General features: G+C 24.3%; 2 protein-coding genes across 2 annotated transcripts; both read left to right on the top strand.

Annotated features, from left to right (window-relative positions):
* Window positions 1–7,595: 7,595 nt before the first annotated feature.
* Window positions 7,596–41,253, top strand: LOC129612562 (uncharacterized). Its single transcript, XM_055526234.1, has 3 exons — window positions 7,596–7,727; window positions 32,879–33,176; window positions 40,978–41,253. Exons 1-3 carry the CDS (start codon window positions 7,596–7,598, stop codon window positions 41,154–41,156), a joined length of 609 nt encoding a protein of 202 aa, XP_055382209.1. The 3' UTR covers window positions 41,157–41,253.
* Window positions 41,254–87,618: 46,365 nt separating this feature from the next.
* Window positions 87,619–209,240, top strand: LOC129611536 (uncharacterized). The gene is made up of 8 exons (XM_055524729.1): window positions 87,619–88,354; window positions 89,026–89,504; window positions 152,171–152,839; window positions 164,047–164,261; window positions 164,387–164,522; window positions 169,805–169,938; window positions 204,939–205,239; window positions 208,084–209,240. The coding sequence occupies exons 3-8, from the start codon at window positions 152,734–152,736 to the stop codon at window positions 208,476–208,478; spliced, it is 1,287 nt and encodes a 428-aa protein (XP_055380704.1). The 5' UTR covers window positions 87,619–88,354; window positions 89,026–89,504; window positions 152,171–152,733; the 3' UTR covers window positions 208,479–209,240.
* The last annotated feature ends 79,118 nt before the right edge of the window (window positions 209,241–288,358 follow it).

Below are 288,358 nucleotides of genomic sequence, written 5' to 3'. Positions count from 1 at the left end.
TTATATATTGATTATTTTTATATTAAAAAAACCTTTTGCTCTTTTTTTTTGCCTGTTTCGAAATAAGCTACAAGTTACAAATAAAGAGAAAAATATTTTTCATAAAAAGTGTATAACTATGGTTTCCACTTTTTTTAGAATACCAGTTTTTTTTGAATAAAATACAATCATGTACAATTATGAATTAGAAAATATGATTGTTAGTTTTAGTTTCCGTTTTGAATTAAATTTATTTTGAGATAAAAATGACCCTTTTCTACCGATAAAACTGATAATAATTTGAATTACTAAAATGCTCCAGTTTATGTTTATACATGTACTCGTAGTTTATATATTTACTCATATATTTACTCGCAGTACAAAGTTAAAATTTTACCTCGGTGCCATTTAAATGTAAACAAGAATAACTTAGTAGATTCTTTAAGTAAAGTCTAATTTTATAAAAGTTGGGATAAAATTCTGCCTCTAAAGATGTATATAAGTGTTATCGAAACATTGGACGGAATGAATATCAGTGTAATTGGAAATACGAGAAGTCTTCTTCTCTGATATTGGAGCACGTTTTTATAAAAGTATTACAGTACTTCGAATACGCCTACAAACAGGCAATATTTTTTATTTTTGCTTGTTCTTTTAATTAGTTTTCTGTGCATTTTGATGAAATTTAAAAAGTAAAAATAAGTAAGTTCCTTGAGTTAAGTTGATCAACTATTTACAATATTTTCTATATAGTTTTTGTTGCTAGCCTTTTATCACCAAAATATCTAATAATAAACGTTTTTATATTCTGATTTTGATAAGATTTACCACTTTTTCATAATTTTTGTTCAATATTGCGTTTAACATAGATGAAAGGCATATTTGATTTGCCTATTTATGATAATGGTGGAATACGATCATTCTTAGACTCCATATGGTTATAATAAAAAATAAAGAAAAGACGAAAGAGCCGCATTGAAAAGTCTTAACCATAAAAAAGAGAAATCTTTTCTTTTATGAGTCGTGAAGACAAAAAACATTTAGTTTGCAAATATCATACACAATATAATAAATGTAAATAAAAAAAAAAGTGAAAACGAAAAACATTTTCAACTTAACAAAAAAAATAAAAGCAAAAAATCTAAAAGACTATGGCAACAATAAACATAAATTTTTTTTGTTTTTTCTTAAAAGGGTCGTTGAGTTGGGAACTCATGCGTTTTATCTGTGAAGGAATTCATTTGAAATGTGAATTTGTAGGTGGCGTGGGGGGGGGGGGGGGGGCGGATATAAAATAACGCTTAATAGAAAATGCAAATAAGTGGGAAATACAAATTGATGTCTCTTTAGGTTACATAAATATTTATTTAAAATAAGCTATGCTAGTATGAGGATGCTGTTTTGATTTATTTTTAACCAAGTAGAAATTTTATATAGCATATTTTAAAAAGAAGACAATTCTACCTATAATTATGTTTTGTTATTATTATAGTGTAACAAGTAGAGCAATCTCATGTTTTTAAAGGAGCAAATTATAATATTAAAATTCATAAATGAAAAATTATTTTACAAATTATTTAATTTATTGTTAAATAATTATTTAATTACGGAAAGATTTTTAATTCAAAATTGTGTTAAAAATCTGTAAAGCTAAATTTCGGTAAGGCTACAAGTATATTAGATTTTGTTCTTCATAAATTCACAAGATATTTATAATTGAAGTGCCTCCACATTATTTTTCCAACTTTCCAATTTTTTCGCCTGCACCTAGAAGTATGCAACGAACGAAATTTTTTTCTTCGTTTTGCACTCCATTTGATTACATATGTATGTACACTTATATGTTATAATAGTAAAAGATAATGAGTTTTGATCAATGTGTGGCTTGCGACTTCTTTATAATTGACTAACAAAGAAAATTCATTCTAATTGTTTACTGATGAAATTTTTTATTTAAAATTTAAAATTTACATTAATTTTTTATTATTTATTTGCATATTTTTATGTTCTTTATTGTAAGATAAGTTTTTTATTTTATATATAAACTTGAATAACATTATAATTTTAGAAGTCATTCTAAAAGCAACTATGTATGCATGTACATGTAATGAATGCTTTAATATTAAAATATTAAATTTCAAAGACAAAAATTTTCGCCATTCGCTCCATTATACGAGTATAAGACTAAAAAACAAAAAAGTTAAGATTCGAAATATAACAAAAATACTTGTTGAACAGGTTATAATTCTCTAAATCAAGTCACGTTCATATAAAAATACAAAATGTAATTCGTAATTACATACCTACTTGCTCATTAATTTTTTATAAATGTAAACTCATATATACATAGATACAATTTGCAATTTATATCTACAAATTTATTAAAATAAATGAAATATTCAATTATAAGCAAATTTTCTTTTTGCACCCATATGCACATATATTAAACTGTTATTTAAATACAATTAGAAAATAACATAATAAAAAATAAAACATTAAAATTCGGTAGATAAGAATAATGATTGCCATTATCGTTTACATTTTAACTGACAGCAGATTTTTTTAACAAAATTAAATGAACACTTTGATTTTCCATATCAGTATACAATCAAAAGAAATATTATTAGCAACCCTCATATTATACACATACACAATATCTCTTCATATATTGTACTAAACATACCCACGCAAAATGTCCTCAGAAGAAAAAAAAAACAACAAAAAATAATAATTTTATTGGCATCAAGGTGTACTCATCAACATGTTATGATAATAACAAAAAGAAAAGAATAACAAGAAATATTTGTTGAGAAGAGAAAATTATTCTCTTCATTTCATACCTCATAATTTTTATATTTCTTTCTCTATTACATTACTGTTTTGCCACTTTTTATTATACAAGTGCTTTTTCCATGAAAGTGCTCAAATAAGTGAAAATTTTATTTCGGCAAATAAAGAGGAAAATAAAAGAATAATAATAAAAGAAATTGAATATATGAGTAAGTATATGCGGCGTTTATTCGATAATAACCTTGAAAATTGGAATAGCAAGGTAATTTAATTTTTTTTTTCTTAGGTTATTTTTTTATTTTTTGTGTAGGTTCTGAACGTCGATAGGCTTTTCATAACCGGTTTATACAAAATATTTTCTTCTTTTATACTCTTATCTCTTATTCTTTTTATTCATCATCTAGCTATTCTATATACCTTTCATTAAAAATTATTTTCTATCTATTTTGTTTACATATTACAGGGTATCAAAAATGAAATATTATTTTTCTAATTTCATATAAAAAGTGATAAATTAATATCAATTAATCAAAGCGTATTTTCGAGTTTGATGAAATCCCTGAACACTTTATTTTAAATACTAGGACAGCAATCAACTATTAAATCAATTTCGTGAAAATTTTCTCACTCAATTTTGTTGGCAAACAGAACGCAAATATTAATTTTATTATTTACGTTGGTAATTTCTTTATATATCATTAAAAATTTGAATTTTGCTCGTAGTTAAAGCCCTTGAAAAAAGCGAAAATGACAAATCAAATCTAAGCCAGTCAAGACCTGTTCAAGACACAGTTTCAAGACCTAACTTGATCAAAAAGTTAATCGATGACCGAAGTAACCTTAATCAAACAATACAGCACAAACATATAGACCGATTTTTCTTGAAAAGTAGTTTATTTAAGTTTGGATCGACATGGTGCCATCACATAATTTCCCTTATTATTTATAGACACCTAATGCAGTTCTTATAAGTATCAAAACTATTTTAACTAAATATCAAAATTTTATTGTGATTACCGTTCTTTGTATTTACTTTGATTTAAAGAAAAAAAATATCTTAAGATGATACTAGTTAAGATTCCACTAAATTGTGATATCGAATACTGTTACTAAGAACACCTTGTCCATTTTTATAATATTTTTTGTTCTATGTTCATTTTTTTTCTTGCTGTTCATGTTTCCTTTTAATATACATTTTTTTCCCTGAATTCGATTTTATACACTTCCTTTCCAGGAACAAAATCACAAAAGGCAAATAACAGGATGATAGTAGAAGGCTATCGGCAAATAATATCGACAACGGAATAATAAAATTGATTTGAATTTCCTCTTTTTCGTTAGAGAATTTACGAACAACAAGAAAAAATGTTAAACATATCACACCGTTTTAACAATGTAATGGAATAGCAAACAGTAATAGCAAAAAAAAAGGCATACGCAATAGTATAAAAAAATTAATATTAGTTAATGAAGAAAATTAATGTTGGCCAATTGTACATTTCTGACATTTTTAATATTTTGAATAAAAATTATAACATAAAACTAAAAACATAAGAACCATAAAAACATAGAAAGTTTAAATAAAGTTTTTTACTACATTTGTGGTATTAATCCCCGATTCACCGTAATTCTTTAATTTACTTCACTAAATTTATTTAATTGGTCATAATGAATTGATTAGATGTGAAAATTATTTCAATTTTATCGATACTTTTTGTTAATTAGCTAATGTACGAAAAGAATCGTAAATTAAGGACACTTCATAATTCTAAGGTGAATATTTTCAAAAGGTGACAATAGATTTAAAATATCTTATAAATTATTATCGAACGGACAGTATTCATATTCAGAATTAAAGTGAAATTTTATATGTAATATATTCGTAAAATTGCATACATAAAGCGTGCCTTTAGAATATCCCTCGTATATATCTTAAAATTCTTATTCAGATTTTAGTTCATAGAATTCAGATGTCCAGCTACTAGAATTAAGAAACACCATAATAATGACAGCAGCTGAGCGAAAATCTCTTTTAATGAAATATTGTTAAAGTACACAGAACAGTGCAAATTCTATGTACATAAATGTATATAGCCATAACATGTATTATACATTTTATTTCTACACTATACCATGTACAGGATATTTTTGGTATATAAATGAAAAATGAATATTACAATATAATATGAAATGAGAAAAATAAATTGAATATGAGTTCGTTTTTTTACCTATACGTTGTGTATGTATTTTACTTACCTTTTAAATTATATTTTTTCAAAAAGATTTATAATGTAAGAGAAAAGTTAGCATAAAACGTAAAATGAAAATAAATTGAACCGAAATTTTTCGCTTTTTTTTTTCTTCCTTACGCAAATTCAATATTAAGAAACAGTGATTTCATATTTTATAAAAAATTTGGTCTCCCACTCTTTATTTTCTGTAAATATGTATACATCTATCATATTATACATATGTGTATACTGAATTCAGAAGTACGAGTATTTCTATATTCTTTGGCTGTCACCGATCTCATCTTATTGATAGCAAATATACGCAAAATGAAAAAAAAAAACCGTGCACACTTACAAACAAATTACACATATATAACGCTCAACTTGATTTTATCGGAAGATGAGCTCTTGATACCAACAACAGTATTGAGCGAAACAAATTTTTCAAAAAGGAATTGAAAAGAAAGTAAAGAATGTATAATGTTAACTTTAATAAGAATATTATTGTGCTGTGTCTGACAAAGAAAGAGGCAGTAAGATTGAATATTAAATTTTCAAATATGTGAATAAATATAATGTAATATAAAAAAATAATATGTTTCTTGTCTCTTTTTCCCATTTTTCTTGCATACGTAGATATTTTGCTTTCCTTTAATATTTTTTTGCATTTTTTCTTGTTTTACATTTTTATATTGAAAGATGTAAAACATATTTAAAACAATTTTTCCTCCCTTCTGAATTTGTTAAAAAAATATTAAATTTAATTTTCCAGAAATATTTCTAAAAATTCCTTTTTTTTCTTGCCTTGTTTTTTTTTTCTTTTTTGTTGGCCTTGCTTTTTCTTTTTTTTTTTTCATTGTTTTTAAAAGGATGTCTGGCAATATACTATTACAATATTATAACGTTGACAAAATACAGGAATGAAAGAATAATAAAAATAGAAAAAATTTCGATTTTGATTTTTCCAATAATAAAACGTACATACAAAATAAATTCAAAATAATTACATTATACGTTATATATATGTACAAAAGTTGCATTATTTACATAGAGTAAATAACTCTTGACTCAACAATATTTTGATTATTTGTCAATTATTGCTAAAATTTATTGACAATCACATAAAAAAGTAATATTTTATAATAATAAGAAAATGAAAATGTCCTAAATATTTTATAAATGGAACTATCATTTTTACTTATTGTAAAATTGTCAGAGAGTTTTACAATTTAACATTATAAATATTTGCATTTTACAGGTATAATTTAAAATTAACCAGATATTTGTTTTACATGGAGTATTACCATTGAAATCACTATTATGATTGATAACCTTATGGCTAAGATGCAAATAAATGAAGCATGGTTGTTGGTTTCTTATTTGCCCTCTCTCAAGTAAACAGTTTAAAATATCAGGAATTTATATGAAGAATATTTAATCGAACGATTTTACAAAGTTAAAGGCATTTGGGACTCGTACTTTATGACAAAATTACAAGAAATCAAACGCTATGATTAAATTTATATAAAAGGATTTAATTTTTCAAAATTTCAACTTTTTAATAAGATTTTATAAAGTTTTTCATCGTTTTACTTAATCCTTATGTCGTTTATGTTTACGGTAGAATTTATTCCTTCTTTTTATTACTCATTTTTATTTCTATTGAGTTTTGATTTTATATTGCTGTATGCAATTATGTTATAAAGTTTTATTTTAAACATGCTCTTACCTATGTGTTCCGTATTAAATTCTTTTGTCACTTTTAAGATATTTTTAGGTTTAGAAGAAAAGTTGTTCAAGAATTTTATTTTAGAAATTTATTTCAAAAATAACTTTATAGTTAAATAAAGCGAAAAAGTAAATATTTGTAAGAATGCTTTTATGAAACTATAAGCAAGTAATATTTTTATATTGTAAATTCCAAAGGGAGCAGTTTTAAAATGAGAAAGAAAAAAAATTTTGTAATTTAACTTCAAAGATAAATATTTGCATATTTTCACTTTTTAATAAATTTATTATTTATTTAAAGTTTTTGCAATAAAAACATAATATTTTTTTTTTTTTGGTATGACAACAATATTTAGTTTTGCTAACAAAAAATTTCTACAATACGAGTATAATAGTAATGGTAGAGGAATATCTACATAAGGGTTATGTTAAACTACATTTGAAATTTTTTTATTTATTTCCAGAAAATTTTATTTGATTTTTTGTGTTGCTATTATGTTTACAAATTTTATAAATTTTAACTATAAAAATACTCGTATTGTATATAAAATTTAGAAAAATTTGCTGAAATATGAACTACAGTTGAAATTCATTTTCGGATATTTTTTTGGCGATTTATTTCATATATTAATATTCGAACAATTTGAAATGAAATGGTTAAACTTAAAGTGACTTTAATTTCTTTGGAAAACTTAATTTTAAGAAATATCAAAATATTCCACGATATCAAAATAGTGTATATAAATTTCTTTCATATTTAACGTAATATGATTTTTTCGCATGATTCGGAGAGAGATAGAGGCAAATATTTTATAGGTTAACTTTTAACTATTATTGCATATTTTGACGATCTTTATCTCAAAAACTATGGCTCAAATCAAATTTGTTGTAAGGGCAAATATAAAGAACAATCAATCGCCTGTGAAACCAGTTCCCGATGGTTACTCTATTGGATGGTTCCGAAGTTATAGGCATTTATTTATATCTAGGAAAAATCTGGTACCTTTCTTATTTAACAAACTGTTATTTGAAAAAACTGTATCTATACCACTCCCCCCCTCCCTCACTACCGATTCTTACAAATTGTTCAAATTTATTGGGTTCATTGAGTTTTTTTTTCGTGCAAGACCAATATTCTAATACAAGCAATATATAATGCACGTACGTTAGAACATAATTTTTCATACACAATTTCGCATATTATATTGAAATGTTGAACATAGAATATAGAAACAGTCGGGTTGCATTTTGCATTTACAAACGAATTGTATATAAAAGTTAAAACTTAACCCCTTATTGGACTCTAATTGATAAAATATCCTATAAAAATCTATGAATTGCGATGAGAACAACTGCATTAAAAAATGGTTAATATTCATTAGAAATGAAAGAAAATGAATCAATTTTGAGAATGGTATAAAAATTTTATTAAAATAATTAATGATGTCATCACCAGGATTTGTTTTTTAAATACCTTATAGTGGAGTTTGTTAACTACCCCTATCTTCTTCACTTTCCTTTAATATGAAAATTAATTATTTGAAATGAAAAAAGAATTTGAAAAGAGAAATTTAGTGAAACACAAGAATGGGTTTTTTAATCTTCATATGTACCTAATATTTTGTATTTCAGCGTTCATACGTAAATGCACCTAAGTAAATGCCTTGATTGGCCATGTGCGTGCTTAAAAATTGTTATATGTATACGTTAAACATAAATATTAATGTTTTTTTATACAAGTATAGCTATTCACTTATAATATGTATTTAGTGGATTTGGGCTTTTAAGTATTTAAAAGAGTTTTAAGCGACTAACGGGGATATAAAAGCAAAGAAATTAGTTAAAAGAGGGTAGAATGACAAAAAGAAAACGTTACTTTTTTTTAATTTGAAAATAAATTTATGGACCAAAAGTGTTGTTTATTGCGCAAAGTGATTTCAATTTAATTTATTTTTACTGTGTTATTTTATTTTGCTTCTGTTTGTTGTTTGGGTTTCTCATTTTCTCTGAAGTTACAATCTTTCTGAATGTTTGTATGTTAAAAGTTTTTTGGTAAATTTTTATTTCATTCCTTTTCTTTTGACTTTTATGATTTTTGTTTTTATTTGCTTGCTCCTTATTTATGCCTTTTTATCGTGAATTTCATTATTATTTTGTTCTTTTATTATAAATGCTACGTTAAATGCTATGTGTTTCTTGGCAATCCTTACTTATTTTTATTTAATAAAACAAAAGTAATTGATGGCAACTGTAAGGTACTCTTTTATCTTTTTGGCAACACTTTAAATTTTAAATTTATTAAAAAATTTATAATAACAATAAAATAATTTGCCAAATTAATCATGGATAATAATTATTTTTTTAAAGTCAAAATGTTGGAATTGAGCAATATGGGAAAATAATTTATGAAAAATTATAAAAGAAAATTATAAGGTCTGAAATTATCTGTATAGTTCTATGTCATCAACTTATGCTTTTTCTTGCTTTTTGGTTATTAAGCAATACCTACTTGTTTTTCTTTACTAAAAAGTTGAAGATTTTTACTTTAAAATACTTAATTGAAAAAATAGCAAAAGTAATCAACACGCCTGTGTAAAATTAAAACTCAAAATATAAAAATAAAGCTTCTTTAAACTAAGATTACATATATCTATTTACATATACGCAATATGATTGTAAAAAATTTGGAACTACTTGTAAGTAGATATACGAGTACCAGCGCATATTTGAAATAATAAAAAATAAACTCAATTTTGGAACTTGTTCAGTAAGTAGTAATTATATTGTCCTTATCTTATACAACATACCATTAATTTCCAAAGGTACAACAATATTTTGATAATACTTTTGTATACCAGAGGGTTTTCAATGTTTTCTTGTTATTCCAAATAGAATTCATCTTACTAATTAATATTTTCTTTTACATCACTTCTCATTAAATTATTGAACATTTGGAAAATTAATGAATATTATTGTAATTTGTTTAGGCATGCAGATTTCATAGGAATTAATTTACATCAATGTATTTACTTTACCTAGATACATGATACATTATATTATAATTACTGATGTAGGTTCTGTTTGTCGATAAGGGAATTATGTTAGTACGTTTTAATTTCACTAATAAGTAAAACTTTGGTATAATTCTTGTTACATCTTTTAATCAATCTTATTATTTATGTAGGCACATGTAATACATTCATGTTTCTTTCATTAGATGAATATTAAATAGATAATATTAGATAGTAGTCATAAAGAAAAATTGAAGTTGTAGTCATAAATTTTGAAATTAAAATTAGATCAATATTGAAACAGTATTGTGAAACTTAGACAGGGTTAAATATTATGTTCAAAATTAAGAATTAATTTTTCCATGTCAACAAATCTACAAATTCGTAACTATGGCACATATATAAAATTTTCAATTATATAAAGTACTGCTAGAGCAGATTCAGCTGGTTGCGGTTCCTTATTTCCAGAAAATTTGTTAAAAATAATTTTAAATGGAGCAAGAAAAACTCTTGCGTCACTTTATTTAAGCCTCCCTGTTAAAGAATGATTTTTTTCCAATATTTTATTTTGGGATCAATTTAAATTTTTGAGTCCTTATTTTTCGAAAATTATAAGTTTTTACTTAATTTTTAATTTGTTTTTAATTTCTATAAAAACAAAAGAATGATGAAAAATTCTTTTTAATACGTTAGAAAATAAAATTGCTTTTCTTTCTCATCTAGATAACTATGGGATTCTTCGTTAACGCTACTTTAAATGTTTTTCTCTAAGAGAATGAAATAAATATTATTTTATTGCATAATATAATTTAGGTACATCAATGTGAATATCTTAAATATAGAAGAGTGCATTTACAACTGTATCTTTTCCAAGCTTTTTACCAAGGAGAAAGTGCTATTGAAGAAATCATGAATTTCCTCCAAACTTGTTTTTAATAAAACCAAACTATTATTCTTTAAGTTATACTTAACTTATATATATCACACAGTTATCAATCTCTGGTCTGTACTAAATCAATTTGTGATATTTAAATAATGTACACTATGATATACATATGTTTAAATTATTTGAATGTTAAATAAAATGAAATATAACGTAAATGTCTATTAAAATTTTGAATATTGTTAACGTTAAACTCAATGTATAAACGTTTTGAATTTACTATAACACCAATAGCAAAAATATCATTTTCCTCATGGTTTTTTTTTCACAAAATACTACTTATATCTTTAGGAAGAAAATTTTTAAAGAAAAATATTAATAAAATAAAGTTGGGTCAAACCAATGGTTTGTATTGTAGCACTTTTCCCTTCAACAAGTGAAAATTCTGCTTTTAAATACAGTCTACGAGTATGTATACCTATCACACTATTAAAATTATTTTCATTCATATACAAAACTATTTCTAGGATTGCATATGTTTAGGATGAACGATTTATGCAGTCTTTGAAATAAAGCAAAAATTAATATAAGCAGGGGTTAACGTAATGCTCGATTTTAAGGTTTAATTGTATGAGTTAAGAAAAATAATTATATTTTTTAATATCATGGAATTTACCGTTAACTTTTTGCGTTTATAGAAATTTGAAAAAGCTTGCGGTTTCAGAAATATAAGGCGGCGAAAATGCAAATTTTACAAATTTCAAGAGGCCATAACTTGAGAGGGGGTGGAGATGGAAAAAAATTTTCTTCTAACGAAATGAATTATTTATTAATGTCTAAAAGCTGCTAAAATTTCAAAGTTCTACATTATGGGGTTTAGAAGAAAAACGAGATCAAAAATTTGGAAAAAAAGGACTTTAGATAAAAAGGACTTTTTGTTTTTCTAAAGTTTAGCTATAGTATACTGCGCTAGGGGAAGGAAGCTACTGCCTTTCTGCGTTTGCAAAATTTCAAAAATGCTTATGGTTTCATTGCAACAAATAGTTAAAATAGGCTATTTTTAGTGCTTTGGGGTGGTATAACTTCTAGAGGGGGGGAGATAGGTAAAAATTTTGTTCTACGAAAATAAGTTTCTAGTAAAGATCTATGTACGTATTAAATTTCAGCTTTCTATCTTTAAGAATGTAGAAGTTTTGTAAACAGACACACGGACGGACGGACGGACGGACGGACGGACAGAGTGAAACTAATAAGCACTTTTTTCAAAAAATTTTTGGAAAAGTGCTAAAAAAGGGATCGTCCTCACTTTTTACAGAACTAAACGTGACATACAAAACAAAAAGGCATAATCTTAATAACATTTTCTTTTACAGTTTTGTTATATTTGACATATAAAGAGGAGAAAAAGAAAGAAATACTAAAGTGAAAAGGATTAAAGCCTTTGAATTTGATACTTGGCAGTGCTTTAGGACCAGTTGAAAAAAAAGTATTAAGTATTTTATAGTATATTAAAATAAAAGTACTATGAATTATTACATTAATTTTTGGAATTTTTTTTCTTCTTTCTTCATCTTTTACTGTGTTGTGTCCAATGTTTATTTTTACGTTCTTTTCATATATATATTGTAGATCCAGCCTCCTGCTTCTATATGTTTTGCAGTATTATGTTTAAAAGTAAAAATTAACTGTTAAAAGAAAAAAAAAAAGAAAAATTTTTATTAAAAAATGTGAAGAAAAAGTTTTTAAAATCATTGCAGTTGTAAAAACAGGTTTACGTTCTCTTCCATATTTTTGTAGCTAAGTAAAGGCTAATGATACTAAGTAGAAGAAAATTTTATATAAGCTTTGGATGCTTAAAGTGGTTCTGCTCTTATATACTTAATTTTATTGTTGTCACTTTTAAGAGTAATTTTTTTATATGTGCTCTTATAATATATTTTATTGTTTACTTAAAATAAATCTAAAAAGTCCCGCTACTTTGATAAAAAATAATAAACTTATTCTAAATTTTAATTTTATTTTAACTTAGAATCTTTTTGAGAAATAATTTTGCGCTTGATTTGGTCTTCAAAAAATTTTTAGTAGACAATATCAAAAACTATATTATTATAAAGAAGACATTTAATTATCTATAGTACTCGTAATCTTGTTCTCGTTAAGTACTTTAATTTATTCTCCTCTGGAAATTATTATTTATACGCAAGTTTCTAGTATTAGTACATTAGATGTCAATACTACGCCTTCAATATAAGAGTAAAACCAAATTTTTCAATTATATTGTTCCGATTACTATTATCCGATTGTATTACGAACAAGTCTGTATATCTTCGTTAAGTACAGTTATTTAATATTGAAAATGAAATAACTTTCTCGTTTTATAGCAATTTCAGCTACAATTCAATATGTATTTTAAATTATTTTTGTATTTAGTACCTTGTCATTTGTCAATTACTAATGTAATCAGTAATCTCTATCCAATTTTTTTTGCGAACGTGTTCCCCACTTTTGTTTAATATTAATTCCTAAATTACAAAGATCTGGATGAAACACATCTTTACAAAATAAAATATTTAAAATTTTCGCAATTTGACAAGAAAGTAGAGTTCAATGTCAAATAGATTTATGCAGATGTGTGTTTATGTATGCACCTAGGCACATTAAGGAAATTGAATTTTTCATTTTATTGAAAACCGAATACTGTTGCATTTATTAAATAATTGTGCATAAACATATTATTTTTTAATTGATAAAAACGATATAACGGTTCTTAAGTACATTTTTCTAAGTCTTTGAAGAAAAAAATTTGGTATAAAATAACATTTGCAGTACTCCATTCTTCTTAATAACTCCTAAACCAGAACATATAAGATGATGACCCATATACCAAATTAAAGCTCAATTGACAACGTTGCCAGTTAAAATCTGTCCAAATTGACTTTAAACCTCTGTAACTCTGAGCCTATTTAGCTGTGAAGATCGTCTCCATACAAAAGCTTTATCTACTCATGATGGCCTATAAAATGGTATATAACAGAGTACTTTCATATGAGACACCCTGTATATGTAAACTTCTACAAATATGTACTAACACACACAAGATATGTACGCATATCTAAATAGAAAAATTTATAAGTGATGTGAAAATAAACTTTTCTTTTCTCAATAAACTATGTACTAGCTATTTTTTTTCTTTTTTTTTGGCGCCAAAAACTGTTCTCTTCTATACAATAATAATTATAGTTTGTGTCTTCGTACAACATACGTAGTACAAACACAAAGAGTGGATGAACTTAAAATTTTGAAAAATTCAAGTGAACAGTCAAACATTGTACCTCACAAAAAAAAATATGTACAAGAAATACTGTGTTCATCATAATTTTATTTTTTGTACATGACATAGTAAGTCGTTTTTACTCTTGTTCTAGTTGTACAATCTAACAAACATACTCGTATTATATGAAATTTTTCTGAATCTCAAAAGATACTATAAAAAATCAGAAAAAGAAAATAATAACGAAAAATATGTGATATAAAAGAAGAAAAATTGTTATAGAAAGGATATCCTAACTCTTCATTTTCTTTCTGATCTTGGAAAGGTTTTGAAAAGTATCTATAAAAATGAAAAATGCTGTGCAAAACTGAGTTCAATTGGACGTGAAAATTGAGTTTAAAATTTATGAGTTCAAATATATTATATCTGCTATTCATCTTATATTTTTGTTATTTTTCCTTTATCTTATTTTTGGTTTTAACTCTTACTCTGCTGTAGCACTTAATACAATCCATATGAATTTATAGAAATATAAAAAAAATTATATAGCGAAATGCTTGTGTATTATGCAATATATTATAATATAGGGGGGAAAGAACTAAACCATAAAGTTATATAGAAATTAGAGAAGTATTTTTATAATACAATAGCTACGTTATGTATTTTATTTATGTAAAAAGATATTGTGCTTTGTGCACAATATGATTAAGTATTGCCATCGAAATTTCAATAAAATAGAATAACATTTTTGTGATTGCAAACATTTTGTTTTCAGCTTGCAAATTCATCAAGAAAAATATAATTTTGATAATTCTGTTGTTTAACCGTTTTAGTGCTAAGAAATGTTAGTGACTATATATGAAAATTGCTGTACATTTTTAGGTTACTTTAAAGTCAAAATAATGGTGACAAATAAAACACTCTAATTCAAAGAATATCAATCAGTTACAATGATTCTTTTAAAAAAATATATATCAACAAGAAAAAGATCATTAGAGATCGAATCATTATCTGAAGTAATAGCAAGTGACAGGGCTTTTTTGCTAATTAATGCATAAGAACTGTAAAAAGTTATCTTTAAATATATAAATATGCACTCTCGTAACAAATTATGTGCGAGATTAAAATACGTCCACTACCACGAAGCACCAAAAACACACTGATGCGCGGCGCAAATATGCACTGCGACGCAAATTTCGATTCGAACTATCGCATCACTTTTGTGCCACTCAGCACTCTAAAGGTTAACAGAAAATTTTATAAATTCTGTTGTTTAACAGAAATTACAATTGATATAAGTATCAATACCAATTTTTTATACTTTCATGTACTAAAATATTCAAGAAAGTGTTTAAGCATTTCCTGAACAAACATAAGTTTATTTCGGCTACGTCGCGGGTTGATCAACTTTAGGAATATCTTAGTCTTCGAGAACTGAACCGTCTAGGGTCAATCACTTTTGGGTCAATTTTAAATTTTTTATCATACTTTAGACCGATTTTCTTGAAAGTGCATGTCGGAATTCTGTTTGACATCGGAATGTCTTCTAAGACACAACTTTCAATTTTCATAGGTACATGATATTATGTTACATTGAATGACAGGATTTAGCCGAAATCTAATATACGAATGGAAATTAGCTTTTTAATTTTCTGCATTAAGAAAATGAAGAAAAGGGAAGTGATTAGTAAAAATCTCTTCTCGAAAAAGCATATAAACACAAAAAGAAAAAATGTAGCAACAATATTAATGAGCAAATGGAAACTCTTAATAGAGAAATATAAACAATCTACAAATACCTAAAAACAATGTACATACCTACTTGCTTATACAATCATGTGCATATAGAGCTACTATATACAACGTATTATACTGTATTTAATGGTATATACGTTATATATATTATAACAGTAAAACTTTTATAAATTAAAATCAATTTGTACAAAAAAAAAAAGATTTTTATTTCAGAGATTTCGTCTGATAAAATTAGTATGCAAAATATTAATTTTAGATTCAACTTTTTGTTATTAATTGTTTTAAAGCATTTATTACGGCAAAATAATACTCGTAACTACTAAAAATAATAAACAAACGCCAAACGTGTAGAGAGTTTCTCTTTCAAAAAATGAAAAAAATAGTTCCTTTTGCAGATAGATCCGTGTTAGAGGAATTTTCTTATTGTATACATAGACAAAAAGTCATACAAACTTAATTCTAAACGAAACATAAGAAATTAAATTGTGTTTTACAATGATTTTTGGATAAGCAAAGTTCCTGTTATGGAATTTATACTGTTTTTACGTTATATGTATTATATTGAGTATAAGTATGTAGTGGTATTTCCGTTTCATAAGCCACAATATAATGGTTTCGACTTGAAAAGTTCAGCAACATTTTGTAAAACTGACTACATACGTGTAACAAATAAAAAACACTAAAAAACATAAAAAAGAAAAAATCATTTTATTTAAGATTTTCTTCCAAACAAGGATAAAAAGCGTACATGCGGATGTACGATAAAGGGGAAATTATTGTAAAAAATTGATAAAAATTTTATTGAACATCATCCTTAAATTCGATTTATGATAAAAAATTTTTTTTCCATTGTTGTTAATTTTGTGATTCTTTTTTTACTGCTTGTTCTTTTTTGACATAATCTTAATGAATATTGCAAAATCATTGTTAAAAATGTTTAACTATAGTAACAACGTCATTGTCAATAAAAGTTTTTTTAAGCGAACATTTACAATTTATTTACTTAAAAAATTTTAATGCAATTTCTCATTAAAAAATCTGCAGAATATTATAGAATTACATATAACTAGCTCACATTACAATATAAGATATGCTCGTTAATTTCATAAATTAAATAGTAATTTGAAGCAAAAAAAAAAAACATTTTGACAAAAAAAAATTTCTTGTCATGCTCGAAATTCTCAAACAACTATATAATGTTAATAGCACATACTCTGATAAATAGTATTTGTGGAATGTATCAATTTTTTAATGTCAACTCGTCATCTGAGTGCTATTTTGATCCATACGCCACTTTCAAAATTTCTGACTTGACTTTAGGCCACTTTCATGAGTTTGCGACGATGATCTTTCAGTATAATAATGAATAAATTTTAAGTTGTTGTAAAACTATGATAGCATTTAAAACCAGCGTTGAAGTTCAGATAATTTTTTCTCCATGGCTTTACGTTTACACTAAACAACGAATATAAGGCATGTTCAACAATAATTGTGTTCTTAGTAACTTTTTATATACATATTCCACAAGAATGGAAAAAAATTTTTAATTTTAATAATTTGTATCTTAGAACGTTTTCTAAATACAATTACATGGGTATTTTTTTCTTTTAAAATTAAAATCTAAAACCGAACAACTATATTCTACAATTTCATCTCTAATTTCATTAAATTATAATTCAGTCAACTACTGCAAGTAATATATAAACAAATATATTGCATAAGTATATCAGAATTATGTTCGGGTTATTAAAGTATTGAAATTATATTATATTGTGAGTTAATAAATTTTATTTATTTTAAAAAACGCAAAAATATATAAAGAAAAATATCGTATAATACAATTACCAATAATCCATTTTAATATAATTTTATTATAAGTATGGTATTCAAACTTTATCGAAATAATTTCCAAAAACTTTAATAATACAAAAAGCCCCAATCATCAAGTTACCAAAAAAAAAAAAGGACTCTAAACAAAGAAAGGTTGCACAGCCTCTTCATTTATGTGCTATTTTGTTTTCTAATATCTGCTAAATAAGAAAAGGTAAATGAAATTTGTTAGTTATTTAAGAAAAATAAAAGTTTCAAAACAGTGTATAAAGTAATATAAGAAGAAAATGAAAACAAAAACAAGTGAGTTATAACCTTGTGTATATAGTTTAGGGACTATGGAAAGCGTTAAAACGTGATGTGAAAACAAAATGCAAAAAATACTTAATTCTTGCTTTGAAAAAAAGCAAGTAAGCAGGGGTTGGCAAGAAATAAAATTTGTTGCTTTTTTTTCTCTCTTTTATACACATATTAAAAAATGTTTGTTTAATTTTTTTTTTTTTGGTTTTTTCCTCTCTAAACTTTCATTCCTTAAGGAAAACAAAATGTTTTTATTTTGTTTTTTAACTTTTTTCATATCCTTTATTTATGAAATTTTTACCATAATATTCATTGTATAAACCCAACGCTCTCATCAATAACCAAAAGGCTAACAGCTTATAAGTCAGTCCTTTTGATTTGTTTCATATTAGTTTTATAACAAACTTATTATAATCTTTACAATAATTTACAAAGGTAAAATAGGACTTACCAAAGTTTAAATAAGATCGCAAACATACTCGTAACACAATTCAACTTATTAAAAATTATTAGGTATTGGAAAATTCTTTTAAATTTTTTTTGTATTTATTTTTTTTTTTTTTAATAAAAATTTATAAAATATTTGAAATCATATTGAAAAAATTCAGTGACAAACAGCGTTTACTATTTAAGGCGCTGCTTGTTACTGACTTCTGATTCAGTATTTTCAAAGAAGGATACACGAAGAGGTGTTGAAAACTCTCTATATCTCAATAAAAATAAAATGTTATACATTTAAGGGTGAAAAATTGTTATTGACCTGAATTGTTAAAAGGACTAATCGATACCCTATAAATTAAAAATAGTTAACCCTATTTCAACAAATTCATCCGAGAAAAATTGAACTTGCTCAGAAGTCAACAACTACCAACTTCTTTTTTCCGTCCTTAGAACCGGTCAAGATTACTCCTTATTATTTTTCCACATTGTTTAAGAAGAAAGTAGAATTTCATTAAGTCAGTGTAATTAAGGGCACTTAAGGCAAACTCTAAAGGAGACCTTACTTTGCTTCATATTGCTTTGTTGGTTACAAGAAAAGTTACTCAAATTTTTGGTCCATTTTTTTTTAAGAAATATGTCTATTTTTCATAGACATATTTATTTTACAAAAAAGGGTTGTAACAGGTGTACCGATTAGAGTGAAATAAAAAAATGTTTAATACCTATTTAGAGTTTTTTAAAAATTGACTGCAAATATTATTATGTTGAGTTGCAAAAATGAATCTCCAACGATATTCCCAATTCCAATAATTTTTCGAAGAATTCCAAGTAATTTTTCTACTTAAAATCGAATTCGTCACTGAGACTTATGGTATAAATTGTCCGATTCAACTTATATTTTAAACAATACTTAATTTGTTATTCTGTTCATGCTTGTTTTGTTTTTCGTTTTTATTTTTATTAATACAATATTCCGTATAATTTTTAAAAAGAAATGATAAAAATGGGAATAATAAGGACAACAATTTTGTTTGTCTTTATATATACACACATACATGTATATTCGAATATTTATGAAAGGATATTATAACTATTTGTATTATTCAATTGTATATAAATGAGAACAAAAGCATCGTTACGTTAAGATATGGTTTGATATGTTTTTTTCGAGCTAACAATAAAAAATGTTCATTAAACATTTTAGTAATTCTTTTAAAATAAGCATAGGAAAGGTTTCTCCATGTTATTTTGCTGATTTATTTTTTTTTATTGTTGTTAATGTTGCTTTTTGTTGTATTTGAAAAATTGTTATGATTCAATTGAAGAAGAAAGATGGATTGAAAGTTGATTTTAAGAAAATCTCCTATACATTTTTTACATGTGGAAATCCCTTTTTTTAATTGGATTTCCTGTAGAAAATTACATTTGGTTCCCCTTAGTTTTAATTTAAGCAAACTGGATTATAATAAAATGTACGTGGGTAAATAAATATTTCATGTACAAGTTCTGAAGAGAACAAAAAATAAATTTTTTCCCCTCCTCAACGAAGAAAAAAAAATTTATACTTGTTATTTTGTAGGTAAAGCTCTTTTCCGGGAGTAGAGTGGGGGAGGGGATCGCATGATATTTTTTTTTAGTGTATTAATAGAAAATTTGATTTCTTTGTTAAAAGATTTTTTAAATGGTATAACAGAAATAGCATCTCAAAATCAAAATGAAATTTTTCTCTTTTTATGATGAAAAATGGTAGATTTTCAGAATCACAAGCGAAGAAAATTAAAAAATATTTTCATGATAATTTTATAAAAAACTTTTTTCTTGCCATACTTTTCATTTTTTATATTAAATATTTCAACCATATTTTTATTTTTCAAATATATTTTTAATTGATACATGCAAACATTTCTATATTCAATAACTTTAAAATCATACTTTACTGTAATTATATTTTGTTTTTTTCATCAAAGATATGATTTCGAACTCTCAGTTCGAAAGTTATAAAAATTCATGATTGTCAGAAAATAGGCTTACCAATTATAACCGTTGTAAACAAAATTTTATTATGTAGGTCGGTACGGCGGAACATAATATATAATTAATTAGTATTGACTCTTCTAGTCGTAGCATATCTTGTTTAAATAACTTTAACTACTTGTATGTTAAATAGACTTGTATCGGATTCAGTTTTTAAAAGAGAACGGAACAGCTCGGTTGAAGCAACTGCTATCCACAGTAATTTTGCTGTAAAATAAATATATCTTTTTAAATAATGAATGAATTTCAAATTTTTTACAAATACAGTATAAAGTTTATATGACTATAACATTCACAATTAGTTTAAAAGTACGATTTTTGTAATTTTCGTACACTCTTAATTTATTTTTTCACAAAATTTTGTTAGTTTGTACTCGTAATTTCAAAGATTACAATATATTTTCAATTTTTAAACACACAGGGTTCAACTACTTTTACGGAAAATTACTGTGACTATATTATCATAAAACTTTCCCCAATTTCCTTTCGCTACATAACTTTAAATTTGTCGAAGTTTCTAATTCTGTTTGTGCGAAAGATTTAAATCATATCGATTTCATATTTAAATAGTATTCATCACAATAATGTCGTAAAAAATCTAAGGACCATGATTTGCATTTAGCTCTTAATTATTGTGTAAATTATGCACCAATTTTTGCTAGTACATTATTTACATATAATACACTCATACCTATCTGTCGTTTCAATAATAAAAGTTATATACACACACGTCATATAAACAATGATAGCAAAATGATAAAAAAAAATAATGAAAGTATATGTATAATTAAAATTATTTACTAATTACTTAATTTTAATTAGCAATAAAATTTTTTAGATAGTTATCTACATTTATTTTATTTTCCAAATAATTATAATATTTTTACTCTAATTTATGATGTTTATGGCAATAATTACTATTATTTTAATTAAATTTTTAATTTTTTTTAATTTACTAAAACTTTATTCAACACATCATTAAAATTATTTCCCATTTAATAAAAATTATAACAAAACAATTTTTTCTCACAAAATATATTCAATAATTAATTTTCCAATAATAATAATTATTATTATTATTTCAAAAAAAAAAAATAAATAAAAAAACAAAAAACCAAAAAATCTCTTTTCATTTTCAAATTTAAGCTTCTCAATTTTGTACAACTTTTTATTTAAATTTAGAATAAAAATGATTTTAATTATTTTTTTTCCATTTATATACGGAAAACTACTAACTAACATACAGAAAAAAAAACACAGGAAAAACAAAAAAAAAAGAAAACAAAATAAAAACTAAAAATGTTATGGCAATCTTCTTTTATAAAATTCGGAAATTGAAAATTTGGTATTTGAGGTTTTTTGGAACAATATTATGAAATAAAATTCTAAAATTGCACTTAAGTTCTAAGCATTTTTCAATGAAACAAAAAACAAAGCAAAAAACACAAAAAGTTATTGAAATACAAAAACCAACTGTTAAATATGTAAACTCATGTAGTAGCATTCAAGCGCATAAAAGTACTATAATTGAAAATTCCGTATATTATGATCTAATTTTAATGCTAAACAAAAAAAAAAAATTATTTTTACTTTTTTTCAAATACGATTCGAAAAAGCTCACCATTACAAGTACATAAATACCTCTATATTATTTAACAACAAACAAAACACTTTAAATGTGTTCATGCAGTCGAACTAAAAAGGGAAAAGGATATTTTTTCCTATAAATGCATAACACATTTATAAAACACGTAATAAAAATATATAATATACACTTAATGATATCTTTATTTAGTATGCAGCCGTTTACAAAATTTTGCTTTTCATATTTTTTGGGAGCGATAAATGAAAAATTTTTTCTGCATATTTAACATTTGACACAGTTAATTATAAGATATTCTTGCATATGTGTACAATATCAATACAAAAACTAGTATATTCGGCATTGTAAGTAATTTTTGTTAACAGGTTGAGAAAGCCAAATAATCGTGCCGTGGAAATCGAATTAAGGAAATATAACACAATTGGTTTTTCCAAAATATTCAACAATGATCCAATAAATTCAAAATCAGCATTTATTTTTTCAATATTTCTTTTTCATTAACTTTAAACCGTTCAGTTCTGGCTCAATGCATCTTCAGATTTTCCATTTTGAAAACACAGAAATTGTTAAATATGATGGACGTCATACTATAATCAAAAAACGTGTTTTATTGTAATCCTTCATCATTAATACAAAAATTAATATAAAAGGAACAAATTAAATATAATTCATGTCTTAGTTACAAAAATCAAAAGTTAAGAAAATTCTCATTTTGGTTTCTACTCTTTTAACGGAATTATCCATTGTGAATTTCCCGAGTCTTTTGAGACATATTATATTTGAAGTTAAACTGTTGTATGTGACTTATGTTGTAAGACTTGAGTGTAAAAATCACTTCCTTAATTACTAAAGACGTAAAAGTATCAAGCCTATTAAAGAATTAATTAGATTTATTACAATTTTCTACAATTTTCTTAGAACCATTTCGATTTGACAAAAAAATTTATTCAGATCTTTTTTGAAGTACCTTAACAATTACCAGTTTCGACAATGCGTTCCGGTAGCTGTGATATAAATTAAAGATATTTAAATATCTTAAAACCTAATGAAGGTATCAATAAAAAATGATGAGTAAACGAGTGTCCATTTATAAGTTTAATTCTTATATCCTCAAAGTTTTAACGAAGTGGCTATAACTGTTCGACTAAATGTCATACTCTAAAAGCAACTTGTAAATATTAGAAAAAATAATAAGGTAAGCTACAAAAAATTTTACGGCCATGTTGTGTTCAATTATATCTCAGATATATTCTTGGAGTTTTTATGGATTGGCTTTGGAGAGCAAAAAATTTCTAGTAGTAGTAACATTACAGATCGAAAGAAAAATTTATTATACTCTATACCAATTACATTTTCATATGATATAGGTTTAGAATTTTTTACATTGAAAATAAAAACTATCAATAGAAAATTGAAAGCAGAAACATAAACGAAGTGGAAAAACGAAAAAAAAAAACTAAAAAATTAAAAAAGATAATAGAAAATATTTTGTTAACGGAAGGAATTTTGACAGCAACTGAATACGAACAATGTAAATACGATGAGATTATGTTTAACCTCAAATTTACTAACACGTTTTTTATATTCCTATATAAAACGTATGTATGTATGTGCACATGAGTATTATACGAGTACTGTTATCTAACACAATATTATTTGCATGTTTTATCGTTTTTTATTGAAACAGGAAAAATCAAATTATTAAATTAAAAGTTTCTGTTTTTCATCTCACACCCGTTTAGTTAATATTGATCCTCGCATTAAATTCTTTTGAATTTAAATTGAGACTATTGTGTGAATAGAAAAAAGTTAATTTAATAGTTTAAAACCGGTTTTTAGTTTAAATAACTTTGTGTTACAGAAAACATTCGAAATTATGGAATGGAAATATTTGATGTAGTAAAATGTCATAAAATAGTAAATTCTCCGTCTATATAGTAAAGTTTATACTAGAATGCATTACATTTTTTCCAAATATAAAATTTTCGAGATTTTAAAAATAATTGAGCTATTGTAAGAAACTCGTTCCTATAAAAGACAAAAGTAGGTTTAAGCCTTATTGACCCTTATATTTCTATAATTTAATAGTTTTGTTTGAACACCGGCATAGTCAAATTTTGTTGTATATCAAACCATTGTTTATAATTTTACTTATAAAACCATGCATATTTTCTTTTGGTTTATTTATGTTTTAGGTTGATAATGTAAGCTAATTCGTAATACGAGAAAGATGTTTCAAGTAAGAAGTATTAAAGTTAAATAATTTCTTTCTAGTTAAGTCAATAACAGTTTACAATTTTGTCTTCAACAAATAAAATTACCTTCAACTGTACATATGCATACAAATTGCATGTGTCTTTTTACAAACATGTAGTTTGCAAAAATATTGATATACAAAATTTCGGTTTGCATATTCATTAATACTAGAGTGTATTACAATTATAGTTTATTTTACAGTTTATACATTGAATTTATTTATTTTCTTTAATTCACAAAATAAAATTTTTTTATAAGTGTACAATTACTTTGTTATCATTCCATTGTTGTCCCGTTAGAATTTTTGCAGTTTATATCATAAAATCCGTGAAGAAAAATTTTAAAGAAGAAACAACATTGCTGATCAGATTCAGATTTAAAATAAAAATTTTAAGAGATAAGAAAAGGATGTATTAAAAATTCAGTAACTTTATTTCATTATTTTTTTGAAATTCTATACTTGATACCAAAGTATAAGTATGGTTTTTACATCAGAAACAACATTTGAAGCAATATTATAGGATCACTTTATATAACAGTTTTTGTTGAAGAGGATTTTCAATAGAGAATCGAAATTTTGAATTCAAAATGATTTGATAACAACAGTTAAAATCAATACTTGGAACTATCAATACTTTTATTAAAGTATCATATGATAAAACTGATTATATTATATCAGTTTATTAAAATAGAATTTAGGTTGTAGTTTGAAATTATGCTAAATAGCAAATTCATCTTTCTCTACATTAAAAAAGTGCTTAATTATTAATTGAAATAAAGTTTTTTCTGTTCTACTTAATCGCATTATTGAATGCATAATTCATTATTAATTTGTATATTATTTTCTATATTGAGAAGCGTTGACCATATCTTATATGGTCAACTGCATACACCGTTCATTGAAACCATACATTTAAGTAAATATATTCATTTTTAATAAAAATTATACTTAATCCTATAGTTCACGAGATAACTAAAAATATACTAGCAACGTATTAACTACAGTGTTTTTCATAATATCCTTTATATTTGTATTTTTGTAATTTTGTTGAAAACTTCGAGATTACAAAAGATGAAGAATAAACAATATGCATTATGAAAATAATACCAAAAAGGAAGCATATTTTTAACATTTTGAGTTGCAAATAAAAAAAAACAAGGAAAAATCGTAATAAATAAATTAAAACAAAAGAAAAAAAAAAGAATTTTCTTTTTCTCCTTTTTTATTTTTTTTCGGTTTTCCTTTAATTTTATAACGGCGTTAAAACAAAGGATAAAAGGAAAGAAAAGAAAAATACAATAAAGGGATTCACATTTCGGAAAAACATAAAAATTAAATATTTCATTGGGACAGTCTATTTTCTTCTTCTTTTCGAACTTTTAGTCTTCCCGGTATGCTTAATATTGCTCGTATTATTGTCCTTGTTTCTGTGTTATTATTGAAAAAAAGACCATTTCGGGACACGATTATATTCCAATAAAAGCATGTGAAGGGCAAGAAAAATAATAAACAAACTGAAAAAATTCAAATTATGGTATTATTACTTTTATAGGATATCCGAAAAAATACAAAAACCAAAAGAAAAATTAAATCACAAATTTTGAATGGGTTTTGGTTTTTTTTGGCGGAAATTTGGTAAAAAAAAATTTTATAAAAGTAATTTTCTTTAATTCATAATACATACATATATAATTTCTTTACATATTCCTTTACATATATATTGAAAAGCGAATTTGTTTGTGTAATGCAAAAATTTTTGAATTAGTACTTTTGTCTTAGAATTTTACTCAAACTATTAACTATCAAATTGGTCTAGCGAATCATATATTTAGAAAGTTTTTCGGTCCGTTTACGCGAGCTTACTTGTCGGTATAAACGTAAAAATATCAGAAAATTATTAAAGGTTTCCACCCCATTCAATTTCAAAAAAACATTTGATTCTATCAATACCATATATTTTCCTCTTTCTATACATAAAAGAACAACTATCAAACAAAAAATGAAATTTTAATTATTTTTATTGTAATAATTTAAAAAAAATTGAAATATGAATGTAAATAATATATTCCCAGTCCTTCTATGCTTGAAATTGAGGCAAATATCTAAAAGTATACATACTAATGATATAATAAGCGTATACATAATAAAGCATAATGAGTTATATTTAAATTTATCTACGAAATATTTTAAATTTTTAAAGCTTTTGTGACAAACCGCATTTACAATATTGACGAAATTTGAAATTGCGCGAATTACTTTCATTTTGCTGTAATTTTATGGTAAAATAAAGTGTTGAATTTTAATAACTTGGCGAGCTGTGTAAACTTATCAAAAATAAATATTGAACAAAAGTTATTATTTTATTCATGCCTACATACATCTGGCATTAAATTTTTCTGATTTTCCTCATTTTATATAACGTTTCAAAAAAATTCTTCTTTAAATCAGAATTAACTTTAATTTTAAATAATAAAGGATATTGTCTTAAAAGGTTTTCTCTTCCTCTTCATTTTGTATTTTGTAAATTTCGAAAATTTAATAAAAAATTAAATATTAAATTAAATAAAAAGCATAAATTTACACAGAACTTTGGGGAACTACTAATATAGCAGACATGTACACAACAAGAAAAAGGACGTGACATCTGAAGTGGTTAATGTAAATATGGTACTTTTAATGTTCAATCATATACATTATATCTACATGTCTCTCTTATGTATTAAAAAAAGCTATATTTATTCAAGAGTGATGTATCAAAATTTCTTCAATTTCTATATATGAAATGAAACTCAAAATAATTTTGCAATAATAAACATTTTGTTCTCAATTTACGTATAGAAATTATAATATCGGAGAAATTAATTGTAGATAATAAGAAATTGCAATATTTAACCATAAATTATTACAGTAATTGACAACTGTGAGGGTAGGTTCTATGCTATTAAAAAATATACGTGTTTTTCTTAACTTACGCTCTTTAAATTTTCTTTATCGTCTCATCCTAAACTTATGCAATATTTGAAATATTTTGTTATATGAATGAAAGCAGTTTTATATAATAAAAATATAAGAATTGAATTTATTAGGACCCCTATCTAATACATACTTACATAAAATTCAATTTTAACAATAGATGTCCTCAAAAATACAAATATTATGTTGAATTACAAAAATTACAATGCAATTTTTTTTATAAAATGAAATTTTTTAAAAAGTCGAAAAAATACGTAATTTAAATCCACCTACTTTGGATACTTTTTTTTATATGTGCAATTTTGTAACACGAAAAAAAAAATATTAACGATACTAAATCAATTTTATTTTATAAAAATTATTACTTTTTTTTTATTTTTTCCCTTATATTTCTATTTTAGTTGTTTCCAATAAAACTTGAAATTCAATACTTTAATGATAACATCCTGAAAAATGAAAATAATACAAGAAAAAAACGTTAAAATAACAAAGTATCAACAAAGTTAAGTAAACGAAAAACGGAAATACCAACAAAATTATAAAATAATCAAAATAAAAAACTGCTCCTTGACCATTATATAAATGTCCTTTTACAAGAAAAATGTAATACATAAAACGTATGGGAGAAAAGCAACAAGAAAATCAAAATAATGTAGGAATACAAGTAGAGAGAAAATAAAATTCTATATACCAACTATTTTGCAATGAAGAAAATAAAAGATATCATGGAAGGTGAATATTATAGAAATGGAACACCAGCTGTATCATACATTGGAGAATAATTTCAAATGACTTATTTGAATAAAAATAACTCAAATAGAAAAAATTTGTATACAATGAATTTAATTCGAATTCTTAAACTATTTTTTAATAGAAATCATGTGTGTGATCCAGTCTTCTTTATTTTTCCAACATTATGTGCTTTACTTTAAATTTTAAAAAATTTATCACGTTTTAATTATTAGCAGCATAAAATGCATGGTTTTCGAAATCAGTATTATGCGCATCAGCATATATTGTGTTACCTAATTTTTATAATTTGCCTTACCGTTTGTAACGCTAAGAAATAATTGTCTAAAATATAGACTCAAGTCTATGTTTTTGATCAGCGTCGAATTCTGAATCGATTTAGCTTATCCTGTCCGTCCGTCCGTCTCATCGATAACTCAAAACTAGTTCAAGTAATGTGGACTTGCTAGTCGAACTCAAGAACTAGTAAGTTTACCAAATTTTTGCAAATGATTTATGATAGTATATGCCAGAACCCTATTTAAACTGATTATGATCGGGGCACTGGTTCGAACAACTTCAAAAGTTATTTTGCTATATCTCAGAAACCATAAAAGATTTAGCTATATATCAGGAACCATAAATTATTTTAATTATTATAGCGTATTTAAATTATTACGCATTTATAATAATCGCATTTTTTTACCTTCGTTAGACAATATATCTATAAAATCAAGCAGCCAATAAAAAATTCAAGTAATACCTTTGATTTAAAATTATTTTGCAATTTTTTACTAGCTTGTAATTTAGAAAAGTGATAAAAAATGTAAAATATCTATAGAATTTTTATTTTAAAAAAGTAGCATCATTTTGTATTGAAACGCTTCATTTTAAGTTACGTTTGTAATTTACAAAAAAAGAAGAAGTCGCCACTGTCGATTGTTTGATTTCGTTTTCTTCAAACGTTAAAAGGTGGAACAGTATTATTTTTGCCCTAATATACACAATAATAATGTGTATTATTTCAAATATTTAACAATCAGCTAACGGGAATATTTTTCCTTGAAAAAGAAAAAAAACGAAAAAGAAATGAAAACTAGAAAAAATAATAAAAACAAATATAGAAAGGCATTAGAGCGATAAAAAGTCCTCCAGAAATTGTCCTCATTTATCCTCACATTATTACATTAGACCGTCTTTATTGTACAGTTCTAACGTGACTTGTAAGTTGATTTTATTGATTTTATTTTGTTATTTTGTTAAAAATAAAAAAACTAAAAGCAAAAAAAATAAAGAACAAATTGAAAAAAAAGGAATTATATTTCATTTCAAACATTTTAGTCCTTTTTCCTTCCTTTCTACTTTAATTTTGATTTTCATTATATTTTATCAATTCTTTTTTTTTCTGTTTTTTTTCTTAATTTTTTATTTTTTTTGGGAAAAGAATCATTTCATTTTCTTTTCATAGAATTTTAGTTTGTACATTTTTCTTTTTATTTTTCTCTTTTTTATGTTCATCTTTTATACAGAAGAGAAAAGTTTAACAGAAAAGGACATATCATTTGTGAGAGTTAAGGCAAGACTTAAATAATAAAATTCATATAGGGTCACTTTGAACAACATATTTCCAGAATGAAAAACAAAAGAAAAGCAAAATTCGAAACCAAATAAAATATTCAACTCTATATTCATACTTTGTACAGAAGTATAATATAAATACTAATATTAAGAAACACAACAATATTTTTATTAAAATGAAATATGTGAGAATTTCACTCATACCGCAATATGAAATTGTTATATGAGTTTTTGCAAACGTACTATTTTTAATAAAATGACTTTTGGGAGTAAAATTAATAATCATAACAATATTTTAACATACCAAAAAAAAGATTTTATTTTAATAATTTTATATGTATATTATATTGTTAAAATATACTTAATCAGTATATGTGTAAACGTGTTTAAATTGTAGAATTTATTTTATACAAAAAATCATGAAATTAATAAATCATAATACAGTAATTTGACAAAAATCTTATTTCTTAATAGAAATTACAGAAAGAACTATAGTTATGCTTAAAATAGAGCAAATCTCATTCGTAATATTTTGTAAACTTAGATTTTTAGAACATAAATGTAATGATAATTTGTATCGGTAATTTGTAACATATAATTAATTAAAAGTTATATAAAGTTGAATAAATAATTCATGCTAATTTTAATCCAAATATGTTTTTTAAAATACACTATACTTTATATAGATTATACTTAAGTCCGAAATAAATGGATAATAAGATCCTCATATCGAATCTATGTAAAGATGTTGTGAGTCAAACCTCTATGAAAACAATGAATTTGTTCATATTTAGTGATTTTCAAATAAATGCACGGCACTCGTTTCTTTACTTTGAAATTTAAATATATATGGAAAAAACAAGAGATTTTTATTTGTTCATAAAGACACGATTTTGATTAAATTTTCTTATACATACATGTATACACAAATTTATAGAAAATTCTTATACGGTAATTGAAATTACTGAAATTTTGCAGGACAAATCGACTTATACACAATTTACATAATAATGTTTTTTTTTAAATACTACATTGTTATCGATAAAATTCAAAGGTAAGTTAATTTTGCCTTTTCCTATTACTAAAATGTTTACGCATAGTTAAAGTGAATAAATAACATTTTTATAAAGACTTACAAATGAACAACTCTTAATTACATAATTGCTGAGGCAATTGTAAATTTTCTATTTTCAATTTATTCTCGCACAAAAATTCTAAATAAAATCTTAATGATTTTTTTCCTATCACAGACAAAAAATTTAATCAATTTTTCCACACACGTCATTTACTAATCAAAGCCTAATTTATACAATTATAACAAATTAAAGTGAAAAATTGTAATTTTGAAATCAATAATTATTCGATTTACTCACATTATGTACATAATATTTACTGCTTCAGTTATTTTCCATTTATATACACACTTTCCTACATATATTATGGTTCGATACTATTTTGCTTGTGCTGCTTTTACAATTAATTTGCTTTACATATAATATAATTATAAATCGTCCATTGAATTTTTGTCTTTAAGGTATGTTTCTTGTGGAAAATCTTAAATAATAACTAAAGATATTTAAAATGTAATATTCCGGATGTTAAGCAACAGAAAAACAAAATACACCCACACATTATAATAATGTTAACACCTGATTTCCATAAGTAGACAATACTCAGTAAAACATTTTTTAATGAATTCTCATGAAAATAGTTCGAAATTTGATTTTACAAAACAGAATGAAAACCCCGAAGTTGATACTGCAGAATATCAAGTTATATGGAAATTAAAGTTTTGCGGTCACCTAGAAAGTAAGAAACGTTTTCATCAATACTGCAAAAATAATATTTTAGTAAAACTCATTTCGATCTTATAAAATCTTTCCCCCCATATTCCCCCCCCCCCCCCCTTTAGAAGTTATATCCCCTCAAAACCCTAAAAAGGGCCTTTTTTAAATATTTGTTGCAATGAAACCATAAGCATTTTTGAAATTTTGCAAACGCAGAAAGGCAACGGCTTGTTTCCCCTAGCGCAGTATAGTATAGTTAAACTTTAGAAAAACAAAATGGTCGTTCAAATTTAGCTTTATCTAAAGTCCTTTTTCCCAAATTTTTGATGTCGTTTTGCTTTTAGACCCCAGCCTGTAGAAGCTTGAAATTTTAAGGGCTTTTAGACATTAACAAATAGTTCATTTCGTCAGAAGAAAATTTTTTTCCATCTCCACCCCCTCCCAAGTTATCGCCCCTTGAAATTTGTAAAATTTGAATTTTTGACACCCTATATTTCCGAAACCGCAAGCTTTTTCAAATTTCTATAAACGCAAAAAATTAACGGTAAATTCCATGACATTAAAAAATATAATTATTTTTCTTAACTCACACAATGAAGCTTTAAAATTGGCATTATGTTAACTCCAATTTATATTAATTTTTGCTTTATTTCAAAGACTGCATATATGCATCATCCTAAATGTATGCAATCCTAGAAATAGTTTTGTATAAATAATTTCTAAACTATTTCTAAATAACTAAATAATTTCTGAGATATGGCGAAATAACTTTTGGAGCTGTGTGGCAGATATAACAAGCGCTCATAAGATCTTAACAAATTTTAATGATTACATTTTACCATATTAGTTTTTACCTAATTTCAGTACTGTAGATTAAGAACAATTTTTAAGAAATAGCCAAATAAATTTTGAAGTTGTATGGTAGCTGCACAAACCAATACCTCGATTATATCCAATTTAAATAGGGTTGAGTTTTGGTATTTACAATAATAAATCATTCTTCAAAATTTGGTGAACTTACCTCAATTAGTTTTTAAGTTATCACTGGGAAGGGTATGGTTAAGTCAACCCAAAATTCGACACTAATGTCGAATATCTCAGATCATTATTTCAGATATAATAAGCGTTTCAAACAAAATAGTTTAATAAAACTAACTGTGTTAATTTTTTTTCTAACCCATTTATTTCGATATTCATTTTACCAAAGACGAAAATTGAAATTATGGTGTATGCGACCAAGCACCAATTGAGTTAAGACAGAATAATTCGGTATATAAAATCAACGGAAAACTTTACTTTAACATTGTTATTCTGGAATAAAAAATGAATAATTCATGTAATTTAAATTCAGAACTAAAAGGAAATGACTAACTGCATTTCGCTACAACATAATGAAAAAATAGTCAATCTTTTTAAAATTCGTACCAATAAAATTTGCATGCAATATGTAATTATTTTTTTTGTTTTTTGTTTAGATTTTTGTGAAATTCTACTTTTTTAATAATATGTACACGCATTTTTTCCATTGTTAACTGGCATTCAAAATAAATACGTACAGTACATCTGTATCTGTATACCTGTAAGAAATACCTATAGAAAATTCTTTAAAACAAATAAAGTTCTACAATATATCACATTTTTGTATTTTCATTTTATTATAATTTTTTTTTAATTTTCTTCTCTTATATATCGTTTTAGATTCCAACTGGTGAACCAATTTATACACGTACTATTGACAATTTATTTGCGGCAACAGTTAATTTAAGACTTCATTTGCAAGCAATTCATTTCAATACTGGTGATTCAATTAGTAATTCAGGATTTTCATCATCAGATTTTGGTAGTCAGTTGATAAATTTTATAAGTTCACCAAATGGTTATGGTAGTGGCTTTGGTAGCCTTCTATTAAAATGTACAGCACAAATAGAAGAATATTATCAGGAAAGTAGTGAAATTGAATTAGGTGGACCACAAAAGGATCCCATACCAGCTAGAGGTATGCATATTTTAATTTTTCAATTCTATATAAATACCTACAAGTTTGACAAAAACAAAATAAAAAACTTCAATTAAATACAAAAAAAGGTAAAAATTTTATGTAACTTTTGAATTTCATTAGAAAGTCCTTTTTAATTTTAACATTTTTTCAGTTTGTTGTCACTACAATCTTTGCATATATTTTTGTTTTAATTCTCTATTCAAATGCAAGGGAAACAAGTATTAACCGAAATTTAAACAAAGTTTATTTACTTATTGGTTCATTAGTTAATTTGCGTTCTTTTTGAAAAATCAACTTATTGTTTGTCTATAGTTTTTCATGCAGAAAGATTTTAAAATATACATACATGGGTATGTATAACGTATATACATTGATATACTTTTTAATAAGAGAATTTGTGCCCGATAAAAGTTGATAGAAATCAGTATTTGCAATAAAATAAAATTTAGCGGTTAAAAGGTTTTGTTTTTCTTCTTTTGAGACATATAAGAAAGTTTAACCAAATTTCGTTGTTAGCATTTCGTTTAAAATAATTACGGACGCATTATCAATAAACGCGTATCGTTGCCATTCAATAAATTATTTAAAAAAAAACTTTAAATGACAACTACATATTCTTTTTATTTGAATATTTTTACCTCTAATTTCTAATTGGTTTCGGTTAACGCAATTTTAAAACCTAAATAAGTGAAAAATTACCAAGTCAACAGCAATTTTGAGCAATACAAAAGATAAAAATTAATATTAACTACAAAACTCGTAATCAAACATTCGCACAAATTTGTTTTTTTGAAGATAAGTAAATAATTCCAGAAATTAAAAATGCATTGTTGATTCCAGAGATTACTATGATGTTTATATTTCATCAATTTCACTTTGTGTCTTCATTTTTTAATTGGAACACTTATTTCTTATATTAATTTCGGTTTTGGGCGAATAATTTATTTCAATTGCTTTTTCTCATTCTGTCCCAAAATAATATTTTCTGAAATTGTAAGCAAGATATGTGACGCGACATTATTTGTTTTATTTGAAAATTGTTCATGTAAAACGTATTTCAATTCAAGATTGCTCATTCTTATGTCGCTAGTAAGGGTATTGCATAATTATACATAAGTAGCATTTATGTTACATAAAGTTTTCATTACTTTCGAATACCATAATTTCCCTCTTCAAAATTATTTTCAATAAATAATTTCGTATTAATTCGATTTTAAACTGATAGCAAAATAACATATTAAAATTTGTTTGTTGAAATGTGTTGCAAGGGTAAATTTCACTTCTTTTTCTTCTTTTTAGCACTTTTCCAAAAAATTTTTGAAAAAAAGTGCTTATTAGTTCCACTCTGTCCGTCCGGTCGTCCGTCCGTTGACATGTTTACAAAACTTCTACGCCCTTGAAGATAGAAAGTTGAAATTTTATAAGTACATAGATCTTTAGCAGAAGCTTTCCGTAGAACAAAATGCTTACCTATCTTCGCCCTCTAAAAGTTATACCCCTCCAAAACACAAAAAAATGCTGTTTTTTAACTATTTATTGCAGTGAAACCATAAACATTTTTCAAATTTTGCAAAAGCAGAAAGCCAGGAGCATGCTTTTCCCATCGCGGCATACTATGGGAGAACTTTAAAAAAACAAAATGGCCGTTCAAATTTACCGTTATCTAAAGTCCGTTTTTTCCAAATTTTTGATATTATTTTTCTTCTATACCCCAGCCTGTAGAAGGTTGAAATTTTAGGGGCTTTTAAACACTAATAAATAGTTCATTTCGTTAGAAGAAAATTTTTTTCTTATTAGAGTTTATCTCCACTTCCTCTCAAGTTATCGCCTCTTGAAATTTGTAAAATTTGATTTTTTGACACCTTATATTTCCGAAACCGCAAGCTTTTTCAAATTTCTATAAACGCAAAAAGCTAACGGTAAATTCCATGACATTAAAAAATATAATAATTTTCCTTAACTCACACAATTAAACCTTAAAATCGAGCATTATGTTAACTCCACTTTATATTAATTTTTGCTCTATTTCAAAGACTGCATAAATTGTTTATCCTAAATATATGCAATCCTAGAAATAATTTTAATAGTGTGATAGGTAGTATTTAAAAGCAGAAGACTGTATAAACATAGACTGTATTTAAAAGCAGAATTTTCACTTGTTGAAGGGAAAAGTGCTACAATACAAACCATTGGTTTGACCCAACTTTATTATTTCAATAGTTTTTCTTGCTAACGAACATGATGTTCTATATTCGAAAGTTCATTGTGGATTTTTTTTTATTCCATTTTATTCAAAAAAAAAGTTTAGTTCAAAAAATTCTTTTAAATTGAATTTTCTGCCCCCTTGTTTTCTGGAATTTCTGATTGAATAGTATATAATCAGAAGTTATCAATACTTAATTAATACACTTCTGTTTTTCTAAGTTTTATATAGAAGAAAACGAGTAAAAAATTCGAAAGTATAAAAAAGCTGCAAAAACTTATTGTTAGATTTCTCAAAAGAATTCGAATGTAACAAAAATAAAAAAAAAACGAAAAGAATAAAAAAAAATATTTTTTATTTCAAATTTCTATTGACTTACTGCAGAACTTTTCCAAATCTTAAATCATGTGATACTCATATCTTCGTTATTTTATAACAACAATATTGTACAAGCTACTAAATATCGATAAAAGTATCGATTTTTATACCCTACACCTTAGTGAAGGTTATATTAACTTTCATATGGAGTTTGTAATAACTCGAAGAAGTCATTGAAATGTGAACACGTATGTACATATATATTTCTTGTTCAGCGTAAAATTTTTGCGTTGATTTCCCGTCTGTTTGTGTGAAACGATAACTCGAATCCGGAAAAAGCAATTACCACCATATTTGAACAAATTGTTTCTTTTTTGCTAAGGATCGCTCATACTAACGAGTGGGATACGTGCCATATGTATGTGTGAGACAGGTTAACAAGTATGGGTACTGCTATACCACTCCAACCAATAGTTTTTAACATTTCAAAAACTATTTGAGCAAACTTAATAAAACTCGGTAAGAAAAAATTAAATTATATAAAAGTTATGCGCCGAAAAATTTTTTTTCAGTTAATTAACAAGGTTTTGGTATTATAATCAGATTACATATGGTGTATGATGTCGGACAAGGTCGATTATATCGTTTTTACTTCTTATATTAATAATTTGGGTTCATCGCGAAAAAAAATTGTTATATTATTAACTATTGTTATATTTTATTTTAGCCAATAAAAATACAGACAGAGAAAAAAAATTAAAATTTTAGGAGAATGTAAAATTTTTTTTCATGGTTTAAAACATTTTTTGTAATTTTTAATATTAATTGAAAACACAGTAACTGCAGTAGTATTTTAAAATCAAAAGAATTTTTAACTACATTGTGCAATGAAGAATTGAAAATTTCTTCATTGAGAAATATTTTGAGTTCGTTTTGCAAAACTTTCCCATATCGCCATTATTTAAGTATCAATATGATTTTTAATTTTAATTATCAATATGATTTTGCCAAATCATATTGTTATTATAAAGTTTCAAATTTATTAAAACAAGATTTATTTTTCAATTCATTTTAAAAAATCTGAGTGGTCAGCACATAACCGACCGCAATGTGTATTGTCTAGTTAAGTGAAAGTGTTAAAGAATATTATAAAAATGTCTGCTAAACACTTCTTTCCAGTTTTTAGGACATTAGTAAGCTTTTAGTTAACATGCCTAGAAAAATGTCAATTTGGCTCTTAATACAGTTTCACTTTGTGCTACCCGAATTCCCTGAAGTGCTCGCCAGTTTAAGTGTGTTTGAGCTATATCGACAGCATTGTGTATACAATAAGGTAGGTTATGTGATAACAAATTTTGCATATCGAGTTTTCGGTGGGAACGCATTTCTCCATGGTAGGGAAGTGTAAATAAACTATTTTTAGCCACCTGTCGGTCTGTAAGTCTGTCGGCCTGTCGGTCTGTGTTTGCACGCGTGTATCTCAAGTTCGGCTGAACCGATTTTCATGAAATTTTATGTATAAGTTTATTTCGACTATGGCACGGATTGATTAACTTTTGGGATATATCAGGCCTCGGGAACTGCATGTTTTAGCGGGTCTGTTTTACAATTTTGATCATTATGAAGAAAATATTCAACCTTCTTTTTTGAAATTTCATATATAAATTTCGCTCGGCCGTCTGCGGTATTAACCTCTTAACTTTTGGAGGAAATCAGATGTTACCAACTGGACTTTTACTACGAGCCAAATATACTTTTTTGTGTATATAAAGAGAAATAATCAACCGATTTCATTGAAATTTAATATTTGAATTCTTCGTATTGAAGAAATGAACATATAAATTTCTTAAAATTTGATATTTGAGTTCTGGTTGTTACCGAAACTAACTGGCGAGCATTTCAGGGAATTCGGGTAGCATACAGCGAACCTCTACTAAGAGTCAAATTTACATTTTTCTAGGTATGTTAACTATAAGCTTACTAATGTCTTAAAAATTGGAAAGAAGTATTTAACGGGCTTTTTTATAATATTCTGCAACACTTTCATTTAACTAGACAATGCACATTGCGGTTGATTATGTACTGACCACATCAGATTTTTTTAAATAATTAGTCAGCATTCTTTAAGAGAATATTTTTTAACTTACTTTATGAATTTCAAAGAAAAATTTTACAAAGCATTACTCTAGATATTCAAAACAAATTGTGTTTTGTGAAATTTTAAATTTTGAGGTTGCTGAATCGCTGTTGTTAATTAAGTTTGTACAGATAGAAACTTAAAACCTAAAGTCATAAAAAATATTATTTTTTGCAAATCAATTACAAAACCATGATGTTTGTGCTTGTATTTTACAAAACATTTCACTGCATAATTAAGAACAAAGTAGAATAACTTTGAAAACTCCGGTCGTAATTAATTTCATGGTAGCGCAGGTCATTTAAAAGAGGAATCAAATCAAAACGTAGAGATCAATTTTATTTAGTGAAATGGAATAAGTTAAAGATATACTTTTTCTTTAAGTAATACTATAACACATGACATAATATTACAAAAATATATTTTCTACATATATACTTTATAATTAATTTTGTCCTATAGAAAATGTTGACTCAAAAATAATGTTATACATAGATATCATATACTATTTCGTACGGAACCCGGGTATAGTGCTACTCTATATTTATTCGCAATATAGATCCTTCCATTGTACACATTATTTGCGAAAATTTTACACACGTATCTTTGTAATATAACAAAACAAATGAAATAAATTTTGCTGCATTCTTTTTCGTGATATCATCAAGAGGATAAAAAGGATATTCAATTAAGAATACAAGAATATTTTCTTTAGCAATTTATTTATTTTTTTTTTTTTCTGTTTCTTGGCATTTATGAAAATAAACGTATATAGCTATACGTACAAATATAGTATACACATTAATTTTTTTGTATATTTTTTTTTATAAAAACAAAGAATCCCAACAACTATAATATTATACTCAATATAAGTAATAAAAGAATCCGAAGCCAATAAGATTTCTTTTATATTAAGAATGTAAATGGCTCAATGAAACTACCTAATATCAGAATAATGAATTCCAGTACCATATGCTTCTGAATATGAAAATTTACTATATGTACAATAAGTACACATTTCGTTTTTGATTCTATATATTTTTATATTATTATACTTAGGTATAAGTTTACTTATATTTAATTTTCTTAAGTAAATATATTTAATATCATGTGTTTGAAACAAAAATGAAAATATTTTTGTATAAGTATGACTTACGCATTTAAAAACAAACATACATCCAGTATAAGTAGTACACATATAACGATAAACGTGTACATAATTTTATACAAGAATGTTTAAAGGCGAATAGGTTGTTTTGAAAGTTAATGAAAAAATGATTATTTTTACTTAACTTTGTTTTTTTTTTTATTGAAAGAACAAAAGGCTTTTATGTATTCTAATAACTGGTTGGGGTAAATTCAAAATACTTTTATGAGAATTAGACAGAACAAAAACATAAACGAGTAAATTTAATTGCGAATATTTTTTTTGAAAGAGGTCAAGATACAATTTCATAAAAGTTATATTAGAACAAAACCGAATTAAAAACTCTTTCAAATTGTTACTATTTGGCCAAATGATAATAGCAAAGAATCCATTTGGTGCTATTAATTTCACATTTTTGAAATGTCTAAGAAGTTCACATCTCTAAATTATTACTTTGAAGGTGTGTTAAACTTTTAAATTATATTTTATAGCAATTTCTTTTTCTACCCATTACGTAGCTTTGAAAAGAAGATATATCATGTAGTAGGTGTTTTTTTTATTAATTTGTCAACTCAGTTTCGATGCAGAAATAATATCAGAGAACATAGTACTTTAGATTCATCATATAGCGTCATAAATTGACATAATATAGCTGCAAATAAGCAACTTTCAGGTTAATGAGAGTCATCATTTACAAGAAAGAAAGGGGAAAATGGAAAAGTTAATACCAAGATTTATACCGAAAAACTAAATTGACGACGCATTATCTTCATAGATATTCTTAGAGTTAATAATTTCAAAAATAAATTTAGGGTTTTCCAAATTAATAGAACCAGTCTCTCAACAAATTTTTTTTCTTTAATATGTCAAATGTAACATAATACATCGATGACCCCGGATACAAGTAACAAAAGACAATCAAGGAGGACTCCTAAAGCTCCGAAAACCTAGTGACACACAAGCCAATAGGTAACAATTATCGAAAATACAATGCACCAGCGATCAAGTTTTCAGCAATATTTTATCCTCAATTCCTCAATACAAAACGTAAAAATATTTCTATACGGCCCAATGCGAGAAATATTCGTAGTCCGGTGGTACTCCAAATCGAAACGCGTGTTCTGAAATAGGCCTATCACACGTAACATATTCAAACCATATTTAAGTTTTAGGAGTTATATTAATTAAGAGCAAACACCTTAAACTACATATACGTTATTGTGGAAGAATATGGAGTTGTGAAATCAATTTGAAATGTATTTGCAATTTATATGAAGATATGTATATATATGTATAAACTTTTATAGAAATCTAATTTGGCTACAGTTGTTACTTAGTTTTAGATTTGCCACTACTTTTAAAAATACTTTAAAATGTTATTATTATGTATTTAAGAGCGGCATCAAAGTTTATGATTATTTCTTATTTTTATACAAAAAAAAAAGGAATCTGAACAGCTCATGATAACTCTCGTTTTAGCAATTTTGGAAATGAAAACACAAATAACCAATAAAAATAAAATTGTATAAAAATTTTTTTTGCAATCCATTAATTCTTCATCAACATACTCAATCCTCAAAGGCTGTTTACATGTGATAAATGCTCAAATTATCACCTTAAAAAATTTACAATTTTCTCTTCCATTAGTTTTCTCAGTGTCATCCAAAATGCATAAAAAAATATCATACAATTAATTTTTATTTACTTTAAATTATTTATATTTTAACTAAAACCATTTAAAAAAAAATTTTATAGGTATATTGCAGCACTTAACTGAAACAAAATTTTTATTTATTACTTAAAATCTTTTCACTACTTCATGCTCAGCTCTTCTTTTAATTGCTTCTACAGCATATGAAATTCTCTTATTATAATATAAAACTGTAATATTTTCATTTATATTTTGTTCATAAATAAAATTTTCCGTTATCTATTTTTAAATAATTTTCTCTTCTTTCATTTATTTTATCTCTTCTTTTGTTTTATTTTACAGTTACTTCATCAACAGCATTACGACCTCAAAATTTCATAAATCAATTAAAACAACAAATACAACATTTTTCAACTGGATATCAAAAAGGAATTGTCACATACTTTTTATTAGTTATGATCCTTTCAACAACTGTAATTTTTTTAATTAATTCGATTCATTTTAATTGCATTTTAAGATAGTTTAATTAACCTGGAGCCTTAAAAAGAAAAACTTTTTCTTCATAAAACAAAAAAAATAAAAACTAAAATAAAAAATAACGAAAATAATAAAATTCTACTCTGGAAAAATAAAAATAAAAAAAATGAAATTGAATTAAAAAAAAAAAAGAGAGCAGAAAAAGAGGAAAATAAATTATGAAAAACTTTCGCAAAATAAAAGAAAAGGAGGAAAATTTTTTTACAGGAAATATTTTCAAAAAAAAAAAAAACTAAAAGTAAAGAAATAACTTAAGAAAAAATTAAAAAGAAAGGAATGAGAAGTACAGACTTTTTTTTATTTTGGTTTTTAATAAAATTGCAAGAAAAATTATTTGTCTTTTTTTTTTATTTTTTTTTTTCTTAAAAAAATTATACATTTTTTCTCTTTTTAAATTATTTGCAGAAGTTATAAATAAACTTTTATACTTCTCTTTTAATTCAAAATAAATATTTACAGGGGCGTTCATTTTTTTTTTATATCCACTCATGTCCAATCTGTTACATTATTACCATTATATGTAAATGTTTAATGTTAGATGTTAAATATTAGGGATTATGCAAAAGAAAAAATGTTAAAAGTTTAAAATGAATTTGCAAAATTTAGGGATATGAAAGTAAAGACCATAGCTTGGAGAGTTCATGTATGGGTAATTGAAATTTCAAGTTATTTACGTCTATTAGATTATGTCGTCAGAATAAAACATAAAAATATTAATGTCAGAAGAAATAAATAAATGAAATTAAGCTCAATTTCTTAAAAATTAAACAAATTTTCCGAATATATTACGTTACCAATGATCGACTTTGTTTGTCCGTTGCTTCCTTGGAATTTAATTGAAGTTTCGTAATAGAAATTAATTATAAATGATTGGAAAAATTAAATAGTTTCTTAAAAAAAATTGAATTGGTTAAAAAATAGCTTAAAAGAATAGCAATTTAAATAATTTCGGATTTAGTGGCAACTTTAAATTCATTCGCGGTTCAATCTTAATATTTTATTATGGTTTTGGCCATCAGGGGAAACCGGAATTTATTATTGTATTGAAATAATACTAAAGCATATATAATATATTAACAATTTTTGCAATATCTTTATCATTATAATATCATTTAATTTAATTTTATATCTGTTAATTAGTTCCTTTGAAATGTAAAATCAGCTCCCAGTTCAGTTTCCTATAAACTTATAAAATAATTGTTCTAACAACCCAAAATTAAATATTGAATTTCAAGTGAAATTCTCTTTATATGCGGCAGAATATAAATTTGGCCTGTAGTTTACTACGTCCAATTGCCTGATTTTCTCTAAAAATTAGGTCGTTTCTCGTACTCTTTTAATAAGTTTACCTATAATTTCGATCCGCAAAAAGTTTTAGTTCCCGCCACCTTACACATGCCAAAATTTGTCAATTAGTGACATAGCCAAAGTAAACTATTAAAACAGTTTTTAATCCATTAAGATTTGAATTGATTAATTTTTAAAACACTCTGTTGTTTTTGAACTTTTTTAATCGTTCAAAATTATTAATTCAATTAATCAATTAAAAATTATTAATTCAATGCCAATGTTTTTTTTTTCAAATTCAACCGGTTTCTAAAAGTCTTATAAACCTTTTATAAATGGATACTGTATAACAACGTAAATAATATTACTTGGGAGCTTAAAATCTTTAGAATAATGAATTTATGAAAAACTCAAAACGAAATGAACACCCTGTGAATATTAAATATTTTTTTACCCAATACATATATGGAATAATTCCGTAATATAAACGTTTTTATTTTATTAAAAAAATATTATTTTAATAAAATATTAATATGTAATATAATTGCTTTAAAATAAAAATAAAAATTTAATCGTATATAATATTATTAATTTAAATAAAAATGATAAGCTTGCAAAACTAATTATTTAAAAAAAAAACATAAGATTTTATTACTGTACAGATAAATAATATGATAAAATTAAATGTTTCGAAAAAAGAAATAATTTATGTATTAAATACAATAATATGAAAAAATATAGGAAATAAAAATTATTAAATATACTGTTGTAATAATTATATTATAAAATAAGAATTAATATTAAGTTTAGTATATTAAAATCTACAAAATATTTATTGAATGAGACAGTAACTAAATAAATCTTTAAATAGGTACTTTTAATAGGTACACAGTAAGCAATATACATATAGAAAAAATAAAATATACATACACACTCACTGCACACCGTTACCATACAATAGAACACATAAAGCAATCACTTTTGTTGGTTAATTGTGAAGAAAAGACTTTTAACAAACAAGTGACCCTTTAAGTTTTATTCCTTTTAATTTGGGGTTGCTCGTGGCAATTTTACTTCTTATAAAGGTTGCAATAAAATCTATAGAATCTGACACAATTACATTCTAATAATCCTTTAATTAGATACCTAGATATTTCTTTGTGTATATTCAAAAGTAAACTTCTAAATCGCACAAACGAACGTTATCGAAATATAAAAACAGCGAACAAAAGGATTCTGTTTTAAATATTTCACTACTGAAAATATATCAAGTTTTATAATCTTTGCAATACTTTGCTCCACTAAATTGACTACAATAATAAAATACAAATTTGTTCTAAATTTATAAACTTTTTAATACTCATTTTGTTAAAATAAAATAATTAAATGAACATATTATAGAAAAACACAATCAAAATACAAAAAAAATATTTTTTGATGTTATCAGCACCGTAATCGATTACATTTCGTATTTCCCGATTTGGATAAATAAATTCCAAGTTAGTTAGTTGACAAACAGAACTCAAAATTTAAATTAGTGAAAATTTATTAAAATAACTCCTTAAATATGAACGGAAAACTGAAACCGAGATTTAGTGAAATTATTTAAACCCTTTTATATTTCCAAAATTTGTTAGTTTATTTCCAGATTAATTGTCAAATTTCAATAAAATCTATTAACTTATTTACTATATAAACAAAAAATAATGTAAATTCGGTCTGTACAGTTAAAATTCAGTTAATGACACCACTTTTTTTTTTAAATTTTTTGGCAATTTTATATGAAAATTTTCCCGCGGTATTGTCAGATCGATATCCCCTTCCTTAAAATATATTATACATTTTTCTATCATATGAACTTCTTATTTAAAATTTAATGTTATCACAATTAATTTCTTATAGAATAGAATTCAGACGGTAATGATCAGTTTATATTATTTTGCTAAAATAAATGAGCCGCTCAGTGCATTAGTAGCCTACTTGGGAAATTACATTTTGAGTATATCGCGATTGAAATGTAAAATATTTTTATATTTTAAAATTTCTAGAAAGGCCAAACGAACTCATGTTCCTCATGAACTCCAAAATGGAGTGAAAAGAGGAGTAAACTAAATATTTTAAAAATATAGAACAATTTTTTAGGCCACTACAGCTCCATTGAACATAATAACTCATTTTTTGCAAAAATGTTGGATAGGACACTAATACGGTGAGCGCCTCAATTAGCATCATTTATATATTTGAATTTAATTCAAATTTTTTAAAGATATGAATTTTTTAACCATTAACATCACAGTTAAAGGATTAAATTTTATGTTTACAAATAAAAAGAATTTAAAAACTAAAAAATAAAAGAACAAATTGAATAAAAGTATGTTAAAATTAATTTTGCTATATAAACCATAAACATACAAAATAATTTTATTAAATAAAAAATAAAAACTAAAAAAGTTTCTAACCATGTTAAAAGTTTATTTGTTTTTCATTTAAAATGAATTTTATTTAAATATACAATAATAATAAATCAACATTTAAAATGTTAAAATCATTTAAAAATTAAAAGTTTAAACTTTTTCATATAATGATACCAACATACATATATACATAGATGCTATTTCTATATATACAAATTAAAATTAGTATTAAAATGTGGATTGTAAATTTCACTTTGTATATTCGAAAAACTAAAAATAATAAATTTAGTTTTGATTTTTGAATGAATAAATTAAAATAAATTTAATTCATAATTCGTTTATATCTTTTTTCAATTTATATTTTAAATTTTTTAAAAATTTTATTTTTCTAAATTAATTTGTTTTTGTAAATTAATAGGTATTTTTTATTCCTAATATTCTTGCTTGATTTTATGATAACAAAATAATGAACGGTGCATAAAATTAGAAAAATATTTAAATTTAAAAATTCGTATAAAACGCTAATTTAGTTTAAATAATCTAAGTAAAAACAAGAAGTAAACTCACCCTTTATACACATTAGGTTTTTAAATTTTTGTTGAAACAAAATTTAATTTATTATTTCGGTGTAAGTTAATTTATATTTTTATTCGGAATACTTCAGAATATAATTTCAAACTAGGTGACCGGATATAACTTTCGTATATTTATGCCATTAGCGAAGCTAATCATCATCCTTTATAATTCAACAGAAAATTTATTTTACAAATTATAGTCTTTATGTTGCTTGATGTTGTGTTTTTATTCACTGCCACTACATCAACATACATTTTAACTCCCAACCTCATTTCAGCAATGTATAATTATTTTAACTGCACATACAAATACAAACTTAATCAAAAACATAATATATATACCACTAATCATGTATTGTATATAAATTTCTCAATTAAAATATTTTACTTAAAATAAATCTAATTTTTATAATGTAACATTATAAAGAAACATTTAAGAATAAAATAAGTTTCAAATTATAATTATATTATTTAATAGTATTCATAACAATGTAAAATAACCGTCAAACAAAATTAATTAAATTAGTATATTAATAATTTTTGAAATTATTTAAAATTTATACAGGATGTTTCTCATAATTTTAGGCAGGATTCTCTGATAAATTTCCAATAAAAAATTGTATGGGTGCAGGTTACATATATAGTCATTTTCCAAGTAAAGTGTGTTATTAGCTTCGGAACGATGCGATATAGTATAACTGTCGGGACCTTGTTTTAGAGGCAGTTGATTGTTCTTTATTTGAGCTAGTTGAGTTTTTGAGATAAAAATCGTCAAAATCATAATACTTATTTTTTAAAAATTTTTCGAAAACATGTATTACAAAAAAAATAATAACACAAATATTTTAGAAATTTCGAATTTTTAAAAAAATTTCAAAAAAAATTGTAAGACTGAAAATAAGGGTAGTCAATTGCCTGCATAACAAGCCTTCGATGGTTACTCTCTATTGCATGATTTTGAAGTTATAATTATTTATTTATATACGCAGATCTTGTAAATTTTTTTTCAACAAGCTGAACCTCGAAAAGGAGTACACCATAACCCCACGCAGCCCATACAATTTTTTGCTGGAAAATGATCAAAGAATCATCCTTGAAATTATTTGCCACCTTATGCGAAACACACTGTATAATGAAAGTAAAACACTATTAAAGATTTTTATATATAAACTATATATAAGATTATAAAATTTAATTATAATAAAATATTATTAATAATATTAATGCTTAAATATCATTTAAAATTATAAAACGTATGCTTTAATTATAATAACATTAAAATATTATTGTGGATTAAAGTCTTATACATAATACATATATTATAAGTATTTACTTAAATGTACATATAAATATGTTATATTATATAATAAAGTTAATAAAATAAAAAATTTATTCACAATTAGTTTATGTGTTCTAAGAATTAAAAATAAACTTCAGTAAATAAAATTACGAAACTTACTTTTGATTAAACTAAGAATTAATTTAAAAAAATTATTTCAAACAGGGCGGAACAGTCAATTTAATATTTTAAAAATCTTTTATATATAGAAAACGTGCAGTACATGTACCTTGTAATCTTGACATTAATAAAAAATTTCAAATGATTTTGCCGGTGTATTTTATATTATGTTGAAATAACATTTTGTTTTCAAATTTTGATGTTAAATTCTAGAAAAAAACAATTATGATTAAAAATTTTAAATTTTCTTTTATAATATATACATACATATATACAAAATTACAATTAATACTGTTAAAAATAATTAAATGAATGTAAAATAAACTTAAAATTTAAATAAGTTGAATGAATTTTTCTTATTAATATTAATAGTGTGGTATTTCGTATATATTTTATTTTTCAGTTTCCGATATTTTCAGATACTTTATTTAAAAAATATTTAAATATCATATTTTGTTTTTGATTTGTCTAAGAAAGCAGTTCTAAATAACATTAAATGTAAAAGTATTTCTTAAAAAAAATTTAAAGTTAAAGGTCTCAAAGAAGATGTTTCATTAAAACCATCCCGAAACCCTTATAACTGTTATATTTTAATTCTTATGCCTTATAAGTTACGATCATACCTCAATTCTACTAAGTTTAAATAAAAATATTTATAATCGGGTTCTTAAGTAACTTAATCAATAATTTATAACAGTTGGCTTAAGATCTTAACAATTATTACTTTTTTACACAAGTATATCAATTTTTAAAAATACCTAACCAAAACTTAAACATTCCGTCATAAATCATTTAAAAAAACTGATTCAATATTATTTCCAAAAGAGATGTAGTTAAAGAATCAAAATGAAATTGAAATATTCTATTATACTAAATATTGACTTTTAAAGTAGAATTTTCGGTTTCAAGCGGAAGATGTACTTTAAATATTTGAAAATTGTTATTTCTATAACTGTTAACTACAAAAATTGAACTGTTTGTCTATCAAAACAACAGCACAGCATTTAGGATTACAATTACAACGCCACCACAAACACTATATTTTAGTTGTATATATATGTGGGTATATAATACATATTATGTAGATTTGTATGAAATCACACTTTATATAAATAAAATTTAAAATAAAATTTATGATTGAAGAAATATTTTGAGAAATATTAAAAATCTTTAAACAAACAAATCACATGACAGACCTAATTTACATACATAATATGCATTTTAAATTACAAATTTTTATAAACCTTATTACTTATTCAAATTCATGCTTCACTGTATGTATATTATTACATTAAAATATAAAAATGTTTATATATTTATATATTTATTCAGGATATATATACGATATACTAGTATTAAGTGAACTCGCATGGCGTTACTTTGCCATAATTATTGCATAAAGTTATTCAGACAATTAAAACCCCCTATAATTTTCCCTATGTTGCATTAAATTTTGCATAATCTAAATTTTATTTCAACTATATTTTTTCTGTTTTATAAATATTCACAAAAATAAAAATGAAAACACAAAAAAAAGGGAAACAACCACTTTATTGCGGAATTTTTGCCAAAGTATATCCTTGAATTAACAATTTAATACCATTACTATCACAACATATTATTATTTTGGTATTAAACTGTAGATTTCCATATCATATCATCCCTACAGACATTATATTATTGTATACATACATATGTATATAACTTTATATGAATTTGCATTTTATATTGTAAATAAAACTTAAAATAAAATTATAAGCGATATTTATAGAACAATACATAATTGCATGCTCATATAACAATGTAGTTAAACTTCATATCAAAAGGTAAATGTAATTAAATTCAAATCAGTAATCAGTGATCAAAAAATTCAGGAGATATTTAGGATAGTAGTGGGTAAGTTAGTTAAATATTAATCAAGTTGCTGACTTGATATCATAATATTTTTATTCTAATCAAGCCTGACCTTTCTTTGTTTTCCGCAAATAAATACTAGTCCCATAGTGTGGAATATTATTCATTGGTTAATTAATTTTTCAATTGCGTGTGAGTTTATTTTTTACAAAAATTTGTTAAATATTATTACGGACTAATTATTAAATTTTATAGCTAATATTAGGTAAGACTAATTATAAATTTTAGAGTGACTAAAACTTGAATCAATCCATGTAATTAGATGCAGTTTTTTGTATAAAAATGTTTGAGGGTAATTCTAAAACATCTAAGTGAATAGTTTATGCCATCACAAAAAAAAAAACTCAAACAATCGAAATAATACTTTTGAAAGCTCTGATATAGTTAATGAAATACTTACTTTTACATTATAAATGAAGAGACAAAATATAATATACTTTTAAAATACAATTTAAAATGTAATGGTTCGCTTAAAAACTGGCATTCCTTTAACTGCTCAGCAAAGTAATCTCCTTTGGAAAAGACTGTATTCTAAATAATTTGTAGTTTTATGTTATTAACTATAAACATATATGTATATATGACTGTATAAAATATTCGCTGCAAAATTTATAGATAAACTTACAGTTTGCTCAGTTTTAAAGATATTATTGCACATATTTATCTTTAAAACTATATATAACATGTATAGCCCATTTAATATAAGTATTCTGTTATATACACAGAAAATTTAAAACTCTTAAAGATTATTACAAGATGCTAAAAACACAATTTCGGAAAGTAAATATTCTTGCAAAAAAATTTTTAATCCCAAAATCTATTTATCTTTTATTTTAAAATTTATTTGAATAGCATGCACAATTATACATATTTTTTGCATACAACTCTGTAATAAGATTATGTATATAATATATATAATTTGCACATAATAAATTTTGTTTTTCTACATAGGTTGTAGAAACGGATAGTATCAACGGAGGGTATAGTATTTTTGATATAAATTTCTTTATACAAACATGTTACAGTTCGCTTGCATACTTTTAGGTTTAGAATATTTGTTTGAAAATACGTATGCAACTGAAGTTTTACATCTAATATTATATGTACATCTTATTGTTTTAATTGAAAATTTTATTATTTGCAAAACGTGAAATAATTATCGGATTAGAATAAAATTTAATATGTTGAATAATCAAAATATTTTTATACGGAACTACAATGATAAATGAAATGCCTATTTAATGTCATGTGTTTGTAAAATGTAATCTTTGAAAGATTTTTTTCGAGTTATGTGTCTTGTTTTTTTCAAAATTATGTAAGATTCAGGCACTTTGCTTTAATAAAATTATTGATAACTAATTGATTAAATCTAGAAATTTTGTAAAATGAAAATGAGAAAATCATGTAATTGTAGAATTAGAATATCCAATAAAAAATTGAAAGTTTTATACTGGAAAGCGACTAAAATAGTAAGGTGAAGATGCATAATTTAAAAATATCACAAGATTCATCAAAACCATTACTTGAGCTGTAATTTATTTATACTAAATACTTTTTGTCTTTGACCAATAACTTTATTCAAATCTTAAATTATTTTTGACGCTATATTAAATTCTGCATAGCAAACATGAATTTTTGAACAATCCATCATTTTAGTGAAATTCCAAATTAAATTAAAAAAATTTTGCATTATAAATTCAACAAATTTATTCTTGCATGGGTACGTACGTATGTATACAGTACATTAATGTTTAAATTATTTTCGTTATTAATAGCTTATTTATACATGCAAGCTTTTTTTCATTTATATGCAGTAAAATATATTTTGTATTGTTAGTACTATAAAATATTCATTTTCGTTCAGCAGATAAAGCCTGCAATAAATTGTTAATTTAAAATTTAATTTTGTAATTTTACATAGCCATTCATACAACATTAATCTAACCTTGAACATTTTCTCTTGTTGTGAACTACATACATGTATAGAAAGAACATTATATACTTATATCTACACATTTCGTCTAAGACAATAGTATAAACCATTTTTTTTAATCTATTTATAATTTTCAACATAATAGTAGTTTTATTTCCATATAAAATATTGTAAAAATCTTATCCATCATATAAATAAAGCTTATTGTACTAAATCTCCTTATTTATACAAAAATTCATTTTTGTATTTGTATATACATAACGTACATCAGTACAAACGTAACTATATATATTACATTTGCATAATATGAATTATAAATATTAGTTTGGGAAATAACGTCACCAGAGGGATACCACTTTTACCCAAAAAATTTATTTTCGGAATAAAAAATTTATAGTAAAGTCTAAAGGATATCTAAATTCTGTTTCTAATAAGTAGAAATTTAATTTAGTAAAAATTGGAAATTTACTAGGAACAATTTATTAGTTTAGTAAAAATTTAGGTAATATACAATGTGGCGATAATGCAACAATGCTCAAATATTGCCAATTTATATTTACCAAATTTTGATGCTTCTAAACGACCCTATATTTGGGGCACTCTTAATGATATAGTTTTTTATCTATTACAAAGTAACAAAGTAATCTAATATTATATGTAGCATGCATTTGAAAATAACAAGAAAAAAAGAAAAAAATCAAAATTCAAAACATAAAGGATATTTGTAAAGGAAATAAAAACCATGTTACTTAAAATGAAGAGAGAAAAAAATAATATCTAAATGTTTGCGCTCTCCACATTTATAATATAGATAAAAAATATCTTAGAAAGGATTATAATAGGAAAACATATGGGAATATAAAAATCTCCAGAATATGTTCTGTTCATAGTGCTTTTTCTGTATGTATACATATATTTTTTAAAAGGATATGAAAAATAATATCTAATTCTAAACCTGGATAATAATAATAATAACAAATGACAAATTTTAATAAAAAAATTTCTAAGAGAAAAGATTGCATTTTAAAAATTTTATCACCACAATGCAATTTCCCTTATTTTTTAATACGAAATGAAAACATTAAATTCCGTTTTTGTGATTTCCAAGTCTATTTTCTAATATTTTCATATTTTTATAACTAACTTATTGAATATTTTTGTTGTTTGCAAAATTCTTATCTTATATATTATTTTGTAAGTTTATTTTACTTGAAGTTTTCGTATTTTACATTGAACTGCTGTAAAAATTAAATTATTATTGAATTTGCATATAGAAAATATTTTAACAAGTTGATTTTGTATTTAGTGATTGGTGAGTTTTTATTAACTATTATTAACATAAATTTCATATTTTCGATACCTAATGCATAAAAAATTTTGTTGTATTAGGAATAAGAAAATTAATATTAAATTGAATACTAGGAATAAGAAAAATAAGTATTCTTATTCAAGAATTCGGAAAAGTCCATGCCACTTTATGTATCGACTTTACCATTAACCAAAATTTTATAATTCAATTACAACAAATAATAATTAGAAAGTTTCTTTAAAATCTTATGGTATATTGTTCGTTACTTACGGTATTTAAATTTTTTTTTTTTTATTTTTTTAGTAAATATGAAAAATTATATGTGATTTATTTTTATATTTAGAGTTTACTTAAATCTTTGAAATTTCACAAATAAGCGAACATTTCGCGAATTACTGCTAACCAGTTATCATTAACAAATTTTAGTTAAAATGATTTAAGTAACAAGACTTACGTTTTAAAGTTGAAGAAAAATTTTGCGAAAATTTTATATACAATATTCAACCATAATAAAAAACGAAATTTTTTAAAGTAAATAGCCAAATTTTCATAAAATACTTATGTACACAAAAACGCTAACGTATACGGACATAGAGATAACATTACCTTCATTTTATTATATGAAAGCAAAATTTTGTCAAAAATATGTGATAACATTCTGCAAGATCCCTTGTAAAATATGTTTCACCTGTTTAATTTTTTTCTCTATTATGTATTATTATTATACGCCGTTTTATTGTTTTACTATAATAAATATTTTAAAATATTTTTATCTCCCCACAGTATATATTTTGCTTATTTAAATGGAACTACATAATAAAGCCGCATAAATAACACACAGACTAAAGGAATATTGTAACTGCATAGAAATGCGAAGTTTAAAACTCAAAAAACGATGATTACAAAAAGTAATATCCTTGGCTCATGGTGAAATATATATGCATATATTTTATATACATATAAATAAAGTTGTCTCTACAATATATTGTATTCCTTAAGTCTGAAATGCAAATATCTATTAACTACAAGTATGTGTGCACTTATAAACTGGAAAATTTTTTAGAAGAAAAAAGCATCAAAGATAATAATAAAGCGCGAAAGGAATGCGTAAGGAAGATGCAACAGGATAGTATTGGTTAGAAAACAAACAGTAAAATAGAGTCTGTTAAGGAATATAAGAGAAAAAGAATAATTTGTATATATTTTTAGTATAAAGAGCATTTTCAGCAATTATTTAAATAGTTCACCCAACCGTGTAAACATAAATTTTAACACATAATATAACTTGACACCTAACACACAACCCATTCATCGTGCTGTTTAGCTGGTACAAAATAATTTCCGGTATTAGTGAAGAAAATTATCGCTGCTTTTATTTAAATAATATTTTTGTCTGCATACTTTCATAAACCGCGATATCCTTCTAAATAATGGAATAATTTTAAAATGAAAGCAGTGAATGGACAATATGTACTTTCAAATATTGCAAAATGCTTAAACTTTAAAGTAATTCAAAATATTGAAAGGTATTTTGCCACCTATAACATTTCGTCAAATTTTATTTTGTCAATGTAATTTTGCGATAGAAAACGGGAATTACTACTGTTTACGTGTTTAATGTTAGCCCTACACAGTACATGTTTAGAAAATGGATTGTTATATTATTTTAAGGATGGAGGTAGATAAAAATTTTCTTGTAGAAGACCAGTTTTGTATATTTCTATTTTTTATGTTATTTTTATAACGAACGAACTATAATAATAAAATTTTGTTAGGTTTTTACAAGCTACTATTTACGCATGATATGGTTCTGATATCTGAAAAAAGATTATTCACAACCTGGCATTAAATAGAACTGTTTATGATTTTTTTATTTTTCAATATCTAAATATTATATTTGCATACTTTATATACTATATTAAAAGTTCAGTAGCCTAAATTTATTTTTGAACCTCTAAGGTACAATAAAATTACAACTACACATACCTAACTGGTTATTAAATTCATAATTTCAGTGAATGTCAGTTTAAAACATTTTTTTTCTTTTGCAAACAAATTCATATTTCAAGTGTTTCATAATAAAGAAAATGAAATTTTTTAACACAAATCCTTGTTAAAAGCCACAATTTTTCTATATTTTTTTTTCTTATACGAATATAATGTATATCTACATATACATATATATAAGAATATACAATATTGGAGAGGATTTTTACCTATTTAAAGTTTGTTTTAACTCTTCTCGTTTTTTATTGTTGTAATGTTTTTGTCTTTAAGGCGAAAACTAAATCCAAGAATATGAACATGAGAAGCATCATACTTGACAGCACATCTTTTTCCAACATTTTCATGGTATGTCACTTTGATTTTATTTTATACAAGATGTAGGTGCATGTATTTCACCTTAAACTGTACAGAAAAATATGAATATGATGTAATATACCGATTTACATACATTACATACGTTAGAGGCTATTTTAAATTTTAAAAATTGAGAAAAGCTTTAAGTACAGTTTAATTTTTCCCATTAAAAAAGCTGGAGTTTTAAGTTTAAGTTAAATTGAAAACTTTCAAATTACATGAACTAGCTTTAATACTATGGCATTTGTTTATTGTCCCTCTTTAACAGAATATTCAAAGAAGTACGAAGTGATGCAAAAATGCATGAATTAGACAATGATACAACAGTTGTAAAAGAAAAGAATAACACAAAATCGCGTATACTTTGTATTTTTGGTTTTTGAAAAAAATGTAAAATTTTTATCTGCCACAAAAACCTTTTATTTTTGAATGAAAGAGATCATTATTTTCAGATAAATTGTGACTTGGATGGTGGACCTTAAGGAAAGTTGAATTTATGTTGTATTCGGATTCTGTTTGCTGACAAAACTAATAAAAGATATTTCAAAAATTTCAAAAAAGTAAATATTTAAACCGCTTGTAATGATGTTGTAAGCAATGCATTTTTATCCACCGTATTTCATATATTATGGGAAGCATTGTAATGATACCAAATTTTGCATTCCCATTTTAAATTTTTGTTGACAATGACCTTGGTAGGGGAAAATACTCATGCACATGTGATGATTTGGCCAATTTTTGGGCTATACCAGATTTAAGGTCTTACTATGTATAGAACCTTAAACAAATTTGTAAGTTTTTCGTTGAATTCAGAGGCATTTCGCAATTTTAATAAGTTTAAAATTTCATTTTTGTTCATGCACATGTATAACAAAATACTTAACGAATTTAAGCGGATATTTTATATTTTATTGTTGATTGCCGACACTGTGGTTATTACTAGCTGGTTACTTGGGTTATTTAGGTTTCTTATGTCAATTAAAATAAAAATAGTTTATTTACGCTATTTTGTCATGCAGAAACACATTCTCGCCGAAAACTCGACATGTGAAATTTTGATCTATCACATAACCTCCCTTATTGTATCGCACGGTAATAAGAAAAAGTGATACCCTCAACATAACTTTCTGGTTGATTGCACTTCTCATGATATATGTATGAAAAGTCAGTAAAATTTTGAGATATTATTACACCTTGAAGATTATGGTAACAAGTGTATGATATAATGTATGCGCTCATGAAAGTGCTTTAACCCTACATTGAAGAAAGTAAAACAGTAAAATTTTTAACAAATGGCTGCATACATAAGTAAATAACATTAAATTTGTTACTTTAATTTTTACCAAAAGAAACGTGTAAAAGAAATTCTTTTTAACATTAATTTAAAATTATGTAGTAAGGTACTTCATAATTACTCAAAAAGAATTCTATACAAAACAATTTAGATTAACAATATTACATATTTATGAATGTTAGTAAAGTATGTGTATATACTATGTGCATAGATGCAAATTTAATTAGTTATGTGCTATTTTTCATTTACTTACATGCATATTATACATATTTCCTTTTTTTTATTCTTGTTATAATTATTATAATAATTGTAAATTGATGTCGGCATTCACAACTAGGTTGGATATATTTATTTCTTTTTAACTATTTTTAATGTAAGAAATTTAGCTATACTTGGCATAATTTCAAAGGATTTTTCAAATACGATATAATATAAATATAATATTCACAGCATACAAAATTATTGTGGGGCATATTTTAATGATATATATACTTTAGCAGGTACAATGTACAGTGAGTGGAATTTAAGAAGTAATGCCTTTCGTTATTAATATATCGCCACATTATTTTTGAAGGTATTAGACAGCTATCGTAAAAACTTATACAACCACAACCAAATTCAAATTTATTACCGCCATTTATGCAAAAATTTAATGTTGCAAACTCCCTAGTTCCCTAAGTGTTCCCTGTCGTCCTAGTTCCTCATAAAACTCACTGGATATGACAAATTAATTTTTGGAAATTTATAGTAGCTTCTTGAGGCAATGGTTCGATCAAACTCAAATTAAGTAGACGGACGCACAAGGCTATTTCGATTCAGAACCCGGAGCTTATCAAAAACATTTAATTGCTTGCATCTATATTTCACTCCTTTATTTCTTATCGTTACAAACGTGGTGCCAAATTTATTCTTATATTGGAAAATTTATTTGAATTAATTTCTTTTAATTTCTTTAAATTTGAATAAAATTTAAAGAAATGAATTTGATTTCTAAATCTCAACAAAAATTTGGGATATGCGGAAACCATATTTCTTCTATAAAAATAGTAAATCCGATGAACCTAAAGGTGCTCATAATTATTTAATCAATTTTGCCTCTATAAAATTCGATTTGTAAGATAATTTTAAAAATTTTAACTTCCATTAACTTTTGGTGATGGATAAGAACTCTCGTGGGATTCTACAGATATTCAAGCGCCACATATTAATTCATTAAACTTTATTTTAATTTCCCGTACAATTATAATTAACGACAATCTCTATATGTAATCTACATATGTACATATATGTATTTGAATCTATGTTTGAATTAAACTTTTTTAGAAATCTTTACTGACTATAACATTATTTTTCTGATTGCGTATTTGCTGTATTTATTTATTCTGTTATGTACTGTAATTTAACTGCATAACAACTGTACATTTGTATATAATGTTATATTTATAATATCATAATAAAATATTATACTAATATAATCTGATAATAACATAGTTTTGAATAATCACTTTAGAGTGGACTTAATACGGTACGAATGAAAGAGAAATAGAAGAAAATAACTCAAACGAGCATTCTTGTTCGTAAATACATATTAAGTATGTTAATAAGTATGAATATGAATGTAAGTAAATATATTACATAAATATTTCTATTTTAGGTTTGAGAATAAACAAACTCGAACCCTTACCATATAACTATGCAGAATATCTATTTACGTAATATGAACATTTCTCAATATGGTAACACATACTTGAATGTTAAATGAGGAAAATACATTTGGAAAGCACTTATATAAGCTGATTCAAAAAAGAAAAACTATTGAATATTTCAAGTAACTATTCATGTGAATGAAATATACATAAGTGCTTTTTAAGTTGCTAATCAACCTGAAGGAACATTTTTATTTTAATATTATTGAAAAAATATGTAAATTACACATATGTGTGTATTAAGTAAAAAATGTGTTGTACAATTCAAGAAGCTATTAAATTATGTAACTTCTTCCAAGGAGAAGTAGAGGAATTCATAAATGCATGTGCAAGGTGTTGTAGGTATGCTATTACCCCTACCTCATATTCAAATCTTAACACTCTTCATTGCACTCCCTATTTTTTAATTACTTCCATTCTTTGCCTTTGATTTCAATATATTAAGCTGGAATCATTCGAAAACACCCAAAAATATCGAAATAAGAAAATTTACAAAGACAATACTTATAGTTTCATATTACGAAGTACTCCGATTGAAATATTTTTGTTGAATTTTTGTGTATTCTCCTTTCTTTGAGCATTCTCTTCTCTAGAAATTTATTTCCGTCGAAGAAGAATTACATACCCTCCACCCCGAAAAATGATTTAAACAAAAATTGAAAAAAAAAATTGTAAATTCTACAAATTCAGAAGAGTCATGGCTGGCTTCTTCTACCGTGCCATACCACCCTGGAACCTTACAAAAACAAAATGGCTGCCAAAATTTCCCGTTATTTAAAATTAGCTTGTATTTTCGAATTTTTGATATCATTTTCCTTCTAAACTGCATGTTCTAGAAGTCTGAAATTTTAACTGCTTTTAAAAACTAGTAAATAATTAATTTTTTTAAATAGAATTTTTTTCTACGTCCATCAGAATAATGTGCCAAATAAGAATTTCACAAATTTTAGCACATTATATTTTCGAAACCTGCTGCTTTTCCAAATTGATTTAAATGCAGATAGCTAACGGTAAATGGCGTTTTATTAAAATATGTACTTATAGTAGGTTTGAGCGTCTGGCCAAACTTTATTTAACATATTTGCTCCTAATAAGATAAAAAATACCTAAGCTTTCGTTGCATTTTTTTTTAATTTTTAAATTAATAATTTTTATTTGTAATACGTACAAATTTTTTAGTGCATTTTTTAGTGAATTCATCAAACGATTTTTTTTCAAAATTTCAACTTTACATATTCAAATAATTTGTAGCAAATTAGTAAATTAAAAATATTAGTAATTTTCTTTTACACAAGTAAATTTTACCTCCGATTTTCATAAAAATTTGGAAATAATTTTTGATATACTGTCTCAAGTTAGTTCCCAAATAGATGTGTACATATATTTGGCATTAAAGCAACTGAAGAAAATTAAATATCAAAAATTTCATATTTAAAATATTTTTAGATTTAAAAATATCCTAACTATCATTTGGTATTAATTTTTATTACAGTTCTATTTCTAGTGTCTTGTTTCATGTATTTGGGAGCATAAAGACGTTAAAGTGTTTTGCACAACTATAAAAGCGCTAGCAATTACTCACATAATGTATTATGGTAAGTAGAGCAATAACTCAGAAAATAAGTTTATAAGAGCAAATCAAAAAATATTTATTACGTTATTATGTTCAATTACTTGAGCTTTATTAAAGAAAATAACCATAATATAAGCCATTTTAAACAACGTATGCCTTTTAACTTTTAAATTGAAATTTTATCCATATAACCCTACGAAAATATAAACGTCCGTGTTACTAAAAGTATATAACAATATATTAGAAGAATAAAAATTAATCAATTTACCTATTAATTTCACATTTTGGACCAAATATTTTCAATTAACGTAAATTTAACCTTTTTTTAACTGGTTCTCTTCCGTTTTCCCATATTTTTTATTTTTTGAAACCGCTTATCGTTAAAAAAATTTAAGAACATTATTTTTTTTTTGTGTTCTGGAAAAAGAGTGATTTTAGTTTAATATGGTGTTCAATATTTTACTTATGCAGGTACTTATATACAACAACCTACATGTTTATATCCTTTAAAAATATTTATTAGTATGATCGGTTTATACAACACAACGATAAACCAATTGTATAATCGCCAAAAACAAAGAAGAAAAAAGTATTAAACTGAAAATTCTTTTCAAAAATTTTTTCTTTCGCTATATTTTAAAGGTTTTGTTATTGTCCTTGTTTTTTATTTTATTTTTTTTTGCAGTTGTTTTCCAGATTTTGTCAGAAGATTTATTAGCCATTTATAACATCAGATGAGAAAAAGAATAGCTTTTAATGGATTTAGGACTCTTAAGTATAATATAAATATTTGTATGTGTACATTGTATGTATATAATATATATGTTATACATATATGAATATGTATATACATAACTATGCACAGTTATTGATAAAAAACAAGAAAAATCTATTTTTTAAACTCGAGTACACACATACCAATATTATACAAGCATATTAAATGTATATATTGTGTATATTTTTATACATAATTGTATATAGAATAATTGCGATATATTAAGGAAATAGTCTACATGCGGTCGGTAGATCATATACGAATTTATATTATTATTACTATTATTATTCTTTTAACCATATAGAAAATGGTTATTTTTTTGTATTATAAATTTAGGTATTATTTAGGCAAAAACTTATCCATTAATTTTAAGGATACCCGAATAAATATAATTAGACTTGCCAAATTATGTTTAGCATTATTGAAAAAAATTAAATATTATGCTTTTTTCATAATAATAAAATATATAATGAATTACGGACATAGTATATTTTTTGATAGTTATGGGTTGAAAATTTTAATAACAAAATATTACGTTATTAATATATGCAGTTATTATTCTGGCAATGTAAGTTTCCCACAATTCCTCAGAATTTTTCGGAGGCTTATCTATGAAAAATAAAAATATTTGATTAAAAATACTTATAAATTAGAGTACAAAAATTCCCGCCGCCATCTGATGAAAAATATTCTTCTAAGTTGTATGTTAGTAACTTTGTCATTATTATTTACCATGTTTTAAATCATAAAACCAGAACTTTAGTTTTTACACACGCTAATTATTATAAGGATTAAATTTATTTTGTCACGACTTATGTGACACCAAAAGGGAAAACCTTTTACAGTTTTAGTATATAATACATTGCACGATTCAAATCAAAAATAGAAATAATTTTTAAAGCCTCAAATTGAAACTAAACCAGCTGGACAAAAAAATCGGGTTAAAGAAAACGAAAAAAAAGAAAAATTTGATGTTTTCTAAAGGTTGAATACCTGGTATTCCGAAAGTATTTAAAATACAAAATCAAGCTCTATAATACTATCAACCCTTTACTAGTCCTTGGAAGGGAAGTTTATAAGCAGAACAATTTAGGCGAGCGGAAATTTACTCATTTTTGATGCCCTAAACGACGGTGTTATAAACAATAATAATAGCACTGTATATAGAATATGTAACTCAGAATGTAATTCTAATGTGATTTCGTAGTGTTCGAGAACAATTTGTTTTTATATCATTTCATTGTGAAAAACTTCTATAAAACTATTAGAAAATCAAAAATTTTATGTTGAATAACAAATCTTATTTTACAGTAAAAACTGAATTTTCGGCTAAATTGTCTAATAACGCAAAAATAATCAAACTATAGTCCACAAAAAAGCAATTATACTCCATCTAATTTAAAAACGGTGAAAAAGAAGGCTTTATAAAATAGAAAATTTGTATAATTCTGGAATGCTTGTATTTATTTCTGGAACAAGATCTAAAAAGCAAAGCTGTTTCATAGTGTGGTCTAAAATAAAGTTACGATTAATTATGTAAAAATGCTTTGTCGCCCATTCGCCTTATCACACTCCACTCTATTATGTGCGTTATATATTCTACTCAATTCTATTGTGCAGGAATTATGTCTTCTTATAAAATTGTGTTTTAGTTGGTGACCTAAACCTATTTAAATCATATAATATATAGTATGTTAAAAATTGCTATTTATAAGTTCGCTTCTATTGTGAAAAATGAAGAAAAAGGAAAGTATTGACTACATTCACTCATAAAACGTTGAGGCCTGTGAGCCCCATCTGGTACAATTTGAATGAAGATTAATAGTTCCCTTTATACTTTTTCAATTTTTCGTTTTTGTTTTCATTCGTTTTTTTGTTAAATTTTTTATTTTTCTTTTCTCATTTTTCAAGAGCCTTACTAAACCTTTTATGAATGAAAAATATATATTTTTGGTGTGAATATTATTGTGGTGGAATTTTAATTTAAAATTAAACATGCATATAAAAATTTTTCTTTTGACTCTTATACTTATGCACAAATACATATGTGCTTTCAGAGCACATGTTACCTATATTATGTATAATGTATTATAAATAACTATGAATGGAAAAACATACATAATGTGTATTATATGTATTTATTTTGCATATAATCATAATAAGCTTATCTGGCACATATAGAAGAAACAAAAATAATTCTATTTGGTTAGCAAAGTGAATGATTATGTCCCACTTTTCGCTAAAATTATTATATTTTACTTATAATAATTTAGAATAATTAAGAATTAATATCATTTTCTCTGTATATATTATGCAAAGCTGCTTTGTCCTCAATCAAAGGATTTATAAAAAAAAATGATAACCTTAATATTATAAGACTTTTTAAAACAAAATGATCTAATGTTATGTCGTTTTTAATATGATTAATTGAGAATAAGAAATTTTACTGTGAACGTATAAATTTTTTTTTCCCAACCATTTAAAACGTATTGTTCATTGTTGTTATATTTTCATATAGTAAATTATAATAATAAAACTCTAAGTATTATAATTAAGGGTATCGATTTTTTTTTACTTTAATATTTGGTTCATAATTGAATTTAAAAAAAGTGTTTTCAACTTAATTGTCTTATTGTTTTAAACATATAACTCTGAATTCGTATAAGATGTTTTGTATATCCAGATTTCTAAAATTATTTTCAGTCAGTACATTTTGTGAATATTTAAGAACCAACAAGTAAAAAACTAAATTTTAACCCTACCAATATTAAAATATATATTTGCCTTTTCTGTTTTTATTAAAAAAAATAGTTTAGCAAATACAGCCTTAAATAAAAGCTTGTAAGTATAGATAGTTCTGTAATATGTTTGGAACTTGACCACTGCAAGAGCGATTTTTAAGCATGTCATGTAGTTAAAGAAGATTTTGAAATCTTTCAGTAATGCGTCACAACTACATAATATTTACTGGAATTATTTATTACCATCACAAGATTGTTTCAAATATATATATGGTATTTCTTGAAGGTAACCGGTTTTGTTCAACCATAGCACCCATTTTTAAGCATTAAAAAACAGACAATGCTTCCCTTGTTAAGTACTTAATATTTCAACAATATACGGGCAAACGAAACGGAAAAGATAAATCGGCACATTTTCAACAAAAATTAATGTTTTTAAAGTATGTAAAATCCTTCTTTATCTTTGTAATAGATACCGCGACAATTATGATGTTCTCTCTAAGTATATAAAATTCGAGACATAGCATTGTAAGTTTGTAAATACATATTGTAAGGTTTTGAATTATTTACCTGCATAATATTTTCTAATTTCAGTTCAAAGTAAACAGATTTCAATCGTATAACCGTATATAGTTTAAATTTATTTATTTTTACTAAAAAATTGTAGTAGAAAAATCAACACTATCGCAATCTTTTAAATACAATTGTTTGTAAGAAATGAAAAATACGATAATTAAGAGAAAAAAATTATTGCTACAGCATAGGTATATCATATCCAATCAAATATAATTGAAGTATTGTAGAAAAATTGAGTGAAAAAATATATCTCAAGGAATAATAATCAAAAAATAAATTAAAATTAGAAAATTGATCTATGTATTCCAATTATTGTACATTCCATATATTTATTTTGACCTTAATTATAAATGAAAATCTGTAGTAAAGAAAACCATTATGAAAATTTCATATTTCTTATTCGCATTTAGGTGAATTTCAATGATAGTATAAATAAATATCCCTTTTTTTGTTCTTGGGATAGAAGCAATCATGTATAACAGAAACGTGTTATAATTTTTTTACATTTGCAAATTATGTACTTAACAATAATAACAATATTATAGATGAAAATTATTTTAATCAAAAAGAAAGCATGATTACATACATATATTTTTATTCAAAGAATTTCGGTAATTCTTTTGTTTAAATCAAAAAAAGTTTTACCAAAACTTTTGTTCAAGGGATAGTATGAGTAAAACAAATTAACCTTGTGAAAAATTTAATTTATGATTACACGAGTATCTTACCCATATAAAATTCCTTAAAAAAATTACTTTTATATTGTTATTACGAGTATAATATTGTTATATGAAAAATAATTTTTTTTTGTATTCTAGAAGTGTATACTAAATTTGCCTTACCGTTTGTAACGCTAAGAAATAATGATCTGAGATATACATATACTCAAGTATATGTTTTTGGTCAGGGTCGAATTCTGAGTTGATTTAGCTTTGTTTGTCAACAAACGATAACTCAAAAACTAATTGAACTAAGTTCACCAAATTTTCAAAAATGATTTATCATAGTAAATGCCAGAACTGTATTTGAATTGGTTAGGATAGTACAGGTTCAGGTAGCTACCATACAACTTCCAAATTTATTTGTCCATATCTGAGAAACTATAAAAATTATGGTATAGAAATTTTACACAAAGGAATATATAAGTATGGTCAATGTGTTTGATAAAAATCATTCTAATTACTTGGCTCCTTCTGGTAGCTACCATACAACTCGAAAATTTACTTGGCTGTCTTAAAAACTGTTAAACTTACAGTACTGAAATTTTGCGAAATAAAATATGGTAAAATGGCAGCTATATTGATTAAGAGTTGTTGAGATCTCATGAGCATTTGTGGTAGCTACCATATAACTCCAAAAGTTATTTGGCATTATCTCAGAAGTTGTTAGAGCCATAATGTAGAAATTTCGAAAAACAAGTCTATTATTAGGGCTATCATGTGTGATAAAAATGGTTGAAATTTCTTGAATTTTTTTTATGTTAGAAAATATTGAAAACACGTATTGTAAAATGTAACTAATTTCATTTTTCGTATTTCATACTTATAACTCATGTTGTATATTGAAATTTTTTAGAACCGTTGTATTTTCAATGGCTCATTCATCAATAATTTTTAACACAAGTATTTCTTTAAAGAAATTCTTAAAGGAATTTAGTTACCTACTGTTAAATTAAATATTACATACAATTTAAGTGATTTTAGATTTTTAAATTTATGAGCTCGCAGGCGGCCTTTAGGCATTAAGTCGCTAAGCTTATTAATGTTAAAGTACCTAAAAATTTAAAGCAGTATTTTTTTTAAATATATAATGTTTGTTTTGTGTACTCATCCATTTTAATTAAATTGAGAGAGTGTAATTGCTACTCATGAATAAATAATTTTCTTTTCCAAAATTTTTCTGATTTGTAATATAGGGTAACTAGTAGTTAAAAAGAGGCCCAAATTTTCAATATTTTTTACAATTTAAGATTTTGTTATGTGCTCAAACAAATATATTTTTTAATTTTCTCAAAATCTAATTTCCTATTGATACTGATAGATATTTGAAAGCGGCTGTATAACTGATTATAGAATATTTACGTTACAATAAAGTACATGCATATGTTGTTTTTGTTTTTTATTTTATTTCTCATTTTTTGACGATTTTTCTTATACTCGAATAACAAAAGAAACCTCTTGTAAGTTCAAATCAATTTCATTTTTATTTTGTGTTTTTTTTCTTTGTTGTTTTTAGACCACCATTTTTATTCCGCAGGAAAAATAATTTAAGTTTACAATTTATTTTTATTGTTATGATTGCGTTGAATTTTATTGTAGGGCTACAAATTTATTGTTTGCCATTTAAATAAATCAAAATAATACCATATTTCAGGTTATTTTTATGCATAAAATAATATTTCTTACAGATACATTATACAGTAATATATACATACATAATATGTAACGCAAAATAAATACAAGTTAGCATCCCAACCAAACTCCGGTTAAAATGATCCTGAATATAATTGAAAAATTGTAATAAAAGTGAATATTAAAAACGATGTTCAGTTTAAACAAGAAAAAAAAATAAAAACCTGTTGGTAAAATGTATACCAATGCAATTCTTCAAGTTCCAAAAACAAAAATGAAAACAAGAATAAATTATTCATTTGCATAAAAAAACACTTGAAACAATGAAATATTATAAAAAAGATATATTTTAAACATAAATTAGGTAAAAAATAAAAACGAAAAAAGAATAATAATAAATTGCTTAAGAAGAAAATAACATTGCCTTGAACAAAGAAAATTCGATGAAAAATTTTTGAATTAAATGAAAAAAAAAAAAAAAAACAAATTCATGAAACATATAGTTGGTCATACTAACTATAAGGTTGGCATAACAATTGGTTATTTTTGATATAAACGAATTGTTTAAAAATAAAATTTATTTTAATTGAATGGCAACGAATGCCAATGTTACATTATTGACTGTATTTATTATGCATATAAAATTTGATTGACTGACTAAAAATTCAGTTTTTAATGCAAATTGAAAATATTTTGACGATTCGTGCATAACTTCTATCTCAAATATTTCATTAAAGGCCCTTGATTTTAAAATTTCACATTCTCTGGTAATGCTTTAATACAAAAACTTGTACAAAATAGGTGTGGAATAAGAAAATCTATTCTGATCTTTTGTGAGATTAAGCATAAAAATGTTAAAGTCATTTTTGACTTCATTTTTTGCAATGTCCTTACTAAAAAAATATTTTGTTTAAAATTAAATTAATGTTCTTTTTAGTTTTTTCAATTTAATGAAATCGCAAACACCATTATTGAATTTTTTAAGACTTGAGTTGTATTTTAAAATAGAGACAAACATATTTTTTATATAGATGTATTTTAATATTTAATTTTTATTGTTACCCATTCAAAATAATTTTTGTAAATTGCAGTTTCCCCTTAGAAGCTAAAAAATAACATAATTGGTGTTTTTATTGTCATATTGTAAATCGGAATATTCATTTAAAATTCAAATGTTGTATAAGATTTCGATTTTATACAAAAGGGGTCTATTTATTTTCAATAACAAATTTTTGTTTCAAATGGTGTTATTTTATTCTACATCACTAATTTTAAAATTTCTTTATCTTTAATAGTGGTTTTAGTTTCATAACAGTCTTACTACCACGAAATTTTTAAGTCTTTTCTGAATAGGGTTTTCTCAATCAAAAATGGCTGTCAAAAATAAATTACAAAATTGTTTTGTCAAAAATAAATTACCTGATACAGAGCTATTCAAAAATTGACGCGTTAGTCAATTTTGGAATAATTTTTTAATATTTTGACAGACTGACTGTCATTATAGATAAATCAAAACAAAAATGTTGACGCTGGAATGGTTATTTCACGATTTTTAGATACCTGTTAAAATGGTTCTTATAAATTTTTTTATCGTACGATATCTCCAACTACAAAATAATTTGATTACTAGAGCCATTTTAAAAATTTTCTTTGTGGCCGTTGTTAATATTAATGTATCAAGCCTTACTGGATGAGTGAGAGTTATTAATATAAGTATAATGCATACACACTACGACAATATTTAGCTGGAGAATTGAATTTAATTTCAAAGAAAGCCATTTTTTTACAATTAATGTATAAATTATTAAAATCACTCATAAGAATGTCATCAAATTAATAGTTATTAATATAATAAATTAAAACTTTTAGGTATTCGAAATAAAAAAACAAATATATTATACCTATATAATTTTAATTAAACACTCTGAAACGACGTACAATTAAAAAACATTAAAAAATTTTATTATAAAGATAATCGGTTATTTCTTATTATGGCAATAAACATGAGTTTAAAAATATTTTATGCAATTTATTTCGTTTGGAATATTTCAAAATTTATATTCTTAATTTATATAAGAGCATACGGTGTATTTTTCAATTTTGAAATATTTTTTTGGATTATGAAATTGCTTAAATTATGAATAAATGAATAATGTGGAGGTCATATATAGCTATACTGTTTTAGAAAATACAATAATAATTGAATTTAATTTACCGATAGATGGGATTTTATATTTTGATTAAACTTTAATTGCACGTACATTTAAATTTAGAATTGGGTTCTAAAGTGAAGATTATATTACCGAAAGAATTTTTAAGAAAAAAGAATGAAAGATTGAATATAAAATTAAAAAAAAATTAATGATTACTGTCCGAGTTATTAACTTAAAATGCAAAGCTAACGCCGAGAAACCCCCCCCCCCCCCCCCCGCGCTTCTTATACGTTAAATATTGCTCGATATAACTTTCAGAAAACAAGTTTAAGTAATTATTATAAAATGTCGTCATTTCGACCATTTCGAAATTGCAAGACAGGGAAACAGAAATCGCCAGACCGACTCATCTTCAAAATAGTTTATTTTTGTTACATTTCTTTTTTTTTCACTGAAAGGAAACCTACATTTTCTAAGAACTCAAAATCTAATATTCGGTGCGAAAAAAGTACGTTTTTGACCGTGTCAACTCTGTGATACCGAATTTGTTATCCTATATGCGAATAAGTATGCCATAGCTGACTATGGGATAGACTATGACTTTAAATTTAATATAAGCAGAATTTTAGTACTGTGTTGTCAATATTTTCTAAGATATGGTAAAACTACTATTGATGTTGTATGGCTACTAACAGAAAGAGCCAAGCAATTTCAACGACTTTTATCAAACACATCGGCCCAACTAATATATTTACTTGTGTGAAATTTCAATATCACAGCTTGTATAGTTTCTAAAATATAGTTAAATAAATTTTGAAGTTGTATGGCAGCTACTTGAACCAATACCCCGATCATATGCAATTATTTAAATAGGTTTCTGGTATTTACTATAATAAATCATTTGGGAAAATTTGGGAAACTTAATTCAATTAATTTTTGAGTTATCGTTGGGACGGACGGACAAACAAAGATAAATCGATTTAGAATTCGATGCTGATCAAAAACATCCACTTGAGTTTATATCTCAGATCATTATTTTTTAGCATTATAAACGGTAAGGCAAATTTAGTAAACCCTTCGAACATACGTCGTACAGGTATAAAAAGTAATAAATTGTAAATTTGTAAGTATATCCCTTAATATATATTTTGTTTACATTGTATATATGTATATTATATGATTGCGTGTAAAAATATGATTTAAAAAAATTTCGTCTTTTTCATTTTTCGCTGCAAAATTCTTCAGCATGAAAAATTTCATTCAAATTCTCATATCTACATAATGGTGTCCACTTTAAAATTTAGAATTTATTTTAAGAACGAAGTATTTGTTGATTGGAAAGCATGTTCATTGAAGCATCTCAAAATTTAAACCACTAACAGTATATAGATGCATATAAAGTGAAGAATACAAAGTCGTTATAAAAGGATAGCAATTAAAAACAAAATTTTCTTAATTTTCCCTTTGTAATATTTTATAAATTATTTTTGACTGTAAATAACTATACATCATAAATCGTTATATAACGTAATTTTAAGACTGCTGTACCTATCTCTGGTCTTGAATATTCTAAGTGCTTTATAATTTCTTTTTGACAAGAAAGAAAACACTTGATTGAATTTTGAATTCATTTATTCTCAATAATCATTTTCCACTTGATAAAACCATATTTCACTTGTTTCATAATATTATATTATTATTTAATTATTATATTTATGATTATGATAAATTATAATATGGTAACATCCTTGAACTCAAATTGAGTGCGCCTACCAGATTTCAATGAAAAAGCAATCAACAAAATAATATTACTATTATATTATTATAAAAAAAATCATATTATCCTTATAAATATTCAATTTCTTAACTTACATAGATATGCACATATATTTATAAAAGAAACTATAATAGACACAATAAAATTATATAAAATATAAATGAAAATCTCTCCTCTTAGTTTTATAATAATGTGTTTAAAAACATATTTTTAATGTAATAACCATCAGAAATGTACAATAGAATGTCCATTTTTTATACTTTTTTGTTGTCGTCCCCACATTATGCTGCAAACACAGAAACGCAACATAAAAATCATAAAAGTAAATATAAAATATTGTAAAAATAAAAACAATCATCAGAAAATAAGCATACGAGAATCTAATAAATCAAAAATTATCTGAATCGATGAAAGGAATGAAGGGTGGTGAGCGCTGTTTTCCTTATAACTTTGGTGTTCGGTCATTTTAACTACATACGCATATAAAGAAAACAAGATTTCATTAAAATCATTATATAAAAAATACGAGAATAACCTTCTTTAGTAATTTTTCAAAATCATTTTTTAACAAAGACTCTAAAACGAACATATTAGACGTCAAAAGACTACAAAAAAAACAGAAAAATAAAAAAATTAAGTGGGGGAGGACAAAAAATCTTAGGAATTTGTATTTTTTCTTTCTTGCTACTGTTTTTTCTCCTTTCATATTAAAAAGAAAGGGAAAACGCTCCTTATAATAAAAAGAGAAACCAAAACAAAAAACATTAAACCAGTCAACAATAACAAAACGATAAAGAAGCATGCAATACGCCTTCTGTTATAATTTTACGTTGAACACAAAAACAAAGTTTATAAACAAAAACTGGTAGAAATTTACTAAAAACTCCTCTAAATTCATTGTCCTTTCTTTTAGTTATGAGAACATTGTGATTCTATATTGAAAAATAAAAATTAAAGAAAATAGTCTGCACAATAACTATTCGCCCATCTATACAACTCCAATTACTAAAGTACTACTTCTGAAAATGAAAGGTAATTGAATTAATTAACAAAAAACTGTGAAACTATTTAACCCGATAGATTTTATATAGTGATTCGTAATACTCGTATTCTTATTTGTCATTCAAATGATTGTATTGTTCCATGCTACTGGATAAAAGAGTGGAAGATTTTAAGCATCACGGAACTAAAATTTGAACCTTAAAATTCAGTAGTACAACTTCAGTTTTCTTATTTAATTTGTGAATAACATGATAAACACTTCGACTTTTACGTTAGTCTTAGAGCTTATTATGATAACTTTAAAGCTTTTTGGCAACATTGTGCATTCACAGAGAACAAGTCGTGCCTTTCTTTCATATTTTTTCAAAACTCGCTTAACGCCCAGTTGAAAAGGCTATTATTATTCGAGCTGTCTATTTGGTGATTTGCAACAATTCAATAATCCTTCACCGAGGATCGAACACTCCTGCAATCTAGGTCAATTGCCTTAGTGTATGTATTACAAAAAAACTCGTAATGCAATTACAAATGCAATTAGTATTGAGGACCGAAACAAATCGAACTTATCAAAATTTTCTTTTAAAAATAATACAAAGGAAATATCCTCCTAACGTATCCTTTGAATTTAACAATAATTCAAAATTTTTGTTCTTCGATCATTATTAAAAGACGATACGACGCTTAATATACGTTCATATTATAATAATCAAGAAAAAATCAACGACATTTTATATCATCGCACATTAAAATTTTCTTCTTTTTCTTATTTTTTGTGTTTTTTGTTTTGCTTCTTAGACATACATATACGGAGGATGAATAACTACGTATGTTGTAATATATACATACTTTAGAATATGGAAGAGAAAAACTTTTCTCATAAAAAATATAATAATAAATTAATAATAACAAACAATAATAGTAATAATTTTTCCATCATCATAAAATTATACTGAAGAGGAGGAAAAACACAGTATAGAAGTTGAAATCTTTGTATAATATAATGAAAATAAAAGAAGAGGAGGAGCAGGAGGTTGAGATGGATATGTTGTTTGATAATGGAATTTTGGTCCATGATAAATTTAACGTTTTTCTAAATTTAGTTTTCCTATATAGCTATTATTTTGTTAGTACCATTTTTTGATCATATATCAAATCAAATAATATACCATTGCCTCCCAAAAATAAAATTATTTTTTGTCCTTATCGTGTTCTTCAATGCTTCTAAAATATTATGTATAGTGTGAATTTTTGTCATGAGAAATTATATTTCATATATTCCTTTAAATTGGGTCAGAGTGTAATATTAATATGTAATTAAGTTATTTTTATTGACATGAATAATATCCGCAAGAAAATTTAATATAACGTAGTGTTTTTCACATCAATTGGAATAATAAAATTGGTTCATGTGGAAATTTTCAATCAAATCAACCACTAAATGGCAAATTTATTTTCAGTCTTATTATTTTTGAAAGCGAGAATATCACTTAAGATGAAATCTTAGTTCCAAATTTTAACAAACAAATTATTAAAAAAATTTTAGAAATTTGACAATTCCAAAAAGTTTGGTGTATTTGAGCAAAAGTTACTCAATTATAACAAATCCGAACACTTTCAAATATTTTCATTGTAAGTACTGTGAATGATACGCAATTAAATAAAGTTGGGTCAAACCAATGGTTTGTATTGTATCACTTTTCCCTTCAACAAGTGAAAATTCTGCTTTTAAATACAGTCTATGTATACCTATCACACTATTGAAATTATTTTCAGTCATATATAAAACTATTTCTAGGATTGCATATATTTAGGATGACGCATATATGCAGTCTTTGAAATAAAGCAAAAATTAATATAAAGAGGGGTTAACATAATGCTCGATTTTAAGGGTTAATTGTGTGAGTTAAGAAAAATAATTATATTTTTTAATTTCATGGAATTTACCGTTAGCTTTTTGCGTTTATGGAAATTTAGAAAAGCTTGCGGTTTCGCAAATATAAGGTGTCAAAAATTCAAATTTTACGAATTTCAAGAGGTGATAACTTGAGAGGGGGTGGAGATGGAAAAAAAATTTCTTCTAACAAAATGAACTATTTGTTAATGTCTAAAAGCCCCTAAAATTTCAAACTTCTACACGCTGGAGTCTAGAAGAAAAACGACATCAAAAATTTGGAAAAAAAGGACTTTAGATAACGTTAAATTTGAACGGCTATTTTGTTTTTCTAAAGTTTAACTATGGTATACCGCGCAAGGGGAAGCAAGCCACCGTCTTTCTGCGTTTGCAAAATTTCAAAAATGCTTATGGTTTCATTGCAACAAATATTTAAAAAAGGCCATTTTTAGGGTTTTGGGGGTGTATAACTTCTAGAGGGGGGGAGATAGGTAAAAATTTTGTTCTATGGAAATAAGTTTCTAGTGAAGATCTATGTACGTATTAAATTTCAGCTTTTTATCTTAAAGGGTGTAGAAGTTTTGTAAACAAAAAAGTGTCCACGGACGGGCGGACGGACGGACAGAGTGAAACTAATAAGCACTTTTTTCAAAAAATTTTTTGGAAAAGTACTAAAAAGCTGTGAAATTTCTACATTTTGTGTTTTTGTAAGGTTATCAAGAACCAATTTTTTAAATTCATCTTGCTTGGAGCAAACGACTAATAAATAAATTATAACACTTTAATTGAAGTGAACACAATTTTATTTTGAGAACGTCTTGTTTTTTGCAATATTTATTAGTATTTTATTATGTCTATTCCTATATTGTATTTGCCACACTACTATCAATCTTATTTTAAACAATAGAATATGATTTAAACAGAACTCTTAAATGATATCCTGAAAATGTTCTAAAAATGTCTTGGAAAATACAAAAATCGTATTTCTTTTTTTTACCATTAATATTTATATAGCGAAGTAACGAACTCAAGTAAATAATAAATAATAAAAAGAAAAGAAATCAAAAATCAAAAATAAATAAGGAAAACTATAACAATACTATGTGTAGTAGGAAACTTCAGAAATAAAGGAAATTATAAATGTTATAATCAAAACAAAATTATACTTTGAAATTTACAAAAGGATATTATGTCGCCATTTACACAATATCAAAATAACAAAAAACATAGGATTCTCCATCTAAAAGCGTACATACATAAATTAGAAAGGTTTGGTCATTTGAAATTATTAACAATTTTTTATTTGAGAAAACAAAAAAAAAACAAATATTAGCAATATCTTTGCACTTCTGAAATAATTTGAATTTTTTACATTAAAACAAACAATTAGAGTAATCAACTCAACACCATTATCGCATTATTTTTGAGAGGAAATATTATGGTTACATTGCAGCAGGTAACAAGTTTTCATTTTAATAATAATTGCTTCATAAGAAACGCAATTTTAGGAAACTTTCAGTTTTCGGATGTTAAATTTTCAATTTAAGTAAGTTTATTTTAATTAAGAGTAAGTTTATTTTGATTAAGATTGTAAGTTAAACCAATTTTAAATAAGAGTGCCTCATTTAAAATTGGAGTATACTCATAAATAATAAGAAATTATAATATTATTTCATATATGATTAACAGACTATGTCGAAACGACAGTAGTGCAAAATATTACACTATGCACAATCCATTATCATATATAGAATTATTAAATCCGAAATGTACAGTTTATGTAAAATTAAATAAAATTATAGGAATAACATTTAAAATATGTGGAGTAAAGGTATTACAGGTATAATTATTTAAAGTCTAATTTAGATGGTCCTCTTTTTTATACCCTGCACCTTCGCGAAGGGTATATTAACCTTGGTATGAAGTTTCTAACCACTTGAAAGAGTCGTCTCCGGTGTGAACATATGAATATATTCTTGCACAGCGTAAAATTCGTTGATTTAGACATGTCTGTCCATTTGTCCGTCCGATCGCATGATACCTCAAAAACGAATAATGCAATCGACCCCAGTTTTTCACAACCCTATTTAATTCAACTAATTCAGACAAAAATATTTCAAAAACTAATAAAAGTATAATTATATGAAATTTTCTACATTAATTTTAAATTTTTGGAAAAATTGCAAAGTCAAACATGAAACTTGGCAGTCGTGTGTCCAATTTAAGGTCAGGAATTTTCGTGATGTTTCTGTAGAATGGTATAGTTTCACTGGTTCGAGTAATTGCTATACAACAATGAAAGGTGCAAGGCATAATTCAATCGCTTTATACCGACTGAAACGTTTTTACTTTTCAAAAACTATCTTTACTGATTTTAAATAATTTTAAAGCAAACAATAAAAGAATTTTTTTTTTCATTTAACAAGTCATATTGGTGCTCATTATACTTTTAATTTTTAATGGTTACATCAAATTTACATCAAATACTAAGTACGTAATTTCAATAATTAGGTACATTTGTATATATACCTAGATACATTCAATATTTTGTTTTATTCAAATTAGAAATTTTCAGGGTAAGTGTTTTTTTTTCTAAAACGCTAATTGAATATTTAAAAAATGAAAATTATTTTATAATTATTTCTTGATATAAGACATAAAGATGTACAGGAATTTTGTATATCCTCATGTTTTTGCGAATTTTACTTTAAATTATAATTGTTTGAAGAAATTATGAAGCAAATTATTATAACAAAAATGGAATGACGATATTTTGTTAATTAAAACCTTGGAATTTTATATACCTACGTTGAATATATTTATAATTAAAATATGCACTTATAATATATTTTATGTAAACTAAAGTTTTGTTAATAATTTCTACATATAATTTCCAGAAAAATTTTTTCACAAGTATGCATAAAATGTACACATACATATATATTGCCAATTTAAACTTATCTAATTTTGGTCTTTAAGAAGTTGATTTTTTACTTTGAATTTTTATGCACGAAATTAACGTCAATTCCATCCTTGATATACAATTTTACAACAAAATTCAGTTAAATTCAAGAAATCATAAAATAATGAGTATAATCAGAAAAACACTTGGAAGTAGGAAGAATATTTAAATAAAAACTAGAGCAGAAACGCTTATTCCTACATCAAAATTTAATTTATTCAAAATTTTTTTATTAGAAAAATCTAATGTTGAATACACTTTCTAATATAAGCTATTACCGAAGGCATTCTATTAAAATATTGATATAAATTAAAAATGCCACACATCTGTGAACAATTTTTTCACTTTTATAAAAACCTTAACAAAAGATTTCTTTACGCCATTACTTAATTTTATATTTTCAAGGACAAAACGTTATAATGCGAAATTTTTTTTTTTTTCAAATTTTCCTTAAAAATTTTTTTTTTTATTTTTAAAAATTAAAACAATTAAATCACTATTTTTACTTAGTGAACAAACACTATACTTAATAATAATTGAAAAATTTTTCTATTGAACTTCATTAAAGTTGATTTAGTTAGCCTTTTATCGTTGTAATTTATTTACCATCATTTTTTAACGTTCTTTGCTGAAAAATTACTGCTGACTCTATTTAATTTTTTTCTTTAGTTTTATTCCAACATAATTTTTTTTTCTTTTCCTTTAAAATTAATAACAATCGCATATTACAGCGAAAATCTATTGAAAATTTATTTCTAAAGAAAAATACCAGTATATTTAAAATATAAAAATATTAAAGTAAAAATTGCTATATCCTTTCATATCCTTATATAAACATTTTTACTAACTATGTATATAATAACTCTTTTCAATAAACTTTCATTAAGTTATTGTGCATTCAAAGTTGATCGTTGCAATCATAGTTCATATAAAACATAATGTGACTACATGCTTTCATATGGATTTGTACGCCTTTCATCGCACCCCTAAAATTAGAGAACAATAGTTGAACATTGAAAAATTTTCTAATGTACACAAGTACATTACAAGACAAAAAAGTATTGGAAAACATAAAAGTTATTCAAAAGTAAATATTGAACTACTCAATGAAAAATAAAACTGCTTAACAATGATATTTTAAAAATTTGGAAAATTGCAAATTTATTGTGCTCAATTTTCTTTTAAAAAACTAAATTGGGTACAAAATGACAAACTGCGCTTTCTAACATGTGTACACTGTTGAAATATTTATGAGTTAATTTAATCTACCTGTATTAGCCTTCTTAAAAGAATAAGTAGAAAAAAGGGAAAATGCTTTACGTATAAATTTATTTGATATTTTAGATTTGATAATACTTAAGATACCTATATGTAAAAGGGCACAACGAACAATTTGGAAAATAGAAATCCTGCTTTTATAATCCATTTATACTCTGAAAAGTTTACTGTAACATTCTTACAATAAATTGAACATAGGTATAAAATAAATTTATTGATGAAGAGGCAAAGGTAAAGACATGGTCAGAAATAATCTCAAGTGCCCTAAAATTTCACTTTTCTAACATTTGTTTCATTGCATTTCTCTACTAAAAAGAAGTTTGTCAAACTTAAAAATCTATTTTGATAAATTTGATAAATTTTGGTTTCATATTGCTAGATAGCCAGCAACAATTAAATTGCAAGGTCATACTAATAAATGTGTAGCAAACAAAAAACATAATTTAGTTGATAGAAATATTACACACACGCATAACTACAGGAAAGGTATGACTATCTATAACTATACATATCCTATGTTCGGCATAAAAAGATAACTTCATTCAATAGCCATATTTCAATTGATAAATCTACTTACAAAAAACAAACTTTTTATATTCTATTCCATGCATGCATGCATACGTACCTACATTTTTATCAATGAAAAAACAACAAAATAAACTTAATAAACTTTTATACAAATAGGTTTCCTCCTTTAGAAAACTTCTCAAATATACAAACATATATTCTGAAAATGTAATAATTTTAAAGAACCTTTAAGAATGCATATTGTGTACCTTCAATAGAATAATATATCTAAATACAAAGATATTGTGTTATATTGTATATGTATGTATATGCCCTGCAAGTATATATTTTATAATATATCAAATAGAAAATTTTCCCATAAAATTTAAAGTAATAATTTTTTCATTCATTAATAATATTTTTCTTCCGAGAATTGTATTGTGTTTTTTATGCACATACTATTATACTATAATAGTTTAGGTTGTATAATAATGATGAAGTATCTAAGGATTTACGTATGAAAATAAAAACTGATTGTAAAAATATTATATAAAAGAATATATACAAGGACACCGAAAAATAACAGAAAATCTTGATATAATTTTTTGAATGTTATACACGAAATAAATTTTAAAGCAATATGCAATCATATAGACAAGTAACTCATACAATACAACATTATGTTATAGATTATGCACCTACAGAATATACAATATATTATAAATTAAAGTGAAATTAAATAGACTACACATGATATATGTATTGTGGTTTCCGGGAACGATCTGATAATTGCCAGGAATAGAAACAAATTTTCTAACTAGCGTGTACAACTCATATTGTACTCGTACATGATATCCTTTTTTTATTGCTATATGCATATCTTTTTATTTTATTTTTATATATGTATGTATATAATTGAGTTTGTGTGATGAACATTGGTTCAAATAATGCAATCAGCGAGAAAATATTTTCACATATATATAGAATTTTATAGACAAGTTTAAATCCCAAATCAAATTCCTTTTTTGTTACAACTCTTCTTGATTTGCCTTTTCTTTTCTTTTTTTTTTGGAAAAACAAAAGCTCTATTATTACTGCATGCATAACTTTACAATTTTATAGCTGAAAAAGAACAATTGTCAAATTATAATCGACATTTTGTCGTATTTCTATATCTTCTTTTTTTTATGTGCGTTTTTTTTTTTGTTTCATTTTTTAGCCGCTACGTATGAATGTTATTGTGGTATCATGTTAATGTATACCTACACATTAGTTATTGAAGCAACGATTAAGAAAAGTTAAAACAAAAAAGAGCTAGTTAGTTAAAATTTAACAAAAAAAAGGCGAAATTGTGAATTTATCCCTTTAAGGGAAAGAAAACAAAGAACGTTTATATTATGACTTAGAAATTGGTTCAATACTAAATGCAATATCAAAAAAATATATACACATAACTATAAAAATGAAAAATGTTGCAATAATTACGAAGTTTTCTAATCCTGAAAACAAAAGAGACAATTTCACTTCCATTATATTTTAATCATATTGTGCTCATTTTAAAATTAAGCCTAATGTCTATTATAAGAATGAATTTAATTTCGAATAAAATAATAACCAATTTGTAACGTAAAATTAAGTACAGGCACTCTGAAGCAAATAAATTAATTTCTAGTTCAGTATGTTTGTCTAATACCATTTACTCAGCACAAAACAATTTCATTAATGAAGTGGTACACAAAAAAATATCTGTTCTAATAAAATAAAATATTACTCTAATCGTAGCTTTAATTGTAAAAATTTTATTTTTGTAAAGGGATAAATTTAAAGTTGCTGTGTAGAAGACAAATTACTTCGAAGGACAAAACATATTTAAGGAATTAAATAATTGTTTTTAGATCAAGAACATTGCCTTATCTGACACTAATATTTTCACGGCCTTGAAGTGCTTTTGGTTAAAAGAGAAGATATTGTTATTTTTATTATTATTATAAATATATTTCCGAACAGGACTTCCTTTTATCTTTAACAGTGTTAAAATTCGGTTAGAATAATAAGAAACTGACTGACACTTATTTTGTGTAAAATCACTAAAATCAATTTATGCATTTTAAGAAAATTTATTAGATATGTGCTAAAATTTATTTTTAATAAAAATATGATTCGATTGTTTATTATTTTGTTAATTCCTTCATTAAACAAAATTATAAAAGCAACGGTGACATTTCTAACAAAAATTCTAAATTTATTATGAATTTCATAATGCCAATTTCATTCTACGGAAATAAAATTAATACAGTTATGATTTAAAATTAGTTCTACTTGTACTTTTCTGAACAAATGAAGATAACATTCAGAATCGTATTAGAATATTAAATGGAAATTTTTTTTTTTTGAATTTTCATAGTTCACCTGGCTTATTATATTCATACTATGTATGTGTGTGTGTATGTACAAAATCCTTTTGTTTTTCTTTTACTTTTGATGCATTTTTCACTTTAATTTTTATTTTAGAATTCTCTGATTTTCTTACTTGTTTAAAAAAAAAAAGCAATTTTTTTTTTATATCTTGCGGTTTAACAGTATGTTCAATCGGAGTCTAGAACAATGTAAAAACATATAAAACAAAAAAAATTTGCAATAAAAATAAAAATAAAAATATGGAAAACAAGGAATTAACAATAGAATGATAAGGAGTAAAAAAGAAAAACAAGGAGTAAGAGGGTTAAAATAATACAATAAAATGGCACAAAACGTGTTCCTATGACACACTAAATTATAATGCTCGATTAACCTTCTATTCAGGTTCAGGCAGGCAAGCAGGAAGAATATAAAAAGACAAAAAAAAAGTGCATCTCTTCGCATATACGTATATTATGGTGAACATATTCGTAGTGAGCGTTACAACAGAAAAATATCGATAGAAATGGTGATGATAATGACAATATAGTTAGCATCAGCATGAGAATAGCTGATATTTTTTTTTTTATTTTTTTTTTTGTTATTTTAATACTTTTGGTCTTTTCAAATGATTGCACATATAAAAGGGACATGAAAGTGCAAAGAAAAATATTTGTATAAAATGTATAAGGATTGTATTTATAAGAATATAATGCAAAAGGAGAGAGGGAGAGAGCGAACAGAGAATGATATGAATGCCTTCGTAAAAATGTAATAGGGTAATGAAGACTATGGATAGTTAAAAGAAAATGAATAAAAAAAAAACAAACAACAAAAAAAAAGAATTTTGCTTGAGAAAATAATTGCAACTATATAAAGTTATTATTAGGTCCATTCTTATTCATCCTCCTTCACATATATTTAACCACATATTAGTTAAGTATTTGTGTATATATAGACTATTTGAGCATGTTTAACTCATATACTGGTTATTCTTGTATTATTTTTACTTTTTTTTTATAGAAAATGGCAATGCTACACTAATTAACGTTCAAATTAGTGGTTTTTCTCTTTTCTTTTCGCTCTTAAATATGTATATAAATTGTTAAATATGGCATTGTTTATATAACTAAAAAATTGTGCAATGAAACTTGAATTCCTTTGATTCTTTCTATACATTCATATTAATTCATTTCTATATATAAATGTTAGTAAGCAGATGTTAAAATATAAAAATATCTGCTTTTAGTGAAAAAGCAATTGAAGAGAAACTTATATAATGCATTTTACGTAAGTATATTATTTTATAAAAAAAAGTTATATCTTACATGTTAAGAGTGTGTCTTTTAATATACTTAATAATAATATTAAAAAAGCTTTATTTTTCTTTTTATGTTTCGGGATACTTAACATAAATTTATACACTCTAATGCGGTTAAATAAAAAGAAAAAAAAAGAACAGGAATAATGTTATTACATATCATAACTCAAAGGCGTATGCTATATGGTAATTTCAAATCATAAAAAATTATATAATCACATTAAGGATAAAAAAAATGATTAAAGGAAATCTGTGATAACGAATGATCATATGATATAAGCAATAATAGAGAAGAACACAAAGAAAAAAAAAAACATTTATTGATCATTTCAACGAGAAACCACCAAACCGCTTAGATTAAAGAAAATTACAAAATGATTTGGTTTACAGAAATCGATAAAAATTAATTGCAAAATATTTTTCGAGCAAAAACCATTATTATCAAAATAAAAAATAAATTATTTTCCAATAAAAATTAAATTTTTACTCAATTTTTAGTCGAATGCTTACATCGAGGAAATCTTAACGTCCTCAACTCATTAATATCAAAACTCCTGTCCACATCGTCGCATTTTTTTATATTATGCCAACTTATCAAAATTGTACGTGTTAATAAATATTTTATATTTAAAAGCATAAAGCATATTTTAATCAATTCTCTCCTCCACAAATAAAATGAATACAAAGCATAAGTTTATTAAAGATAGTTAAGGTTACTTAATTCATATTCATATCCTGTTAATTTATTTAATAAAAATTAATAATTTTTAAATAGCCAAATTATGAATTTAGAGAAAAACGAAGAAAGAATTACATTTGTCATGGTAATTTTTATTTTAATCTATAAATTAATTACGATATCAGAAGTTCAAGATAATAGAATAAATTTTGTACACAAATTTTCTTGTAAATTCAAGATTGTTACTGCAATCGATCTCGTAAATAAATTAATAAAATACCAGTTCATTTAAATTTTTAAGGTATAGTAAAAAATCTTTTTATAATATTTGTTCTTTAGTTTAACTAATAACATTTACGTTACGTACCTATCCAAATATGTCTAAATATAATTTTATATAAATATTCGCCATACGACAACGTTTAAGGTATTCTGTTCGAAAGATATGCAATTCTAAGTTCCGGTTTTTGAGTTTAATATCAAACGGAATATTTTCCACAGTTGCTTCTTATAAAGACTAGTAATTTTATTAGTTACAAAAAAAATGATATAGAGATGTCAAATTGAATGACCTTGGTGGCGTTAAAAACGTGAATGCATTTTCAATTAATGTTTTTATTATGAAGAGTTTCTCGGATATTAACCTCCGTCCAAAGCAAGTTAAGTCGGCTGACACTTTTTGTAAAGTGTCTAAATTTTTTTTAACTTACAACTGTTAAAAATAATAATAATAAATTGTAATGCATTTTTCTACTTTTTGAGAAAGTTGATGCCTTCCTTCTTTCTATCGGTCAGTTTTCATTTTTCATGAACTTTTTTTCCTTTCTCACAAACTTTCTGTATTGAATAAACACAACCTTAAATTTATTTGTTTATTTTCAAAAGGTTTCCATTAGCATCTAAATATGAATCAATAAAATGAAATTTTTAATTTACGAAATAATCAAAATATTACAAATTCCAATATCTTAAACCCGTACAATACTAAAATGAATACCTGTTATATATTATATTAATATAAATTTTATATTAAAAAAATCTTAATATAATTACATTTATGAAATAATTTATAGTAAAACAATAACCGTTTTGCAAGAATTTCCAAATAAATTCTAAATATACTTCGTTAATCTAAGTTGAACTCATATAGAATACACATTTAAAATTGTATATGTTAAACTTATATAAACACATTCAATAAAATTAACTATAAAACATCGTACAAATCATAAATTTTCTTATTCTGTTTAAGATATTTGAGGGTCTTACACTAACACATAATCATATGACTATATTAAATTCTACATTGGGATTAAAATTTTTAAAAGTCGTAAGTATAATGTAGCAAATTCCTACAGTATATACGTATAAGAAAATAAGCATATCTATGTTTTTATATATATATATATATTATATACATATATATATGTATATATATACATATATACCCTGCAATATATATACATATATGGTGCACGGTATACATAAAATGACTGTGTGTATCAGGTGCATTTATTAGACTTTAATCTTTTATATTATTTTACAGTTATGTGTTATTAAATTTTTTCCTTTTTTTTACAATGTGAAATTTTCTCATATCCTATTTCTTATGCACACAGGTATTTTCTTTCAATACTCATTTCTATATTCGCTATTATATAGAAGTATATTCTGTACATACTTTGTTTCTGGTCTCTATACAAAGTTGAATGAAGAAGAAAATTCTTTAAGCTTGTAATGGTATCTTCAAGTTTTTCATAAATTTGTTTTCCTTATAAAAAAAAAAATACTTATTTTCTTGCAACCTTGTAATCTGCAAGTTCTTAACGAAATGTGTTTTTTGTGTTTCAGTAGGTAATTGTAAGATTCACGTATGTACGTAAGTTTATTTTTAAAGAATTTTTCAATCTCTTCTATACTAGGCCACGGAATTACAATTTTCCTTTCCTTTTTTGTTTCATTTTAGTTGTTTTTCTGTTTCAAACATTTTATAAGCAAATTAACACTTTAGCGAGGTCATCATCTCTTTAGTATATAGGTAAACGTACTTTTATATGACATAGTCTTGTGCTGTGATGTATTTTAATATGATAAGGTTTTTAAGGAAGAAAAAAATTATAAGAAGGAATAAGTGAAGAATAATATAAGAAGAGAAGAAAAGAGAAGAAAAAAGTATGAAATAAAAATAAAAACAAAAAAGTATTTGCGTCTTTCATCATTCTAAGGACATTATGTTCCTTTTTTCTGTTCCTTTTTTTTTTTTATTGTTTTCATTGTTTTGCACTCTGTTTTACATAAATTGAATATTCAACATTCAAGAGATGATATATAGTCACAGTAGGCAAACATTAATTCGCGAACCATTATTGATCATTAAAATGTAATTGAATTGTGAAACTTTATTTGTACGAATGAATTTAAAAATACTTAATAGGAATAGAAAAAAGTCTTGGTTTTTAACACAATTTCTTAGTTTCAAACTCTACAGCTTAAAATATTTTAATAACGCATATAATTCAATAACTTCGAAATCTTAGTAAAGTTTAGTTTTATATAGAATTTTAGCGAATTTAGTTTTATGTAGTAAAATAAATAGGTTTATTCATTTTATAGAAATTTCAAAAAAAAAGACTTTTACGAAAGTGTTTAAATGGGTTGTTGGATAATAATTATTTTCTTAGTTTTTTACATACGCAAATTTTTACTTTATATAACAATTCCTTTATTATTCTTAAATTTTAAAATTTGAGCTTCCTGAAATTTATTTTGTGGGTACAAAAATGCTCAATACACCTTACCATTTTCAATTTATTTTTTATTTAAAAATTCCATTTATCGTCAACATACGTATTTTGTTTTTCATTAAAACATTGTTTGTCCAGTACTGGTGCATAAAATTTACGTTCCGGGAATAAACGTGGTGTTGTCTTTTTAAATCAGCTTAAGTTTTGTAATAATAATATTCTGTTTATATTAAAGTCTAGCGGCAAATCACGATTCCTGAGATAAAAAATACAACAAAATGTAAAAACAATAACGGTATTTTTTATCGTCTGTCGAATGGGCTATACGATAAAGTATATGTAAAGTAAATGATGTAAGCTCTGAATAATTTTAAAATTCAATTTTTTTCCTATTCTTTTTTTTTTATTTTCCGCTTGTTGTTGTACTTTTATACTTACATTATGTTAAATAGTGAAACAAAACAAAAAAATATGAAGCAATAAAACAAAGAAATTGAAGGGAAATTTTTAGGACATTGTAAGTTGAATAAATTAAAGAGATTAATTGATAAGAATCGATATTAATGTCGAATGATATCGATGGCGACGACAATGACAACGACTTAACAATTATATAGAAAAACAAAAAACAATGATTGAAAAAGAAAATAAAATTCAAAAAAAAAAAGGCAATATCTGTAATAAAAAGAGCTTTAAAGATAATAAATATCAATTTCAAATTGTGGTTTTATGACACGGAAAATTAAGTAAAACTGATAAAAGATAAGAATAATTTAAAATTTGTTGTAAAAGAATATAAGTACAAACAGAGATAAATCATTAAATGTGTAAGTCTGACAGGATTATCGTAGACATTAGCTTAAAACAACATTATGGTTCCATTTTTTTTACTATTTAAATAGGTTTATATTTTGTTTTTATTGAGTATTTTATTTTAAGTGATTTTAAAATTACAAAATCTTGTTATTAAAAATTATGTTTTTTTTTTTCATTTTTTGAAAAGGAACATAGTCTAACTCGAACAGAATAAGCGTGGAATGAGTATATATTACAGTTTACTTATACAATTATGGTTATAATTTTGCTATATGAAAAGTAATTACTTATATTCCAACTTCGTCCAATTAAAGTTTAAAAATTATGTTAAATTTCAATCAATTTTAGTTGAAATGGTGAAGCTGAAGGTGTTGGAATTTATTAAATTAATTATTGGGTACTACAACAAAAGGTACAGAGTTATACAAATACATCTTTGGGTTTAAAGGCAATAAATTTCGTTTAATTGGTACCAAAAACCACAAATAATTATAAATTGTTTCCGTTGATATCAACCGCTGGTTTTTTATAAGCTAGCTCGAGATCTACAATGTTATGTTTGGAGATAGCATAAAAACTACAGTTTCGTTTTCACGTATATAACTGAGCTGACCTTCATATAATTTTAAGGATCTGAACAATTTTATTTGAAATATCGAATGAAAGTAGTTGCGATTATATAATATGTAAAAAATATTTAACGGAAACTAGTTAAAAACGTTATTAATTTTAGTAAACTAAGCCCCAGCTCGTTGCACATCAAATATGTCATATTTTCACACAGTATGCGTGTGTGACAATACATGTTAGCATAACATTATTTTAATTAATAATTATAAAAATTTTGTTGCTTAAACATATATCCATCTATGGTTGCCATATCGTTTTATAAAGAAAGATGATGCTTCCTAATAAGGAAGTGTACTTTCATAATTATGTATTTTATAAAAAAATATGTATGTGTGTATGTAACATAATTTCGGTTTTTTAAAAATAAATATTTTTACTCAAACATATGCATTTACTGAGCTGATGATTATATCTATAATGTACTGTATGCATATACTGATAGTATGATAAGCCAATACCTGTTCACAAGCAAATACCACATTCTCTTTATTTGAAATTAATCAATTTACATTGCAAAATGTTATTAAATCTTTGGCAGTTTCATTTGAACTCACATTCTTTTATGCCTCTCAGGATTACAATATTGAAATATATTAGATCTACGTACAAGCTAAAGAATTTTAAATTTTATTAATTATTCTTTAGATACCTTTACTTTTATTCGATAAAATTTTGTTCTTGTTGAATATAATACACTCTACAGTTCCATTATTATAAGTTTTCTTAAAAATTGTAAATTCCTTTTCTAATTTTTCATTGAAAACACATTTGATTTTATTTGTTAATATTTTCTATAGTAATTAATTATAAAGCCTAACAAAAATCAAAATATTATTGATTTTATTGACGTAACAATACAAAAAATTTATAAATAATAAAATTGTTCCGTATTCTTAAAATTTCAAACTCTCAAGTCTTTATTTACAAAATATACGTACCCGCCAAACTACAAATAAATCATTTCATTTAAATAAAGAATTTACTATTTCATCCCTTTATTGCTGCTTCATTTAATAGTTCCCTAAAAAAAACACTCACAAATTTAAAGTATACCAATACAATTGCCACTAAATTACTCAAAAAATATTTCACTCAAATTCAGTAAAACAATAAATTTTCCAATAATTTCCACAACGAAAACTGTTATACAGTGACAGAACAAGTAATTCGTAATACATAATTATTTTAAATCACTGTATACAAATAACTATACTGTAAAATGCACACATTATACGAAAATAAATTTTATGATCTGTAAAAAATCTGTAAATCTGTAATATGAGCATACACAGTATAATATAATATTAAAAAAATAAATCACAAAACAACTGTTGTTTATTTTGCCTTCTCTTCTTGTTTTATTTTTAGAATTCCCCAGAAACTATTTAGAATGGAAAATAAACAAAAACATCAAACATAAAAAAGAAGAAATAAATTTACAATTAAAGCAGAAGTATTTTTATACTCATGCATGTATGTTTTCATTTATACAGAAAATGATTCTGCTTTTATTGTACACAGCACAGTAATATTATTAATAAAATATTCTTATACCATAACCTCACATAATTTTTATGGTATTAATTTTATAGTACAAGTACGATACTCTAACAATAATGTACTCACAAAGAAAAGTACCAAAAATTATTTTTACTTCTTTTTTTCTTAATTTCGTTCGTCTTCTTCCTTCATATTGTTAGAACATAACATATTATCTTCTGTCAACGAAAATTCGGTTTTTTCTTTCAATTACTCTTCGTATTTTGTGCGCCGAATCAAAGCCGAAATAAGCATTTATATATAATATTATTTTCTTTCAAATTATAAAACTGTAATATTGCTTTTGAGCATCTTTTCATTTTAATATCAAAAATAATAATATTTCCGTATAACTTTCTTCTTTTTCTTTATTCCATACATTTTATGAATACATATAATATGAGTGTTTAAGAAGTTCGTTTCCAGTGAGCGAAAAGGACTTTTTTTTCTGAATTGATTATAAAAATTTAGTACCAAATCGGTTCCCAATCAATTTAGATTGTTGTATACGGAAAGTTTACAAGATAAAACTAAAAAAAAAAATAAACAAAAAAATTATGATAAAAACGAAAATAAAAACCCAATAAAAATAAAGTAAAAGTAAAATTTGCAAAATAAAAATTTTCCTTGAAAAGTATAGAAAATCTTAAAAAAAAATGTGAAGAAATAACTATTATATTTAAATTAACAAGCAAGGTGAAATTGTGTCAAAAAAAAAAAATAAAAGAAATGCAATTCAAAAATTTATAAGAAAAAATTTTTACAATTCAACTTTTATTATACATTAATAATATTCTATATATATACATATTATATACAGTTATTCAATAGTTTGAGTACTATTTACTATGATCTTTATTTTTATGTGATTTAAAATTAAATTTGAGAGTTATTCTTTAAAAAACAACCCTTGGAAAAATTTAAGTTTTTCTTAACTAAAACATACGACTGTTGCTTTAATTTTTTCTGAAATATATATACGATATACATTATACATAATATATGGGTATAAGTACACAATATTATAATAAAAAGTGGAAAGAAAAATTATAGAATGATTAGTTAATTTTCTCAATATACCAACGTTCAGTGATGCTCCAGTTTTCTACTGCTTATACGGAGAACTAAAATAATCAATTATTATATTTTTAATTTGAAATAATTATAAAAAAAAAATAAAAGTGCTCACCTACATGGTATCTGAAAAGAAATAACAATGTAAGTATAACAATGTAAAATAATTCTTTGTTAATATTTTAATTTTTTTTTATAAAAACAAGGAATAATAAAACTTATAATAATAACCATTAAAAAATAACACAATTGAATTTTTTAATTTAAAATAAAAAACCCTATTATATTATAACTATAAATATCGTAAAATATTATACGTATATGTACCTATATACATAATATTATATATGCATATGTATACTATAAATTTGACATATTATAACAATATTATGTGTACCATGGTATCTACATGTATTCATATATAGATTTTCAAATTATATAGGAAATTGTTTATTTAATTAAAGTAAAAATAAAAAAACTTGTATATTCGTTAAAATTAACAGAAAATAATATTTAAATAATAACAAAATTACATCATTAATTTTATAGTTAAAATAAATTTATTGTAATAATAAAATAATAGTGTTTTTAATATATACATACATACGTATACATAAGTTATAGAAAAATTATTGAAAATAATTAATTAATAAATAAAATATAGATAATTTATAGGTATATATAAATAAACAAAATTATAATGAATAAATATATTTTTTAAATATAAAAATTATTGTAATACAAAATATTTTTTGCAAAACTTCTTAATATTATTTTCAATTAAGTTTTGTTTTTTAATTATTCTATTATAACAGTGAAAGGATAATCCTTTTTTCTAGTTCTAAAGAAAATAAGTGTATAGTACATTAAGTACCTATACATTAAGTACATATAAAGTATGTATACATTAAGTACATATAAAGCTGATAGTTTGAAGTATAAGTATCTATAATTCAACATTTTTTTTTACAACAAAAAGATAGAATAAGATATTTAGTATAGCAATATCAGAAAAAAAAATATAACAAATAATATTACAAAACATGATTAGTGTTTTTTTGAACATGTGCACTAAATAAAATAATTGAATTAATAAGTAATAATATGCTCCATAGTCATATACAGATATAAAAGATATAATCACGGAAATTTTTCCAAAAATTAATGTTTATATACATATGTATTCAATTTTATATACGTATGTCTATAAAAAAAAGAAGCTGCAACTTTCATAAAACATTTAAACTTCACTAAGGAGGTCCTATACATACACATGTGTACAACTAGTAAACAGGTAAATTTTTATAATTTTTATTACTTCTTTTTTAATAAAAATATATTTAATTATAACATTAACAGTAAATATTTAAAATATTAATATACAAAATATATATTAGCTTCTTATACAGCTTATTACAAAAACGTTCCAATTTCGAAAATCTTATATATTAAAAGTAGTAAATGAACATACTCTATTTCATACTTTTATTGGGAAAAAATTTTAATAATGAAATTGGATTCTTTCTTAATCATAGAATTTAATTCATTTTGAGCCATAATTGCTTCAAACACAACTCCAATGAACTTCGTAAGAGCTTGCTTCAATAAATATAATTTAAAATAATATTGACTATATTTCGAATAGCTCAACTTCCTATCATTCAAATTTAATTGAATTGATGGGAAATTTAATTTAATCATTCAAATGTTATTAGAAAACTTAAAAGTCCGAAATTTTAATAAATTGAAATTAATAAAATGAAATTTGTTTGAGTTTAAAATTTTGTTTGATTTTAAAATTTTGTTTAAAATTATTATTTATGAATTTAAAACATAAATCGTTTGTATATAATTTTCGTTTTCATTTTCTGTATAATTTGAAAGAAAATTAATTTCCTACATTTATAACAACATAAAATGGATACACTTTTGCACCTTACAAAATATATTCACATCATATCTGTGTATGTAGATATTGTATTAGTCATTTTTTTTCGTTATTCTTTAGGAGACATTAAAAAAAGGAAATTGTGGTCATTTTTTTATTCTGTCGTAAATTTTGGTAAGATTTTTAATTATATGGGCCATTAATTGAATATTAAGTATAATTATAATTTCTTTTATGTATTTTTATGAGAAATGAAAATTTTTCGAATAGTTTAAAGAGCAAAAAGGGGAAAAAATTATTTTAATAATGAATTAAACACGTATGAATCTATATATATGCAAATATGTGAGGCACATATTATTTTTGTTTCAGATTTTATGTACTTAGCCAAAAGATTAACATGCAAAATATTTGGGTAATTAAAATAACTTTGATGTTAAAGATATGCAGTTTTTCCCCTCTTTTTTCTTTACATAATTTATATTAAGTTACAAATATAACAGTTTAGTCATTCAAATAACAAATCTTTGATTTGTAAACACGGTACATATGGGAACGAAAATTCTCTTATACTTAAAAGGTCGAAATTTTTGAAAAATCATAGTAATTGGGTCCTTCGTTTTAATTTGGTCCTTTTTACTCAAAGTTCTGTACTTGTATTATGTATGTATGCATTAAAAAAATTGGAAATATATTTATCATTAGGCAGCTCACGATTACGGTAACGCAATAATATTTCTATTATTCTTAAATATATACAAAGTCTTGGCATACAGAAGTTTGTTAATACTCTAGAAAAATAAATAAAACAAAAATACCATGCATTTATTTTGTTCTTTTGATTTTGCTTCATTAAGTACGCGTATTCATATTTCTATATTTAAAATAAATTGTTCGTTTTAAATTCAAATATTTTCCACATAAATAAATTGTTTACATAAAAAAAGTATCCAATAAAAATTTAAATGAAATTTTTAGGATAAATTAAAAAAATAATTTTGTCAATCTTATTGTTGCAATTAAAGACAAATTTGACTCTAAAAAAAATGCTATATACTTCACGACAAGCTATTTGAAAATATCATTATTATTCAATTAGCAAAAAAAAGAATAAATTTATATAAGAACAAACTAATATAAAAATTTTACCAAGCTAAATTTTGTAACATAAAGCTGATTTTCATAAATTCGAATACTTTACTGCAAAATAATAAATTTCTTCTAACTTTTCTAATTCTAAGTATATCAAATTAAAATACCATACATATCACTTAGCTTTGCGAGTGAACAAATTATTGACAAACAACGAGACTTTCCGAAACATTATGATATCTTAGCCGTCTTGCCTGTCTGGCTAAAAGCCCTTATATTTTCTGTAAAAATTATTTTGATGATGAACGTGATACTCGAATCCCGGGATTTCATGCATGAAGTATTTACCCTTTTTACCGATAACATTGTGTATGCAATAAGGTAAGTTATGTAATGGCAACAAATTTTGCATACTGAGTTTTCGGTGGGAACGTACTTCTCCATAGTAGAGATGTGTAAATAAACTATTTTTAGCAACGTGTCGGTCTGTCTGTCTGTGTGTGCTCGCGTATCTCAAGTTCAGCTCATCAGCTCAACCGATTTTGATAAAATTTTATACGTACGTTTATTTCAAGGGATTGAACAACTTTTAGGATATATCAGGCCTCGGGAACTGGACCTTTTAACGGGCCCGTTTTACCGATTTCATTGAAATTTAATATTTAAATCTTTCGTAATAAAACAATAAACATATAAGTTTTTTGGAAAGATCATGGCTAGAAAACTGATCTGCAGGCCGATTTACATTTTTACCATATCTATACGAAACCGATAGATGGAGTTTCTTGAAATTTAATATTTGAGTTTCAGTTGTTATACCAATAATACCTCATTATATCAATTATACGAAACGCTCATCCTCTAATCAGACGACACAAAATGATACTCTACTAAGAGCCAATTTCACATTTTTCTAGGTATGTTGACAAGCTTATTAGAGTCCCTAAAATTGTAAAGAAGATGCATTTTCATTTTATGGAATACTTTTATTTTTAATTTTATGGAATACATTGCCCATAAATTGTAGTGTAGTAAGATCACTGAATTGTCGATTTGAAATAAATTATTTTCACCAGACATACATAAGTATATACTTTTTCTGAAGTACTCAGTCTAATAAATTTTTCTTTAAATCCGGCTCATAGTACTATATAGCTCTCATATCTCTGTTCTGTACTATTCTCAAATTTTTCGTTTTTCAAGTTGGTCAATATACAGTAACACATTGATATTTGCTATAATAAGTATAAACCTACTAAGTATGCTTGAATAATACTTTTAGTTTTATTGGGAAAGGATTTTACTTTTGTTATTCTGTTACATATTACATAGCATTTTTACCGACTTTTAAAATAATTTTATGCCAGAGTGTTATTTATTTTGCATACACAACTTTCAAAACCAAAAAAAAAACTTAATATCTACAGATATTAATTTACATTAGAATTACTAATAAATATTTTTTTAATTAAGTAGGTCAACCAGAGATTATACGTTAGAAAATTAAAACCTCACATTGTTAAACAAATAAAATTTTAAATATTTGTATATAGCACATTTTATGTAGAGCACAGACATACCGTACAGTACCAACTAAAACGAATATACGATTCGGGAATATATTTCATGTTCCCGAATTCTGATTTTAAACTTTTAAATGTTAAAATTAATGTAATTTGTTGTTTTATAACCAACTCTTACTTTCAATTAGGTAAAAGAAAAAAAAAAAGGAAACAAAAAATTTCTGTGGATTAAGCAAAAATTTGAATAACTAATTTAATATTGGTATGAAATCAAAGAATATTTTAATAGCAAATTTTCAAAAAAAAATATATAGAGTTTTCTGAGTTAAATTTTCAATTTTCCTTTTTCGTGTGTGTGTGTGTTTTATTATCGTTTTACATTTTGGAAAATGAAAAAAATTTATTTCTTTACTCTTTTTTATTACCCACATTGTTCATCTACACTTTATATAGTTCGTTTGAAATCATTATCTAAATACGAAAAAAATATAACATGTATATATATGTACATATGTACAGTAGCATGTGCATTGTGCATATACATTATGGTTGGTCATTTCGTAAACGTTAGAAAATTCTATTTGAATATTGAATCCACAAAGTTTTGGTGTACTAATACTTTGTATTGTTGTTTTTTCTTTTCTGGAACATTATTGCTAAAAGCAAATTTTAGCACAATTTGATTTTAATTAAAAAAAAATTTCAGATTCAAATTTTATTTTAAAACGTTCCAAAAAATGTTTTCTTTTTGAAAAACAGAGAGAGAAAGAGAAATAGAGAATCAAAATCAAATTTTTATTTTAATTAAAAAAAAATTATATTTAAACATTTTTATTTTATTCTTTAATGACATTGAATTAATTTTTCCTATTTCAATTTGAACGATTTTAATAAAGTTTAATCTTAAAATCAAATTCGTTTTTTAGAGAAATAGGAAGTAAAAGAATTTGACCTAATTTATTAAGAATTTTTGTTAAACATGCATTTTCCGTTTGAGTTAAGAAAGGAAAATGAGTGTTTAACGAAAGGCTATGCTTTATTTACAATAAGTTCGGATCAAACTAATGGTTTGTAAAGAAGAACTTCTCTCTTGGGCGAGTGAAAAACATTTTTTAAAAATCAGTCTAAATTACTTCCGTTTAAAAATCAAATGTCAAAATTGCATATGTTTAGGATCACAAAAAAAATTTTTTTTGAATTTTTTTTGTAATGGTCATTAGACAATTATATTCTTTGAAAGCATAGCTTTTATTATAAGCTTTTTATTTTTATAGAAATTCTCATACAGTTTATGTTTTATGTGATGGAATTCGAGTTTATTAGTACAATAAACAATTTCAGAACCGCGTTTGTGTTTTTTTGATACAAAAAATAGTCAAGATAATTACAATTTTGGGACTTTTAGAGTTGGTAAAAATTTTCAACTCCAGAAATAACTTTCTAGCAAATATCGATTTGTGTTAAAATCCCAACCTAAAGGGTGTAGAAGTTTCAGTAAGACATACACGCGGGTGAAACAGACAGATGATACCGTAATAACAACGCAATAGTAGCCCAATGTGTTAGTTAATTTCATCTATTCGATTGCAATTATTGGATTTAAAAAATCTTAATTTAGTATTTTTAATATTTTATACAATTGTATATTTCATTTGAAAACCGCATTCCGTACACCAACTCCATTTCGATATTTTGTTTGTAAATCGGGACTTATATTAAAAAAGTGGAGTAGAGTACGAGAGTTAAGATTTTAAATTTGATACGATCACAATATTACAATCTTATTGTATAGAATTTTATTGGCAAACAACAAAGAATTGATCATTTCACATGATCACAAGAATATGCCTATAAGTAATTTTTTGCATAAAGATATAAAGGGAAATTCGTAAAATAATTTATCTTTAACAACAAATTGATTTTAAAACTAAAATTAATCGAATTTATTCTATATAAAATATATAAAATTTATAAACAGAAAAATCTACATTAATTGCATACAAACGAGTAATTTGTTCTCCTCACTGATTTACTTTTGCGCACTGGTTTATTATTTTTTTCATGGAAAGTGGTATTCCAACATGAAAATTTCAATGTTTTGCGTGGCGCATGAAAAATTTCCCGTGAAATTCAATTAGAAATCCTATAAATTTGCTTAATTGTGTATTAGGACGTCAGGATACTTCTGAATAAGTATCGATGAAATGAATGTATATATTTTTTTTCCCGATATTTAACGATGTTTTCATCGTTAGCAGGATAGTTTAGTATGATATTGAAAATAAAGAAATACCGGTTTTTCAATCATTTTCATTGTTTTCTGGAATACTAAAACTTTTTCTTTTCCTAATGCAACACAAGTGTATGTTTGACTTATGACAAATAAATGAAGAGCTACCTCCTAAACAAAGTAAAGAAAACCGAAGACTAAGAGGAAATATCTATATTCTTTCTTTCAATTTTACGTAATCATGCCAGAAAACAAGAAATACATATGGTTACATAGTGAATTTCAATAGTGAGGAGGAATAGGTATTTAATTTCTCTGAAGTCCAATCTCAATCTTTATTTAAATGCTTTTAAATGCATCCAGTAAAAATTAAAACAGGTCCTAATATCAATTTTCTTTCAATTACTTGTAGAAAAATATGCAATTTGCAATTGCATATTTCTCTACAAGTACATGATAGCTTTCGACTTGTTTTTCTTTATATGCAATAAATTTAATCCATAAAATAATGAAAATTTTTGATTGTTTATTTTAAAATCAAGAGACATTTTTTTTTAAACAATAAAGTAGATAATTAAAAATGAATCTTAAACAAAATTGCAACATAATTGTGATTTACTTTACAAATTTTTTTATATTGATTAAATTATCAGCAATTTTTTTAATTTATCTTTAATTTCTTTTTCAACACAAATTATATAAAGTTTCATTTAAGATCAAAGTAAAATTAAACAATTTATTTAAATATCAATACGCCTATTATGACCGCGTAATAAAAAAAAGGTTGAAAGCAAAATTAAAATAGGAAAACAGAGAAACAAACCCGTGAATAATTGAAACTGCTTAACAATTAAAAAAATTTTCACGATTCATTTTAGCAAAAATAAAAAAAAAATCAAAAACCCCAAACGCATAAATAAGTTTACAATTAAATAACTCTGATAAAAAGAAAAAAAACCAAAAATTAATACAATCCGAAAAAACAAGGACCATTACGGACATCAGTATACACATACTTATACATAAACACACATATAACCTATTTATCATATGAAATGCTTTTAATTACTCTGCAATACTTAAAAAAAAATCAATTAAAATTATTACAAATTTATGAAAGAGAGAGGATGAAAAGGATAACCAATGCATATGGGTTGTTTCATTATCCTTCAATGCTTGTTATTAATGCTGATACAAATGTGAAATTTTAAAGCAGGCTTTAAGAACATTTTTTTCTTATTTATGTTAAAGAATAGTTGTGGAAGATATTATTGCCTTAAAAAATGTTTAATAGGTACATATATTAATTTTAAGATTTTCATTCAATTTCGCTACAAGATATGATTGTATGAATACATAATAAATAGCATTAAATCTCTAAACAAGCCTTATATATATATATTATAATGTTGTAAGTAAGTTTACTATATACGCACGATTATATGTCATTATAGGTACGAGCACGTAACGAAATTTTACTAATTCCTTTAGTGTAATTAAGAAAATAGTTTAATTAAGAAATTAAGAAGGTTTCTTTATAAAAGTTCAACTATAAAAAATAAAATTATAATATTACGCTGTAGAAGGATTTAAATTTAATATTATTTAATTTTTTATCCAACAAGTAAAACATAATAAATTCTTAAAATAAATATCCTTGCGCAAATATAAAAAAAAAATAATTGCTGAAATAAAATTAAAAATTGAAATTTAAAAACAACAAATTATTTTCGCATCAAACGAAAATTTAAAAAAAAAAAAACAAAAATATTGTTAACAATATTTTATTTCTGATTTTCGATGACGAAAATTATTTCTGATATTTTACGAAATATTCATAAATAAATAAGATATTAATCTTATTTATTTAAAATAACATTAATATCTTATTTATTTAGCTACCTTAAATCGCATTCTCTCATGAGACACTAACATGTAAAAGTTTGAATATTATATTTTGCCTGGCTTACTTTACTGAATAGAATATGATTGATATAATTAATGAGACAGGTTTACACGTGTTTGGCTCTGTATAGAATAAGCTTACTAGAATAGGCAGGTTACTATAATAATGTAGTTCATGTAGAAAAATTCGAATTTAAAAAAAAGTTTTTTTTTAAATTTGATTTTTGTAGCTGGATTAATAGTGATGAAATTCGAGTTTATTAACACAATAAATAAAATTTCATACTAAAAAATTCAGAATATCTTAATGCTCTGAAAAATATTATTGCCACTAATCATGAGATAAGTGTTTACTAAGTTAAATGAAGTTTCAAAGTTTATTAATTTTTAGCAACTTCCAAATATTAAAAAGTTAAATCTATTATTTTTAAATTATTTTGCTGCATTTTATTGAGCTGCATTTTGGAGCTCAATTTTTTGTAGAGAAAACCTTCACTTTCACATAAAGGTTTTAAATATGGAATTTACTATTATTTTTTCGAAAACTTTATTTTAAATAAAAAATTATCACGTACCACAAAATGGGAGAGATTATTTAATCCTTGTACCTGCACACATATGTGCACGTATGTACATGTGGGGGACATATAGTTCAATTAATCTTTATATATTCCTTGGATATTATTGAAATAAAAATTAATTGCTTCTCTATAAAATTCTGCCATTGCAAAAATTTAATGAGCGCATTATTGTTCCTTTTTATTATAATGTACATATACTATTTTTTTTTTTCCAATTTCTTTTGTTACTTTTATTTTATAGTATCCTTTTAAATATGCCAGAAGAACAAATTAATACACATCGTTAAATGATATAAAATATGTTTGCATAAGGGAAGTTCTGTTTAGCACTTTTCCAAAAAATTTTTGAAAAAAAAGTGCTTATTAATCTTACTCTCCGTCCTTCCGTGGACATGTTTAGAAAACTTCTAAACCCTTGAAGATAGAAAGCTAAAATTTTTATGTACATAGGTCTTTACTAGAAATTCATTTCCGTAGAGGAAAATTTTTACCTATCTCCTCCCCTCTTGAAGTTATACCCCCCCAAAACCCTAAAAATGCTATTTATTGCAGTACAATATACTATTTATTGCAGTGAAACCAATAGCATTTTCCAAATTTTGCAGTGGCTTGTTTGTCCTATCGCGGCATACTATAGTTGAACTTTAAAAAAATAAAATGGCCGTTCAAATTTACCGTTATCTAAAATCCATTTTTTTCAAATTTTTGATGATTTTTTTCTGCTAAACCCCGGTTGTAGGAGCCTGAAATTCAGTTTTTTTGACGCCTTATATTTCCGAAACCGCAAGCTTTTTCAAATTTCTATAAATATAATTATTTTTCTTAGCTCATACAATTAATCCTTAAAATCGAGCATTGTGTTAACCACTCTTTAACCTAATTTTTACTTTATTTCAAATCGTTCATCCTAAATATACGCAATTCTAGAAATAGTTTCGTTTATGAATTAAAATAATTTTAATAGTGTGGTAGGTATATACGGCTGTATTTAAAAGCAGTATTTTCAATTGTTAAGTGAAAAGTGCTACAATACAAACCATTGGATTGACCCAACTTTATTATACATTAAAACATATTAATACTTATACATTAAAACATTGAAAATATAAATACCTTTACGTTCTCTTGAATATTTCGTATTCTTTGAGGTAATGTTTCATATTGTTATATTATGTGAATGCAAAATGTATTATTAGTTATATTATGTAGCAACATTTATTAAAATGGGAATATTTTTGTAAAAAACAAAAATTTGTAACTTTTTTGTAAAGTATTCAACATTATTGAATATTTATGACTGTATAAAATTAAATTCAGAATATTCATGTACAATATGTACATAAAGTAAGCGAAATATATTAAAAGTAATAAGGAAATTTCAAATTTCCTCGCTTCATGTGTCAGGATATTTTAATTACCTACTTTGAGTTTTAGGGAGAAATTTTTTGAAGCTGTATCAAATTATTTTATTTAAAAGTAATAATAATTTCAGATTCAACAGTACATACACAATAATTCTTAATACATTATTTTAAATATATAGCTGTAAAGTAATTAATTAGGAAATTTGTTCTTAATATAAATATCCAAAAAATAAGTGCTTGCAGAAAAAACTATAAAATTTAATATCTGAGGTTATTAATAGCTTGTTTTAAATTTAAAAAATGCGAATTGTAGTTTTGCATACACAAATGGTATACTAATACCTAGATATAATTTTTTCTTTCCTTATGGAGAAAATAGTTCTTTTTTTTTCAAATTTTGGCCTTTTTTACCTTATTTTTGTAAACAAGACCCCGTAATTCTTTCAATATATTCTAAAACATTTTATCTTTATTTTAGTGATCAAATTACTGTTTTTCGCAGTAAAATGAACATAAGAAACTTGAGAGGTCTCTTATTAAAAGGGAATAAATAAAAGGAATCTAATTAAGCGTTTGTAAGAAAATTAAAAAAAAACTTTTGAGGTACCTATATAGATTAAAATAAAATTAATAGAATGAATTTGTCTTCTAAAATAATTTATAAATATAACTACAATATTTCTGTAAAATATCGTGTTTATATAGATTCATAATTTTTGTAATACAATCATACGGGTGGCGTCGAGACACTTTTCATATTTTGTATAATATTCTTAAAATAATTATTTTCAAGGTTTTCCCAAAACAGTCAATATAAATACCTTGGAAATATTTGAAATTATTTTGGATAAAAATAAATCTTATATTGCCTAAAGGTTTTTAACCTTGTGTCAGTTATTTAATATATTTTTTATAAGTAGTTAATGTAAATTTTTGGTATATAATTAGGATTATAAGAGAGAAACTTCGTTCTTTTATATAAAAGTTAGGTTGCATGGCTCTAATAATAATTGACTTGAATTAATTAGGAATTGTTAGAAAGAAGAAAGCATAATAATTTCATCGATTAAAATATGAAATGGTAGTATATCGCGTTCTTCTCTACTCTTGTTTTCTTTACAAATCGTATTAGTAAGAGTAGCACAAAATCAATTCCTTGAATAATACTTTTGTATTATTAGAAAGTAGATAGAGAAGGTTCATTATAGAAAGATAAAATAAATAAATTTCGATGAGAAGACTTTTATATTATAATAAGTAGTTGAAAAAATTATGATTTCAACCCGCTGGTTTTAACACCGCTGGTTTTAAGAGGTGAAAAATTGCTATAAGCTGTTACGAGGTCTCTTGGTGAATTACAAAAAAATTTTTACCTTTCAATATTAGTAAATGTCAAATTTCTATTGGAGAAATGATTGCCTTTCTCAGAAAGTTAAATATTTCGTAGCAATTTTTTTAAAGGGAGTATAAAGAACTTTAAATTTTAAAGAACTTCCTTATTTACAGAGTACATTTTTGATAAAAAAATAAAACTTAAAAAATGTCTCTTTTAGTTTTAATTTTTCAGTCAATTCGTGCTTTTGTTTGCAACACTTCCACATTTAAGACAGACAGATGAAATTTTATACTAAAATGTGTAGAAAACAAAACAATTTTTATATTTTGGAAACGGCAAGAATAAGGATTCGCTTCTTCTTTACTTTAAAAAAATTTATATATAATTTCCTTTATACAAAATCTAGAGCATAATAAATTTCATACTTACACAATCTTTCTAAATTAACATAATTTTTTGCACCAAAATTCTCTAAAACCAAAAATAAGTGTTAATGTTTTCCATTGAACGAGTCACTATTCATCATAGGTCGTACAATTAGCCGTCGAATCATTTATGTTTCTTTTAAGTTTTATATGCTTTGTAATGCATAGGTAACAATGTTGGCATTTTAGAAAAAGAATATTTTTTTTTAAAAGATTAAAAATGTGAATTTTTGTATGGGTTCAGAGTAACGTATACGAGTATGATAACTGTTCGGTTGCACGCTTACATTTTTTTCTGTAAAGACCAAAATGAATTCAAGTACGTAATATTTCTGTTCATTTCAAACTTAAAACTGTTCATAATCAAAGTATTAATTTTTCTTTTTTTGTCAGAATTAACCTGAAAAAGTGAGTGACCACAACCAAATGAGGTCAAAAAAAACTTATTTCAGGTTAAAAACCATTTAGTAGATTTTAATTATTTTTTGTGCAAGTATTATTTTTTTAAATCTGATAACGTAATTTAAATAAATATTAAGTTCATTTTTTTTTCGAAACAAAAATAGGTGATAACGGTTTGTATGGCATAAATAATCTTTCATAATAATTTGAAATCTTATTTCGCGGTTGGTAAACTTTTACATTACTTTCCCATCTAAATGCTATGCCAATCTATAAAAACAACAGTATAAGGTTTACTACGTGAAAAGTATGTGCTGTGCAAATTTCATTTTAAAATAAAATTTCATTTTTTTTAATTTAAAGAAATTTTGAACATCATTTTTTAAGCTAAACCCCTGATCCTTGCGCCCACTATTTTATAGTATACAAAAGGGTGTGTATTCTGAAATATTATAAATACTTGAACATTTCAAGGTTTAATAACAGAGTAGGACTTTGTAGACTTTTGCTTTTTCTTTTCACATATATTTTGTGAGGTGGTATTAAAATGTTAAATGAAAAGTTTAAACTTCGTTCCGTCCAGTGTTTCAACAATCTTCATCAATCCCTAAGGACGAAAGTTTGTACCACATATTTTTGGGAATATTTATTGGTTTTTCAAAATATAAAAATTTTTTTTTATAAAATGGAAAATTATAAGCATTTACGAAAATAAATGGATTTTCGTGCGGTTTTTTATTTATTTTTTATTGACTATTACCCTATATTACCCTATATTGACTTAAAAATCCATACTAACAAAAAAAAAATAACGTTCTTGCAAAATTTTCTTTTTCTCATAATTTAATATTTGTATAAATTATTTAATATTTGTATAATTTTGCGTAATTTTCAGATAAACCAGTTTCTTTTCTTGCTCTTCGAAATGAAAATTAATTCACAAAATGGCTCTGAACGCGGCTCGTAGGGCAGAGCATGTGTGACGGAATCTTAAATATTTTTAACTAAATATAAATATGAACAATATAATATTTTTATATTATATTGTTCTACAAAAAATACTATATTTAACTATTTATTTATATTTTTTTGCAGTTCGGTTATGGATTGGAATTATTTGGCTAAAACTCATACTAAATTCAATACTTTCATTTATTGCTTTCAATTAATTACGAAATTTTTAAAGCATGAAGTGGATAATTTTAAATAAAAATTTCCGAGATAGACTTTGATCTCGCCTTTTTACTCGTCCGATAAGAAGAAAGAAGTGTGTATTTTTGTTTAATAATTTCTAGCTTTTGTTTGTGATAAATTTTTCCGTATTAACAGTAATATTGTTAGTCACGATTCCATGACTTTTGCTTTTAAATATGGCAAGTTCATTAAAAATATTTTTTAAAGAAAAAATGCGAAAATACAATTTATTGGAAAAAATGTAATCACATTCGAAAAATCACCAATTGGAAAAACGTGGAGTTATTTTGACTTACAAGTGATTGGAAAAACGTGGTTATTGAGGCTGGCAGTAAGTCAATTGAAATTAAAGATTACAGACAAGGAAATTTCAAAAATTAATACCGTGGAAAGAATAAAAAATACTCATTTTTCTTAGCTTCGATAGATGTGTGACAGTTTTTTATTTATACAATTCTGGCACCCTGTATACAGTTTTATCAGAAATCACAAAAGATTAATTACACCACTTAGCAAATTGAAAATATAATTTTGCTACATTGAAAATTTTATTTTGTGTTTTTATCACGTGAAACCAAAAAAATTAATTTTTTATCCATTAAATTTGCGAAAAAAAAAGTATAAAAAATATTTCCATTTATTTTTTTTTAATGAATGTAAAAAAATGAAAATTCTTAATTTTTTTATCCATGACATCATGGTGTCTAGTAAATATTTTAGCACGACATTATTGTGGTTTGTGGTCATTTTATCATGTTTGTGGTGAATATTTTTTTTCATTATATAAGAGCAAGTGAAACGCATCACTAGTTGAGTTTATCGCCATTTTATTAAAAATATAAATTTTTTTGTTTTGCTGTTTTTTTTTTCTTTCTCATTCATTATAGCAGAAAATCCGAATTTAATTTCCATTCCAATTTTTAGGGTGAAAGAAAAACCGGATTATTTGCGAATTATTATCAAAAAATCATTAATATTTTTGTTACATTTTTTTGCTTGTTTTTTTTCTCTTTTGTTTTATCTACATTTTATTATTAATTTTTTTAAATTTTTAGCACGAAATTTAAAAAACAAAATCAAAAAAAGAAATGTGGATAAAAACATTTTCTCGTGTAATATTTTAAATTTAAGTTTTCCACTCAACAAAAGGTAAACAATAGATCCTTGAAAATTTTTTTGGCCCTTTTTCTCGTATATTATAGATTGTACTTGTGTATAGCTATTTTATTTTTAATATTTGAAAATTTAGGCATAATATTTGACCTGAAACACAAGTAAAAAAAATATTTTTTTGTTATAATTTTGCGGTTAAAAGCAATAAAAAAAATATTCGACCTACAAAGTTTTGCTGTCAAGTTCTTCATTTTTTTTTCATTGTTGTTTTTTTATTTTGTTTGCTATTTTTTTTAAATGGAAATAAAAAATGAAAATAGATTACCGTTTATGTAAAATAGAAACATCACTTATACGGCTTTCAGACCCTTTTCAGTTTACTTTAACGTTTTTTTTTTGTTGTTTTTGCTTTATGTTCCCTACGTTTTATAGTCCTATCCTCATGCCCTTTGTTTTAAAAATTCAAAGTGTATTCAGAATGCTTTTTGTTTTTCTTTGTTGTATATGAAAAGTTGTAAATGAGTTAACGTGTGTATGATGTGTACAAAAGAAAAATGAAATAAATAATTGTCGCCCATAAGATATAGACAGAAAACAGCAACAGTCAACTTTTAATCTTACTAAGAATTTGTTGACCCAGAAAATGCGTTGGAAAATAATAATACAAAAGCAAAGCATTTAGCCTAAAACGATATTTTAAAAAAACATACATGAACATAATATTCAACTAAATATTCTTGTATACTGAAGGATGTCTGAAGATGAGCTTTAAGTTTTCGACCATACACATGCGAAAAGTACATACACATTTATATTTTATGAATGAATTCGTATTATTTATAGTTATTTATAACATTACTTATGCTTAATTTAACAAACATTATTACATACACAATAATTATAAGTTACAACATATAAGCACATGTATATTTATCTATAATACTATACAACAATATGAAAAGTTAGAATAGTTTAAAAATAGACATACCCAAATACACAAAGAATTTTTCTTTATACCTTCGTTTTACCTATTCTGACATTCACATACATATATAAAATAGATATGTAAATATATCAGATGAATGCAATAGGAATATTTTATGAAATTAATATGTAAATTTTTTCTCTTTTTCTATGATATTGTTTATGTGTGTTTATTTACAACATGCCCTACCCTTATATTCTTGAATAAATTAATCCAAAAAGAAACATTTTAGTTTCTGAATTTGAAAATTTATATGTAGTCACATACACATATACATATGTATATATATGATTGTTGTATATTATTGATTTAAATGTATAGGTAAGGAAATTTCCATTATTTTTACGTTATCCTTTATTTTTTAATTTGAAAGAAGGCAAAATATCTAAATATAACAAAATTCAAAGAATGTCAGAGTCCACTTTGAATACAGAAATCTATAAAAAAATGACATGTTTTCTTACATACCAGAAGTAAATTTTTATTCTATATACGTATACATGTACATATTATGTACAAGTGATGGACATTGAATTAAAGGATAGTTCATGGATTTTCTATGAATATTATATTTTTTTGGCCTAAATTTATAAAGAATTCTGTTGTCGAATTGTAAACATGGTCAATTGCATAAAACATTTAAAACATTTTTTCATTTAAAATGCAACAGTGAAAGGAAATAATATCAATTTTAAGTAACATTCATATTTAAAATATTTGAGTTTAGTAAAACTTAAAGGTGTTTAATTTTAATTTAAGGAAATTTAAAGCTAATAAATACTATAGAATTTATTAAATTTCTAAAAGTTGTTAGGGTGGAATCATATAAGAAAATAATTTAATTTTGTAGTGTAGAGTTTTTAAAACTTTTTAGTAGAAAAAGCGAACTTTTTTAATATTTTACTAAAATCTAGCTAATTTTATTCTAATGCACGCGTTAAATAATGTAATAAAATTGTATTTGAAATATTTTGATTAATTATAATATAAATTTTTAATATTAATATTTTACTTATGAATTGAAAATTTTTCTTACATAAACAATATTAATTATCTCTACTAATTAAGCAATTAATTAATTAATTTAAATTAAATCACTAAGTGGTTCATATTTTATAAATTTCTTAAGGTTGTTAAGGTTAAAAATCTGTCAAATTAGAAAGGCGTCAGTAATAGTATAACACTTTTACCTTGTAAGAATTTGATTTTTTTTCTATTAAAAAAAAAAACAATACTGTTATAATTTCAATTCAAAATTTATACAGATCAGAAAGAAGTCTTTTAGAATAATCAATATAGTTAGCGGCATAAAAAAATCATATTAACTTTAGTACTACATTATATAAAAAAGGATATGAAGTTATTTCATAGAGATTTCATCACATTTAATAATGGGTGATTTTTTAAGTGTTAGGTTTTTAAATTTAAAGAAAAATCTATATTGGCTTGTTAATTTATTTAGCTGGTAAATCAATTATTATACAATTTAATTTCTAATTATATTATTTATATATACGAAAATTTTTATGATGCATTCGAAAGGTTCAATTCTTTCAAAATTGCAAATTTCATATAATATATTTAAAGGAGATAATCCCGAGTAGTTGAATTGGAACATCTTATCGTTCAAAAGATAGGTTTAAGATATTAAACAATTACAAAACTCAATATTCATCAATATTTTATAAATATAAAGAGTTTAGATATAAATACAATAGCATTGTGTAGGAGGTCTATCATTCCATAGTGAAATCGAAAAACAAACTAAGTTGATTTTACGACGTCAATTACAGTCAATTAGGGGGCGTGAAATTTCAATACGAAAAAATAAACTAGAAGAAAATCACCTTTTAGATGTAACGTGCTTTGGGAATTATATTTAAAATAATATTATACAGGCTTTAATATTCTTTAATATTAAAATATATCAATAAATCCTCTAAGTATCAAAGATTTGATTAAAATGATTTGTTTTATTACAAAATTTTATTATGAAAATAAAAAAATTCCTATTAAAAAATTATAGTAAATTGATCTATAAAATAAAAATTCAGAGCTTCCCTTAATACATTTTGATATCCTTAAAATATATATGTATGTATATTATTTATTCATATTCATTTTCAGTTATCGTTTTGCCTTCATTTTCATAAAGAGAATTTATATTAACTCATAAATTTCACAAACGCAAACAAAATAAAAGAAAAACAGAAATGAAAATATAAGTAGAACAGAATTCATTTTATTTGAAAATCAACCATTTTTATCATATACAAAATTATTTTCTTATTTATTCATAAAAGATGTTTTAAAAATTATAAATGTACATAAAATTAATAAGTAATTTATTCAGAATGAAAATTTAATATGCAAAAATATTATTATTATTTTTTTAAACTGTTAATAATTTAATTTGAAATTTAATTAGTTTTTTTTTTCTTTCTGTGTTCATTTGAAAACTTTAATTATTTTCACAAGAATTTTAATTGTTATCTTAATAATTTATTTTTAATGAATATTAAAATATCATTAAATTAATTGTACAATTAGTCATTTTAGTAAATTAAAATGGTATTATCTGGATAATAATTGTTGGAAAAAAAAAGGATTTCTAGAAAAAATGATTTTTTTTTATAGTTACATTATATTGTTTTTTCATATTTTTTGCAATAAATAAATATATTAGCCAAAAAATATTGATATCGGAATTATAAAATAGAACATAAATTAAGTAGATAATAGATAATTAATATTTATATAATTACTTTGCTTTATAGACTACAGTTTTTCAAGAAAATATTATTCTTAAAAATATTTTTATTAGTTTTTAAAATAATCTAACTAAAATTTATGTTTCGATAATCAAAATAAATTTGTAAAAGAGTTTATTTTAAAAAATGAATTCCGTGAAAATGTTCTAAAATAACTTGACTAAATTTATTTTAATAATGGAAATCTATTCCAATCTATTAATTAAAAAATTTCAAATCCAAAGCTATTCTATTACAACACTCAAAAAACAACACGGGATAAATTATTTTAAATCATCCAGAAACAATAATTGTAAAAAAGAATTTTAAGAATTTAAACACTCAAAAAATTCGTCATAAGTTTTACTTTATAAGTAATAAAGTTGGATTAAACCAATGGTTTGTTATTGCAATAAAATGAGTATTATTTAAAATACTGTTTATAAAGAATCATACATACTGCAACATAGTGAAACTAAAAAACACTTTTTTTTTAAAAAACTCTTTTGGAAAAATACTAAAAAATATTACTATAGTTTTTTTTATTACATACTGTACAACGGCATGTATAATTTTAATTAAACAAATTTAAACAAGTATGTATTAAGAAGGTATTGGACTCAAAAACAAAAATAAATATAAATGCAATTGTAAATAAGAAAATGGTTCTCTGAATTAAACATTATATTTTGTGTGGGTGAAAAACCTAAAAGAAATAATTCCAAGAACTCTTCTTAATGAAAATTCTTTTATGCATGTTCTTTTTTAATATTTTTCTTTAATTAATTTAAAATACATACTACATACAACAAAGAAAACAAATTTTGAAATGAACAATTTATGTATTTAAGAGTTGTTCATTCCATTTTTAAGATATCTAAAAGTATTATTTGAAAATTCTCAGTATTTACTTTTTTTAAAAAGATTCTTCTTTTTTAACAAAAAATCATTTCCCTAAATGCATTCAATTATTTATTAAGTATTTATTCAATACAACGAAGATTTAATGTATAAATGCGTTTATGGTATGAAATTGTTTCCAAAAAATCCTCCTGCTTTAAATACATTTCCGCAAAGACTCCTGATACTTCGAATGAATTATGATTTGAAACCAGAAAAAACTGTATGATTTCAAACTGGAAATTTTACAAATTAAATAATATTGTAAAAAATTTTAAGAACGATAGTTTCGACATATAACATTTTTATTTTGAAAAGTTCGTAATTTTGAATTAAAGAAAATATGCGGAGCCTTATTTTTAATTATTCTATAGTTTAACAAACTGAATAGAGCTCATACTTGTATAATATAATACTTGCACAATTTTCATACTTTGAAATCTTATATAAAATAAATAGAAATGCTGTAATAGAAATGTAGATGCATAATACATTATTAAAAATGTGAGTATTAGTAAAATGTTTATTTATGCTCGCTTTTCCCTCTCTACTGTGCAATCTACTATAGTAATACAGAAAATTGAATTAAGAAGGAATCAAAAACATACAATTTTTTCTTCCAACATTTTCTTTACAAATTTTATTTAACACAATGCACTCACTTATTTTAAGAAAGCAAGTTCATCTTTACTCCTTATATTTGCAATAACGAATATGATTGTATACTGCAGAAAACAACAGGCTATTTTTTTTTTTTTCATTTTTAGGAAAATATCAAGGCCGTTACTAAAAATAAAATGAGAAAATAAAAACAAAAACATAAAATATAATTACAAAATTTCAAAATAAACTTTTAAAACATGAACGTTCTTAAAAAAAAAACATGTTAAGTAAAAATAATTAAACTTGTTATAGTGTTCGTTGTTTTTTAATTTGAATACGAACTGTACTTATACTTGAAGTCGGGAAAAATATATATATCTGCATAAGTATACTCTAACGATGCTTGTACATAATGCAAATTTGTTCAGTATTGGTAAGGTTAAGGTACTCATATACGTCATTTAATAGTGCATGTACATTAATTATAACAATAATACTAAAATAACAATGTAATACTATATAATAATACTATAACAACAATAATATACGTATAAACGGATCGTATACCGCCAAAAGGTGATATACAAAGCAAGAAATAATTAACTTTTTTTTAAATATTATTAATTATGCAAGAAAACAGTTATGTATGTAATGTATTTATAGGTACATTTCCGGTTATATTGTCATATAAAATATAGTACGAAGTACTGGTTATCGTTTTAAGTATTTCCTTCCCTTTAGTATACATATAAAGTTGTTAAATAATGGTATTTCACTTTCCTTGTTTTGCTATTTTTATTTAATTTATTGCAGTATCAAGACATTAATCAATTTGCGAGGCAAGTTGCTTATGGTATATATTTCATTATAAATATTTTTGTAAATTAAGTAACTATGTTTTTATTTTGGATGAAAATATTCATTAATGTTGTTTTGCTGTCTTATCAACATATCTAACAGAGGCAAATACAGATGCAAATATGAAATTGAATTACACAAGGCTAACAATAAGTTAAATATGTAATTTTTCTATCATTTCCTAAACATAAGAGTTATTTTAAATTCATATATTAAAAATCAAAGGCCCTTATTATGATCAGCGAAGAAATGAAATTTTTGGCGAATATGAATTATTGGTAATATGATAAGCAAAATCGCATAAATTTTCGGCTAATGAGCAGTCAAATCTGTCGAATGAAAATCAATATAATACATAAGCGTTTTTTTTATTGGATATTACAGTGATATTTGCATTGATGTAATGTAAAAATCTAAACTATCTGTAAAGTAAGTTCGTTCTTAAAATTCTACAAATTATTGTTAAAAATATTGATGGTTTAATATTAATTTAAGTGTGAAAAAAACGAATTAAAAACAATTCAAACATTTAATGGAGAACAACCCCGTAATTGCTAGGAAAATTCAATTGGTTTTTCAAAAACGCAAAATTAGCTATTCGCCTCGCCGATCATAATAAGGGTATAAACATTACAGTTAAGACATATTAGTAAATTTAATTGACAATTGATGTCTATCCTATATGTAATACTTTCCGAAATTGAAATAATTTTTCCAGCAAAATCAGGTCACAAGTACTTACACAGTTAATACACGTATCTATATACTTTTGAAATAGCAAAATAAATCACCTTAAATAAATTCAGCTAAGAATAGAAAAGCAATAAAATTACTTTTTCCAGACATTAATTTCATAATAAATCACATTATCTTGTTAAAATTAAGTATGTAAATATTCCAAAAAATACCTCTGTCTTCCACTGAGCACTAAATTATAATATTATAAACCGATAGTACATTTATGACGCATTGTTAGGCGAAAATTATAATCTAAAATACGTATGAATGTATGGATGTGTACTAATATCATTGTATTTACTTTCTTACAATTTATACATATTATACACATATACATATATCGCTAATAAAATGTAGTGAGTTGAAGGTCCTTCTTTTGTGTGTTTCCGATTTAATATTTCTAAAACTAATGGCACATATGTACATATGTATATCTATTAGGCTAGCACACTGAAATTATTTTGCCAGAGTATTCTGAAGTAACTAAATTTACAATAAAAATCCTTTATGTTTTATATATCGAAGTATTCCTATTGAAAAAAAATTTTATTCAATATTTTTGAGTATTCTCTTTTTTTTCAAAAACCTCCAATCGAAATATAATTATCTTTTTTTTATTTTTCCTAATTAGAAAAATAAAATGAGCTTGCTTTGAATTTTCTTTTTTTAAATTTTAAAAAGAACAATTTTTTTATGCAATTCAGAAGAGTACTGATTACTCTTCCATTTGAAAAATAGGAAAATTTTGAAACGAGTAAATTCGCATTTAATCTTTTTTAAATACATTTTTCTAAAGAACTTACCAACTAATTTTCTAAAATTTCAACTCTCTAAACATGATGGGTGCCCGACCAATGGTGCAATGGTTATTGTATTGGTCCTTTAACTAAAGATTTCAAAGTCGAGTCAGCTCAAAATTATATTCAATATTATATAGCTTTATTCACATTACATATAAAAATAAAAAATTAATAATTACCATATTTCAATAACTTCCACTTTTAAAAAATACCAGCAAAATAAAACAGTAATTATCTACACTACCGTGCACCAGCCCCATGCTCCTCCAGCGAATGAAGTAGGATAAAAAAAAAAAAACTTGATGGTCTGACAGATATATATACACACACGTACATAATATGTATGTGATAGCAGTAGCTTAAACTGTATACCATAAAATATGCACTATGTAATATAAATCTACAACAAAATTTTCGATTTAAATAACTCTTAAAGCAATTTTTAATTAAATACAAGAATCCATTCAGAAAAAAAAAACATTTCATATCTTTAAATATTATACTTGTATAAAAATTTAATTTCAATGCCATTTTCCTCTTCATGTTGATGTAATAATGACATAAAAATTTAAATACTACTTTAGGAGTCATTCAACTGACAAGTTTTTGTTAAAATTCGTTTTATTTCATTAATTATGGTGAATAGTAAATTTACTAACCTTATACATATTTTGTTTCAAGGTAAAATTTTTTTCGAATTTTAAATTAAATCTTTAGTACTCGTATATATATTTATTCTTATAAAATATGCACATACTTAGTTATTCCTGATTCGAATTATATATTAATATTTTATAAAATAAGTATAATATGAACGAACATAAAGTATTCTTAAAATTTAAATCTTTACTAAATTCTATTCATATTGTTTAAAAGTATGTTAAGGTTTTTGTTCTACTGTTATATACGGTGAATGCTTTTAGAATGATGGCACAAGCATAAAAGTACTTAAGTATGTTAATATTCTTTTCTTTTTTATATTTTTAATATTTTGACTAAAATTTTTGAAAATAAAACTACGTAGTTTTTCTTTGCTAAATTGAAAACTTTTTAATTAAGGAAATTACCTTCATTTAAAAAAATGTTATAAATAAAGAAAGTTATTTAATATAAAGAGCATTAAAATTAAAATTCTAAGAAAAAAAATAGAATAAATAATATTAAAATGTATAATTTACAATATTTTTCAACTCGTTCATGAAAATGTGCACAAAAATTATGAAAAGTTTATAGGTATTTAACATTTTTTGAAATATAATATTCTTGAGTATACAAAAATTATTTAAATACAAATACAAGTATGTAAATAACTCAAAACTTCCACATTTCTACTTTAAAATTAAGTTAAAGGGGTAATTCGAAATTATATGTTACATTCAAAAATTAAAATTGAAAAATATAGCTTAAATATAACTAAAATTTGTATTTTGACAAGATTTCGTTCTGTTATTAATAAATTTATCGAATGAGTTATCATATAATTTTTCCAATGGTACACTTTTATATAAGTACACTTTTAGAAAACGTTACATACAATGAACAATGTGATTTCGAACATGTCCTTCGCTATAAGGGGAATTTCGGTAAGGAAATTATTAATTTGAGTTTGAAAACCAAAAAGTTTTAGTATAGCTTTACTTTATTGTCCCAAAAATTAGCAAAACAAATTAGAATCACATTAAGATAATTAAAAGATTTTTATTCAAACAAATATAATTAAGAATAAAATTACCTTTGACCACCTACTCATATTTACACTGTATAATTAGAGAAATCGTAAATTTTAATAAAAATTTCTTATATTAAAATGATATTTTAGGTACAAAAGAAAAATTATGCCCAATGCCAGCATATTTAAGGGTATACGAATACTGATTAAAAATTAATAAGTTTTATATAGCCAACAAATACACATACACATATTCTACAAAATATATGTACCACCCATAAAGACTTTCTTTTTTAGCACTTTTCCAAAAAATTTTTGAAAAAAAGTGCTTATTAGTTTCACTCCGTCCGTCTGTCCGTGTGTCTGTTTACAAAACTTCTACACCCTTGAAGATAGAAAGCTGAAATTTTGTATGTACATAGACCTTTACTGGAAACTTATTTCCGTAGAACGCATAAAGGCAGCGGCTTGCTTCCCATAGCGCGGTATACTATAGTTAAACTTTAGAAAAATAAAATGGCCGTTCAAATTTACCGTTATCTAAAGTCCTTTTTTTCCAAATTTTTGATGTCGTTTTTCTTCTAGACCCCAGTTTGTAGAAGCTTGAAATTTTAGAGGCTTTTGGATATTAACAAACAATTTATTTTGTTAGAAGAAAATTTTTTTCCATCTCCACCCCCTCTCAAGTTATCGCCTCTTGAAATTTGAATTTTTGGCACCTTATATTTCCGAAACCGCAAGCTTTTTCAAATTTCTATAAACACAAAAAGCTAACGGTAAATTCCATGACATTAAAAATATAATTATTTTTCTTAATTCACACAATTAAACCTTAAAATCGAGCATTATGTTAACAATACTTTATATCAATTTTTGCTTTATTTCAAAGACTGCATGAATGCATCATCCTAAATGTATGCAACCCTAGAAATAGTTAAATATGAATGAAAATAATTTTAATAGTGTTATAGGTATACATAGATTGTATTTAAAAGCAGAATTTTCACTTGTTGAAGGGAAAAGTGCTATAATACAAACCATTGGTTTGACCCAACTTTATATTCTTTAATAGAATGTTGATAAAAAAAAAAACAAACCGCTTTACAAGTTTTTTTCTCATTATTTTATTAAAGAATTTTTTTTCTAATTTAGAAAATTTGAATTCTTTTGAATTTTCCTAGTTAGTTTATTTTTATAATAATTCTTCAAAAAAATACTTCCATATTTTACTTAAATTTAATTAAGAATTTTTTTTGTATTTACAATTTTTTGTTTCATACTTTATAGGTCACTTACCCTTAAATCATTACATCCTCACTCTCTTACACACTGACATCTTTAGAATACCTAAAAAATTCTTAAGTTAATATTCTAAAATTAGAACATTATGTAATAAAATTTAAAGAGAATTTTTTATATTTTTTATACGTACTTAATAAGTAGAAGTGTTTGAATTCATCATTGTATAAGCTGTCTTATAGTAATATCAAAATTATGTAGAAAAAAAAACAAAGTAAGGAAATTTACGATTAAAGTACAAATGCCGACACAAAAAAAAATTTAATAATTTAAGCTTTATTACAAATTTAACTTTTAAGAAAATTTCAGAAAAATTTTTAAATAACTAGGACCATGAAAAAGAAAATATTTCGCTTTTTGTATGTCAATCCATTTGATTCAGTTATGTTTTCGTTAGTTTATTTTCTAGAGTTCGATTACAAAGTTTTAACAAGGATAATAGCAGATGTTCAAAGTGCAAACAAAAAGTTCTTATGGGAAAAAGAATCTCTTCAAAGTCTTTTGTTTTTCTACACATAGAGAGTGTCATACCGAAAAAGTTTTGCCGGCTATTATTTTGCCTGCTACTGAAATTTTATGTTACATTTTTTTTATATTTTTTTGTATATAATTTTGAAAACACATATATACAATATTGTTGTAAATATCTAGTTAGGCCCAGTTCTAAATTGTTTTGCGCCCTATGGGATTTCCGAAAAGTAAATAAAAAGATCGCAGCCAAACTCCCCCAGCACTTTTAAAGCAGTAAACAAACTGTATCAAACATTGCAATTGTGCATAATAAATTAGTTTCTTGTAAGTTACTTACATTTGAATACAAGACTAGAAAGCCCAGTTTTTTTTTCAGAAATGTTTTCCTACTTTCAGCTTTTTGTTTAGCAATGTATCCAAGTTAATTTAGCAGTAAATAGAAAGAAAAAATTGTTTGGAAGACACTTTTATTATGTTTAAAAAATTTTATTTTTTGAAATTTAGTTTTTTTTTTTTTTTTAAGTTTTCAATGTTGTCCTATTTTCTGACACTCATTGCAAATGCTTGATTTTCGTATACATATGGTAGATCCGACGTTGTGTCTAGTTATAATCGATACGGTCAGATAAAACATGATTATCCTTAAAATTTCACAGCCTTTTTAAGAGTTTTATCTACAATATTTCGAAAATTCTAAGAAATTTTAGAATTTAGTATTATTATTTAAATAGAGTTTTACTTATTTGCAATAATTTTCTTCTTGCATTATAACAATAATGCAAGCAATCATCCTTTAACATAAGGACTTAACTGAATATTTGAATTTTGTGTATTTCATTGACTGTAAAATGTAAAGTAAATCAAACTAAAAGTTTTGCAACCTTTTTTTTTTCGTTAAATTTAGTCTTCTTTATTAATAAAATATAAATTTCAATTATATATTCGATAAAAGCCTGCATAATGGGAACTCCTCTCGCATAACAAAACAAATTCATTTTACAAAAACAAAAATGAAGAAAAACAAAAACAGAGAAAAATAAAAAACTTTTAAAATTTCCGTTAAAGGATCTTCTTGCTTTCTCTTAACAACAGAGTATTTCCTCTTTTAATATTTCCTTTTTAAATATTTAAAGTCTTCAATTTGAATTTTTGCTTATCGTCGCCATATCAATGGTATACGAAATGTGAATATAAAGTCTTATACATAAAATATTATACATTTTTTTTTCTTTTTTTCTTTTTTACTTAACATTAAGTAAATAATACTTACCTTTTTTCTTATTTTAATACTTCAACAACAGTTTTATGAAGCCTTCTCTGCTTTGGCATATTATAAATACCTACATTTTTATATATTACACGATTTCGACATTGATGACACACAAAAAATACACTTATACACATAATTATTATATTATATAACATTTCTTTTAAATTTAAATAAATAAATACGCGAATTAAATGAAAAAAAAAGACTCATTTTTAATGTACGCGTTTTAAATTTAAGAATTGTATTTAAATAAAAATAAAGGATATTTATATCCTTGATGTAATAAAAATGTTGAAAAGTGAAAAGCAATGTAACCTACCACTTTATCCTGTTTTATAATTTCAATTTTAAAAGAATAACAAAAACAAAAACACAAAGGTGAAAAAAGATTTCTCGTTTTTTTTGTTTTCAAACCAATGATTATTTTTTTAAAGTAAGTAACGTTGTTACGGATAAAAAGGTAGATTTAATACAGGTAAACGTATTAAAGCTATAATGAAATTCTAAGTAATTATTTTGACTTTGTATTTGAATAAAAAAAAAAAAAAACAAATAATGTATAAAGATTTAAAGAAAATGAGTTTTCATTTTCCCTGTTTTTCATTTTTCTTATATAATGATGTAATTAAAGAATTCGATTTACTTGAATTAACGTAACAAAAAAAAAAACAAAAATAAAAGTATGTAAGGTGTAAGAGACGCATACATATTTAAATTTTTTCCCACACCTCTTCATTAAATTTTCATATGAAAATTATTTAAGTTCAGGATATTCAAAGTAAGTCTTGAGATTTAAAAAGCTGAAACAAAATATTTAATTTGTACTGAAATATTACGTTTTAGCAAAATAACTTTTTAACTTAACCCAATTCAAATAAAACATTATGTGTAACATTAAGACAAAGTTTTTAAGAAAACATTTTTTTTTTCTCAAGAAAAAAGAAGTTTCCTTTTTCATTTTCTCTTTAAATTTTGTTAAAATCTTAATACAAAATTTAATTACAAATTACAAGATTTCATGAAGGTGGAAAAAAATTCCGTATTATATTTTGTATGTGAAAATGTTAGCGAATAAAAATATTCGGTATGTGTATGAGAAAGTACTGACACATGTTTAAGATTATAATATATAAGTAGGTTAAAAAATAAATGTATGTATATTGTGACGAAAAAGTTACTTAAATGATAATTTAAATTTTAGTACTTGAACGATTTTATTTTTCTAAAGCCCATAATTAAAATTAATTTTCAAAAGCAAATATTGTTTTACAAACAAACAATAAACGATTAATACACGAGTTATGAATTAAGGAAATTTTTTGATTATATTATGCAATATGGTTACTATGTCAACGCAATTTTTTAAGCGTATAATCTTAAAATTCAGTTTAAGGATTCTATTTTTTTTTTTCAATTATTGAATTTAAAAATAGAAAATTTCATTTTAAAAAAACTTCTTTATTTAAATTATGAAGAAGATTGTGTGTTTTTATGTGTGCAGCTTATTTTGTAACAATGGTTACATGATATTGTCTCGAGTATATTCTTATTGCATACTTGTTGGAGGCGCGAAATTAATTGAAAGAGAAATAATAATGTGGTAATAAAGAGTGGATTAAACAGTTTATTTATAGGTCAGTTTAAATGCACTTCAGTTATGTATTGTATATATGTATACTTATAAAAAATTTGTTTTAATATATAAATAAGTTTCTCATTATTCAGAGAGACCGGCAAAATTTTAAAAGTTGTGGACTTTTATTGAACGAACTTATATTAACTCTTCTATGTATACACGCAAAAAATTTTAAAATTGAGATAATTTAAAGCGTACCTATTTTAGGCATTAAAATTTATTCAATTCTATTTTAGAACTAAATGCCCATTTGGTTAAATTCTAGTTTGCTAATAATAAGCTATTCGAAAAAATTTAAGAAAAAAAAAACCACTTGCTCTTTCTAACATTCTACTACGAGTGTACTTAAATTTTATAAATAGAAATTGCAGCATTCATATGTTCTTAAATCATCATTTTGGGGCTTACAAAGTTAACATTTAATTTTTAAATTTGAATTTGATTTTACAAGCTTTATTTTTTGGAAAATTGAGTATCTTTTGGCAGAGCTCAATTGAATTTAACATTATCGAAAATTTGACACATAGATATTAAATTTAAATCCACAAGATATTAATCTTTTGACAATTAATGCTTACTAAGAATTAACTAAGAAAACTTAGTTAGAATTAACTTCAGTTGAACTTTATTTTAACTATAAATTTAATTTATTCAAATTTGAGTCACGATGTTAAATATGTAATTGACAAAAAATTCAATGAGAAATTTGTAGTTCTAAAACACCAAATCGATAATCTTAGAATGGATTAGCAAAGAGTGTGTGTATGGATTATAATTTTCAAACTAATTTATAATATATATACATATTATGTATATATAATTATTATAGATAAATATTAATAAAACAAAAGTAGATATAAGCAAAGATACTTTGAAACAGTCCTTCTAATATAATTTCATATATAGTGGGATTATCACCTATAACATCCTATTAATCTTCTTCAACTCAATTTGAAAATTTTTCTTTATAATGAATGAATTTTATATAACGTTTTTTTTTCTTTATGAAATACAATTTCCTAATGAATTTTTTATAGGATCATAAAAAAGAACTTATTCAATATGATTATTATTACTGCCATCGGAAGCAACAAAAAAACATTATTATTGAGGTATTATCAAGTGTTATGTGTTTTATATTTTAGTTACTTTTGGTTTTTTGCTTCTTTTTAGCTCTTCTTTTTGCTTTTTTTGTTTAAACAATTGTTGAATTAAAAGTTGCTACAAAGAATATTTATATATTTATGTATGCATTAGTGTTGTCCATACTATACAACAGGAATTTGAAGCGAGAGTAGGCGAGTAAGAGCAAAACAAAACGAAAGTTTAATAGTGAATCCTTAAAGACCTGTTCCTTTTTTTGCTGTGCTTTGTCTGTCTTTTTGCTTTAATATATTATGTATTTGGAGCATTAGTATAAACAAAAACAAAAATTTTATACAATTTTCCAATCTTTTTTCACATCTCTTGAATTTTACATAATATAAAAATAGAATATTTTTCCTCTTCAGACATTTTTAACGGAAAAACTACCAAAAGATTTTCTTTTTTCACAATATTATTATAAAAAAATGCAAAAAGAGAAGGTAGCAATATGAGAGTTTTAGAAAACGAAAAAAAAATGGAGAAAGATTATATAAAAATCCCTTGAGATGTTCACAATGTTGTTTATGCAACCAAATATCATAAAAATTTCTTTCTTACAAAGCAAAAACAAAAAAAAAATAAGAAAAAACATAAAACATCGGAAACTTAACAAAAAAATGAAGATCTATTCATTGGTAAGAAGGCGCTTTATAACTACGGGAGAAATATCTTTAAATTTGTCAAGAAATTGTAATAATTTCATATCAAGTCAATGCTTGAAAGTTAAATCTTTACCTATATGTAAATATATATACATATATCTTTATGTGATAAAAAAATAGGTTAAACCTTGTTTTACGGCTTGCTATCTTGTAATATTTTTGAATATTCGGAAACAAGTTAATATTCATTAGAATAAATAATATTTCTGAGTTTCTATATTTTAAAAGAAAAGGAAAATTATTAAAATTTAAAATTACTTGACCACTCCCTTACGACAATTAGGAAATGATACCAATTTTCAAAACTTTTTCCTCCAAAATTTTCAATTTAGTCCAACGCCTTTATAGAAACTTATCGTAAAACGAGGGATTCTCATTCTCTATTCAATTCGTTTCGTTCTAGAAAAAGAATTGAATAGAAATAAAAGAGTTTCGGTTCAATTTTTATATTGTAAAATTGTGATGGTTCTCGTGTACAAGACTGATGGCAATCCATTTTCTTCTTTTATTGTTTAAATCTACTTCTGTATGGTTAAAGCATAAAAAAAGCCTATTTTATTACGTGTTATAAAACGTATATAATAATAATTGAAATACACGATTATGGCAACAGTCTACAAAAAAAAAACATCAATAAAATCGCTGTAATCATATTTGAGAAAAAGCTTTTCATGTTCCGTTCGTTCTTTTCTTTTGTCCTTCGATTGTTGTTTTTGTTATTTTGCTATGTATTTTATATATACATATATTTACATACTTGTATATTCATTTTTTTTGTTATTCCAGATTCTCTTTTCAGATCTTCTTTCATACGTAGCTACCTAAAATTTTAATAATTTTTATTATGGTTTTTTATTTTATCCAGGATATTTTTTTATGCATTATCCTTAATATTTTATGCTATTTATTATTATTAATATAATAATATCAAACTAGATATGCTCTGGATTGAAATGGTCGTCATCGTAGTTGTCGTTGTTGAGAGGATTTTACTTTTTTCTCCCGTCTGTTTTGTTTTTATTTTATTTTGGTTGTTTGTCGATTGTATTTTATTTCCTGTAATTTAGACAACAAATTTTTAACAACGTTAACACGTGCCATAAAGGATAAAGAATTATTTTTTTTTATTATTAGCTTTGTTTATCAGAGGAAAATGAAATTTTCAATTTGTTTCCTATCGGTCTTTATTTTTCGATTTTTTCTTTCTTTTTTTTTGACAATATTATGTTTTGTAAAGGTGTTGGTAATTTTTTTATTATTATATAGATGGTATAGAGGGGATGTACAGGTAATAGATAGCAATTTATGTTTTTTATAAGGTAAGATTAGTTTTATGAAGACAAGCTATTTATATTTTTCAAATATAAGTAGTTTGAATAAAATTTTATGTAATGGACAGATTTTTGTGACCATAAGATGTGGTAATAAAAATAATTTTATAAATTATGTAAGTTTTTGTTTAGAAAAAAATTGTGAAACCCATGGAATATTATTTGTCACTACGTTTTTTTTATTTTTTTTTCAAGAAAATTTTAGAAGCTCTTGAACATAAATTGTTCGTCCGTCGTCCTTTTGAGATTAAAAATTGAAATTTCATATACAAATTAATTTGCTAAGAAAGTCATTTTTCTAATAGAAGAAAATGCTTATCTATTTCACCCCTACTGGATGTGTAAGTCTCACAAAAACCTTAAAAATTTTATTTTTTGACTATTTACAGCGTCGAAAACGTAAATAATATATTTTTTAGTTTCCACGGCAAAAATATAGCTGTTTGCTTCTCCTGCTGCAGAGCACAAGTTTTTTGCCAAATCATCTTTTTTCAATTATCTAACTCTTCTATTAACTTTAATAAATATTTTTATTTTCGAAAAACTTTTTTTCTATGTCTCCCTCTCCTTCATGGTTGTGACCTTTCAAAATTGGCGGAGAAATCTATAAAATAAAAAAAGCTTGAATCAACAAATCAAAATATTTTAAGTATAGCTGGCCTGAATTTGATTTCTTTGCATAACATTCAAACTGCTAAATTTTTCAGAGATTTAATTCGAAACAAATATTAAATTTTTTGGATGCAAGTTTTTCACAATTATTTCAGATCGAAAATAAATTTCAAATTTCTCAGTGTGTTTTCCTAATTCTCTCAAGGTATATTTTTTTAAAAACGGTCTATGAATAGCTTGAAATTTTCTTGCTTTAGCATAATTTTTTTTCTGTATTAGAATGAATTTTCAAAATCTAAACAAAAAAGTCGAAATAATATAAATGAATAAAATTTAAAAATATATATAGATATATATATACATATATATATATACATATATATTTTAATTTAAAAATACTGTCCTTTTCTGACAAAAAAAAGAAGAAGAAACAAAGTGTCCAAAAATATTGTTTGCCTAAATGTATAGACAGGATAATATAAAATTCTGTTTACCTTTCACTTCAAATTAATTAGCATGTTGAAGAATACAAGAGAAGCTAGTAGCATTTTTGTTTTTATTGTTATTTTTATATTAGTTGTTTTTTTCTCGTTGTTGTATGTGTTGTTTACATTTGTTCCTCTACTGTGTCATTTTGCGTGTTTCAATTTTATTTTGATCTCTTTAAAAAGAGAAAAAAGAAAGGAAAAACAAAAATACGTACTTCCCATGTATAAAACAACACATCAGGATTCTTTTGGAATGAAAAAAAAGGACTTTAGAAAATCCTTTTTTTTTTCTTTTTTTTTCATACTTTTTATTTTTTTTTTTAGATAAATTGTTGTTGTGACTGTTATTAAGAGAATATTGTGATGGTATTTTGATGTTCAGATGATTGCTTGTAAATTTTATTGGTATTATTTTCTTTTTCATATACATATATACATATAAGTGTTATTTACATAATATAACGAAATACATATATATTATATAATGTACAAATACAGTCATGTATTACAATGTAATTATGTATACATTTGTGAATACATTAATATATAAGTATGTTTTTTGTGTTGTAGAAAAAAATTTTTTTTTAATGAAAGGTAAATATGTACCCATAACATTTTTATTAAATGAAAGAATATGTATTAAATATATAGATATGTATGTATGTATATACAGATATCAATGTCCATTAAGCCAGAAAAAAATTTAGGGATATATTTTTTAATTGGCTCTCAATCTTTTCATGTAACAAAAATTTTTAAGGGGTTGAAATTTCACATAATAATAGTTATAGAAGCGCAAAATTCTGTTTTTGATCAAATTTAAAAGCAGAATTTCAGAACTCGGGAACTTAGGCCAATTATTAATTATTACAATTACAATAATTTTTTAAAGATTTAATTAATTTTCGAGATCATGAATTACGAGTAGGTTTATTTCAAAAATGATTTTCGGAAATAGGAATATGTACATTAACAAAAAAGCGAGAAAAAATAGAGTTGATCGTGTCAACTCTGTGTTACGCGTACGAACTTCTTATCCTACTTGCAAGTAAATATGCCATAGCTGACTATGGGACAGACTATGACTTTAAATTGTCCTATTACAATATTAATTTTCAGCACTGTGTTTTTTTAAAATACTGTGTGTGCCAAACTACTATTGAAGTTGTATGGCAGCTACCACAAAGAGTGGAAAAATTTCAACGATTTTTATTACACATAACAGCTCTAGTAATTCACGTGTTTTCACGAGATTTCTATATTATAATTTCAATAATTTCTGAGACAATGCCAAATAAATTTTGATGTTGTATGGCAGGTACCCGAACCACTACCTCGTTCGTATTCAATTTAAATAGGGTTCTGGCATTTACTATAACAAATTTTTTGTGAAAATTTGGTGAACTTAGCTCAATTAATTTTTGAGTTATCGTTGGAAGAGACGGACGGCGGACGGACAAATAATATCGACTCAGAAATCGATGCTGATCAAAAACATATACTTGAGTCTATACCTCAGATTTTTATTTCTTAACGTTACAAACGGTGGGTTTATAAATATTTAAAAATGTCAACATTTTTAAATATTTATAAACCTACATAATCCAGCATAAACCTACATAACTATAATTTGTTGTATTGACTGGAAGTTATTGTAATTAATATAATTAAAAAATATCGTGTGTTAAGCATATTGAATTGAACTTGCATTCAATAAGACTTATAAACCTCATAATAATGTCGAACATCAGTAAAAAAATTTAGGAAACACTGAGAAAAGGAAAATTCTTATTTACGTGTTAGGTCGTGTATTTAAATTTGATGTTGTCCATCAGAAATATTTTCTTGTGTATCAACTTTAATACTATTAAATGTTTATATTATAGTAGAATATTATTTTGTGGACATTTACATATAGATGAAAATTATAAATATATATATGTAGGTACTTATATAATGCGAAAAAAATATTATGTACATAGGAAAATTGTTTTATGTTTTTTAAATGTTTATTTTTGCCTCATGATGTTTTGAGTTTTAAGAACATATTAAAAGGATATAATGTATTACGGTTATTTTTGTTTTAATATTAAATAAAGAAATTTATTCAAAATATACGCATATGTACATACATGCTTTTATGCTTGTTCTACGCATTTAACAGGAATATTGTATAATAAAATAAGGTGTTTTTTTCTAGTTTTTTAAATATTTATGATGAAAATTATAGCTAAACAATTTACTTAACATAACCATACTGATATGTATATGTATGTATGTCATAATGACTATATTTCTGCTATGTAGAAAGTACTTACTATAATAGTGATTATAGTATATGTTTTGACAGCCCCGGATTTATCATACATGCAAAGTATGCATTTGCAATGGGCGATAAAAAATAGGGGCGCCATTGAAAACTTAAAAAACCCCTAAATTTAAAAAAAAAAAATTTTCACCCAAAAAAAAGGATTCCAAGTTTTTTTTTATACATCAATTTATAGCGAAATTAACTTAATAAAATCTACCTACATGCAAACATAATATTTTGTTCCTACACATATTTTCTATTTGCACCATATAACAAAAAATGTTCATAGAATTAAAATTACTCATACATTTCTTTACTCTACACTACTCTTTCATTCTTATTTTTTATGTACTGTATATGCCTATAAACACAGAATATTATTTCACACAGCTGTATACATTCAATCGTTCATATATATAAGTGAAATCGTCTCATATAATATACATACATATATAGAAGCAATGTACGCAACAAAAAAAAATATTCAAAAATACACATGTACACATAATTTATATTGTTTAATATGAATAAGATCAACATTCATGCGTACACATATAATTATCTCATAAAGCAAGATTTTTATTTTGCTGAGATTGCTCCCTATCAACACTCGCTCGTACACATATAATTATATCACAAAGCAAAATTTTTATTATGCTTAGTGATCTCACTGGCTACACTCGTTCGTACACATTATATTTAAATTGTTTCATACATGCAAAATTTTATTTTTGCTTAGTTGTCGCCCACTCACCAAACAAACAAACACATTATTATAATGTATTAATTTTCTGTATACTATTGCATTAGTAAACAACAAGAACAAAACAAAAAAAACACAAATTAAGAATGAGAATAGAAAGAAATTAGAAAAAGAGAATGAGAGCAATATTCTTAAATGATGGAAAGCATAGCTTGATATTGAGATTGTGTATACCAATATTTTGTTTTTGTTTAACAACAAAAAATTTTGAATGAATTTTAAAATTACATGATCGTTATGAATTTCTACTACTATGTTCTGCTTTCGTTTTTGAAAAAACTGTAATCAATCACAGAATTAAATTTTAATTGATAAAATCTACTACTTATATTGAATTGAAAAAATGTTGTTTAATAATCAAGTGAATGTTAAGAATTTTTATGCTGAATTGATGTAGTGTAAGTCATCCAAAAAATAAGAGTAAAATGAAATGGCGCATAATTTGCTTCACACATTTATCTCCAAAATTAAAACAGTTAAGCAAAACGACATTCTGAAATTTCAAAACCACGAGCCTATAAATACCAGTAAATGCATTAATTTTAATAAAATCTAAAAAATATAATGAACAGTATAAAAGCTTATAGCTATGTACATGAAAAGCTTAGTTTTTAAGTCACAAATTTTAGAACGAAACTTTGATTTTCCTTAAATTTTTGAATGCAAGTCGAAACTTTTTTTATACGCTGCTTCATTTCTCAGGCGATTTGTGAAATAAAAAGCCAAATTTTACGAATAAAAATAAAAATAATTATAAAAATAAAAATAAAATTACGAATAAAAATAAAAATAATTTTTTACTTTTTTTCATATTCAAATAAGCTTTGAAAAAGTTCATTTGATATAATTTTCATAGAACCTTTTACAAAAAGTTTCACTTACGTCAAAAAGTAAATTTTTTGGTTGTTAAAATCAAAAAATCAAGTTTAAGTGATTGATATAAATCTGATCATAGCTTCATAAAAAAAACGTACAGTTAAATAAATTACCTTGTTTTTGAATTTATAAAACAAAAAATTGAAAGTTTAGTTCCAGACTATAATTCAGCACAATTTAATTCTATAATTCAGCACAATAAGGTTACAAGAAACTGCTTTATGATGCACAATGTGCAATGCCTATTAAATTTTGTTCACAGTAATAAAATAGGTGAAAAGGGGGGGGGCGCACTTTTTAGGAACCGCTTAGGGCGACGAATACATCAGAACCGCGCCTGTGTTTTGATCAACAATTTGCATTCATAAGTGTACATAATATTCATTATAAGGCCTCAGCTAGATACAATTTAATTTTTTTTTATATTTTGTTTGAAGGATCTTGATTTCATTTTCATACTATTAGTAATCTTTAAAGTAAACCAAAACAAAATTTTTTAATAAATATTTTAAGATTTAAGGTATCTGAAAAAGAATGAACATTTTTTAAAGAATAAAATACCAGAATGAAACCAAATGAAATTAAGTTTGATTGAGTGCTTTCAAACAATCGACCCAAACTATATTAATAGTAGTTCTATCAGTAAAAAAACACTTTAAGTATATTAATGCATTTTAAATTTTAGACTATTTTTGTTATTGATTTTGCTGAGGAGAATAAATAATTTATTTAAGTGGGATAATAAAGCAAAAAATAAGCGATAAAGTTTCGCGATTATTGTTCTTTGTTATATTAGTTTATTTCTTATCTAAATTAAATACATACTAAAATTTTTCAAATTTCTATGAAATTGGATTTTTCACCCAATTACCGTCCTTGTCTTCAGCATATTAAATATAAAATTTTATAAAAAAAACATTTTATACAATTTCATGCTTTTGAATTTCTGACTCAATTTAAAAGATTATTAATGATAAAAAGAGAAAAATTTGCATTTAATAGTGCTTGATTTAAATAACATGATCTGTTGAATTAACCCAATTTCTCTTGAACCTTATAAATTAAATTTTTGTTTATTTAATTTTTTTCTAAAATAGGAAATTAATTTTTAACATTTAAATAGTTTAAATGCATTCTCAAATTATTAAAATAATTCAGTTTTCATTCTCTATTGAAAAAATTTGCAAAAAATTGCGTTTTTTTAAATAGGAATTTAATTTATTGTCAAAAACAATATTTAGTTAAGAAATTTAAAATAGAATAGCTGTTTGTAAAGTATTTTACCTTTTATAGTAAGTTTGTAAAGTATTGTTTGTAAAGCTGGAATGTTAAAGATATTAAAGATAAAGAATATAAAATTATGTCTGCTCGTAATAATTAAGAATCTACTTTAATTTTGAATATAAAAGCATTGTAACATAGTTATAGTTTGGTTTTAATTTAAATTAAAAAATTCGGCTTAAAGAATAATTTATAATTCTTTAATTTAAGAACAAATATGTATTCGAGTAAAATTTTTGAGCATTAAATTTGAAATACATATAATAATTATTATATGAATATGTGCAGATTCTCATACGCAAGTTCAATGCGTATTTGCATACGCAGGTAATACACGAAATATTGTAATATACATAATGAATTCAAGTAACTATAATATAGGATTTAAGTTATACACAATTTTGTTGAAAAAATTATTTAGTATATTTATTATTATTAGTAAAATATACTTATTTATTAAGTATATTTTACAAAACTTCTACACGCTTGAATAAAGTTGAAATTTAATATATACATAGATCTTTACTAGAAACTTATTTCCGTAGAACAAAATTTTTACCTATCTCTCCCCCTCTAGACAGCTTTTAGACACTATTAAACAGTTTTTTTTGTTAGAAGTAAATTTTTTTCTACGTCCACCCCCTCTCAAGTTATTGCTTCTCGAAATTTGTAAAATTTGAATGTTTGGCACATTATATTTGCGAAACCGCAAGCTTTTACAAATTTCTATAAACGCAGAATGGTAACGGTAAATTTCATGCCATTAAAAAATGCTATTATTTTTCTTATAGTTAAATAGTTTAAAAATTCCATTTTTAGGGTTTTAGGGGTGTATAACTTTTGGGGTGGCGGCGAGAGGGGAGATATTTAAATATTTTCTTCTACGGAAATAAGTTTTTGGTGAATTAAAATTTGAGCTTTCTATCTTCAAAAATTTTTTGGAAAAGTGCTAAAAATGGACTTCGAAATACTTATGATTAAATTTTAAGTTTGTTTTTCAAAAAATTCATTAAATACAACCATATTGATGAAATTCTATATTGAATTAAAATTTCTAGCATTTGATATTATAATAAATTATCCTGTACAATAATTTATTTGGAACAAATATCAAAAAGTTGATTTTGCAAAAGCTCGTTAATTATTATTTAAAATTTAACTTTTCTCGTAACTAGAATTATATTATACAAATACAATATAAGTAATATATATAAAAGTGCATATGTATGATATGTATACGTACAAATTAAGTTGTATATAGTGCAAAATTCCGTTTTGATAAAAAGCAAAAAAAGAAAATATACACACATTCGTAGATTTTATTCTTTGACTAGACGTTCTGCTAATAAAATATTGACCTCGTTTTGAATCATTCATATTCCAAATTAATTTCAGGTTATAACTAATAGGGGATCCTGAAAGAAACAATCAAACGTATTCTTGTACACAATATTTGTAAACCTATAACAAAATACTATATAGATTATATACGCACATAATGAATAATTCAACAGTGATCAGGAGTTAAGCACTATTATTTTGATTTACTATGAAAATGTATTTATATACATATTATTGTATACATATACAAATCTATACAATATTTTAATATAATTAGCACTATCACGATATAGAACTGAATATTTTTCACGAAGTACGAAATAAGTTTTAATTTCCTTAGGGAAAATATTCTTTTATTTTTTACTTGTTCCTTGAAAGTTATACAATTCATAGGAACCAAAGCAGCTTCTTATCCTATGGGATACCTACAATAAATAAAATAAATCTGAATGAAAAAGCTTTCCTCAAAAAAACAAAATGTAAACGTATTGCGTGTCAAGAGTAACCTTTCAATATTTAAACAGGAAAAATTATGTGTTATATCAATAAGAATTATATAATTATATAATTATACATATTTTGTATGGAAAATTATTAATCTTTAATATTATTTTGCCCCTAAATAATCTGCTTTCGTTAATTTAAATTACTAAATTAAACTATAAAATGGTTAAAATAAAAAATTTCGATATTATGTTATTAAAATATAGAACCGTTACTTATGTTTTGCTATAAACAACATATAATTATAGAAATACATAAGGGTATTAATTTTATTACTGATACTAGTAAAAATGTAGTAAAAATCGTTCGAATGCACTGCATACAATACCAGGGGTTATGTGATCGCTCTAAATTTCACATGTCGAGTTTATAACGAAAATGTGTTTCTCCGTACTAGCGAAGCTTAAATAAAGTGTTTTTTGAGAGATGTCGGTCTCTGTCTGTGTTTATATTTAAAGATTAAAAAGTTTATTTATATTGGTAACACTTAATAAGATTAAACATAACATTTCTCTAAAACAAAAATAAAATCCCATTACAGGCAGTTTTTTTCAGTTTAATAAATCATAAAAATTTGAAAAATGAAATTTTACGAAATATGTCATATTATATACACTTACATACAGTATCATAATAAATTAAAATTCAATTGTACAATTTGTCGGCTGAGTGCTATTTTGATCTATACGCCAATTTCGAAATTTCTTACTTAAAACCACTTTCATAGGTTTTTGACGATGATCTTCCAGTATATGTAATCAGTTTTTCGCTATCTCATTTAGTTTCGTACATACGCCGATGTCATTTTGATCCATCTCTATTTAAAATTCGATTTGAGACGCATTTTGATCCAGATTCAAAATCGTTCGCGTATAGATCAAATTTGCATGTAAATTTTTCAAAATATTTTTGAGTGCTATAATGACCCATGTCATGCAAAAACAATTTTTCCGATAAAATATCCGATAAATTATTATTTAATTTGTTCACCTTATGTTTTTTCCACATACTTAACTAAACAAAAAATATTTTAAAAACTTCTTAAAAGCATTGCTTACAAAATATGATGTAGAAATTTTACTTTTGTCAAATGTTTATAAAATTTCGTTGCCCAAAAAAATAAATTTCAGAAAACATTTGCACTGTTTTTCCCCTCTACAATTGACGTAAAATTATTTTGGTATCTAAAAAAAAATCCTGTATTACTAATTTTTATAGATCGCTGTTCAAGAAATTTCGTTATCTTACTGTTATTTGTCGAATATGAAAAAAGCATTTTTCGAATGTTTTTTGAACACATTTAACACGTTACTTTCAGAGGGGTTACTTTCAGTTCTCATCGTAGCGCATCGGAAAAAATCAAAAAAATAACAACAAAAATTTTCGAGAAATTTCGAGCTTTATAAAAAAAATTAAAAAAAAAACAAAATTTCTGGTCTGACGAGCTTCGAAAACTATTTCCCAAATCAAATTAATTGTAAGACTAAAAATTAAGAACAATCAATCGCCTGTAAAACAAGCTCTTAGTAACACAGAAAAAAATGAATTAGATTTTTCAACTAATCGTAATTAGCTGGTTTCAAATTAGGTGTTTTATATAAACAATTAGAAGTATTGACAACTTCTTTAGCTGTTTTAAAATTCACTATTAGCTGGCTCAACTATTTGGAATTAGTTGAATGCAATATTAAAAAGATTAGTTGATTTGTCTACTCATTTAAGTGTATTATCTAAAACAAATAGTTGAAAATATTCAACTAATTTAATTAGATATTTCACCTAAACATTTAGCTATTTTGGAAAAGAAAACAAAAAAATAAGTTTACAGCTTTTATGTAAATCCCTAATCAATGACTACATTTTTAAATATTTTGACTACAGCTTTAGTTGATTCAGCTATTTCATTTTATATCAAGAGATTGACTAAAACATTAGCTGAAGTACCGAAAACATTAGTTGAGTTATGAAAAGATCAAAATGCTTTATTACAAAGTACCGCTGCTTTTCTTCTTCAATAACTACTTTTCTAGATATTTTAGCTACAACTTTAGTTAATTCGGCCACATTTTTTTACTTAAAAAGGAATTAACTAAAACATTAGTTGAAATATCGAAAACATTAGCTGAATTTAGAAAAAAGCACTTGTTTTATCAAGAAAACAATTCAAAATACCGCTACTTTTTTTGTATTTTAATTTTTAAAGTATTTGAAAAGAAGCTAGTATATGGTGAAATATTGGTATAGTAAACAAGCATAGTTTACATTTTCAAGATTTTGTGAAATAAATTTTTCGTGGTTGAAGTTAACTTAAAAAATTTTAAAAAATCATTATTATTATTTAAAAAAAAATTAAAAATTATTTTCAAATAATTTACGTATAATACTAAATAAAAACAGTTAAAATCGTATTAAAAGTAATACAAACAACTTTTTATGCAGAAAACATAGTAGAATATTCGAATGAAATTTTTAATTAATTACTTATTCTAAAACAAAATTTTGAAGCTGCTTTGGTAATTTTTCATATAATCAAGTTATTTTGTTTAACTAACCAAAAATATTCAATTGTATTTTAGATTGAATTTTGACTTCGAGAAAACATTTTCACTGAAAAATTTGTTACTTCTTTCAAAATGGGAATCTTTTAAACTTAAAATGATTAATTTTTATAAAAAAGAAGGATCAGAAAAACATTAGACTTTTATTACTTTTACAAGATATTCAAAGGCTGTTTACACGAACGGTCATGTTTTTACATTAAAAATAATGTAAAATAACTGTAAAAATATTAAACAAAATAAAATTAAATGAAGCAAAACTTAAATTTTAATTTATAGCATTCTTTTATTTTCAGGATTAAACCTAAATAAATTTAGAAAAGAGCCTAATTTGTTTAGATACTTTTTCTAATATAATAGGTAAAAATCCTATTATAATTAACTAAAAAATAGTTATATTTTCTATTCTCTAACTAAATAATTAGGTATACTATCTATTGTTGAGAATATTTTTTAACTATTTATTTAGGTGAAATTCCTATTTCTTCAGTTAAATTTCAAAAACGTTTTAAAATAAATCAACTAAATGATTAGGTGAACCGACTATTTGCTTAGTTCTAATCCACCTAAAGTTTTAGGTATTTTAGCTAGTATTGTAGATAAATCGGCAAATTTATTTGGTTAATTTTCCTAATTATTAAAAAGTAAATTCAGCTAATTTAAATTAGGCAATATAGCTAAATAGTTTAGGAGGCTGAAAATCAAGCATTTCATTAGGTGATTTATACTATTGTTTTAGCTAAATGTTCTACTCTTTTTTTTCTGTGAATAACTCTATATTGTATGGTTCCGAAGTTATAAACATTTATTTGTATGCAAGAAATATCTGGTACTTTTTTTCCAACAGGCTGTGCCTCGAAATCTAGTATATTTGCACCCCTCCCCCCTTATGCATCTGATTTTTTGCTGGAAGTTGATCATCCCTGAAATTATTTGTCACCTTATGCGAAACACGCTGTATATTAAAATTTATTTTTAATGGCTTATTTATCAAGACATTTCAAGTTTCCTATTTACTTGCAATTAGCTATTAAAAAAATTTATAAAGACTCACTTTTGTAGTCAAAATATACATCACTTTTGTAGTCTCTACAGAAAATTTTAGGCTACATGTTCTATAATTTCTTAAGCAGAAATCGACATGTTGTAAATTTGACAATTATACCAAAAATAATAATATCGGAATTTAAATAACAAACGCAACGTGAAAAATAACGTTGCAACGCAAAAAACATAACTTCCAAATAACTCCAAAATGTCAATTTTCGTTTGAATTATAAAAATAATGCAAATTCTTCGAGAATTTTAAAGCACAAAAATATCCTATTTGTTATATACTCGTATTATAAAATATCAAAATTTTCTAAAACTGACCGTCAACATATTAAGTTTTTCAAAAACTGTTTCATAAGAAAAAACTAAAGAAGGTTGCCAACTGACCCTTTACCTATCAAGGGTTTGCTAAATTAATGAATACATACAATAACACACAAATTAAATCATTGTATTCCTACTACAACAAGAAACTTGTAAAACGAAAGACTGTGGCTTTTACGTAAAATTATACAATTTTTGCTTTAATATTTTGTATTTTTCATTAAAGAGACCTAAATAAAAAATTTCTTCAAAAAATTTTCTTTTCTATAAATATAATTCTCATAATAAATGATGGTAATCTTAGCATCTTTCAATTAAATTATTTTCACAATTTATGTCCTTCATCATAGAAGAAAAAAAAAATAGCAACGCTTAATATAAAGAAAAAAATTTAATTGGATTTTATAACAAAATTACACGTTCTTTTTTTCTTATTTTCCTTTCCTAAAATTAGAGTATACGTAATCCAAATATGTATAAGTGTGTATGGATCTATAAATACATAAACATAGGTGTATAATATTCTTAAGTATACATAAAAATACAAAATTTATAATTAATATGAAATATTAGAGAACCCATCAGGATAAAATACAATTTTTCAATGTGAAAGGTTCTCGTATTCATTTTTATAGCTTTTATTAATTTTCTTATTTTGATCTTGCGTGCTTCTTCATTTTTTGGATTTATTTTTTCTTTCAAAAATTTTTTTTATTTGTAAATAATTTACACTTTAGTTTTCACTTAATGTTAGAATATACACAGTACTTTTTTAAAGTAGATTACTACTTTTTATTAAAGTATGGTAAAAATTGAATAACTAAGAATATTTTTTTTCTGTAATAAAAAGTTGTTTAAGATCTTAGGACTCGTGCACTATTTGCCCAAAAATTTGATAAACCAAGTTCCAGAATCTCAGGTTAAGCCAAATAACTAGGATTTCAATAGAAAATTCTTAAATATTCAAAAAGATGTTGGAGCAGTAAGATTTTTATAAGTGCAGGTATCAATTTTTTCCTAACATCACGACATGTTTAACAATAGAAAATATCTTCGAACTTTCGAATAAGGAAATTTTTATCAAAAATATTGAAAGGAAAATCATTTTATACACCCTAGTGTAGTTTAAACCAGTTTTTAAGTATATGCTTTGTATTGAGATAAGTAATTTCAAACTTGCTCACTAATCTATAAATACACTATTTTGGGAAAAAACTGTGAAATGAACAAATGGAAAAAAATAAAAATAAATGAATGTGGTAAAAATTTATCTGATTTAAAAAATATAAAATTTAGAAATCAACACAGTAGCATACCAGCTATAAAAAAAATTAAAACTCTCTACTGTGGAACACAAAATTTAAAGAAAATATTATGCAGGTCAGATTTTATATGTATATACATACCCATACGTATTCACAAAATTCGTATATAAATTTGGCTTTTTTATCTCACAAAAAATTTCCGAATTAGAAGCATAAATAAATTAATATAAGAAAAATTGCGGAAAATTCCAGAAAACCTAAACCGAACAAACAATAAGTATTCAATGTAACAGTGAAAAGAAAATATCGTGTTACTTCCACTCATGCCAGACCTCTTTTAACTTAGCTACTATTCCATCCAAACGCTTGTTATACCATTATAATAAAATACTTGTTAATAATTCATAAAAATTAATTTTCGTTTCCCTTGTGCTTTTTTTTTATTCCTTTGCTTATTTCTTGATATTCACCTCTTAATTTAAGGATAAATGAGTCCATGTATATATTTTGAAAATTAAATAAAAAGAAAGAACGAAGAAAATAAAATATAAAATTACAAAGGAAATTTCGCGGTGAAGAGACGCTCATAAAGAATTCTGCTTATCCTTCAATTAAATATATTTGATTTCATAGCCAAATAATAAAACAAAAAAATGAATTATAAATTTAAAATTTCATTTTGAACAACAAATAGAGCATTCCGGATTGAGATCTTGAACCACCAAATTTCCTTCGTTATTTCGGCTAAAAAAAAAATTAGTTTTGTAATAATTCAGTTAAATTACTTTTATATTAGGACTAAGTTAATGGAAAGTCTAAGAAAAACCTCTGGGCAGTTCTCATAGCCAAGCTGGGATTTCATAGCCAAATAATAAAACAAAAAAATGAATTATAAATTTAAAATTTCATTTTGAACAACAAATAGAGCATTCCGGATTGAGATCTTGAACCACCAAATTTCCTTCGTTATTTCGGCTAAAAAAAAAATTAGTTTTGTAATAATTCAGTTAAATTACTTTTATATTAGGACTAAGTTAATGGAAAGTCTAAGAAAAACCTCTGGGCAGTTCTCATCTTTCATTGCAATACATTAAAAAAAATCGAAAAATTTCATTAATTTAAAAAATTAAAAAAAAATGTAATATTCTCATTTTGGCGAACTTCTCTCCTCCGGAATTTAATTAATTATAGGAAAAAAAATAAATAAGAAAATAATAAGTTTCTGATAATTTCTCTGTGTTGAACGCCACTAAAATTTTACATTATTTTTATACTTAGAAATTACTTGCGTATATCAAAATGTACTTTTTTCAACAGGCTGTAATACAAGAGCCGAAGCTGTTCCCTACAAATCATCAAGAGCATTTTTTGTCAAAAATTGATCAAATATTCAAAAGAGGAACAGAATGGTAAATGCGCCTATATAATGTTTGTACATATATCTTAATCTCTACTGGAATTTTTGTAGCAAAAATTTAACTTTGCTGTACCTTATAGTTGGATAAAAGTGGTCAAATATGGACAGCTAATAAATATAATAAAATATTACTTTGTTTCACAAATTTCTTTCGTTTCTCCCAGAACTGTGCAAAATTTCAATAAACCAGAACATGGAATTCATGAAATTTTTATTTTTGTTTTCCCTTCTTTGGCCTGCAAAATATATTAATGAATATAATAAAATCCTATATTTTGATCTAAAATTTCACTTAATGTTGGTAGGCATTTATAGATAAAATAAATATATGATATGCACAATTACTGCTACATTATATTTGTATGTAAGTAAATGTAGAAATAGCATAGAAAAAATTTTAAAAACAAAATGGTTATAACAAATTAACAAAGATCTCGCATTATTAAAGCTGGTTTGCTCTCTCACGTAATTGACCGCTATACATTATTTGGTGGAGCCATCTGGTTTTAATTTTAATTCTCAATTTTTTTTTCTTCTCCTTTATTTTACTCTTATTCGCGTGTAATTTTTTTTTTTTTTTCATCAAAATTTATATGCTCTTTTAAGTTTTCTATTTTTACATTTTTTTCTTTCTTATTACTCCTATATTATTATTCGTCCTTATATACGTCCTTAATCCTCATTTTCATCTATAAAAACCAAATTATTTATTTTCCTTGTTTTTTTTCATATTTTTACTTGGCATTTTTATTTTTATTATTTGTTTTTACTTTTTCTTATCAAATTTCATTATAAAAAGTTTTTACGGACATTAATTTAAAATTCAATACTTTTATTTGGGCAAAAACAAAATTTTTATATATTGTGAATTAATATGTATATACATGTGTATATTATGTTTTATATACGTATATATTTGTTTATAATATATTATATGTGCATATACATATATTTATATCGTATATGTATCTACTTATTAATAACGTTTTGGAATCCATTTTTACTCTTATTACATTATGAGGTTTTTTTTATTTTTTTTGTTTTTTTGCCTTCACACATTTACATTAAACATATTGAACATAACACGTACACAATCAATATCCCAAAAATGAGTATATTTATTATTTCATATATACATACATATATTTATCTCTACTTAATACGACAATTATATAAATATACAAAACAAAATAGGAAAAAAATTATATATAAAAAAAACGAATTAATGATCAGAAAATAAAAATTTATAAACAAAGTTATTGGTTTCGCATTACTAACAAGCTCAAGGATGTGCTACAAATATTATTTATAATAGACATCAGCATCTGTTCCGTCATGATGATAATGATAATGGAAGATGGTTTTATAATGATGGTTTTTCTTTCTTGGATAAATATTAAATATATGCAATATATGAATTGTGCCGATATAATACATAAGCATATTGCACATTATGTAATCATATATATACCTATTATACATTCTATAATATAAAACATAAACATATAAAACATAAGCCATTAAAAATAACCTCAATAGTTTTATTTTTTTCGGAAAATAAAATAAAAATTTTCGACTATGCACATTGATACTTAAATGGAATTGATTTGAAAAAAAACTTTTTATAAAAAAAAAATTAACAATTTCTAATGAATTCTTGGAAATTATTACATTGCTATAATGATTATAAAAAAATGAAAATACTACAATTTTTTAACTTTTGAACAAAATCATTTTGGAAATTACATTTTGTATTTTGTGAAATTCTTTGAGTTTTACTTATATTTATTATACGAGTTAGAGTAATCAAACGCAATTTTCCAATGAAGATTTTAAATTAATTAACGAAGAAGAAACAAGAAAATTAATAAATTATTTCTTTTTAACTCTTTTAAAAATTAACTTTCAATGTTATTCAAATATAAAAATTTAAAACTTATGTTTAATAATCATAATTATTTTATCATATTTTATATAATTTTTCTATTTGGTTACAATAATTTTTATAATGCCATAATTTTCTATGAAAATTAACTATTTCATAATAAAGTTTAAGTTTCCAAAATTGTTTTTACGAATTTTGAAACAATTAAAGGAATAGAATTAACTACATAACAATTTATTGTATTAATGAACCCCTAAAAGTATGCAATAGGCGCTCCTATAATGACAATATCAGCTACAGATAACACAGATTATAATGAGTTATTATATAGTTTTATATAACAAATTAAATAAATAGATATATAAAAAATTAAAATTTTAAAAAACATGTAGTCACTCTGCTGTAAAAAAGTTAAAAACTTCTGTTCAGCTGTACTTTGTTTAATATTTTTTTTAGTCTTGAATAAAACGAAAGTGATATTTGAATGTCATCTTATAGTAGTTTCTATCTGAGCACTATCTGCTTAGACGATCTAGTATTTTCAATTTAATTTGATGGAACTTATTATAGAGGAGTTGTAATAAGAAAATCTTATTACAACTCCTTCATTTATAACTTAGTTAATCATTGCTGGATATTTATTTCTCACAACATTAGCATTTTTAAGTGCTTATTATTTTGTAAACGTAATAACTAAACGTAAATAAAGCCTTTTTCAATAATAAATTAAAAAAAAAATAAAATTTCCTATGAATTACATTTAAAAAATTTATCTACCAAATGAAATAAAATGTTAATAACACTAACGTTTACCGAAGTGCACTGTAGCAAAATTTTAATTGTAAAGTTAATTGTTCAAAAATAATTTTAATGCCTAACTTAGATTGAAAACCGTATCCTAAGAATACTGTTTTTAAATTTACCCTTCACATCATGTAATTCGAGTGTTTGTGTAATTGAGTAATCTTGTATAAGCGAACAAATTGGGTGTTTCATGCATCATACTAATTACACAAAATCTTAAATACAATATTCCCGAAAATTGAATTTTTGAAACCATTAAATAATTATTTTTCACTTATCGCTATTATTTTCTAATCATGTTAATACTTTTTATAAATACATTAATTTTCAAATTTATCAAAACAATATTACATAACACAATAAAATATTAACAACCCATGTAATTTTATATACTCTATCTGTATAGCATAACACATATACAATACTGTATAATTTTATGCATCTATAATTTTTCAAAAAAATTTTATCCTAAATTCTAAAAAAGATTAATGGGAAATTTATATAATTTAGATATACTTATCCCATTCTTTTTATACAATATTAAACAATATAATCGGATTTTATATAAAAGTTTAATTAAGAGATGATATTCGATCAGAAAGGTTTTCTATATATGTAATGTTCTATATATATGAAATTATGTTCATATATTTATTATGTTATAGAATAGATTTTACTTTTCAAAATGTTCAAAGTTTAGCTGAAATTCAAGGATTTATTAAAAAGTTCGAAGATTATATTATTATTATTTGCTAAATTTTCAAATATGTTATTAAACTTACATAAATCAAATACTTTATTAAATTTAAAGTCAAAAAGATAATATCAAAATATATATTTTAATAGAAAATTATGTATAATTTGTAATATATTTAAACACATATGTAACATTTGAAATTCAAGTATTTAATGGATACAATATATTATTGTGTTGACGTATAGCTTATATTGTGTTCGAAAATTATATGAAATTAATGTTATATTTGTGATTAATATTTTTTATGCTAGTAACTTTAAAATTACAATATAATTAAATAATTCTTATTCAATCAAATTTCGGGATATCAATATGTGTAGAATGTACATTTTAAAAAAGGTTAATGCAACTTACATAAATTACATGCATCCATATATAGTAAATTTGCAAAAAATAAACTATAACAACATTAACATACACACAAACACATACAAGTATAAATTTGCAAAATTTTATTGTTGAATATTTCTTAACATTTACAAAATTTATTAAATAAAATTATGTAATAAATAATTTTGTTTTTAAAATCTGTTATAAATGCAGTTTTAAGCTCTTTTCAAAAAAATTTTTTGAAAAGAAAGTGCTTTTTAGTTTTCCTCTGTCGATTGACTGTCCGTCTGTGTACATTTTTATAAAATTTCTACGTCCTCGAAGATAGAATGCTGAAATTTCATATGTACATAGTCTTTACTAAAACTTATTTTCGTAGAAGAAAATTTTTTACCAAAACCCCAAAAATTCTCTTTTTAAATATTTCTTGAAACGAATCTATAAGCATTTTTTAAATTTTGCAAACGCAGAACAGCAATGGCTGACTTATTCTATCGCGACATACCACACTTGAACTTTTTAAAAAAAATTTAACCTTTAAAACTTACTGTTATCTAAAATCCGTTTTTTACAAATTTTTGATATAATGTGTGTTCTAAACCTTAGGCTATAGGAAACTGAAATTTTACCAGCTTTTAGACACTAATGACTAGTTCATTTAGTTAGAAGAAAAATTTTTCTTACCTCTAAATTGTTTCGAAGCATTTTCAAATTTCTATAAATAGAGAAAGCTAACAGAAAATTTCAGGACATAGATTAATACAGTTTCATAATTGAGTACCTATCTACTTTAGTAGGTTTCACTAGTTACTTACAACTTATATGTATGTAATTTTTAAAGGGACTTTTTTCTTATTCTTACAAACTATAAACATTTGGGACAATTACAAATTGTAAATACTAATTCTAACTAACGAATACTACTAAAATTGAAAAAATTTATTAAAATTACGTTTGGTTTGTCCGATAGCTTAGGCAAACGGAACCTAAAAATTCTATTATGAGTGCAAGATATAAATAAAACTTTAAACCAAATTTTTAGTAAATTTGTATAATTACATATATACATGCATATTTTCAAATATTTTCAACAATACTACTGCTTTCATGTTGATTCTTCTTCATAAAAAGGATGTATGTATGTCCATTATGATTGTATTAATGATATCGTTGTGCAAATTGCATATCCCGTTGAAATTAAATAACATTTAATAATATTGAACAGCAGTGTAATATATTTTATTGTTCGATATAAAATCATAATTTTCAACAATGAAAAAAAAATCTTTTGAAGTTTAAATTATTTTTCCCTTTCCAATTCAAATTATACTTAATATATATTTGACTCTCGTTTGACATTTAAGCCACATTATATTTTCATTTTTCTCTTCTGTTTTCAGTTCAAAAATAAAATATTGTGACTTAAGAAAATATTCCCCGATTCTCATGGGCTCAAACAATACACTAATCGTAAATTTGTTACAGACATACACACAAGTTAAATATACATATACTTAAAAATGAAAAAAAATATCAGACTAGCATCATAATAATAATTTGTATTTAATACCAATTTCATATTGAGAATATCTTCCTTTCTTCTTTTCTCTCTTTTCCTCTTATTATTTTTTAAATTATAATACAATGGAAACAAAATACTTAATATACAGTCAATGGGTTTTCTCTTCTTTTAAAGATTTATGTATTTTATAAAATAAATAATAATTTATTTATTTTGGAAAATTTATATCCGAGTTCAGTCAAGGCTACTATATAGCCTTTTTATTTCATTGTATAAATATTATATTAGAACTTAGGTATTTAATATTAGAACGAAATTTGAAATTATTTATTTGAACAGTTTTTGTTTTTTCTTTGTTTATGCTTTTCTTTTTTTTTTTACAATACATTAAGTATTCATAACAACATCTCCAGAAATAAAATATATTCGGGAAATTTTCTTTTTTTAAGGTTAATCAAAAAATTGAGAATGTTTTATAATTTAAAAGAATTTTGTTAGTGAGGTGGCTTTTTTTTTTGTAATTCCTTTTTTTAAAGGACTATAAAAGTATTTGAAAGCTTATACAAAATGTCAAGAAGAAAAAAAAATATTTAAAAATATGGCAGAAAAAAAGAAATCCGGAAGTTATTAAAGAATATTTTGTTATAAAATATGATTTTAAAAGGAATTTTTTCAAATTTATTTAAAGTGGCGAGAAGGAAAAAGGAAGCATTGAGTTTTTTTTTTAAACTTTATTTTGAGTTTTATGGAATTTGAAAATTAGAAAATTTTAGTTAAGAAATTATTTTCAAACGCAATATAATTCAAGAAAAAATTGTTTATAAAGAAAATCTATAAGGATTTTTAGATAAGTATCTATAGACACACACATATATGCAAGATTAGAATCAAAAGTAATTTTTTTATTATTATTTTATTTAAATTTAAATGAAGAATATTTATACATAATATTTTAAATCAAAAACTTTGTAAATAATTGAATTGGAATTGGTATTTCTTCAAAACTTGAACACTTAGGGAAAAAAATATTTTATAAGTGTACAAAATGTTAATAATGCTCTCATTAAGTCAATAGTTTGTAAATCAGGCAGTATAAATAATTAAGAAACTCCTTAACAAAATAAAATATTTAGTTTTATTATTCATCCTTAACTTAAAGAATTATGAGAACTTAAGAGATAGACAAGAACTTAATAAGAGAGAGATAAGAACTTAAGAGATTATGAGAAGTCTTAATAAAGTTATCAAATTATATAGTTACGAGTAATTAGACCATTTAAAGTAAGTCTAATGTTATTGAATATCTTAATACATTATAGGAAGACTAACTCAGATTTACTTCTTTACTGATATAAACATTTAGCACAATTTTAGAAATAAGAAGAAAAAAATCGAAATTGTACTAATTTTAAAAAATGCTAAATTTTCAGAAGAAAACGAAGATAAAAGAAATTTTGTTTTAACAATTTATTAACTGCAGGTCAATTTTCGTAGTTTCTTTAATGTTAAACCAAATTAATATTCTATCAAAGAGTAAATTTAAGAAAAACGAGAAAAAAAATAGAGTTGACCTTGTCAACTCTGTGATACCCGTACGAATTTGTTATTCTATGTGCGAATAACTAATGTGCCATAACTAACTATGTGGCAGACTATGACTTTAAGTTGCCGTATTACCATATTAATTTATGCAAAATTTCAGTACTATGTTTTTTTCAAAATACTGGTTGTGCCAAACTACTATTGAAGTTGTGTGGCAGCTACCAGAAAGAGCCAAGAAATTTTAGCGAATTTTATCAAGCACATCGGCCCTACTAATATATTGGCTTGTGTGAAATTTCAATATCACAGCTTTTATAGTTACTGAGATATAGCCAAATAATTTTTGAAGTTGTATGGCAGGTACTAGAAGGAACCAAGTAATTTCAACGGCTTTTATGAGACACATTGGCTCTACTAATATATTCGTTTGTGTGAAATTTCAATACCACAACTTTTATAGTTTCTGAGATATAGCCAAATAAATTTTGAAGTTGTATGGCAGCTACCCGAACCGGTAGCCCGATCATGCCCGATAGTTTTTGAGTTATCGTTGGGACGGACGGACGGACGGACGGACAGACGAAGCTAAATCAACTCAGAATTTGACGCTGATCAAAAACATATACTTGAGTCTATATCTAAGACCGTTATTTCTTAGCGTTACAAATGATAAAGCAAATTTAGTATACCTTTCGAACATACGTTCGTACGGGTATAAAAATTAAAGTTCAAGGTAATTGGTAATGTTAGCGGCCACTTTGCCTAAATTAGATTTGTCTTATTAATTTTAAATTAATGAAGGTATACTGCATATTATTGTTTAAGCAAAATATTAATAATAAATTCAAATAAATTATATAAGAAATTAAATTATAACCATTATTTAGCGTGTAGCATTTAGATCTTAATTTGCCGAAAAATTTAGAATATAATCTCCTTAAATTTAATCAAAAATTTCTAAATTATGTTGATTTTATTTTAGTAACATTAAATATTTTTTTTCATTTTACCAATCTAATAAATAAAATTAGTTACCTATACAAAATATGTAGGTATTCATTAAGCCGTGATCTAATTACATAATATTTCTGTGATAAAAAACACATAAATATCAATTTGTAACCTTTAATAAACTTCAATAAATTCCAATAAGTATGGAACGTTTTGTAACCGATTTTTACATCGGTTTCATTCCTAAAAGAATGCAATTTGGAAATTATATAGTGATATACGATATTGAGTGTAAATTGAACGCAGTTTTTCTCAAATTTTTAAAAAATATGTAAATAAAATATTAATTTTATATTAAAGCATTACTTGTAGAGAATTCTCATTTTCCATTTACCAAGAGAAAAAGAGAAATTTTTATAGTTTATTTATATTATTTTATAATTAATATAAATGTTTCTATTATTGTTTGGCGTATGTACATTAAAAATTGCACTCTATGCTTATTTAATATTAAATTGTTTCCTCTTTTTCAACGAAAAATTTTATAAGGACTTTATAAATTCAAATTTCTCTAAAAATTTTGAGGAAAAAAACAACATTTTTAAATTTTCTTTCTATATGATGGAATCGTACTTCTAACAACAATAATAACATTCTTTTAATAGTTTTTCTTTTATAAGCTAAAATACAAAAATAACTCAATAAATTTTATTTTATATGCACTTTTACATTCACTTTAAAAATCTGTATATTAAATTCTGTTCAAAATCTCTATCTGAATTCTTTTGCTCCCGTCACCACCCTCCATACATCTCTCCATCCTTCTTCGGAGCATTTTTATTATTTTTATTTTTCTTTTAACAAAAAAGTTATGAAAGTTCTTTGATATTTACAATGCAATTTATAACATAATCTTTTGTGAAAGTTTTCCCTAACAAAAAAAAAAAATATTTTCTTCACTAAGAATCGTTTTCATAATTTGATCTTTTTAATTAAATTCTCTGTGAAGGCTAATTGCTATAGATTTTTATGAAGGACAAAAATGTGACTCCGTTCCACCCTTCCTTTTTTTTTAATCGAAAAGTTACAAAAAACAAAAATTTACAAAAGAAGCAGAAAATAATATGAAAATTGATATAATAAGAAAAGTTAACCTTAAATATTTTCCAATGTAATTGAAGTATAAAACTTTTTAAAAATTGATATTTTTCTAAAACTTTTGGAGTTGTTGAATGGAGCGAACTATAACTAACCAGTTTTTCTTTTGTTTTTAAAAAAACCTTATTTTCTCCAACTTTAATGAATATATAATATAATTTTTAAAAGGTTTACGAAAAATATTACAAAGAAACGAAGAATATACTAAATTTGCATTGTGCCGTCAATTAAATTAATTAAATTGATATTATACATTATGTTTACGGTTCTGTGCAGGTACAAAAATTAGCATTATTGGAGGTGCAAATACTTAAATGCCTTCAATAATATTATATTGAAGGCATTAAATTATAACAGTAAGAATATTGAAATTGACAGAAATAAATCAACTAATAATAAAACGAACTTCCAACATTTAATTAAGACTTTCCACACTATTTAGTCGAACATTTTATTCACACTTTATTTTTTTTTAAAATTCATTTAAAAAATTTCTATAAAAAAAAACGTGATCTTAATTGTAATTCTTATCCAGCCAAAAAGGTATAAATTTGCTAAACTGTACGATATTAAACACATAAAACATTACCTGTTCCTATAAAAAAATTTTCAAAGTTTCGTAGAATCCAAAAATTTTTAAAATTTCGTAGTAAATGGGTTCATTTCATCAAACTGTTCATTGAACAGTTATCTAAAACCCATTTCTTTAAAATTTTTGATTTTGTTTCCACATCCAATTTCCAAGTTAAAAATATTTTTCCAACTCTATCTACCCATAAGCTATCGCCTCTCAAAATTAATAAAATTTGAATATTAAGTGCTTATGTATATTTCCGAAACTGCAATCTTTCCATTTTGTTCCACTTTTTTTTCGCTAAGCCTAAGATATATGCAATATATCAATATATTTTGTTATCAGAATAAGAGTATTTAGCTAAATAATATGCTAGAGATTGCAATTGAAAGCAATATTTATTATTCATGAGAATTGTGCTATTTTACACACCATTCGTTTGGTTCAACTTTATTTTTTAATCAATTAATCAAAAAATTTAATCATTTTTGTGTGCACCAAGTTTCAAAATATAATTGGACAATAATGTGAAAAAGGGGTCGTTTTAAAAAATTGAAAAGTAAAAATGTTTAATTGAGCACTGTTTAACTTATTTGGAAAAACAAAATATATTTAATGTCAATTTCTTCTAATTTAATGCAATAAGGACACCTGTTTTATCGATATAACAATGTTGGAAATGTTATTTTTTATTTGATTTCTAATATCAATAAATTTTATTGCCATAGTGATCTCGTTCCTTTTTTTTTATTCTTACATTATTTTCGGATTTATAAAATTTTGTATAAAAATAAATGTTTTTTATTATGGCAACTGAATGAACAACACAATATATTTAATGAACAGAACAACACATGCACAATGATATGCTAACAGAGAAAAATCTTTGATTCAACCCTGAAATTATCTTAATGATTTCTGGACATTCAACATATTTGTATTGTTTATGATTTATTGTCCACATATCTGCTAATATGTTAATAATATTTAATAATTTATTACAATCATATAAAGCAACTTACATATACAAACACAGAGAGGTACATAATAAAATTTTTTCATAAATATATTACTTGAGAAACAACAGTATTAAAGTTTATCAAATATTAAAAACAAACCGAGACAGAAAAATTTTCCCAACATATTGAATCAACTTTTCTAAGAACTACAATCTTACAATATGTTAATTGCAGTACATCCATACATATGTATACTAGAAATGTACAGTTTATAATGTTTGCTAACTAATGTTATTGTACTGTATATGAATACTTCATATATTACTTAGAAAATGTAATCAACTCAGCACAGTGATAAAAAGAATCTTGTTCCATGATTCGTTCTTTTTATATGAAAATAAAAAAATCCTGAAATATCTTACCATTATTAAGTAAATGTAATATCTTATTATACATTTATACAATATAATTATTTGTAAACGTATGTATGCAAAGTTATCCTGTAATATTACGTAAGAATTGAAAAGGAATAACAGCAAAAATAGCATACAATACGTATAAGATCAACTTCAAATGATGAGTTCAAATTAAAGAATATCAAATTGAAAGTATAACGTAGAAGAAAACCGAAAAAGTTTTCCATTATTTTTCTTATTTTCTTCCAGAAAACTTTATATGTCCATTTTTAATTTTTATTTTTCAAAAATTTTCTTCTTTGGTTTCATATCGGTTTTTTCTTTTATTTCTTCATGGTTTTCTTTTTTATTATATATGTACCATTTTTAGTATGAATAAAATTGTACAGGGTTTTTAAATACGGAATATAATTAAATGAAAATTTTTTGAAAGTTTCATGTCATTCCCTAAAAGATTCTAAACACTACCTTAAAATTGTTTCAGACTCAGGTTATTTTAAATCGAAATAACGCAAATTTTAAATGAATCAAATTAAGGTGTTGTAACTAACCCCATATACTCTTATGGCACCATATACTCGTGGAGTACGGTTACATCAAACTGATAATATGACACCTTTAAAACGAGTAGCTTTAAAAATAAATCATGCTTCGATTTCCCAAAAAAAATGATTTTTCTAATATCTGAAAGATCGATTAAAGGGGTATCAAATTTGTGAAAATATGAAATTTAAAAATATAAAATAAATGAACGAACTTATTATAATAGGAATAGCCTTATAAAAATCACAAATCAATATTTTAATTAATCTTTAAAGATTTTCTAAATAATTTCATTATTTTTATTATAATTACTTAACGAAATTATTCAATTATTTTTCTTTCAGTATTTATTAACCATTCCTCTCTTAAAATGATTTTAATTTACTTTGACATTAATTTAATGAATATATTAAATAATTTTTTCAGGTATGTAAATTTGAAAGTTTTTACTCTTCCAATATTGAAAGGGCATTTTTTATTTGCAGTCAATGTTTAATCATTGAATTGCCATTAATCTATAATGTTCCTTCTTTCAGCCTGAAAATGACGAATTTTTAAGTAGAGAATGAAAATTGAAAGTGATATAAAAAAGACAATATACCACGAATTCTTCTATTTCAACATGAATCCCTTTTATATTAGATCTTTCCAATAGCAAACTACCTTAAATCAACATTAGAAATTTATTTTATTTATTGAATAATTCTTATGACATCATAGTTTTTTTCATCAAAATTTTAAATATCACAAGGAAATAAATATAATATATAAGTTTTAATTTTATGATTACTCAAGCGTTACATAGAAACATACATATTTATATTTTGTTGGTTGTATTTATAGGAAACCAATAAATTCTTAAAAAAAAATTATCGTAATTCATCTAAAACTAGAGCACTCTATTATTACTCGATTGCATATGTATATATACTTCGTATACTTTATAAAGTAAAAATACTTTTAGCAATAAATTTTCTTTAGGTATACAGTTTATATTTATATTCATGTATGTTTACATTTAATATAGACACATATGTCACCCACATGCTGTGAGTGACCGCAATTGAAATTTTCTTAAGAAATTTTTATAACTTTAGGAAAACTTTATTTGCTTTTTACAACAATTTTTTTTTTCTTGTTTGCTTTTATTTCTTTTAAATTTTCTTCATTTTATTTTGAAAATTCTTTTTATTTCAAAAAACCAATTGTATGAGTTTTCCAGTTAAATCAAAATACTATATAAAAGCTACCAACTTATGTACATATGCATGCACATATATATGTGTTATAAATGTGTTTTTATATTTCATATAATAATGACATTCGAATAGATAGGAAGCATATATATTATAATAATGCAAACGTACATACATAAAATACACATAATATACATTGTTATAGAGAAATACTTATGAATTGAAATATAGAACAATAATATATTATATGTTAAGGAAGAGGTGTACCGCAAACATATGCATTAATACCTCCTTAATACACCATACATATATATATCTAAATATATACGAACAAACACCTGTATGATGTGCATATTTGAAATTTATCTATGTATATAGAAACTTACGTTTATATCTAAATGTATTTTTATTATAATAGAGAATTTGTAAATTTAAATAAGAATATGTTAAAAATGAGATGGGGATTTGACATAACGTAACATTTTATAAGAATATTCTAATTTGATATTTGTTATCGTCGATTTAAAATAAATTCATATAAAAATAGATAAGAAATAAAAATAAAAGTTTAAGGCATACATATGTATATGTGTGTATGTACGGTTATTAAAATATAATATTCTTCAATTTATTTACATAAAGTTGCATATGTTATTTAAAGTTCATCGAGCTACCTACCTAATAACAAAAACTTCATATTTTAAAAAATTTTCTTGAAAACAAGTGTTTCAAGATATTATAGTATTGCATATTATGTTATTCCACCGTGAGAACATAAATTTTCGGGGTCGGTGAGCCTAATTTGACTCGACTCGATAATTATGATTACAATGTTCAATGTGAAATGTTCAATCTTGTGGAACATACTTGATGATAGTACACGTTTATTTCTCACTTATTTTTATTTCCGTTTCAAATAATTCATTTTATTGTGAAAACAATACTAGTTTTACAATTTCTCTGATCTAATTGCAGAATTTGGCTTGTTCAAAAATTTCAAATCAACTAAAAGCTTAAAATGTTTTTAATTTTTCATAAAATTTATTAAAGTAAACTTTCTACAATAAATTATTTCTCCTTATTATTTAACTATATTTTTAGAACAAATAGGTATTACAAACCTTTCAAAAGTTTGCCGCACAATTTAAACCTCATCATTTTAAATTAGAACCTAAGCAAAATCTTAGATATAAGCAAAATATAATATCAAATTCGATACATAAACATTATAAAATATTGTGGCGGAATTTCAAACATTGTTAGAAATTGTAATACGAGTAGCTAAAGAAAAATTACTTAAAATTATACCAAGTTGGTAACCCAAGATTCTATATTATTATTATATTTAATAATACTATCATATAAAATGATTCGTAAACATCATTGATTATCAATGATAAAAAGAAAAACAAAAAAAAAAGTGAAATTTTCCTTTCACAGAATTTATTATAGTAAAATGCAGATGAGAAATAAATTAAATTTATTTTCATATTTTTTTTTTCTATTTTATCAATATTAGAGCTATGTAGAAAAGTGTTCAGACAGAAAAACTTTTCTTAAGAAAATAAAAAAAATTTTACAATTTTTGATAAAAACAAAAAATTAAAATAAGTACAAAAAAATAAGAATCTTTTTTCCTTTCAAGAAGTATTACGGGTTTTTTAAGTTTCCTTATTACTCCTTATTATTATTTTATTTTGTATGCAAGGATATTATTTATCTTAAAGGAAGAAGTAAGTTAAGAATTTAAAAATAAGGAAGATTTTCAGGTATATGTACATTTATTATGTATATTTAAATTACTCAGGCGTATGTATTTGTAATATTGGGTATATTATAATTAAACCACATTCAAGAAATTCTTAAATTAGTAGGATATAAGTTGAAAATATGAAAAAAATATTGGAATGTGTGAAATATGTATGTCATTGTGGTTTAATAATAACATATTGTATAAAATTTATGGTTATTTTATTATTTTTTTCTAAAAATTTACTAAAATATATATATACATATTTACAAGTGTATATTATGTGAATATACAAATATATAAATATAAATTCTAAATAATTTGATTAATTTTCCATGTATGAACATTATATTACTTAATATTTTAAATATATTTGCATAATACGATAAATAGTGTAAAATATATATTTTACAATTTACGTTCATACAAATATGGTAATTACAATACTATGCTTATATCATATTCAGCGTATTTCATATTCATAAGAGTAAATACTATTATCAAAGAAAATTTAAGTCGTATATTATGTATTTCATATACTCTTACATAATGCATAATATTATTATGTATGTATGTATGATTAATATATGGATATGTTCTATAAAGTTTTAATAGAAAATATTACAAAAATTAATCCAAATTTATATTATCGAATTTTCAATTGAAAGATGAATGCTTTAGGATATTTTAAAAGTAAAATTGAAATAGAAAATTAAAAATATTTCTTAAAAAATAATTAAAATTAAAATTTTCAAAATTTTTGTTTAAAATATGAAATGGTCATTTTTTTAAAATTTACTCTTTTCATTATGAAAAGAAAAATTATGCACTAGAAGCTGCACATATCTAATGTACAAAAATATGAAAGTAAGTTATAAAGAAAATATCAAAAAAATTTTACTATAAATAATTTTCTTTTTTTTTTCAATTTTCTATTACTGAAAAGTTTTTGTTACATTTATATTAATCATTTTTTCTCAAAGCTTATATGGAAGGATACTTTAATTAAAAACACAGTAGAATCCAATACTAAAATATTTTAAAAGATTTCTAATAAAAATTTAATATATACAACAAGAGTTTCTGAAAACACTTTTCATGCATATTTAAATTGTTTTACAAGTAATTCCGACATATTATAACTTTTTTTTAAATTTTGAAAATTGGTAATGTACTGTATTCTTAAGATTTTTCTTAGATGCTTACTAAGATGTTCTGTTTCTATAATACTTTTCGCCCCGCAATCTCATTATGTCATTGTGGCATAAATTGTGATAAAATATTAATGTTTAGCTAAATTTGTTAACTACCCTTAAAGATAACAATTGCTAACTTCTGACCATATAAAATACTAAGCAAATCCGTTCATTATCACATTTAATGTGATCAAAAATGTATAGGTTAGGAAATTTTGTAAAAGCCTACGTCTTATGCACAAAATTAACTCGCATATAAATTTCTCACAAACAAAAATCCCTTTAAAAATTATTTATTTATTTTTTTTCCAGCAGCAAGAAAGGCATTCTTTTTTGATCTCAGCTAGGTTCAGTTTTACATTGTCTTTGAATGTAGAACTCTAAGGTTATACTGCATAATGTTCTGCCAATAAAAACTGACCATACAAGACAAATTAACAATATCCGATTTTTAAATTCGGAAAATGTAATTTAACAATGATTTTTTTTATTATATATAAGTATATAATAAATATATATTAATGAATACGGAAAAATTAGGACACATTAAAAACTTTTACTGTTAAAAAAATTTTCGATCAAATAACTTATAATTTATTTTCTAAAGAAATAATAATTAATAATTGCAAATGAAATTTTTGATTTTCTTAAAAAAATGAATATTTGATAAAATTAGTATGTTTAAATAAGTTTTTTCTTCAAATCATAAATAAGGATAATTGAATTTAATTAGAATACATTTTAAAATCAACAATTTACAAATTAAAATGGAATATTTTTAATTAATTATAAAACTTTAAACAAAAATGGAAATATATAAACTATTCCATTTAACTATTTTTATTTTTTAATTCGAACTTAACTGCAACGCACTACTTGAATCCTAGGCCGGTATTTCACGTTTATCAGGGGATATTTAAGAAAAATTTCCGTATTGGAAATAATTTTGATAGTTACGTTCAAATTTTAATGCTAAATATTTTCATACCAGTTTATATTTGGAATTTAATAATTATTTATTTATTAAGAGAAAGTTATCATAAAATCAAATTTGTTTAAAAAAGATTTACAAATAATTTCTATACAAGTAAATAGTAATTTTTAATATTCTTACCCTTTAGCTACCATAGCAGCAATACAAAAAATTTATAATGTTTAAAAGTAAATCAAAATTTCTCCACAATCAACGAAACTTAAAGAGTTTCTCTTATTAAAAAAAATTTGACTCACAATGCAATTAACTAATTTAAATTGACCTATAATATAACCATAACAGGATAAGTATATAAATCAACAACAGACCTACATAGCATATAAAAAATAATATAATTCAAGTTAAAAATATATTTAAATCATTAAATAAATTGTAATTTTCATTTTTGATAGCCTTTAATTATTTTTATATTGTTGCAGGTTACTTTGCATTTTAATTACTAAATGGAAAACGAAAAATGGCGCAAAAATACTACTCAAAGAAATAAATATTCTGTTCATTTTATATTTTTTTAATTATAAATTACCACAAAAATGGCACAAAAACATTTTTTTTAAAAACAATTTAAATGACGATGCTAATTAAAAAAAAAATATGACACAAAGAAAAAAAAAAATATCAAAAATGAATTTCATGTAAAAAAAAAAATTGTAAAAACTAGATAATTATAAAGTTATAAAGTTAGTCAAAAACAAGCAACAGAGATATAAAAACGTAAAATAAGGATAAAAAATTTTCAACCAGCAACCAATATGTGGCAAGAACAACTCAATATTTTCGCAGTTAAAAGCTCCCAAATAATCAAAAAGTAAAAATAATACAATAAAAAAATGAATTTAGGAATTAATTAAATAAATTGAATTCAATTGTTTAAAAAACAACATAAAAAAATATCCGTAAATTTAAATTAAAAAATAAAATTTAAAATTTATAATTAAAAATTAAAATAGTAAATATTAAATAAGTAAATTCAACTTTAATAATGACTTCGTCAATTTATAATAATTTAGTTACAACAATTAGTGGATTTAAAATATTTTTAAGAATAAATGTCATTGGTTTACTAATATTAATATTTCATAGTTGTGGTAAGTAGATTTTTTATACAAATTATATACATATAATTTTTTTTTTTCATTTATTTGCAGTAACAGATTTTTTAATTAAAAGGAAAAAATAAATAAATAAAAAATCATACAATACTGCAAATAATATATTATAAATTGTGTGTTTCAATTAAATTTACAAAATAAATTTAATTACGAAGAAGGGTAATAATATGAAGAAACCAAAACCAAACTAGTAAAATAAATTTTGTTTAGACTATGCATAAAAATCAATTAAAATTGCATAATTATAGGCGTACATACAGTTTGAGTGATTTATTTTGGAATAAACAAAACAAAGTTACTCATTTCCAAGGTGTTACTCGTTTTATAATTTTTGTATTACACAGAAACTTTATAACTTGCATAAGACTTTAAACAATTAACAGTGTAGATGAGTAAAATTCGTACATAAATTAATAGACATATTATTTTAAATTAAATTAAAAGTAACTTATTTATTATTAAAAATTAAATTTTACATCTACGTAAGCTATAAGATAACCACACAAAATATGTTTGCATTTGCTATATCATTCGAACCAGTTAATATCAATGTTTTCCATTTAATAAGAAGTTAATATCACTGTTTTCCGGAACATTCATTTATTGGATACACTATTACGCAATTTAAGCGGCCATAGAGATATCTAATTTGAATATTTATTTACTACATCGACTGGAAGAAATTTAAATGTAACACTCTGTTTAACATAAACTCAATACACAAATCTAGTATATTTTATCTATCAATCAACAAGTTTAATTTTAATTTACAATAATACATTAAATAATATTTCCGTATTTTTACTCAATTTTCACGATTGATATGGTTTTAATTTTACTTATTTGGTTTCCTTTTTTAACCACATTATGTGGTTTTAACAGCGAACTAAATTATAAAATTACTTCTGTTATTTTAAAACTTCATTAAAACAAATATGTAACTATAATTATACACATTCAATACATATTAGTATGTTATGCTTCATTTTGATTATGTTCATGTGAATATCTTAAAACCAAATATTTTATTTATGTAACTTTAATCGAAAATTGATTTTTTGTGTAACAAAATCAATGAAACATGACTATAATCAAACAGAATAATTATACAAATAATATTATTTAAATTTATGTATATAAGTAGCATAATTAATATAAATACAAAGGTAGAATATTTAAATTGTACATGTACTACTATATGGTGAGGCGATACACGTAAATTTAAAAATTATTGAGTATACGAAAATTTAAATTGAAAATTTCAAAAATATTTTCAAATGCAAAAACTTTTCAATGGGAATTGGATTAATTTTTAATGTGAAGCCTTATAGAAATAAAATTTACATTGTAATGCAACATTACCTTTCTCTTTCAATAATAATCAATACTCAATTAAATTATAAATAAGTTCAGTCTTAGATGTGCGTCAATATAAAGAACATTGTAAACATTTCTAATTTTACACCAGAACGAATTTATCTTTAATAAGCGTGTTACAATCAAAAAAATTATCGTATGAGATAAAAACATTGTTGTCTATGTATTTTATATTCTTGTCTGTAAAGAGTTATGTTTTTCCATCAGATATGCCCCCAAAAAAAAGCCCAAAATCCACCTAGGCTGATAAGAGTTTCACCATTTTCTTATAACATAATAGTAAATGAAAGTAACTTAATTTCAAGACAAATTCTCTCATGTCACTTCTTTTTAACGAATTTCCTAATTTAATGGAATCTAAAAGTAGACTACACCTTTTTTTTAAGAAATATTTATTCCTCGTTAATGTCATTGTTTGACAAATTTTTCGATTTTTCGAAAAATATTTATAGTATTTCAATTTCATGTTAATTGTAATATAGCCAACAAAATACAGAATTTAGAATGGCTTTGGGTTTCTTAAATTCCTAATTGCGTTATAAACTTCATTTAAACTATATACTCGTAAATTATCGAAAATATCAATAAGAGCATATAGTTAATTCACAGCAAAATAATAATAATCAAAATTTGATATTTTTCATATCAAATTAGGTCACAAAATTCAATACCTTACATTTTGCACAAGGATTCACATAATATGCAAACGGTACAAAAGAAGAAATCGCCAGGTTAAAAGTAATCATGTAACATTTAATTCAATAAATATTTTTTTTTCAATTAAATAAAAAATAAAGCAAATCTTCTTGCACAATAAATAATTCAATTTATTGAAATTTTATTAATATTGAAACTGAATTGAAAAAAAAACGAGAAAAAATAGAGTTCACCGCGTCACCTCTGTGATACCCATACGAATTTTTTATTATATGTGCGAATAACTAATGTGCCATAACTAACTATGGAACAGACTATGGATCTTTAGTTGCCGTATTGCCATATTAATTTATGTAAAATTTCAGTACTGTGTTTTTAATATTTTCTAAGATGTGGCCAAACTACTATTGAAGTTGTGTGGCTGTTACAAGAAAGAGCCAACCAATTTCAACGAATTTTATTTATCAAACATATTGGCCCTACTGATATATTCACTTATACGAAATTTTAATACCAAAGCTGTCATAGTTTCTAAGATACAGTCAAATAAATGTTGAAGTTGTATGGCAATTACCTCAATCAGTTCCCCGATCCAATTAAATAGAATTCTGACATTTACTTTTATAAATCATTTATGAAAATTTTGTGAACTTAGCTCAATTTGAGTTATCTTTGGGGCGGACGGACAGACAAATCTAAATCGACTCAGAATTCGGCGCTGATCAAAAACATACACTTGAGTCTATATCTCAGACTATTATTTGTTAGCCTTACAAACGGAAAGGCAAATTTACTATATCCTTCGAACATACATTCGTACGGCTATAAATGTTAATAAGTTAATTTTTAATATAGTACATATATGAATTTTCGTATTTAGTGAAAGAAAAACCGCAATCCAATGGTGAAATCATTTTATTTGTTTATAAAGTACTTTTTCATCCAGTGATTGCATAATTTTCAACTATACAACAGAATAAATCTAATAACGTATATGTTGCAAATTTTCCCTGAATTTTCCGAGTAAAAAAGTAACCACATCAAATGAGTCCCTTTTTTCAAATTTTTTAAAAAATTGTATTTTCAATATTATTTATAACAAAAATTTATTGTAATACACAGTGATTTTGTCGAACCGTTTCCGTACATAATCTGGATTAATCAATAAGTTCTTGCATTATTCGCAATGGATTTAAAAAATATACAAATTCATAGGACCTGCTTGTTGTATAATAGTTAAATTTTATTTAAAATTCCAAAAAATAAAAAAAAAGAAATTAGTTTATGAAACTTTTTAAATAATAAAATAATATTAAAAAATAAATAAAAACTTTACAAAATAAATTTATTTCTCAAATGACCGCCTCCCCCATATATAGTATCTGTTCATTTCGCAATTTTATGGGGTAACATATTATCTATGTATGTATATATTCTATATTTTTATATCTTATATGTAGAATCGTACATATACAAAGCACATTTTTATTTTTGTTTATTGATTTAGAAAGTAAAATCCCTTTGAAACTGAAGAAAAGTTTTAATTTTTTTTTATTAATTCACCCGTTCACTGCTTTTAAAAAGCCATTCTTCTGGGGAATTCAAATAAGTTAAATTGGTTTTCATGTTTCGGTTTTTCTTTGTATATGTTTGTATATATGATTTAAAATAAGGAACCGACAATTTCATTTCGGTCTTTGTTTATTTTTTATAGATTATTTGACAATGCTTTTTATAGTTTTAACATTTTTTTCCAAAGTTAATAAATTTTAAAACGACTAAATTACGCTATAAAAAATTTTTATAAATTTATTTATGACCAGAAATCATTGATCTATAGTCAAAAGGACATAAAAAACCGAAAATGTAAAACAAAAAAAAAAATATCAAAAATAAAAATGAGAAACTTTTTGAATAATAATTGGAAACTTTATCCTATATTACCGATTTCACATAATTCACATTCAAATGGCTTACAAATAAAGCATTACATACTCATATATTGTGTGTGTGTGTATGTGAATGAGAATATTAATGAGAACAAACCACAGAGTGTATTAAAAATTTTTTTTATAACATTTTTGTCTAATTTCACAGAAACTAGTTTTAGAGCAGTTCAAAACATTGATTGTCATTACAACATTTGCTAGTGCTTCGTACCTCAATTCAAAGTTTCATATATTTTATGAGTACTCGTATAAACAAAATTTAATAATGGAGCTATATTAAATACAAATTAATGTTATTGTGACCAATAACATGGTCACAAAATTTTTATTGTTGCTAAATTATTACTGTTGATAACAAAATCTGATGTGATTAGCACTTAACTGAATGCAATTTATGTTCTCAAGAAAGTTCTATAAAAGATTAAGGAAATACTTATTAAGCATGTCTTTTTAATTTTAAGGACGCTAGTAAGCTCAGCTTGACGCAAGTAATGTCAACATACCTAGAAAAATGTAAATTTGACTATTTGTTGAGTATAGTTTTGTGCTATTTGAATTCCCTGAAAAGTCCTAAATGGAGATTCAGTTTCGGTAACAACTAGAAAAAATTCATCAATTAGTTTCGTAGATATGGTAAAAAGGGTAGAATCGGTCCCCAATTAGATCTCCGAGCCCCAGATCTTTTAAAAAAAATTAAAGGTCCATTGCTTTAACGCTCCGAAATTAAAATATTAAATTTCCAGAAAATTCTTTGATTATTTCCTTTTATATGCACAAAAATATGAAATATGCTTGTTCCATGAAAATCCCATACACACCATATCATCAATCACCATACACAGAATGGCAGATAGAAGGAGCAACATCTCTCTATAAAAACAGTTTATTTACACTTCCCTACCATAGAGAAGTGCGTTCCAACCGAAAACTCTAGATTTTAAATTTAGTGCCATCACATGACCTCCGTTAATGTAAGCAATGTGGTCGGTAAAAAGAAAATTGAGTAATTTTTTTTTAAATCTAACCAAAATAAGAAAAAATAAAAGAAAATAAAACATACTCTACCTTAAATATGTATGAGTAATTCATTTTACATAAAAAAAACTACATACGTATATGTATGTATGTATACATAATGTGAATGAATTTTAGTTAAATTTTTTTTGTATATGTATAAACAATAGCACTTCCAGTCCATACATATTATTATTTAATACTCGTGTCCTCGCATTTTAAGCATAACATACTTATTCCGCATACACAGACACAATATTATATTTCGTTTGTTTGTATGTATAAATTCATTGTTCCAATGAAAAGAACATAAAAAAAAATTGCTATAAATATATGCAAATATGTTTGAGTGATACATTTACGTCACTTTAAGTTCATAAAATCATTAAATAAATAAAATTAAAAAAAATGGGATAAAAATAAGATGAAAAAGTTTTTAATCAATAAATCAGAGAATGGACTATAACAAACACTAAAATCATTAAAAAAACTAAAAAAAAAAAAGAAATATATTTCAACTTTTTGATGACCATCAAAGTTGACTATATAGCAACTACATATAAACAAACACAGAAAAATTAGAACGAAAGAAAACATTAGAATAAAAATCTGATGCGAACACTCCATGATCGACCACTTTATCATGATCGAATAAGAGAAGCCCAGAAAAAAATATTAAATTTTAATGAATTAGAATAATTAAAATTTAATTAAATTTAGAATAATAAAATTTAAACTTTTGCAAAATTTGAAAACTCAATTTGACCCGAAAAATATTGAATTCATTAGAATTTTTAAGATAAATTCAGAAATGAACTAAATGTTTTGAACATTCGTTCAGTCTTAACAAATTTAAATAAAATATAAATAAAGTCATAAATCTAAATAAAGTCACACAGGATCACATAAATCTAAATAAAGTCACACTAAAAACCCAACAGCCTGACAAATCGTCGATGACAAAATTTTTGTATATTTGTGAGCAGAATTCTGATAAAGTTTCGAAATTTAAAATTTTTTACGAAAACAATACTCATCTTTTTTTCATAATAGTAAAATAAAGGATCATCAAAGTGGAACTGCACGATATAAAAAAAAAAAATTACAATAAGCGAAAGTTCAGTTTTCAATTTTCTCTTTTCTATGTACAAAAAAATTTATACGAAATTTGTGGCACTAACATAAACTTTTATATTTTAATTTTTTATATGTAGTTTAACTTGAATAACTAATATTAATTTAATAATTGAAAAATATCACATGATCAGCAGGAAATTCTTCATTCGAAGGAAATGTAAATAAGGAATTTTTAAAGAAATGTCTGCCAGTCTGTTTCTCTGTCTGTCAATACCTGAAGTTCAGCTGAACAAATTTTCAGCAAATTATCTGAGTTTATAAATAGAAATATTTTTCTAATTAAAAATTCTAAATTCCGTGTTGAGTACAATGAACTTATGAACTTTTTGAAGAGATCAGAGCTCGTAAACAGGAGTAGGAAACAAATTATATTTTCTACTATATCTAGGGAATTAATTGATGGAATATGAAATTTAATATTTAATTTCTGGAATCTAACTGGCAAACTTTTCAGGGAATTTGGATGGCACAGAGCGAAACTTTTCTAAGAGATAAACTTACATTTTTCTAGGTATATTAACTAAAAATTTAACTTCGTCTTAAAAATCTGGAAGAACTGTCATAGGTTATTTTCATAATCTTCTACAACATTTTCGCTAAACCAGACAACACATCTTGCGGTCGGTTATGTGCTAAACACACCGATTTTTTTTAGATATTTGAACTTTTATAAGGTATTGAAATATTCAACGCTGTACCAGTTCTTTTTTTTTCGAATACTTTACAAGATTCAAACAAATTTTTAATTGATAGAGGGTTCTGTTGGCTGGGGTGTAAATTATTTTTATTTCTGATTCACCTATATTTTCATTTTTAATATTTCGAAAATCTTAAAATTTGATGCAAAAATTCTTTTACGATATAAAAATAACTACTAGTTAAGTAAAATCATAATTATTTTATTTTAGCTTTTCATGAAATCCATCTGTATTAATATAAAATTTTAGTTTTCCCATTAGTTTCCTAATGGAATTAAATTGAATTTCTTAATAAAAAATTTTCGCATCAAAAATTTATACAAAAATATTTTCTATTATTGAAGAAATTTTATACGTTGCATTCGGAAAATTTTCTTAGCATAACAATTTTTATTAGAATTTTTGAATTTATTTTGAACTTAAAATATAATATTTATTTTTTCCTAACTTTCATGATAATATAAAATGGTGTGCATATCAGTTAATTGATTTTCATATCTTTTACTTAAAAAATAAAATTATAAAAATAACTTTTTTCCTTTTTATAAGGTTTTCCTTTTCAAAATTAAAATAAAAAGTTCATTATTGTCGTTTTCGTAATCATTTATTTTCATTAAGCTATAATGGAACGAAAGTCCACTATTATGAACGGGTGGGCTACCAGAAAAGAGCACTTCTTCTTTACGTATATAAAGTAAATTTTATTATTATGAAAGTTAAAACGGTTCGACTTTTACACTTTAAATGGGCTACAAGAAAAAAAAAGGAAATTTTTAACAATTAAAATTTCTGATATTATCATTGTAATTAAGATATTGTGCATAGAAGAAAATAGATTTTAATTAGAACCACCGAGAAAGTATTAAAAAAGTAAAACAATAATTACAATAAAATAAATTGCTTAAAATGGTTATGAAAAGTTAAATATAAAGATTTCTTTTCGTATTTATATAGAAGTTACAAAATAATAACTGTATAACAGCTATTTAAACTTTTATAATATTCACATACACATAGATATTAAAACTAAAATTAAGGTTCAACAAAAATAGAATCAATTTATGAAATTTAGTTAATTAAAAGTTTTAAAAGTACAAAAGTACAAATACAAAACCTGTGGAAATTGTTTATAAGATGGTATGGCAAGAAAATGTTACTACATTACATAATAAAGTCAATATTTAATCTTACAAGATTCATTTTTCGCAAAGAAGGTATAATGCAAATATTTTTTTTCGTCCGAAAATAAAAAAAATTACCTGTCCTGCAGGACAGGTAAATGAAAAAAAGCTTGAAAATAAAATTAGGTATTCGATTATCTTTTCTTCTATAAATCACTAAAATTTTCTGCACTCTTAATATTTCCCGAAACAAAATTCATACAGGTTTAAAAAAAATTTTAATTTTAGAAATAAAACAATTTTTTGCATAGGAAATATATCATATATAGTATCCTTAAAGGATTAAATCGTAATATGAATAAAATTTTTAAAAATACAAAACTCAACCACAATTCTGTGTCGAAAATTTAAACTTGATGTAATTTTGTTTGCTTTAAAGAACACGAAAGTGATAATAACAAACTTGGAGTTTATCTGTTTATGTACGAGTATACATTTAGTTTAAATCTTTTACCAAAAACAATATTACTTCTGAGTTTATAGAAAGAAAATAATCCTTGCTAGTTTTAATTACGAAATATTTGTAGTTGAATGTTTAATAATAGTTATAAGTAATTAAATTCTGATAAAAATATACAGAATGCAACGAAATACCTATACGTATGTAAAAAATATTTCTACAATAATAATTATTATAAAATTTGTACTTTATTAAATAATGTTATACACAAGTATATTGATATAGATTTTAAAGTTACCTGAATACCTTCTCACCTACATTAAATTTTAATTTTATTCTAAAAGTTTATTTTAATCATGCATTCACATTATGAGTTCTCAACACAAGCCGGGCATATAATTTTATACAAGAAATCGAAAATTCTGTCGCTTTCTATTTTAGTGTAAAACTAAAATCATTGAAGTTATTTAGGTAACGAATTTATTCTTAAATATGATTACATACAGATAGATGGGAATAAAGTAAGAATTTTTAATCAAATTTACATATTTCAAATATTTTATGAGTATTATCCCAATTTTCTATTTTCTATTTATGTTCATTCATATGTTTATAAGTCTCTTATAAAATGTTGAACCCATGGTGAGATTGTATATGTATTGAATTGAAAATAATTATAATATTCATTCATTATCTGTATTCATTTTTTTAGTATTTTGAAAGGATTCAAGATTTTTCAAAAGTTTCTAAGTATGTATAAGTCAGTACAAAAGTTAAGTAAATTGAAAAGATTTAAATTAAAAAATTCAATCTAAATTTTTAAAGATTATTAGAAGGGAGATGTATGAGGAATTTTCTTTACAGAGTACCACTAATTTTAAACTATACAAGTTTCATAGAGTATTTTGGAATTATTATAAAATGATATGTGACAGACACTGATTTCGAACTCATTAAAATTTTTTAATTTACAATTCTTTTGGCATTAAAATTTCAATATTAAACTTTACTACTTTATTTTATTGAAGTTTACTGTGTCCATTTAACTTTTGTTAAAGAAAATTTCAAAAAATCAGCACATAGTTTATCCAAATTATATCCTAAAAATATAAATTTTCCACTTGGAATTCTGTGGAAATTACGATCACGCAATATACATAATAATGCAAATAAGTAATACAGTTTTTAGTTACTTGCTATTTTCACAAATAAATTATCAATTTTATGAATTCCGCGAAATTCTTTTTAGCCGACTACAATGTAAATCCGATTTAAATTTTCTCTTGCATCGAATTACATACATTACATACATAGCTTTTCAGTTGAATTTTTCAACATTATGTATGGTTTACGTTCACATAGAATACGAAAACCACAATTGCAAAATAATATGATTTTTTACATTAATGTTGTTGCAGTGTATTGTGAGCGCAGTTCTAATTTCTTAAAAATTTTTAAAGGTCATAATATTATATTCAATATATATGTACATATACATTCATTATATTGTGTTGAAAAATTTATGCAAAATATAGAAAAACAATTTCAAATTTTGATCTATTTCAACTGCCTGCGAGTAAAACAAAGTTTAATATTTTGCAATTATTGCTCAGACCATTTTTATTTTGTGAAAGTGTTAAACTGGTAAATTTCTATCTTTCATATACATACATATATTTACATTTACATGCATGCCTACATTATATATATGACAAAAAGTGAAAAATTTTTTCATTTGTATGGTGTCTTATGCATGTTCACGTACTATACTCAACAATAGTTTCTCATGCTATTTAGGATGCAAAAATGGTATTTCACTTTTTTGCATAATGTAATTTCATCTAGGCATCATACACACATTTGTATAGTAATGATTGGAAAAATATTATTATTTATAGGTTAGGCCCATTTATTGGAAAAAATATTTGCTTTCGAAGTGAAACATTTTTAAGATATTCATTTTACTTTAATTTTGGGTATAGATTCAAATTGTTATTTAATCAAAAATAATGGGACTTTTTTTTTTTTTTTGAAAAAGAGAAAAATTAATTTTTTCCACAAGCTATTTTCCTACTTTTGAATTTCAACACCAGACATTGCTAATTTTATTAGAATCATTATAGGACCAAATGCCAAAATGCCAAAATTTTATGCTAATTCCTTCTCTTCTCTTTAAACTTATGTATAATGTTGATTTTTTAAGTATTTTTATTTTAAACGCAGGAGTAAATTATTGGTTATACTTGTGCTAAATTTATAATGCAAATGGAATTGTGTTAGAAAAATTAAAGAGTTTTCCTAAGGACTAATGTTTTAAAATTTAATTTTAGAAGAGAAAAATTTCAAATTGATTTTATTATTTTAACTATATTGGACAAATAAAAAAGGAATTGGAATTTAATAAAATTGCGTAGAAAAAATGTTTTAGCAAATAAAAATTTTTAGCAATTGTAAGGCATTAAAAACTACTTGACAATAAAATCGATTTCAGTTTGAGAATTTTATTGTCTATCAACCACAACCTATGAAATGAAAAACAAGCTTTAGGAAATTTAAATAAAAAACGAATGAGCAACGTTAAAAAGTTTTGGTTTCAAAAGGTATTCTGTCACACTTTAGCAAATTTCGCCTTATTCATGACATAATTGAGGGTACTGAAAATAATGTTGTTTTAAAATACATAGAAATCTTAATTACATTTATTTTAATTTAAATACTTTGCTACTAAATAACTAAATAAAATACAAATTTTATTCTTTAATCATTTTAGGTTTAGGGGATTGTGCTCTTCGTGGTGTTCAATTAATTGTTGAACCACCAACAGTTAGAAGAGGTCATCATGCAACTTTTAGGTGTCTTTACGATATGAATGGAGCTGAACTTTATTCAGTGAAATTTTATCGTGGTCTATTAGAATTTTATCGATTTACACCTAATGAAAGGCCAAGTACAAAAGTTTTCCCATTTCCAGGTTTTAATGTAGATGTAAGTATATTATACAAAAATATAATAAAATTTTTTGCTATCGAATTTCTTTATTTCAATTGATTTGTTTTTTCAATTGTTTGTTTTATTCATTATAATATCAAAAAAAAAAAAATATATTACAGGTTTCAATGTCAAATGCTACTCAAGTTGTTTTACGAAATGTTGGTTTTCCACTTTCTGGAAATTTTTCATGTGAAGTTACTGCAGATGCACCATATTTTTCAACTGCGACTGCATTTGTACGACTACTAGTAGTTGGTAAGTTATTGAATTTTATTACAACATTTACTTAATTAATTTTTTAAGAACAAATTTGTTCAAAATTTTATTGAGTTATACAAAATACATTTTAGCCTTATATTTAGATTTCTAAATTTTGCAATGCATTATTTATTAAAAATTTAAGCTTTATAGTTGGTCTATTTAGCTAAATTTTTGATTTATCTTTATATTTGTTAGTGTTACTGATGAAATTTAAGGTATGTCCACGAACAGAAACTGCAAAATCGAAATATATTTCAAACATTATTATATATCCGTCAAAACAAACGCAAACCTAATTTTAAAATATTGTGGAAGTTGAAAGTAAGAAATATGTAGGTTAAAAGCAGAAAAAATTTGTTTTCATGAATTTTTTCGCTACCAAATTTTTCTGATTCTCTTTAATCAAATTGATTTTTTGTTATTTTTTTCCACTGATACAAAAAATTCATTCCTTTACTCACTTATCTTTCTATTTATATATAATAATAATATATATGTATACATGCAGATATTACACATTCACATTTTTTATTAAATCGATATGAAATTATATTTACAATTTCACTTGAATCTGGCATTCAATTAAATCAACAACATATTTAAGTTTATTACTATTTTATTTAAAAAGTGTACATGACTAGAATAAGAGTAAGTAAAAAATTTAATATTTTATTTCAAAGTATAAGATGAATACACATATACACTTGTGTATTAGAAAATACACCTAGTGAGAATGTTTTAATATAAATGCAGAATATTAAAAGAAAACTTTTAAGTATACGGAAGAGGAAATTTTGATTTTATATCAATTTAAAATTACCGCGTTGCAGAGAAAAGAAAATTGAAATTTTTATTTTTCTTATTTTTCCCTTTACATTTTTATATTTTCTTTATCTTTTGATATACATGTTCATACATAAATATATATTTAATATGTGTATATGCATACATTTTAATATTGATACGTATAATAAATTTATAACAACGTTTATAACATTTTAATGAATTTTTTGGGGCTTATTCTTGTTATCGAATCTGTAATATTTATCGTAAAGGTTTCAAAAACTTAATTATAGACAGGAACGAATTGCGTAAAGTGTTTTATGTTAAAATAATATTGAACTTTTTACAATTAAGATAATCATCAGTTAGTAATTCGGTACTATGAATAAGCCTAATTGGGCGATGAAAATTGAAAATATAAAATTAATTGGAAATTTGTTTTAAATTTATTAATTATTATTACAAGTAATAAGCAATAAATAAAATGTACTATATTCGTAATTGATTAAATAATGTAGAAGTGCAATGCTTTACTTATATTTATTTTATTTAATAAGTTTTTCTTCACAATTATACATAACTGTATTTAGGTAAAATTCGAAGTTTTTTAAATTTTCATCAAAATTTTAAATTTTACTCACATGAATTCAATTTTTATCTAACTGGAATAACTATCAAGACTTTAAAACTATTATTCTTTCATTTGAAAAACTGCATTCCGTAAGAACTATATGATTGCTGTGATACTTTGTTTTTTCACACTTTTTATATCGTACCGTTAAAATATTCATTTTTCAAGGATCAGACAATCTTTATGATAATGTGAATATGTATATGAATAGTAAAATATGCACAATAGTTTCTCTATTAAACTTAAAAGAATTTTCATTTTTATTTTGTTCTAATAATTCTAAACTCCCTATGTTAGTTATAAAAAGAATCATGCAAAAGAATTTTTTTGTTACTTTCACATTTTACTCTTTGTGTTTTCTTTTACTAACTGTGCAACATTTTTAAATTTCATTTTATTTTTTAAGTGAAAATATTCTCTTACGTATAACCGTAGGTATTACATGAGAATATTAACAGAAAAAACTTTTAACTTAGTTAATTTTTAATAGCGCGGAAAAAAGTGTAGAGGAAGTTTGATTTTCCCTTTTCTATTATATGAAAAAAAAAATACTTAAAATTATCATGTATTCGCTTTTGATATAACAATAAAATATTTATAGATACACTCACGCAATGAGTGCTTTATTAAAAAAAGCAAGCAGATTTAAAGAATTGATACTGCATGTTATCAAAAGAATAGAGAACATCTGTATGTTGCACTTACTTGTTTAACAATACTTATGATATGATTTATCCCATTAGGTTATATATGTATGTTTGTATATTATTAAATTCTCTAGAACAGTTGCTTTTTAAAGAATTGTTGCACTTCAACAATTACAGATTAAAAATAATGTTCTTCTGTTATTAAAATTTTACTATAAAGGTTTAATAACAGAATACGCTAATATTGATTATGCGAATTTAAAATTTTGTTCGAAAATGTTGCATTAACACGGTTTTCAAATCAAATCTATCTTAAACACAACAACCACTGAATTTACAAACAATTTAGCCGAATTTACCAGCACTTGGTTGTAAGGGCGCAAATGTTGTACAATTGAAATAAATTTGATATTTCAATATTTAATAGCAAAAATCAAAGTTCTAAGAGAAAGGTTAAAGAAACATCAAAATTCGATTTCCACAATATTTTATTGTTTCTTCACACATTTTTACGAAATTTTTAATCATTTTTGAAATTAATATTGTCAAAATTTAAATTTGACAGCAAAAGAATTGGTAAAATAAAATGTCAAAATCAAAGTTTTTGTTTCAACTTATTTTTTATACACGTATTTGTTTGTATTTCAAAACAAACACATTTTTGTACATGTAATAATTTACGTCATAATTGTATATTATGAATATTTAAAATGGAAATAACTTTAGAAAAAAATATTATGCATATGTATGTATATGTCTAGTTACCGACAAAAAAACACACAATAAAGCGATTGACATAAAAAAACATTAAAACCGTCTAGATAGTTATGTGAATACATACATAGGGACATATGTATTTATATACATACATACACAAACTATTTTGTGTAAAAATTCATTTTTTCGTACTTCGACATTTGGCAGTTTAGAATTAAGTTTAAAATTCTTCTATCTCAAGCCATTAAGGGAGAAGGAATGCATTTAGCATTTTTACATGCATACATATAAAAATAGTAGCTATGCAAAAAATTACGCAAAGTAGACCGAACAGATTGCTTAAAACTCGACAAAACTTCTGGATATGGATGAAACAGAAATTTGTATTCAGCTTTTGGCTTCATAGTCATGAATTTCCTGATATTTTAACCCAATAATTAACCATAAAAAATATTAGTTTTTACTTTCCCAAGAAAAAAATTTTGAAGAGCTTTAAAATTCACCATGTTTTAACCGTCAAAGGCTGCTAAATGACCTTATCAACACTATACTACACTCTGCAGTTTAGTTAACAGATATTGTGTTATCACTTTGTTTGTGGCCAATCTGCTGGAATTTTTGTACTCGGTTTCAACCAAATCAACTATTGGATAAAAACTCAATTGGAGATCGTTGAATAAATCAACTGAAATATGTCTTTAATATAATATTATTAGGGGAATGGAATATCTATTTAAAAAATAATAAAGAAAATTTGTGTCTAAATGTTCAAAAATTCTCTTAAATAGAAGATATGTAAAATTTTATTCTGAAAAGAATAAATTGTACTTTGATTTCCGACTCACTTAATATGAACTATTTTTTGTTCAAAAGTAATTATTGGAACGACAAATTTATCAAACCAATAAATAACAAATTTTATGGCCATTATTATTCATAAAAATGTAAAACAATTTAAAAAATTTTTTCTATAACGGATTTCATGTTAAAGGAATGAGAAAAACGTCTCATTTCAAAAAAAATATTTTTCTCCCTGATTATCCTTCCTTATCGTCATTTTTTAACTTTATATTCCATTTCATTTCATTTTTCAACAAAAATTGGATCTGTCTATTACTTTTGATAATAACAAGAGAGCAAACAAAAAATAAAAAAAAAACAGATAAAAATAGACAATACGGAAACTAAAGAGAATTGAACAATCTAAATTCCAATAAAATGCAAATTTGTCTAAAACAAGAAAAAGAACGGAAAATATTTTTTAAGTTGGAACATTACTTAGGTTTTCATACTTCAATTCAAAACGTTCACATGAAAAAAGTTCAATAAGGATTAGATAATAAGGAAAAAGTGTATGCAATAATATAATCTCTTCCACCCCTTCCCTCCTATTGCCGTTTTTAATCCATGCCTTTTTCTGCTTATTTTTGTGAATGAAAAATACGCTCCTACTATAAAAAGCTCATATATCAGACTTGTCAATAATGTCAACACAAAATTCTTAACTTTTTTGAATTTAAAACTGAAAAAAAATGAATAAAAAATGAATGAAAAAAATTAGATTATTTTCCTAGAACATCTGGATATGCACTGTTTAAGGATAATAGAGAAGAAAGGGAAAAAGAAATAAAAAATATAAAAAGTAGAAAATAAAATTTAAATTATCAACACTTCTAGAACTTGCACATTTTTTACATAATTTCTTTTTTACTGTGTTGTTCGAAAAATTAAAAAAAAAAATTTGTCGGCGATTCTAAACTATAAGGATAGAAAACAAATTTCTCAGTAACCAAAGAAATTATTGAAAAGATCAATTTTGATTTAAAAAAAATAAAAAGAATTTTTATTTTTGATTTTTAAATTTTTCGACTTTCTTATTTTCACATTCAAATTTTCTTTTGTCACTGAGAATATTACACTTCAAACTTAATCTAAGATAATGAATGTATAAATGAAGTATGAAAACTCTTTCAGATCTTATTTAAATAAATTTTTTCCCAAAACTCAATATTTTGAATGTTGAGTAAGTTAAGTAAGTTAAAAGTGACATTTTATTTAGTTTTTCCTTCGTTCAGAATACTTTAATTCTTAAATATTTTGCTATTGACAAATTTACTATAAAATAGAATTGATAATTTAATCCTAAATAATTGCTTGAATGTCAAAACTTTTTCTTTAATATCAAAAACATTTCAGTCTAATTTAAATAAATTAGTAAATTATTATTTCTATATCAAATAAGAATTTGAATAATTTCTGAATTTTGAGAATGAAGTTGAAATTTTGCTAAAAAATAAACCAAAAACTTAATTAGTTTATTAAGTGTCTTGAAAAACAACATTGAAATCGCAATAATTTAATCGTTATTCAAGAGAATAATTAATTTTTTCTGTTCTATTAAGGAAATCTTTTCCCATCTGCCTAAAAGACTCAGTAAAAATAGTTCAAAATAATTTTATTACGTAATTATTTTTGCTTCTTTTTTTAATATTTTATAGAAACACCTGATAAAAAACCAGAAATATGGACAGAACAGCATCATTATGAAGTTGGTGAAATTTTACGAGCAAATTGTTCAACAGCACCATCTCGTCCAAGAGCAGTTCTTAAATTTTCTATAAACAATATTGCAGTAAGTACACATAATTTTTTTTTTTTTAATTAAAGCAAAATTGAAAATTTTTTATTCCAAATTTAAATTAAATACACGAATGTGATTATATATAAAAATTTCAATTTGATTTACTCACTCATAATGCGTTGAGACAACCTAAAAAATGATTTCCTTTTGTCTAAGAATTCGGATTACCAACGTACTACTCTATAGGGAACCCAGTACATGCAAAGTAGATTTCTAAAAATAGAAAATTTCTTTTTAAATGAATGAAATCAGACATTAAAATTGTAAAACAGAATCCAATAAACTTAGAAAACTTTCATTATTAAATTTATTAAATGCAAAAATTTTCAAAAATTTTAATTTCGATTTGGCTTTGTGTAAAAATCTTAGAGCGTAATTTTCGCTCATGTTTAATTAAAAATCTGAAATTTTTCATAGTATATGTTCAATATTCAAATTCTATTGAAATTAAGGACTTATGTTTGATGTTATATTAAAATATTTTGTACCAAGAACATTTGGAAAGAAAGGCTAAATTGTGTTCAGTAATCCCATACAGTAAAAACTTGCATGAACAATTTCTAAAAAGTTATATACTAAATTTGTCGATTGTTATAGATTTTAATCTAGAATGCAGTGTACTTAATTTTATTAACAAATATGTATACAAAAATTATATAATGCCTGAAATATTTTAAAAATATAGTATTAATAATTAGATCTAAATTGAAACTAGACTAGTTCGGTAACTAGGCAATAATCGAATATCTGAGAAAATTCTGCGTAAATACATATTGGGATACAAGTACGATAATTTACTAAATTTTTCAAACTGAAAAGAAATATTAATGGAACAGCATTTATTATTTAAATCATAATCCTTTAAACATTTCATAAATAATTTAGATTCAAATTATGTGTATTATTAAGTAGTACAAAATTTCATGCATTTATGCTTAGTCTCTTCAATTTTAACCTTAATGAATTCTATGAAACCTATTAGCAGAAACTTGGGGAATTTCCACTTGTACATGAAAAAAATATCATAAAACAAATTTCAAATCAAAAGGCTTTAAACTGTTTTTTTTTATTCCTTTTTTTTTAATCTTATTTCCAATTTTCTAAAAATTTCGATGGAAAAAATTCTAAACAATTATTTAAAATATTTCTTCTGTTTTTTCTAGAGGACTAAAGAATACAGGAAGGTTTACATGTCGATGATAAATTAATATTGTATTTTACCTTTTCTGTTTTTATAAAGCTCTAAAAAAAGAAACACGAAAAAAAAAATTTTCTTCAGTTGAAAAATTGACTTTCAAACATTCAATATAATTTAGCATATTTCATATACATATAGCCACCCATAACTATATAAGAAAAATAGCCTAAAAATCCACGTTCCTTAAACCGTTATTAACCTTTTTCTTTTCCTTTTTTTCACCATTTACTTATCCCTTGTTTCCTAAATGGACTCTTTGTTTGAAACGACTATATTTGTTATGGTATGTATACTGAATAACTTTATATAGATTTCTTTAATCGATTTTTTCGTTTCAAACTAAGAACTATTTCTAGCAGCAGCAAATTGTGATCACCAAGTTTTATTTCCAAAAAAAATTTATTTGTTTCGTAATTGATTAGTTCACATTTAAAGTTAAAAAAAATATTGTTTAGTTCGTTCCATATCAAATCTCCAAGAGTTTCTTCAACATTATTGTGAAAATTTTCTAAAAAATTTAATAATTTTCGGAAAACTGTCATAAAAACTGTTTGATTTTCTGGGCGAAATTACTTAAGTCTTTAAACTTTCACAATATTCAAATAATCGGATTCAAGCCACACTATCCAAAGAAATAATTATTTATAAGAATTATCGAATTATACTTATCTAGTATGATCCCATAATATTATATATAATTGTTTAGCTTCTGTGTAAGAGTGAGTAGCTCTCAAAATTAGTATAAAAAGTCACTAACTTATTATTTAATAAATTCCTTTCCATAGATCATATTTTCGGTTCCATCTAATTGGTCCTTTCAATGAAATGCTAACTTGTGTTCCATGTGGAACACAAAGATTTTAAAATATTTTTGGAAAGCAGATATTTTCCTAAATTAGAAAAGATTCAGATTGGAGATTTATATTTTCAGTAGATATGACGCATGTGAAAAAGAATTGTTAGAAACCGGTTCCATAATGAATTTCTGACCGTAAATTACAAAACATAGTTGTAATGACTAGTTATTAATATTAGATTATAATTAATCTCTTCAGGTACAGTTTTTTACTTTATAGAAAATATCACATAGTAGTTAAAGATTAAGCCATAATTTCGGAGGATATATGCTTATTACGCCATATTATAACTATTGAAAATTAAATATGAAAATATTGCATATATTACGGCGAAAAATCTATATCTAGTAAAAAAAGTATTTTCTTCACAAAATTCTATTATTTTCATACTTCAAGTTTTATTAGAGTTTCTTTAGAGAACTTTTGTTGTCTTTAAAAAAGAAAAAAAATTTCAAATTTATTTTTCATTTTCCAGTAAACACAATAAAAAAGAAAATTACAAAAGAAAAATTGAAATATCTTTTTTTTTCTGTTTTACGTAATTTATAAAATTCTGCAGAAAACCCTTCTGGTTGGTAAATTTTTTCCAGTTTACCTGACGACCTTACACATTAAACATGAGTATAACAAGTTTCGTATAGTGTATGGGTTTCTATTTAGGGTTTGGGGAAAAACCTTGTTTTTTTTTCCTTGGTTTGAAACTCAATACAATGAAAAAAATGAATTTATGTTAGTAAAAGCATAATTTTAAAGGTGGATTTTCTAATATGTTGATTTGTTAACAAACAAACGAAAAAAAAAATTTTTTTTTTCTTTAAGGTTGTAAAATTAACAAGGCCTAAACTTACAAGAACTACACATGTATTTGTACATCTTCACAAGACGAAAACGTATAAGGATTTTTCTTATTCCAAATTTACTCAAGTTAAATTTGGATTAAAGGAAATAATATAAAAAAAATTAGAAAAGATATAAGAGATATGGTAATGTACTGGAAAGGCTGGAAAAAAAAGACTACTTTAATGTAGGCTGTTTTTTGGCTTGTTTTTCCCATAAAGTTCAAAGATTTTTCTTTTTTAAAGCAAAAACCATTAAATCTGTTTTAGAAAGGTAAAATAAAAATTCTACTTTATAAGAATAATTGAATAAATGCAAGAAAATTTGAGTTTAAAGCTCGAACTTAATTTATTTTTTATTTTAATATTAATGAACTTAAATTTATATAATAATTCTCATTTTTTATACATGTTCTTGTTTAAGTTGATCTCAACAGAGGGCGATAACTCAGATACGACACCACAAATTATAGCAGGTATCGATAAAGTGTTTAATTAACTAGAAGAAGATGATATTTTTTAATTCCTCTCTTCCCGAATCAGGAATTTATCAGTCTTAAAATTTACGACACTGTAAGGTTTACATTAAATTCTATCGAAAAGTAAAATTGTGTTCGTGCAATCGTATTTTCCGTCCTTACAAAAATTTATACCCTTACGTTTCAACTCAATTTGTTAACAATAAATTTATAATAATATGCATTTTATAGTATGAATCTTCTCGAAGATACACTAATATTTCTATAAACACAAATATTTCTCTTTGATTTATTCAAAATTCTATTGCGATAAGGGAGTACCATTTTCACATTTTCATTATTTGAACCTTAAGCTATATAAAACCAAGCTCTGACCTTAAGTTATTAAAGAGAAACGTGTCATTTTACAAATCATGAGTTGGATTGTTTAAATTTTCAGCAATATTTATGAAAAATCTAAGGAACAACCTTAAATCAAATTTTCTGACGGAAAAAAAGTAATAAATTGTAAATTTTCTTACAGAAAAATAATATTATTGTTTTAATAAAATGTACTACTATTTGAAAAGAAACCGATCAAAACAAATTTAAAAGACATCATACTTATTTGTGAAATTGTTATACAGTGAATATTTTTTCATACGAAGGGCAGAATCGACTGTTCGTTCATAAAATAATATTTTGCATAAATGTTAATATTTTATTAAAAACAATTGAACCTTAAAGGCATTTATCATTCATAGAAGGAAATTCAATTTACAATTTGACAGAAGAACAAACGAATTGAAAAGAGAGAGAGATATACACATTTATTTCTTGTATATTTATTCCACCTATATTATTATTATAATAATATTATGATTATAACAACATAACGTATAACCAAAATATTTTGTAATATATAATAAATTTATAATAATTGTTATACATACATATTTTTTACAATCAATTTATGTATAATACTTGTGCATACATATATGTACATAAAATTTTCATTATTTATTTTATAAAATACCGATTTAATTTAAAATATCGAAAGCCTTATGTTTGTATTTTGTTATACATATATAACAAATAAGTATACACGAATGAATTGCAATAAGTGTATTAAATTGAAATAGTATAGATAGATACATTTATGTAAGTAATGTATTAAGAAAGGGAAAAATAACGTTCAAAACATGATTGTAATAACTAAATTTAAAAATATGTATGTATGTATGTGCATGCTGTTAATATAAGTTTATTGTTGATTTACTATTATGTACACCATATTAAATGAATAAATTTTTATGTAGACAAGAAAATTATTAAAGACTCCATTGAAAATGAATCAATTAAATTTAAAATTTTAAAATTTATCATATTTTTAATTATTAAAGAAAGTATCTACACAGATTAAATAATTTTGAATGTCCTATATTAGAAAACCTGAACACACTTATGAAGATTGAGAAATTTCTGTGAATTTCTACGAAAGATATTAAAATTTAAAATAAACAAATTTTAATTACATTTTAAACAAATCAAATTAATCAAATAAAACTTCAAAATCAATTAATAATTGTAAATGTATAAGTAAAATAATAACATTGATAGATTAATTTCTAATCATTGTCAGTAAGTAAAATTGTCTCGAACCATTCATTTAACAAATTAACAAGAGAAAAGTAGTATTTTACTCCAAAAATAAATGCTTCATCACATTCTCAAAAAATTAATAGGTACTGCACATTTTAATTTCAATTATTTTGTTTTATTATCATGAGATATTTTTTATGAAAATAATCACAACATGAAAATTATTGATACTAAATATCCGAGCATAAAATTTATTATAAAGTAAACATGATATATGATCCGAAAAAATTACACTATGATTAACTAAAATTAAAAATTGATTTATTATTAAAATAAATCCTGTTCCGTATTTATTACATTTTTCATTTTAAAATAAAAGTTTATAATAGTTATTTATTATTGGTCGACATAAATAGAACACATTAAATTTCACTCGAAATCTATGCTATTTGATTTTAAAGTCAATTCTCATTATCTATACGTATTTGAACAAGTAATTGATTTAAACTGAATTTTCTTATAGAGAAAATTTGAAATTCTTGGTCTTAATTTCATTACCACTTATAAAATTCATTTATATGACTTTAAAGCATTCCAACATAAAAGAATGAACCTTCATTAATTTTTTTTTGTAACCTTAAAAAGTTTTATTTGGTATTCAGCATTTTTAATATTTTTTATTATAGCCATAATTATAGCCTAATGCAATGTCCATTAATTGGATTGAAATGAAAATCTTCATATATTATTTAAATTTATATTTTCCTGCAAATCATACTAAAAAATATTCCGCATGATACCTTGAAAACATATTTTCTTTTAAATATTGAACAAAAGATTTATATATATTTCTTTATGATATACGTTATACATACGTACAAAATCTTAGAAAATATTAATATTCTTCGAATTCAATCCTTAAGATTGGTAATTGATTGCTAACACTTTTCTGTTTTAACGGATACGTATACTCAATAATATTTATGTTTCTGAAAATTGTAAACATATTATTCTTCATTTTATCCTTTCCAAATGAACCTTATAAGATATTATGCAAATAAAATTACTTTTGGCATTTGATTTTTAGTTCATAACAGCAGAAACCGTATTTTTTTTTGTTATTTATTTTCTTCAACTATAAAAGCAATTCTCCTTTTCAAATAATTTATTTAATATCAATCAATTATGACTGTTTTAAATTTGTCGATATGTTTTCAACTTCATACTTCATTTCACACCCTCTTGTCAATGATTTCAAATGGGGGAGAAAGAATTTATAGAAATAAGAATGGGAAATTAATGTAAAGGGGACAACAAGTCAAACTGTAAGAAAAGGGAGATTATTCTCCCCTCGGTCCACCATTTTTAAATATTTCACTAATTAGCTTGAATATTCATAGTTTGAGATTTTTTGTTTTGCTTATTGTGACACTAAAATAATCATCATAATGGTCTAAATGAGGAATATATACAAATATACAAAAAAACAACTTTTGGATGCGAATTTTTTTGGATGCGAAATATCCTTTTCAGCCAATTTCTAACCAAATTGGAAAGGAATTGACTGCTTAATCTAACTTTTTCAGTCTCTTCATTTGTGACAACGCAGCATCTTTTACTACGAAATAGAATGGAAGCATTCCAAAAACAAAGTGACCGTTGAGATTAATCCATAATTGCAGACACAGATAGATAAAGAAGTCTAAAATTTTGACAACTTGTAGACCATAAAAAATGATTTTTTTTGGCGGATAAAACTTTTTATTTATTCTGCTGTCCTGAATCCTTCATAATTTCATTCGAATCATAATTTACATTAATTTGTGAGTGTTTCCAAATTTATATCAAAGAAAAAGCTAATGGTGAATATCTTTCCGTCAAAAAATATAATAATTTCTCTCAACACACCTAATTAACCGTATAGAGCTCAATTATTACGTTAACACCTCTCTTCTAATTTTTATATTATAATTTTTGTATACTAACTCTTGTTCAATTGAAATTTGCTACTTTAAAAACCACGGTTTTACACAAACTTATTTTAATATACTTTGCAGGCAAAATAAATTTTCTATGTCAACTTAATTTATACTGTTCTGAAATTGCGTTCTCTTTTTATAAAACCTCTTTCATCAAATGATTTAATATTATAATTTCTAAATTGAATTAAATTATGGTATTAGACTTTTTCAACGAATTAAGGCAGATAAAAAAAAATTAAAATATGTATGTATGTAAACCAAATAAATAAAATAAAATAAGCAGAATATTTTCGATTCGTCGAATCTATTGTTAAAATATTAAATTAGACTGTATGTACATAAACTTGCATGTACTCTCTCTACTCATCTCTTGCATGTACTTGTATGTACACTCTAAGTCTCAATATTTTGTTATAATTTTTAATGTATTTAGAGAAACCAAATATAATTTACCATTATCCACTCAATATTTGAAAATGAGAGAGCCCTTTTCTTTGAACACACTTTCCTTTTCAGTTTATCTATTTTATTCTGTTCCATTTACTAATCATAATTGTAATACACATTCGTATGTATGTATATGTGTATATTTTCTAATGAGTAAAATTAAATAAGACGAATTTAAACCAGACTTGATTCAACTTCTACTTTTTGAAATGAAGAAGTATATTTTTAAATATAGGTGTTTTATTTAAAATATTCACTTCTCAATTATACTTCTAAATTAATTACTTTAAACGATAAAGAAACCAAACGAAAAAAAAATTTAAGTTAGTGCATACTTACTTAAATATTTTCATACATTAGCAAAATGGAAAATTTGAATATATGCAACATTTCCATTGAATACATGCGACATTTCCAATTCCAGTACAGGTGCAACCAATTCAAATATTTACAAAGTACAAAAAATTATTAATTACTTACAAATTTCCATTCAGTACTCATTTTATATGATTTTTAAAACATTATAAATGAACTGTAAAATTTGAAATATACTTTCTTACAGTAAAATAAAATTCATACATACATATAAAAATTCAAGGACATTTGGAGTATATAAAGTTAATTTAAAAATGCCGTTTTTTTATATTTCAATTTTCTTAAAAATAAAAGAGAAACCTCAACAAAACTTAATTAAATTTCGTCAATGTTCTAAAAATAATCAGAAAAAATAAAATGTTGAACATTAAATTTAGATTTTAAAAAGAATTCAATAATATTTGTCATTTTTCCCTGTATTTACCTCAAACCTTAAAGATATAGAACCTTGGATTGATTAAATTAAAGTGTTTTTTTATATCTATATATTTTCTAATATATAGAGAATATGATAATAGCGATATTACACGGTTTCCAGTTGTTTACTCTTCTCTAAAATTTATTGAATTTTTATTTATATAAGTGTTCATGGTTTCCACGCTCAATTTTTGAACGTATTCAACATATTGAATAATTGCAATAGTTTCCTGGGCTCCGGTTTGATACATCTAACAATAATATAAGTTTTCTCAAATATTTAATAATGATATTCATAAAGTAGAAGACTATTTTTTCCCCAATTGGCATTTACACAATTCATTTAATTAAATTAAATTAAATTATATTAGATATTTAACATTAAAAACATTATAGCATCCAAACATAGAAACTGATTAATGTTAACTGTGAAAACACACAAAAATGTTAAACAAAAGTAATAGAAATTCTTCAAGTGAAATTAAAAAAAAAAATAGAATCAACTTGAATGTAAAATGTAAAATAAGCGAAAAAAAAAATAATTTTTTTTTTAATTACTGTTGTTTACTTTTATAACATTTTTCTTACATCTTTAAATAAAATTTTTCTTGCTGACTAATTTTTTCAAAATAATGAAAAAAAAAAAACCATTTAACTAAAAATTATTCAACCGAAACATTATCAAAAGGAAGAGAGAAAATAAAAGGACCTTGAATGTGTAAAAGGAGAGGCAAATATTTTTTAAATTACGATGAAAATAAGATTCGAGAATACGCCAAATTCTCTAGATAGTATTTAAAATTGAAATTGAAAACAAATTCGACAAAAAAAAGGACAATTTTTTTTCTTTTTATTGTCCTAGAATTCCTTAAATTAATTTTGTCTTGCAAAAAAATTTGAAAATTCTCTTCGGTTTTTTTTTTCTCTTTAGTTTTTTTTTTTTTACAGTTCAATAAAATGAAAGATATTAATTTCCAGGAAATAGAAAAATAAAATTTTTAAAAATTGGCACAACAATAATATTTTAATACTAAAAATCTTCTAACGAAACCTATTTGTTATAGTTTTTAAAATATTTTTGAATGTGTATAGGAGGCGTGAAGGAAATTCAAATGATTCGTAAGAATTTATTAGGTAATTTGAGTTGAATATTAATTTTACTATTTTTTTTTCCTTTTCTATAAAATAACACAAAAATATTTTTACAAATTTAATCAGTCCATGCCTGACTAAATTGCATAAATATAAACTGTTTCATGTTTTCTATACTATTGTATCCAACGAGTAACATTTACTAGAGTTTTACAACCTCCACCCTAAAGTTATTGGTTTTATGGTAATGGTATTGATTGTAACCGTAAAATTAAACTGTTTCAAATTTGTAGAAGTTTTTATATAAGTTTTATGAATACACTGTTGTTGTGATTTTTGAATTGTAAAATTGAATTGCTTTTTTTTTTGATAACGTAAATTTATTAAGTATATAATAAAAAAGCATATTTTCAAATTAAAAATAGAAATAGCTATGTATTGAAATAGTATATTTTGCGACCAAATATTAAAAAAATATTTAAAAGTTTATTTTGAGTATAAGTCTTAAGTATAATTATTACGCATTCCAGTTAGAATCAACTACAAACAAATATTTATTAACCAAAACTCAAATTAAAGTAAATAAAGCCATAATATGACGACAATTCTTTTAAATTTATTAGAAATGCACATCCAATAAATCTTATATTTTTTATATAACAAAAATGATTTATTTGAAAAAAAAGTTTCATTTTGTCAAAAAAATCTAATTATGCATATCTAATACAATTGAGTAATTTTGTATGAATCTTTTATAAAATCACATACAAAACATATTTTAATTATTTGTAGGTTTTCCTAATATCTCAATTACAATAATTAAGTAGAATTAAAAATGTTGTCTAGTATCACAATTAAAATTCTAATATGTCAATGTCTGAAACACTAAAAAAAATATTTTTGTTTTGCTTTTTTCCTCCAATATTCAAAAATGTCACTAATGTCATACAAAAATCTTAAAAAATTATGACACATAAGAAAATCTCAACTTTATATTACCATATATACAAAAAAAAATGTATATATTATTCCTCGTTTACAAAATCTTATCCAAAATTAATCCCACAAGAAGTAAAATATCCGAAAAAAAAAATGAAAATTTAACTCTATATCTTTTTAAAGGGAATTATCATATAAATTGTGTATGACAAATATGACAATAAAATTGACACTTATATCTATCTTTTTCTCACATTATTTACAACAATAAGGCAAACAGTTACACATATACGATTCGCACAAGTCATTAAATGAAAATTTTCATTCATCTCAAAAACTATCACAAAAACAAAAAATTTGAGACTTTTCATAATAAAATCTGAAAGTTAAATAAAAACAAAAAAAAAAAATCTAATAATTTTCATTCAAATTATAATTCTTTGTTTGATTTTATGTACAATTTTTATGTATACATACATAACACAAGTGTAATTACCCTAAAAGGATTCATTTTGTGTCCTTTAATATCATATTACTTTTTTGTTTTGTTTTTTTCTTCTCTTTATTTTGCTTTATTTCAATGCTCTTTATGTATCTTTTTCATTCTCTTTTTTCGTTTTTGTGGTTAACCAAAAATCATACATTTAACAATTTATTTTTCATGTCCTTTACTTAAAATATCGTCCTTTTTTCTTTACGCTCCTATTGGTATCTATATATAGAAATATGAAACCTATCCCAATATATAAAAATGCTCTCAAACATACGTGTATACACATTAAAATTAGAGAGGAAAAAATAAAATCATTATATACCGACTTGGTTTCTTTATTTTTTATATTTTTGTGGAAGTAAGAGTGGTACTCCATATTTGTTATAACGCACATGGGTAGTTGATGTATCAAAATGGCAAATATTTTTTTCAGATTTAATTTCTTTTTACTGTACAAAATTTTCATTTAGAGAAATAATGTTGGTATTTAATGCTCCATACATTAATCTTACATAATATTTTTACACAACAAATAATATTGTATTATACATACATAATAATATACAGTTACGTATATTTACCTTAAATATGCACGAAAACAAATGGAGTAACTAAAAATAATAACAGTAAAATAATGTTAATTTTTGTTTACCATTATAACTTTTTTTTTACTTTATTGTTATGGTTTCAGATTTTTGAATACTAGAATGTATTCTATAATTTTAAAGATGCAATATAAGTGGCAGTATAATCTTCCTTTACGTACAAATTTATCACTTATACGAGTATATATTGAAATTTTAATTTAACAAGAAAAATTTCTCTGTGCACATATTATGTAATTATTACTAAAATACTTAAATAATATAAGATATTAACAAAAAGGGCATTATAGATATCCTTGGAAAGTAAAACACAGCAACAGTATTTTTAATATAAAAAAATTTCTAAAATGAGAATTATTCCGTTATTTTAAATGCTGTTATTCATTTTTATTGTTATTTTACTTTTTAAAAATTTCATATGTAATTTTTATTTTTCTTTTTTTTTTTTTAAACAATCCCCAAGCAGTTCAGAATATTATGTTTATTGACGACTAACTACAATACAATATACAAGACTAAAAATAATATGTATATATATTGTAAGATAACATTTACATTGGTCACTATAAGCAAAAATGGTTTAAGTAAAATTTGATCATTTTTACTTCTTTAAGTTTGAAATCTATATTTGAATATGAATTTTCAATAAATACACACAAATCTAAATTTAAGAAGAAAGTATTAATTTTAATTTGAATTATTCATAGATTTATTTTACTTTCGTCGATTAATTGCAGTAATAACATAACTTAGCTCCTTGGATTAAGGTGGACAAGAATATCTTTTAGAAATTCAAAATGAGTTACAGAATTTGTCATTGTTAACTGGAGCATTTAACTCAAATATGATAGGTCGGATATTTTTTTGAAATTTTCGGAATAATTTACATATTACAAGAATTTTTATTAAAAATTTTAAAAATTTAAAAAAAAAAAACGAATAAGTAAGCCTTGAACATAATTTACTCGAAACACGTTAATTTTGACCTGACGAATTTTGATTTAAAAGATTTGTTAAATATATAGAGTGACCTATAACGTGATAGAATACCTCGGGGGCTAACCAAGTAGGAACTTCTCCTAATAAGAAAAATTTTTTAAATAAAACTATTCAACCTCTCTATTCCCAAGATACTATACTACATTACAGGTTCACTCTGTACATTATGCATTTCATATCTAGAGACATTGTATTTACTTTTTTTCAGGTGAAAAAGTCATTAAAATTCTTTTTATTTTTTTATTTTGGAATTTTGCAAATTATACGCAAAATATACTCTTATACATTTTAATGAAATAAAAATACTCACATATATTAAACCCACATTGATATATTATGATATATAATATATGATCATATGAGAACCCATATACCTATGTACTTTTTGTGTATTACAATATCCAGAATCATCTGTACTTACTTACCATCAAGCAAAGGTATGTAAAATTTGTATGAAACAAAAATTTTTTAACAAAAATTTTCCTATATTTTTCTTTCAAATAAATGACACATAAAAATATTTTCATTATTGAGATTTTTCTAACTAGTACACACATATGCGTAATTTATGTATATACATAAATTCAAATATATGTGTGTTATATATAAATTACATATATATTCAAATACTTATACATTAACGTCATTATAATACAAACATTAATACAAAAAACAAGAAAACAAAAATAAGAAAAATAAACTTTAGAAACAAAAGGATCTTGTGAAATTTTCAAAAATTTTCTATCATATCAATTCTATTAAATAGAAAAACTCTTTATATACTTTAGGGAAAAATACTAAATTTTTATAGGAACAAGTCTTTTGTAAACACATGCTTACATATAATGATAAAATTACATAAATATATGCACATATCTCTAAATATTATATGGTTTCTATATATTTTCAAAAATAGACGTGTCAAATAAGAAAGGACGATTGAGATAAATATCCTTGAGGATAGAAAGATAATAAAAACTAAAAAAAAATATTATTTTTCATCTAATTCTTCTTAAAACAAAAAATATTTTCTATATTTGAATAAACCATTTTTATTGTCACTTATGAAATTATACGATATAACACATATTATACATATACATACATATTATGTACGTATATATACGGAAAGAATCACATTCATATATATTACGTTCAATAAAATATAAGAGTTTTGGAAAAGAAACACTAACTTTTCATATTAGGATAAAATGAGAAGTATGGTGGAGGAAATAAAAGCCAAATTAAAATGAAGTATTTTAGTTGTTTCACGAATTTATACTTTATGAGAACGAATTATTTTGCTCATATAGGTACGCATAAATATACGCACATTATATGAGCCTATATAAGATATCGTGGAGTACGTGTGTATCACATTTAATCTATACGAGCTTATTATAATTACAGATTACATTTAAAATCGATACTTTAGTAAGATTTTATATTAATCAGAGATGATGATTCATACTTATTGTTAAACTAATAAATCTAAGTACATTATATATACAAGTAGAATATTTATAAAAATTCCCAAAGGTATATAAATAAATACATAACTGAAAATTTTAATAGAAGTTTCATGGAGCAAACCAAAATCTGAATTATAAACTTAAATTTGAAGAATTCAAATATTGTGATAACTCTGTTTTGCGATTGTTCGCAAATATTGCTGCATCAAGAACATTTTAATTTGTTTTCCCTTTAATTGTCAAATTTTGGAATTGTATTAATGGTTTTTCTTATAATATTTAGTCAAGTTTTAATGACTGCAATAATTATCTAAATAAAAACAATTTTTCTATATAAAATACCTACAAAATTCTGCATTATTCTACAAAATTATGCAATTTGAAATATGACACTAAATTTTAGATCAGAAAATTTAATATGTCATGCAATAAAATTTATTCAACATAATATCAGAGGTTTATTTATTAATAACTAGGTTAATTTATAAACATTACGTACGTAAGTGTTCAAAATAGTAAACTTGAATAATAGTAATCATTATCCTGCCCACAATATAAAAGAGAAAAATTAAATGAAACGTCACTGAATTGAACTCTGGTTACTTATAGGAATGTTAATTTTTTCCTCTTAAAATTGTCTATTTAATTGTTATTATACACATAAACTAATATATTGTATAGAAATAGCATTGGCACATATATGAACCTTACAGCTATGATTAAAAAATTCCTCATTTGTTTTTGCTTTTCTTTTCTCTCTTTTTAAGTGTGATTTGAGGTTATACCAAGTATTCAAAATATGTACTTGTTTAATACAATGTTTCTAAATCAAAGCGAACGAATATACAAGTATAGAAGTATGCGTATTTGATATTAATATGTTAAAACTTATTATATAACATGCATATAGTATGATATACGTTTGTGTAAATCGGAAGGAAACAATATTAAAACAGTTTTGTAAAAATGATAGTAATTAAGGAAGTGATTTTCTTTGTTTAACATTTTCTAAATTTTATCAATTTTTGTTTTTCTTATTTTCCTTATTTTTTCTTTTTCATGAAAATTTATGCTATTTACTTGTAATGAAGCGTGACTAAGATTAAAGGCAACACATTTTTTGTGCTTTATAAAAGGAATACTTACATGCATAATTATGTATGTATGTGATACAAGTATATAACATAAGTTCTCCAAGTAGTTATATACATATGTATATACAGGGTGATTCAGAAAGTTATACATCGAAAATGGGTAAAATTTTTGTTCCGGACTGGGTACCAAATCTCAAAGATTTCCGAGTTCCAGGGATTTTAACGAATTTTTACGAAATTTTTACTTATCCAAGTTTTTTTTATTACAACTTTCGTGCTGAAAAAGAGAAAAAAACAAACAAACAGTTTCTGAAAGACCTAGTAGAGGGCTTAAAATAAACATGTTACTTGATTCTGTGTTTTATATACATTCGGAATACTAAGTATTCGAAGTTTAAGGAAAATCAAATTTTTCCCTTGTGTTATTTTTTCAGTTTTTTCTAACTAGGTAATTTCGTAAGAAATTTTTCATTTGAAATTTTTTTATAGAATTTTTCCCAGCTATTTAAATTTTCATTGTTACAGAAGATGTAGCACAAAAATCACGAATATAATGAGTTACAAATTCAAATAAAATTAAACCAGATGTTGATAAAACTAAAATTAAATTCAATATACATATATTCCTTTATTAAAAAATTTGGTAAAATACGAATTCCTTATCCAAAAATTTTACAAATTTCTCAAAACGAAAACCAAATTCTTCTATGAAATTCACGTAATTCGACAAATATACATACATACATATATGTTTTTCTTCTTTCAAATCTATTTCTGTACCATCGCATATTTTAAATCGATAGCTTTATTGGAACACCTCTTTAGTTGCATCAACCGTATGCCTACTTAGTATTTGTAGGAATATGATTAAAATTTATTAATTTTATTAAATTATTTATTAATTATTATTTATCTTCATAATGTAAATACCGCAAAGTTCATTTTGTCCAAGAATTTAAATTTTCTTATTAAAAAAAAATTTTTTTCCATTAAAATAAATGTCAAAATTTATATGGCATGTCTTAAAAATTTGCTCCAGCTGGATAATTTTAATAAGTTCAGATGCTAAATGGTGTCTAGATTTCGGTAATATTTTTTTCAAATTTTTAAATTGCACCCAATCTGAGAAAAATGCGTTTAAAAATTTCAAACCATATAGGTACCATTTCTTATAAAATCTGGCAAAAATAAAAAACCTATCAATTTTCTTTACCAAGAAAAGTTTCGAAAAAATTTTTTTTGATTACTAGATTTGTTTTTGTTTTTCGTAATACAAAATTGTAATTTTTCTTTTCAAAAATTTCAAATTTTTTAAAATCAATTTTTGTTTTTCAAATTAAAAGTTTGTATAAAATTTCGATTCAATTTTATTATTATTTGTTACATTTCAATAAACACGTTAAAATTCAGATTTTTTATCAAAATAACGGCTCTTAAAAATGTCAACTGTTTTTTCAAGTGACTCTTGTAATTAAAAATTAATTATGGTTGATACATACAATATTTAAAATCAATAAAAATCAAAAATAGTAGAAAATAGGGCCTTTTAAAATTTTGACATAGAAACGGTTTTCGGCAAAATGCAGCTGGGCAAAATTCTATGTAAAAAAAAATTTCAAGCTTTCAAAAAGCTATCCAGCTAGAAAATACTGAAAAAATCAAGGGAAAAATTTGATTTTCCCTAAAGTTCGAATGCTTGGTTTTCCGAAGGTACATAAAATACAGAATCAAGCAGCATTTCTATTTTAAGTCCCTTACTAGGCCTCTCTGAAATTTTAGAAGTTCCTATCTTTTTCAGAATGAAAGTTATAATCCAAAAAACTTGGATAACTGAAAATTTCGTGAAAATTCGTTGAAATTCTTGGAATCCGGAAACCCTTGAGATTTCGCATCCAGTCCGGAACAAAAGTTTTACCCATTTTCGATTTTATAACCAACGGTATATGTTATTGTATAACTTTCTGAATCACCCTGTACATACATATATTTATAAGATTTATATAGTTTGTAATATTTGTTTGTAAGTGTTTATTTATTAGCATTATTTATAATAAAATCAAGCCAAACGTATTTATCATAGATTATTTTTTATAGTTATAGTTTTAATTGCAGGAAAACATAAAAGCCGCAAGTAGTTTTACTCTAAAGGAAAATTATAAATACACTTTTAAACTGATTATACATAGCATACAATATGAATAATCGTCATAAACCGAGCAATCAGAAATTTTTATCTACATATTAATAATATACATAATGTATGAACGTATATTTAAATTTTACATGTTACGTGGTAAAACTATAGAATATTTACATTATTATAATTAACAACTATATGTACATAGATTGTATTTAGAAATGCGTATATTTAACATAAAAAATAACAACAATATTATCAGTTGAAATTATGTAATATGAAAAGTTTAGACTATACAGTTAAAAAATTTTGTTGAGCAACAAATGAAAATTGTTTCTTTTGCTTTTAGCTTTTTCCTAGGTAAACAATAGGTAGGTTATGTGATGGCAACAAATTTTGCATATCGAGTTTTCGGTGGGAACGTACTTCTCCATAGTAGGGAAGTGTAAATAAACTATTTTTAGCAACCTGTCGGTCTGTCGGTCTGTCGGTCTGTCGGTCTGTCGGTCTGTCGGTCTGTCGGTCTGTCGGTCTGTGTGTGCACGCGTGTATCTCAAGTTCGGCTGAACCGATTTTGATGAAATTTTATATGTAAGTTTGTTTCCACCATGGCACGGATCGATCAACTTTTGGTATATATCAGGCCTCGGGAACTGCACTTTTTAGCGGGCCGATTTTACATTTCTCACCCTTTTGAAGAAAGTATTCAACCGATTTACTTGAAATTTCATATATAAGCTTTGCTCGATCATACGCAAAAATTCCTAACTTTTGGAAGAAATCAGGCATCAGCAACTGGGCGTTTACTACGGGCCAAATATACATTTTTGTGTATATAAAGAGAAATAATCAACCGATTTCATTGAAATTTAATACATGAATTCCTCGTATTAAAACAATGAACATGTAAATTTTTTGGAAAGATCAGGCATCGGCAACTAGACGTTTACTACGGGCCAAACATACACTTTTGTGTATATAAAGAGAAATAATCAACCGATTTCATTGAAATTTATTATATGAATTCCTCATATTAAAGCAATGAACATATAACTTTTTTGGAAAGATCAGGGCTCGAGAACTGATTTGCGGGCCGATTTTACATTTTTCACCATATCCACAGAACAAATTTATGGAATTTCTTGAAATTTGATATTTGAGTTCTGGTTGTTACCGAAACTAACTGGCGAGCATTTCAGGGAATTCGGGTAGCACAAAGCAAAACTCTACTAAGAGCCAAATTTACATTTTTCTAAGTATGTTAACTATAAGCTTACTAATGTCCTAAAAATTGGAACGAAGTATTTAACAGACATTTTTATAATATTCTGTAACACTTTCATTTAACTAGACAATACACAATGCGGTCGGTTTTGTGCTGACCACATCAGATTTTTTTATTTATAATCAAAATTAAAAATGTTATATAAGTTTCTTTTAAAAACAATTCAAATTAAGTATAGAATGTTTTTATTATTTTACATTTTGCATTTTACTTTCCCATACACACATTATTTGTACATATGGCTTAACTTCAAGTGGTTTTCATACAAATAACTGTTTTAATTCGAGAAATAAAACAAAAACTTAAGCCATTAAGTGACAAAACTTATTTCTAGAAAAAAACAATAAATAATAAAAAATATAATTTTATAATTAACCGAAATTATATGATAAACTTTTCTTTTTAAATAATTATTACATTTTTCTTCAACACAACCACATCCAACCACAATATACTGTATCCAGATAAAACATAGAGATTCATCACTTGAAATAATTATTATAAAATTTAATTATATGAAACAAAACATGCAACAATAGTTTTTAATGAGTCATGTTTTACGGTAATTATTGGCATTTTTAACTGGAGTTTAAATGAAATGTTTTTTAAATTTAATATTAAAAAATTTAAAGTTAATTAAAGTATTTAAAATTTAAAAGAATTTAATTATTTAGAGTTTTCGAAATTTAAATCTAAAATTGAGGATGATTACAAAGATGATTTGTAAATAATTTAACTAATTTAGAAACCGTATAACTCAGTGGGATATTTAATAAAAACTTGCAACGAAAAATGAACTTGTAAAGAGTTATATGACTAATTTTATAGAACTACACAGTAAATAGGAATTTACGATTACATTTTATAAAAATAATCAGTTACGAATATCTTTACTTGAAAAATCTGAATTTAAACCAGTTAACTTCGTTGTTAAAATCAAGTTACTTATCTATTTTTAGCGTTTTTTTTATTCCTATCGCTATTCCTAATATTTTACTATTCCCCTCTCCTTCTATTATTTTTTTTCCTTCCTTGTAGCTCTACTCCTCCTCTTTTCATTTTTTTCTTATTTTTTCTTCCTATTTTCAATTTTTTTTTGTTAATTTTTACATTATAGCCCCACAAAGTATGCAAGACAATTTTTCTATGGCTGTACAGAATGGGTACAAAAAAATATTTAAAATCTTGCTTCTTAATCATAATTAAAAGCAATATACTTTATCACATATATTAAGTACTTGTAAAATTGCCGATTTGAAGTAGTGGAACGTAATTATTGTAGCTGTACATTATTATTATGTATATGTAAACGAAATACAAATATATTTTTAACCAGAAATTTCAGTATACTAAAATACTGAAATGAAAAGATTTTGGATTTTGAAAATTATTTCAGAATTTTTAAATAACATACTTTAAAAATTGAAAAACTCATTAATTACTTCGAATAATTTCACGTAAAATGGAATTTTTGCACAAATTGTGAGACACTATTTTCTAAGTACATCTTTACCTATTGAAAGCAATTTAGCTATTCATGTGTGAAAATACTTTTGAATAATGGATTTTACATAATTTCACTAAATATAATAAAATAATAAATTTTTTCTCAATTTTATCAACAACAGTATTTAATATTATGCACATTTAATTAAGTTATTTGCAGAGACCCCGAGGAAGTGAAAAGAGAACTATTTTTCGAAAGTCATTTGCCTTGAATTAAAATTTTTTTTTATAAAGAATAACGTGCTGGTATTCATTTCACTTTTTCTGGTTTCATACTTAACTGTTTTTGAACAAATTGTAATGCGATAAGAGATTTTTATATAATTGGATGATTTCTTTTTTCCAAACTTTTTTCAAAATTCATGATAACCACTTCAATAAAATTAATTTTTTTTTAAAATGAAATTCATTAAAATGTTATGAATGTTTTGTGGAGTACCTTGTTATTAAAATTTTTATTTGTTGTATTTATGTATTAAATGTTTTTAATACCTTGTTATTAAAATTTGCAATGCTATTGAACTTAGGAAGATATTTAATTGAAATTTCTTTCAATTATTTATAAATTTCAAAACAGATTTAAAGATTATACCTTAGAGAACCGAGAAAGATCATCTGTGAATTTAAAAGAAATAATTTTGAAAATATCTCATAACAATAGGCAAGACAAAGAAGAGATAATAGTGCCAATTTTGTGGAGCTTGTAAGAGCTTGTACAATCAAAGCCAAATTTTCTCGAAATAGTGGCCCTATGATTAAGCTGATTTTTACAGAACTTGATTACTATATTAATTATAGTCTCCAATATCAAAGAAAATTTTTTTTCCAGTTGCACGAGAGCTGTTGAAACAAGATATGCAATCACAAGCAAATTTCATTGAAATAACTAAATAGACTCAGAATTCTAAGCTTATCACAAACATATTGTACCTATTGATATATTTATAATATGCACGTAAATATATTCTAAGAATAACACTGAGTTAAATTTAATTGTTATGTAAATTTATTTTAACAATAACAGTAAAAACAAAACTGAAACTAAATATTCTATAACGACAAAATATATTTTACGGTCTATCACTTTATTTGGCACTTAATATATTGAAAAGTTTTTTTAAAAATATGCATATATAAACGTACATAAATTGTATGTGCAATAAAATAAAAAAAAATAAATATGAATACGCCTAACTGACAAGAATAAAAAAAAACTAGATCTACATACATAAAAAAAAAAAAACTCGAAAAAAAAAAATTAAAAAAAATATATCCTTTGATGCCAGGAAACTTTCATATCACCAGAAAAAAAAGTGATAAATTTTTCACCAAAAAAAGTGGCCAAATATTTTATGGTTTACCACACTTTATCCCCTAATATGTACACATACACATATAATATTATGCATCACATCGTAAAAATATAAACATGTTCATGTATTATGGATGCGCTTACAAATATGCAATTATTATATATGTATATAAAAAAAAAACTTATGGTTTTTTATAAATTTTATTGTTTAGTTGTGTAATTTTATCTTTTAAAAGAAGATATACAAATACACATACCTCCTTGCTTATACTTATAGAAATTCTATAAATGTAAGAGAAATTTAACATTTCCGGTGCATTTGGCATTCAAAAGACCGTATACATTATATTGAACATTTAGTCTGAAAATTCATAGGGTTATTCTTCAATTTTGAGCAAAATATATGTATAATATTTTCATAAAATATTTTAATAATCACAAAATGAATTCATATGTTATTCATTATCTTATGTAAGTGTATGTATACAAAATCTACCATATACGAATACAAGACTTTGGAGTGCACTCAACGTTTATTTCAAAAATGCCAGAAACCTACGATAACAAAATAAATTAACATTGTTCCTTAAAATTCATAATATAAATAGACTGAATTGACTGAAGATCAATTCAGGTATCAATTAGTTGAATAGATTCTGAATCAATTATTTGACAAGTGAACATTTGATTTATTTAGATACTAAATCTTTAAATTCAGTAATAACAAAAAAAAAAGATTTTATTTTTATTCGTAGAAAATATTTGTATTAGTTAAATTAAAAAAAAATTTTAAAAAATTGCTGTGGATTATAAAATTTATTAAGATGCATTATTGAAATCGTTTTCGTTGGGGTATCAGTTGAATAAAATTACCTCTGAAAATTTTAAAAATTTTCTTCTCTAATGGCACTAAAGCTAATTTCCGAGAAAAGTTATTCTATAAATGAAACAGTGTACACAAACTAGTTTCTAATTTTTAATTTGAAATTTTTCAAAAAACGGAGTTAAACGGAATATACACTGGACCGCTCACAAGCATATAAATATGCTCTCAATATATGATTGAGACTGAAATAAAGTTTTTTGTGTTTTTGTTTTTTTTGCTAAATCTAAAATTCAGAACATATTGATGCAAAAAAAAATAAAAAAAAAACTATGAAAAAACATTAAATGAAAAAAAATGATCAATTGTAGAGAATGAGAGAAAGATGAGGGAATAAAAGAAGTGGAACTAAAAATGTCTGCCAAAAAGTTAAACTATCTAGTAATAAAAATCAAAACTACATCCACTTATAACTTGAGTAGAAAGAATTTTTTTTTTTTATTTTATACTCAACTTATTTTTACACTTCAAACAAAAAAATAAATATTTTAAGGTTTCGACCATTTTGGGTTTTTCTTTTTAATTTATTTTTTTTTGTTTTTTTTTTTTTTTATAAAAAATATACTTTAGTTAAAATGTAATTTTATGTAAAAGTTTTCATTTAAAGTGCCAAATACTAAATTTTTAATATTATATTTTGTGTATAGGTTTTTAAAATCAAATATATTTGGCATGATACATGCATACATCAGGTACGTGTTTTAATAATTTAAAAAAGTATTCTATTTAGTAGAGTATAGAAAGATAAAAGGACTCATTCAAAACGATTTTTAATTCAATATTTCTTTAAAATTGTACGATGTACATAATTTAATACAAAATTTTTTTGTATTGTAAAAACTGTATTATCACACAATTTGTATTTTATAAGATTTTTAAGAATTAAACTACGAAAATTAACAACATAATGTAATAATTGTTTTGAGTATCAATTAGACTTGTTATTTTTAATTTGAATCTCAAATGACAGAACTGGTATTTTCGCTAATAGAAATGGTAATTTAATATATGTGACATAAAGGTGTTGTGATTGTGCAAAACAATTTTTTCCCAACTAAATCTTTTTAATTTTTTTTTTTCGTTATTTTTTCAGCAGCTTTCCCGTCCGTCCAACTGTGCATGTGTTCACAAAAGATAACCTACTCAACCGTCAATGCTAAAATATATGTAATAATTTTATACATTTTGGCATTGTAAGCAAAGTAAGACAAATACTTCACTTGTACAAAGCAAAAATGCTGCTCTATAAACTTTTGGCTTAAACCGAATTTGTTTCGATATTTTCAATTTTTGTTAAAATTAACATTTGCTGTCTTTTTATTAATATCCAATATAAAGGTTCTCAAAACAATACGTTAAATAGTGTGCGTTTCACTGTAATGTCACTTATATTATATTTAATATTATGTATATATTTTTTAAAATTATTTGCTTTCAACGTAAAAGATATTTTCGATATGATTTGCTTATCCCTAGAAATATGCAATATTAATAAAGATAATAAATTTTATTCAATTTGATTATATTTCCAATTTCTCTTATATTTTAGTTAAACCTGTTAAATTTGTTGAACATTTTGCACATTGTTAAACAGTTTTTACTTGTAGAAAATAGATTTTATGTTCTTAAATAAAGTTTGTATAACAGCTAAATATTTTTTGACAATTACGATTTCTATGTTTTATTTAATTAATAAGTGTGAGGATACCAAAGAAATTATTGTTTACTCTTTTTGACGAAATTATAAAACATCCCAAACTTTGATGCCTTTCGACTTTATCTTTCCATTTTTATAAAAAAAATAAAATTGAATAAAGTAAAATTAACATATAATTATTTTATTATAAAAGTTATAAAACTTTCTAAAATGTTATTATAAGTATAGGCGCGTATTTGCTATATAGACAACATTTTACATATAACTAAAATAAAAAAAAGAAAGCATCCTTTAATATTTAAAAAGCATAGAAAAAAAATTTTGCCTTTCTTTTATTTAACAACATCACATTATCCTTTTTTAATTATCCTTATACCTTTATATTAATTAAAAATTATTTGAAATAAAAAACACAAAGAGAAAACTTTAATAGGCAGGTAATTAATTGTAATTTTATCTAAGTACAATAATCATCCTATAGATGAGGAAATTAAATATAAAAGATACACCAAATTTATTTATGAATATTTCTCCTCCATTTTTTTTCGATATTTTTTTTATTCTTATATTTTTAATTTTTTAAAAAACTCATTTAATTTTCAATTTTCAACTATGAAAGGAACAGAAAAATTCGTCATTTAAATTAATAAAATTTTATAAGGCAAGAAATACATGCATTTAGGTATACAATATTATATAGACATAAATAATATTCCCATCAGCATCGGATCCTTACACCATATCCTTATTAATTATTAAAATATTCTCTCATATAGGAGCATACACTCATTCATACAAATATCATTAAAACAAATAAATTGTCTTTCTTTTTTTATACAAACAAATTATTTCACAAATGATGTGACACTTTGTAACTCTTATTACTCCCATTAAAAAAAAAAAGAAATTAATAACTAATTGACATCATTTTACATAAAAACACATACAATATGCGAACATTCAAGAGTACAGGTGCAAAAGATTTATAATAAAATGTCTATAAAAATGTTCGCACCACATGAACTACAAGATTTGTTTTTAATATGATTATACATAAAACGTATATCCACTTATTATTATATAGACGACCTAAGCACGCTATAATATAAAGCTCAAATATGCCGTAAAATTAAATTATAAAATGATTACGAAGAATATAATAATATTAAAATAACCATACTATTTGTTAAAAATATGTGTATTGTGTGAAAAAGTAACAAGTTCCATAGCAATTAATGATTTTCTTAAATCGTAATTCAGTAGGGAAATTAAAAATTTTTAATGAAACTTAAAAATTGAAAGCCATACTTTGTCAGAAAAATTAAATAGTCGGTTTAACCGTTTTTATACCCTTCACTTCCTTGAAGGGTATATTAACTTTGGTACGGAATTGTAAGCACTTGTACCACTCATGAGCGGTATGAATATGAATATATATAACTTAAAATTGGTTCGGACATCGGGTTCAAGTAGGTGCCATACAATTCAAAGAAATTATTTTAAATATTTCAAAAACTAATAATACTCGTACTTATGTATGTTCTATAAATTTTAATAGAATGGCTACACTGGTTCGAGTAGCTGCCACACAACTCTAAAAATTAATTCTATATATTATTCGGAAAATTTCTGTTAGCTGTTTTCTCTTTCCTAACGAAATTATATTTAAATGTTCTTTTAATAACAAATTAGTTATAATCTTAACAGCTTGTTCTTATTGCATTCCTCAAAAAATAAAGAATTGAAAGAAGGCATAAGATATATGAAGACATTTATTTATACAATGTGCAACTTATACAAAGTACGTACCTCGCATAATTCATTTCTGTTATAGTAATATTTTTTCATTACTTATATTAATATTTTTTTAAGAGAAATTTTAATTAAACTTCACAAGCTTACCTATTATTCATCATCTGTATTGTAACATTGTTATATACATAAAACTTCTATATACAAAAATATTAAATGCATTATAATTGTATCACAAAAGTACAAATACGAGTATGATGAGTACATTTCAAACTTCAACTGCAAATATTTTGTGAAGAGTTTTTGCCAGAAAAAAAAAAATTATTAATTAATTGGATAAAATGCATTTTGAAAGCATTCCTTAATTCAACAAAATCTCATAATCCATACTGAAAAAATAAAAGTTTCATTTGTATTAATGTTGCGGATTTTTTATAACGTGACGCTGACTAGCTATACTTTACAAATTGTATATGTTATGCTTTGTCATGTACATAATATACTTGTCATAATTATTCCCATTCCATATAATATTATGTGTTTTATTGAATTAAAAATGTCTGCAATATTATTACCATAATAATTGCTGAAGCAAACGATTTTTCAATTGTAATATTAGAATTATCAAAGTAAAAATATAATTAACTTGTGCATTAAAATTTGGAAAACCAATTTGAAGTAATTATAAAATATACATAAGTGGAGTTTTTAATAATTTTTAATTAGAAACTAATTTGTTGAGTCACATTTATATGCCTACAATGTTAATTTTAAAAAATTAAATTTTAAACATTCTTCTACAAAGGGTCTCATTGTGTGCAAAAAATCCATTTTGCCTGCTCGTTCTCAATATTTGAATATGCTCTTATTAATTTTAATTTTGCTGCGCGGAAATTAAAAAATTTTGAATCTCTCGCAAAAAATATAAAAATTTTTCACTAAAGCTGTAATAGTTAAGATCTTTACATGAGAAAATCTATTGAAAGTTTGTAGTAAAAAGTCTGACTTAAAAATGAAAAATCCTATACTATAAATTTACAATCATGGTTATTTTATTATTATACCTAAAATTCTAGCACAAATCGAATTCAATAGGTTTTCTTTAAGTTTATCTTTTCAAGGCTACTGTAGTTCCTATAAATACTTTTCCAATAATTTTCAAGTTCTACTAAATTTTTAAAAATTAAATAATTCAATATAAATTTTATAACGTTATAAATATTATATATCTGACCGTTGATGCAGTTGATCGGTTATGGCACCGGTCCTTTAACCCAAAGGTCTTGGATTTAAACCCCCCATTAAGTTCACTATTAAAATTATAACTTGTATTCTCAAATTATAAATTATAACTTATATACATTTCGATATTATAATTTAATATACATTATTTATATTTGTAAATATATTATGCAAGAAATTTTCATATATTCATAATATTCGATATTAAAAACTAAGAAAAATAAACAATAAATATTAATAATCTTAAAAAATTAATATAAAGAAAAAATTATGGCAGGCTAGTCTATGACTCAATGAGACTATGGCACGACTATCTATGATATCAAGCACTAGACCTATGAGGAGTATAAAAAAAATAAATAAATTTTATATAACAGTATAAATTTTAGCTTTGTAGAACTAAATAACAACTATATAACAAAAATTTGAAACAGCTTTAAATAACTTTGATACAATTTCAACAAACCAATAAAAAATATCGTATTACACCTATATACATATATACATATATTAGAAAAAAAAAATTACTTGAACCGTTTAATAATTTGTGTTTCTCTGAGTTATTAAAAATTTAAAAGTTGATCTGGAGAAACCTTTGTCATAAATCTCTCTTTTTTTTTTTTAAATGATTTGAGAATAAAGTTAGATATACTGATACGTACGGATATATACAACTTACACATTATATACGTTTTACGGTAACTAATATAGTACATACAAAGATCAGAGGGTTTAATGTTGCAACAATATCGTACAAATTATGGAAATAAATTCTTTAGAAGTTTTGCAATAAAAAAAATCATAAGACGGGAAAATGAAGGAAAGTAAGACAAGACAATGAAAGGTTTTCATTTTATTATTTTTTTTTTTTTTTGTAATTTACTAATGAACGGTTGTACCTTTTGTGTAAAATTTACAACTTTTTCACATCAATTATTTTCTCATTCAACATTCTGTTTTTCTTCTTTCGTTTTTGAAAATATTTTTCAACTTTTATTCAACCTCTCGTTTTTTTTCAACTTAACTAAAACTGTTCTGCTTATGTTTTTTATGTTTGTAAAATTACTGTTCCGTCATATTTCATTATTATTTTAAGGTGGTATTGCAAACGAAAAATGTTTGCATCCAAAATTTTCCTTTATTTTTTTTTGTGTTTTTTTAATATATAAGTACCTGAAAGTCTTTCTGTTGTTGTCAGTGTTACGGGTGGTGCGCTGCTACTGTTGCTCCTTTTAAATAAATTTCTTTTACCTTCATTCAGCTTTGTTAAATAGCATATTAAAAGTAAATTTCGACTTTTTATTCTTACAAATTATAAAAGAGAAAAAAATCATCCTTTTTTTAATTTTTCCAAGAGAAGGTTAAACAAAAACAACTGAACAATTTTAACAAAGAGAATTACCACAAAAAAATTGAGAAAAACAAGAAGTAGAAAAAAATGAGTAAAGTCTGCGTCAAAAATAAGAAAATTTGAAAAGAAACGTTAAAATCAGGTACTACCATACGCACATACATACATACATACTCTGGGTACAAAATTCTGTATACAGGGGTACCTATGTGAAAATAGCAATAACAAAAATTTTACCTAAATAAGCAAAAAGGAAATTCATTTTTTTTTCCAAAAAAGAAAAAAAAAATAAATTAAGCAATTAATTTTCTTCACTGAGTTTTAATTGCAAAAGTTTTAATATGTTTCTCAAAGAAAAAATTTCGTTCATTAAACAAAAAAAGCAAATAGCTACATGCATACATATACCAAGTATATAAAAGTATTAAAATTGAAAAAAAAATGTTGTGTTCCATTTCAAAAAACAAACTTTTTTATCGTAGATAATTGCAGAAAAATTACATTTAAATATTTTGGACTTACGCAGCTAAATGCAAAAGATTAAAACCCAATTTAGAAAATTTTATCCTTATTACGCATATTAATTTCTTTTTAAAGGGTTTTTTAAACTTAAATATCATTATAATTTATATTTATGGCATATATGTTAGGTATGCAATTACTTAACAAAGTATGCCCACTTCTTTTGCTTATAATTGTTGTATTCAATTAAAACTCGTTTAAGCTCCAAAATTTTAATTACCTTTGGTATTTCAATGCGTTTATTATATGCATACATTAAAAATTTATGTGAGTTAATTAAAATTTTAAATTATATTGTAATATTTGACGCATGTAATAATAATAAATGAATAATTAAAAAAACGCGAAGAAATATAGTTTGGTGACATGCGATTTCAAAAGCTGTTTAATACGGCTATAGCTTTGATTTGGCTTATAACTGGAACAGACGCATGGATAAACGGACGAACAGACGGACAAATGGCGAACGAATGTACTGGGCAAACGAAGACATCGGACATTTGGATCAGACATCTGACGACCGGAGTCCGATGGTGATCAAAAACTTTATGCTTGTACATATTTATATTTCTGCTGTTTACATCTTAGCGTTATTAACGAAGTGATAAATTTATAATATCCTTTGAACAATCGTTCTTACTTTTAAAAATCATAAATAAAATACTTCAACAACATAAGAATAAGGTATCGTACTTGGCTCTATTAAAAAAAGACGCCTTATGATTTTACTTTACATTTTTCCAAATGTAAGTTGGACATTTAAATAACAAAAGCAGTGCACCTTTTTGAACGATTGTTTTACAATTTTTTTAACCATTGAGGAAAAAAAATTGCTATAAAATACCATTTGCAGTACTCTATTTTTCTTAATAACTCCTAAACCAGGTTAGCTTACATGATGACTCACACACCACATTGAGCCTCAATTAACAAGCTTACCGAAAAAATAGTGTTCTAAAATAGGAGAGCTCTCAAATTTAACATCACCTAGAACATTAAATTTTTTTTAAATAAAAGTTAAAATTTAAAATTTTTCGAATTTTAAAGTGAAGAAACCATTCTACAATAGACCAGGCCCATGGAATAACGAATATTATAGAAAAATGCTTAACAAATAAAGAAATCCACTCTGCCATATTTCTAGACGTAACACAGCCATTCGACAGGGTATGGAACAAAGCCCTTATATTTAAGTTAGGACAAATGATATCATCACCATTTGTAGAAATTTTGGAATCTTACTTAGCTGAGAGATTACTTAGAATTAAACAAGACGCTGAATACATCACGCTAAGAGAAATAAGAGAAGATGTACCTCAAGACAGTATATTGGGCCCACTCATGAGGGTCTAAGTACAGTTTGATACGAAACACCCTGTATATTATAAAATCAATAAATTAGAACTAAGTCATAGTGAAAAACTTAAAAAAGCTTGGTTTCTGATTTATTTTACAAAATTAAATTTCTCCATAAGTTTTGATAAACATGAATTACAATAAATTTCACTTTAAATTGTTTTTAGTAATTTTATTTAATTTTCTAATTCTAAATAATTTTTAATCATTCATTCATTCGGAAGCATATTAACAACCTTATCCAAATTAAATTCATAGCTTCTATATTTGTATATTCTTCGGTACGTTTAAAACATTTTTTTTTTCTCAGAAATCAGTCCAATTAATATTCAAATGTTAATACATACGTATTTAGTTAAATTTTTTACATAAACTTTCAATAATAGAATTACTTTGAAATTCAACTGAAGCACTTTTTGTGCTAATATAATTTTCTGCATTCAGACCCAAAATACATAATATAAAATAAAAAAAAAAATTAAAAAAAGTTGTTTAATAAAAATATTAATTAATTTTGTTTCAATAAAATATTACGATTTTACTCAAATGATCAGGAAAAGTAAAACTGTGAAAAATTTTCCTTAATATTCTTTAAAATTTTAATGACACACATACCTCTGTATAATATAGATAAAAAAGTTTGCAAATCATTAATTAATTTATAAGAGAATATAAGGTTAAAAATTTATCAATACCGAGTGTATTGCCACTAGAGCGCGTAGCAGCTTAAGTAAATAAATATGCATGTGTAATCAGTGAGTGTAACCACAAAACAAATTAATATTTTCTCTGTTCTTTCATTTTATTTATACTGATTTATTTTTATCATGTTGCCTTCTTTTATATTTTGAAATACGTACTTGTTTCCACTTCTTCTTCTCTCAATCAAATATTTCTTCTACCGTTCCCGTATTTTTCATTGTGGGAGAACGAATTATATTTGCCTTTGCCTAGCTGCACTGTTGTATGTAATACATGAATCGCATTTTTATTATACCATTTCTCTCCACAAGCTACATTTTTTATGTTTCCCCGCTCTATTTATATTTTTTACCAGCAAAAAAAATTTTTCTCAGTTTTGCTTTTTAAAATTTTTTTTTTTTTGTGGCCACAAACCAGGTAAAAGTTTGTTTATTCGTTATTCTTTTATTTCATACTTTAACTAGCTTTAAAAACTTACTAAAAATAGTAAAAAAAAGAATTGCAACAGTCAGTTCAAAGCAAAAGTTTGTTCTTTTTAATAGAAGATAAAAGAATTATAGAAAAATGGAAATAAAAACGAAGAGTACGAAATCCATAGGAAAATTCTGAAATTGAAAAAATAAGAAATAAGAGACAGTAAAAAAAGGAGAGTATATTTTTTTTCCAACTTTCCTTTTTCTTTTTTAAATCTACGATTTTGGTTTTTGGTTAAATTCATCCTCCTCATTTTAATCTGAAAGAAAAAAAAAAGAAATTGGAAAAAAAAATTTTTTCTTTTTCATTTCCACAATTTTAAAAATAAACTTCCTTTTGATTTGTTTATGAAAATATAACAGTGAAAATTTACAAAATATTATAAGTACGGTTAACCGAAAGTAATAAAAGTAAAAGCGAATAAGAAGAGGATAGAAGTACGTCGTAAAAATAATTTTAAGTTATTTTTAAGTTATTTAAAGGAAATGAGAAACGGTATTTCACCTAAATGTGCAGTGAATTAAAATATAAAAGGAACCAGTATAATCGAGAGATTCATTCATACTTCCACATTAAGTAAGAAAAATATAAGAAATTATTTTATAGTAAAATGAATCAAGGTGTTTTACAAAAGCTTTAAAAAGTACTTATTTCACACTAGCACCCAGCATTAAAAGATTTTAACCAGTTTCAAGAATGTTTTTTTTTTTTTGTTTTTTTACATTTGTAACATTTTAAAAGATAAAATAAATACAAACATATTAATTCAGTACCATATAATTTATATGTATGTAGATTTCTTAAGGCAACTTAAATGAAACTACCAAATTGAAGTTAAAATAATTAAAAGTAAATTTTTTTACGAATTATGCTAAATATATCAATATATCTTCGTAAAATAAGTTCTGCATAATATATTTGGTGTTGCATTTCTTTCAATATTTTTTAATAATTTTAAATAGATTTTATGGGCAAGCTTTTAGCATATAAGAAAAGTATGGTTTCAAAAAGTGTTTGGATTACTGAACTATTAATTCAATGTCTAGTTGTTTAAATAATAAGTATTGGGCCTATTATACTAATATTATTAATTCAATGTATAACTAAGTGTTTAGGTGAATTCAAAAAGAATCTGGGTGGAATCCATTCATAGTAAGAATTCGTGAAACAATAACAAGGATTATAATAACAAAGATAAGGAAATAATAATTATGAAAAGTAATGGAGGGTTAAAGTTTAACTGTTGTTTGAAAGTTGTTTTAACATAGAAGTTGTCTCTTATTAAAAATATTTTATATAAAAAAGATAAATTATATTCTCAAAATTTTAATTATATCATTTGTTGTCAAAAAATGTGTCAAGTTCTTGAAATTTTATTAATTAATATTACCCTCAAAAAGTGTAAAATCATGAAATCTACCGGAACAGAAAGCTCATTAGTTTTTTAATGAAAAATATTTTTATAAGAAAAAAAGTTTTGTTTTTTTTTTATTAAATAGAATTTTCTGTCTCGTTCTATTGTTCAAAATTTAAATGCCATGACTATATGATGCATGGTGTGGTACAGGTATTTATTTATATATTTATATAATTATTATATATGACATATTTTTTCCGCCAGTTAATCGTAATATACAAAGTATATACCATTCCTTTGGATTTATTAGGAATGAAAATTTTAATTACGAAATTACTACATATTCTTGTAAATTACTTCATATTCTTATAAATTATTGTTCATTACTCAAATTATTCTTGTTCATTACTGCAAATTTTCTAAATTGTATTGAATAATATAAATAAGCATACATATACAAAAATACATAATACTATTAACACATAAATTAATGAGAAATTCAGCAAAAAACGTTGAACAATTTTCTCTCTGCGCTTTGATTTTTGAATGTTTTTGAAATTTCACTCATCCTATAAATATGCAATTTTTTCGCTTTTGACAAGTTTCATAATATTTTAGTAAATAATATTTTTGATTCCCCAACGAAAACTTAAATTTATAATAACTAGTTAAATTAACATTGGAATGCTACGAAAATTTAACTAAAGACAAATAATATCTACAAAAAATTTTTAATTTAATAAAATGAGATAGAACGTGACTTGAAATTTACTAGTAAAATACAGCCTAAAGTAATAATATAATAATAATTTTGTAAAGAATAAATTCCTGTAACACTTAAAATATGAAAAATTACGAAGAAATTCTTCTTTCCGGAATTCAGCGAATAACAATTTTGATTAATTATTTGATTTTTATTTTCATTTTTATTAATTTGTTAGCTATAAACAAATTCAGTGTAATGAAAATGGCAATGATGACGATGATGATGAAATTTAAAAAAGAAAGAGCACGTGTTCAATTAAAATTTAAATTTTTTTCTCTAGGAATTGGAATTTTAAATTGAAGAAAAAAATAACATTAAAAATTTTTGTCAAATAAATTCTTTTCGTAAGATTTTTTTATTAGGAAACTAATTTGAACGGAAATATGCGTATGTAAGATATTAAATAATTGCGACACATGTTCTTATGTTCTTTTAATCCTTGTTAACATACATTTAATAAATTGTATTTACTGTACTTGTTATTAAAAAAAAGGCAACTTTAAATTTAGATTTAAAAATCTTAAGGTTCAATTTAAAAAATGTTTACTCTGGTAAACATATATATGTAAATATTTTGATAATTAATATACATATTATATCCAATGCGACCAATACACCAAGAGAGTAGATCAAAATAATTTCCATTTTTGAATGAAAGTTGTGACTTGTTTGTTGAAAATTAGTTGTGTGAAGAAAATCAATTAAAATTTTTAACTTTGCTGATCCTACATACTCTTCTAACAGTTGACGTTCAAAATTTAAAAATATTGTTGATTCGCTAGAAAAATTCATAAAAAAAAATTAATTATAAGTTTCCATGCATCAGACCGTTCCCACATTTTATATATGTACATATGTCTGTATATGGCGTTCTCGGGTACCATATCATAAAAATTTTTTAACATTTCTATGATTAGAAGATTTTTGAATAGAGGGTGTTTTCTAAATACATTATTTTTTTCGTGCTTTAAGAAAATTATCAGAATTATTATTGCAATGATTATTTAATAATAATTAAATAATAATCTAATGATTATTTTAATTTTGAATTATAGTGTTATCGCTACGATAATTAATAATATAACGTTCTGCAGCTCAAGCAGAAAAATTTTGTTAGTTTTGTGATCATACTTACTTGCTTACATTTAATAATTTTATAATAGAATTTATCATCATGATTCTCTTAATGCAATTCATTAAAAAAGGATTCAATAATTTGAAATTTAAATTACGTTACCAATGTCTTTTCACATTTCTGTTGAATTAACGCTTACATTAGACTTTATAATGCTTCGACAAATAAAAATACTATGAAATCTTCCGAATATTGAAATTCTTAATAATCAAATTTTTATGTACAATTGTATGTTAAAAAATTTTCACACGATTGTCCAAATTCCTGAAAACTTTTTTCCAACACAAAATTTAATTTTGTTTTAGGAAAATTTTATAAATTAAATTTGGGTTTTTCAAAGAAAAATTTTCAAGGAAGATATGAAATTTAATTTTTTCTTTTAAAAATTTACTAAGAATTTTTTTTTATTTTTCATGTCAGATACAAATTTCTGACGTAAAAGATATTTTTTTTATGAAATTAGACGTGTAAAAATTTAATTGTAAAAACCATTGCAAAAAAATGTCATGTCTCGCGATTGTTAGTAAAATATAACAACAACACCACATTCCATTACAAAATAATGCGTATTTTAATAAATTTTAGATAATACAAAGAAATATTTATTATATTTTTATTTACATATATTAATGTTGAAAAAAAAATTTAATTATTAATAATATTTCTTGCCTTTCTATTTTTATTTCAGTTACAACCAACAAGTACAGAAAATATCGACACCATTGATCAATTATTTGTGACAAAAATTAGTATTAAATTACGATTACAAGGAATTCATTTTATATCAAACAATCATATTGGAAATTCTTATTCAAGTTCAAATTTTGGTGGAAATTTTTTAAATTTTATAAATCCTTCAAATAATAATGGTAATAATAATGGTGTTGGAAGTTTAATATTAAGATGTTCATCCAAAATTGATGATTTTTATCAAGATTTTTCTGAAATTGAATTAGGTGGAGTTCAGAAGGATCCAATTCCAGCAAGGGGTAATTATTAATAAATAAATTTTAAATATTTCCTATACTTTGGTATCGTTCATTCGAATTTTTTTTAATTGACATAATTCTTTTGAAAATTAACTCGAATATAAAACTTATGTTGGCATATACTTCTTAATTGCAAATACAAATTTATACATAGAGTATGTAATAATGAATATGAATGAAAATAAAATAATTGTAAAAAAGTCCCACTCCTTCATATACTTAATTAGTGTTAAAAAATAATTAAAGGCAACTAGGTAATATTATCGATGTAAATATTTTAAATTCATTGACTAAATTTAATAATTAAAGTGTTATATTGTATTGCCTCATAAATTTAAATAGTTTAACTAATGTCTAATTAACACATAAACATTTGTTTTTAAAAATTCATTTTTGCAAAATAAACAATAACAGGTGAATTGAAGACTTATGTAAAATTGTAGGTATAATTTACTGATAAATCAAATCAAATGACAATAACGTATAAAATATCTGTTATATGTATATTATTAAACAAATGCAACTGTACTATAATATAACTGTAATGCTTAATAAAAATATAGAATACAAAACGGTATTCATTCAATTCATTAGAAAAACTTAATGTACTCGTAACAAATCCCATAGCTTTAATAGAAATTATAAATAAATTTGATCTATTCATCGAAATCGAATCTGTAACCCACTAAAGTTTTCTTCACAAATAACTTAATTTTAACTTCTTGTTTTTAATTTTTTTTTTTTTATATTTTTTCTTTTTTTATTTTATATTTTTGTATTGTATTGCCCCATAATAAGTAAGAAATAACTAAAGTTTTATCGATTCCATGGAAGTATAAGTTTTTATTCATATCTCATCTAGTAAATGTGTATCCAGTGGGACAATAAAAGCAATATATTCAATTGATTTCTTTTTCTCTTAAATTATATATATATATATATATATATATATATATATATGCGTACATATACATATAATATAAATTTTATTTTGAAAAGTTTTTGTAACATGGGATTTAACTAACTTTAACTCAAGCCATTCATAATACGTACAATCATTAGTTTGTATAGACTATTTAAAATAAAAAAAAAATAATGTTCTGTATACAATGCTACTTTTTGTATGATAGTTGAAAACTAAGTTTTCTTTTAATTATTTATAAGGTCACGTATTCCTTTTATATGTACATATGTATATATAGCTATATGGGAATATAAAAAAATAAAAGTTTATTTTTCTTGGACCTATGAGAATGTATTTACTTATTGTGCGTTTATTAATGTTACTCATATATATATCGGTTAGCATTTTTATTCTATTTGTATATACATATGTATATTATATTATACGTTATATTTTAATATGAAAGGATTTTTCAATACTATTATAATAAATTGTAAGCATTTTAGCAATTAATATTTCAGAAACATGTTTATTAAATTTTCCTTTCAAATATTTCAAAAGTTTCATTCAATTGGTTTCAATTGAAATTCAATAAAATACATACTTTTATAATTATTATATTATATACGTTATGAAAAGTTTTCTAACCCCTTTTCTAATTTTTCTTCCTTATAGTTGTTATTTCATCTTAATTTAATATAAAATATATTTATTATGAAATAAGAAAAAATTAATTTATTGTAATTAATAAATTAGTACGTGTCTATATTTTACATTATATATTTTATGCCTATACATATTAGTAAAACATGTGCTTATACATATTAGTAAAATATGTAAATAGCAATATGTACTCTTTGCGGCTAGTTATTATTAAATTCCAATTGATAACGATTATTCAAAAAATATTAAAATTATTTAGTTTACACTTATCAAATATCATAGTTCTTACATGAAATGTAGAAAGGTAAAAATTGCATTACTATAATTTGAAATAAACAAATCAGAGTAGGTATTTGATTAAGCATTGATTATTCATGCGTTTTAACAATATTTTAACTTATCTTCATTCTTCATTGTAAAATTTATGAGCTTAAATTCAATTAATTTTGTTCTAGTACCATTAAAATTCAATTATTTAACTGTAATGCCATGCTTGCAGAATTGGGAAGGAAAATATTAATTCACCTATAAGATCCCAAATCAAAATGAGAAAAATGTTTACTTCAAATTAATAAAAAAAGTAAAATTTTCAAAATTTTACTCAAAAGAAAGAAAAAAGGAAAAACTGAAAATTATAACTATGTATACATAGTATAAGGGCTTGAAAATAGTGAACCAAAATTTTAGAGACATAAACCAAAAATTGTTATTTTTCAAGCTTTAACCCTAAACAATTTTTGATTGATAAATATTAAAATTCAGTACAAAGTTCACTCAAATTTTTCATTTGCAAAATTTAATTTTCATATATATTTGAAAGGAACAATGTACATAGAATGAAGGTGTTGCCTGAGTATAAATTATCTATATTGTAAAATACAGTTTATGTATATATTTATATATTTTTCGTTTATTTTACCACATTAAAAAATTTCCCTTAATCATAATAATATTGTAACAAAAATCCATTCTGTTGATCTACACAGAAGACTAGATCTTAATCAAACTTTTAATTTGTTTGGTAAAACAAATTTTTATCACAACCAAAAACTGAAACTTATTATATAACCATAATTTTTTGTGGTATGTATATTATATTGTAAATGTTATAATATAATATATATGTATATAAAAATTTTTATATACATATATTGCACGATAATCTAATAAATTTGAATAAAAATTCTTTTATGCTTTTATACAAAAATAATTAATAAACATATTTTATTTTTTTATTTTTTTTATATTTCTCATATTTATTTTATTTTTTTTTTCAGTAACTTCATCATCAGCATCAATACCGAAAAGTTTTCTTTGGCAATTGGAAAAATATTTAACGAATTTATTACCTTCAACAATAAAAAAGGGAAAAACATCGGAAATACCAGTATCAAGATTATCATCACTATCGGTATCCTTATCAAAATCAACATCATATGAAAATCAACTTAATTCATCATTTTTATCAACATCATCACCAACATCATTATTATCGTCATCATCATCTTCATTTACAACAATATACCAATCAACAACAGCAGAATCTAAATCTAAATTCAATGTAGTAAAAGGTGGAGTAATACCAAAATTAACAACTTTCACATTTACAGTAATTAGCTTCAGTTCAACAGTAATTGGTTCACTTAATTTGATCCAGAAAAGCTTAAGATAGCTAAATTAATCCCTCGAAAAGTTGTGCAAATTAAGTAAAAAAGAAAAAAACAAAAATTTATTAAATACCTTTAACTAACTGTAGAAAGAAAATATAAAGAGGAAAACAAAAACAAAAGAAAAAAACAGAAAACCAAAAATAACAAAAAAAAAAAATTATAATAATAATAAAAATATTAGTAAGAAAAGAAAGAAAATAATAAGTTAGATAGAGAAAGAAAATAATTGAGAAGTAATAAGTACGTAATATGCGAAGTATATAGAAAGAGAGATGAGTGCGGATATTGAAATGAATGCTAAAGTGGAAAGTTGTACGAAGAGTGTAGAGAAAACAAATGAAAAAGAAAATTAATAACATCAAAAGTACAAGTATTTTACATACAAAAAATAAAACAACAACAAAAATAAAAATAAAAATGATTTAACAAAGGTGTGTATGATAAACAACAAAACCAACCCAAAACTCTGAGGATGAAATAAATGAATTTTCAATAAAAAATTAACAACAACAAAATTCAAAAGAAAAAATAATAATTAAATTAAATTATATAAAATTAAATATGAATTAAAACAAATTTTTTATCTTAATTTAGTAATTGTTTTTTTTTTTTTTTAATTTTTTTCTAATAATTATTTTAGTTATGCAAATTTAAATAAAATAAAATTATATTTGTTAATAAGTTAAAATTTAAAATAAAATAAAATAAACAAAAAAAGAGAAAAAAATTTATTAAAATAAATGTAATTAATAATAATGAAATTTATATAAGTAAAATACATATGTATATGCACATATTATGTAATATATATATGATTATGTAATAATTCGTATATGTTCAAATTTATGTGTATATATACATATATGTATATGTAATATAAAATAAAAGCTATAAATAGTGTTTAAAGTTTATAAATTATGTTTAAAACAAAACCATAAAAAAAAACAAACACAAAAAAAAAAAAATAAATCCAAATTTAAAAAAATAAGAATAAACAGTGCTGTCCGAAATATTGATTGTCTTTTTAATTATTAGCATTTGAGCAGGTTTGTTTGAAAGTGGTATAAGTCCACTTTTTAAGAAGACTAAGTTGATGATAATTTTGTTGAGCTATAGACACCATCTCTCACAGTTACAATCAAAATTTCAGTAAAGTTCTATTTAGACATAAAATAAACAAATTGTGTTATTATTGCCACTATTTTTTAATTGATTCAAAAGCAAACCCTTAAATATCTAAATATATGGAAAAATGGACACATATCACTTTGAAAAAAACCAGCTCAATTTTATATTTTATAACTGAACTATCATAATTTAATTGGTTAATTGGTTTATAATTGATAGCTAAACTAAATTACAAAACTGGCCATTGCGCATACGCCGTTCACAGCTTGTTATTTCCGAGCTCGTTGCTGTCACTCTTTTAATACAGAATTTTTTCACTGTGTAGAGTAAAAATTTTTCGTTTTCTTAGAGCTATCTTATAAAAGTGATAGAATAACAAAATAAGCAATAATATAAAAGTAAAGTATCCCACTTTCAAGAAGCTGAAACTAAAATTTGAATGATTAAGCTTTCGTTTTATGGATTTTGTATTTGTTAAACGTTTTATTTATATATTTATATACGAATTACTTAATATTTATAAAAGTAGTAATGAACCTTGAACTGTAAAGATGCACCTCACTCAGTAAATACCGAACAAAAAATTTGGCATGAATAAATCTGCTAAACGTGTTGTTAAGATCAACACCTTATATTTTATAATGAATAAAAATTATTTATTTAAAGAAAAATTCGAAAATGAAAACAAAAATTTAATCCAAAGCAAATGCAAAATTATTGAGACAATTCTATAAAACAAACAATTTACATGCCAATTAATTAAAAAAATGTAATATTATATATGTAATACTTAACATTACAACATTATTAAGCTATATCTGTTTTAAAAATCCTACAGTTCATTACTTTGCAAAGGAATTCTCTAAACGTTAAATGCATTTTCAAAATAATGTTTGTGTTTAACTAAAGATTTATATAAAATTTGTATTATTGATTGTATCTAAAATATATGAGCACCTCTACTTTGAATGAAAATCGTTTGATGTGACCAGCACATAAGGATCACCGCAAGGTATTTGGTCTAGTAAGCTCTTAGTCAACATACCTAGAAAAATGTTTATTTGGTTCAGTTCGGCCCGCAGTAACCGGAGAATTCTATAAGCCTGACATATCCATTAAATTGATTAATCCGTGAAGCGTGATATAGCCAAATTATAAAGTCATTTATAAATTTTCTTGGAAATCGATTAAGCCAAAATTGAGGTTCACGAGTAAATACACAGACATACTGAAATACCCGCAAGCCGACAGACTAACACACCGGTAATTATCTCTTTAAAACAGTTTCGACTGGCAAAATTTGACGCCATCACTTAACCTTCGTTATTGTAGTCAATGCGATTGGTAACAATCTCAATTCATAAATATTATAAAAACTAGTTTATATAAGAAATTCATTAAAGTTGATAAAAGTTTAATAAAAAATAACATACCATATTTTAATAAAATTTTATGTTATTTTGCTTAATAACTTCAATTTTTCATACCACATAGAAACATTAGAATGTGAAACACAATTGCTTATTATACAAACTTATTTATCATAACCGCTTTAAGCCAAAACTTATGCCAAATTATTTCGTAAATTTAACTGTTATATTTCCTCATCCTAAATGTATGCAATTTTTTTAATTTGACTTAATCTTCATTTATGACATTTAAATAGAGTGTCAAAGCAGAGTATAAAAATTCCACTGTTTGTGTTAATCATAAAGCCGAAAAAGTAGACTAGGTGAAATTTAAATAAAAACAACCATAATTAGTAATATTAAAGTATAATGCCAAACACTGTTTCTACAATATTTTATGCAATTTCTCATTTTTTGGATTTCGTATATGGAAATTGGTATCCGTATTACTAAACTTGTTCGCATGAAGTTTGGATATCGCATTTTGTATATTTTAATACAATAAAATCATGTACTTTTTTTTTGTAGGTCAACTATTAAAAGAACTTATACAATTATGCCCATATTTGTACCAAATTTTGTTAGAATAGTTTGCAGACATCAACTTTCTGAAATATGGCAAAAAAAAATTTGTCATATCAACTTTTGAAAAGCTGGTTAGTATAGTTGAATGCGTTATTAATTATCGGACAGAAATATTTAATTTATGAAAATGTTTTTCTTCTCAATTTTATGGAAGTTAGTAAGCTTTTTGTTAACATCCTAATTTAGTTTAGAAAAATGTCAATTTGGTTCTTAGTAGAGTTTCAATTTGTGCCATTTGAATTCTCTGGAAAGTTCGTGAGTTACGTTCGGTAGCAAAGCGAACTCACATATTACATTTCAACAAAATCCATCAATTAGTTGTTCGGTTTTCGAGCCCTGACATTCCCAATTAATTTACAAGTTCATTCCTTTAGCAATCTAAATTAAAATTTGAAATTTCAAGGAAATTGGCTGATCAATGTGAAATTTGGTGCCACAACCTCTCTTTTAATGCGACTTTATGCGATGTGATCGGAAAAAATATAATATCGATTAATTTTAATATTACGTACTCCTTTCCTTCTCGCACTTTTCTCTGAATAAAAAATTTGAATTATGCTACGTATTTTGTTTTCCTACATAGGTAATAACACCAATTGTACAATAATGGCAACTATATTTGTATACTATTTGCATTTTGAATGTAATTCAGCAAATTAATTATATGGAATAATTATGATGATATTAATGTTCAAGACACTCTCATATATTTTATACATATTTGCATTAATATTAACAAAATTCATGTATGTACATATGTACCTATATTATTTGATTTTGCTATATTATTTTTAAATAAATGTAAATCACTTTCTTTTCTCATTAAAATGGTTTTAATTTTACAGGTAAATAACAATGTTCTATAATCAGTAAAAAATTATATTATAAACGAGACTGTTATAGGTACATATTTGTAATGAATATAAACCTATTTCATATTATATAAGTATAAATTATATGCATATGAAAAATAACATGATATAATGTACCATATATAAATATAGTATACATATCAATACTTATATAGTAACTTGGCTTTTTATAATATCAATATTTAACGTAAACATGCAATAATTATTGTACAAGCATATTATTTGAGTAGCAGGAATTACTAATTCAAGGAACTTTTGTGTATGTGTGATAAAATTAATGATCCTGCAGGAAATGTAAATTTTATTTAATCCAATAATTAATTATTCTGAAAAAAATGTTTATTTTATTTTGAAATTTATTGGAATTTCTCTGGAAATTCTAAAAAAGAAAAAGAGAGAAATTACATAAAATTAAAATAGTTTCTGTCGTTTGGATGTTTTTAATTTAAAGTTTTAAAATTTAATTTGATTTTAATAATAGTAGATATTATTTTTTTGAATTTAAAATAAAAACTGAAAGAATACTATATTTATAATATTTTATAAATTTTAAAATTATATTTATAATTGTTTATAATATTTATAATAATGTAGTACTATAACTCAACATTGCTTCTTGATCATTGCTTACTGTCTCACCTTTCTATTATTTAGAAAGTTTATTATTTTTTAGCTAACAAACGTTTAAAATTTAAGGCGAATACTTTATACCAGGACTTCTTAAACTGTAGGTCGACATCCCAAGGGGACTACATCGCGAGACTACTGAAAGGGGGTCAAAAAATTGTTACAAAAATTTATTTTTTCTATTGAATATATAGATATAGTTTTATGTCATTCTATTTATTGTGTTTTATTACGACCGATATCGCATCAACGTTTCCAATTATTTATATGTGAAATAAATGGGTACGTATTCTTTAATCCTTATTTTATTTACATTTAAAATAGTGCGATATTACATCTACATCTACGGTTCATATATATTTCATTATATGGAGGAGGGGGTCGTTTAAAATTTCCTAAGCTTGAAGGGGGTCGCTATATAAAAAAGTTTAAGAAGCCCTGCTATATACTATTAATATACAATATAAAAACAATTTTGTAAGTGAAGTCTGCTAGGCTTAAACGAACTTAAGCCAATTCACGATATTTGTGATAAAAAATTTTTATTGTTACGATCATTTTTAGAAAAATTAGACAAAAAGTTCTTATTAGTTTTACTATCTTCGTCCCCGTGTTTATCTAGAAAATGTTTGCATTTTTTAAAACTGAAAGCTGAAATTGTAGACACAAATAGAGTAAGGTACACTATTTAGTAAATTTAATAGGTTACTAGTAATTTATTTCTTTAGAGGAAAATTTTTATCTGCCTCTCCCCTTGGAAAGTTATAAACCCCACAAAATCCTAAAAATGCCATTTTTCGATTATTTATTGTGTCGACACCAAAAACATTTTTAAATTCAGAACAACTGCAAAAGAGAACAACTGAATATTGACATGACACAATGGCCAATAAAGATATAAAAACTTTACAATTAGAAGTTATGTTCTAGAAATCTGAAATTTTAGCAACTTATAGATGTCAACAAATAATTCATCAGTGAGGTGATTAGCATGAAAAAAAATTATCGCTTCTCGAAATTTGTAAAATTTAAGTTTTCGAATCCTTATAATTCCGGCAATTAAAGCTTTTTTACGACAAATGCCATGCTAAAAAAAATATAATTATTTACCTTAGCTAAATTGGTCAGCCGAAGAATTAGACAATAATAATTTGATATTTTAATGAAAAATTTTCCATTTTTTTAAAGGAAATGTGCTACCTCATAAATCATTGACATATCCGAATTAATTTTTTTTAAGATTAGAGAGCTCCAGTATACTTGTAAAAACTAAAACTTTGTTTTTTAATTATTTTGAAAATATTTTTATTTAAATGAGATTTTTTTAACCATTCTAAAAAGAAATTTAAGAAATTTTTTTTGAAAATATTTTTAAGACAAATATAACAACAAAACAAATAAGATCAAATTGGGATAAATCAAATTTGTTATATACATAGAATATTCTCAACTTTTTTTAGAATTCGTAAAGCAATCATTTTCATATATTTTTATTTTTTCATTAAGTATTTTAAATATTTCACCAAAAATTTACTGCTTGCTTTTACAGTAATATTAAAAAATATTTCACCGTATTTTTTGAATAACTGACCTAAATTAATAAAAACTTTATTTATAATGAAGGTCATAAATCTTAAACTACTTAGGTATTTTAATGCAGACATAAGGAATAAATTGATTGTATTAATAATTATATATTACATGACCCTTAAAAAATAACCTTATAAGAGTGCAGTTTTTTATTTTGTATTTCTAAAGTTATACACAAAACCATTCTTATAGGTATGTACAAAATATTGCACTTGACCCATATATTTGGGGTATACATAATTACACGAGCAGCATAAATAAGAAAACACTTGAAAAATATTCTTCAAAAATTTCTTTGAAAGAAAGAATTAAGAATTTTGCGAGAAAGGAAAATTATTATAACGTTCTTTTAACTTTCGTGTATATACCCAAAAACTGAAGGTACCATTGAACATAATGACTCAATCAAAAAAAAAAAACAAAATGAATGTATCTTGGGGCGATAATTTTTTTTTTCTTTGACTGTTTGCTTTATTCTTATTCTTTCACATACTCTCGTTTTTTTTTTTTGTAAAAAATTATAAAAATCATTGGAAAAAATCTTTTCCTTACATTCTTTACTTGTTTACAAAGGTTTCTATAATATTATTGTGTGATTGTGTATTAAATGTGCAACATTCATATAGGTAATAAATTTTATCTGATTTTATAATCTTTCTTCACCTTTCCTATACTGTTATTATTAGAGTTATATTATGATAACTATACAAGACGGTGCTTTAATATTTTCCTTGAGATTTAAATTTATAGCAGTTTCTCTTCATGAAATTTGTTATAATTTTTCTTCTTGTTTTATTTATTTATAAGCAGTTATCGTTTCGATTTATTTTGGGATCCAGCAAAAAAAGGCAAAATAATAATAAAAGAAAAATTAAGTGTTATCGGGGAAAAAGAAATGATAAATGTTATGAAAAAGTATAAAAACTGTTCTCTATATACTCTGACCCTTCATAAATAATAAAATATTAGTTTGAAAATTTATAATATTGTACGCGTATGTATATTTTGTTTGTATGTATACATAAATCTGTAGTTTTGATTCTTTTTATTCTATGCCAAAATTATTTCACACAATTTAACTGGTTAAGCTTATCAATTCAGGTAAACAAATTGTGTACTTCTATAAAAATAAGTAGTACTGGACAAAATTATAGCTTTTGGTATGTAATATCAAAATAAATGATTGGTATGTATTTTAAAAGTATTTGCCTAAATTTAAATACAATCACAATAAGTTTGAATATCGTAATGACTAGATAATAAATAGGCTAGATATAAACTTCTATGTCATTTATACTTAACTACACCATCTCCAATTCAACAAATCAGCGCTGAGAAATCCCAAATTTCAAAGAACTATTCTTAACATTCGAACAATTTTGGAACGGAACATTACAAAAATGACACAAACTAACCCACTTATTTTAATATACACTTATTTTAACTTTTATTTATATTTAAGTCTTTAACGTCTTCGAATTTTTATATATATACCTAGATATAACTGAAGAAAAAATGTATTCGTTTTGTCACAGCGTATATGCTTGCAAAAAATAAATGGTCCTGCAGATGAGCATATCATGATTGATATTTATAATTTAATATATGTAAAACCATTAATTAAATATAAATAGAGATATAAGTTTAATAGCGGAACCTGAAAAATGTTGTGCAGATGTAGATGACAACAAAAGTTGAGACAAGATGGCAAGTTGAATTATTCTGAATCATTTCTTAAAACAAAGATCCGATTTAAATGAACTTTCAAGAGTAAGACTAATCAGATAACTCAAATTTTCATATACAAATTTTCTTTCTTTTTTAATTCACAATTATAATGAAAATTTGTTAAGTATTACAAAATCAATAAATTTTCTTCTCCGCAACAGTTTGTTTTTAGAATGACGTACCAAATTTCTTAGAATAGATTTCTTGTACTACTTTTCACGTACTTAATCATTATGCAATCAATTATTTCAAATAAACAAATTATATCCGGAAAAATTAACAATTTTTAAAATATTGCCATATTATTACCCTATTAATAATTCAAATTATATGCATAAATTTTGTTTATTGTTCTTTTAAATTGGATAATAGTAGATCTCGTTTACCATAAGTAAAAAAAAAAAAAAAAGTAAATAAAAAACCCAAATTTAGTCTTTTGTATGCTGTGAATAAAATTAATGTCCTTATTAACCAATTTATGAGTTTGTTCGCTTAAAGACTTAATTTACAAATTTTGAAACTTCATTAACCTAAAATTTTATTGTATATATTAAAATTATTCCATAAAAAATGAATGCCTGTGGATTTCTCTGGATTCACATACTCTAATTAACCTTACAAGCGTTTTTATGATTCTCTTTTCAAATTATTCTCTGATTACATATCAAGAACGATGATAATAGTGATGACGATCATGCTGAAACTGGTAATACAAAATTATATTGTGCACCCTGAAAATATAAAACATAATAAATAAAACTTTTTATCCAAGTTCCAAGAATTTCCCCAAAAATCTTTTAGACGAATGGTATACACATATTTAGCAGTTTTGGAAAAAAAATCTTGTCCATAAAACCTCATTTTTGTTGACTTGTTGACTTTCACGAAAATCATATGAATACTAAAATAAAACAATGGAAAAAAAATTAATAAATTTTTTGTGCATTGTTTATCCTTTAAGAGTATTATTTTATAAAAGTTATGAAGCGCAACTAAAAGATATTGGAACAAAATTATATTGCAATAAAAACGTTAATCAAAACAATAAAGTTCATTCTAATGATTTTATTAAAAATTATTTCTATCACCATTCAACCCAGCTTGTGTGTTGGAAGAGATGGACACAATCATACATTACCACAAAAAATTCAAAAGAAAAATTTATAAATTTCAAAAGAAAATTTACTTTTCTTTCATTTGAGAATCAATTTATAATCAAACATAACAATTTTTAAAAAACGTAACAATTAAATCAAGTTTAGTAAAGCAATTTTATAAAATTTTATAAGCAGTATCCACTCCTCTTCACTGACTAAAGGTATTGCAAGTATAACAAGGTAGAAAAATATCCGTTTTATAAACAAACCTGTACCGCCGAGCCGATATCGAAATTTTGTTACCAAAGCTTGTTAAGCCAAAATTATTTTGACTTCCACCAAACTGTTGGAAACCAAATTTTCCGAAAACTTGGCTATATTATTATTGATTTCTCTAATAACACATACTGGTTATAAACGTTTAAGCTATTTAAAAATTACGTATTGATTTTTCATATTACATTTCAAAGTGTTAGTATGTATAAATTTTATGATTTTTTGTTGTTTTGCTAAAAAACTGATAAATAACAAGAGCAAGAAAAAAACAGAAGACCATAGTCACCACTTAAAAACCTATTGAAGAATGACTTTCAAAAAAAAACCATTTAAAAAAGAAAAAAATAAATAAATAAATTACCCGGCAAATCTGACATTATATGCACTCAAAGGCAACCACATTAATGAGCGTTTAAGGAGTTGAAACTTAATGCTAACAAGTTGACTTAAAATGTGTTATATTTTTAATTTTTTTATTTAATATTGTTCAAAGAATTTAGTTTTTTTGGCTCATCTAAAACAATTAAAACAAATGCACTCTGCCTGTCCATCTATTTTGCCTGTACACATTTTTTTTCGTATTCGTACTGCAGATGACTCTCAACTATTGCTCCTCTAAGTAGTCAAAATTCATAATTAAAAAACTACTTTTCGTAGTTCATTTTTTGAGGAACTATTCCGACTTAAGTTAAAAGAAATTACATATTCCACAAAAGAAGAAACATCATGATTTGCTTCTTCTATCATAAAAAATTTTAAGAAAATGCCAAGCCTTCAAACTTATTCGCCAAATTAATCAATATTCGAAACCTAAAAGCTGAAAATTTGTCAGTTAAAAAATGTATATCGATTAATTTTTAACTTTAGTGTAACAAATTTTTTTTGTAACTTTTTCAATTGCCGAATTTTCATACCCCTAAATTTGCGGCAAAATATAAATTTTCATTCCACTCCTTCTTTGACGCTATCTATAACATAATCTAATTCAAGTTTTTTATGTAAGTAAATTGCTCAAATTTATGCAAAATTATAATTTTGTAATAAGAGAATTATTTCAATGGATCCCTTTCTTTAACTTACACCTACATTAGCTATAAAATACAAGCTTTTCACTTAAATTGTTAGCAGGAATTATGCTATTTTACAGACCGTGGGTTTGATAGACAAAATTTTTTAAATAATAATGTCTTTCCAGAACACAATAAGGACCGTTCATATACAGGCTTTTAATAACGTATTTCTCTTTATTTTGACTTGTTCTTTTTATGCTCTCATATAATTTATGTTTTAGAAGACAATTTTTGTGTAAATTAATTTTTACCGTTACCTTCCAGAATGAAATTATTCTATAACTACCGCAAAAAGTTGCAAAAAAAAAGCTGTATTTCGTTAAAATTCTGTTTGTTTACTGTACTACTTGTATAATAATAAACAAATACATACGTATATGTATACCAAATTACTTGAAAAATAAATTCAGAAAAAAGAAAATAAATCGATTTGTATTGAAAGGCATACAACAACAAAAAGAAGGAAATTGCAGTCTTTAAAAGTTCGTCTGATTGTGTTTTTTTTTCTTCTATACCATTTGTCAGATATTTCGCAGCACCTATACGGACAGAATGAAAGTAGGTGTGAGATAATTTATGCAATATCATCTTTTTTTTTTTTCTTCTTTTTTTTTTGTTTGATGAATTTAGGTTATAATATTTGACATGTTATTGAACGAATTCCATTTAGAGTGCACTAAGGAATGAAGGCTTATAAACACAATTTTTGAAGAAAAAAGCGAATTAATAATGCAAAAAGAGTAAAGAGTGAGTAAAAGATAATATGGGTTTATTATAGTTTTGTTCTTTTATATACCTACTTAAGTTGACAGGAGAAATTCTCATATGAAAATGTTGCTTTTTCTCTCTTATACTCTTAAAAAACAATATAAAACCTGCCTATCAAATTAGCTATACTTAAAGAACTTAAAACGAAGAATACTAATTACAAAATAATTTCATCTTTTGTAAAGTTTTAAAGAATTTCATGATATAGTACCAATAATATACTTGTATACCAGTCAATATTGTTGGTGGAAATTTATTAGCAAAATTCACATACATATGCATCATACATTTTCATTAAAATTGATTAATTTATTTAAAAATACTTGAAAAGAAAGTAGTAAAACAATAAAAAGAATATCATATATAGTTATGATTTATAAAGTCGGCTCAAAATATTTTTAAAGAAAGTGGAAAAATTTCATTGTTATAAATGCAGTGTTGATAAAAAGCAATGATTAATTTCAAAATTTGAATTGATTTTTTAAACCATGCCCTGCGCCATTTCCCTGCGTTTATTAATTTTGATTTGGAGTTTGTAACCACTTGAGGAAGTCGTCTGCGGTAGGAACATGTATATATATTCTTGCTCAGCGTAAAATTCTGCGTTGATTTAGACATGTCCGTCCATCGTTCTGATCGCACGATAACTCAAAAGCGAATAATATGCAATTGAACCAATTCGAAGAACGGATTCAGATAGTTGCCATACACCTCAAAGAGGTTAATTTAAATATTTCAAAAATTAATAGATATATTAATATCAAATTTTGTAAGGGTACGTTCTACTTATATTGAAAATTTAACTGAAGTGGCTGCACTGATTTGGGTAGATGCCATATACATACATGAAACTTGGCAGTTGTATTCCCAATTAAAGATCAGATATATCAGTGAAGTTTCTATAGAATAATCTCACAGGATCGAATAATTGTTATACAACAATGAAAGGCGCAGTTTATAATTGAATCGGTTTATACCGACTTAAACGCTTTTACTTGTTCCAAAATGTTTTATTATTATTATAAATACATATAAATAAAAAGTATCGAAAGAAATTGCATTTTCTGTAATTTTCACTTCCAAGCTTCCGTAATTTTCACATTTAAATTAGCCAAGATAGAGTAACGATTAATGAAAAGTTCTAATCTTTTTAACAAAATCTGAAGATAAAAATTTAGAATTTTCTCAAATATTATTTTTTATTACAATATATTATAAACCCTTAGTGAATAATACAATTACTAAAATTAACAAAGGTATTTGATATCATTATACAAATAATTAAATTATGTAATTAATATTTGATCTATGGTTAAATTTAAAACTTTCAGACTTATAAAGGATCTTAATATTATGCAGAAATGTAGAAGAAACTTATAATTCGTGCAGAATATATTATTAACTAGAATTCGCACATTCATTATGTATTTTATAAGTATTATAAGCAATTTTATAAGTATATACATACTTATATTTACCGGAAATTCCCTTTATTACTAAAAATATATAAAAAACTATAAAATTTCAAAAATTTAGTCTACGTAGGTTCGCAGATTTTTCATTGAAAAACTAGAAACAGATATACTTATAGGTCATACTTTGATCGTAATTTATAGTTCAAAAAACAATTTGTTTAAAGACTAATAAAATAGTATTTTAAAATCATTGTTTGATTATAACCTTTAATTGAAAGCATACATACATAATACAATATTTATTTAACTATTTATACACCATACACCACATAAATATATATTATATAAAATATATTTTTATATATGTTAATGAAATTGTTATTTTTTCTTAATTTATTAGAATTAAACTAAAACAAAAACTCGTTCTATTCTTTTAATAAAGGAAAAAAATGTAATTTTTCAAAAGTACCGCATACTAAAAAAAAAAATAAAACATCACTATGTAGCTTTATTGCATATAACAGCTGTTAAAATAGTATAAAAAGTATTAAAATAATGAAATGTTTAAAAAAACACTCTTTGTTTTATAGAAAAACAAAATTTTATCATATAAAAATGGTTATAAAACTTCCCGCACCTTAAAATTTCATTCGACTTTTGTTATTTTTCTTTATCACTACATATTATGTAATATGTAATATATATACATATATATTTTATAAAATATGAATTTTATCTAATACAATATGATGTTTAAATGTGCAGTATTTCAAAGAGTACTTCGAGAAGATCATATAACAGAATATAACACTTTTATGCAATACACCCACATATAATAAAAATGCATTTACTTATATCCTTAAAATGATTTCCTCTATTCATTAAAACATTTATGGCTTTGTTTTTTCGTTACATTTATATTTCAGGACTTTTATGACAGGGAAAACACGTTAACAAGTGAATAAAAGGTTAAAAAATCACCACTTTAACAATTTTGTTTTTTTTTTTTATTCTATATATACAAAGGTTTAGTATAAAGCATTTTACTAGAGCAATCTTTCTAGAGAAGCACACCTTTATATTTATTCAACTCTTGTTAAAAATAAAAGAAATCAAAATAAATCAAATATCAGGGAATTAAGAAAAAAATAGAAATGGTTTGAAAAAAATAATAGTAAAGAAAAACTCTTATTTCACTTCACGATTATCTCAATGTTTTTATTTGATTTTATTATTCTATTTTTTTTTCTTAATTTTCCAGACATTTAGGTTATGATAATGAAAATATTTTCTTTGGCAAAAAAAAAATTTTTCATCTGAAATAGCTAACAATAATTTTGTATGACATTATATTTTTTATATGGAATTCATAACCCCTAAAATTATGCAATTTAAATTATTGAACAATTAAAATTTATGTGATCTTTATTATTAGGAATAATAAGACTTACAAATAGAACAATTTATCTCAATTCTTTCAATTCTCTTCAAATAGCTGAGTAAGGAACATCCAATTAATTCTAAATTAATTTAATAAAACTCTAAATTAATTCCAATTGTAGGTTAAAAAGAAAAAGAGTTGCTCTGAAATAAACAATAATTTGAGCATACTGTTCCATTTTATTTGGCTTTCTCTATCACAAGTACTGCTTTTGGCAGTAATTATTTTATATAAGAGTTATTTTGCTTTTATCATTTAAAAGAAAAATACCTATATCATTATTACTGTACACTGTGTTGACTATGATTTTGTTATAAATTAAATTTTATAGACAATATCTAGTTTTATTATAAATATCCTTTAGGATCCAATCACAAATTGAGTACTTTACAGATGTAAAAAATCCATTTTATATTATTAATTTTTGTGATGTTATCTATATTATACAATTCCGACGAATTTTTTTAAGCAAAAAAGAGAACAATAATTTTCATACACAATAAAGAAAATAAAAATAGACTAGAGCAAATTCTGTTTTATTTTAGGTTTTATTTAAATTTCATGTTTTCTTATTGTTTCAATTATTTTAACATGAAATTAAAAACCTAAATTCTTTCAATTAAATTTTATACTGAATTTCAAACAATTCAAGAATTAAAAATATTAAAAACATTTAACAAAATTTTTAAAAACTCATTATTCTCAAGTTGCAAAGAATTTGTTTGTATTGTTTGTATTACAGAAAAATTTTTATTTTATTCAGAAAAATCCAGAATTCTGTTCAGAAAAATTTCAATTTTAAATGAATTTTTAATGTGTTCCATTATTCAATCTTTGGTTTTAATTTTTACAAAAAAAATATTTTCTTCTATATATACTTTTGCTATCAACGAATTGTTATACACCAATTAATTGATTTAATATGTAAGTATTTGCGGACTCTTTTAGCGCAAAATGTCGTGTAATAAAATATAAGTACACAAAAGCGCAAATTTAGTTTATTCAATTAAAACAATTTATCATTTAAGTAATGTTATTGGTTTCGACACTGTAAAAAAATTTTAAACCAATAAAAATGTTTAAAAACATTTTTGGTATTCAATCATTCATTTGATTTTAAATTTTTTCTGAGTAAATTCTAAAAAATTTGAAAAAAGTTATATGAGCCCAATCACAATTTATTTTAGTAACTTACCTAAGTTAAAGTTTAATAACAACCTTTTGGAAGGAAAACAGTGTAATGTGAATAATGTAGTAAATCAAAGTCAACAATAGCAAATGTAAAAAAAAAACAAGTTGAAAGGGTCGAAACAAAATTCCATTTTTGCAATTTGAAATAATTTTTGTCTAAGAGTCTTCATGTTTAATAATGCTGAATAAGTAAAGTAATCCACTTGTAAATCACAAAGTAACCCAATTAGGACTTTACAGAGAAAATTTCAAAATGTTTTCGATTTTATTTATATTTCTATCATATTATTTAATATTGTTATATTTGTAAAATCACAGAGATTAATATGGTACGGCATGTTGTCCGAATGGACGATGAAATAGCACCATTTAAAGTTTCTAATATTTAAAATATAATTATTAAAATTTTAATATGTCCTTATCTCAATTGTGCGGGTGGTTCGACAGTGTAGAAAATAATGCCCAAAAAGGACAACTTAAAGGAAAATTATGCAGAAGGCCAAATATTCCGGGATATTCCGGGATGCCAAATGATAATGATGTCCATCATATAATTATATAATTTTGGCATGAGTTTTATGTCTTATCTTACCCTCACAACATTTATAATGTCATATATCTATTTTGCTCGTATTTTCTCATCATTTAAACTAACCTTGTTATTAACCCTGCCTCTTTAAAATTTAAGTAAAGAATAATTTTATATAAAAAAAAAATATTGTCTTAATTTTTTTTTTTTCTTAAAGTAAATATCATTCTCTTACTGCTGTTAAATTCATTTATAACAGAATCAACACATTAAAATTATTAGAAAATTATTAGAAAATTTATATTGAAAATTTAGCCAGAATTAATCATTTTCACTTAATTGAACATTCTATTTTTATTTATTTTTTCCTTTACCTCTTCCTTATGCTTAAATTGAACGAATAAACATATACTTGCTCTCTGCCATAGACTTCTAATAAAAATTTCCAATTCTTTTTTCATCTCAGACTATAATATAAAAATGATATTTTGATTCTTTTCTTTTATTATAAGCCATTCTATATAGAAGAAACTTAAATTTACATATACCTTTTTAGAAATTCACAGCACGAACTGTTTTTTAAGATTAAAAGATGAAAAAAAAAAGTTTGATTGTAAACAATTTTCTTTTGATTTTTCATACTTTAACGTTAGAATTTAGATATTATATTATATAGTAGAAGAAAAAATCAAAAATGAATCGGACAAATATACAAACTGGTAAGGAAATACATACCAAACTTCTTTTTCTGTATACATATGTGTGTATATTTGAACACTTATAATGATTGATACAAAAAACTCGAATGCCGAACTCTTTAAAACGTTGCATAGTTGATAATTTTGTTTAAAAAGCAGAATATGAAATGCAACGTTAAGGATGGATACTGGGACAACACTAATACGCTTCAGACACCAACATTGTTTTAATTTTCTTTTCTTGACTTGACGTTTAAGAGTGAACTTTTAAAACTGTTTCAGTTTCAATAACAAACTAGAAAAGTTTAAGATCTTAAACTTTTTATTTCGGATAAAAATATATAAGCCTTTTTATGATTCAATTTTCAAATACAACTTTTTTACCGTGTTCAAATTAACAATGTATAACATTATAACGATGGGAACATTCTGATAAATTTTATGTAAATTATGTAGAATATCACTTTAATTGTTACTACTTTAGTTTTATGAAGAGCAAAATATATGATATTCATGGGTTTGTCACAAACGAAAAATATATGATAAAGTGCTATTAAAATTGTTTGCTCATGTAAAAATACACAATATTTAAATTAATTTCTTACCGCCCAAAAAATACATCTCATATTAGAACTATAACTAATATTTTATTCAATCTCTATTTAATTAATAGTAGAGAATAATATCAAATTAATTTTAGATTAATTAAATTAATTTTTTTTTTAAATAATATATTTAATTTTTTATAGAAATTTTCCAAATACAGACGTGAATTTGACATTGAAATTATTTTTCAAATTATAGTTAAAATTGTTATATGGTTACATATAGTTTATTACTTTCCAAATTGATATTCATGATGGGATTTACACCCCTCATTTAGCAACAATATAATTTACGCTCATGTATTAATGTGTACACAAAATCCTCGTACATACATAAAAATATATAAATGTGAATTTCAATGAGATGTTTTGTTTATTTCAATAAAACGAAACCAAATATTTCATTAGCATTCTAATGGAAATCAAAAAAAAATCCTTATACACCTTCCATCTAATCCTATTGTTGCATGCTTCAACATTTTTTCCTTCCGTTTCTATTTTGTTTTCAATTTGTACAATGAAAATATTTATAAACACCTACATAGATAATGTTTCAATAACCGCAAATCATATATGTATAATATATTATTATGTTTGTATGTGCATATCCTTACTCACAACAACACAATACAATATACATTTAACATACCAAATGTATTATACAGAATTTTCCCAAAAAAAAAAAAAGTGAGTTAAATTACATTATAATATTAAAAGTTATTTGTTCAAGTATCAATCAGATTTTTCTTGATCAAATAATTTTTAGATACTTCTTATTATTTTTTATCAGTAGAAACTTTTATACTATAGATATATACTACAATTTTCAATGGGGTTATTTTAGTTTTATTATTGAAATAAGTTAAATATATTATACAAGATGCTTTCAAAAAAGTTCCTATGATAATGAGAATTTAAAATTTATTTTCAACGTTTCAATACTCGTATCATAAATGAATGATTTTAATAAAATTTAAATTGCCTGACTTCGCTACACTTGAAAGTTTACATCAACACGAATACAATAATTTAAAATTCTAGAATATAGAGAAGAAAAACAATTAAGAAATAACCATAAAATTTTATTAAGAACGAAAATAGGAGCAAATACAAGAAAATGATCCTTTAAACGATTTTAAAATTACATATTTACCTATACTATTTATGAAAATTTAAAGAAAAATGAAATGGTGTTTATTAACTGTTAAGATTTTCTATTAATAGATTTCTGTTAACATTTCAACCAAATGCCAATCATTCTATGGTCAGCCCTTTTATAAAATAAATTACTTGGAAAAAGACTAGTTTCAATCTAAACATTTTGTCTCTATAAATTCTGTTTTCTCTTTAAATTTCTTATTGAGCATATTGTCTAAATCTGAAATGCTGAACCCGATTTTCTTTTTTGATGTTTGCAGATTTTTAAAATTAAAAATACTTAGAAGTTGAAATTAAAATTACTTAGAAGTTGAATAAAAGTATTGATTCTTCTGTGAAACGCAACTTTTTTATCGATTGATTTTCGGCTTATATAGGTGTTATCGCTGATTGACATTTCACACTATGTGCGCAAATTTATTATAATTCAGGAAAGCGCTAAAATAGAATTTTATAATTCCAAAAAGCTTACAACTTAAGTTCATTGTAAAAGCAGACAGAAATTTATAAAATTTTTGCTATGTAATTTCATTTGGATTTATTTAGCAAAACCATTTATGTATATATGTTTAACGTATTATACTATTAACATACATACATATAAACAGATACAAGTAAATTTAAGATGAAAAAGAAAAAAACATTTTTATTTGAAAGAAAAGATAATTTTCTAGAGTAAAACTTAAGAAAAGTGTATAAATTTTTGATTACTGCAATATTTTCTATCAAAATTCTATAGTATTAAAAGAAAAAACCAAAAATCCAATGATGATTTGTATTAAAAAAAAATTAGAGGATAACAGATATAGAAAAAACACAAAATGAATGAACACTGAAAGTTTTAATGAAGAGATAGATATAAGATAAAATATCAGGGTAATATTTAAAGAAAATTGAATATTCAGGATGTGCAATGACGTTGAGATATCCTCAATTGGAAATCTAATGTTTGTTAAATTGTAGTGTAGAAAAGTTTACTTATTAATATTGTGTTTTTGTTTTTTTTTGATTTTGGATTTTTCTTTAAAGTTACGAAAATGTAAAAATTTTATATTGTAAATTTTGATTAAAGAATTTTTTCAGTAAATAATATAAATTATTTAGTAATTTGTACATAATAACGAAATTATTACTTACCTAAAATATGCTCAAAATAAAAAATTGTTCAACCGGTTTGATGAGAAGATAATTTTGCTCTTGCGATCAAGAATTCATTATTTAAACAAAAAAATTGTTTGGATTTACTGTACAGGCTTATTCACATGGTTTGTTCGTTCTTTAATAACCAACTGTAAGACATAATATACAAAACTTAATTAAAAAATTATAACTCTTAAAATTTAATTTATTATTGTAAATGCACACCACCAATAAGTTATAGTGAATTTAGATTTTGACACTGCTGCCAAATACCATTAAGGGATGCCAATTTTAAATACAAATGTAAACGAAAAATTTTAGTTAATATTTAAACGATTCTTTAATAAAATTAAATACCTACCTCAAAAATCATTGAAATATTAGATGTATTTAACTTTCCGATATCTGACCATTGGTGCAGTGGTTATGGCACCGGTCCTTTAACCGAAGGGTCTCGGGTTCAAACCCCGGTCAGGTCACTATAAAAATTATATTCAATATTATTTTAACTTAATATACAATACTAATAAATATTATACAAGTAATTTTCAAATATTCGTAATATTCCATATTAAAAAAAAAACTAAGAAAAATAAACAGTAAATATTAATAACCTCAAATAATTAATATAAATAAAACTACGGCAGGTTAGTCACCTACCTAGTTAAACTCTATGACGCTATGAAACTAGTGCATGAGAAATCATGCACTAGCCCTATGCTCCTTCTAGGAGTGAATAAGGAAAAAAAAAAAACTTTCCGATACCTGTTATAATGTTATCAAAATTCATAGAATATTATTTTCGACCCTCTGCTGTTTAGGGCATATGTACATAATAGGCTGCATGTACATAGTTTTTGTTTTTAAAAAACGGCTTTACTCTGTATGCAAGTGACGTTTAAATGTTTTCATCAATTATTTGGGTTTTTAGTCCGAACAACTCTAAATTCTACATTACAAAAAATTTTTACGTTACAAAATTAAAAACTGTTTTGAAGGACAACCAAAGCAAATAAAGAAATCCGATATTACTTATTATTAATACAGCGTGTGCTTATTTATCTTCATTATTAATTCTTACAAGAATAAGTAATGGAAATTTTTTCATACAACTACACAACAGATGGATGACGTTATTAAAGGAGTTAAGAGTAGAAAGTAGTAGGTCAGGGAGATCACTGGTTCGAGTCCACTTGAAGGAAAAATATTATTTAAATTTTCTGTCCTGAATCGTTTCTGTGATTACGTTATCTATCTGTCCTGCAGGTGTATGAAGGAATTTTAATTTGCAATTTTAATAAAAAAAAGCTATCGGTATTTTCGGTATTTTCAATGTATACACAAATTACAATTCAGCTAAGGCCAAGTCAGTAATTAGGGCCAATAGTAACACAGTAATACGATGTGGATTTAACGGATAACCGAAAATAGAAATATGTTTGAATATTAAAAAAGAACTTTATTGTAATTGAATCATTTTTAATATAAAAAATTTTCATTTAATTATTTAACTAGCACAAGCGTTATATTTGACAACAAAGACCAAAAAAAGAAAACGAAAAAACCAAAAAAAAACAAAACTTGGAACGTTGTTATTGTTATTCAATTCAAATTTTTGCTTTGAAAATCTACCTTTATTGTACGAAGGTAACAAAGGATCACCATTAAAAAATTTATTGAAAGAAGAAAATAAATTGTGTCTACTATAATAATATTATGTATGTAGGTGTAACTGTGCTAGTACTGGTGTTTATATGAATGTATGGAATCTTGTGTAATATAATTGAACTCAATATAAATTTCTATTACTTTAATATTAGAGAACTGAAAAGAAAAGGAAAAGTTAGAAAAAAGAATTTTTTTCTTAAATTAATTTGACACATAAATACATTCATTCTCATAAATAACCTTGAAGTTGACATCTTTTAAATATTTTTGTCGCTTTTATAAATAAACGAAACGACGTATATAACGTATATACAAAATATATCACAGTATATATTACATCAGTAGATAACACCAGCATAACAAACTTTAGAGATTTCATTCTAAGATTCTAATAAGTTTTTGTTGTTCTTTAAGATTTATACATTAAGATTATTATATAAAAGTTCTATCATATTATGTAGGGATTTGATATGGTTATGGTCTGCATAACGTACATTATGTATGTAATGCAATGTTTTTCACGTCATGAATTTATAAAGTTTTGTGCTACTACAAAAGGAGAATATTTCGTCTTTTTAATATTCAATGCCGAGTTTCTTATTAGAAATAGATAGGTAATAGAATTATGCCACATAATTTGGTCGCATATATCTACATAATATGTACATACACTTGTTTTATTTGATTTATTATACCCTATAGTTTAGTATGAAAGGTATATTAATTTTTGTATTGGGTTTGTAACTACCTAGAGGAGTCATCTACGATTTGAACATGTATAAATTTTTGTTCTAACATTTTCGTCAGTCCATCAAATTGCAAGATAACTCGAAAATTAATAAAGCAAATACCATAATTAAAAAATTTTCATCTGCCGAGGACAGACTATTGTAATTGGGCCAATTTGAATAACGGGTTCTAGTAGCTGATATACCTTCAACTCAAAAAGGTTATCTCAAACATTTCAATAACTAGTTAAATATTAAAATATTAATATGAAATTTTGTTAACGTACATATATCTAATTAAAGCTTGTACATATCCTGGTTCAGATAACTGCTATACGCCCCTGATAGCTATATTTAATTATTTTCAAAAACTAGTTTTCAGATTATCAAGAGTCGATCTTAATCGATAAATGTTGCCACGACTACGTTTCATTTGATGTATCCTCAAAAAAAAAAAGAAATAATCAAAATGTGTCATAGTTTGATTTCTGCGAGCTTAATTGATATGTTCACAACTTGAAACTATACGTTAACTAAGTGTTGCAATTCAGTAATTTTGAAGCATTTCTATTTGGTGAAATGAAAACTAAAACTTCGTTAGTTTGACTCTTATAACTGTGAGGAATTACACGTGAAGGACAAAAATAGGACCCGTTTATATACATATATAGATGTATAATTATTATATATGAGTTGTTATATACATAAGTATATTAATTTATCGTTTCTTAGCTATCAGTAAATAGAGTAAATAGAGGTTAAAATATAATATCTAAAGTTTCACTATATTAAAGCGATCAAAATGAATATCGCACAACTTACACTGATAGCCTATCTAAAAAATAAATCGAAATTATTTTAAAGCGTTTTTTTCTATTTTTTTTATTATTCTTTCATTATTTCATTTTTTGGTTGTTTAGTTTACTTTCAAGTCGAATCATCTTGGCATCTGCTGGATAACATAGGTTTGTTTATATATACATATGTGTAATTCCTACCTACATCATATATGTATATATACAGCCAAACAGCTGTATAGCTGTATAAATACAGCTATACGAGTATATGTCGCTTGCCCTTTCTTTTTTTTTCATAGCAATTTTTCAATTTTTTTTTAGTCTGCTCTCCTTAGATTTCTATCAAAAGCTATGTGCATGGACATATATAAGATTTTTGGTTGAGTGAATGAAATTGCAACTGAAACCTTTTCAAAAATTATACGCTAACAGAATTTCAATTTCAAAATGAATTTCCTTCAATTTACAAAAACTTTTGAATGAGCCAGAGAAATGAAAAACTAAAACTTATAGCAAAACAAAAAAATTTTGTTAGTCGTCCGTCCACACGTACATATGTACCAACATGTACATATGAACCTACATCAATATTCCAAAATGAAAAATTAAAGTTAGTTTAGAATATAGATGACGTTTGTATATTGTATTGTGTTCCTTATATTAGATGCCCGCATGCAAACATCGAAACTGAGAATAAATATTAAAGGTTTAAATTGCTGACAAATTTTTGATATTTTTTATATGAGAATAAAATCTTCATAGATACTTTCTGAAGGAAGTTTTTCTCTATTCATTATTAATTTAATCATAACAGTTGAAATTTCTTAAAGCTTATTCATGTTTAGTTACAAGCAGTTCAATTTTCTACGCCAAAAGCAGACAGATTCATGGAGTAAGTACCTAATTTTTTATTATCTACATTCAAGTTCCAATAACTTAAATTTCTCGCATAATATGTAACTTTAATTTCTCTGAAAATCGAGCTGGAATATTTGATTACAATTATTGTATTCAAATTTTCTCTATTTCGAACTAATTTCTGACATTTCGAATTTTTACAATTATATATATTAATTACATATGCATATTTATACAATACATATACTTCGTAAGAGGCGTGTAAACGTAAATTTATAATTTAACTTACGACCATACTTGCGATTATTCTTAAATTTCAAAAATATTTATGTATATACATATTATATCACTTTATATTATATATTGTATTTAGGATTTTATAAATACAATATAAATTGTATGTATGTATGTGCGTAATTGATATAATACATATATACGTACGTATAATATTCTATAGTCATCATAATTTTTTATTTCTTTCAGGATATAGACTATTTTTACCTTTACAGAAGTGCTCATTTTTAACATTGTTATTGCGTAAAGCATGCACCTACCCAACATATCATTTTTCCCTTTTGTTTTTTTTTCGTACTTTGACCAGATTATTTATTTATTTTTTCTTTTCTATATGTTTTTATGTTAAAGGATGCTTTAAGGATGTAAAAAAATGGAAGATATTATCAAAATTTATGGTAAATATTGTGAATAGGAAGGATGTTAAATTACGATAAAAAAACGAATCATAAAAATAAACAAAATGTAAAAAAAAAAACAAAAAGTTAAATAATTGATAGGAAAAGAATCGAACAAAAGAAATTTTGAATGTACATACATACATGCTTTGTATTTAAGTACATAGGTCGCTATTATAGCGTCTTATAAAAATAAAAGATGCCCTATTCGTAATGTTTAGTTAAAACGATAGGGAATTTCACTTATTTTATTTTTAATAGTTTTAGACGTTTTTCACTCTTGTCTCATCTTTTTGTTGGTTTTCTCAATTTTAATTTTCGCTGTTGTTCATATTTATTTATTATTCGTTTTCTATATTTTGTATCCTTCTGTACGTGGTCTTACCTCACATATTCATTTCTTATATTAAAGAACTACTACCTATTCTATTTTGATTATTATTATTATTATATAGTTATTGCAATATACAATTTAACTAAAACCCCCATAGAACATATACATACATATATAAACACTCAATAAAAATGAAATGAAAATGAATAAATATTTTTTTTTTGATTGGGGTTGGGAATACTTGGTGGATATTATAATAGAATTGTTGTTGGTATGGAGTTGGGGCAAAAGGATGAAGAAATCATTTTAACTAGGTTGCATAATAAACAAATAAATAAGTTAACTAGAAAATAAAATACAAAACAAAAATATAAAATGACAAAATCTAAAAATAAAATACAAAATTACAAATTCTATTACATACATATAAGTAATAACAGATATGAGTAAAAGTAGTAACATGGCGAACCGTTTTAATATATAAACATGAATGCATACAGCTCGAATGCACGCTGAAATTATTTATTAAGAACTTTGTATTACAAAGTTAATAATTAAGCAAGTTCTCTATATCTATTAGATAAAATGTTTCAGGATTTGAATTCAACAATCATTCTAAATTAGTGAAGTCATTAAATATTTAAATATTGAAAGTTTCTGGCACAAATTATTTTGGTTGTTTAACAAATGAGCACACTTTGTAAAATGCGAAAGGTAGCCTTCAGTTTCATTCAAATGCAAAATGGCCCGCATTCAAAGTTTTCTTTTTCATCCCTCTAATTTTAATATTCAAAATAAAAAGAAATAGAAAATATGAAATGCATATCTTTGTACCATTATATTATAATATTTCTTGTTATATTACACATGTATACATGAACATGCTTATACACATTGTATATTATATTATATTCATTTAAATATAATTGGATTGGGTCAGATAAATTCTACTTTATTTCAATACAGAATTCTTACATATACATATGTGCATAATTCGTGAATATGTTTATATTATGCAATTTACACGTACATAGTGAAAATATTCAAGCATATAGCTTAGCTATATACATAATTATATTTTATATTATTTTCTAGTAAAATTTAATAGCTTTTCAATTTCTATTGATGTTATCTACTGTGTACATATGAATAATATTGAAATTTGAAATTGTAATAATGTTTCTTACTTGCTGTATTATAATATAGTATATTTTTATTTGTAAACAATTTTCTTTGTATATGTATGTTATTAAAATAGTAATATAGTTTTCTGTTGAATACCCATTCATACACAATATAACGAAATAACAATGAGTGTGCTTACTTTTACCTATACAATACAATATGATAATTTATTTTAAAAATGTTACTATTAAAAAGTATTAAAAGGGATAACGATTTTGTTGACAGGGTTTTTGACATAAATTTTCAATTTGCAATTTATTCAAAAAAAAAAAATAACAGAAATAGAAGTCATACATATTTTATACATATACAATTAAACATACCTATCGAAATATAAAAATTCTATAAAAATTTAAATGACTGTGAATTTTTTTACATTTTTTATTCTTGAACCGTAACATAGTTATGTGCTATGCTATGTAAGTATTAATATAGTAACGAATTAAAGATAATTGTAATATTTAATTCGCGTCTTCAAAATGATTATAATAGCATTACAAAATAGTTATAAAATGTTCAATATTGATTGAAATTTTACAATTTAAACATGAAAAAAGTATAGAATTCTGAAAACACCAAAAAGAGTATATTGCAAAATTTTAACATCACCGCAATTTATACTTTAAAACGGCGAATATTCTGTAATTTTAAAATTGGAAAATCTTTTAATAATATTGAATTTGGTTGGCTGCTCATAAAAAATAATTTTAATAGTGATTAGAAAACAAAAGTGAATGGGAAATTTTCCCGTTTGAGAACGTCAGTTCTATCTACTTCATTGCATATTCCTTAAGTATCTATTGAACTAAATATAAAATTTTTGTTTATTAAGGTACTGAATTAGATTGTTGTTTAATTTTTTTTCTTTCTGGTCTTCAAATGCATACATATCAGCAATGGTTAGGGTTTGAGTAAAATATGAGTAATTTTATTTCTCGAAAACCTCTTAATGTTTTTTGCAATAATTAAAATTTATTGAATTTAATTGTAAATTGTCGAATTAATTGTCGAACTAAATTTGCCTTATCGTTTGTAACGCTATGAAATAATGATCTGAGATATAGACTTAGTATATGTTTTTGGTCGAATTTTGAGTCAATTTAGCTTTTTCTGTCCATTTGTCAGTCCGTCCCAACGGTAATTTTCACAAACGCGATTTATTATAGTAAATGCCAGAACCCTATTTAAATTGGTTAAGATCGTGGTACTGATTCGAGCACCTGCCATACAACTTCCAAATTTATTTGGATATATCTCAGATAATATTAACGATCTGGTATTGATTTCACACAATACAAATATATTATAAATTTCACACAAACAAATATATTAGTAGGGCAAATGTGTTTGATAAAAGTCGTTGAAATTGCTTGGCTCCTTCTGGTAGCTGCCATGCAACTTCAAAAGTTATTTAGCATTATCTCAGAAATTATTGGAATTATAATATAGAAACATAGTGTATTATTAGGGCTGTTATGTGTGATTAAAGTCGTAGAAATTTCTTAACTTCTTGTGGTAGCTGCCATACAACTTCAATAGTAGTTCGGCCATATCTTGGAAAATCCCAATAAAACACTGAAACAGTACTCAAATTTTGCATATATAAACTATATGGTAATATTACCATATAGTCCAAAAGTCATAGTCTGTCCCATAGTCAGCTATGAATTATTCATAACTCGTACATAGGATAAGAAATTCGTACGGGTATCATAGAGTTAACACGGTCAACTCTATGTTTTCTCGTTTTTATGTATTATTATACTTCATTATGTCAAAATGTTTCACCATTTGTAAAGATAAAAAAACATTGTGATGTGAATTTACTTGAAAAACCTCCGTTTCAAGAGCAAAATATGAATGTAGGTATGCAATTGAAATTTTAACTTTATTTCATTTATCTAGTTTTATTGAAACTTTTTTTGTGATTTTGCACTAGTGTTTTGTTTTTCCCATTAACAAATCGAATAAGAAACCAATTTACAAGCCAAAAAATAGAACCTTTTGTTTTATTTTTTGTTTTTTTTTTTTAGCTTTCTGTAGCATATGCAGCTATTTATGATGTTTTGTCTACTTCCAACAAGCTAATCAACTTTTTTGATACTTTATTCAACTCTTATATGTATTTGGTTTTCTACTTTTGTTCTATACAGCTAGCTAGGTAAAGATTATTATTCATTTATAGATATGTACATAAATGTTATATACTAATACTCGCTGTGAAAAATTCTCTCACTCTCCAATATTTTTTTTTTCTCTCTATCACTCTACAATAAAACTTTTTATTCCTTATTTTGATTCAATTTTCTTTTGTGCAATTGGAACCAGAACACCAAAACAAATCTTAAAAAAAATATAAATACAAAATATTTTGGCACGCGCCCCATCTTATTTTTTTATATTTTAGAAATGCATTTGCAATTGGGCAGAAAATACTTAAAAATTGAAAACGGTTACTTGTGAACTTTTTATAGCATAAAAAAAAGCAAAACTTTTGCAAAAGAATTATTGTATCTCACGTTCCAAAATCCAAATTGAAAACAATAAAAAAATTTTTCAATTCAAAAAAAATATTGGTAAGGAAAAAAAAGAATTGAAAAACCAAACCAAAATTTAAATTTTCTTTTTCAAAAAATTAAACAACAAAGAATTTCCCCCCTCTACATCTCTTTGTTTTTTTCTTTTTGCATAGTTTTTGAGTTGAAATTTTATCTAAATTGATTTTAAATTCTTTAAGAGTTGAATATTGCTAGGTTTTCCAAATAATTAAAATTTAAATGCATTCACTAAATTTTTTTTTGTTTTAAACTGAAAATGATTTTGAAATTGAATTTTTAATGTTAGGTGTTTGAATTTAAAATCAAATTACCAATTAGCTGTAATGTTAAATGAAGAAGAATATAATATGTGTGAAAAGAAATCAGTTTTTTTACAGTTATTATTTGAGTTTAATCAAATATGTTTACCAATTTAATACGTGCTTAATGAATAACTCTTTTATGTAATTATTTTCTTTCCGATATTACCTTTAATCCTTTCGATAAAAAACAGATTTGATTGACAAAAAGAAAAGAGATCAGTTTTTTAACAAATTCTTTTAAGTAACACTCTAGAAAATAATGAAATTACTACTAATATTATTCACCATTGCATTTTCAACCTGATTTTCTATACAGTTATAACTGCTATTTTGATACATTAAACCAGAGCTTATATTAATTTGCATTATGAACACCAAAATTATTCAGTAATCTAAGTTTGTCTATTTATTAAAAATAGATCCAAAATATAGAAAAACAGATTGTTTATATGCAATTTCTAATATTGAAGCTTTTCCAAAATTCTATAAAAGCAAACAATTAACGGTAAAGGTCTTTGCATCAAAAGTGTTATCTTAACTCACTTAAACCTTCGGATTCGAAATTACACGGTTATTTTAATTTTTATTCTTTTTACAAACTGTTATCTTGCAAAATATCAAAAAATTTTGTTACTTTTCAAATGAAGGTGACAATATGATGTAGTCACCTATATGATACTCGTAGCTATAATGATATTATGTAATTCTGAAAAAGGCGATAATATTCTTTTATTTACTTATAAAAAGAAAAATTTAAAATAAACCTGAGTTGTCTGAAATCTTTCGGAAAATTAATTTCCCGAATTAAAAATTTTATTGAAATTTTTCTAAAATTCTATATCTAATTAGACTTCAAAATTTATTCCTACATTCCTTTCTTTCGACTAATATTTTGTAATATAAATTTTTCGAATAATAAACGTTTAATTATAAAGTTGATACATACAAATGTACATACATACATACATAAAATGATATATAAAACTTAAGAGATGATGAGGTATTTATGCACGAAAACAAAAAACATTTGTAAAATCGTTTTATTTATCGTAAAATTTACCAACTTAACATATAAATTATTATTTAATAAACAACTGTTTGCACTTAAATACTTCAATATAAATTTTATTGCATTTTTTTTTTTTGTTTTTAAATTTATTATTCACACTTCACGTAATTTGATTTTAAACAAACAACCAGTTATATGTTACGTTTATGACAATACAAGCGAATAAGTGACATGCGACAAAAATAAATACCAGAAAAAAACGAGAAAAAATAGAGTTAACCATGTTAACTTTGTGATACCCATACGAATTTGTTATCGTTTGTACGAGTTATGAATATTCCATAACTGACCGTAGGAAAGACTATGACTTTAAGTTGCCATATTACCATATTAATATATCCAAAATTTCAGTACTGTGTACTTTTTGTGTACAAAATTTCAGTACTTTTCAATATTTTCTAAGATACGGCCAAACTATTATGGAAGTTGTACGACAGCTACCACAAGGAGTCAAGCAATTTCAACAATTTTTATCACACATAACAGTCCTAATAATGCACTTGGTTCCACGAGTTATTTCTATATTATAATTCCAATAATTTCTGAGATAATGCTAAATAACTTTTAGAGTTGTATAACATCTACCAGACGAAGCACAGCAAATTCAACGATTTTTAATAAACACAATATACCTTTCGTTTGTGTGAAATTTCAATACCACAGCTTTTATTGTTTGAGATATAGCCAAATAAATTTGAAAGTTTTGCAGCAGGTAGCCGAAACAGTATCACGATCCTAACCAATTAAAATAGGGTTCCGGCATTTAGTATAATGAATAAAAAATTTTAAATTTGGTGAATTTAGGTTGGAAAAAAATTGGTGAACTTAGCTCAATTAGTTTTTGAGTTATCGTCGGGATGGGCGAACGGACGGACAGACAATGTTAAATCGACTCAGAATTCGATTCTAACCAAAACATGTACATGAGTTTAAAATCTAAGACCATTATAATATTTTAGCGTCACAAACGTTAAGGCAAATTTAGTATGCCCTTCGAACGTAAGTTCCTACGAGTGTTAAAATAACTAGTTTTCTTTTCAACTGTTTCTTAGTTTTGACTTTTTTTTCAACAAAATTCTGAATAAATGAATCACAAATTTTATTTAAAGAATAAATTTACCAAAAAAATTCAGCAAAATATTCTAAAATAAGGCGTTTAATAAATTTATTTAATTGAAAATTTTGGTGTTTTTAAAATAAATTTCGATTAAAAGAATTTGAGAGGGCGAAATCTGATATTAATATTTTTAAAAAAATTTGGGATTTTAATTTTCGGTTTTAATAATATAAGTGCTTAGTCATCTGATGGCGAAAAAAAAATTATAAATTACTACGTAATTTTATTCCTCATTCTCATAATTAATTTTAAGCTCTTGTAACCCAAACGTATGTATGTATGTTATATAGTTAAAAAATGTCTTTGTATAGCATACAGATCTTCATACATATATATATTACTTTGAACACCTATTGAAACACCATGATGCCTTTTGAAATTGACATATTTTTCGAAAACCCTATATACATACACATAAAAATGCCTTATTCTTAATAATTTATAGATTTTTATAAATTTAAAAACTTTAAGGTGAAAACAATCAGTAAATTTAAACATAGGACGACGCAGTATAGTTTAAAACAATATGTACTCGTATCAGCAGGCTTGCAATTTTTAATTTTGCGATAGTAAATGTTTGATTATAAATTAATTGCGCCACACTTAAGCAAATAAACAATTTGAAATAACCAAATTAGAATCATTTTGTAAAAAATTGTATACTGTTTGATTACTTAATTATATGAGATCATACAGTTGCATGTATGCGCTCTTGAATACAAACCTATGGAATACAAATAAGCAATCAAACAGTTGTAGAACTAAAAATTGTCTGTGCCGTAAGATTTCTCAATAAATTGTCAAGAGCGTTGAATTTTTGCAAAAGATTTAAATTCCATGAAATTTTTTAAATTTTTTAAATATTAATATTAAAAAAACGCCATTTTAAGATTAATTTCAGCAAATAAATTTTTATTGTTTTCTTTTACAAAAAGATGTGATAAGTACCTACTGTACTTAATTGTAAAAACCAAAAAAAAAGAAATACTAAGCTAACAGTAAGCTACAAAAAAAAATATTTTACTTTATCAGGTATCCCAGATCTTAATTCCTTGGAAAAATAAATTTAAATATTCTTAAAAAAATAAGTTCTTGACTTATACCTGAGCGCAAAATACGTTATTCCTTATTATAAAAATTAAAAATCAGAAAAATATTATTGTTTTACCTACATAATACAGTTACCTACCCAATCTTAACAAAAGCAAGCAAAAAAAATGGATGTCCACATAATAATTTAAATTTAAATAAAATTAAATTTTTTTGTAGCAAAAAAAAACAACATTCATACACGAGTAGCATAAACATGAACAATTTAAAAAACTGGGTCAAATTAATTTAAAAAACGCGTTTTGAGCGAAAACAGAAAATTTTACAATCGGCAAGCACAAGACACAGAAAGTTACTAATTTGGTAGAATGTTTTGTTCTCTTGTTTTTATTATTTCTTCTTAATTCTTTCTTACATTATCATTCTTTAACCTTAGTTTACGGGCATATTGTTGTTGGTATTTCATAATATTAAACATGGGTATTAAAATTAAATTTATCACCCACATAATATTAATATTAAGTATTAAAAAATTCACCTACCCGTACATGCCCGTCTATATATTATTTTATAATTTTGTTTTTGCATCTCCTCGTAGCTAGTTTACACAACTTTTAATTAGATTTAGACTTTTCTCGCAAACTTGTCCTAAGATTTCCTACACCGCACAATATCATATGTAGTAGTCTCAGTATAAAGTGAATGTATTCGAGAACTTTGATTATAATTTGGAATTTGAGTTTAATTTAACAAAGCAATATTATTAACATGGAATTAATTCCATGTGAATACTATTGCTTTGTTCTGACTATACTTCGTCAGATTCTCCTAATTTTCGAATAAAATTGAACAATGTACGTCACGCATAGTTATTGATAAATAATTAATTTTATAAAAATTTCAAAATTATTTAAATTGTACCAAATTAAGTTAGTAAAACCAAATTAAATAGTAAATAGAATTTCTTGAAAAAAAAATATTTATTTAAACACATTTTTTAATAACGATATATACGTGTTCTACCTACATATAAAAATAAATACTTTACTAACATTACGATTTTTTATAAAATTGGCTTAAATTTTTTGCGGGTCTACTCCTAAATTATTTATCAAAACATTTGAAACCCTACAAAATTCTGCTAATCATTTTAAATAAAAGAAATATAAATTAAAATAAAAAATTTCATCATCGTCCTTAAGTTGATTGCACATTGATAAAACGAATCAACGTCACAAAACATTTTATAAATGTGCAAAAAAAAAAATACACATAAAGGAATAAGGGTAAGCCAATATAAGCATCTACCGTGCCAAGAGACAAAAAACAAAAAGTCTCATAGGAAAATTTTAATTCTTTCGGTATAGTTGATTTCCCCAAAAATGAATGTGTAAAAAATATATTTTTATGACATTTTAATAACTTCTTTGAATTGAGGAACATATTGTTTCATTATAAAATACGGTTACATACTGCTGTGTTATGTTTTAAAATTAATATATGTACATATATATTTATATAGATAGTTGTATATACGTACACATGTCTGTAAATTAAAATGAACATAATATTCTTTTTAATAAATTCATAATAATTGCCTTAGTTATGAGAACGAGTCATTTTCCACATTTCATAAAATTAAAATTTGTTCCAAGCAAAAAATATTAATTCTTTGCTCTTTTTTTTTGGGAAATTTAAGACACAATATGTATATATACAAATAAACATAATTAATTCTACTCCAAACCACCACCTCGTATATGAGAAAAAAATCGAGATCTTTAACCCATCATGGATACTCTTATGTGGTGTTCTATTATTTTTAAGTGCTCAAAATTATTTTTAATATAATTTTTAAGTATAACCAGATTTGGTGCAAAATAATTATGAGTTCACATTATGTAATGCAGTGTGCGAGCAATCAAAACTGTCGTCATCAAGTTAAGCTTCCTATATTAAAAAACTTTTGATAACCAAAACTTTTGATAACCCTAGTGACAACACCCTAGTGCTTTATTTTAGTTAACCCATTTAGAGTAATAGAAAGTCGGTCCTTAATAGACAAAAATTTCGTCAACTAGTTTCTATAAGATGTAATAAAAAATGTAAATATTCCAATATAATTGGTTAATTCATTGTTTTAAAACCCTGAATTTAAATATCAAATTTCAATGACATTGGCTGATTACTTTTCTCAGATATAAAATTCTATCAACCGTTCCGTTTCAGTCAAATTTGAGATTGAGATACATAATGCAGAAAGAAGCCAATAGAACGACTATCGGTTATCGCTAAAAATAGTTTATTTTCACCACAATGTATAAATGTTTACTAAAAACTTGACTTCCAAAATTTGGTAACATTCTATGATCTTCCTTATGCAACACGGTCAGTAAAAATTGGAGGTACAAATATGGTATTTGAAGTCAATTCCAAATTTAATTTGGCAAGTCCAATATTTAATGCAATTTCACTTCAACTTTTAATTTTATATGCGCAGCTATGTTTTAAAAATCAACTCTTATCGTGAAGCCAGCTTGATTAATTTAATCTAGGCATCGAATAATCTAAAACTTTAATTATTTAAATTTGATTTTGAATTCGAAATTTAATATTTTATATTAAAATTTAATTTATTATATGTGTAGCATGTTGTTAATTTTTTTATACCCTGTACCTTCGTGAAGGGTATATTAACTTTGGTATGGAGTTTGTAACTACTAATAGGAGGCATCTGCGGTATTAACATATATATATATTCTTTGTCAGCGTAAAACTGCGCGTTGATTTAGCCATGTCCGTCCGTCCTTTTGTCCAATCGCACGATAACGCAAAAACGAATAAAGCAATCGACACCAAACCTTCACAAGTTATTTCTTTTCTGCCAAGGACGAACCCTATAGTAATTGGACCAATTCGGACAAAGGGTTCAGATAGCTGGCATACAACTCAAAGAGTTTATTATAAATATTTCAAAAACTTATGAAGTTATAAATATGAAATTTTGTATACGTGTGTCCAATTACATTTTGTCCTAAAAATTTTAATGGGATCCCTGGACCGATTCGGGTGGCTGCCATACAGTCATGAAACTTGGCAGTCGTGTGTCCAATTACAGGTCAGATATATTTCCAAAGTTTTGGTAGAATTGCTTAACAGATGCGGGTAGCTACCGTACAAGTTCAAAAGCTAATTTAAATGATTTAGAAAAATAATAAAGTCAGATTAATGAAACTTGGCGGTTGTGTGTCCAGTTATAAGTCTGACATATTCGTGAAGTTTCTGTAGAATGGTTTCGCAGTTTCGTGCAATTGCCACACTACAATGAAAGGTGCAGGGTATAATTCAATCGGTTTATACCGACTGAAACGTTTTTACTTGTTTTATTTACATATAAACATTAAAATCTTACATACATATTCGTACTATTATGCACAATGTGCACAACTGAATTATTTTATTTCTGCTTTATTTTTTAATGATGTCAAGGTTATTGCTATTTAAATTATGCTATTTAAGGTAAAAGGACTTAAACAAAACCTGGTTGTTTTTCTGTTTTCTTGATTAAAGTTAAAAAAAAATTTTAGTCTTAACAAAAAATGTTTAAGATTAAAACTACAAACTTTTTCTTATTAAGGTGTAGAATATTTCAGTTAATATTATTTTAGTTAAATTTAATTTAGTAAAATGTTGCATAAACATAAATTGTTATGATTTTAAATTCTTTATAAAAAATTTCCTTAGAATTTCATACTCGTACGTACAATATCATGTACAAACATATTTAAAGTCATGATAAATTATTACCCGAATAATATCGGTGTGACCCATTTAATTTAATAGGTGTCGACTATCGGTTAGTTTGAATAGGTAAAAATTTGAATAGGTAAACTTAAAACTATTAAATAAACAATAAATTGAATATATTTTGTATTGACACTTACGTGCACATATAACTATACATAATTCTTAATAAATAAAGAAAATTGTATGATCTAAGCTAATATAGTAACCAGTACTTTTATATGATTCTTAGCAGAACTTCATATTCTAGGCCCTAACTTTTCTCATATAATTGTAAGTTACAGTCGTCGCTAAAAAGATCTTTGATATAATAACTAGTTTACAAGTTTTTTAAGTATGAGTAACTAATACATGACTAAAATCTAGAATTTATTTGCAAGTCAATCGGCATCTGTTATTAGTTTGACGAATACTTAAAAAAATCAAAACATTTAACATGACAATATCATAAATACATGCATAATTTCTTACTTAAAATCCTTAATGTGGAAATTGTACAAAAAATTTTTCTGTAATTTTATGCTAACAATGTTTCGGTAAAACTCAAATTAACCCATTTTTTTTTCTTCACATCCAACATCATTTTTTTCTAAAACTTTCAACCAATTTTTAATTAAATCATAGAAAGTCCGTTTCCTAAAAGAGATTTTATAAATTTTATTAAAATTCTATTGAGTTTACAATCTCTTGAAGCTTGATGAAATTTTAACAAACAGAAGAAAATCTTACCAAAAAACCTTGTCGAAAAGTATACTAAGCACTTTAAGAGCAGCTATACAAACCAATTTAATTAATGAAATGCTAATAATAAATGAACATTATGTATAAATTTAAAAACTATTTAATGTTAAAAGGGTGGGTAAGGAAATCTTAAAAAAATTTTTTATTATTAAAGAGAAGGTTAAATATCTTATTAATATTTTACTTTCGAAAATTATGCGCAGACCCTCACCAAATCATTCATCCCTTTACAAAACTTATTCATGTCATTTTTGGTAAAATTTTCTCCATTTTTTCTTTGTTCTCTTGTATTATTTTATAATAAAAAAAAACACCCTAATGTTACACATAATGTTTGTGTATTCCATATAGAAAATTAATTTATTTTATAGAATTTCAATTCCAGTAGGTCTTATATTACAAAAGTTTACGATGTTTTTATACGTCATAATATTGTTATTTACTCTCTCAAACCTGTATTACCCCTTCCATATACATACACACATATTTTATGAAAATTCCACTTAAACATTCTGCATGAAATTTGTTATCTCTGGCATATTTAGAAAACTTTTTTCATCATCAAGTTCAGTAGAGATTTTAAATATTTTTTTTATGTCAGAGAAAAAAAAATTCCTCTTGTTTTTTGTTTTTTTGTTTTTCGTGTACATTATTATTTGCTCAGCTGTTTTCAAAACTACATACATAAGTACTTTATACTTAAATAAACAACTAACCAGTCATCCAAGAATTTAATCATATAGCCTTGACCTTGCCATTAAGGTTATAAATTTTAAAAGAAAAAAAATATTAATAATAAATTTTACATTATGCGCTCAGCTCGTTTATATTACGAAGGAAATTTTTTCCGAAACAATGTCCCAGAAAGGCAAAATGAAAAATTTTTATTTATACCTACACAAACTTTGAATTTACAACAATAAGACTATTAAAAAATAATTTAATTTTCTTTTAGAAATTCATTTTCAAACAAAAATTTAAAGGAAGAACAGAAGAACAAATTTTGAAACTTGTTTTTCGCAAAATAGAAAACTTTGCCTAGAAAATAAAATTTTATAATTTGCAGTTTCTAACAACTTTGAAGAAAAATTTGCAAATTATATACCTACTGTTTTCTCTTTCTACCTCTTCATTATTATTTGCACTTTTTATTATAATTTCTCTTATTACAAGGGCATTTTATTGAAATTATATTATGTAGAGCCTAAAGATTATTTGCATTCAAGATATTCAGAATTTTCTTTTATATATCACTGCACTCAAAATTTTTTCAGTTACAAATGCAAATATTACAAAAATTATGGAGAGCCACAATACCCATACAAAAATTTTTTTAATTTGAAAGAGGAAAAACAAAGTCAAAACTTTTAAACAACAATGGGGAGTTGACATCATCATAAAAATTCTGATGACTGATGAGTAGTTGTTATACTAAAGAATGAAAAGGAGATCTCAAATAACTTTTCAACAACAAAAATAAAAACAGCAAAGGAAAAAAAAGGAAATGTTTGAAAAATTTTATTGTAATTGCAAATTAATTATTTAAAATGTACGACGTAGTGAAAAGAATACTTTTATTTTTATGGATTTTTTTCTTTTCATTTAGTTAAATGTAAACTGTGTGATAGATACTTAAAGCTACATAAACACACATACATATAAACAAAGGTAACCTCTCAAAGGAAATACATAAATTTTTGTTTTTATTTTTTCAAAAATTTAAAAAATTTTATAATTGCGTATTGATGGTAAACTAAAGAATAATTTGATACAAAATTATGTAAGTTAGCACTACATTATTAGTATTAGTTTCATTCATACACGAATATACTTTAAAGATTGCATACATTTAGGATAAGATAAAAAAAATTTAATGACATGGCATTTACAGTTAGCTTTCTGCATTTCTAAAAATATGGAAAAACTTGCAGTTTCCGAAAAATAAGGTGCCAAAAATTCACATTTTATAAATTTTGGGAAGGAGTAACTTGAGTGGGGGAGGAGGTAAAAAAATATTTTCTGCTAGCGGAATTAAATTTCAAACTCCTAAAACTTGTGGTCTAGAAGAAAAGCGACATTGAAAATTACGTTACATATCGTTATTAAAATATTTAAAATAGCAATTAAACACTTTCTTTTAGCGACCGCGATCAAAGAACCTCAAATGGTTTTTCTCTAAAAAAGTAATGCTAACATATTTATGTACTTTTAAATCTGTATAATTCCTTGATTTATACATTTTAAAATTTCAAATTCAACTATCTGATTAGTAATACAAAACAATTTTTAAATTATTGGTATTATTATTGAAAAACGCTTATAAATATATGTAGATGTGAATACATCTGATATTTATTTTCTTTAATCTTATCTCGTAAAAGCCCATTTGTATACATATAAGTAAATACATACTATCTATGTAATGAAATTTCGTTCATATACGATTTATCTATAAATATAAAATATAGTTTGGGTTTAATCAAGCAAGTTTACTACACTTTTTCGAATAAGAGAAAACAAAAAGAATTCCAAAAAATTTTTAATTTTTAGTAATACATGATTTCACGTACTTTTTTCTCTTACATTTCTTTAAAATGTACAGGGGAATCACAACAAGAAAAAAACACCTTAATTTCTTTTTTTCTAAAATTCTTAAATTAATGAATGCTTACAGAGAAATTCATCTTCAAAAAAACAAAATTTAAATATTTTGCTTTTGTATTTTCACTTTGAAAATTCTACTAGGTCGATGGTTAGTAATGGAATGTGACGGAATAATAATTAAAAGAAAACCTTTTGATAATAAACAAACAACAATTTTAATTTTTTTCTTTTTAGTTTTGAACAAGTCCTTGGGTTTTATTAAATATAATTTAATAAGGTGGAGTAAATATTTCCAAAAAAAATATTTTTATTGCAAAATTTATTTACGTATTTAATTATAATATTAAGTGCAAATGTTTTCAACGTGTGGGTAAAATTTGTTAAGTATTTTTGAAATTTGCAAATGTACAAAATTTTTTTTGTTTACAAAACTCCTACATCCTTGAAGATAGACAGCTGAAATTTTATACGTACATAGATCTTTACTAGAAACTTACTTCCGTAGAACAAAATTTTTACCTATCTCCCCCCCTCTAGAAGTTATACCCCCCCTTAAAAATGGCCTTTTTTAACTATTTGTTGCAATGGAACCATAAGCATTTTTCACATTTTAATAGTGTGATAGATATACATAGACTGTATTTAAAAGCAGAATTTTCACTTGTTGAAGGGAAAAGTGCTACAATACAAACCATTGGTTTGACCCAACTTTATTTAAATCGTTTATCCCTCTAGAAAAGTTTCTTGAGCCTGTAAGATTTATAAATTTAAAATTTTACAGGCTATTACGATTTAAAATTTTATGAAAAGTTTTACAGAATTTTGAGAGCAAAAAATTTAATTTTGAGTTCTTACTGGTATAAATCATTAGTATAGTATTAGTATAGTATAGTACCCATAAAGGACGGATGACAAAATTAAAATTGATAATATGGTTTGCATTACCATTGTAAAAATATTTGATACGGATTTTTAAAATTTTAAAGAAATTTATTCGTTTAGAAACAATCAACAATAACGTGCCTTATAAGAAAGGTGATGTTTCAGAACATAAGAAGTAATTAAATTATCGATTGCGAATTTTTACTATCTACATAAAATTAAATTATTTTAAGCAGTTCATAACACTTTATCATTTTGAATAAATGCAACAAAGCAAACATTTTTTCTACTTATTATGAATGTTTTTCCTGGAAATAAATCAACAATATTACCTGATTTAAATTTATAATTACAAACAAATTTATTACTTTTTAAATTCAGTTTAAGCTAAATTTTCAAGTTAAAAATTATAGTGCTAACATTGTTTTTGAATAAATTAAGTGTGAACACTTTAATAACTTATACAAATGAATCATTAACCACAGAAAAAAAAAAAAAACAATTAATCAGGCATTAAAATATTTTTTTAAGGTTTAAAAAATTCCACTGAATTAAGAATATTTAAAAAATATTTTTTTTTTAGTTTTTATGCAAGTACAATCGTTACACTTTTGAACGGAATTTACATTTAAAAAAAACGAAAAGTAATAAAGTTGCTCACTAAATTTGAATATATTTACTCATAAATTGTTTTAGGGCTTTCATTGGTATTTAAAATGAATGTAAAAAATCTTATACAAAATTTTTGAGAATCATTATAGAAATTGGTTAAAAAAAATAACACGTCGCAAATAAGGTAACTTATTATACTTCCAATTTATGTGTGCAAATCGTGTTTACAGATTGTTCCTATCTAAAGCGATCTAAATTTTTGTAGTTTAGCCTTTAGCCATAAATCGCGTTAACATAACTCCTAATTATTAATCTTAATTTAATTACTCCTAGTTACTAATCTTAACATAACTCATAATCTATTAGTTGTATGGTAACCGGAAAAAATTCAATTGAAATCGGACTTTTCTACCTTTCTGACGATGTAATTATTAAAGAATAGAATTCGAAAAATAATTTTCCAAATTTACTCTTCGTCATATCAAGCCAAATGCTCTTATACATTACTCTTGTCTACTATTAATTTTGCTTAACTTCTCAAGTAATTTTGAACTAAATATATTGTCTTATATCAAGGTTTTATGAAGCAAAATCTCATATACTATCACCTACTTTATTAAATTTTTTAAATTTGTTCTCTTTCAAATTAAATAGTTTCAAATTTAATTCTACTCATCTGCCAATTTCTCAAAATAAAAATCCTATAGAGTGTCAAACTAATCTATTTTCGAACTAAACTTTTACATACATATTTCATTCCTTTAATCAAATACAAAAAAAAAATACATTTAATTTTCACCTGAAGAAATAACAATATAAATTTATAATCATATTGATGCCATTAAATACGGCATTTAACGGCTTTTTTTGTTTTTTTGGTTTTGTCACTCTTGACAATGACATTTTCTTATATCTGTGATTCTTTAGAATTACCTAAGATTCAAAATCAATTTATTTAATTAATGCCATCAAGAGAGATAATTAATGTGAATAAAAAAAAAAAGAAACAAAAACCTTCCTCTTTATTATATTTTTATATATCCTTGACAAAGGATATTTTTTGTTTCTTCTTTTACAAATATTCTTAATTTTGTTTTTGTTTTTTCTTTATTTTTCTGCTAAATTCACCATCAGCTATATTTTCGTTAGTAAATTCCGTATATACTGCTTTGGTTTTCTGTTGAAATTTCACCACAAACGAGAATTAATTAAATTTTCCAAACAATTTTCTTTATGCTATATTCAGTTTCATTTTATATAGGTATATAAATAATAATAATATATTACGACGTATATGTGTATGTATGTATGCAAGGGAGTGTGATATGCACATACTGTACAGTGTCCGTTTATATTTCGCAAAGTAATTTAACTACAATTAAATATTTTTGTAGTGAAATTTTGTATATTTTTCATATAGTACGGGAATGATGATTTATTCATAGGAAATAATTAATTACAAAAATTCTTATTAAGCTTATTTTTTTACTTTTTATAAATATCTAACAAAAAAAACTACGATTTTGTGGCTATAATGCATACTGCATTCGATATAAAATTATTATAATAGTTTAATTAAGCGAACATAATAATGATCTTCGATTTCAAAACTATATTAATACTAAAATTGATTTGATTGCATTACTTCTGTTTGACAAAGTTAAATTATTGCGTTCCACAAATATTTTTCCTGTGTGTCACTTTCAATCATCAATTTTCTTGATTACTTAATTTATCTAAGATAAACTATTATTTTACTCTACTATTTTATTTTATATATTTCGGAAATAGAACTTAAAAATTTGAAGACGACCAATACTATGCGAAGTTGTAAGTATTTATTTCCATAATATTTGTGTCCAACAAGAGAAGTTTTAGTTTCAGTCAAAAACTCTTTCCAAATTCATTTCAAACCGTGAAACAAGTGAATTTTATAACTTAATCAAAGCAATATCCAAACTTAAGTACATAGGTATACTAAAAGCTTCCAGTATATTGTATATATTATAATCAAACACCTGAAATGTTTTTGTCAAAAAAAAAGGAAACTTAACAAAACTTTTATTCTCATTGCCTTATAATATTTTAATTAAAAAAAAAACTTTTCTTATTTCTATATTATGTACAATGCCTTTTAAAGGACATTATTATTTTCATTTGCATGGAAATACTCGGTAAATCTGAAAAATTTAAGTAAAAGTTTTCTAAAGTATACGAGTAGAATACAATTGAAATTAACTATGAAAATTTTCTCTATCATTCTATAGCTGTTTTTCTCATCAAATAACTTTTTATTTATTTCAGATTCTTTTATGGAAATGATAACTTTTGAAATTAACCGAATTCTGTTTTGAATATTTGATAACTTATGTAAATTAAACAGAATACCGAATAAATATTATACTTAGTGTGGAAGAATTAAATATTAAACAAAACAACAGAAAAAATTAAATAAAATATTCGCGTAAAGAAATTAAAATATAAGCATGTTACCAAATAAACAAAAAAATTTCACTGAAAAAATTTTTATTTGAGAACGTTTTATTCGATTTTTATTAACAAATTTATTGATGTAAAAATTTAATTTATTGTTGAATGGGTAATAGCAAGCGGTTTTTTACTTTTGCTACTTCTTAGTTTAGGTTCACGTCTCTATTTTACTTGATTTCCCATATTTAAAATTAATAAAAAGAAAGAAGATCATTTATATGACCTAGAAACTAAGAATAATATTAGAATTAAAATAGTAATAAATAGAAAAAAATTAAAAAAAGCATTTTAATAAGTGAAGCCAAAATGGTAGGTAATTTCAATTAAATATTCCTTATTTACGCGGACAGGTAAATGCACGAAGTCATATTTTATTTTTGTTTTCTAGGTGATCAGTGATTACTGAAAAAGATTTTCTTTTTCTTTTTGCAATTTTTCTTCATCATTATTTGGATTTTTTCCAGGGAGAGATTGAGGGAGAGTTAACTTAACTAAATGAATTTGCATTTATGAGCTTATCTTCTATATACTTATATATAAATATATTATGTACGTAACGTAAATGTAACATAAAATTTAATTTGGGTTATGAAAATTATGCAATTGATGATGGCAGCAAATTTTGCATATCGAGTTTTTGGTGGGAGCGCACTTCTCCATGGTAGAGAAGTGTAAATGAAATATTTTTAGCAACCTGTTCGTCTGCCGGTCTCTCTCTGTGTGTGTGTGTCTCAAGTTCGGCTGAACGGATTTTGATGAAATTTTATATGTAAGTTTATTTCGACTATGGCACAAAATGATCAACTTTTGGGATATATCAGCCATCGGGAACTGTACTTTTTAGCGGGTCTGTTTTACATTTTTGACCGTTTTAAAGAATATATTCAACCGATTTGCTTGAAATTTCATATATAAGCTTTGCTTGATCGTCCGCGAAACCTCTTAACTTTTGGAAGAAATCAGGTCTCAACAAATGGACGTTTATTACGTATATACGGTCCAATTATACATTTTTGCGTATATAAAGAGAAATAATCAACCGATTTCATTGAAATTTAATATTTAAAATCATCATGTTAAAACAATGAATCTATATATTTTTTTTTGGAAAGATCAGGGCTCGGATCTGATCTGAATACCGATTTTACATATTTTACCATATCTAAGGAACGAGTTGATGGAATTTCTTGAAATTTGATATTTGAGTTCTGGTTGCTACCGAAACTAACTGGTAAGCATTTTAGAGAATTCGGGTGTCACAAAGCAAAACTCTACTAAGAGCCAAGTTTACATTTTTCTAGGTATGTTAGCTTAAGCTTACTAATGCCCTAAAAATTGGAAAGCAGTATTTAACAGGCATTTTTATAATATCCTGTAACACTTTCACTTTACGAGACAATACACATTGCGGCCAGTTATGTGCTGACCACACCAAATTTTTTTAATATGTGAAGGAATTTTTTTTTTTTCTAAATATAAGATTCAATTATTTATTTAAAGTATAGGAAATGCAAAATTAGCTTGGATAAGAAAAATTTCAAGATGTAGAGTTTTTAGTTTCACTTGTAAATTTTTCGTATATTTAGTTTTGATGTGCATAAAAGCTCCGATTTTAGTTGTTCTTTTTAATATACTTTACTAAAGTTAATGAAAAAATCTTCATTCGCAAAAGCTTGTATTTATTTTACTTTATTATTACAATTCAAAGAAATATGGCAAATGAACTTTCCTAAAAAATTTTCTTGAATGAAAGACTTGAAAGATAAAGAGTTTAAGTCTTACTGAGATCAATATTTAAATATGTCACTGAATAAAAGTTCTTGGATAAATAATAGAAACTCTCAAATACATCGAGACAAAGTTATGGAGATTTCCAAAACTCTTTCATGCTAAATAACCATATTAGTTTAGTTTTTGTGACTAAAAAACCGGACCTGGATTTTTTGTTGCGACACAGATGTGTATAACACGCAGCCATATAACACAGAGATGTGTGTAGTAATATTCATTGTAGATTATTAAAGAGAGATATGTGCAATGAAATTTTCCCTTCCATCATCGCATGTCTTATTGTAGCTCTCACATATCCCACTTAAACTAGCCAAGTCCCAAAAAAGTATCTGAAAATATCTCTCAGGGAGATGGGCGCCAGCTCCTGACGGCCAGAGAACGAGAGTCACACAGAATATGGATAGTAGTCTCGTCACCGCCCCCGTAGAATCTAAACCAGTTTCGATTTGCCCAGTTTGTGCAAGTGATATTTAACAGGACAATGCCCAGTGAAGAATACAGCAAAAGAACGATTTCGATCTACCCCAAGCAGCTCTGAGGAGAACTTCTTTGAGCAAAATGAAAGGAACATCTCTCAGTAGTTTCTCCTTTGGCCACATCAGGGTAGTGTATAGTAAATTTTTAAGGTGTATAGTAATGTAAACTTGTGACACAGTCTTATTCGTATCTTATAAACGATACCAATGAATATGTTTTTTGCAGCATAATAAAAATTTATTTAAGTTGTGCATAAATTGAGTCATTATAATAAAATACAAAAACAAATTTTCGAAATTGAATATGAAATTTTAATTTCATATAAAATTGTACATATGTACATACAAAATACATGTATGCCTGAGTATTGTTATTTATAATCTTTTTTATCTTAAAATTACTCTCAAATTATTTAATTCTTCTTTATAAATTTATTCATATAATGAAAATGTAAAGACATTTTTATTTGAACACGTCCTTCTCAAGTTATTATTAATCAAATTCAAATTATCCCATATTTTTTGACAATAAAAACAAAAAAAAAAAAGAAAATTTTTTATATAGAATAACAAAAAGGGAGAAAATATATTCTTAATCAAAATATTATCAAAACTTGCTGAATTGTTTCTCTAATTTAAGAAGTTCGTGATCAGACAAAGGCAATATTTTTGTTTTCATTTTGGTTTGTTTTGTATAGTAAAATAGAAAAGAAATATTTTTTTTTATGGACATCATGTAAAACTTTAAAGGATCTATTCTTTGTATAAAAGTATGTTATGATTAGAACCACAATGAAATCATAATAATTCTTAAACATTTTATTATAAAACAAATATAACGTATATAATATACTTTTGAATGTTTTATTCGACATTATGTAAATAAGCATTTTTTATACCCTGCACTTCGTGAAGGGTATATTAACTTTGGTATGGAGTTTGTAACTACTTGAAGGAGTCATCTGCGGTATGGACATATATATATATTCTTGCTCAGCGTAAAATTCTGCGTCGATTTAGACATGTCCGTCTGTCCGTCCGTCCGTCCGTCCGTCCGTCCGTCCGTCCGTCCGTTCGCACAATAACTCAAAAACGAATAATGCAATCGACACCAAACTTTCACAAGTTTTTTCTTTTGTGCCAAGGACGAGCCCTATTGTTATTGGACTAATTCGGACAACGGGTTCGGGTACCTGCCATACAACTCCAAGAGTTTATTTTAAATATTTCAAAAACTAAAAAAGCTATAAATATAAAATTTTGTATACATGTGTCCAATTATATTCTAAACATGCTCTAAAAATTATAATGGGATAGCTGCACCGGTTCGGGTGGCTGCCATACAACTCCAACAGTAAATTTTTTATATTCGGCAAAATAATAAAGTCAGATTCATGAAACTTGGCAGTCATGTGTCCAATTATAGGTCAAATATATTTCTGAAGTTTTAGAGGAATGGCTTGACAGGTTCGGGTACCTGCAATACAACTCCAGAAGCTAATTTTAAATATTTGGAAAAATAATAAAGTCAGATTCATGAAACTTGGCAGTCATCTGTCCAATTATGGCTCAAATATATTTCTGAAATTTTGGTGGAATTGCTCGACAGGTTCGAGTAGCTTCTATACAAGTCTAAAAGCTTATTTTAAATATTTGGAAAAATAATAAAGTCAGATTCATGAAACTTGGCAGTTGTGTGTCCGATTATAGATCAGATATATTTGTGAAGTTTTGGTGGAATTGCTTGGCAGGTTCAGGTACTTACCATACAACTCCAAAAGCTAATTTTAAATATTTGGAAATGTAATAAAGTCAGATTCATGAAACTTGTCAGTTGTATGTCACATATATTTCTGAAGTTTTGGTGGAATTGCTTAACAGGTTCAAGTAAAACCCATACAAGTCTAAAAGCTTATTCTTAATATTTGGAAAAATAATAAAGTCAGATTCATGAAACTTGGCAGTCGGATGTCCAATTATAGGTCAGACATGTTCGTGAAGTTTCTATAGAATGGTTTCAGAGGTTCGAGTAATTGCTACACAATAACGAAAGGTGCAGGGTATAATTCAATCGGTTTATACCGACTGAAACGTTTTTACTTGTTCATTTTATGATTTAGAGAAAGTAGCATCAAAAATCAAGTAGACATTACTGCGTTCATTACAAACTATGGTTTAACAGAAAAAATAGAAAATTGTATTTTGTAAATTTCCTTTGGCGTCAAATATGATATATGAAGCATTGGCAGGGTATTGGAAAAATCAACATTGCGGAAAACGTTTAAGGTTATATAAAGCTGGGAAGATTTAAGTGTTAATGCTGATTGACTTGCAAACTTTAAAAAGGATGATAATACACATATTCCGAAATATGGTTAACAGCAGGGAAGGTGAAAATGCAGACGATTGAAGTTAAACTTTTAAGAAACTTGAAGCAATGAATGCAAACAAAGGCGGATGTTGAATGAAAAGGAATATTTTCAAAATAACAATAAAAATTTTTAACCTAAATACATTCGTCTTAATCTTCAAAGAAACAACTTTAAAACTTGCAATAATATTATTATTCGAATTAAATATACACTTTAGTTAATGAGTTGTAAATCAATTCGAATTTAGTACACACTTAAGTTTATGAGTTGGTTTAAGGCAATATTAAAAAATTTTCAAGTTATGCAGAATAATAATATGCTGCGTGTTCAATTTCTTTTAGGCACTAGTAGTTTTTATTATTAATATTTTTACGTGAAGGGAACAAGATTTCTGCTTTCAATTGATTCAAAAAATTGTGCTCTATCTTTCTATGGAATTCATCTCGATTTACTTTTAATCTTATTAATATAGGGAATCACTATATCAATATTTGATCTCTATTTTTCATAAATCCATTATTCGGTTAATATAAATATATAAGTAATATTAAACTTTAATTTCTTTAATTTTTTTTCTTTTTTGTTTTAATTTTTGTAATGTCTTTATATCTTTAAACCAATAACTTCATAACGATAACAGTAACGAAAAAAAAACATAGAAAATCTAAAAAACGGACAAATATACATTATTCAAATTTTTAAATTGCTTATTCTAAAAAGAAAGAAGGATCGAAAACAAAGTTTGTCCCTCAACATTTTGCTTAAATACCATTATGGAATACATATTATATACAAGTAATATAATGTTAGTTTTATAAGTTATATCAAGTTTATTTGTCCATTTTCAGCTAATCTTCTTTACATGTGACGATGTACAAACAAATCCTTCAATAAACATAACCATTATATAGACTAATAATATTTGCTATATGAATTCCTATTATAAACATTGCCGTCGTTTTAAGAATGACCTCTCAACTAGCTTTTTTTTTGCTCTCCTTCATCATATTCTTTTAAATATTTAACAAAATAACGAAAAAAAATGTACACTCAAAAAAGAATAGCATTACTTATAAGGTACAGTAAGGATACAAAAAAGAAAAAAAAAAAATAACAAGAGAAAAGGGATAAAATTTCTCTTTAAAAAGTAAAAATTATCGAACATAAGTTAACTGTAAATTCAGATCACATCTTATAATATGGTTTCCTATGTGCAAACACAAATAACGCTTATACAATGTTTGTGTGAATATTTTGGGAATTATTACAGGGGATGCATGTATTAGTTAAGGATACGTGAGAGTAATTTAATAATCATAAATCATTTATGTGTTTTTCGGCTGAAACCTTCCATTATTATTCTATTTCGATTTTTCTTTTTATATTTTCATCCATCAATATTATTACCGCCAGCTATATACTTGTATGTACATGTATGTACTTAATATGTATGTTAGTTTTAGATCGGATTCAATTTTGAATCATAAATGTCAGCATTTTGATGATTTTCATTGGAAAAATGTTATACTAAAAACTTCATTTTAAAATTTGAATAGATAAATAGCTAGTTCTATTTGAATAGATAAATGTAGAAAAAAGATTTTACGTCAGTCCATGATAGCTTACAGATATAAAATTCACAAAAATGTTATAAAACTGAAATAGACTTACTAATTGGAACTAAAAATTCGAGCAAAAAATTATTTTTGAAAAATATATTTTTAAATTATTTGTTTTTGGAATTTGTATTCAACTGATGATTTATAAAAACATTCAATATTGAGTTTGGCAGTTCATAGTTTTCACACAGTCATACTTTAAAATTATTAGAACGCTCTTAGCCAAATTAATAATATTTCAAATCGAAGTTCTTGCCAAATTTTCTATTAGTAGCCGTAAAACAAAAATTAACAACAAAATTTATTTTATCATTTTTATTACAATTTTTTTTTAGCAAAAATTAACTAAATTTTAATTATCCACCAAGTTTATTAAAATTCCAATGAATATTATTTGGTGCAGTATTGGATTAATGGAAAATTATTAGATAAGTTTTAAATTGATGCAAAAGATTTTAAATTTGATCCTTTCTTAAAGTTGAAAAACTCGTTTATTTTTGTTTTAGAAACGGAAATAAATTGACGCAAAATACATTCTTTATACTGCAGCCGAATAATAGTTAATATCGTAAATTCTGTAAAGGGGAGTTTTGAATTAAATTTTACTTACGTTTTATAAAACTTCATAAAATTTATTAGAAAGATTTATTGAAAATATCTAATATTACGAGAAAATATAAAACAATTTACAAAATAGTCAAAGTGAAATTAATAAGTGAACCATAAATAATATAAGAAAAATAATAAATATTTGTAGTACATAGGTTCTTCAAGTAAAGTTATCGGCTTGACATACAAATAGAAATAGGACTACAAGCAGAGAGGTAAGATTCTTTAACCTGAACTTGTGTTTGTATAACTAAAATTAGTTTAACAATACAGTAATTGCATCTTTTATTACCACACTATTTTTAACTTGCTTCATATTTTTGCGTATTACAGTGCTCATTCGCAAACTTAATTTATGTGTAGATATGAGTTATATGTGTACATACCTACTCATATAATCATTATAAGCAAAATTAAAGTTTAAAAACAAATGCTGCAAATTTAATATTTTTGATCTGTTCACTGTAAGTATACATATTATGTGCATATGTACATCGAAATCCAAAAATATTTTAAGCGAAAAAGAAAATATTTTTTACCCTTAAAATTGCCTTGAAAAAAAAGTTCTATTAACTTCTGTGTGTCCTTCTAGTAAATACGTAGATAGTTATGATATCATTTAATTTTTCTTATTTTTTATTTAATTTTTTTTTGTCCTTTTTCTACGTTATATGCAATATCAGCATGAGACATGTTTAATCTTTGGTACATAATTTTTGATCGGTTCTTTTTATTAGTTTTTTCTTTTGTTTTTTTAATTTTTGTCTAGAAAATAGTTGAAAAGTTGAACGTCTTAATTTTCTATCATTACATTAACAATATATATATATATACGAAGTATATAAACGTATATTATGTATACTTGTGTGCATACATAATATTGGGACTGTGAAAATTATAACATTTTGTTTACTTTTGAATATCCGTTTACAAAAAGAACGACAACGAAATAAAACAAAAATTATTTAATGACGCTTATTATGCATAGTTATGTTTTCAGACGTCTATGTGCCGAAAAAAAAAACAAAAATTAGCCAAAATTTTTTGATTTTAAATTAAAAATTTTTCAAACTTATTCATAGATTTTTTCTTTTGGGGATAAACTTGGATAATACATAGGGAATTTTTAATTTATCAGCAAATATTTGAATGAAAAAAGGATATCATTGTCGTCATTTAGATTTTAATAAAAATTAACTTGAAATAATATAGCAAGGATCATGTAGTCTATATATTGAGAAAAAGCAAGGATTTTTTGAAAACATCTTTTGAATAGTTCTCTTTTTTATTTTGAATACTTTTCCCCTTTTAGATTATAATTTCACATTATGATTTTTATAATTACAAATCTTTATGTATGTTTTTTATACCAAAAAATTACTCAAAATTTAAAATTTTAATTTAAAAAATTTCAATAATTTAAATAAGACTATTTGAAAAGCTTTGGATTCAATGAAATATACGGGTAACATAATCTAAAAAAAATCTAATGTGGTCAGCACATAACCGACCGCAATGTGTATTGTTTAGTTAAGTGAAAATAATACAGAATATTAAAAAAATGTCTGTTAAATGGTTCTTTCCAATTTTTAGGACATTAGCAAGCTTATAGTTAACATACCTAGAAAAATTTAAATTTGGCTTATAGTAGAGTTTCGCTTTGTACTACCCGAATTTCCTAAAATGCTTGCTAGTTAATTTAGGCAACAACCAGAACCCAAATATCAAATTTCAAGAAATTCCATCAATTCTTTCCGTAGATATGGCAAAAAATATAAAATCGGTCATCAGATCAATTTTCGAGCAATAATCTTTCCAAAAACTTTTATGTTCATTGTTTCGAAGAATTTAAATATAAAATTTCAAGTAAATCGGTTGAATATTTTCTTCAAAATGGTCAAAAATGTAAAACAGACCCGCTAAAAAGTGCAGTTCCCGAGGCCTGATATATCCCAAAAGTTGGTTAATTCGTACCACAGTCGAAATAAACCTAAATATAAAATTTCATCAAAATCGGTTCAGCCGAACTTGAGTTACACGCGTGCACACACAGACCGACAGGTTGCTAAAAAGAGTTTATTTACGCTTTCTGCTATGGAGAAGTGCATTCCCACCGAAAACTCGATATGCAAAATTTGTTGCCATCACATAACTTACCTATTATATACAGTCGGTAAAAATAATATATAAAATAAAAAACTAAGTAGTTTTATATATAAAGTTGCAGCTTTGTAATTTAAGGAATAAAATTAGTAATTTAAAGTGTTTACGTAAATAGTAATGAAAATCACACAACACAACAAAATTTTGAAGGATAAGAAAACGGTATTGATACCGAACAAACAGCATATTAAAAACTAGCAATATAAAAATATGCCAGGAAATTCGAAAATAAAGAAAACTTCCAATTTTTTTAAAAAGTTTACAATTTGCAATCAATTTGAATGGGTTACAAAAAAACCTTAATATTTATTCTAAATTTTCGTATTAATTTCTAAAATGTACGTGTAAATATGCTGAAAATAAAAATATGTACCTGTTAAATTCACATAAAATACCGCTAAATATTTTTTTTATAATTAAATTTTAGCAATATTTTCTGACTAAATTTTCCGACAACAAAAAATTCCCACGATCCTAATTAAGCTTTTACTATATTTGATGTGTAATACATTTTGTTGTTTTAGACACATTAATAAAGTACATTTCATGAAATGCGAAAATTTATTATTCAAAGCTGAACGCACACGTTCAAATCAGCCAACTTTTCTGAAGAATGAATGATGAAAAAAATTTTCTAAAATTTAAAAAAACTTTTATTATTTTTTTTTAATAATGAGCGCAAATAGAACAGATATAAAGTTAACATTATTATAATAATTTAATATGTTACCGTTAACAAAATTATTTTAACTCATTCAGAATTCTGTAAAAGTTTTTTGTGAGAAAACGCAATTTCATTGCCATAAATTTAATAATTATTATACGTCAACCGCTAGGATGTTGACTTTTCAAAATTTGCTTAAGAAGATTTTGGTTACTTACTTTTATTTGTGTTGCCAATCTTTTATTTTAACAAATCAATAAGATTTTTAAAGAGGTAGATAGACTACAGTCGATAGTTTAATAAACTTCGTTCTGAAATTATAAATGTTATTATGCGAGCGGTTTGCTCAAAACTTACTAGCCAAACGAATCATTTTTTAATAAACAAATATATTTGTTATGAGTATTCTTAATTTCACAAAATTTAAGCATAATATAAAATAAATCTCGAAAATTTAGTAATTTTTACATAATTAAGTCGGCTGAAAATTTATATTATGTAAATTTTTGGATTTTGCTATGTTAAGGAGCAAATAAATATTATATAAATGGTACCGAATTCAAAATTCAGATGATATAGATCGGCTACAATAATATTAAAATTCTCTCAAATATAATCTTATAACCTTAATTAAAACCAAAATTGATATTGAAACCTATTAAGATTCGTCTTGTGCTTAAAATTATGTGTTTCTAATAATAGACAGATCCATGTACATAATATGCATATTTCAATTCTATTCGAACTATAAATATTTAAAGATTTATTTGGTTTTTCTATTTTTCCGTAAATCAATTATGAACTTCCAATTATATGAATTCTCTGTCAACTACTACGTATAAAAATGTATAAATAACAAAGGTATATACATAAACATATATGTATATTATTTATTTGCGTATTAATGCATATGCATGTATACACATTTATCTATTATAATACGACATTTGCTTAAAATATTTTTAAAATTATTTTAATCATCTCAAACATTTATATGTTTGAGATCATCTCATATGTGGTAAATGGTGTATTGGTATGTGAGATTAAAAACACAAAAATATGTAGAATATACTCATATATGGTTTTAATTTTTATCTGCATGAAAGTTGTTATTCCAAATTTTATGTATATTAAGTAATATAAGTACATTATGTATATATACGAACACAAATTTACCAAGTATTTGTTTAAATATTTTAATTGAGATGGGCACAGAAATAAACATTTAGCCATAATAATTAAAAATTGGAATAAAATATATCCACATATGGACAAATAATTCAAAGTCAAAATTAGGAAATTTGTGGAATTTCTATAAAATATTCTTTTAATATTTTCTGCTGACATTCGTTTATTTAGCCATTAATTTGAACCTGTGGAAATCTTATATGGATTAGCAATATAAGACTAAATCTATATGGATTTAATTCTCTGCTTACATATACGTACATATATAATAATATATAAATTATATATATACATATATCAGTGATTTTATTACTGGAAGATATTCGTAGATAGAATGATGGTGTTATTTTTAATAATTTTTGAGCAAATTTGATTTTCAATCTGTCGTGCGAGTTGATCATACCGATTGTCGATAAATTATGAAATTTTATTATGCAAGTTTATCATACTAATTGTCATTAAATCATAATATTTTGTCATGCATGTTTCTCCTGTCGATTACTCTTGAAAGTTTATTATGCCTATATTGTCGGTTAATAATAAAAGATGGTCATTCAAGAAGCTCATGCCACATTTTACAACAATTTAATCGATATATATTCCAGTTCGGTTCGTAGTGATGGAACTGAGGAGTCAATGTTTTTCTACATCATATTATCTAACTACATTTCTGTATTGATTGATTGGTTTATCTAAAATTAAAATTAATGTTCAAAAAAATGGGAAAACCAAAAACTTTTATCGTGCTTTGACCACTAGCAAGCAACTTTGATCAATTTTCCACATCTTTTCCATAATAAAAATAATAATAGTTTCAAATTTAAAACAAATAAAAAAATTACGTTATAAAACTGCGTACATAAATTAAATACAAAATTAATATATATATATATACATATTATATTTGCACTGAAATTTGGTTTGAATTAATTTTCATCATTTAAATTTGGAATTTAATTACTAAAATCAGTAGTAAGATCATTTTAATTACACAACTTTCAATATAACTTTTATTTTAGACACATAATTGTAATAAATATTTAATAATAATATTGAATATCAAATAATAATTTGAATTTCAATAAAATTAAAATTATTAGAAGAAATAGTTAGAATATTTTCTACATTATTAGTTATTCTGTATTTACGTACAAATACATGCAATGCATCAACAAAAAGAATTTCTTTAAATCCTTGTTTTGTTCTTTATTAATACTGGACCTTTATAATAACATTCCCTTTCAATTACCCGTCAACCAAACCAACATTAACAATTTACATAATATCATATTATAAAATATTTTATCAAATTATTTCAGGAAACGTAGATTTTTTAACATACTCAAGAGAGTATATTGGTGTTTAATTTAAGTATGTATTGTGTATGAATATTTTAGTTCAAATATATTGAAAATTTTCTGGTTAAAATCATCACATTAAGTATTTTCTTATATGTATGTATGTATGTTCAAATTTTATTTATAAATATTTCCATGTAAATATTATTTTAAAATATAATTATTACATTATATACACATATACAATATGGCTAGTATAATATACTGATCCAATATTGATGCTATCAAAATAATATTACCAACGTTGATTGATATAATTCAAAAAAATTATAGAATTTTAAATAGAATATTAAATAAATTTAAATAAATTTTCATATTGAAGGATATCTTACCTTGTGGGAATTTACTTGACTTGAAAATTTTGTTGACTTCTGTTTTTTGTATTAAATTTTTTTTATTTAGAAATTAAACACCTTTTTGTGTTTTTATTTTTAACACTTCATGACCTATTTATTACAGAATTGTCAACATCAAAATAATTCAGTTTTGTTTTCCATTATATTCCGTATATTAATTTTTTTTTTGAGGATTTACAAGAAATCTTTTGCTTATATTGAATAATACTATAGCTTTGAACAATTGAACATGTAATTAGTAATATTGCGACCGAAATATGCAAAAATGCGACACAAAATTGAGCCCCTGACCTTTTTAAAGTAGATAGTCATGGAAACGATATGCTAACTAATTGATTTGTATAAAAACTATACAGATAAACTTGCAATTTTTCTATATACATAGTTTTAAGTTTAAGATACTTGATCTCAAAATTTTTGCAATATTTATACATCTATTATAAATATGCTAACTATATTCTTATTAAACATAAAATTTATCGTTATGTGAATTAAATTTAAATTTCATTATAAATTTTTCAACATTTTTCTAGAAGGTTTTTTAAATTTCTGTCGTCATTCTGCATAATGAACATATTTTTAAATTTTTATAAATAATTTTCTCCAACAAATTGGGGCATTTAAAACAATTATAATTTCGCAATAAATGAATGAAACTATAAAATTTAATTTAACATTAAATTTCATTTAGAAAATTCCCAAATTTAATTTTACAATTAAATTCTTATATTATACTGACTCACAGTTGTACAACCTGAATTTAACTCGTACATTTACGTACAATTTACATACATATTATATTTAAGAGTATATGTTCCATCAATGAATATCTACTTAAAAATAATTTCATGCACTATATAAATAGAAGAATTTCTCATACAAATAAAAAAATTTTTTTTTTCTAATCAATTTTATTTTATTTTTCTTTAAGCTTTGCAAAAAGAAAAACAAAAATTAACCTTTAAATTAATTCCAAATATTAAAATAAATAAAAATTTTATTTTAGCTTTTCAAGTCTTCTATATATGTATATAATAACGTTAAATGTTGACAGCTACAACTCATTTATAGAAGCAAAACAAGCAATAAAATTTCATGTTATGTTACGTGTTTAGTTTGCTAGATGATATTCGCTTTCTATTCTAATTTTCTTTTATATAGGATGGTACGGTACAGATGAGCACATATTATAAAGTATCCACACGTTTGCGCAAACGTACATATATTATATTGCTCATATTTACATATGTTTGTATATACATAAATTTATTAAAAATATTCACAACACGCTTTATATGTTTTATAAATATAATGAAAGCACCTTAAATAATAATAATGACGATTACATACATAAAAACTCATAGATTTGTTTTTCTATACTTTTGAATTCATTTTTTAACAAATTAAAAATGATTGCAATTCATGTCAACAATTTGCAAAAATAAAATCAAAATGATGACTTAGATAGATAAACAGAAAAAAAAAATCGAACTCATTCATTCTAACAAAAATATTCTGATTAGAAAAGAAAGTAAGCGAAAATGGCCCCGAAATTCAAATAAAAAACAAAACATTGAATGTATTAAAAAATAAATAAACATTTTTATTTTCTCCTTTACTACTATTATTTATTTACTATTAATAATGTTTATTTTTGAATTTTATATCACATACCTAAATTATTATGTACTATATTTATAATGTGAACATAAACATACATACCAAATTATAATGTGGCTACCGTAATTGAGTGTACGAGAAGGAAAGAGAAAAAACATGTAATGAAATATTCTAGACACATCAAAATTCTATTTGTTTATTTTTCTTCTATTATTTAACTATCACTATCATTAATAATCAAACATCATCGCGAAATTATACAGGTCATGTCATAGTCATGTCTAACAATTTCGAAAATGAGTTAATTAAATAAACAAATAATTTAAGCGAAAATGACAGACTTTATATTTATGACAATTTTCGAAAAAGGGAAAAATAAATTTTTTTTTTCTACAAACTTTTCGAAAACTATGAAAATTTTTGCAAAAAAGGCGTTCAGAGAAAATTGGAACGAGAATTTTGATAAAAAACTTACGAAAATTTATTAGATATCGTTTGTAGCTGCTACTCTCATCGTCATTTGCTCTGTTTGTCAAAATCGTGTCATTTTTTGTGACAAAATTGGAAGAATCATATTTCTGTTTCATTGTGTCAAAGTTCAAAATTTCCTCTATTCAAAATTTATGCTTCATTCTACAAGAGAAAGACTAAATAAATCTAATGTAATCAATGTTGAGTAAATCATAATTTTCATAAATTTCAAAATTGCGAAAAGTTCAGGAAGTTTTTATTATTTTGATTTTAATTTTGGTACAGAATTAAATCAAAATGTCAACAAAAAGTTTTCGAAGAGGAATGATTAAACAATATTGATAGAAGTTTTGTCAAACCAATGGTTTGTAAAGAAGCACTTTTCCCTTTAACAAATTAAAATACTGCTTTTAAAAACAATTTATGTACTACATTATAAAATTTACTTTTATTCATATACCAAAATATTTCATACATTTAGGATGAGACAAAAAACAAAAATAGAGAATTTGAAAGAGACTTTTGAATAAAATTTGAAAGAGACATTAACATAACGGTCGAAGTAAAATTGACTTACGATAAATAATTATTTTTTGAGGGGATTACATTTAACGTCAGCTTTCTACTTTTATAGAAATTTTAAGGAACTTGCGACAGCTTACCCTTTTAATTATGCTATGCTACAGTAGTTCTTCTAACAGCCATTTGAAAAGTGTTTATGGTTTCTTTAAAATACATAGTCAAAAATGGCATTTTTAGGATTTTGAGGGGATATAACTTTTAGAGGAAGTTAAAAAGGTAAAAATTTTAACTTACGGAAATTAGTTTCTAGTAAAGCTGAATGTGCAGGTAAAATTTCAGCCGTCTATCTTAAAAGGTGTTAAAGTTTTGTAAACGGGCATACGAAGGGACTGACCGAGTGAAACTAAAAAGCAGTTTTTTTTTTAAATTTTTTGAAAAATTTCTAAAAAGGAGCTTTCTTTAAAAAGTGTTGAAAGCTGCGTGTACGAGTATATATACTATAATGACTGAATACAACTATATACAATATTTACATTGTCACATTCTTTTATAATTGTCAAAATATATGCTAATTTGTTAATACATGTGTAAATATACAAACATATTATAAATTTTATCTTTACAAAATAATTTCCCATCTTTTATGCAAAATAATTTCAAAGAATCTAATAGCTTAAATTTTCGTTGAAAATATTTTGAGAACCCTAACGGTTTGTTTCACAAATTTTGATGAAAATTTTTTTTTATTCAAAAATTCATAGAATACTTGTATTATAAAATTTGTCAAAAAAAAAAACAGAACAATATTACTTCAATATAAAAGTTTTATGAAGTATTTTGGAATCGTTAAATAAATTGCAAAAAATAACGCCTGTAAAAGTTAAATACTATCATATACGTATTTGATCTTAAACTAGGGCCATATATACAAACGAAATGAACACTATTTTTAGTTTTAGTACATAAATATCTATATACATAATAAATAATATATGTATGTACGTTTATGAGGAGTATGCGTTGAAAATAATATAAAAATTTATAAATATGTACAGTAATATTTTACTATTATTGTTTTTTTAAGTTTTACCGCTTACTACATACTTGAAAAGGAAATGATTTTGTCTATTTTATGAATTTTATTTTTTGATAAATTGGTTTACAAGACCGGATTTTGCTGTTTTCTCAATTTCTCAAAATTTCTCAAAATTACATTGTGTGTAAATTTTTCCTGGGCAGGTACTATTGCTGTGACAATCGTTTTTGATATTTTTACTTAAAATCACTAAATTTGTTCACACAAATTTTCTGTTCAAGAAAATTAAATAATCTTAAAATTTTTATAAGACGAACTTGCAAATGATTTGACGGACAGTAAACAATATTCAAATTATTTCATCAAACTTTTTTTCGCGAATACTCGTATTCCTAACGCGATTCAATTACTTGTGTTGTTTTTTTTTCTCAATTCTTAGCACATCTGAGCAAAAACATTTTTAATGACCTTATATACATATATATGTAGTTCTTTTTCTTTTGGTTTTATTATTTAAATTTTTTTAATTTTTAATTTTTGTGTTTTAGTTTTAAGGTAAAAAAATTGCGCAATAATAAAACGCAACCAAATATAGGTACCCAAATTTAAAAAAAAAAAACTTTTACTCACTATTTTTTTACCATTGTTTCTTCTGACATTTTTGAATCAAAACGGCGATGAACTAATTTTAAACTTTGTTATGCTCAAATACAACTTCAATATAATGTTGGTACTTAAATTGTTTTTTTTTTTTTTTTTTTTTTTTTGAAAAATTTACGGCATGTTTACATATATGTATGCGTACACAACATTATTTCAAATGGTTGCTGTTAGGATTAAAGCCATAACAAAAAATAATGTGTAATTTAAGATCTTCTAGGAAGTGAAATAGAATAATTTATGTGAATATATGTTTGTGCATTTGAATATGATTTGAATATACTCATGTATTATACGTGTTTAGTTAACAAAAATAATATGGATAAAAATTGAACTATATAACGTGATGAAGATGACTTTTAAAAGTTAATGGAATCATCAAAAACTACATGTTTTATTATAATAAGTTTGTGTTTGTGTGCTATTATTATTTGCGAATCACTTCCAATGATTCATATGATGGGAAAATACTAAATTTAAATTTTATTTATTGAAGTTACAAAAAAAATTTTTTTTCCTTTATGAAATGGTATAAAAATATTGAATTTATGAAAAATTATGGTAACATAAAAATTTTATTTTAGCTTTTTTTTTTTACCCTTTGACAAAATTTTATGAGAAAATTGTGTTAATTTATTGTAATGATATTATTCAAAAAGTATATAGTGACTGCTTTATATGTAATATATGAAAATTGAAAAGAGGAAGGCATAATTTTATAAAATAATACAAAACGAAATATCTAAATAAAGATTTTTGTTGATCAAATAAAACTATTTATCATATTTAAAAGCAAATACACTGATCATCAGAAATACGCACTATAACTTCTTACTTATACGTACGTACTTCTTTTTCGAAAAACAGTCTTTCCTCTAAGGCCCCAAAAAAAAAAAAGTTTTTAAAAATTTTTAAATTTTTTGAAAGCCATTGACATTCTGCAAATATTTGTATTAAAAGCACCCAATGGAATCAAAATTTATCATTTTTATATAACTATGAATGATTCATCATTTTTTTCAATATTTTTGCCATACAATGAAAGAACAGTTATTTCAATTATTTTTCTTCACATGCAAAAAAGGAAATTTGCTTCTTCATAAACCGCTTATTTAGTGAAAATTATTTAATATTAAAATTTTATTCAAAATAATCCATTTGAATTTGGAAATGCATAGATTTTCATAAACATACTACCATTACGTATGTGCATTATATGTATATAAGTTTTAAAAAAATGTACTTGTCTTTGCTCTACGTTTTTCTTCTAAATAAACATTAATCCATTGGATTTGCAACTATTTCTTTAATAACAGTTACAATTTATCCTCTTCCCGCCCCCAACTGTTCCCTTTTCTTTTTATAATTTTCTCGGTATATAATGTTACTCTAGATTACTCCACATATCCAAATATGTACATATTTTGTGTATGAAATTTAATCGAGAATGATGAATTGATGGATGCTACAATTTTACTAACGTTAAAAAAAAATTTTATCCATAAAAAATGAGCTGAACATATTTTTGTTTTTTTTTTTTTTATTTAAATGGATGTGTTTATGGGTTCTTTTCTTTTATTTGGTTTTCCTTTTTTGTGGCATATTTATGACTAGTTATATGATTATGGGTTTAAACATTAATAAAAAACAAGTAAAAACGTTTCAGTCGGTATAAACCGATTGAATTATACCCTACACCTTTCGTTGTTGTATAGCAATTGCTCAAACCTGTGAAACCATTCTATAGAAACTTCACGGATATGTCTGATTTATAACTGGACACACAACTGCCAAGTTTCATGAATCTGACTTTATTATTTTTCCAAATATTTAAAATAAGCTTTTGGAGTTGTATGGCAAGTACCCGAACCTGTCAAGCAATTCCATCAAAACTTCAGAAATATGTCTGACCTATAATTGGAAACACGGCTGCCAGAGCTCATAAATCTGACTTTATTATTTTACCGAATTTTAAACTTTATTATTTTACCGAATATAAAAAATTTGCTGTTGGAGTTGTATGGCAGCCACCCGAACCGGTGCAGCTATCCCATTATAATTTTTAGAGCATGTCTAGAATATAATTGGACGCATGTATACAAAATTTTATATTTATAGCTTTATTAGCTTTTGAAATATTTAAAATAAACTCTTTGAGTTGTATGGCAGCTACCCGAACCCGTTGTCCGAATTAGTCCAATAACAATAGGGCTCGTCCTTGGCACAAAAGAAAAAACTTGTGGAAGTTTGGTGTCGATAGCATTATTCGTTTTTGAGTTATCGTGCGATCGGACGGACGGACGGACATGTCTAAATCGACGCAGAATTTTACGCTGAGCAAGAATATATGTCCATACCGCAGATGACTCCTTCAAGTAGTTACAAACTCCATACCAAAGTTAATATACCCTTCACGAAGTGCAGGGTATAAAAAGGGGAAATATTTTGTATTTACAGGCACTTTATTAAACATTTTAAAATAGTGTAGAACCAGAAGAGTTTTTTTTTAGTTTGGTAGGATTTTTTTATTCGCCTTTTTTATTTCTACATTTGTTTTTGCTATAAGGACTCAATATGTAAAAAACACATGTTAAAAACAGCATATAGAATAGATAAAATCCATGTTCATATAGATAATACTATATGTAATATAGATACATTTATATATATGTATAAAAATTATGTACATTAGGTATTTAAAAAATTAGGTGAAAATTTGTAACCATATAAGTTTTATTTGCAAATAAATAAAAGAAAAAAATGTGCTAAGTTGTTTATTAAATAAAATTTTAGAAATTTTAAATTGAATTATGTTCATTGAATAATTAAGTGAATTACAAGTCTTAACGCACTATGTCATAATGAGAATAATTTCAAAATTTGCATTGTTTATCTTAAAAATATATTATTGAAGCATTCATTTCAGAACCAAAATAACTGAAGATTTGAAATTGTCTTGAATTTTAATATTCACTATACACTGATGAGTATTCCAAAAAAGCAAATTCGTCTCATGATAAGTGGTCCAAAACAAAGCCCCGCTATGAATTTCAAAAACCCAACACGGCTATGTTGCCTAGATCATAGAAAATGTTACGAAAATCTTTTCAATTTCGAACAAAAATTGTATTTAACCACTTTTTTGAAAATATATCTTACAAAGGACTTAAGGTTTTTATCTAGGAAGGTTTTAAAAGATATTAGACAAATAAGGCTATGTGCGACATCGTTAGAACGGCTTTAAAGATCTCCACAATTTTTTTTTTCGGATTCTTTATTGAATTTGGTTCTGCAGATTTCAGTTCGGAATTATAAGAATCGTTCTCATAAGAGCGGCCTTATGAAATTTAACCTATCACATGGTTTTGCGGCATATTTTTAAAAAGTTATCGAGAACCTTTGCAATTTTTGTTTAGAGCATTTTTCTTAAATTAAAAATTAATTCCATAACTATGTCCAGTTTATACAAAAAATGTTGAACTTTTTATCTTTCAGGTCTTATTTTAGTAAAATTATTTAAAAAAAAAAAATCATTTTTCAAAAAACAATTCGTTTCATAGCAAAAATTTAATGTTATTTGTAATAACCTCCCTATATAATCAAAATTATTTTCAATAATTCAAACCCGATTTCACTCGAAACTTAAAATGTTGTAACTTTTATACCTTTGTGTTATGCCACAATTATTTTTAGAAAATTACAAAAAAATACGCTTTACGAACCTCACATACTTTATTGAGTAAAGATTTCATACAAAAAAATTTTTCCTAACTCTTATTTATTCATTATAGCTTAAAGCTATAATTTTGAAAAAAAAAATTTTACACACATTTTCAATTTTATTTGCTTAAGAAAGGAGAAAGAAAAAAATTTCAAATGATTTATAGAAAGCAAATAATATTTATTTAGATTTCTAAATATGGATGTCAGTCAAATAATGAAGTATTTAGAACGATAAAAAACGAAATGACAGAAATGCTAAATGGAAATAATAGAAAATTTTTAAAGTGATTGTCCACGTCGTCTTAATAATAATTAATTACTGCCCCCAAACTTTTTTTCTTTTGTATGATTTTAAGTGACTAAGTGATTTGTCTGATTATAAGATGAGAGAATTTAGTTACGCATATTTTAACCTTGAACAATATTGTTCTTTTTTTTTAATATAATATCAAAATTCTATAATGTAATTTCAAAGAAGAAAGAATGAAAGGTTCTAAATTTAAATGAGTTAAAGTTATTGCTATCAAATGTTTTTTTAATATATTTGGAAAATTAATAATAAGAAGTACATATATGTATGTATAAGAATTTTCTAATCAAATGATACGAGTACTTCTGTTAAAAAAATTTTATTGCATCTTAAAGTACGCAATAATTGCAGGCTTTATTGTTAAGTATACTCTCAAGTATTCTGCGAAATTTTGCAATTCTCAAGTATTCTGCGAAACTTTAAAAAAGTAAACTGGTATGAAAATCACCAACAACGGTAAATATATTACATATTTTTATATTTAACTCGAAATACCGCATTGTTTAAATAAATTTAAATTCCACTTACATTTACTTAAGAAATTTCCATTTAATTTACTAATATTTAAAGTTAATTGAATATTTTCTCAAAATTTTACATAATGAATTAATAAATTTCCGGTAAATGAAAAAAGCAATAAATTTCTGAGATTTATTTTATACTCGATCCTCTCTTAATATTGTCATTCATACTTTGAATATTGTATATAATTGGAATATTCTATATAATAATAAAATACGACAGTAACCTAGTAAAAATTAAAATAACTCGAAATTTCATAATATTTATTAAGCATCAAAAAATTATTTTAATAAAAAAAGTTCTTAATAACACCAGTTTTTACAAAATAATTACAAATCTCCAATATTCCTTGAACAATTATATATTCCAATATATTTACTTAAAAAAAAATCACCTGGAGTGAAAATGTCATCAAAATTCAACACTTTTGTTTATTTTGCTTTATTCTAGTAATTAACCATTTATTTCATTTAATTTCAATAAACTATTAACATATAACCTATAGGTGGATTTCCAACAAATTTGGTAATTGGCAAAATATCCTAAAGAAAAATGTCATATGCTTTTACTTCCTTGTATATAAATTTTTCTCTTTATATAGCTACCACATGGTGTCAATTAACAATAGCCTTAATTATTGACTTCAATAATTAAATCACTCACTGAATGATAAATTGAAAATATAATATGATTCGTATTAAAGAAATAATTTTTCTTTTCTCACAAAATAAATTTTACGCAATTTATACAAAAACACAGTAGGTACAACTAGAAGAACTTTAGTATAAATTAATTGTATACTAGAAATTTGTGAAATCACGGTGACCATGCACATCGGCTTTTGATCAGTAAGATCTGTTAAGTACTATTTAGTAAAATCTTAGATATAGCTTTTAAAGTACTGTTCCTACTATTTCAATAAATTCAAATATCTTGTAGAAGTCAGTTCTTCGAACACTGTTTTTGCAAAAACATAGTCATCGAGACATTGTATTCCCCTGCAGATTAAGTTCTGCAATCCAAAAGAATGTGCATCGAAGCCAAATCTTCTAACTTGAGCAAGGTTTTGATTTTGCAGAGAAGTCCAGTCCCAGGAGTGGTGAACCCGTTCTATAAATCTGAATGAGTAGCATTAATTTGAACAAAAGAAATTAAATATTGATCAGGGGTTCAAAACAAATTTAATATTAGGATTAAAAAATAAATTTAGCACTTAACCTAATTGAATCTATTCACCATGTAAACACCTAATTCACTGAAGCGAAGCTTGTTCAAATTTGACTACATTATAAACTTTATTTGAATATCATCATTTAATGCAATATCAAAAATTTATTAATTATTCTTTTCGTTGTACATATGTATATGCATGTATGTATACAAGTAGAAGCTGAAAATACTTGTACAAATAAAAAATGTGTTCGCAAGAAATAAAATAAATGATCTGGCGCTGATCTGATGATTAATCAATTAACTGAAATATTCAACTCCATATACTACAGGTATTTATCATAAGTATACTTACATACATACATACAAGTGTAAAGATTTTTTACCTTATTTATTAGCTAGTTACATATTTTCTTTTTTGCTTTTGTGTATACTTAAGTTTTGTGTGCTCCGTGGTGGTATTTATTAATAATAGCAGTAATATTTTAGTTCATTCATAGAATAATCTCTACAATCACATGAAAGCACACACAATAATATATATGGATATATATGTACATACATATTTAACTAATGTTATATTTGGTAACTTTTTTTCTTTTTGTATTTATATGAGCTTTTTAGATTATACTGTTGACAATTTTTATAATATTTTTGTATTTTGTAAAAAGATTAAAGATGGTAATGAAATCGTGTGCCAAAAATATGTATACCTTTTATGAATCTATAAAATATTCCACTCCCATCATTAATTATACTGAATTTAAGAATTCGATTTTCTGCTTTTTATTATTGTTAGTTTTAATCTTCAGATTAATTTTTTATTAATGAAATCTAAAGATAATTTTTTTCTGATTATATGAAATTCCATAATTATAAGCGAATATTTTGAAAGAAGCAAATGTATGTATAATGATTGCATGCATAGGTATACATAGGTGTACTTATTAATTGTAAACATTTTTTGTGACAAAATTAAATTTTTCGTTTGTTGTTTATGATTACAAATCATGACAATCAAAATCATACTTTTCTACATTCTTCATATAAATGTATAAACACATACATATTATTTACTATCTTATATGTAAATCATTTAAAAAATTAATGTTCATAGCAAAATTTTTAATTCTAATTACGCTCAACATTATGGTCATTTACATTAAATGATAATATTGCCAAAATATGTCTACACAATTATCATATTATTTGTAAATTTACATTAGCAACTGCCAAAAATAAAACAAAATGGAAATGTTATACGCCCACATATACGAAAGCTGAAATTTGGATGGTTTATCTTTAAATCGGTATGACTCAAGAAAGAGACTCCAAAAAGCAAGATATTGATTAATAATCAAAATACATACATAATTTATACTTTTTTACTTTTTTTTAATACGTGCTCTACAACTAAAATTCTTTCAGATTTTTTCAGCTGATACAATCAAAACAGGTAAATATTAAGTTACTTTAAGTTTGTGGTTAAGAGTTTTAACTAGGCCTCCGTAGTCGAGTATATGGAATTCAAAAGTTTTCCAAATTAGTGTCGGACACTCTTAATAATCCTGCAGCAAAATGCTTAATATGCATATAATATACATATAAATTTCAATAAATTTTCAGAAACTATTATATTGCCAGAAAATATATGCATAACCCTTTTAATTTGATAAGAATTCTAATTGGCCGAACTTACCTTATGTTCTTATACACGAATATTTGCTGACCAAGAATAAATATCTAGTATCATCTGATATGTGTCATTTGAACTCAAAATCCATTTATGTAACTCTTATAAAAATGTTTTTATAGTTAAGGTGACAGTAAAAATCCTTGAAAAAGCAATGCCGTCACTCTTGAAAACATCTATTAATAAAAAGTATGTTACTATTCTTATATTACTCAGTTATTTTCGAATAAATCACACAATATTTAATAAATTCAATAATAGTAAAATAAAAAAAACAATCCTTTACAAAATAATTAGAATTATTATTTGGGATTCTTCCTGTTTCTTTTTTGTATTCACTCTCTAAGCTAAATGATACTTCATTCAAAATTAAAGAAAAAAATAAAATAATATTTCCAAATGTAATATTTTGTATAATATATGGCATACATAGTATATTATAGAATAAACAAATAAAATATTTATCTATTAAAAACAAAAAAAATCAGATGTCAACAGCACATAACCGACCGTACTTTTTTTAGGAATAATGTGTAAATTTTAATACATCTGTTATTCATAATTCAGCGAAAGTATATAAATTATTATAATCATATTTTTCAAGCAATTATTGCAAATTCTAAGCGTGTCGAAAGATGGAAATTTAGTTCTTTGTAGATGTGTACTTTCTGCAATCCGAATTTTATTGACAAAGAGAACTTAAATTTTTTCAGATAATATGATCAAAAGTAAAAACACGATACATAGTGAGATTCCGTTTCAAACCTCTGATATTCGTGACGATTTACTTAGTTTCTTGTCCGGACTCGAAATATTCAATCCCTCGATCAATCATTATTTTATATATGAGAATGAATATATTTAATATTTCTGTTTATAGTTTAGTTTGTGGCTTATAAAATAAATAATAAAAAAAATGAAGAATAGAATCGGCCCATAGTAAACTTAGATATATTATAATTTCGTGAAAATCGGTTCAGCTAAAATTTGGAATACATAAAGACACAGACAGACAAATAAACATTTTTCCAAAAGTATAGTTTATTTAGGTTTCTTAAACATGGGAATACAATTCTCTCGAAAACTCGACATGAAAAATATGGTACTATCACATCACCTTCCTTATTGTGTACGATTGGGTTGGAAAAAACAATAAAAATCATTATTGTATGCTCTACTAAAAATATTGCAGTAGCTCTAATCTTAAGGCGTAATTACAATCAAATTCTTCAGCTTATCGCTTTATCACCTTAATATTTTTCATCTTCAAATGATTGAAGCTTTTTAATTCTCTTTTATTGTAATAAGATATCTCATTACTATAGATAATTTTATACTGTTTACAATAAAAGTTATTATACAAGATATACGATAACATAACCTTAACACAAGTTCAACATAACATTTATCGTAAAATATGTACATACAAATAAATGCAATCGTACATTGTACTTTAATACTCTTAATCAACAATATAATATAACGTACGTATGTATATGCACAGGTAAAACATAATATAACATCAAAATAAATACTATTATAACGCGCACTACAGGTGGCGCACAATTATACATTTTAGTTTTATGTTGTTTTTATAAACTCAATTTTTAACATAAAATAAGTACGACGACAACCAGTCTTAAGTCATATCATTTAACAAATTTTCAATAGCAATAAAAAATTTAAGAAAATAAGTAAGAAGATATAAAAGCTCGTAAGAAGATATAATAATTGTAGTTAGTTACCAATATAATCGATTCACGTGGAGTTAAAAAGTCATATACCTTATGTATATATATATGTATATATGTAGATACAATTGTGTTTTACACAAGTTAATATTATCGCGAATAAGAAATAAACAAAGCATGATTTTAATTTTTAAAATCAAACCGTCACATGGAGCCGCAAAACATTTTTACAATAACACAAAATCGAATATATTATATGTATCTATGTACGAGCATAATGTATGCATACATTATATATGGTATATTGAATCCATTATGCTCATCTGTATGGTAGTACGATGTTAAATAATGTAGATTTCGTCAACACAATACTCATATACTCGTACATATACACATTCAGAATAGAAACTAGTTTTTAAGTTCAATGTAATTTAAATTTTTTAATATTTTTACCATATTTACAAGTTATATTGCATGTTAAAATAAATTATTAGTATGCGACGTATATACTTGCATATATTGATACATATTTATGATATAATGTATATAATATATTAAAAATTTGAATTTATTTAACTTTTTTTTCTATTAAATTTTAGAATTTGAAAAATTTATGACAATTAATTTTTATTTCAATACTCATGCACATTATTAATCATTATATAAGAGCATTTTCATTCTGTTAGATGTCAGCAGAAGTTAATTGAATAACGAGTAGATTTTAATTTTTAATGAAAATTTACTTATCGTCTTCTTCAAAACTTCTATACTGTTTCCGTTGTCCGTAAACCAAATTTTTTACACCAAAAAAAAATTTTATTAGAAAAAATTTCACAAAAGTTTTAAGTATTGAATGTTCTTCTAAGTTAAGAAGAGGTTCGAAATTAAGTATTTGATAAACTATTTTACAAATTTATATATTCTGCAAACGCAAAAGTAATCTTAGCCCAGAAGCTGCTCAACCTGCCTCATTCCAGATCGTTTCCCTCATAGTTCCGATCTCATCCTTTTTACTCCTTTTTCGAGTTCCTATTTCGAATCCCTTGGTTTCGGTCTTAGTAAGAGGGCCTTCATTCTGGAAATGCTTTATACTTTAATTAAAATTAATAAAATTACTTCAATCGAATATCGATTTTATTTTTTAGACCCAATGTAATGATAATATATTTCCTACCTTGAAAGAAAGGCTTTTCTCATCTTTTCTCCAATAGCCAGAATATAAATATTTTGATATTTTGAAAAAAATTTATTTAACACCACAAAATATCGTAGTACTACATAAATTTCGAATTAGTTGTATTTTTGATTTCGTTTCACAACTTCTCAAGATTAACCCAAATATACTCGTATGAAAAAAATAATTTAAAACTAAATTAACTTACTGTAATGGCCCAAATCTGCTATAATTGACACATGCAGTTATAGCACATAATATGATATACAAAAAGTTACACCGTTTCACCAATGGTTACCAATACTAATTTAACACTTTCAAACATTTGCAAGTAGTTTGGAATCTTATAAAGGAAACATAGAATGTGGCACTTGCACGATCTATGCAGAAAACAGAAAATCTATACAAAAAAACAGATATTGAATTTTAAAAAAATTTATATTTAAATTTGCGTTAAATTAAATGACATCAGATGAACTTGAAACAAACGCAGTAAGTTAATTAACATTGTTGTCTAAAAATTAAAAAATTTTAATTGATGTTTTTTCAATACTAAGCTCATTTAAATAACTTGTTAACATTCCTATACTAGTCCGCATAATCATCAATTTTAATTACAAAATTTTATAGACCTCATAAAATGTGTCTGTAGCCAATTTTATTTTCCTTATAATTGAAATAACTTAACAAATAATGTAGTTTTCTTATATTTCGCAAAAATAATCAAATTCTTAAAATATTTTTTGCTATAGTTAAACAAGTTCTTATGTCATTTTAATTTTCCTCAGTGTGACATTGTATTTGAGGCTGAAATGTAAGTATTATGCATATTATATGCATAATATCTTATAATCTTCCTTTGTTATAGTTTCCTTCATCATGATAAAAACATAAATCTAAAAAATTTTTAAACCTTCTTGCTGGTTTGGAAATGAACAGCCCTATAATAATTCGAAATAGAAATTAAGAAAAAATATAAATTAATTTTTGCAATAATTTTTATACGGAAAAATAAATGCGATTTTACTGCATTAACAAAAATGTCACCAAAAAAAAATTTCAAAAATATTTCTTTTTATAAAGTTTGTAATTAAAAATTTTATTAATCTATCAAGAGCTGCATAAAAGTTGTAAACACAAAACATGTAAATAAATAAATTATTATGCTTACACATTACCACAAATATGATAACATAATATCCTTAAGAAATTCATACACCCACACATTACTTATAAAAAAAGAAGAGTGAAATTAAAAGTAATAAAGTTGGATCAAACCAACTATCAAAAAGTATTGTGGCACTTTTCCTTTCAACAAGTAAAAATACTGCTTTTAAATTCAGTATTTAAATAATTTCAATAGTATCTTCAATATTACCACACTATTGAAATTATTTTCATTCATATACGAAACTATTTCCATAATTGCATATACTTGGGATGACCGATTTATGTAGTCTTTGAAATAAAGCAAAAATTAATTTAAAGAGGGGTTAAAATAATGCTCGATTTTAAGGGTTAATTGTTGAGTTGAGGCACTGAATTTACCGTTACCTTTCTGCGTTCATAGAAATATGAAAAAGCTTACGGTTTCGCAAATATAAGGTGCTAAATATTCAAATTTTACAAATTTCGAGAGGCGATAACTTGAGAAGGGCTGGAGGTGGAAAGAAATTTTCTAACAAAATGAATTATTTAATAGTGTCTAAAAGCTGTATTAAAAACAGACGAGACAAGACAGGAAAAACGGGTTTTAAATAGCGATAAATTTTAACGGCCATTTTGTTTTTTTAAAGTTCAAGTATAGTATGCCGCGATAGAAGAAGCAAACCACTGCTTTTCTGAAATTCGAAAAATGCATATGGTTCTGCTACAATAAATAGTTAAAAATTGATATTTTTATGGTTTTAGGAGGGTATAACTTTGAGAAGTGGGAGATAGGTAAAAATTTTGTTCTACGAAAACTAGTTTCTAGTGAAGATCTACATACGTATTAAATTTTTGTTTTCTATCTTCAAGAGTGTAGAAGTTTTGTAAACAGACACACGGACAGACGGACAGAGTGAAGCTAATAAGCACTTTTTTCAAAAATTTTTTGGAAAAGTACTAAAAAGCAAAAAAATTTAAAAAAAAAATTAATGAACTCATTTTAAGAATTTTCTGTTGCACATATACTTTAATGTAATATGTATGTATGTAGAAAGAAAATCAATGAAGCATTTAATTTTAAACAAAATTAGTATAAATTATCTGCATTCAGTAATGCAAAATCTGAAATTAAGAAAACTTCAAGGATCATTTACAATGTATTCTTTCCTCTTATAATTTGATAACTTTTTACTTAAAGGATTTAAAAAACAATTTCCTCTTTTCAATATTAAAAAATTAAATTTAAAAGGGAAATTTTTTGGTAATAAACAAAGTAAAAATAATATTTTTTTTGTAAAATTTATTTCAAAAAATTTTTTTTTGTTTTATATATTTTTATTATTTTAAAATACATAATGTAAAATAATATATGAGTAATATGTTAAAAAGAAGTACAAAGAAATTTTATAACTCCTTTTTATGTACTTATTAAATACACAAAGTTTTTACACTAATTTACAAAAGTTTTTGTACACACGTAATTCGCAAATAAATAAACTACACAGATTTGCAATAAAAAAGGAAAAAAGTATGATTGTTGTGTGAAATTTCAATGGGAGACAAAATAATAGCAGACCAAAATGCTATAATATGTTTAAAAAGCAGTAAGTTAAACATAGAAAACTTTATTTTCAAACTTTTCTAAATAAAATTCAAATTTTTTCGCTTAACCCATGTTTTATTGGACATAGTAATTACCAGTTGAAAGTCTTTCGTCATTCAATTTGTTATCGAAAGTATATAAATACTGTAGTACAGAATAAATGAGCTAAGAAGCGCTAAGTCCTAAATTATGTATTAAATTAATATTGGATTTTTTGCCAAACAAGCATTTGAGATTGATGGCGAAGCAGTTGAGGATGTAACCACCTGGGGAGCATTATAAGCTCAGATTGCGGAGCAAGTGCTGATATGGAAGACAAGCTTAGAAAAGCTAGGGCGACATTCGCTAGACTGTGGAAAATCTAGAAATCCACACAATTTTCAAGGAATGTCAAGCTGAGGGTCTTCGACGCCTGCCTCAAGTCAGTAATGTTGTACGGCAGTGAAACCTGGCTCATGAACAAGAAAGACATCAATAAAATGCAGGTCTTCACAAATAAATGCCTCCGCATCATATGGATGCCGAATATTCTGGCCCAACAGAATAAGAAACAACGACCTATGCAAACAGGACCCGATAGAAAACCAAATAAGAAAGAAAAAATATAGATGGGAAGGCCACATACTTAGGAGGCCAGAACCATCCATAGCAAAGCAGGCATTGGAATGGAATCCCCAGTGTAGAAGAAACATCGGCAGGCCTAAAAATACATGGCGAAGAACAATAGAAAAAGAAATAACAGCTGCAGGCAAGACTTGGGCGCAAATAAGATCTAACGCCCAAAATAGAGAGAGATGGAGAGGTTTAATCGAAGCCCTATGCTCCTCAACAAGAGTTTGAAAGGAAAAAAAAAAAATTTGATTTTTTGTAATTTTGGTAATGGTATACGTAAAAATTATATTTCTTTTCGAAATATACAGTTATTTTTAGACTTGAAGCACAATATATGCACTTGTGTAAGTGCTCAAACGATTTCAGTTCAGAATATAAGAATTTATACATTTTTTTTAATAACTGTAATTTATGCATGTACACAAAAAAAAACAATTTTATGTACATACATTTTGATGATAAACGTTTATGTTATATTATGCAATTTGCCTAAAAGAAATTTTATTGCATATTTAATGACTTTTAAACAAACTGAAAATTTGTTTGTAACTTTTTAATATTTTATGATACAGTAGAATCGAAATATTTGTAATGATAGCTATAAAACTTACATATACGCTAAATAAAATTTTAAATTTTGTTCTTTTATGAATATACGAACCTAATAGGTAATAATTTTCTATTTTAAATAAATTTTAATAACAATTATTTATAACAATTTTTTTTGAGCTTCAATAAATTTTGTCAGCAACAATTTTTTTTAAAAATTGTTTTCGCAGTTGGCCTGGAATTCAAAATAATAAAACGAAGCAATATTTTTTGTCAAAACTTAATAGAAAAAATAAAAATTATTTTTATAATCAAGAAATTAAGAACCTTACATAATCGAAAATATTTTCAACATTTTCAACATAAATATGAATTTCATTTCGAAGTTTCTACTAAGAAAACGTTATACTGCACTAAATCCAAAAAACAAACTAATTCCTTATAACTTAAAAAATTTAAGTAAAACAGCATTTTTAAACAAAAAGAAATGTAAAGAATTTTTACCATTGGCAGAAAAATCCTCTGATACTTTGAGAAAACTACGAGAATTACAAGAACGTTTCCAAAAGGATGATGGAAAACCAACGTTTTTAAAGAACGGTGTAAAAGATCAAATTCTTTATAGATTAACATGGATTTTAATATTTTTTGGTGTATCAGAAATGGGTACGTTCCTATTCGAATCAATTAATAAATAAAATTAATTTGGAGGAATGTATATGTACATACATACTTTAAATGGGTAAGAATAAAATATTAAATAGAAATTTTTCTTATAGCTAATATACATACATATGTATGTAAGTATAACAAAAACTAATTTTTGAATATCTATTTTGTGCGTTAATATATAGTGTAACTTGAAAACTCCAAAATTACTATTGTTGCGTTTTAAATAAGTTTTATTTTTGTAAATGAATATTACTAAAAGTATACGAGTATTATAACATTTATGCTGTAGTTGAAAAAAAAGTAAAAATTATTTAAACATAATAGGGAACCTTAAAAATACTGCAAGCAGAAATCAATATTAAAAAAATTTTAATTGTGCGAATTCAAGTGTAAACGCATCTTTAAAAATATTTATTGATTAATAAAAACTTATTTGTCAGCACCCTTAAGCATACATACATAAATTCATTTAATCTAAATTTCTCATACATATTTCATTTAATCAAAAAATTTACATTACACACAGAAATCAAATAGATAAGTCAATGATATCAAAATATTATTGTATATGTAATGCGGTTCTTTATTTTCCAAATTAATTAACCAAAAGAAATCTTGAAGGCATAAAAATCTCTAATGCAGTTTTTTCTTCTAATTAAAATATCAAAAGAAAAGCTTTTTAAAATAGGAAATAAATTAAATCGAAAATTATGCAAATATTTTAAAGATTGTTGTTATAAATACACTATGTAAATAAATAAATTTTAATCAATAATATATACAAAATTAATTTTCAAAACTATAAAGTGAATTAAACGATTTATGGCATATATTATGTAAATAGATTTTTGAATCGAAATTTATCAAATAATATGAGAAACATTTTCTAAGACATTGAAGAAAAAAGTTTGGTATAAAATAACATTTACAGTATTATATTTTTTTTAATAACTCCTAAACCAGGTCAGGTAGCGTGATACACCATATTGAAGCTCAGTTGTCAAGGCCACCTGTGCTAAAATTTGAGAAAGCTCACATGTTACGTCACCTAGAAAATTAAGGTTTTTTAAAAATGAAAAGTTATTCAACCTTTTCGAACTTTAAAGTCATGTGATTCCGAAATCTGAACAAATTATAGCTAATGTAGATATTCATTAGTTATACTTAAAATTTCAAAAAGTAAAAAAATCAGTCAAAATTTACTTTAAGCCCCTGTAGCTCTGAACCTGTTGAGCTGTGAATAGGGTCTCCATTCAAAAGTTTTGTCTACTTTCGAACTTTAAAGTCATGTGATTCCGAAATCTGAACAAATTATAGCTAATGTAGATATTCATTAGTTATACTTAAAATTTCAAAAAGGAAAAAAAATCAGTCAAAATTTACTTTAAGCCCCTGTAGCTCTGAACCTGTTGAGCTGTGAACAGGGTCTCCATACAAAAGTTTTGTCTACTCATGAGGACCTATACAATGGCATATAGTAGTGCACTTTGTTACGGGATACCCTGTATATTTTATAATTCAATTCAGTCTCAATTGCAATGGAAATTAGAATTTATAATTAATTATAAATTTAACTTTATCATGTATTTTCTCACCATTAAATTATTAATTTATAAATTATAATCTCATATTATCAAAACAAATCTCTAAATATTTTGATTAATAACAATTTTTAATTGTATTTTCATTTTTACAATTAAGAAATACAAATTTTTATAATTATTGTAATTTTATTTTGGAGACACCTTAACACCCCACATAATTTATTTTGATGTCAATATTATCTTTAATATTACAGTTTTTAAATTAAATCCCTTACTTGACCCGAACATCTTATAAATAATTTCAAATCGAATTAAAAAATAACCAGTTACAAGTCTAAATGTGCGTATAAATGTAGAGAAAGAAAAAAGTTTTTAATCAAAAATTTTTAATCAAGTTTACAAAGTCTTAAACCTAAAGGACATGCAAGAATCTCATATTTTTGCCTTATTTCTTTTTTCTTCATACATTAATTCTTTATAATGCAAATGTTCGATTCTATTTATGTTTATTGCGTCCACCAACAGATTTATTATCAGATTATATTACATTTTTTCAGGCGACCACTTCTATACACAATTATTCATCATTTTGTTTTTACTGTTTTTTTTTTTACTGATTTTTTATCTATTGTCGTATTTACAACTCAATAAAAAATAAGATATAACGTAAAGGTGTTATCGTAAATGTTATTGTCTTTTCAATGTTTTATTATTTTATATTTGTAATAGTTCCTTAAAAAATTAAGTTTCTCATAGAAAATTCTCAATTTCCAAATAAATTTATTCGATCTTAATTTTATACGATATTCAATTTGTTCTAACAACAAATTTTATTATTCTAATTTGTTTACTGTATAATAAACTAGTATGTTATGATTTATAATTAGTAGCATAATTACTGGTATGTTGTGATTTACTAATATAACAACTAAACTAATAAATTCAAGAAAAATGACGGCTCACATAATTTAATTTCAAAGACAATTCTAAAATACTATTGATTTAGGAACTTTTACAAAGCATTGAATTCTACAATATAAGAGTAAGTAATCATTGAATTGAACAAAATTAAAAGCAAAATTTATGCGATCAGCGTAAACGTAATTTTTTTAATTAAAAATGGAATTTCTGAAATTTTATTAGGGAATAAAATTTATATCAAATCCCGAAAATATTAGTTCATTACTAATAATTATTTTATTATCTCTATTGAATCAAGCTTATATTATAAATATGTTAATTACAGAATTTTTTAACAACATAGTATTGTCACAATTAGAATTTGGGAGATGCTTTTCAACTTAATAAGATAAAACTTCAAATTAATAACATTTTGATATTCTAGCACGAGGAAAACGGACTGACAAATTTCCTAGAAAAATTATAAACTTTTAAACTTTCATAACTTAAGTTGAGAAGCAAAAAAAAAAAAAATTAATTTTATGTTCATATTAACAACATTTTTATTTGAAACAAATGTAAATTTTTTTTATCATTCCTTTCTTTTCGCTCTCATCATCACTGAAATCAATGGAATACTCGTAATATGCAATTTGAAATAGGAACACAAAAACAGACAAATTTTGCATTTAAAATTCCGATTGTGAATTGCAATTATTTCGAAGTGCACCGACAATGAAATAAGTCGTCTTTAGTTCCGTTCCATTCCACCGATTCTTTATATTCGAAAATCTTTGTTTTAGTTTTTTTTTTTCTTAAATAAATTTATTTATTTCATTTTCATCTACCAAGTTCGTTTTATCTATTTATAGACAAAATATATTATTTTTGTCTTAAAATATGTTCATATTCCGTTTATAGTTTCTTTTGTTATTTAAAAATGCATGAGCACGCTTAATTTAATCTTTGAAAAACTGAGAGAATAACTTTTTTTTCCTTGCAGAATGTGTATGCGAAAAATGACTTTATACAAATATTTACATATGTTTGTATTTAATCATAAAAATGAAATCAGAAATGTTTGTTTAAGTAATAAACACTTTATAACTTTTATATAAATGGTATAGTTATTATAATAATATTAATTTTTTTTATATAAATGTAGGTGAGTTTGAAATTCATTTAAGGATAAAATTGGATGTTTATACGTTTTTATATACATAAGTATATAGATAATGAATATCTTTTTCATAGGGCGTATTTTAATTGTAAAATGAATATTGAACTGCATTAATCACGTAAATCAATAAAATTCTTACTATACAGATATATTATATTTAAAAGATGAGCCCATACATTTTATTTTGGACATAAAATTTGGAAAATTTTAAAATTCTAGGCAAGGATGATAATACATTCAGATTTAACTATCCTCAAATTAAAATTCCAAAAGCTCAACTGAGGAAATACTCTACTTTGCGAAATTTTTCATGAAATTTAATTTTTTAAATTTTAGAATTTCAATTTTTTCATGAAAATATTTATAATACGGAGCTATTCTAAAATGTTTAAATCCAGGAGTTCAAAAATATTAGTAGCTTTAATTATTGAAAATTATATTGATTACTCATTCATATTAGATATAAAGTTGTACGGCTATTCACCTACAAACGCTTTAGTCTTCATTTTATTCTTCATAGTTCATAAAATTCTTTTCTGTGAAATTATTTTTGAAAAAGAAATTAATGATTTTCTATAGATAATAATTTTTTTTCTTATATTCATTTTAAATGGTTATTCCCATTTGTTATAACTATTAAAGAGTTTTTTTTTCTTTAATAGTTATAAGAACAAGAATAAAATATTAACAGAAGCCAAGTTAATAATGATTGTCATCAGTTTTTTTTTTAAATTTTATATTTCTGCGTTGGTTTTTTTTATTGTTTTTTTTTTGTTTTACTGTAAAATGTGATGTCTTTATAGCCGGTGTACTTCTGATATTTTCTGATATTTTACAAAAAAAAAAATTACCATTCTTGCCATATTTTTAAGAAAATCATAAAAAAAATATTTTTAATATTTTACTGTGTATTTTTCTTTTCTGCACAGCTTTTTTATAATTGTAAAAAAATTGTTTTTGATCTCCGACAGTAGTAGCAAAAATTTTTTAATTTATTGATAATACACAAAAGTTCAAATACTTTACAAGCCCCTATACTCTATAGAATAGAAAGAGTTTTTGCTGCATATTCAATATACGTAATATATTAGACGACCGAATAGTACAAGAATTTAATAATGCCATTTAGGTTTCAGTTACAATAAGTTCAATCAAAGAAAATTAAATAAAAGTGCAATTTTAAAAATTTTTAACAGAAACTAATAAATGTGTAGTTCAGATAAAAATTGTGTAATTAAGCCAATTAAGGTTCCTTTAAACCTTAAGCATGCTACTTTTTTTTTCCCATTGTCAACCTATGGCTCGACAATCGAATCTCAAACAAAAATTAGTGAAAACCCAATCGTAATTTGACATCCAATTGTACCCCATCAGAGAGGTAGGTAGGCTCAATTCATTCCTACAATGCGTCAATAATGACCTTCAAAAAAAAAAATTTATTATGTAGAACTCATTACGAGCTTAGGATCGCAAATTTGCTTCATTAGTAATTATTAATTGTTTCATGTAAAGATTATCTTTGGAATCTATATTTTGAAAAATTGCAATTTAAATTCTGTGATTTAAAAATATTTTTAAAAGAGGAGAGAATTTTTTATTTTTTAAATTGTGTTTTCTATAAATTCATCTAACTACGTACATATTATATTTAAACTTCTTTCCTTCCA

This window comes from Condylostylus longicornis, unplaced genomic scaffold, assembly GCF_029603195.1.
Source record: "Condylostylus longicornis isolate FDR11 unplaced genomic scaffold, ASM2960319v2 ptg000004l, whole genome shotgun sequence".
In the NCBI taxonomy this organism is placed as follows: domain Eukaryota; kingdom Metazoa; phylum Arthropoda; class Insecta; order Diptera; family Dolichopodidae; genus Condylostylus; species Condylostylus longicornis.
This window is presented reverse-complemented; position numbering and strand designations above follow the sequence as displayed.

What these genes read in the sequence shown, in the direction of transcription:
- LOC129612562 (XM_055526234.1), top strand. Translation starts at nt 7,596, where the DNA reads ATGGCTCAAATCAAATTTGTTGTAAGGGCAAATATAAAGAACAATCAA. An exon ending in TTATATCTAGGAAAAATCTG is followed by an intron (nt 7,728 to 32,878) that starts GTACCTTTCTTA and finishes ATATCGTTTTAG; the next exon opens with ATTCCAACTGGTGAACCAAT. An exon ending in GGATCCCATACCAGCTAGAG is followed by an intron (nt 33,177 to 40,977) that starts GTATGCATATTT and finishes TTTATTTTACAG; the next exon opens with TTACTTCATCAACAGCATTA.
- LOC129611536 (XM_055524729.1), top strand. Translation starts at nt 152,734, where the DNA reads ATGACTTCGTCAATTTATAATAATTTAGTTACAACAATTAGTGGATTT. An exon ending in ATTAATATTTCATAGTTGTG is followed by an intron (nt 152,840 to 164,046) that starts GTAAGTAGATTT and finishes TAATCATTTTAG; the next exon opens with GTTTAGGGGATTGTGCTCTT. An exon ending in TTTCTATAAACAATATTGCA is followed by an intron (nt 169,939 to 204,938) that starts GTAAGTACACAT and finishes TTTTTATTTCAG; the next exon opens with TTACAACCAACAAGTACAGA.